Raw genomic sequence first — 208799 nt, 5'->3', positions numbered from 1 at the left:
AAGTCTACGCATTTTGACTTACAGTGCTTACACAACGCCAAAGCAACAGTGCAGTGTACGAGGGGTTTACAAGATCAGGCACAAAAAAAAGGGTCTATGCATTTTGACTTACAGTGCTTACACAACGCCAAAACAACAGTGCATTTTGGGGGCACTGACTATTCATGTGTACAGACCCGGCGCCAGACACGGACTGACAGACGGGCCTTGAATTGCTTTGGGGGGGCACACATTTTATACGCCAAGCCAGGGCAGCACAACTGTTTCTAGCAACCCAGGAGAGCAGCACAGACGTGACGAGTTAAATATTCTAAGAAACCTATAAAGCAACCAAAACAACTTTCCAAAATCTATCAAACATTGCTCAGCATATTAAAAGGTTTTTTTTTTTTTTTTGCTCCGCTGGCCTCACAACGCACAAAGCTGATTTCGGGTATCTACCGGAAGATGTCGTGATATGATCCCGTCCAGCAATAAAATGTGATTGGCTGAGACAGCTGCTGATTTACCCAGATACCATTTGAAGGAAAAATGCGATTGGTCGGTTGGTTCATTCCATTACATTAACCCATTGGTTCCCAAGAAATATTAGTCCACGTTTATAGCAATGATCCAGAAATTATTACTCACGGATAATAATGAATGAACCGATCAGCCGATTTCGAATAGTTTCAATACATTTTAAATTGAGCACATTTTTCTTTATTATTGTTATACTGAAAAACTTTGACTTGTAGTTTACGTTTTTTTTTTGAGGGGGAAAAAAAACAAAGAAGAAGAAGAAGCTGTGACGGGCTCCTATCAGGCCAAGTGCTGTCACTCGCCGGCCACTTTCAGGCATCTTTTTCGGATTAGTGAGACCAGACCCTCTGAACATGAATGGGGAGATATCAATACTGGACTCTGTGAAAACTAACGGTCGCGAAGAGCATATGATTGAAATCGCCATGAAAAGTTGATTATACTTGAGTGTTAGGTTGGTTCTCATGACTCAGAAAAAGCTTTAAAATCCACTTTTCTCGTGGATTATTTTGACACTGCGCAGGCGCAGTACTTCTATAACGGCAGGAGAGGGACAGCGGAGCACGAAGCTGCAAGATGATTGGAAAGCTGTTGGTTCAGATCGACATATGATTGGTTGTTGGCAGCGGAACAGGCGGGATATTTGCAGACCCGTACTGCCATCAGAGACGGTTGATTAGAATGTTTGCTGCCGTTACGAACTGTCCCCATTCATTTCTGTGGAAGATTTCTTCAGTGACCTGTCTCCTATGAAAAAAAAGTCTCTGCTCTGGGTTCCAGCAGGGCGGGCCCACATGAGTCTCAGGGCGGGCACGGCCCCCTAAGGCCCGCCCATGGCGACGGGCCTGTGAGGGGTTTACAAGATCAGGCACAAAAAAAAACAACCAAAAAAAAAAACACTGAACTTAACTCACAGCATTCCAAAAAGACCTCACTAAAACGCTTACTCAAACTTTTTGAAGGCACTTGTCTGGTCTAGAGAATGTACAGCATCTAGAAGGAGCTCAATCTGAATGACTGAGTAAACAGTCGCAGTAAACTAAAGATATGCAAGGTGACCAAACGTCTACGCATTTTGACTTGCAGTGCTTACACAACGCCAAAGCAACAGTGCATTTTGGGGGCACTGACCATTTATGTGTATGAGGGGTTTACAAGATCAGGCACCAAAAAAAAAAAGTCTATGCATTTTGACTTATAGTGCTTACACAACGCCAAAGCAACAGTGCATTTTGGGGGCAAGATTCAAAGATTTCAGTAAAGTTCATTTATTCCCAAAACAAGCATACTTTTTTTTTCCTTGAAATGATGAACCGCATTTGACAAATGTCCAAAATGTACTTACTTGTTTTAAAAAAAAACTTGTTTTATTTTCAAAGGTGCTCCAAATAAGACTTTTTCAAGACATTTTGTCTATACAAGATTTTCAAGATGGACTGTCTAAAAACTAGCCTTTCTAGCTAAATGAGGTTTTGCTTGTTGGGCAATTATGTCTTATAATAAGGGTGGCTAGATGTTTTGACTTGAAAATAGACAAATAAACTTCCTAAGATTTTTATTTTTTGCAGTGCAAACAGAAAATCAACTAGCCAAAATTTGTTCATGTATGAATTTTACTTCTGTCAAAAATAACGCAAAAGAGAGTAGTTACCATTGTTCATGACCAATGTGCATTTATTTCAAGACCCGAGTATTTTGATACTGTTGTTAAATACATAAATGAGAACACAGAGCACCATAATATAATATCAACAAATATATTGGAAAACTTGGCAACTTGGTGTATGAGTATTGAAAGCAAATATACTTACTATCATGACTATAGCACCCAAAATATGTCCAACATGCTTTCTGTATTTAACCATTTATGAGAGAGAAAGCATTAGGAGCTTCATATTGACTAGGAATCAACTTGAAAAAAATTAATTATTCCATAAAAATCATATCACAGCCAAGGCCTACCCTGCTCCCACGTTTGCTTATAAGTCCTTTGTCGTTTCTCCTCTTCAGGCCGAGGTCGCTTTGTCAAGTTTCAAGTTTATTTGCTTTTAACAATAAACATTGTCGCAAAGCAGCTTTACAGAATTTGAACAACTTAAAACATGAGCTAATTTTATCCCTAATCTATCCCCAATGAGCAAGCCTGCAGCGACGGTGGCAAGGAAAAACTCCCTCAGACGACATGAGGAAGAAACCTTGAGAGGAACCAGACTCAAAAGGGAACCCACCCTCATTTGGGCAACAACAGACAGCCTGACTATAATATTAACAGTTTTAACATGAAAGTTTCGTTGATGTTGTAACTCTTCATTGATGGAAACTTGAGTGCAAAACTGTTCGTGACAACTGCAATCCTAAAGTTAGCAAGTCAACTGTAGTCCTCAGCCATAAAAGCATTACTGTAAGAGTCCAGAGCGTCCTCCAGGTGTAACTTTCAACTGTCCTCATGGGGCCATCCTCCACAGGAGCGATGTGATGAGACTCCAACCAGACACAGGGCACCAGGATGGATCAAGCAGGTCCAAGGGGCAGAAGAGGTCAGCATCTCGATCCCAGGACCGACATGTAACTCAGAGGGACAGATTTGGGGGGGGGGGGAAACACAGGTTGTTAGGTATGCCCAATGTCACCTGAATAAGTAGGAACAGTATACTACATATTGCACTGAGTACAAGCAGGGACTCTGGCAACTAACTATGACAGCATAACTAAAAGGGGAGAGCCAGAAGGTAACACAGGCATGCATGGGCGCCGCCAGGGGGGGAAAGGTTAGAACAATTCTAGGGTCCCAGCACTGCCACGGGGCCCTTTAAGGGGCTGATATGCTTTTAATGATTTTAATAAGACTTTTGAAATAACAACAATGCAATATTCCATCTGGTAAAATGAGCTAATTGAACAAGGTTGTCTATTTCTTGAGTTCTTCAACATATTTCCATTTAACCCTCCCCCTATTGCGAAATGGTACAGTCCAGTTCTGGTAGAAGCGCAATGCGTTAAATCTGTGTGCTGATCAGTGCAACGCTACTTGCTGCTGTGTCGCGGTGCAGCAACCAGCCAGCCAGCAGTGGAGTGCGTACAGTCTACAATCGCTAAATATGAAGAGTGGCTGTCAAAAACGTAAAGAAAGGCAGCTGAAAGCTGAGAGGAACCAGAGAGGCAGGCAACTGGTCACGCAGTTTTTCCCAAAGAAAGGTAGCTATCGCTCACATCTCGTATCGTCTTCTTCCACTTTATCCGGGACTGGGTCGCAGAGGGAGCAGTCTAAGCATGGAAGCCCAAACTTCCCTCTCCCCAGACACCTCGGTCAGCTCCTCGGGAAGAACACCGAGGTGTTCCCAGGCCAGCCGAGAGAAATAGTCCCTCCAGTGTGTCCTGGGTCTTCCTCGGGGCCTCCTCCCGGGGGGACATGCCTGGAACACCTCCCCAGGGAGGCGTCCAGGAGGCATCCGAAAAAGATGCCCGAGCCACCTCAACTGGTTCCTCTCAATGTGGAGGAGCAGCGGCTCTACTCCGAGCTCCTCCCGAGTGACTGTGCTTCTCACCCTCTCTCTAAGGAAGTGCCCAGCCACCCTGCGAAGGAAACTCATTTCGGCCGCTTGTATCCGCGATCTTGTTCTTTTGGTCATTACCCAAAGCTCATGACCATAGGTGAGAGTTGGAACATAGATCGAGTGGTAAATTGAGAGCTTCGCCTTTTGGCTCAGCTCCTTCTTCACCATGACGGACCGGTAAAGCGACCGCATCACTGCGGAGGCTGCACCGATCCGCCTGTCAATCTCACGCTCCATCCTTCCCTCACTCGTGAACAAGATCCCGAGATACTTAAACTCTTCCACTTGAGGCAGGACTTCTCCACCAACCTGGAGAGGGCAAGCCACCCTTTTCCGGTCGAGAACCATGGCCTCGAACTTGGAGGTGCCGATTCTCATCCTAGCCGCTTCACACTCTACTGCAAACTGCCCCAGTGCATGCTGGAGGTCCTGGTTTGAAGAAGCCAACAGGACAACATCATCCGCAAAAAGCAGAGATGAAATCCTGTGGTTCCCAAACAGGATTCCTTCCGGCCCCTGGCTGCACCTAGAAATTCGGTCCATAAAAATTATGAACAGAACCGGTGACAAAGGGCAGCCCTGCCGGAGTCCAACATGCACTGGGAACAGGTCTGACTTACTGCCAGCAATGCGAACCAGACTCCTGCTCTGTTCGTACAGGGACCGGACAGCCCTTAGCAAAGAGCCCCGAACCCCATACTCCCGAAGCACCCCCCACAGAATACCACGGGGGACACGGTCGAATGTCTTCTCCAGATCCACAAAACACATGTGGACTGGTTGGGCAAACTCCCATGAACCCTCGAGCACCCTATGAAGGGTATAGAGCTGGTCCAGTGTCCTGTGACCAGGACGAAAACCGCATTGTTCCTCCTGGATCCGAGGTTCGACTATTGGTCGAATTCTCCTCTCCAGTACCCTAGAGTAAACTTTCCCTGGGAGGCTGAGAAGTGTGATTCCCCTATAATTGGAGCACACTCTCCGGTCCCCTTTCTTAAAAAGAGGGACCACTACCCCAGTCTGCCACTCCAGAGGCACTGTCCCCAACCACCACGCAATGTTGCAGAGGCGTGTCAACCAAGACAGCCCCACAACATCCAGAGACTTGAGATACTCAGGGCGGATCTCATCCACCCCCGGTGCCTTGCCACAGAGGAGCTTGCAAACCACCTCAGTGACTTTGGCTTGGGCAATGGACGAGTCCACCTCTGAGTCATCAGCCTCAGTCTCCTCAATGGAAGACATGATGGTGGGATTGAGGAGATCCTCAAATTATTCCTTCCACCGCCCGACAATGTCCCCAGTCGAGGTCAACAGCTCCCTACCCGCACTGTAAACAGTGTTGGCAGAGTACTACTTCCCCCTCCTGAGGTGCCGGACGGTTTGCCAGAATTTCTTCGAGGCCGACCGATAGTCCTTCTCCATGGCCTCCCCAAACTCCTCCCAGTTCTGAGTTTTTGCCTCTGCAACTGCCCGAGCGGCAGCTGCCTCAGGGGCCTGCCAATACCTGTCAGCTGCCTCAGGGGTCCCGGAGGTCAACATGGCCTGATAGGACTCCTTCTTCAGCTTGACGGCATCCCTTACTTCCGGTGTCCACCACCGGGTTCGGGGATTGCTGCCACGACAGGCACCGGAGACCTTGCGGCCACAACTCCGAACAGCTGCGTCCACAATGGAGGTAGAGAACATGGTCCACTCAGACTCGATGTCCCCCGCCTCCCTCGGAAGCTGGGAAAAGCTCTCCCGGAGGTGGGAGTTAAAGACCTCCCCAACAGAGTGCTCGGCCAGATGTTCCCAGCAGACCCTCACCATACGTTTGGGCCTGCCAGGTCTGTCCAGCTTCCTCCTCCGCCAGCAGATCCAACTCACCACCAGGTGGTGATCAGTTGACAGCTCAGCCCCTCTCTTCACCCGAGTGTCCAAGACATAGGGCCGGAGATCAGATGAAACGACTACAAAGTCGATCATCGACCTCTGACCTAAGGTGTCCTGGTGCCACGTGCACTTATGGACACCCCTATGCTCGAACATGCTGTTCGTTATGGACAAACCATGACTAGCACAGAAGTCCAATAACAAAACACCACTCGGGTTCAGATCGGGGAGGCCGTTCCTCCCAACCACGCCCCTCCAGGTGTCACTGTCGTTGCCCACATGAGCATTGAAGTCCCCCAGTAACACAATGGAGTCCCCAGTCTGAGCACCCCTCAGTACCTCTCCCAGGGACTCCAAGAAGGCCGGATACTCTATACTGCTATTCGGCCCGTAGGCACAAACAACAGCAAGAGCCCTCTCCCCAATCCGAAGGCGCAGAGAGGCGACCCTCTCATTCACTGGGGTAAACTCCAACACATGGCGGCTGAGCTGGGGAGCTATAAGCAAGCCCACACCAGCCCACCGCCGCTCACCATGGGCGACTCCAGAGAAGTGGAGAGTCCAGCCCTTCTTGAGGAGCTGGGTTCCAGAGCCCAAGCTGTGCGTGGAGGTGAGCCCGACTATCTCTAGCTGGTACCTCTCAACCTCCCGCACAAGCTCAGGCTCTTTCCCCCCCAGCGAAGTGACATTCCATGTCCCAACAGCCAGCCGCTGTGTCCGGGGATCAGGTCGTCGAGGCCCCTGCCTTCAACTGTCACCCAATCCACACTGCACCAGTACTGCTACCTCTGTGGGTGGTGAACCCACAGGAGGTCGGGCCCACGTCACCTCTTTGGGCTGAGCCCGGCCGGGCCCCATGGGCAAAGGCCCGGCCACCAAGCACTTGCATCCGAGTCCCAACCCCAGGCTTGGCTCCAGGGTGGGGCCCTGGCTGCACCATACCGGGTGACGTCACGGTCCTTGATGGTTTCTCCATAAGGGTTTTGGTGAACTGCTCTTGGTCTGGCCTGTCACCTAGGACCTGTCTGCCTTGGGAAACCCTGACAGGGGCATAATGCCCCCGCCAACATAGCTCCTAGGATCATTCAAGCACACAAACCCCTCCACCACAATAAGGTGGCAGTTCTAGGAGGGGATCGCTCATGTGTGTTCAAAATATTAGCGAATGGTAAATGAACAGTATGAACGTGGTTGGATTAGTCTATCAAGAGAACACTTTTACAGTTTGTACAGTGACATTTTTTCCATTTTAATAACTGAATTGACGTGTGATAAACAAGATGAAATATTACGTTATGCTGGTGCTAATAACTAGTGCTAATAACCAGTTTCATAACTAATGGGGTGCCCTAAATATGCGCAGATTCAGCCTCAGGGGGACCTCTGCCCTACCAAACCACTGAACCCCCCCTTTGGAGGAGGTGGTAAGCAGCAATACAACCCATAAATGCTTTAGGATTGAAGTTTTTAATGAGCGAGCCCCATATACAGTTTGCTAGATTAAAGTGTTGCTAATAATGGACACCAGTCAAGTGTTTGACATGGTTACGTGTGTAGAATGTTCACACGTTCTAAACCATTGGTTTCAAATTGAGGAGCTGGAGAAAGCACAGCACACATAAAAGAGGGATAGAGGTTACAACACATGAAGAAATACATACGTAATTGATCAAATTGAAATGTCACTCCGTGTCACTTTGAAATAAATTTATAATAAGATGTTTCTTGTCTTTTATGGGTAACATTTGTAAGGCTACTGAGTATGGAGTTCATTTAAATGCATCAAACTTGAATGCATCAAACTTTTTCATGCATTAACTAACTTGCATGCATTGCTGATAACAGAGCCAGGCCCCTCATCAGGCCATGATGCAGCAGCCAGGGAGGACACCAGAGGTGTTGAAGTACAGGAAGAGAACAGGGGGAGTAAACTCAAACTGATCAAGAGTTACCTCAGGTCGACCATGTTGCAGGAGAGGTTGAATAGTCTAGCAATACTTTCAATTGAAAGTGAATTGGCTCGCTCTCTAGACTTCAAAGATTTAATTCATGACTTTGCTACAAAGAAGCCTCGGCGCCTAGACTTGGGTATTTAAATCTTTACTGTATGAGTAGTGTAAATATTGTTCATGTTTACATTTGGATTGGTTGATATTGCTGGTAAGAATCTATCTTGAATATTGAATATTTTATTGTTTATGGATATTTGAATATTTGCTTTGACAATAAATGAGTGCTGCCTAAAAGAAAGCATAAACTCTCAGTGGATTTCTTGCAGTGCATTATGTTGTATGAAATAACTGTTGCCTAGTTATTAATCAAGGCAGGAAACTGTGATTACTGATGGTTTCTGGAACTCTCTGGCACTGAAGTAGCCTATAAAGAATGTATATCTTATAAATCCATACAGATACAGTGATGCATGCAAGTTGTGTCAACACATGAACGAATGAACTCCATACTAAGTAGCCCAATTTTGCACACTTGAATGAAGAAGAGTTCAAAGCAGTGTGTTAAATAATGTTGGTTATGTTTATTCACAGTCAACTCAATAATAACTCCTGCATCATTCACCATTTTATTTCCTTTTTATGTATGGGCTTATATTGGCCTGAATTATGTCTGGGCTTATACTGCCATCTACTGGTCAAACAATATAAAAGTGTAAATTAGAAAACAAGGTCAAAAACTCCTGGTCCATGGAGGGGCAACCAATAGTCTAACTCTGCTTACGCTCAAATTTCTGTCTAGACACACTTTGCTTTGAACATATTCCCTTTTTGCAGAACAGTACACACAGCTTTCTACCTAACACATAACAATCCATGGGATTTCCATAGGTATTTTGATGCTGGGTAGAAAACTTTTTCTATGATTTATTAGCAGTCACATCACACATTTCACTACCAATTGTCCTAGCACAAGAAGGCATGTGGCAAAATCTTGAATTTTCATTTGTGATTGTAAATGGACCAGAATTAGTCACTGACCAGTTTTCATCTAGTCCCTGGTGGGTTAATACATAAAATACAATAAAGTCACAAACTCAAGGTCCATGGGCTACCAAAAGTCAAATAATGACAATAGTGCAATTGTGACGAGGGTGGGCAAAGTTGGGGGCCCCAAAATTCTAATTTTGAAAGAGCTCTGGTTATAGGGGACTCTATCATACGGCACGTGAAATTAGCTCAGCCTTTGGGGGCACCAGCAGCTTTAGTCAGGTGTATACCGGGAGCCATGGCGCCGGACATAGCAGGTAATCTTAGGGTCCTAGGCAAGCACAGGTTCTCAAAGATAGTTATCCATGCAGGAGCTAATGATATACGCCTTCATCAGTCTGAGGTTACTAAGAGTAACTTTGTAGAGGTGTTTAAATTAGCGAAGGCGATGTCCGATGCTGTAGTATGCTCTGGCCCCATCCCAATGCGGCGTGGCGATGTAGCTTACAGCAGGTTATGGTCGCTGAACTGCTGGCTGTCCAGGTGGTGCTCTGAAAACAGTGTGGGCTTTATAGATAATTGGGCTTATTTTGAGGGCACTGCTGGCCTGTTAGGGCGGGACGGTATCCATCCCACTCGGGAAGGTGCTGCTCTCATTTCCTGCAGCATAGGTCATAGTCTCAGAACAGGCCTAGTTAATTTCTGACAATCCAGAGCCAAGGCCAGGGAGCAGACGAACAGGCTAAACCGACTGTCTGCTAGCTGCACAGAGTCGTCACTCAGGGCCCACTACATCAAGACTGTGTCTGTTCCCCGAGCTCAACAAAAAGGTAGAAATTTTCAGAGAGTTTGTTCCAGTAACCTAATCAATATAAAATTAGATCAGACTGACTGTACAGCTGCTGCCAGCACCTTTGATCTAAAGGTGGGGCTATTAAATATTAGATCTCTTGCATCTAAAGCGCTAATGGTTAATGAACTCATTACTGATCAGGAGTTTAATGTACTGTGTTTAACAGAAACATGGATTAAGCCAAATGAATATATAGCATTAAATGAAGCGAGTCCTCCTGGATACAGTTATATACACCAGCCTCGTCTAACTAGCAAAGGAGGAGGCGTCGCGGTTATTTATAACGATTATCTAGGTGTAACACACAAACCTGGTTATAAATTTAATACATTTGAAGTTCTTCATACTCGTATAATGTATGTAGCCTCGAAAAATAAGTCTACCCAGTTAATTCCATTGCTTATTATTTACAGGCCCCCGGGGCCATATTCTGAGTTTCTTTCTGAATTTGCAGATTTTATCTCAGATTTGGTTATTTCCTTAGACAAAGCTTTAGTTGTCGGAGATTTTAATATTCACTTCGATAACCCAGAAGACCCTTTAAAAACAGCGTTTGTGTCCATCTTGGATTCAGTCGGGATTAAGCAGAATGTCATAGGACCGACCCATAATGGTGGTCACACCCTTGATCTAATACTAACATTCAGATTAAACGTAGATAATATAGTCATACTTCCACAGTCTGAAGTTATCTCAGATCATTGTCTCATCTCATTCAAAATATGTCTGAGTAATAATATATGCACCTCACCACGCTACTGTATTAAACGTACTTTCATGTCAACTACTGCACAGAGCTTTATAAATGATCTCCCAGAGCTGTCAACTTTGATTGGGTCACTGTCAGCCCCTGCAGAACTTGATCAGGCAACTGAATGCTTAGAGTCAACATTCCGCCATACTTTAGATAATGTAGCTCCTCTAAAAAGGAAAATGGTCAGAGACAAAAAATTAGCACCCTGGTATAATGATGACACTCGCACATTAAAACAGACCACTCGAAAATTGGAACGTAAATGGCGTCAAACAAAATTGGTAGTGTTCAAATTAGCTTGGAAGGAGAGCTTCCTGAAGTATAGAAAAGCTCTTAGTGCTGCGAGATCAACATATTTCTCCTCCCTAATAGAAGATAACAAAAATAATCCTAGATTCCTATTTAATACTGTAGCAAAATTAACCAGGAATAAGTCCACTATCAACACATGCACACCTGCAGTATGTAGTAGCAACGACTTCATGAATTTTTTTAATGACAAAATTGATAATATCCGACAAAAAATTCAAACTACTAATTTAAGGTTAGACAATGAAAGTGACCTTGTAGTTAACAATATAACTGTATCAGATCATCAGTTAGAATGTTTTACTCCCCTAAAAGAAACTGAATTACTTTCATTAATCTCTACATCAAAAGCCTCAACTTGCATACTAGATCCCTTACCGACACATCTATTCAAACAGATAATGCCTGGAGTAATTGAACCGCTTCTAAAGATAATAAATTCTTCTCTTATGATTGGCTATGTACCCAAATCCTTTAAACTAGCAGTTATCAAACCCCTGATTAAAAAACCTGACCTTGATCCCTGTCAGCTGTCCAATTATCGGCCAATATCAAACCTCCCCTTTATCTCCAAGATCCTTGAAAAAGCTGTGGCACAGCAGTTATGCTCATATTTACATAGGAATAACATCCATGAAATGTATCAGTCAGGATTTAGACCTCATCATAGCACAGAGACAGCACTGGTTAAAGTAGTAAACGACCTACTGTTGGCGTCTGATCAGGGCTGTGTCTCGCTACTTGTGTTGCTTGACCTTAGTGCAGCATTTGATACCATTGATCATTCCATTCTTCTGGATAGACTAGAAAATGTTGTGGGAGTTAAGGGAATGGCCCTCTCCTGGCTCAGGTCTTATCTAACTGATCGTTATCAGTATGTTGATATAAATGGTGATATTTCTAGACGTACCGAGGTAAAGTTTGGTGTTCCACAAGGTTCTGTCTTGGGTCCACTGCTTTTTTCTCTATATATGTTACCTCTGGGCGATATTATTCGTAAACATTGTATTAGTTTCCACTGTTATGCTGATGACACACAGTTGTATGTCTCTGCAAAACCTGATGAGAGACACCAGCTTAATAAAATTGAGGAATGTGTTAAGGACATTAGACACTGGATGCTTATAAATTTCCTTCTGCTTAACTCTGACAAGACTGAAGTACTTGTACTCGGACCACATGCAGCTAGAAGTAAGTTTTCTGATTCCACAGTAACTCTGGATGGCCTTTCTGTTTCTTCATGTGCAGCAGTAAAAGACCTCGGAGTGATTATTGACCCCAGTCTTTCATTCGAAACTCACATTGATAACATCACCCGGATAGCTTTCTTTCATCTCAGAAATATTGCAAAGATAAGAAATTTAATGTCATTGCATGATGCAGAAAAACTAGTCCATGCTTTCGTTACCTCCAGGTTGGATTATTGTAATGCCTTACTGTCTGGATGTTCCAATAAGTGCATAAACAAGCTCAAAATGCCGCAGCAAGAGTCCTTACTAGAACTAGAAAATATGACCACATCACGCCTGTCTTATCCACACTGCATTGGCTCCCAATCAAATTTCGTATTGATTATAAAATACTACTATTGACCTTTAAAGCACTAAATGGTCTCGCACCACAGTACCTGAGTGAACTTCTGCTCCTCTATGACCCGCCACGCCTACTTAGATCAAAAGGTGCAGGCTATCTGCTGGTACCTCGTATAGTGAAGGCTACATCAGGGGGCAGAGCCTTTTCTTACAAAGCCCCACTGTTATGGAACAGCCTTCCAAGTAATGTTCGGGAATCAGACACAGTCTCAGCATTTAAGTCTAGGCTGAAAACATATCTGTTTAGTCAAGCCTTTTGTTAATGGTGTTTATGAGGTAAAGGAGTAGATCTGGAGGGTCCTCAGACATAGAGTGTTTTGGTAAACTGGGATGTATGGATGCTGTCAGTCCCCACTCGCTTGCTCACTCGAGTTTGTTGACGGTGCAGTGGCTGGCTGCTTTATGTCCCGGGGCTCCCTCATGCCTGTGTTACCTTCTGGCTCTCTCCTTTTAGTTATGCTGTCATAGTTAGTTGCCGGAGTCCCTGCTTGTACTCGGTGCAATATGTATACTGTTCATACTTATTCAGGTGACATTGGGCATACCTAACCACCTGTGTTTTCTTTCTCTCCCCCCCCACCCCAAATCTGTCCCTCTGAGTTACATGGAGTCAACAGGAAATCTTTTGGTGGAGACGGTGGGGACCTCGACTGGCTATCGTAGCCTGCAGGGAATCGGCCGTCAGACATTCTGTCGCATGTCCCAGACCCGGTGAAATGTAACTGAATTGTCTTGGCCAGGCCTAAGGGTCCCATCTGCATCTCATCATTGCTGAGGAGTGTGCTCCCATCACCCAATCAAGCATCCAGCCAGAGCAGGTCATGATATACTTTTTACCATATCAACATGCCATTGTGTGTTATGCCTGATGTAAAGACTCTCGTCTCTACGAGCCTACCACACAGATTTAATACTTGTCATTTTTAGGGCATACCTAACAACGTGTTTTCTTTCTCTCTCTCTCTTCCCCCCCCCATCTGTCCCTCTGAGTTACATGTTGATCCTGGGATTGAGATGCTGGCCTCTTCTGCCCCTCGTACCTGCTTGATCCATCCTGGTGCCCTGTGTCTGGTCGGAGTTTTATCGCCCCACTCCTGTGAAGGACGGCCCCATGAGGACAGTTGAGGGTTATACCTGTTAAAACTGTTAATATTATAGTCAGGCTGTCTGTTGTTGCCCAAATGAGGGTGGGTTCCCTTTTGAGTCTGGTTCCTCTCGAGATTTCTTCCTCATGTCATCTGAGGGAGTTTTTCCTTGCCACCGTCGCCACAGGCTTGCTCATTGGGGATAGATTAGGGATAAAATTAGCTCATGTTTTAAGTCGTTCAAATTCTGTAAAGCTGCTTTGCGACAATGTTTATTGTTAAAAGCGCTGTACAAATAAACTTGATTTGATTTGATTTGATTAATCTTTCATGGGGCCCAAAATTTCTGGCAGCGCCCCTGCAGGCATGACGGAGCCCTGGGACATAAAGCAGCCAGCCACTACACCATCAACAAACTGGAGTGAGCAAGCGAGTGGGGACTGACAGCATCCATACATCCCAGTTTACCAAACACTCTACGTCTGAGGACCCTCCAGATCTACACCTTTACCTCATAAACACCATTAACAAAAGGCTTGACTAAACAGATAGTTTTCAGCCTCGACTTAAACACTGAGACTGTGTCTGATTCCCGAACACTACTTGGAAGGCTGTTCCATAACTGTGGGGCTTTGTAAGAAAAAGCTCTGCCCCCTGATGTAGCCTTCACTATACGAGGTACCAGCAGATAGCCTGCACCTTTTGATCTAAGTAGGCGTGGCAGGTCATAGAGGAGCAGAAGTTCACTCAGGTACTGTGGTGCGAGACCATTTAATGCTTTAAAGGTCAACAGTAGTATTTTATAATCAATACGAAATTTGATTGGGAGCCAATGCAGTGTGGATAAGACAGGCGTGATGTGGTCATATTTTCTAGTTCTAGTAAGGACTCTTGCTGCTGCAATTTGAACTAACTGGAGCTTATTTATACACTTATTGGAACATCCAGACAGTAAGGCATTACAATAATCCAACCTGGAGGTAACAAAAGCATGAACTAGTTTTTCTGTGTCATGTAGTGACATTAAATTTCTTATCTTAGCAATATTTCTGAGATGAAAGAAAGCTTTCAGCGTAATGTTATCAATGTGAGTTTTGAATGAAAGATTGGGGTCAATAATCACCCCGAGGTCTTTTACTGCTGCATGTGAAGAAACAGAAAGGCCATCCAGAGTCACTGTGTAATCAGAAAACTTACTTCTAGCTGTATGTGGTCCTAGCACAAGTACTTCAGTCTTGTCAGAGTTAAGCAGAAGGAAATTAATAAGCATCCAGTGTCTGTCCTTAACACATTACATTCAATTCTATAAAGCTGGTGTCTCTCATCAGGTTTTGCAGAAACATACAACTGTGTGTCATCAGCATAACAGTGGAAACTAATACAATGTTTACGAATAATATCACCCAGAGTTAACATATATAAAGAAAAAAGCAGTGGACCCAAGACAAAACCTTGTGGAACACCAAACTTTACCTCAGTACGTCTAGAAATATCACCATTTATATCAACATACTGATAACGATCAGTTAAATAAGAGCTGAGCCAGGAGAGGGCCGTTCCCTTAACTCCCACAACATTTTCTAGTCTATCCAGAAGAATGGAATGATCAATGGTATCAAATGCTGCACTAAGGTCAAGCAACACAAGCAGCGAAACACAGCCCTGTTTACTATTTTAACCAAAGCTGTTTCTGTGCTATGATGAGGTCTAAATCCTGACTGATACATTTCATGGATGTTATTCCTATGTAAATATGAGCATAACTGCTGTGCCACAGCTTTTTCAAGGATCTTGGAGATAAAGGGGAGGTTTGATATTGGCCTATAATTGGACAGATGACAGGGATCAAGGTCAGGGTTTTTTAATCAGGGGTTTGATAACTGCTAGTTTAAAGGATTTGGGTACATAGCCAATCATGAGAGAAGAATTTATTATTTTTAGAAGCGGTTCAATTACTTCAGGTATTATTTGTTTGAATAGACGTGTAGGTAAGGGATCTAGTATGCAAGTTGACGCTTTTGATGCCGAGATTAATTAAAGTAATTCAGTTTCTTGAAGCCCCATTAAAAACATTCTAATTGATGATAAAATAAAATAAAACATTCTAATTGATGATCTGATAGAGTTATATGGTTAACTACAAGGTCACTTTCATTGTCGGACCTTAAATTAGTAGTTTGAATTTTTTGTCCCCGTCTCTGGCAGTTTCTGTACACCTTTCAGAAAATTCCACATAGCATTGTAGCTTTGGCAGATGTAGATGTAAACAACAACAAAAACACGTGTTTAAATGGGCGATAATGTGGCCACATCTATTGAATTTGATAACGTGATGTGGCAGCGGGGGCGTGGCCAAGCATGGGTCTGTGAATGGAGGGAGGAGTTAGGGAAGGTAAGTGGTGGAATCATTGCACCTGACGGGGATTAACCTGTGTTTGTGTATCTTCCCCAGTGATCGCGCCCTTTAAAAGGAGAGAGCAGAGAAAGGGAGCTCTCCCCAAGTAGAACACGCGCGTGTGTGCGCGTGTGGGGCTGGGAAGTGATAAAAGGCTGAAAAGCTATCCATAAATAGTTCATTGAGAACTCAGTTCTGGCCTGCCGTGCTTCTGTGCTCCACCCACCTGGTCCAATACTACACGTGATTACCGCGATATTCAACGAGATGTGTTATATGCATGCGCAGTAGTGAAAAAACCGACAGCCTGACTCGTACACGATATGATTCAGAATTCTTCGGTAGTTTCCATCCTGCCGATAAACACATCAATTAACACAGACACGGCACGCGCTTAATATGTGGTGGCTTTAGTTGACGGTGTGTCTGAATCTTCCCTTCATATACATTTTTTATTTTCAACTACCCAGCCGGGCTGGCTAGTGAGAGAAATTACCTGCCAAATGACAAATTAAGTTGCCTCGGGCGACCGGACCACCGCAGATCTCGAGCCCTGTACAAATATTAAAGTAAATTGCTGATAATTGGACGAAAAAAGGCCGACTCCACTGCGTTTGCTGTCGGACCGGAGCTAAGGCTGAGTAGCATTAGGCTAACATCACCAACTCTGCATAGTTAGCGATGTTAGCCTAATGACTGAAATTGATTACTAAAATAATCAATGGTTTCAGCTCCAATTGCCAGAAGTTTTGGTTAAATCATTTACACCAATCATGTAGGGAAGGATTGCTGGATATACTTGTTTGAATCATGCCATTTTGAGAACTGATAAATGTTTTTCATCTTCAAATCAAATCAAGTTTATTTGTATAGCGCTTTTAACAATAAACATTGTCGCAAAGCAGCTTTACAGAATTTGAACGACTTAAAACATGAGCTAATTTTATCCCTAATCTATCCCCAATGAGTAAGCCTGTGGCGACGGTGGCAAGGAAAAACTCCCTCAGACGACATGAGGAAGAAACCCCGAGAGGAACCAGACTCAAAAGGGAACCCATCCTCATTTGGGCAACAACAGACAGCCTGACTATAATATTAACAGTTTTAACAGGTATAGCCCTCAACTGTCCTCATGGGGCCGTCCTTCACAGGAGCGGTGCGATAAAACTCCGACCAGACACAGGGTACCAGGATGGATCAAGCAGGTCCGAGGGGCAGAAGAGGCCAGCATCTCAATCCCAGGATCAACATGTAACTCAGAGGGACAGATGGGGGGGGAAGAGAGAGAGAGAGAAAGAAAACACGTTGTTAGGTATGCCCTAAAAATGACAAGTATTAAATCTGTGTGGTAGGCTCACAGAGACGAGAGTCTTTACATCAGGCATAACACACAACAATGGCATGTTAATATGGTAAAAAATATATCATGACCTGCTCTGGCTGGATGCTTGATTGGGTGATGGGAGCACACTCCTCAGCAATGATGAGATGCAGATGGGACCCTTAGGGCTGGCCAAGACAATTCAGTTACATTTCACCGGGTCTGGGACATGCAACAGAATGTCTGACGGCCAATTCCCTGCAGGCTATGATAGCCAGTCGAGGTCTCCACCCTCTCCACCAAAAGATTTCCTGTTGACTCCATGTAACTCAGAGGGACAGATTTGGGGTGGGGGGGAGGGAAAGAAAACACAGGTTGTTAGGTATGCCCAATGTCACCTGAATAAATAGGAGCAGTATACATATTGCACCAAGTACAAGCAGGGACTCCGGCAACTAACTATGACAGCATAACTAAAAGGAGAGAGCCAGAAGGTAACACAGGCATGAGGGAGCCCCGGGACATAAAGCAGCCAGCCACTACACCATCAACAAACTCGAGCGAGCAAGCGAGTGGGGACTGACAGCATCCATACATCCCAGTTTACCAAAACACTATGTCTGAGGACCCTCCAGATCTACTCCTTTACCTCATAAACACCATTAACAAAAGGCTTGACTAAACAGATATGTTTTCAGCCTAGACTTAAATGCTGAGACTGTGTCTGATTCCCGAACATTACTTGGAAGGCTGTTCCATAACTGTGGGGCTTTGCAAGAAAAGGCTCTGCCCCCTGATGTAGCCTTCACTATACGAGCTACCAGCAGATAGCCTGCACCTTTTGATCTAAGTAGGCGTGGCGGGTCATAGAGGAGCAGAAGTTCACTCAGGTACTGTGGTGCAAGACCATTTAGTGCTTTAAAGGTCAATAGTAGTATTTTATAATCAATAGGAAATTTGATTGGGAGCCAATGCAGTGTGGATAAGACAGGCGTGATGTGGTCATATTTTCTAGTTCTAGTAAGGACTCTTGCTGCTGCATTTTGAACTAACTGGAGCTTGTTTATGCACTTATTGGAACATCCAGACAGTAAGGCATTACAATAATCCAACCTGGAGGTAACGAAAGCATGGACTAGTTTTTCTGCATCATGCAATGACATTAAATTTCTTATCTTTGCAATATTTCTGAGATGAAAGAAAGCTATCCGGGTGATGTTATCAATGTGAGTTTCGAATGAAAGACTGGGGTCAATAATCACTCTGAGGTCTTTTACTGCTGCACGTGAAGAAACAGAAAGGCCATCCAGAGTCACTGTGTAATCAGAAAACTTACTTCTAGCTGTATGTGGTCCTAGCACAAGTACTTCAGTCTTGTCAGACTTAAGCAGAAGGAAATTAATAAGCATCCAGTGTCTAATGTCCTTAACACATTTCTCAATTCTATTAAGCTGGTGTCTCTCATCAGGTTTTGCAGAGACATATAACTGTGTGTCATCAGCATAACAGTGGAAACTAATACAATGTTTACGAATAATATCGCCCAGAGGTAACATATATAGAGAAAAAAGCAGTGGACCCAAGACAGAACCTTGTGGAACACCAAACTTTACCTCGGTACGTCTAGAAATATCACCATTTATATCAACATACTGATAACGATCAGTTAGATAAGACCTGAGCCAGGAGAGGGCCATTCCCTTAACTCCCACAACATTTTCTAGTCTATCCAGAAAAATGGAATGATCAGTGGTATCAAATGCTGCACTAAGGTCAAGCAACACAAGTAGTGAGACACAGCCCTGATCAGACGCCAACAGTAGGTCGTTTACTACTTTAACCAGTGCTGTCTCTGTGCTATGATGAGGTCTAAATCCTGACTGATACATTTCATGGATGTTATTCCTATGTAAATATGAGCATAACTGCTGTGCCACAGCTTTTTCAAGGATCTTGGAGATAAAGGGGAGGTTTGATATTGGCCGATAATTGGACAGCTGACAGGGATCAAGGACAGGTTTTTTAATCAGGGGTTTGATAACTGCTAGTTTAAAGGATTTGGGTACATAGCCAATCATAAGAGAAGAATTTATTATCTTTAGAAGCGGTTCAATTACTCCAGGCATTATCTGTTTGAATAGATGTGTCGGTAAGGGATCTAGTATGCAAGTTGAGGCTTTTGATGTAGAGATTAATGAAAGTAATTCAGTTTCTTTTAGGGGAGTAAAACATTCTAACTGATGATCTGATACAGTTATATTGTTAACTACAAGGTCACTTTCATTGTCTAACCTTAAATTAGTAGTTTGAATTTTTTGTCGGATATTCTCAATTTTGTCATTAAAAAAATTCATGAAGTCGTTGCTACTACATACTGCAGGTGTGCATGTGTTGATAGTGGACTTATTCCTGGTTAATTTTGCTACAGTATTAAATAGGAATCTAGGATTAATTTTGTTATCTTCTATTAGGGAGGAGAAATATGTTGATCTCGCAGCACTAAGAGCTTTTCTATACTTCAGGAAGCTCTCCTTCCAATCTAATTTGAACACTACCAATTTTGTTTGACGCTATTTACGTTCCAATTTTCGAGTGGTCTGTTTTAATGTGTGAGTGTCATCATTATACCAGGGTGCTAATTTTTTGTCTCTGACCATTTTCCTTTTTAGAGGAGCTACATTATCTAAAGTATGGCGGAATGTTGACTCTAAGCATTCAGTTGCCTGATCAAGTTCTGCAGGGGCTGACAGTGACCCAATCAAAGTTGACAGCTCTGGGAGATCATTTATAAAGCTCTGTGCAGTAGTTGACGTGAAAGTACGTTTAATACAGTAGCGTGGTGAGGTGCATATATTATTACTCAGACATAGTTTGAATGAGATGAGACAATGATCTGAGATAACTTCAGACTGTGGAAGTATGACTATATTGTCTACGTTTAATCTGAATGTTAGTATTAGATCAAGGGTGTGACCACCATTATGGGTCGGTCCTATGACATTCTGCTTAATCCCGACTGAATCCAAGATGGACACAAACGCTGTTTTTAAAGGGTCTTCTGGGTTATCGAAGTGAATATTAAAATCTCCAACAACTAAAGCTTTGTCTAAGGAAATAACCAGATGTGAGATAAAATCTGCAAATTCAGAAAGAAACTCAGAATATGGCCCCGGGGGCCTGTAAATAATAAGCAATGGAATTAACTGGGTAGACTTATTTTTCAAGGCTACATACATTATATGAGTATGAAGAACTTCAAATGTATTAAATTTATAACCAGGTTTTTGTGTTACACCTAGATAATCGTTATAAATTACCGCAACGCCTCCTCCTCTGCCAGTTAGACGAGGCTGGTGTATATAACTGCATCCAGGAGGACTCGCTTCATTTAATGCTATATATTCATTTGGCTTAATCCATGTTTCTGTTAAACACAGTACATTAAACTCCTGATCAGTAATGAGTTCATTAACCATTAGCGCTTTAGATGTAAGAGATCTAATATTTAATAGCCCCACCTTTAGATCAAAGGTGCTGGCAGCAGCTGTACAGTCAGTATGATCTAATTTTATATTGATTAGGTTACTGGAACAAACTCTCTGAAAATTTCTACCTTTTTGTTGAGCTCGGGGAACAGACACAGTCTCGATGTAGTGGACCCTGAGTGACGACTCTGTGCAGCTAGCAGACAGTCGGTTTAGCCTGTTCGTCTGCTCCCTGGCCTTGGCTCTGGATTGTCAGAAATTAACTAGGCCTGTTCTGAGACTATGACCTATGCTGCAGGAAATGAGAGCAGCACCTTCCCGAGTGGGATGGATACCGTCCCGCCCTAACAGGCCAGCAGTGTCCTCAAAATTAGCCCAATTATCTATAAAGCCCACACTGTTTTCAGAGCACCACCTGGACAGCCAGCAGTTCAGCGACCATAACCTGCTGTAAGCTACATCGCCACGCCGCATTGGGATGGGGCCAGAGCATAAAACTTACTTCAGGTACAAGGGGCTGAGCACAAGGCTAATGATGTGTGATTGTAGAGAGGGGTGCTCTCTGAGGGCGCAGTCACACTGGGAAGTTTGGTCAGTGTCCTCTGTTGGTTTGGTTCATTTGTAGTGGTGTGGTCACTGATTAAATCACGTGTGTGAAGTACCATACACTGCCATTTTCTTTCTTTCCTTTTTTCAACCCAATTTTTAAAGCTTTACTTGACATGCTGGGCCTGTGTGAACTTCAGGACATTTTGGTGTGAAAGCAACCTCTTTTACCTCAGCGACAACATGCATAAGGTTCACTTTACAAGCCTGGACCGTGAACTTGAGTACATTTTCGTGTGAAAGCCATCTGTTTTATATCCATGTTTTACTTCTATGGTGTTTATAATGCAGTTCAGCACTTAATCCATGTTTTACATATATATGGTGATGTATACGATGCAGTTCAGCACTTTGAACGTTGTTGACATTGTTTAACTTTTTTTTGCACTGTTCATTATTGCACTGTGCCAGAAATTTTGTGAGCTGATACTAATTACCAATGTGAAAATAGCTGAGCTACGAAGTCACATGTTCACATGTCAACAAAAGCACTTTGTGATTGAAGATTTTTCTTTCATTTGTCTTATTAATGCTAATGAAGCAAACTTGGGGTTCGGGATTCACCTCAGACGGTTGTTGTACATATCTGGACTACATCCGGCACTGATCCAACTCACATCCATACTTGATTTGAGCAGTGCAGAGATAGGTTTTTAGTGATCCATGCCGGACCTGGCCCACATCCGTTCCAGATCCAAAAATTGTATCTGTGCCCGATACGGGACGGAGAGCAAATGTTATGTGGGACAGATCCATTTGCTGTATTCAGACTGGACTTTGGGGTACATCCGGTGCTGATCTGGCTCAGATCAAATTGTTATCTGGGATAAGTCATCACTAAGACTTTTAAATGCTAGTGTTTGCTTGCTAGTTAATGTTAGCTAGCAACTTTGGGGATATTTAGCTTGCTGGTAATCTAAATATTGATTCATGACAATGTGAAGGTACAAGTGTGTCTGGTATTAAATAGGGAATGGAACGCTTTATCTGAAGTAGTGTTTTGAAAAGTTCTGCTCCAGGTTATTAACCAATCACTTTGAGATTTTAAACAGCAGCTTCTAATAATGCAGGTGTCCCTGCCATAGTGGATGTCAAGGGGTAAATAGTTGCAAAGTCATTCTAGAAGATTACCATTTTAGTCTGTGTTCCAAAAGTCTGAACTTTGGTGACATCAACCTATGCTGAGCCTGTAAGGCAAAGGTTTTCAACTAAAACTGTCCAGATACAAAATAAATCCTTTCTGGATAAGTAGGTCTGGATAAGCAACTAACATGACTGAATGATGATGAGAACACTTAACTTTCAATGTTTAACCACTAATGATCAGTTCATGACTATAATTAAGACAGTTTGAAATGGTGATGTTTGGATTGTAGTACCACTTCATGTTAGACTCTGAATAGACGAGACAGATCTGTTTTAAATGTGGTGACAGGAGAATAAATGTATACTTCTCTGTCCATTCATTTTTAAAGAGGTACTGCAGACTGAAATGCATTTTTTTTAGCTGTAAACTAAATGACATGACTGTACTGTGATGAAACACATCAATGCTGATGTTAATATTTTTTTTAATTTCCATTTTTGATAGATAGATAGATAGATAGATAGATAGATAGATAGATAGATAGATAGATAGATAGATAGATAGATAGAATAAGCAAGCATTGTTGGAGACAGAATGAGCTTTTATTATTCATGGTAATGGTATGATAGTTATGAAATATTTAATTTATGTTTTGCATTTATGATGGCTTGAAACAGTAACATTATGATTTTGATGCGTATTGTCTACTCCGAGCAATAATGGAAGTGCATTTTGGACCCTCCTACTTCAGACAGGTGACTGCAGCACCTGATCTGTCAGGCCTAATTTGGTGTGGCACGCGTATCCTCTCAGGGAGCCTCAGGTATGCAGGCATACGGTTTTTGACTGTGACAAGCACTACTTCAAACTAATCAGGAAATCTGGACAAGCAATGTAACATCTTGCACAGTAGGAACAATTCACACCGGAATCAAGGTTTAATCAATCTTCATTTTGAGATACAATAAATATCCTTTCGTCAAACTAAACCCACGAATTCAAATCAGCTGTTCATTCGAAAAAGCACTTGAGTGCGTCAACCAAGGCTGTATTTTAGATCACATTTACAATTGTCAAAAACCCGGCACGCATTGCCTGCTCATATGTGTTTTTCTGGAGTTGATAGCTGGAAATTATGCTACGATCGCTTGTGTTGGACTGTTTACTAAGCTTTCAACTTTACCATCTTGGGTTTGAATGAGACGCATTCGCACCACTCATTGGAGGTGCTTTTGTGGAACACTAACGTCATTTCATTGATAAGTTTGAGTTCTCCATTGTCAGACAACAAATGAATGAAACAATGAATTTACTTCCAATTCTAATGGTATAAAATTACTATGAAGTTTCAGTTGATGGTGTTTTGATTTAAGATAAAAAGCATGTGAAACAAGTGCATTGTTTGAGTTATTTGTTGGAAACCAATCCAAACGATAAAAATGCAGGAAGTGCCAAGTTCGGAGGATGATATTGATGCTGCCCTCGCTGAGAGTCTGAAACAGCCTAGAAGTGCCAAAATGGGTGTCTTGATCAGAAAGAAAAACAAAATCACTGACTTAATGAAGGATGCATATAATGTTGAAATGGTTAAAGCAAAAATGGAAAATGAGTTCAGCAAAGCATACAAGAACTGAATGAATTAAATTGTCAAAACTTTGTCATAAGATGGTATTCAAAAGGATCGAAGTGAGTGCTATGTTCCCAAAATCACACCTAGGGATGAGTTCAAAAACAGTGTATCACAATGGGTTGATCAAAATGAAAAAGGTGACTGATAATGATGCTACAATGGGTACTGCGGTTACTGTGGATTATATTGTGCCTAAGGACAGCGTTTCAAATGTGCAATCACGACACTCATCAAAGTCATCCAAATCATCTATAGCATCTCTTAAAATACAGCTGGAAAGTGAACAAGCTGAATTGACAGCTAAGGCTGAAAGGCTAACAAGGAAACAACAGCTTGAAAGAAGAGAAGCTGAGCTCAGAGCTGAAAAAGAGAAGCTTGAGCTGGAAACGCAGATGGCTATAAATCACGGGCGATTGCTCTAAGACAACAAGGGAGGCTCAGCCTCCTCTAAAAATGACGAACATCGTGTAGGATGAATTGCGCTAGGCTTATGTTATAGCCGACCTTATAACATTGCTATTTCAGATCCAGAATCATAGAAATATATGTGCTCAACCCAACTACAGTGCGAAATCATTCCGTTATAACTTTCCCCAGTTTGCCTAATGTGTGAGTGAGTTTTTCCCCCTCGTGACAACGCGATGCAGCCCAGCCTCAGTGGACTTCAATCGCATTTGGGAGCTATGCGTTTTTCAATATCAAAATGCAAGACGATTATTGGACAAATACTGCGAAAACGCCCGCCCCACAGACTCCCAGCCTCAGTGGACTTCAGTAGCATTTGGGAGCTATGCGCTTTTCAATAACAAAATGCAAGATGGTTATTGGACAAATACTGCGAAAACACCCGCCCCACGGACTCCCAGCCTCACAGTGGGAGGGACATAGCAAAGCTTTCCGCAAGGAAACTGGTGATTGGTGAAAGTGGCCGGATATTTTCTTTGATTGACAGCTTGTTTCAAATATAGACAGGCAGCGGTGAATCTCAGTTCAGTCCCATGCGGATTCGCAAGTGCTGTGGTGTATTGTAAGAGATCGGCTTACATTTCGATTTCATTCATTACATACAGTTTCTACCAGCTTTTTTAGTTTGTATATATTTTCATTGTAAATAAAAAGTGTAAATATAGTTGTAAGACTCCCTACGTGTGGGTGGAGCACTGAGGACGGCAGGACAGAGATCAGGTTTGCAAAACGGCTTTATTGCCACACTTTTCAGTGAACAATGTTATATTGGCTAGACACAGACACACACACAGCCAGCGTCTAGTCCGGAGATCAGCTCCTCTGCTCTCACTCTCCCTCCTTAAATAGGGCGCGGTCACTGGGAAGACACACACAAACACAGGTTAATTGTTCTCAGGTGTCGTGATTCTGCCACTTACCTTCCCTGACTCCGCCCTCCTGTCACAGACCGGCGCTTGACCACGCCCCCGCTGCCACATACCCCCACCGCCCGACTCAGGCCGGGCGGCTGTCCAGCCTGCAGCCGACTCCTCCCCCCCCCCTTGACGGGAGAGGAAGTCCGCCACGACCATCTGCGCCCCCGGCCTGTGGACCACCTTGAAATTAAAGGGGTGGAGCGCCAGATACCAACGGGTGATCCGCGCGTTGGCATCTTTCATGCGGTGGAGCCACTGGAGGGGCGCGTGGTCCGAACAGAGGGTGAAAGGGCGCCCCAGTAGGTAGTACCGGAGGGCGAGAACCGCCCACTTGATGGCCAGACACTCTTTCTCGATGGTGCTGTAGCGCCCCTCACGCACCGACAGCTTCCTGCTGATATACAGGACAGGGCGGTCCTCCCCCTCCACCTCCTGGGACAAAACCGCCCCCAGCCCTCTGTCCGACGCATCGGTCTGCAACACAAAGGGGAGAGAAAAGTCAGGGGACTGTAGAAGTGGCCCCCCACACAGTGCAGCCTTTACCTCTGAGAAAGCCCGCTGGCACTGCTCCGTCCACTGGACCGGATCTGGTGCCCCCTTTTTAGTGAGATCAGTCAGCGGGCTGGTGACGTCCGAATAATTAGGTATAAACCTACGATAATAGCCAGCCAGCCCCAGGAACTGTCTCACCCCCTTTTTGGTCTTGGGCCTCAGGCAGGCCGCAATTGCTGCCGTCTTATTAATTTGGGGACGCACCTGCCCATTGCCCAAGTGGAAGCCCAGGTACCGTACTTCCACCCGCCCAATCGCACACTTCTTTGGGTTGGCTGTGAGCCCCGCTCGCCTCAGCGACCTAAGGACGGCCCTCAGATGTTCGAGGTGCCGCTGCCAGTCATTGCTATAGATGATGTCATCTAAATATGCTGCCGCATACGTGGCGTGAGGGCGGAGGACTCTGTCCATCAGCCGCTGAAACGTTGCGGGCGCCCCAAACAGCCCAAACGGAAGGGTGACGAATTGGTGTAAACCAAACGGTGTGGAAAAGGCCGTTTTTTCTCGGGATAGTGGAGTCAAGGGGATCTGCCAATATCCCTTCGTCAAATCCAGTGTCGAATAAAATCGAGCAGTGCCGAGTCGATCGAGCAGCTCATCAATATGAGGCATTGGGTACACGTCAAATTTAGACACCGCGTTGACTTTTCTATAGTCCACACAGAACCGGACCGACCCGTCGGCCTTGGGTACCAAGACCACCGGGCTGCTCCAGTCACTGTGGGACTCCTCGACGATGCCCATTTCGAGCATGGTCTGAAGTTCTTCCCGAACCACCTTTTTTTTTGTGTTCAGGTAGCCTGTAAGGGCAGCTACGCACTACCACCCCCGGGGGTGTCTCTATGTGGTGCTCTATGAGGTTAGTGCGACCGGGCAGGGGTGAGAACACATCCGAAAACTCGGTCTGCAACTGGGCGACCTCTGTGAGTTGGGTCGGGGAGAGGTGGTCTCCACAGGGGACCGGAGAGGTACGTGATGCCAATGTTCCTTTTTGAACCTCCGGCCCCAGCTCCGCCTTCTCCGGAACTACCGACACCAACGCCACGGGGACCTCCTCGTTCCAGAGTTTAAGCAGATTGAGGTGGTAAATCTGTAGCGCCCCACCCCTGTCCGTTCGCCTCACCTCATAGTCAACATCCCCGACTCGCCGTGTGACCTCAAAGGGTCCTTGCCACTTGGCGATCAATTTGGAGCTCGACGTGGGCAACAGTACGAGTACCTTATCTCCCGGAGTGAACTCTCTAAGGCGTGTACCCTTGTTGTACAGGCGGGCTTGCCGTTCCTGGGCCTGCCGCAAATTCTCCTGAGTTAGGTGGGTGAGCGTGTGGAGTTTTGCACGCAGGTCCATAACGTACTGAATTTCATTCTTACTTTGTGAAGGTCCCTCCTTCCAATTTTCCCGCAGCACGTCCAGGATGCCGCGCGGCTTATGCCCATATAATAATTCGAACGGGGAGAACCCCGTGGAGGCTTGGGGGACCTCTTGCACTGAGAACAGCAAGGGTTCGAGCCACTTATCCCAATTACGTGCGTCCTCACTTACGAATTTTTAAATAATATTTTTGAGGGTGCGGTTGAATCGTTCTACCAAACCGTCCGTTTGTGGGTGATACACGCTGGTGCGGATCGGCTTAATCCCCAATAACCCATACAGTTCGCGCAGTGTTCGTGACATAAACGTAGTGCCTTGATCAGTCAGAATCTCTTTCGGGATTCCAACTCGGGAGATGACGCGGAAGAGTGCCTCCGCAATACTGCGTGCTGAGATATTGCGCAGAGGCACGGCTTCCGGATATCGCGTTGCATAGTCCACCAGAACTAATATAAAGCGGTACCCTCGTGCTGACCGATCTAATGGCCCGACGAGATCCATCCCAATTCTCTCAAACGGGGTCTCGATTAACGGTAGAGGGCGCAAAGGCGCTTTTGGAATGGCCGCTGGGTTTACTAACTGGCATTCGCGGCATGCCGTACACCACCTACGGACATCGCCGCGAATCCCCGGCCAATAGAATCGGGCCATTATTCGGGCTAGTGTTTTATCCTGCCCCAAGTGTCCAGCCATGGGATTAAAGTGAGCCGCCTGGAATACCAATTCCCGGCGGCTTTTCGGAATTAAAAGCTGCGTGACTCGCTCTTTAGTTTGAGTGTCCTGCGTCACTCGGTATAATCTATCCTTCATAATCGCGAAGTAGGGGAAGGACGGGGTGGCGTTCGGCAGGAGTGTTTGACCATCGATTACTCTCACTTGGTCAAACGCATGCCGCAGAGTCTCGTCTCGCGACTGCTCTAATGGGAAATCCGCGAGGGATTCCCCAATAGAGAGAGGAGGAGCCGGTGGCTCCTCACTCTGACGCGGAGATGACGTAGACGGCTCTGTGACAGCTGCTCCTGCCAAAGCGACACCGGGACCTCCCCCTGTCAAATGGCAGGACCCACTCTCTACTAGGCATGTCATTAAACCCCGAAATCCCGGCCAATCAGTCCCCAAAATTAACGAGTGGGTAAGGCGAGGATTAACCGCCGCCTTCACTATAAATTTTTCCCCTCTGAAAATAATGTGGACCGACACCAAAGGGTAGCTGTGAACATCCCCGTGCACACACAACACCTTCACCCCTTGTGCTCCCCCCAATGCCTCGTTTTGAACCAGGCTTTGGCAAATTGAGGTCTGATTACAACCAGAATCCACCAACGCCTGATATGTAGCCCCTTGGATACTCACCGGTATGTGATACGCTCCGGCCCGATCGAGGGCGGCCTCTGGCGCGTCGGGGATCCAAACCACCGCGCCCACTTCCATTGCTGTGCACTGCTGATGAAGGTGGCCCGGCTCCCCCGCAGCGCCAGCAAACCGGCCCGGGCTTTCCCTCTGCACCGGTGGTCTGGGGCTCACTCACCTGAGGTGGAGGAGAGACAGACACAGAAGGGAGAAACGGGAGGGCACCGCGGGTGCGGCGGGCCAGCTGGGGTGGAGCCGGCCCCCGCCTCTGCAGTGGGGGAATGGGGCGAGGACAGGACACAGGAGGAGAGGGAGAGAGAGAAGAGGAGAGAAGAGACGATGCCATCTGCTGTCCTGCCGCTGGGACAGCCGCCAGATGATCCTCCGCCAGCTCGACTGCCTGATCCAGCGACGCCGGGCGGTGGCACTGGACCCACTCCGCGGTTCCGTCTGGTAAGCGGGCGACGAACTGTTCCAGTACCACCTGGTCGACGATTCCCTCGGCGTCGCGATTGTTGGCCCTCAGCCACCACCAGCAGGCGTCCCGGAGCTGCTGGCCAAACGCGAACGGCCGGCCAACTTCCTCCAGTCGCAGCGCACGGAAGCGCTGGCGCTGTTGCTCTGGGGTGTGCCCCACGCACTGGAGGACGGCCCGGCGGAGGTCAGCGTAGGCCAGCCGGCGGTCGGCGGGGAGCTGTAGCGCGGCCAGCTGTGCCTCTCCCGTGAGCAGGGGGAGGAGGCGCGCCGCGCGCTGCTCCATCGGCCACCCCGAGGCTTCGGCGACCTGTTCGAACAACGTGATGAACGCCTCGGGGTCGTCCTGCGGGCCCATCTTGGTGACGATGAGGGGAGACGGGCCCACGGCCGGAGCGCTGGTGGACCCCGCCGACGCGAGGAGATGCCGGAACGCCTCGCGGTCTTCCTGCTGGGCCAGCACCAGGGCTTCGAAGCGCTGCTCCTACTCCTTTCGGAGCGTGACGAGTGCCTGGTGCTGGCTTTGCTGAGCCATGGCGAGGGCGTGGACCAGATCGGCGAACGGGGAGGATTCCATGGGGCTGCTGATTTGGTGCTCCACGTCCCGGGTTTCGGCACCACTGTAAGACTCCCTACGTATGGGTGGAGCACTGAGGACGGCAGGACAGAGATCAGGTTTGCAAAACGGCTTTATTGCCACACTTTTCAGTGAACAATGTTATATTGGCTAGACACAGACACACACACAGCCAGCGTCTAGTCCGGAGATCAGCTCCTCTGCTCTCACTCTCCCTCCTTAAATAGGGCACGGTCACTGGGAAGACACACACAAACACAGGTTAATTGTTCTCAGGTGTCGTGATTCTGCCACTTACCTTCCCTGACTCCGCCCTCCTGTCACAGACCGGCACTTGACCATGCCCCCGCTGCCACAATAGTGTTGTCAAGTTTGCCATCTTAGTTCCAGAAATTTCGTTTATTTGAGTGACTGAATTTGAACTTGAGGGGGCTAGTCAGCTAGCAAGAAAGCTGCGCACGGATGCCAAGCATTGCTGATTTAATTTTGGTGAAGCCATTTGCCAGTCTTCCTTTCGAGGAAAAAATTAAAATTAAAGAGCAGGGTAGACCAACGCCTCAAATTGACTTGGTGAAAAAGGTAGGGAATAATACTCGTTCCTTTCAGCTCTCCTGGTACGAGAAAGTGAACTGGCTAACAGCAAGTGACCCACATCAACAACAGTAAATAGGCTACTTTAGTAATATGTCATGGATGGACCAAAAATATAGAATCTATTTAAAATGTTTATGCTGAGTATATTATATTGGAATATATATTTTTCTGGATATGAATTAAACACAGCTACAATTTGGAAAACATTTTTAACATAAGGGGCGGCACGGTGGTGTAGTGGTTAGCGCTGTTGCCTCACAGCAAGAAGGTCCTGGGTTTGAGCCCCGGGGCCGGCGAGGGCCTTTCTGTGTGGAGTTTGCATGTTCTCCCCGTGTCCGCGTGGGTTTCCTCCGGGTGCTCCGGTTTCCCCCACAGTCCAAAGACATGCAGGTTAGGTTAACTGGTGACTCTAAATTGACCGTAGGTGTGAATGTGAGTGTGAATGGTTGTCTGTGTCTATGTGTCGGCCCTGTGATGACCTGGCGACTTGTCCAGGGTGTACCCCGCCTTTCGCCCGTAGTCAGCTGGGATAGGCTCCAGCTTGCCTTGCGACCCTGTAGAAGGATAAAGCGGCTAGAGATAATGAGATGAGATGAGATGCTGAGTATATTATATTGGAATATATATTTTTCTGGATATGAATTAAACACAGCTACAATTTGGAAAACATTTTTAACATAAGGGGCGGCACGGTGGTGTAGTGGTTAGCGCTGTTGCCTCACAGCAAGAAGGTCCGGGTTCGAGCCCTGTGGCCGGCAAGGGCCTTTCTGTGCAGAGTTTGCATGTTCTCCCCATGTCCACGTGGGTTTCCTCCAGGTGCTCCGGTTTCCCCCACAGTCCAAAGACATGCAGGTTAGGTTAACTGGTGACTCTAAATTGACCGTAGGTGTGAATGAGAGTGTGAATGGTTGTCTGTGTCTATGTGCCAGCCCTGTGATGACCTGGCGACTTGTCCAGGGTGTACCCCGCCTTTTGCCCGTAGTCAGCTGGGATTGGCTCCAGCTTGTCTGCAACCCTGTAGAACAGGATAAAGCGGCTAGAGATAATATGAGATTTTGCCTTTATGGACCCAGGCAGCTCTGCAACATTCTACACAGAGTCCCTGCTCAGATAGTTGCAGACAACAGGAAACAGAAGAAACATTCTCTTAAGAACCAGGAACAAATAACAGGTTGTGAAGACACTTACGGTGACCAGCATGGAAATCAGTGGTCTTGAAAGCAATGAGTATCTGGAACTCCCTGAGGTTTACTCCCACTCTGTGATTCCTGTGAGAGCTGAAAATATCCCCATTCACAAGGATGTGAAGCAATGGCCATATCTCCATGAAGTGAAAATTCCACAAATAACAGCAGAAATCGGACTGGTGATTGGGAACAATGTTGCGAAGGCTTTGGAGCCATGGCTGATCATTAACAGCCAGGGCAATGGACCTTATGCTGTAAAAACCACTCTCGGATGGACCATCAGTGGACTGCTTGGGAAAGGTACAGAAAAGGTAATTACAGTAAACAGGATCTCTCTAGTAAAACTTGAGGAATTGCTGCAACAACAGATGAAATATGATTTTCCAGAGCACCAGCATGAATGCTTAGAGATGTCCCAAGAAGATTGTGCATTCTTCTTGGGACACATCTAAGGTCTCAAACTCAGTAAAACTGTATGAAGGGCACTACAGCATTGGATTGCCTTTAAGAAATTGTCAAGCCGAGTTCCACAACAATCGCTGCCTTGCTGAGCAAAGAGCCACAAGCTTGAAAAGAAAGCTGTTGAAAAACACCAAATTCCATGAGGAATACAAAACATTCATGGCTGACACTCTGAGAAAAGGTTTTGCTACCCCAATAACACCTGAGGGTAAGCAAAAAGACACCAATGTGGGAAAGATCTGGTACATTCCTCACCATAGGGTGTACCACCCAAAAAAGCACAAGCTAAGAGTAGTGTTTGACTGTGGAGCTTCTTACCAAGGTGTGTCACTCAATTCCCAGCTTCTATAGGGCCCAGACCTCACCAACAACCTCACTGGTGTCCTCACAAGGTTTCAGCAAAAAGTTGTCGCTTTCATTACAGATGTGGAGGCCATGTTTCATGAAGTCCATGTACCTGATGGGGACTCAGATCTTTTAAGATTCTTGTGGTGGCCTGGAAGAAAACTGGATAAATACCTTGAGGAGGTATGGTTGTACACATCTTTGGAGCCACATCATCTCTAAGCTGTGCAACTTTTGCTTTACATCAGTGTGCCAGAGATATCGGCAACTTTGACCCAGAGGTAATACAGACTGTGCTCAGAAACTTTTACGTGGATGATTGTCTGAAATCCATAAGGTCTGAGCAGGAAGCCATAGAACTGGCTAAAGACCTCATCAGTCTGTGTGCCACAGGTGGTTTTAAGCTGAATAAGTGGATCGGCAACAGCAGGTCTTTGCTTCTCTCTATTCCAGAACAGATCCAGGCACAAGAGGTGAAAGAGCTAGATCTGGATCAGGACACACAGCCCATTGAAAGAGCCCTTGGATGACAAGCACAAAGTTCATTGTGCATTTGTTATGGGCAAAGCAAGGGTGGTGCCATTGAGACCATCACTATTCCCAGGCTTTAGCTCACGGCATCCACAATTACTGTACAAATGGACAGAATTCTGCAAGCAGAACTTGAACTTCCTTTGAAATTATTGGTCCTACTGGACAGATAGCACATCTGTGCTTAAGTATCTGAGAAATGAGGCCTCTAGATTTCATACCTTTGTTGCCAATAGAGTGTCCAACATCCGTGCAGCTTCTGATATTACTCAGTTAAGGTATGTCAGCAGCACTCTGAATCCTGCTGATTGTGCATCAAGAAGCTTGTCAGCGACATGTTTATGTGGATCAAAGGCCCTGAATTCCTGCAACATCCAGAAATGGAGTGGCCTCAATATCCAGAATTCACACTGGCACAGGATGATCCTGAAGTGAATTTCTTCTGTGTTTGTCCTCATGGATGAATCTGTGAAAAGTCATGAAATTAAATCACCTATTATGCAGAATCACCTCCAAAAGGCTGTCGTGTGGATACTAAGAATTAAAGATGCACTGAAAGAAGTCTGCAAGGAAAAGAAGGACAGGTAAGATACACTGGAAAAAGAAATGGCAAAACTCTGCTATCTGTAGAGGACTTACAGAAAGCTGAAAATGCCAGTACCCAATTCTGTCAATGGACAAAATACAAAGATTAACTCACTTCTCTGAGGAGAGGAATGCCTGTAAAGAACAGTCACAGCCATAAACTTACCCCAGTTCTTCATGATGAACTAATAAGGGTTGGTGGAAGGTTGATCAGATCTGCTATGCCACCTGAAGCTAAGCACCCGGCCATTCTGCCAAGACTGTCCTGCTCCGCCCCGGACTTGCACAACACTGGAGATGATAAATCTCCGGAGTGGAAGTTCACACTTTTTTTGAACTAGTTCAAGTTCAGTTCAAACATGTTAAAAGTGAACTGGTCACGTTCATAGTTCACAGTTTTAATTCTGAACTAGTTCAAAGTTCAGTTCATTTTACTTTTAGGCGGGATATGAAAATAAAGACTAAAATCATATGCTACATTCTAGCTCAAAACTACTCACATATTATAGATATTATATTCTATCACACAAAATGGAAGTTATTGTACATACTATATATGGAAAAAGGACAAAATATTTTGATTTCTTCACTGACTCAACCACTGCACCAAAACGTTACACGTGACTTCAAACAAATGCTTTCAGTTTCAACTAACAGTAACTTCTAATAAACTAGTCTGATGAACAAGGATTTCTCAACTTTGCTTAGTGGTTGTAAATCTTCCACAATGTAGTCAATAATCAGTTTATCTACCTGCTGCTGGGAGACAGTGGTACTCTTGAAGGCTGCAGGCAGTGTGACTTGGATTTTGGGATTTTGGCAGGGGATCTTCTTGCCCTTTCCCTTCTGATCCTCGAGGACTTGCATATATGCTTTGAAACTGGACAGATGCTTCAACTCAATGTGTCGTTTCAAATTTGAGAACGACGTTGTCGATGTTCTTACTTGTTTTTTTCAGGAAAGGTGGACAGAGCTTACACAGAAAGGTAAGGTTTTTACCGTCTGAGTCTTTGTGTGAAATTGTGTAAAATTGCTGTAAATAACCATGAGGAGAATCCGTCTCATCTGTGCTCTCCGTGCCGCTACTTGAACTTTCACTGGCCATGTTGCTGTGAGTGTGCGCCGGCTGTGGTGTGCGTGCTGTCCGCTGCCTGTAGCTAGGGAATGCTGGGTTACGCCTACTCTGCTCTGCTGCATCATGGGTAACGTAGTATGGAGCCAAATCATAGAGCCATCCACTATCTCCGGCTTCACACTACGTTATCCATGATGCATTGCACACACGCGGCACCTCAGGGCAGTGAGTGACAACAACATCAGACTGACAGTGAAGTAGTAGAACGTAAAATATCTTGCAAGTAGACGTGCCACTCGATTCATCAGGTTTCATGTTTCATTCATCTTCATGTTTGTCGTTCATGTCGCATAATTTGAACGAATTCACGTTCAAGTTCTTTCATTACAAAGTTGTTGCGTTCAGTTCAAAGTTCATGGAAAAACGAGCGTGTTCAATGAACGCATTCAAAAGAACGCGTTCATGCACAACACTAATTATCTCCCAGTTCAGTGCTAATCCGGATCCGGGACAGGACTTCCTTGCCGGCATTCACTTCCTGGTTTGCTCTGCTGTGTATAAAAGGCCGTTCTCAGAAGGGGACTTTGCTAGAATGTCTCGTTGGTTTTTCATGGCCTCTCTGTGCCATTTTTTTGCTTCTTGGATTTTGCTCTCTGTTTTGCCTGTTTCTTGTCACGTTTTTTTTGCACTACATTTTTTTTTTCATGTTTGTTGTGCTACGTTTTTGTCTCAAGTTTTTTGTCTGGAATATTTTTTACGCTAGCGTTTTTTGTCCTTGGCTGCCTCGTTTTTTTTTTTTTGTCCCTAGCTTTTTCTGGATTATTTTTGTTTGTTTTTTTTTTACTTATTCCTGTTAAGTCTTTTTTATTATTGGATTTACTGGTCTGTGTTCTGCTCTTGGATCCTACTCACCACATCTCACCACCCATAAAGACACCATCATGTAATAATGTTAATAATCAGGCATGTTCATGAAACTGTCAGACACAGTGGCCGGAACCATACACTCTCACTGTAGATTTACTGTAAATTCTACAGTAAATGGTGTTACTTGAATATCCTATAAACTTTTCAGTCTTATTTTGCGTCGGTCACCACTTTTTTTTTTTGAGTGTGCTGCAGGCATCAAATTCTAACTTCATTGATATTTATAAAATACAATTAAGTTGGTCAGTAAAACAACTGAAAATCTCTTCTTTGTACTTTTGTCAGCTAAATAAAAGTTCACGTGAATTAACAATCACAGGTTTTTCTTGCATTTTGGAAACTATCCCAACTTTTCTGGAAATGAGGTTGTAAGATTACTTAGCATAATTAAGTGCTCAGACCAGATTGAGACTGACTGACTAAACTGGACATTTGGGTCACCTTAACGAGGAGCTTCACACTAGTTTACACACACACTTCTGGAAATGAGGTTAGTAATTTCCTCAGTAGTGCAACAAAATAAAAAGTTTGTGTAGAGCGGTGTGCATACATGTACAACCCCGATTCCAGAAAAGTTGGGACAAAGTACAAATTATAAATAAAAACGGAATGCAGTAATTTACAAATCTCAAAAACTGATATTGTATTCACAATAGAACATAGACAGCATATCAAATGTCGAAAGTGAGACATTTTGAAATTTCATGCCAAATATTGGCTCATTTGAAATTTCATGACAGCAACACATCTCAAAAAAGTTGGGACAGGGGCAATAAGAGGCTGGAAAACATATCAAATGTTTAAACTGAGAAAATGTATCATTTAAAGAGAAAAATTAGGTGATTTTAAATTTCATGACAACACCACATCTCAAAAAGTTGAAACAAGGCCATGTTTACCACTGTGAGACATCCCCTTTTCTCTTTACAACAGTCTGTAAACATCTGGGGACTGAGGAGACAAGTTACTCAAGTTTAGGGATAGGAATGTTAACCCATTCTTGTCTAATGTAGGATTCTAGTTGCTCAACTGTCTTGGGTCTTTTTTGTCGTATCTTCCATTTTATGATGTGCCAAATGTTTTCTATGGGTGAAAGATCTGGACTGCAGGCTGGCCAGTTCAGTACCCGGACCCTTCTTCTACGCAGCCATGATGCTGTAATTGATGCAGTATGTGGTTTGGCATTGTCATTTTGGAAAATGCAAGGTCTTCCCTGAAAGAGACGTCATCTGGATGGGAGCATATGTTGCTCTAGAACCTGGATATACCTTTCAGCATTGATGGTGTCTGTCCAGATGTGTAAGCTGCCCATGCCACACGCACTAATGCAACCCCATACCATCAGAGATGCAGGCTTCTGAACTGAGCGCTGATAACAACTTGGGTCGTCCTTCTCCTCTTTAGTCTGAATGACACGGCATCCCTGATTTCCATAAAGAACTTCAAATTTTGATTCATCTGACCACAGAGCAGTTTTCCACTTTGCCACAGTCCATTTTAAACGAGCCTTGGCCCAGAGAAGACGTCTGCACTTCTGGATCATGTTTAGATACGGCTTCTTCTTTGAACTATAGAGTTTTAGCTGCCAATGGCAGCTGGCACGGCGAATTGTGTTCACAGAAAATGTTCTCTGGAAATATTCCTGAGCCAATTTTGTGATTTCCAATACAGAATCATGCCTGTACGTGATGCAGTGCTGTCTAAGGGCCCGAAGATCACGGGCACCCAGTATGGTTTTCCGGCCTTGACCCTTACGCACAGAGATTCTTCCAGATTCTCTGAATCTTTTGATGATATTATGCACTGTAGATGATGATATGTTCAAACTCTTTGCAATTTTACACTGTCGAACTCCTTTCTGATATTGCTCCACTATTTGTCGGCGCAGAATTAGGAGGATTGGTGATCCTCTTCCCATCTTTACTTCTGAGAGCTGCTGCCACTCCAAGATGCTCTTTTTATACCCAGTCATGTCAATGACCTATTGCCAATTGACCTAATGAGTTGCAATTTGGTCCTCCAGCTGTTCCTTTTTTTGTACCTTTAACTTTTCCAGCCTCTTATTGCCCCTGTCCCAACTTTTTTGAGATGTGTTGCTGTCATGAAAATTCAAATGAGCCAATATTTGGCATGAAATTTCAAAATGTCTCACTTTCGACATTTGATATGTTGTCTATGTTCTATTGTGAATACAATATCAGTTTTTGAGATTTGTAAATTATTGCATTCCGTTTTTATTTACAATTTGTACTTTGTCCCAACTTTTTTGGAATCGGGGTTGTAGCTAAAGCTGAAAAAGCCATCCTGTCGCTGAATCTTTTTAGGGTAAGGGTTTTTTTGTTGCTGTCATTTCATTTATTTAATTGATTCTTTATAAACAATCAATTAATCAGGAGCACAATCAGAAAATTCATATGTAAATATTTATCAATTCATTCATCAGCTGAATTGGGGTGGGCACTTTGTCTGCATGAAGTTATGAAACCCCAGATGAGTTGTTTCATGTTTCTTCAGTTACACAACAAACCCAACAAGTTTTAGAAACATCATGCTTATTACATGTGATGAAATTAGAATTATTATATTTAAAAATATATCATGACTCTGCTCTGGCTGGATGCTTGATTGCTCCCATCACCCAATCAAGCATCCAGCCAGAGCAGAGTCATGATATATTTTACCATATTAACATGCCATTGTTGTGTGTTATGCCTGATGTAAAGACTCTCGTCTCTGTGAGCCTACCACACAGATTTTTAGGGCATACCTAACAACGTGTTTTCTTTCTTTCTCTCTCTCTCTCTCTCTCTCTCTCCCCCCCCCCCACAATCTGTCCCTCTGAGTTACATGTTGATCCTGGGATTGAGATGCTGGCCTCTTCTGCCCCTCGGACCTGCTTGATCCATCCTGGTGCCCTGTGTCTGGTCAGAGTTTTATCGCACCGCTCCTGTGAAGGACGGCCCCATGAGGACAGTTGAGGGTTATACCTGTTAAGACTGTTAATATTATAGTCAGGCTGTCTGTTGTTGCCCAAATGAGGATGGGTTCCCTTTTGAGTCTGGTTCCTCTCGAGGTTTCTTCCTCATGTCGTCTGAGGGAGTTTTTCCTTGCCACCGTCGCCACAGGCTTGCTCATTGGGGATAGATTAGGGATAAAATTAGCTCATGTTTTAAGTCGTTCAAATTCTGTAAAGCTGCTTTGCGACAATGTTTATTGTTAAAAGCGCTATACAAATAAACTTGATTTGATTTGAATTATCTTAGTCATGTTTTTATGGCTGAGGACTACAGTTGACTTGCTAACTTTAGGACTGCAGTTGCCATGAACAGTTTTGCCCTCAAGTTTCCATCAATGAAGAGTTATAGCATCAACAAAATTGACTTCATGTTAAAACTGTTAATGTTATAATCATGTTGTCTGTTGTCGCCCAAATGAGTCTGGTTCCTCTCAAGGTTTCTTTTTCATGTCATCTGAGGGTTTTTTTTCCTGGCCACCGTTGCCACAGGCTTGCTCATTAAGGATAAAATTAGCTCATGTTTAAAGTTATTCAGATTCTGTAAAGCTGCTTTGCGACAATGTCTATTGTTAAAAGTGCTATACAAATAAACTTGACTTGAATTATGGAATAAAAATTAAATTTTTTCTTCTTGTATTCAAAATGCATAAATTCTCCAGAAATTTTAAACAAGATGAAAATGTAGATTTCATAAATCTGTTGTATTGGGGCAAAACTGATTTTTAAAAAAAGGAAAAAAAACCCTTTTTGATCAGATTGTTCACATTTACTTGGAAATCACATGAACATCTATTTACCATAACACAAAAATAGTAAAACTGTTTGTTGTAGCATTTGTAAATTATGCCTCAGATGACTGAAACCTGTGTAATTGGCATTTCCTTCTCATGTGTAGTTATAAAGAGGCAAGTCTGGATTTCCTGAGCTGCTGTTTCTTTATTTTCTGCTCGGGGGGGACCCACAACATTATACAATGTTGTGCAACATTATACAATGTTGTGCAACATTATACAATGTTGTGCAACATTATACAATGTTGTGCAACATTATACAATGTTGTGCAACATTATACAATGTTGTGCAACATTATACAATGTTGTGCAACATTATACAATGTTGTGCAACATTATACAATGTTGTGCAACATTATACAATGTTGTGCAACATTATACAATGTTGTGCAACATTATACAATGTTGTGCAACATTATACAATGTTGTGCAACATTATACAATGTTGTGCAACATTATACAATGTTGTGCAACATTATACAATGTTGTGCAACATTATACAATGTTGTGCAACATTATACAATGTTGTGCAACATTATACAATGTTGTGCAACATTATACAATGTTGTGCAACATTATACAATGTTGTGCAACATTATACAATGTTGTGCAACATTATACAATGTTGTGCAACATTATACAATGTCAAGACACACTGGTAACACATGTAACAAATTTATCTCCTATATGGAACTGAATCAGTGTGGATTATTAAGGGTTGGAGTAAAATTTTGAAGGTGGAAAAGCTTCTTTGATGAAGCAGCACATTTTTAGTTTCTTAGAATTTGAAGGCATGGAAATGTGATTAAATGTTTGAGATTTCAGTTTTTATATTAAGTGCAGAGCTTACTATAAAGCTGAGCTTACCTACAACTGAGTGGCCAAACATCAGGTTTTCAGTTTTCCCTTTAGTGTCAGTTTGCTACCTCGATGCCAAACTATCATTTGGTAGAAAATAAAGATCCAGGACATGACACTAGTACCCCTTTTGCACCAACAGGGAACGGGTTCCATTTTGGTCCGTGCACCAAATTCTTAACCATTCAGAGCATTTTGACAAAAAATAAACAGGTTTGCCACCTGAAAAGTTGGTTCCCAGCTGGAGCCAAAAGATAGCTGTTTTTTTCAGCATGGACCATTGTTGTGTCTTGTTTAGTACCCTTTAACAATACTGACCGGCAGAGGGCGCTACTGCACATAGATACAGAAGTGTGTGCAAACAGAAAGGGAGAAGAAGTTAATAAACAGTGTGAGTTGGATGGCAGCTCCTAGGCTCCTTATTTACTGCACTACTGTACATTACTAAAATACCACATTTTGGTGACAAGGATGGCTGTTACCGTGCCCTTGCCTGCTCCATTTCTGCCTTGCCCTGGCGAACCTGCAATTCCTTTTCCTACATGGCTGAAAATGTTCGACAACTACATGTTGGTCATCGACGCTACGGGGGACGCTTGGCCAGAGGCGAGAAAACATGCCGTTCTTCTCCATGCACTTGGAACTGAGGGACAAAGACTGTTCTACTCCTTACCAAATACAGGTACTACGTACAAGTCTGCTGTGGATGCTTTGAAGGAACACTTTGTGCCCAAAGTAAATGTGATTGCGGAACGTCAAATTCCGCCAGAGAGCACAACGACCAGATGAGTCGATTAACCAGTTTGTGGCCGTGCTTTGAGAGCTAGCTTCTCAGTGTGAATTCAGTACCATGGAAGACCAAATGCTTCGTGATCAATTCATTGAGCGCGTTGCCAGTACTCGCATCAGAGACAGACTTTTGCTCGAATCTGACCTGACTTTTGACAAGGCTCTCGCATTAGCTTTGCAAGTTGAAAGTGGTTTGCGGAATGCTGGAGTTTTATCGGACTGCACTGCTACAAACGCTAATGCTGCTGCTAGTGCGTCAGAGCCATACACAGACAGCCGAAAAGAAACCGCCAAAAGGACAAAAGGAATCCTGCTGCAAACACCGCTGCTGCGCAACCGAAGGTGGGTGGTCGCTCCTGCTACTGCTGTGGATCTACGAGCCATCTTGCGAACAACCGCTCATGTCCTGCTGTCAAATCCACCTGCAACACATGCGGGAAAGAGGGACATTTTTCCAAAGTGTGTCGGTCTGCTCAACGGGATGTGTGTGAAGTTGTAATCAATGAACTTACTGTGCTTTACATGACCTACACGACTGTGCGAGACAAAATACTATGTACTGTGCATATTGACGCTGATGGACACTCATGATGTTGAACTGATAGTGGATACAGGTTCATCTGTTTCCATCATACCCAAGAGCATTTACCGCACCTACTTCCCCACATGCAAGCTGCTTGAGCCTACCGTGAACCTGTTCACATACTCCAGGGATAGAATTCCTGTGATAGGCTGCATGCAAGCCACAATTACACATGATGGACATTCAACCACAGGCTCATTCATCGTGGTGAAGTCAGGTACTGCTCTGCTAGGACTGGATTTAGTTGCAGCACTTCACCTGCACATCGAGGGCACCAAAGTTCTCTCAATCAGCCCTGGGGGCCCTCCTGCTGCTGCACAGATATCGGCTGTGTCTGAGATGCAAGTACGGAGATCAGGTGTGCGAAGGGGTTCATGCACAAAATTCAACTGAAACCTGACGCTGTGCCGGTACAACAGAAACTCAGACGGCTTCCATTCTCTATCAGACAGGCTGTGTCTAATGAACTCAAAGACCTACAGGAAAAGGGCATTATCGAATGCATCGATGCATCTCCCTGGGTCTCTCCAATCGTTGTGACCCAGAGAAAGGATGGAGGAAAACTGCGGATGTGCGTGGACCTCAGAGAACCAAACAAGGCCATCATCAGTGACTGCTACCTGTTGCCCCACATGGACGAGCTCTTCTCTGAACTGAGAGGAGCCACAGTGTTCTCTACCATCGACCTGGCCTCTGCTTACCACCAGATGATGCTGCATCCAAACAGCTGTGACATCACTGCATTCATCACACACGAGGGACTTTTTCGTTTTTGCCATGTCCCTTTTGGCCTTGCTTCTGCTCCGTCATGCTTTCAGAAAATAATGTCAATCATACTCACAGGCCTTCCAGGTGTGCAGGCTTACCTGGATGATTTGATCTGTTACGGAGCCACACAACAGCAGCACGATGACAATCTGAGCAGGGTACTCCATGCCTTGAATGAAGCTGGACTGAAGCTGAACATGCAGAAATGTAAGTTCAACCAAACTTCCTTACACTTCCTAGGTCACACCATATCCAGCCAGACCAAGATCAGATCAGAGCCATAGCCAACACACCTGCACCACATGATGCCTCCTCCCTGCGATCTTTCTTAGGCCTAGCACCATGGTACAGCAAATTCATTCCTGATTTTTCTAACATAATTGAACCACTGCGAGTCACACTCAGGGAGTCAACAGAGCGTCAGTTTAAATGGACCGCTGATGCCAAACACAGTTTTACTGAAATTAAGAGATAGTTGAGAGCCCTGCACTTGCACTCTATGACCCTGCACTTCCCACAGTCGTTACCACTGATGCATCTGATTATGGACTGGGGGGTGTACTTAGTCAGTTACATGCAGACAACACAGAGAGTTGTAGCATTTGCATCCCGCACACTCTCTCCTGCTGAAAGAAAGTATTCCACCATTAAACGTGAGGCACTGGCATGTGTTTGGGCAGTAGAAAGGTGGAGAACATACCTGTGTGGACATCACTTCACCCTATGTACAGGCCACCAAGCCCTGACAACCTTACTGACTTCCAAGGGTACAAGCCGTGCTGGACTCCGTGTTGCACGGTGGTCAGCACGTCTGCTTTTCTTTTCTTATGACATTGCTTACCGCCCTGGGAAACAGAATGTGACGTCTGACTGTTTGTCCAGACTACCATTACCTGCCACTGAAGAAGCTGACCTGGAACCAGACATTGTGGCTACTGTCTTTAAGGACTGCTTACCTGCCACGTCGCTGCCTGAGTTCACTGCTACGTGTGAAACCTGCCCTGAGCTGACTCAACTGTGACAGCAGATACAGAAAGGCTGGCCAAAATGCAGAAAAAACGTAGCACAGGTACTGACTGCATACTTCAATGTGAGAGATGAGCTGGTGGTGGAAAACTCACTTGTCATGCGAGGTACTGATCGCCTGATTGTGCCCACATCACTACGCTCCAAAGTGGTGGACCTGGCACATGAGGGGCACCAGGGAGTGGTGTGTACCAAGCAGAGACTGCATGAGCTGTACTGGTGGCCACAGATGGACAAATTCATTGAATCCAAGATTGCTTCCTGTGTGCCCTGCCAGTACAACGACAAAACAGTGAAAACTTCACCTGCACCGCTTACACCTGTGGAACTACCTGATGAGCCATGGGAAAAGGTGGCCATTGACATTACTGGTCCTTTTGAACGTGCCACACGGGACTGTTGTTACGCCATCACCCTCACTGACTACTACAGTAAGTGGCCAGAAGTAGCATTTGCCTCCTCAGTCACAACAGAGGTGATTACACATTTCCTAGCTACAGTCTTCAGTCGTGAAGGAAACCCTACCTGCCTGGTCTCTGACAATGGGTGCCAGTTTACTTCCCATGAGTTTGCAGACTTCCTGAAAGAGAGAGACATCAAGCATCTGCGCTCCAGTGTCTACTACCCAAGAGCAAACGGAGCAATCGAAAGATTCAACAGGGTGTTGAAGGAGTGTTTACAGACTGCAGACAAAACCCACAAGCCCGTGGAAACAAGCAGTGACCGAGTTCTTGCAGATCTACAGGGCCACACCACATGCTACCACAGGAGCTACTCCATTCGAGTTGCTGAGACACAGGAAAATGCGCACCAAACTCAACACATTTCCTTTGTCACACAACATTACACCACACGAACAAGTCAAAGAGACTGTGAGACAAAAACAACAGAAAAGCAAGAAATACACTGAAAAACAAAAGGGGAGCAAAAGTGCCAAACTTTCATGTTCTGTCCTTATCAAGTGCCCATTTGCCTAACTAGACAGACAGCTAACGGTAGGCAGTTCAATGAATCTCTGAGGCGGAAGTAGATTTGAAGCTTTTACTTTGCTCTTCAATTCAAAGACTCTTCAACTTCTCCGTAAAACTACAAATAAAAAGAGAATGTACATAAAAACTGTTGTCTTAATCCTTTACAGATATGTAGCAAACTATTTCACATAAGGCATAGAGTGACTGTGCAGCATACTTTAGAAATTAGCTTAGCGATGATTCAGCAGAAAACGCACTATATTGATATAAATTCGACCACAATGTAAATAAATTATCCATACACAAATCCTACACATCAAATTAAACATATGGAACTTACAAACAAAACCTTCTCAAGAGCATGAACGTTTTCAAGGAAAATGAGCACAGAGCATCTTTTCACCCCCACGCGGTCTGAACCTTCTGAAGCAACTGGACTTACTTCCTGGTTTTCTTGAACTATGACATCACATAAATATTCTGCTATTCTAAAGGTCGCCACAAGATGTCGCTAAAACACAAAGCAATTTCCAATGCCATGACACTCCCCGCGGGCGGCACGGTGGTGTAGTGGTTAGCGCTGTCGCCTCACAGCAAAAAGGTCCTGGGTTCGAGCCCCGGGGCCGGCGAGGGCCTTTCTGTGCGGAGTTTGCATGTTCTCCCCGTGTCCGCGTGGGTTTCCTCCAGGTGCTCCGGTTTCCCCCACAGTCCAAAGACATGCAGGTTAGGTTAACTGGTGACTCTAAATTGACCGTAGGTGTGAATGTGAGTGTGAATGGTTGTCTGTGTCTATGTGTCAGCCCTGTGATGACCTGGCGACTTGTCCAGGGTGTACCCCGCCTTTCGCCCATAGTCAGCTGGGATAGGCTCCAGCTTGCCTGCGACCCTGTAGAAGGATAAAGTGGCTAGAGATAATGAATGAATGAATGAATGAATGAATGAATGAATGACACTCCCCGCCTGGTATTGTCAGATACCACTACAATTATAAACTATATTTCACATAAACACACAATTACAGTCTCTAAACATAGTTCCATGACTCTCAGTCTTTGGGGGACAGAAGAAGCACTGTTTCAGATACAGGCGTCTGGTAGGTCTTAGCTGCTCCATTTTTGAAGATCTTGACCTCAACCTTCCTGACCTTCCCATCTTTGTCTGGAAAAGTGTTGTTGATCAACCCCATTGGCCATTCGTTGCGATTCGCTTGCTGATCTTTGAGCAGCACAAGATCTTCCACTTTGAGGTTGGGACGATCAAACTGCCACTTGCCCTGACTCTGAAGCGTCCCAAGATACTCCCGTCTCCATCTGTTCCAAAACATGTCTGCAAGACGTTGCACCTGCCTCCACTGCTGCTTATGCAGATCTTTGTCATCAAAACCTCCTGGGGGAGGAAGAGGTGTGCAGACCCTTTGGGTGAGAAGCATTGCTGGCATGAGCAGGAAAGGCGAGTCTGGGTCTGCTGTGATAGGGGACAGTGGTCTGGCATTGATGATGGCTGTTATCTCTGCCATGAGAGTAGAAAGCACTTCATGTGTCAGCTGAACGTGGCTGGATTGAAGAAGCATCGCATCTAGGATGCGTCTGGATATCCCTATCATTCTCTCCCAGCTGCCTCCCATGTGAGAGGAATGAGACGGGTTAAAGACCCATGTGCAGCCTTCTTCTCCCAGGTACCTTCTGATGTTGGACAGGTTTGGGACAGCAGCAATCCCAGCTCTCAACAAGCACCAACAAAATTGGTACCACAGTCTGATCGAATCTGTTTGGTAGGCCCACGCAAACTGAAGAACCGCCGGAGGGCATTAATGAAACTGGAACTGTCCATAGATTCAACCAGTTCAATGTGGATAGCGTGTGTGCTAAGACAAGTGAAAAGGACAGCCCACCGCTTACTGTTTGCCTGCCCCCCTCTGATGCATCGTGTCACAACTTGCCAAGGACCAAATACATCTAGGCCCACAAAGGTAAAGGGGGGTTCCATGCTCAGGCGATCAGGTGGTAGATCTGCCATCCTCTGAGTGTTCGCTCGGCCTCTGAGTTTCCTACAGGTGATGCAATTGTGTAGGACATGTTTGATCAGTCTTCTCGCTCCGATGATCCAATATTCAGCGGATCAAACTGCTCTCTCTGTGAAAACTCGACCCTGATGCATCACTCGCTGGTGTCAGTGCTCTATGAGCAGTTTTGCAATGTGACCCCCTGGGACCACAAGAGGGTGTTTCTCTCTGTACGCAAGATCGCCATGTCTAAGCCTTCCTCCTATTCTCAACATTCCCTCTTCATCACAGTAGGGACTGAGTTTGTGGAGAGGACTCTGTGTGGGGATGTCTTTTCCACCGAGTATGCAGGCAAGTTCGTTCTTGAAGGCCTCGTTCTGCACACTTTTGATGATAATGTTTTCTGCTTTTGTCAGCTCTTCAACGCTGCGTGACTGTTTGCAGTAATGCCAGAAACGGCATGTCTGACCGTGGTCTCTGCTTTTGAAGCTCTGGACAATATGGACTAATAAGCTTATGGTCCTGATCAGCTTCTTCCAAGAGGAAAACTGCTCAAACCTCTGACATCCAAGCTGAGACCCGTCGGTGAGCAGGTGAGTAGCGGTTGCTCGTACCTCCGCATCTGAGTCAGGGTCAATGAGTTCATAGGCCTCTGTGTCTGGATGTCTGTTGGCTTGTAACAAGAAGGTAGGCCCCTTGAGCCAGGTGCTGTCACTCAACATGGCTGCAGACACAGAGCGAGTGCCTATGTCGGCTGGGTTACAGCTTGTGGAGATATAATGCCACTGCTTGGGTTCTGATGTTCTCCTGATACGTTGAACAGAAACCAGACGTGTGAGTGCCTGGTCACGACTGTGAGGTAGGTGTTCACGAGGTGTTCTGAATGGAAGTGGAGCGACCCAACTGTTGGCATTGTCCATGAACATCTCTCTATCCATAAGCTCCAGGAAAATCCTGTCTTCCACAGAAAGCCCTATCTTGTTGTCATCTTTGGTTGTATCAAAGACAAAGCTTCCAAGCGTGCATCCAAAAGATGTGTGCTCGTCAGGACTAGGAAAGCCTGCATGTTCTGACCGATACCCAAACTTTTCCATGACATGGAGCCTGTTAGGACATGGGCTGAAGAAGGATGGGCGTTTGTTCTCCAGGATGTTGGTGCGGTAAGTCTGAATAGCTGCAGGTTTGTGAGTTTTCCCTAAGCAGACATCACCTAAGCAGACATCACCACATACCCATCCCAGGTCTACTCTCTGCGCGTATGGGGCATCATGTGGACCGTTCCGTTGCTCTCTCACCTTATGGACTCTATGTCACGTCCCAGCAAAAGAAGGATCTTGGCCTCAGGATCTAGTGGTGGGATGGAGTGAGCTATGGACTTGCGGTGCGGGTGATGTAAAGCCACTTCAGGAGTTGGTATCTCAGCACGGTCGCTTGGAATGTTGTGACATTCAATTAATGTGGGCAAGTTGAACGTTGTAGTTCCATCTAGTGACTGCACAACGAACCCTGTGGCTCTTCTCCCCATCATTTCTGTTGTTCCAGCACACGTACACAGTGTGAAGGGTGAGTCTGACCCCCTGATGTCATAGATGTCAAAGAAATTGGGCCTGGCAAGAGACCTGTTACTTTGGTCGTCCAGAACAGCATATGCTTTTATCGCTCTTTCTGGGTGTGCTTCAGGGAAGACCTTTACTAAGCAGATCTTGGAGCAGGACCGTACACTTTGACCCTCTCCACATACATGAATCAACAGTAGGTGGCGGTGTATCTCATGTGCTCTCCCCGCCATGCTCAGTTAGTGGTGGCAGCAGTCCAGGATGGAGAGCAGAGACATGATGCTCACTGTCACACTCTTTACACTTAATGACTGCGTTGCACTCTTTGGCCATATAATTTGTTGAGGAGCAGCATCTAAAACAAACACCGATCTCCTTCAAGAAAGCTTTACGTTCCTCAAGGGGCTTGCTGCGGAACCCTCTGCAGCGCTTGAGTGGATGCGGCTTTTTGTGAATAGGACATTGTTTGTCAACATCACCAATTTTGTTGCTTGAACTATCTTGCTTGTCTTTCTCATGCGATATATCTGTCTTGTGAGCAGACACTAAGCTCCTCTGTGGTTTCTTAACAGTGGCACCTTGCTTTAAGTATTCTGTGTTACCAGTTTGCAGCCTGAAACCTGGATCGTTGCGTGCCCGTGCCTCATTGCAGACAAAATCACAGAAGAAGGAGAAAGGTGGAAAGGTTGCACCATGAGTGTCCTTGTACTTGAAGCCGTGGGTAAGCCATTTTTCTTGGAGATTGTATGGTAATTTCTCCACTATAGGAGCAACACCACGTGAAGTGTCCAAGTAGCTTAGGCCAGGCAGATAGCCTTATAGCTTAGCAGCTTCTATCTCATGAAGGAGGTCGCTGAGTTCTCTCAGCTTCACTGGATCCTTGTTAGTGACTTTTGGGAAGTTTGTGAGTCTGTCAAAGAGTGACTTCTTTATTATCTCTGGAGACCCAAAGCACTCTTCTAAACGTTCCCAAACTTTTCTTAATCCACTAGAGGGGTTACCTACATGTACGGCTCTTATTCTTCTGACATGCTGTGCAGATTCCCGCCCTAACCACTTAATGAGGAGATCCAGCTCTTCACTGGCGCTGAGGTGTAACCCAGTGGTGGCATTCATGAATGATGATTTCCATGCCCAAAAATTCTCAGGGCAATCATCGAACGTCATGAGGCCAGAGGTAATAAGATCTCTGCATGCCAAGTACCTTGCCATGCATGTTATTATGCTTTCGCGTTGTGTTGCCGGCTTTTGCTCCAAAACCCACAAAGATGGGGTAAGTTTCTTCAAGTTTCCCAGAGATCCCGAGCTGTATGCGAAGTGGGTGAGGCAAGTCAGGCGCACTCGTGACAAGTGGGAGCCCTCACCAACATCCGTCCTGTGCTCTGAACACTTCGATTTGGATTGTTTTGACACCCTTCCCAGCTTAAAAGAATCTCTTGGGTGTTCAGTTCAGCACAAACGTGTGTTACTACCATCAGCAGTGCCTACAATATTCCGGAGGGGGTCTACTAGTAGCTATGCCGGATCCAGCAGTCGCCTGGGATAAGCTGACTCCTCCAAAGACAGTCCTCCTGTCAGAACATGTGTTGAGAAACGACATAAGATAAAGGTACATAGAGCTATAGAGTGCTCCGACATGATGCTAAAAATAGTAACACTGCGGTCTGCGCGGCCATCTTGGAAGTCACTCGCTCCAGAGCGCTCATAGAGTGCACATCATAGAGTACACATTCATGATAATCATAAATGTAATCATAAAGTCGGTGTGATATCAGTCATGTATTTGCTTGTGAAAGCTTGCGGCTTTCATGTAACTGCCGCCTAGCAACGCGAGGCAAAGGGTAAAGAGGGTAGGCTATCATAGATTCTATTCGGAAGAGATCAATACATGATTGCTTAAAAATTAGGTATTTTAACAATTTGCATCTGTTTTGTGATTATCGTGACACTTGTGTGTTATATAGAACTGTATGTCTTATCAGCACATCGAGGATCTTCCACCGGAGGCTTTAGCAAGTACTCGTAGCAACACTACACTTTACCCTTTGCCATGCATTGTTAGGGAACGGTAGCAAGTACCCTGATGACCGACTTCAAGAATATGTAGAAAAAATTTAGAAATTATACTTTCCAAAAGTCATTTGAGCTTAGTGTATTGCATTTCCATTTATATTGTAGGTTCTTGCTGATGTTTTTGCGGAGTATGACGCAGCTGCTGAATCAGAAGCTGCAGAGTTTGTATGTACTAGTTGTGAACATTCACATCATTATCAGTCTCATTTATTTAAAATCAGATAAAATCATGCCATCATGATCACTGCTTAAAGTACCAGTATTTGGTTGTTGAAGAGCTAGCACTAGAGAGTTCACCGGCGTTTTCATGCACCATTTCCATTGAGTAGAACAGCCAGTGAACCGCAGCGTGTTCTTCCGCTGACTTCACAACATGGCCGCGAGCCACGGACCCAGTTTTCTTGCGCTGTGCAATTAAAAGTTGGATATTCGTGTAACAACAGCTTCTTTTCACATAATTATAACAGAAATCTAACATGTTTGCCATGTTGTATTAAGAAATTGCATAGAGTCATGTTCGTGTCATCAGCACTTTAATGTTGCCTTCTTTGAAAATGAGTTCTGGTAAGTGTATCCGCACTTATGAGCTTGCAGCAGTTTTGACACACTCCAGCTTCTTGTGCCACCCATATTAACCAGGACACTCATATTAATCAGACATGAAAGACCACTTTAATTTTTGCCTATTTGCATGAATTCTGAAAACACTACACTTGCACAGACTTCTTTCTTCGTCCCACAGCCAGCAACAGTCATGGGGCACCACTGATGACATTTTAACAGTCCATCATTGGTGTGTCTCGGGCATTTAAACTTGGCGGAGCCCATCCCTCTCCAAGCTTGATCAATGGACAATTTAGAGTAGCCAATTAGCCTAACTGCATGACTTTGGGCTGTGGGGGAAACCAGAGCACCCAGAGGAAACCCACACAGACACAGAGAGAACATGCAAACTCCACACAGAAAGGCCACCATCGGCCACTAGGCTCAAACTAGAGCCCTGCACTCCCGCGGGAGTCCCGCGGGACCCACCGCAAAGCAGTGCGGCGCGGGACAAATTTTGAAAGCTCATTGCGGGCGGGAGCAGGAGTGCACATATGCGGGCGCGAGTGGGAGCGGGAGTGCGCATATGCGGGCGCGAGCGGGAGCGGTTATAAGCTGCAGTCCTGCTAACTAAAAACGTGTTTAAAATAAAATTTATAAATTATTAATTTATGTCTATCATATATAATTTGTGCTGGATATTTTATTTGGCATTAATAAAAACATTTTAAGATGCCTAAATTTGCAGAGAGAGTCAGATTGCCAGATTGAGTGAGGAATGGCATCTTAAATTTGCCATTGATCACCCTAACGGGCAATCCTTTGATCACTCTAATGACTCGCCGTTCACACCCAGCCTCCAGTGACCCACACTAACATGATGCCTCAATGACGCCTTAGATGAGCTGGTCATCAGAATTCTGATTCTGATCCAGGAGAGGATAAATAACTCTCGGACGTTTCCGATTCCTTTCCTCTTCCGTGTTTGAGATCTCCGATCATGGCAGAAGAGCAGAGCTCCTTTACTGAAGCTCACAGTGCTTCAAAAGTAAGTGCTGCTTTAAAAAGAGGTACATTTACCGTTAAAAAGTCAAGAGTCCTGAAATCGGACATTTTAGTTAGAAATGCTTTACAAATGTAAACTGGGTTAGCCTAATGTTTTGTATGGCTGAACAATAAATATACCAAATTTCCACTTGGAATTACGTGCTCGCCTGTCTTTTTATTATTATTATTATTATTATTATTATTATTAGAGACACTGACGAAGGCAACAGCCGAAACGTTTGTCTCCTTCTGCTGCTAAAAACAACTGAAAAGAAATGTAACTAAAAGAATAAGTTCAAGAGTGCGATCCATCTCTCCTTTCACACTAATTATTCATAGGAGATGCACCACGGGAGAGCGCATACTTAAATGATTAGCCTACTTAAATAATTATTATTATTATTAGGTCTACATGCTGCCATTTCAACATTCCGAATTCAGAAACAAGGTAAATAATAACAAACGTGAACGTGAGCTGTAGATATTTATGCTCAAATCCACTCAAAGTAGGGGGCGGGGCACCATCACGCTGTGTCAAGACAAGAACTTTCCTGAGAAATAACGCGAATGTCTGCATCATGCGGGATTTGTGGGCGGGAGCGGGACAAAATATGGCAGGCGCGGGCGGGAGCGGGACTGAAAATCATAATTCTTTGCGGGCGTGGGTGGCAGCGGGACTGCACAATGCGGGCGCGGGCGGGAGCAGGACTGAAAAATCCGACCCGTGCAGACCTCTAGCTCAAACCCAGAATCTTCTTGCTGTGAGGCAACAGTGCTAACAACTATGCCATCGTGCCGCCCACTCACACAGTCGCACTTCTATTTACTTATTTGACCACTAGGTGTCACTCATGTTCACCATTGAGAAAAGCTTTGAGGAATGAACCACTTTTCAACAAACTTGAATATTGAAACTTCAGTGCATTGGAAAGCTTTGCTTTGCCATCACTACAGCACACAGAGATCAGAGGGCTGGGGAAGGTATAAAGACGAGATAAGGCAAAACAGTCATACACAAGATCACTGTCCAAAAACACATCTCAGAACTTGCACAATTGTAGGCAAAGTTTTAGACTTCACACCATATCTAGAGTCCATGTTCCTTATATCCCAGTTACTCAAGAAGTGAACTGAGTAACTGAAGAAGTCATTCAAAATTCAGGGAAGGGCACACTCTGGCACTCTGGAGCTGAATTGCCTGAGCTGGATGTCACAGCTACTCATGCTCTGTAAAATATATAAGCAATAAATTATCTTGAACGCTAACCATATCTTGTTAGCTAGCTGGGTTGCTTGATAACTAGCATGTTTGTTTTCAGTAGTGGTGCTAAACAAACAAACAAACAAACAAACAAAAGCCCAGATTGTGAGCGAGCTCCAGATGGTATATAAGTCATAATGAACACTTTTAAATGCTAATCTTTGCTTGCTAGTTAATGTTAGCTAGCAACTTTGGGGATATTTAGCTCCAAATATTTATCCATAGCAATGTGAAGGTACAAGTGTCTCTCCTATTAAATTGAATGCTCTCTGAAGTAGTGTTTTCAAAAGTTCTGCTCCAGGTTATTAACCATTAAATGCATACTTCGCTGTTCATTCATTTTTAAAGAAAGCATTTTATGGGTTGAAAATGGCTCAAAACTCCATTTACTGGTTAAAATCTCCCTGAACCTTGCAAGGCTGCTGCTGACGTAGAGTCAACCATTCGGTACTTCTCTACATCATTAAATTTTTATTTAAGAGAGAGCGATGACCTGGCGACTTGTCCAGGCTGTACCTCACCTTTCGCCCGTAGTCAGCTGGGATAGGCTCCAGCTGGGATAGGCTCCAGCTTGCCTGCGACCCTGTAGAAGGATAAAGCGGCTAGAGATAATGAGATGAGATGAAAGAGAGAGAGAGAGAGAGAGAGAATGTTAACACCCTCTAACCAGAAGAGGGCAGCCCACCTCTGTCAAGCCCCGCTCTTGATGAGAGTCTGTGAAACTGCGCGAATTTTCAAATATATTCTGATCAAGACACATCATTCACAGGATTTTACAGAAGAAACTGTCCTAATTTTGGAGTCTGTAAGCACTATGAAACTAACTTACTCTATTTTGATAAGACGTGATGCTGTTTACAAAATGTGGCCAAATTGTACAGACTGAGTAAATATGCTTTTACTGTACCTAGGAGTCACAGCATATTTTACAGTAAATCATATACATTGCCCTCTTATAGTACTAGAATTTTTTGTAGCATTTTTTTCCATTTGTAATGGCTGCTATAATGGTAGTACATCTATGATAGTATGTGCCATTTGTTCTTTTTACAATATTGCTGTAAATTTGTGTCTACTAGTAAACTAAGAACAAATTGAGAAATGAAATATGAAAGAAACAACATGGTTCCGGGCGGCACGGTGGTGTAGTGGTTAGCGCTGTCGCCTCACAGCAAGAAGGTCCGGGTTCGAGCCCCGTGGCTGGCGAGGGCCTTTCTGTGTGGAGTTTGCATGTTCTCCCCGTGTCCGCGTGGGTTTCCTCTGGGTGCTCCGGTTTCCCCCACAGTCCAAAGACATGCAGGTTAGGTTAACTGGTGACTCTAAATTGACCGTAGGTGTGAATGTGAGTGTGAATGGTTGTCTGTGTCTATGTGTCAGCCCTGTGATGACCTGGCGACTTGTCCAGGGTGTACCCCGCCTTTCGCCCGTAGTCAGCTGGTATAGGCTCCAGCTTGCCTGCGACCCTGTAGAACAGGATAAAGCGGCTACAGATAATGAGATGAGATGAGACAACATGGTTCCAAGTTGAACCCCATTTTGTAAGCTCAGAACCCTTAATTATCCTAGAAACCCTTCTGTCTTGAGTGCAGCTCACAATATATCCAGTAGGTGGCAGCATTGTATTACTATACATTTCACTAAAATTAACTTTTTATAGAAATTATGTCTGTATATTTGTTGTGTTAACACAAACTTTGAATGAATTCTCATTGAAAAATGTTCAATCTAGAACCCTAGATTTGAGGTTGGGTATAGAACCCTACAACTAAATGTTTTACACACCACACATGGTAAACATCTTTCCCCACCCCACACCATATCTGCTAACGAGTGATTCTCATGAAGCTGCAGTGAACATGTCCAGGACGCATTTTCCAAAATCAATACTTAATTCACATAAACTCTGATATTTTGTGTAAAGAAAATAGGGAGCACTGTATGGACAAATGGTTTTCATCATCATATAAACTAATTTTTATATCAATTAAACAAAAAATCTATGGAAATTCTCATTACCGTTATGTGTCCGCATCCCTTTTTTTAATGTTTACTTTAAATCATATAAAAATTCCTAATTATATAAAAAAATACAGTGTAAAGTTATTTTAAAACATCTATATTTATGCATAATATTAATATTTTTGTGTTGAACAAAAAAAAGGTACTTGATTTTAAACAAAATAACTATGTCCGCACCAAATGTTTCTCATTACCGTTTCATGATTTCACCCCGCTATAAAAAGTACACCGTGCCTTTAAATTGATCAGCTATCCCATGATGCATCACTTCAGATACAAGATTCAAAATGGAGACAAGGTCAGTTGCTCACTCTTCTCTTACTTTGTGATATTTATGTTAATGTTGCTAAATCTATCCTCAGTTACACTGTCTATTATCATTACCGTTATGGTTTAATACTCATTACTTTTAAAAATAAAAAAATATATTATTTTATGATTATCACAATATAAGGCTTTAACATGTGGCAAAGTTATAGGTTGCTAGCATTTCAGGTTATTTGTGAAATTAGCCAAGAGTATCTCATTACCGTTACTCGATATTTTCATTACCATGCACTGTGAGGGCAATAAATAAATGTCAAAAAAATATAAAGTAATTGTCATGGACTGTGCTGTTCATTTAATGGGATATTTTGTGGAAATATGAAAAATTGTCAAAAAATGTTTTTAACTCATGATCTAGCTTCATCATTTACTGTAACGGTGATGAGAATTATTCTGGATCATGTAAGCCTCAAATAAGAATAAAATTCTATTAAAATATTTTTCCATTAAAAAAAGATCAACATAGTAAAGTTCACACTCTATTTTAGGCTCTCAACTTGAAAAAATATTGAAATGAGGTGAAAAACTTTGTTAATGTGAAGGTCTTCATGAGAATCACCCTAATAGTCTGGCCGCGTCCTTTGTCACCTGGGTAGCCTGCAGAACATCATGTGCTCTCAAGTAAGAACTGGAGCGTCTTTATTACTGTGACTATGAATGGAGGTCTTACCTTAAGCAGATCTCAATGAGCTCAATTAATATGAAGCCAAATCAGGCTTTTGAAAGCTCCTCTGTTTTAAAATGTGTAATCACAAAGCCTTAAATTGCAGCATTGAAAAATTTTATATATTTGGACAGAGACAACATTTTTCTAATTTTGGTTCTGTACATTACCACAATGAATTTTGAACAAAACAATTCAGATGCAGTTGGAGTTCAGACTTTCAGCTTTAATTCACTGGGTTGAACAAAATGATTGCATAAAAATGTGAGGAACTAAAGCATTTTTAAACACAATCCCTTCATTTCAGGGGCTCAAAAGTAATTGGAGAAATTAAATAATTGTAAATAAAATGTTCATTTCTAATACTTGGTTGAAAACCCTTTGTTGGCAATGACTGCCTGAAGTCTTGAATTCATAGACATCACCAGATGCTGTTTTTCCTCCTTTTTAATGCTCTGCCAGGCCTTTACTGCAGTGGTTTTCAGTTGCTGTTTGTTTGTGGGCCTTTCTATTCTGAAGTTTAGTCTTTAACAAGTGAAATGCATGCTCAATTGTGTTGAGATCAGGTGACTGACATGGCCATTCAAGAATATTCCACTTCTTTGCTTTAATAAACTCCTGGGTTGCTTTGGCTTTATGTTTTGGGTCATTGTCCATCTGTATTATGAAACGCCGACCAATCAATTTGGCTGGATTTGAGCACACAGTATGTCTCTGAATACCTCAGAATTCATCCGGCTGCTTCTGTCCTATGTCGCATCATCAATAAACACTAGTGACCCAGTGCCACTGGCAGCCATGCATGCCCAAGCCATCACACTGCCTCTGCCGTGTTTTACAGATGATGTGGTATGCTTTGGATCATGAGCTGTACCACGCCTTCGCCATACTTTTTTCTCGCCATCATTCTGGTAGAGGTTGATCTTGGTTTCATCTGTCCAAAGAATGTTCTTCCAGAACTGTGCTGGCTTTTTTAGATGTTTTTTAGCAAAGTCCAGTCTATCCTTTTTATTCTTGAGGCTTATGAGTGGCTTGCACCATGCAGTGAACCCTCTGTATTTACTTTCATGCAGTCTTCTCTTTATGGTAGATTTGGATATTGATGCGCCTACCTCCTGGAGAGTGTTGTTCACTTGGTTGGCTGTTGTGAAGGGGTTTCTCTTCACCATGGAAATTATTCTGCGATCATCCACCACTGTTGTCTTATGTGGGCGTCTAGGCCTTTTTGCATTGATGAGTTCACCAGTGCTTTCTTTCTTTCTTTCTCAGGATGTACCAAAGTGTAGATTTTGCCACTCCTAATATTGTAGCAATTTCTCGGATGGGTTTTTTCTGTTTTCGCAGCTTAAGGATGGCTTGTTTCACCTGCATGGAGAGCTCCTTTGACCACATGTTTCCTTCACAGCAAAATCTTCCAAATGCAAGCACCACACCTCAAATCAACTCCAGGCCTTTTATCTGCTTAATTGAGAATGACTGACATAACAAAGGAATTGCCCACACCTGCCCATGAAATAGCCTTTGAGTCAATTGTCCAATTACTTTTGGTCCCTTTAAAAACAGAGTGGCACATGTTAAGGAGCTGAAACTCCTAAACCCTTCATCCAATTTTAATGTGGATACCCTCAAATGAAAGCTGAAAGTCTGGACTTTGTCCATATCCATTATATATCTATAAATTGAATAGGTTTCAGTAAACAGGTAAAAAAAAAACAAAGTTTGTGTCAGTGTCCAAATATATGGACCTAACTCTCTCTCTCTCTCTCTCTCTCTCTCTCTCTATATATATATATATATATATATATATATATATATATGTATGTATGTATGTATGTATGTATGTGTGTATGTTGCAATTTAAGGCTTTGTGATTACATATAAGATAATCATGCCAGCACTTTTTTTTTTTTTTGACGTTTGTGCTAAGGTTAATTCAAAGAAACTCACTTGACATGTTCTGTGATCAGTGATATCTAAAGTTGTGTTTACATGCAGGAAGGAATTATGTTTACAAAATGTGGCCAAATTGTACAGACTGAGTAAATATGCTTTTACTGTACCTAGGAATCACAGCATATTTTACAGTAAATCATGTCATTCGTCATGTGCAATGGTCCATTTACAGAGATCTGCTCAAACATCTGTAATCCTAAAAATATCTTGCTCTATATATTTAGAGATCATGCAAATAAAATCTTTAGAATTATACTACAGTTCAATTCAATTTTATTTGTATAGTACACTTTTAACAATGGACATTGTCACGAAGCAGCTTTACAGAAATATATAAATTCCAGACATACATTTTAAATTTATACTGAATGTGCAAGCCTTAGTATGTGTAGTGAAGTCACCATTTACATCTATAAACTGATAATGATCAGTGAAATAAGGCTTGAGCCAGCAGAGGGCCGTTCTCTTAACTCCACCAACATTCTATAGTCTATCAAGAAGAATAGTGTGATCAAATGTGTCAAAAGCTGCACTATGGTCAAGCAACACAAGCAAGGAGACACAACCCTGATCAGAGGCCAGCAGTAGGTCATTTACTACTTTAGCACTAGCAGTCCCAGCATTTTTCTGTCTACCTAGAAGACCCACATAGGGGCCATTTGGCCCGACCGCTTTTCCCCAATACACTAATCACTCATTTTGTTATGGTAATGAGGCTGTTAGTGGCAGTGTGTGGGGTGAGGGGGTCACATTTCACACACTTCACACTTCAGTGGTGAAGTCATGTTGGCTACTTCTGTGTGAATGTGAGAATGAGGAATAAAAACACATTCTATTCTAAAATGTGAACATGTGAATGTCCCATGTGACCATAACGACTCATGTGACTGCAACCAGACAATTGTTTGATGGATAAATACCTCAGTGCACATGGACTATCGCTTCAGTTCCCTCAAGAATTTTGTGGTGAAAGAAGCTCCTCTCCAAGGAACAAAGATGCAGAGATTCAACATTCAACAGGCATTGTAAGATTGTAAGATTTCATTTCTAAGCTGTAAGGTAACTAACAGCCACATTTCCATAACAAAATGAATGTCTACAGGGAGGACTTGGGGCCAATTGGCCCTCTTGTGGGTTTTCTAGGTAAAAAGGCCAAATGGCCCCTGTCTGGGACTTCCAGTGCTCTCTCTGTGCTATGATGAGGTATACATCCTGACTTATACGTTTCATGGATGTTATTCCCATGTAGGTTTGAGCATAAGTGCTGTGTTAAAACCTTTAATAGGATCTTGGAGATAAACAGGAGGCTTGATATTAGCCTATAGTTGGGACAACTGACAAGCATTTGATAACTTGGTTTACAGCATTTAAGTACATGAGATTTGATTGCTTCTGGCATTATGTTTGAAGAAACACGTAGGTAAGGGATCTAGTACAGTCTGTGAACGTTCTCAGTCATCTAGGTCATTTTAATCCATAGGTGCTAAAGAAGGCAACTGGACTTGTTTGAAATCTTTGAATGAAGACGTTTCCTTGATGTGGCATCGATATTGCATCCACGTTTCGCAGCCATAGAGCAGAGTGCTGAGAACCATGGTTCTGTAAACTTGAATCTTCGTGCTCAAGCGTATCCCACGATCAGACCAGAGGCAGTGTTGAAGTTGTCCATAGGAAGAACTTGCTTTGCTAATGTGTGCGGTTATTTTATCATCAATCTTGTCATTTTGTGCGAGAATTCCCCCAAGATAGCAAAATTTTTCTACAGACTTCAGCAGTTCTCCACACTTCAGCAGTTCTCCACAGACGATGATGGATTGAGTGCACAGAGGTGACCCAGGTCTTGGTTGGTGAAGGACTTCCATCTTGCTGATGCTGATGGTGAGGCCATATCTGCCGCATGCTCTAGAAAAGGCATCGACAATGTGCTGGGCATCTTCAAGAGCAATCAGAGCATAGTCGTCTGCGTAGAGTAAGTCTCGAAGCAACAAAAAAAGAGACCTTGGTTTTTGCTCAGAGCCATTTCAAGTTGAAGATGCTTCCATCACTCCTGAAGCAAATCTTCACCCCTGTGTCACAGTCAGTGGTCGAGTTGTAAAATCAAACCAGGGGGGATGGTGAAATTTTTAGTCACGTGTCGACCCATCGGTCGGTCCGTCGGTGGGAAACTGGTTTGGAAAGTTTCTTTGGAAAGGGGAAAAGGCCCATTGAGGAGACAGAAGAAGAGCCTATGACGAAGAAAAAGAAAGCTGCATTTTAGCAGACACTTTGTCTAGTCCTACACCAATCCTGCTCTGCCTTACATGTTGTGACCGGCTCTCAAATGAGGCAATGAAGCCTTCAAAACTGCTAGTGTCATTTATTTTAGCCTTCCTGTCTTGAATAACACTTTTTGTTGCTTGAAGAATAACAAACGAATGTCCAGGCTGATTAAATTAATGGCCTTATACAAGAAATCAAAGCTAACATGAACCTGAGTAAGCTATCGATAGCTGGCTAGACTCCAAACTAACATTCATTATGATAGCTGTGTTGTTATCCGCCGCCCACAAATTAGGCTACATATCGGTAACTTTACAGCATGATAGTGGGCTCACAGAAAGTGTGACTGATATTCGTAATTCTTGACTTACCTCCTGAAATGTTTTTTTCTTGCAATCTTAAATCCGAACTTGCTTAGGTCTTGCTGTCCACTCCGCTTGGCCATGATGCTGCAATCCGCTGCTGTCACTGACGCCGAATGAAATAAAAAATAACAGAACCCCAACTGAATGTCACCTCCTCAAACGCTTCGCTTGCGCATGCCCTCTCTCACGGTAGCTTATTGTATGCTCAGTTTCAGCAAAGCTACATGGAATGGCATTTCTAATTCCAATGTTAAGTAGAAGTAATGTCCACATTTATTGATAAAATTGCTCAAGGGAAGGGAGGGGGGATGCCCGTTTTAGAGGGGGGATGATTTTGACCATTTTTTATTCCAGGGGAGATGGCATCCCCCCCCATTCCCCCTCAACTCGAGTACAGGTCAGTCCTTGAAAGTATCATGTAGCATGGCAGAAAACACAATGCTAAATAGCAAAGGAGCCATGACACATCCTTGCTTGGTACCACTGCTGACTTCGAATGAGGCAGAGATGGATCCATCATGAATCACACGCCCAACCATGCCTTTGTGAAAGGCCTGAATGATGTTGACAACCCGAGTGGGGCAACCAGCCTTTTTGAACACTTTCCAGAGGTCTTCCCAGCAGACTGAGTCAAAGGCTTTTGTGAGGTCAACAAAGACCATAAAGAGTTCCCTATTCTGCTCAATGCATTTTTCTTGCACTTGTCCTGCTGAGAAGAGCATACTTGTGGTGCCACATAAGGCACAGAACCCACATTGGCTCTCTGGGATGATCTCCTGAACGATGGTGTCAGTGAGGTGGTTGATGATGAATTTTGCAAGGATCTTGCCTGCAATGGATAGGAGTGAGATCCCACGATGATTGTCACAGCTGTGTCTATTTCCTCTGAGTTTGTAGAGGTGTACAATGAGTGCATCCTTGAAGTCTTGTGGGATAGTCTCTTTTTCCCAGATGGAGTGAAACAGATGAGTGAGCTGGACTGCCATGATGTCTCCACCACTCTTGTAGATCTCTGTTGGTATCCCATCTGCACCAGCTGCTTTTCCTTTGGAGAACTGTTTAATGGCCTTTGTGGTCTCAGCTACTGAGGGAGGATCATTGAGCTCTTCATAGATGGGTCTTTGTGGGAGTTGGTTGATGGCTTCATCTGATATGGTCGACACCCGGTTCAAGACTCTGTTGAAGTGTTCAGCCCAGTGGGCTAATATACCACCTTGGTCCTTTATAAGCATTTGTCCATCAGCTGCGTAGAGTGATGTGCTGCCATGAGAGGTAGGTCCATACACTGCCTTCAGTCCAGTGTAGAAAGCTTTGGTGTCTTTCCTGTCAGAAGCTGACTGCAAGTCAGCAGTTTGTTCTCTCCACCATCTGTCTTTCATCTCATGCAAGACAGTCTGTGCTTCTCTCTTGAGGCTGAGGTAAGTGTCTCTCTTGGTCTGTGATACCTTGTCCATTATGTAACTCATATGGGCATGGTGCAGTCGGTCCAAGAGGTTGAGGGCTGTGGCATCATTTTCATCAAACCAGTCAGTGTGTGCATTTCACAAAACCCAAGACTTCCTCTACAGACTGATGGACTGCATCTCGGAGTGTGCTCCAGTGATCCTCAACAGTCAAATCCTCAGTATTGATCCTGTTGAGCACACTGTCTTCTCATGCAGTTAGATTCTCACTGTAGGGGAAGAGTGTCTGCGGACATCCAGCTTCTTTGTCAGTGTTGTATGAACCCTGTGTCTTGGCACCTTGAAAGAAAAAGCTACAGTGCTGCAGAGCAGATGGTGGTCAGAGAGACAAGTAGAACAGCATGGCTCTGGTGTGGTGGACTTCTCTGACATCCCTCTGATGGACTATGGCATAGTCAATCTGGTGCCAGTGGCCAGACCTAGGGTGCATCCATGTAGTTTTCCTAGCAGTGTGCTGTTGGAATAGGGTGTTTGTGATGGCAAGCTGACATTGTGAGCAGGTTCTAAAGAGGAGGATGCCATTTGAGTTTTCCTTAACGATGCTGTGTCGACCAGTGACCTTGTCCCAAGCAGTGTAGTCTTTGCCCATTCTAGCATTGAAGTCACCCGGTAGCACAAGTTTGTCAGAGTGAGAGGTAGCCTGGATGAGTCTATCCAGTTCCTCATAGAACTGCTCCTTGGACTCGTCAGTGTGGGTCATGGTGGGAGCATAGGCGCTAATTAAGGTGACATAGCCAGTGTCCAGGTGCAGGCGAAGCATGGTCAGGTGCTTGTTTACTCCATGTGGCACAGAGTCCAGGAGGCTGAGATAACAGTTCTTGATGGCGAAGCCAACTCCAGCTTGTCTTGGTTTATTTTCAGGTCGTCCAGAGCAGAAGAATGTATATCCAGCTCCATTTTCTGTGAGATGTGAGCTTTCTGGTAGACGAGTTTCGCTGAGGGCTGCAATGGCTATGTTGTAGCACTGAAGTTCCTGAGCCACAATGGCTGTACGGTGTTCCAGACTGTTTGGATTGTCTTGCAGCATTCGAAAATTCCATGCTGCCAAGTGAATCTTTGCCCTTCTGTTTCTACCACAGGGTTGGATGACCAGACCTTCACGGTCAACGGCCAAGTTGGAGTGGAACAAGCTTTGTTTAGGGGCTCTTTTATATCCCCCTCTCCAGCGGGAGAAGGCAGCGCTGTCCCTAAATAGGGCTGCCTTGTCGTCCTGGCAGGATACGAACAGGGATGTTGTTCCAGGTTGTCCCCTGAGTGACCATCACACCAGAACCACCATGTGTGTGGATTTGTGACTGGAGGCTCCCAGGAGCATTCTCTCCCTGCCTCCGTCGCCACTTGTCCCTCGCCGCAGGACTTGAGATGATGGATAAAGGTTGAGGATGAAATGGCAGGGAAATTACCTGCACAGTAATGGATTAAAGTGGCAATGGGGTGTGCAATCCCAGCGTCACCCTCTCTTCCTGACACTCAGCAGTGGGTACAGGTTTGGAAGCCAAAACATGTATCCACTGGGTGGAGGCGCTGCAGCTGGCCAGTATCCTTCTTCAGAGAACTGTCCTCACAGTAGCTTGCAGTTGCTGGGACTTGACTTCGGAGTTTCCTCTTCCTAGGATGGTTGCTGGACTGAGCTGAAGAGTCCATCCCTACCCTGCTATTTAAGCCATAACTGGCACCCTAAACAGGCATTACTGCCCCAGGTCAGGGCAGACCTGGGAGTGGTGGCAAATAAAGGGTCACTCCACATTCTCCACAGCCACAAGCATCCCTGCTTGGAAGCCTTGCCATCGGATGCAGTTTTACGTCATACCAGGTGGCTGATAAGTGGTGTCTTGTTGCCATGGAGTCACTGGAGTCTGAACAGATGGTGAAAGAGCACCCCACAGCTGGTAGTACCAGATGGTGAAGACCACCCACTTGATGGCCAGACACACCTTCTCAAATGGTGCTGTACTTTTGTCTTTTGCACTAAGAGTTTGCAGCTAATGTACAGCAGTAGGCATTCCTCTCCCTCTACCATCTGGGATAAAAGGCCCCAAGCTCTCTGTCCAATGTGTCAGTCTGCAAAATAAAGGGGAGAGAGAGAAGTCAGGGGAGTGTAATAGTGGCCCACCACACAGTGCAGCCACTGAAACCTGGCTTAAAGCCCATTGGCATAGCTCCATCCACAGGACCAGATCTGGTGCCCCATTTCTAGTGAGATCAGTCAGCAGGCTGGTGATATTCAAATAGTTAAGCACAAACCTATGATAATAGCCAGCCAGCCTTAGGAACTGTCTTGCCCCCTTTTTGGTCTTGGGCCTCTGTCAGGTTGCAATGGCTGTGGTCTTGTCAATTTGGGGATGCACCTGCCCATGACTCAAGTGGAAGACAAGATAACATACTTCCACCTGCCCAATCACACATTTCTTTGGGTTAGCCATGAGCCCTGTGAGTTTCAATGACTCCAAAACAGCCCTAAGGTGTTTTACGCCAATCATCCATCCATCCCTCACTCACTCATAAATAAAATGTCATCGAGGTAGGCTGCAGCATAGACAGCGTGTGAGCAAAGGACTTAGTCCATGAGACATTGGAACATCACTGGGGCACTGAATAACCGAAAGGGAAGGATGACAAACTGGTGTAAACTGAACAGAGTGGAAAAAGACACTTTTTTTCACAGGATAGGGGAGTCAAGGGAATCTGTCACTATCCCTTTGTTAAATCCAGTGTTGAATCAAAACGAGCCGCACCTAACTGATTGAGCAACTCATCAATGCGAGGCATCAGGTACGCATGAAATTTAGACACAGTGTTGACCTTTCTGTAGTCCACATAGAACCAGACCAACCCATTGGCCTTGGGGACTAGGACCACAGGACTGCTCCAGTCGCTGTGCAAATCGATTATTCCCATTTCAAACAATGACCTTGAGTTCGTCCCGAAATACAATTTTCTTAATTTTGGGTAAACGGTATGGGCAGTTATGCACCACCACTCCTGGGGGCATCTCGATGTGTTGTTCTATGAGGTGGAAGTGGCTGGGAAGGAGCAAGAACACGTCAAAAACTCTGCTTGTGGACTTCCGGTTTGATGAGCAATGGAGTAGGCAGCAGATCGGAAGAGCTCTGTCACAATTCGACATTTATTTGATATATACTGCAGTATTTGCCTACTTGGAGCGTGGTGAACCCGCTTCTAAAGTTAACTTCTAAGTTTATGTCCATGATATTCGATGAAACATGGTCAAGACGTCCAAAGGTAAAAAAGCCGAAAACGAGAACGAGAGCAGACAAGATGGCGACTTAGCTTCTGGGCTACTAGCTAGCAATGACCCTGCATATGGCGGCAACAACAATCCGCTGATGGCCTCTCTGACTGATATCCAGGAACTACTCGCTGGTATGGAGGAGCGGATTATTACAAGCTTGACTGCACAAATTTCAGCCAACCATGCTGCCATCGCCAAACATGACCAGACAATCCAGGCCATTGAAACTTCAGTGAACGATTTCCACGGGAGGTTAACTACATTGGAATCGGCAGTCGAAAAATTTAGAAAGGAAAATGAGCAGCTGCCTTTTAAAGTGGATGACCTCGAGAACAGGTCCAGGAGGTGTAATATTCGTATAACAGGCATACTTGAAGGAGCTGAAGCCAACCAACCGACCTCTTTCATCGAATCCTGCCTGGGAGAGATCTTCGGTCCCGGCGTCTTCCCTCGCCCTCTGACCATGGATAGAGCACACAGGCTGGCCATCCACAAGAGATGAGACAGCGCTCCTCAAGCCTTCATAGCCTGCATCCACCACTTCCAGATGAAGCAACGTATCATGCAGCTAGCACGAGAGAAAGGTCCCCTGTCCTATAGAGGCTCAGAGATTCACATTTACGCCGACTACAGCGCCGAAGTGGCTAAGAAAAGAGCCGCCTTTGCTCCGGTCAAGGCCCTGCTGAAAGCAGTGGGATGCCAGTTTAGCCTATGCTTCCCTGCCAAGCTTCGTGTGGTTGCTGATGGATCTAGACATGAGTTCAGCACCCTGGCTGAAGCTGCTGCTTTTTTGGAGGACAGACGGCCCCCGGATGGGATTCCTTAGCGAAAGTAACGATGCCACTGAAGAACAACTCCGAGGACATTGCACTTTTCTAGACCAGCTCAGTTGGGCTGACCAGTGAGTGAATAAAAGTGCCGATTCAACTAAGAGGTTAAGTAACAGAGGACTGATTAACCTATCCTGTTATGCTGTGATTCGTTAGGAGAATATGCGGCGGCCTTTATTTTTGTTTAACACGCTGCTAATTTTCATTGTTCTGTCTACTGTTTGAACAACTTAAATGGTTTAAAACTATTCAAAGAGTTATCGTGGTTATGGTCTGATGTCCCAGTGACATTTGATGATGCACTCCCGTCATTATTACATTATTATGAATGTTGATTGTTTTTCCTCCTGTTCAGGCTGTTAACACGTAGAATTGCCGTTTATTGATGTGTGTATTGACTATGGTACTGTATGAATATACTACAGTTTGAATACTTGTGTGGTAATGGTTCATCATGCTCAAATTCTTTTTTTTCCTCTGTATTTAAAAAAGAAAGCGTTACATAATGGCAGAGTTTGAAGTGCGGGTAATATAATGCACAAAGTGCATAATGGCACAAGCCAAGAGATAGGTTTTATAGATTTATGTTCACAAGATTGGAGCATTGTTTTTGTCGCTTTTTTGCTTTGTCCTTTTGTCTTCGGTTGTTGTTTTTTTTTTCCCCCCCAAATGTTCTTTGCTGCTGCACACTTTTCAGACAGGGCACCATCTTTCTGTCATCAAACTATCCTGCTTTACCACCTATTTACTCTTTTAAACCAGTATGGGTAGCCACCATAATAAGGTAACTGATAACCCCACCAAGTTCATATCTTGGAATGTTAAAGGGGTCAATAACCCGGTTAAAAGACAAAGTTACATCTCATTTACAGCAGCTGAAGGTAGATGTAGCTTTTTTTACAAGAAACCCACCTATGTAACGCCAATGTTACCAGCCTTAAACGAAGTTGGGTTGGTCAAGTGTACCATTCCAAATTTAATGCAAAGGCGAGAGGGACGGCCATATTAATAAACAAAAATATTTCCTTTCATTCCCAAGAAGTAATTAGTGATCCTAATGGGTGGTATGTTATTGTTGTTGGTCAGCTCTTTGCCAATCCTGTAATTTTAGTGAACTTGTATGTACCAAACTGCGATGACAATTTTTTTTGAAAAACTATTTCTGACGATACCCAAGATTGATAATGGATTGACCTGATAAATTGACCTGAAAAATGATATTTTTCTCTTTTAAGTGTTGAAGAGTAAGCTATGATTTGTCCATGAATGTAAACCTTAAGAGTCTCCCATAGCGTGGCAAATGAAACCTCAGGGGAGGTATTTGAGGGTTATACCTGTTAAAACTGTTAATATTATAGTCAGGCTGTCTGTTGTTGCCCAAATGAGGATGGGTTCCCTTTTGAGTCTGGTTCCTCTCGAGGTTTCTTCCTCATGTCGTCTGAGGGAGTTTCAAATACCTCCCCTGAGGTTTCATTTGCCACGCTATGGGAGACTCTTAAGGTTTACATTCATAATAGGAGGGGATTTCGATCTTGTACTGGATGTCACCTTGGACAGGTCATCAACTAACCCTCAGACTCTTTCTAGGTCAGCAGGAGTTGTGAAGGATTTCATGTGTCAATGTGGCCTTTCGGATGCTTGGAGGTTTCATTTCCCTCACACTAGATCTTATTCCTTTTTCTCAAATGTGCATCACACCTACACCCGTATAGATTATTTCTTACTTGATAACAGGTTTCTACCCAAGGTCAAGACTTGCTCATATACCAGTATTATTATATCAGATCACAGCACCCTCCAATTTGACCTGGAGCTCCCAAATCGCCCTCCCCCTATCAGAATTTGGAGACTCAATCCCCTTTTACTTTCGGACGAGAAATTTGTAGAGTTTATCTCATGCCAAATTAAATTCTTCCTAGAGACAAATATCAAATCAAATCAAGTTTATTTGTACAGCGCTTTTAACAATAAACATTGTCGCAAAGCAGCTTTACAGAATTTGAACGACTTAAAACATGAGCTAATTTTATCCCTAATCTATCCCCAATGAGCAAGCCTGTGGCGACGATGGCAAGGAAAAACTCCCTCAGACGACATGAGGAAGAAACCTCGAGAGGAACCAGACTCAAAAGGGAACCCATCCTCATTTGGGCAACAACAGACAGCCTGACTATAATATTAACAGTTTTAACAGGTATAACCCTCAAATACCTCCCCTGAGGTTTCATTTGCCACGCTATGGGAGACTCTTAAGGTTTACATTCATGGACAAATCATAGCTTACTCTTCAACACTTAAAAGAGAAAAATATTCAAAAATACATGAAATCTCCCAACAATTACTAGATATCGACTCGAAATATGCTCAAAGCCCGACTCCGGATCTTTATAAAGACCGTTTGAACTCGACCTCATAACCACTGATGAGGCAACACGCCTTGTTATGAAGACGAGGCATAATGTCTATGAATTTGGAGACAAATCGGATAGAATATTAGCTCTGCAGGCTCGTCAGGCAGCAGCTGCCCGCTCGATTACAAAGATCCAATCACAAACAGGTGAGATATTGATGGACCATGATGACATAAATAAAGCCTTTTCCCAATTCTACTCTGACCTTTATACATCGGAATGCAGTGGTGACTCCGATCTCCCATGCAATTTCTTTGAAACTCTAAGGATTCCTACTGTGTCAGAGGACCAAAATACAAAATTGTGCGCAGACATTTCGGTCTCTGAAATTGTTACAGCTGTTAAATCTATGCAAAATAAGTCACCTGGCCCCGACAGGTTTATGTGCGAATTCTATAAAATGTTTGCCCATCTACTAGCACCAACTCTCCAAACCATGTTTAAATGAGGCACTCTCTCTAGGTATTCTTCCTATGACATTGAGACAGGCCTCAATCTCTCTATTGGCAAAGAAAGATAAAGACCCACTTTTTTGTGCATCATATCGTCCCATCTCTCTGTTAAACGTGGACTTTAAAATACCATCCAAAGTGCTGGCCAAGCGCCTAGAGAGCGTGGTCCCCGATATTATCTCACCTGATCAAACGGGATTCATTCAGGGCTGGCATTCTTACTCCAATTTGAGAAAGCTACTGAATGTCGTCCACTCGGCCCGGTCAACATGCCCTGAGGTAGTAATTTCGCTCGACGCTGAAAAAGCCTTTGACCGGGTCGAGTGGGAATATTTATTTTTCACTCTTCAAAACTTTGGCTTTAAGGAGGGGTTCATAGCCTGGATCCGGTTGCTTTACTCTCCTCCCCTGGCATCTGTGGTCTCTAATAATACTCAGTCTGGTTACTTCTCTCTCAGTCGGGGGACAAGACAGGGGTGCCCTCTGTCCCCCCTCTTGTTTGCATTGGCCATTGAGCCCTTAGCGATAGTCGGTCGGTCCGTCCGTCCGTTCCCCCCCCCCCCCCCCAGGGAAATTCTTTTTCACAGTTTACATACATAGCGCGTTTTAAGGGCTGTTTCATACATACAGTAAAGGCATACATAATCACAAACACATGGACATGATCACAGGCGTATATACATAAACTGTTTCACACATCCAGTAGAGACATATATACATAGTCACAGACATTGTCACAAACACATTTTGATCCACAAAAAGGAGAGAAACATGTATACATTTGGGTATACATGATAGCACTGCGACTTTGTAAAGATTTTAAAGGTATACAGCGTGAGGGGCCTAGAGTTTAAAACGTCTCTTTATGCAGACGATTTGCTTTTATATGTCTCTGACCCAACTTCATCACTCCCCTGCATCCTAGATATTCTGGATCAGTTTGGAAAGATTTCCGGATACAAGTTCAACTTGCAAAAGAGAGAACTCCTCCCCCTAAACTCTAAGGCAGATGAAATTCCCTCTAATCTTTTCCCCTTTAAAAGGGTCCAGAATGGCCTTAAATATCTGGAAATTGAGGTCGCTCGCTCTTTCCCTGCTACCTTTAGGAAAAACTTCCTGGCTGTCTTTAATAAATGTAAGCAGGATATGAACCATTGGGCCTCTTTACCATTGTCAGTAGTAGGACGTGTTAATCTTATTAAAATGATAGTATTGCCAAAATTTTTGTATCTTTTCCAAAACATCCCAATTTTAATTAAAAAATCTTTCTTTAAAACTCTTGATAAAACTATTGTCTCTTTTATATGGGCGAACAAACCTAGTCGTATCAGCAAGACTCACCTCCAAGGATCAAAGCACTCTGGAGGACTTGCGTTGCCAAATCTGATTTATTATTGGGCATGCAACATCCAGAAATTAATTCACTGGTTTGAAGATAATCCAATCGCAAATAAAGCAGACTGGGTGCAATTGGAGCTTTCATCATGCCAGCACCACTTAAGCTCAGTGATTTGTGCGGCCTTGCCCCTTATTAGTAATAATTTGAGCTCAAATACAATAGTTAATCAATCCATAAGAATTTGGGCTCAATTTAGAAAACATTTTGGGCTGCAGAGGCCTTCTATCCTCTCACCTGTTAAGTCAAATCATATGTTCACACCCTCTTGCACTGATCCTGCATTCAGTCTGTGGTTTAACAAAGGGATCAAGTCAATGAGTGATTTATACATAGAAGACATTTATGACTTTCTCTCAATTATCTCAAACTTATGACTTACCTAAGAACCATTTCTTCCGTTATTTACAGGTTAGGAGCTTCGTACAAAAGGCATTTAATTCATTTCCAGATAAACCCATAAAATCACATCTTGAATATATTCTTGAACTGAAGTCAGACCGTAGAGGACTGGTAGCCCAGATCTATGGTATCATTCAGAGCATTAACCCACACTCCACTGAAAACTTAAGGAAGGCTTGGGATTCTGATCTCGGAGTTGTTCTTAGAGATGATTAATGGGACTGTATTTTAAATCGGATACATACTTCATCTACGTCTGCTAAGCATAGCTTAATCCAACTTAAGGTGGTGCATAGAGCTCACTTTACTAAGGCCAGGCTGGCAAAGATCTACCCGAATGCAAATCCATTATGTCTCAAGTTTCAAGTTTATTTGTACAGCGCTTTTAACAATAAACATTGTCGCAAAGCAGCTTTACAGAATTTGAACGACTTAAAACATGAGCTAATTTTATCCCTAATCTATCCCCAATGAGCAAGCCTGTGGCGACGGTGGCAAGGAAAAACTCCCTCAGACGACATGAAGAAACCTCGAGAGGAACCAGACTCAAAAGGGAACCCATCCTCATTTGGGCAACAACAGACAGCCTGACTATAATATTAACAGTTTTAACAGGTATAACCCTCAACTGTCCTCATGGGGCCGTCCTTCACAGGAGTGGGGTGATAAAACTCCGACCAGACACAGGGCACCAGGATGGATCAAGCAGGTCCGAGGGGCAGAAGAGGCCAGCATCTCAATCCCAGGATCAACATGTAACTCAGAGGGACAGATGGGGGGGAAGAGAGAGAGAGAGAAAGAAAACATGTTGTTAGGTATGCCCTAAAAATGACAAGTATTAAATCTGTGTGGTAGGCTCGCAGAGACGAGAGTCTTTACATCAGGCATGACACACAATAGCATGTTAATATGGTAAAAAAATATCATGACCTGCTCTGGCTGGATGCTTGATTGGGTGATGGGAGCACACTCCTCAGCAATGATGAGATGCAGATGGGACCCTTAGGCCTGGCCAAGACAATTCAGTTACATTTCACCGGATCTGGGACATGCGACAGAATGTCTGACGGCCGATTCCCTGCAGGCTACGATAGCCAGTCGAGGTCCCCACCGTCTCCACCAAAAGATTTCCTGTTGACTCCATGTAACTCAGAGGGACAGATTTGGAGTGGGGGGGGAGAGAAAGAAAACACAGGTGGTTAGGTATGCCCAATGTCACCTGAATAAGTAGGAACAGTATACATATTGCACCGAGTACAAGCAGGGACTCCGGCAACTAACTATGACAGCATACTTAAAAGGAGAGAGCCAGAAGGTAACACAGGCATGAGGGAGCCCCGGGACATAAAGCAGCCAGCCACTGCACCGTCAACAAACTCGAGTGAGCAAGCGAGTGGGGACTGACAGCATCCATACATCCCAGTTTACCAAAACACTCTATGTCTGAGGACCCTCCAGATCTACTCCTTTACCTCATAAACACCATTAACAAAAGGCTTGACTAAACAGATATGTTTTCAGCCTAGACTTAAATGCTGAGACTGTGTCTGATTCCCGAACATTACTTGGAAGGCTGTTCCATAACAGTGGGGCTTTGTAAGAAAAGGCTCTGCCCCCTGATGTAGCCTTCACTATACGAGGTACCAGCAGATAGCCTGCACCTTTTGATCTAAGTAGGCGTGGAGGGTCATAGAGGAGCAGAAGTTCACTCAGGTACTGTGGTGCGAGACCATTTAGTGCTTTAAAGGTCAATAGTAGTATTTTATAATCAATACGAAATTTAATTGGGAGCCAATGCAGTGTGGATAAGACAGGCGTGATGTGGTCATATTTTCTAGTTCTAGTAAGGACTCTTGCTGCGGCATTTTGAGCTTGTTTATGCACTTATTGGAACATCCAGACAGTAAGGCATTACAATAATCCAACCTGGAGGTAATGAAAGCATGGACTAGTTTTTCTGCATCATGCAATGACATTAAATTTCTTATCTTTGCAATATTTCTGAGATGAAAGAAAGCTATCCGGGTGATGTTATCAATGTGAGTTTCGAATGAAAGACTGGGGTCAATAATCACTCCGAGGTCTTTTACTGCTGCACGTGAAGAAACAGAAAGGCCATCCAGATTTACTGTGGAATCAGAAAACTTACTTCTAGCTGTATGTGGTCCTAGCACAAGTACTTCAGTCTTGTCAGAGTTAAGCAGAAGGAAATTTATAAGCATCCAGTGTCTAATGTCCTTAACACATTCCTCAATTTTATTAAGCTGTTGTCTCTCATCAGGTTTTGCAGAGACATACAACTGTGTGTCATCAGCATAACAGTGGAAACTAATACAATGTTTACGAATAATATCGCCCAGAGGTAACATATATAGAGAAAAAAGCAGTGGACCCAAGACAGAACCTTGTGGAACACCAAACTTTACCTCGGTACGTCTAGAAATATCACCATTTATATCAACATACTGATAACGATCAGTTAGATAAGACCTGAGCCAGGAGAGGGCCATTCCCTTAACTCCCACAACATTTTCTAGTCTATCCAGAAGAATGGAATGATCAATGGTATCAAAAGCTGCACTAAGGTCAAGCAACACAAGTAGCGAGACACAGCCCTGATCAGACGCCAACAGTAGGTCGTTTACTACTTTAACCAGTGCAGTCTCTGTGCTATGATGAGGTCTAAATCCTGACTGATACATTTCATGGATGTTATTCCTATGTAAATATGAGCATAACTGCTGTGCCACAGCTTTTTCAAGGATCTTGGAGATAAAGGGGAGGTTTGATATTGGCCGATAATTGGACAGCTGACAGGGATCAAGGTCAGGTTTTTTAATCAGGGGTTTAATAACTGCTAGTTTAAAGGATTTGGGTACATAGCCAATCATAAGAGAAGAATTTATTATTTTTAGAAGCGGTTCAATTACTCCAGGCATTATCTGTTTGAATAGATGTGTCGGTAAGGGATCTAGTACGCAAGTTGAGGCTTTTGATGTAGAGATTAATGAAAGTAATTCAGTTTCTTTTAGGGGAGTAAAACATTCTAACTGATGATCTGATACAGTTATATTGTTAACTACAAGGTCACTTTCATTGTTTAACCTTAAATTAGTAGTTTGAATTTTTTGTCGGATATTCTCAATTTTGTCATTAAAAAAATTCATGAAGTCGTTGCTACTACATACTGCAGGTGTGCATGTGTTGATAGTGGACTTATTCCTGGTTAATTTTGCTACAGTATTAAATAGGAATCTAGGATTATTTTTGTTATCTTCTATTAGGGAGGAGAAATATGTTGATCTCGCAGCACTAAGAGCTTTTCTATACTTCAGGAAGCTCTCCTTCCAAGCTAATTTGAACACTACCAATTTTGTTTGACGCCATTTACGTTCCAATTTTCGAGTGGTCTGTTTTAATGTGCGAGTGTCATCATTATACCAGGGTGCTAATTTTTTGTCTCTGACCATTTTCCTTTTTAGAGGAGCTACATTATCTAAAGTATGGCGGAATGTTGACTCTAAGCATTCAGTTGCCTGATCGAGTTCTGCAGGGGCTGACAGTGACCCAATCAAAGTTGACAGCTCTGGGAGATCATTTATAAAGCTCTGTGCAGTAGTTGACGTGAAAGTACGTTTAATACAGTAGCGTGGTGAGGTGCATATATTATTACTCAGACATATTTTGAATGAGATGAGACAATGATCTGAGATAACTTCAGACTGTGGAAGTATGACTATATTGTCTACGTTTAATCTGAATGTTAGTATTAGATCAAGGGTGTGACCACCATTATGGGTCGGTCCTATGACACCTTTAGATCAAAGGTGCTGGCAGCAGCTGTACAGTCAGTCTGATCTAATTTTATATTGATTAGGTTACTGGAACAAACTCTCTGAAAATTTCTACCTTTTTGTTGAGCTCGGGGAACAGACACAGTCTCGATGTAGTGGACCCTGAGTGACGACTCTGTGCAGCTAGCAGACAGTCGGTTTAGCCTGTTCGTCTGCTCCCTGGCCTTGGCTCTGGATTGTCAGAAATTAACTAGGCCTGTTCTGAGACTATGACCTATGCTGCAGGAAATGAGAGCAGCACCTTCCCGAGTGGGATGGATACCGTCCCGCCCTAACAGGCCAGCAGTGCCCTCAAAATTAGCCCAATTATCTATAAAGCCCACACTGTTTTCAGAGCACCACCTGGACAGCCAGCAGTTCAGCGACCATAACCTGCTGTAAGCTACATCGCCACGCCGCATTGGGATGGGGCCAGAGCATACTACAGCATCGGACATCGCCTTCGCTAATTTAAACACCTCTACAAAGTTACTCTTAGTAACCTCAGACTGACGAAGGCGTATATCATTAGCTCCTGCATGGATAACTATCTTTGAGAACCTGTGCTTGCCTAGGACCCTAAGATTACCTGCTATGTCCGGCGCCCTGGCTCCCGGTATACACCTGACTAAAGCTGCTGGTGCCCCTAAAGGCTGAGCTAATTTCACGTGCCGTATGATAGAGTCCCCTATAACCAGAGCTCTTTCAGGTTTCTCAGTGGGTGCATCACTAAGGAGAGCAAACCTGTTCGACACGTGACGCGGAGAGGAGTGGTGCTCCTGTGGGCGAGCCTCAGCGGTAGCTTTGGCTCTACGCTTATGCTGCCGAGCCGTCACCCATTCGCCCCCCTGTAAGGGCTCTAATGCCGGAGTTGGGGGATTACTAACTCCACCTAGGGCGTCCAGACTTTCCCTAACAGAAACTACACTGTTCTCACGCTCACTAACCTGCTCTAAAGCCTGGACACGCGCTTCTAGCACTGAAATCTTCTCCATCAGAGAGCTAACTAATCTGCACTTATCACAAGTAAAGCTAATAGAGCTATCGCTAGTGACGGAGGAAGAATGACTAAACATCCTGCACTCAGCACACTGAACAGGCTGAAGGTGTGCCATGATGAAAAGATTCACGTACCTTAAATGAAGATCTGTTGATATTAAAGCAGATCAGATGGCCTCCGCTTGTGGACTTATGTCCCCAATGTAGAGGTCAGCCAGCAGACCTAATGCACATGTTCTGGCAGTGTCCGAACCTCTCCACCTTTTGGTTGAGAATTTTTAAAGCTTTTAGTGAAATGTTTGGAACCCAATTAGATCCTAATCCGATCTGTGCCCTCTTTGGGCTAACACCAGAGGAATCTCGGTCTGTCTTACCAGCCAAAACCTATGTAGTTATAGCCTTCACTACACTCCTTGCGAGACGTTTGATCCTTTTCAAATGGAAACAACAAACTCCCCCATCCTTTTCTCATTGGATCAATGATGTTATGTATTTGTTAAAGTTAGAAAAAATTCAAATATACACTTAAAGGATCCTCTCAATCTTTTTTCAAAATATGGAGGCCCTTTCTCGATTTTTATGACTCCTTACAAGAGCCCCTTAACAATGAATAAGGTGGAACTTGTACACGATTGGCCGTAGCAGTGAACACTCCCTTCCCTTTTTTTTGTTTGTTTTTGTGTGTTTGTTTGCTTTCTGTTCTGTTATCCTCTTTTCTTTTTTCCACTTTTGTTTTACTCCCCAAGTGTGCTTTAGATTCTATAAACCTATGGGTGGGATGGGAAAGGTTAACTCACTGTGTCAACATAATTGCTGAACAATGCAGTTCCACATTTTGGAGACGAATGTGTAAACTGAAGTGATATGCATATGTTCTGTACTTTTCATTTTTGTGGGATAATAGTGAAAACCAATAAACATATTTAAAAAAAAAAAACTCTGCTTGAAACTTGGCAACCTCCGTGACTTGAGATGGCGAGAGGTGGTCTCCACAGGTGACTGGGCTGAATCGTACAGTGGATTTTGTTTTTACCTCCGGCCCCAACTCCTCCTTCTCCAGAACTACCATTGCCAATGCCACAGGGACCCCATTGTTCCATAGCTTTAGCAACTTGAGGTGGTATATTTGCAGTGCCTTGCCCCTATCCGTTCGCTTCACTTCATAGTCAATGTCTCCAGTTTGCCATATGATATCAAAGGGCCCTTGCCACTTGGCAAGAAATTTAGAGCTCAACGTGGGTAATAACAGGAGTACTTTATCTCCCGTTATGAACTCCCACAGGTGCACACCCCTGTTGTACAGCCAGAACTAATGTTCTTGCACCTGCCGCAAATTCTCCTGGGTTAGGGTTGGGTTGTATGGAGTTTTCCATGCAGGGTGAGAATGTATTGAATTTCATTTTTATTTATTCCATTTATTCCAGTTACATGGGTCTTTGCACACAAACTTATTAAGTTTTAAGGGTTTGGTTAAACTGCTCAACCAAGCCATATGTCTGTGGGTGATAAAAGCTTGTGCAGATCAATTTAATCTTCAGTAACTCATAGAGCTCGTAAAGCATGCATGACAAAAATGTAGTGTCCTGATCAGTCAGGATTTCTTTCAGAATCCCAATTTGGGAGATAATTTTAAAAATAGTTCCTCTGTGACTATGTGTGGAAATGTAATGCTTATATTGCTTTCAAGTATTGTGTTGCATAGTCCACTAGGACTAAAATAAAGCGATGCCCTCATGCAGACCAATCTAATACCCTGACAAGATCCATCCCAATTCATTCAAAGGGGGTCTCAATTAGGGGAAGAGGGCACAATAGTGCTTTTGGGGTGGCTGCGGGATTCACCAGGTGGAATTCACAACATGCCACACATGACCTGCGGATATCCCCGCGAATCCCTGGCCAATAGAAGCGGGCCATGAGACAAGTCAGTGTTTTATCCTGCCATAGGATTATAATGAGCTGCATGGAATACAAGTTCCCTGCGGCTCTTTGGGACCAACAAGTGTCACTTTTTTGCCAATCTGAGTGTCCTGTGTCACTCGATACAACTTATCCTCAATTATTGAAAGGTACAGGCAGTGCAACATTGGTCAAATTCTCCAGCTCATCGATTACTCTCACTTGGTCAAAAGCATGTCACAGAGTCTCATCCCATGCCTGTTCGAGAGGAAAGTCCTCTTGGGAATCCCCCAGAGAGAGAGGAGGGCTGGGGTGCTCCCCACTCTCCATGTCACTGACGCAAAGCTGACATAGATGGCTCTGGGACAGACTCCCCTGCTAATGCTACACTCCCCCTTGACTAATTACTGCAGGACCCACCCACCACTACTCACTCCATTAAATACTTAAACTCTGGCCAATCTGTTCCCAGAATTAGTAGGTGTGTGGTGTATAACATGACTAACCACTGCCTCCACAATATGATTTTCCCCCCAACATTGGATCTAGACAGACACCAGTGGGTATTGGTGAACATGCCCATGAGCACACAAAACCATCATCAAATATGCTGGACCCAATGCCTCACCTTGCACCAAGATTTTGTGGATGGAGGTCTGATTACAGCGTGAATCCACCAATGTGGGGTATGTAACCCTTGGATACTCACCAGTATTCAGTATGCTCCAGCACGATTGGGAACGGTCTTTGGTGTGTCAGGGATTCATACCACTGCCCCCACCTCCATCATGTGGCACTGGTCCTGGAAGTGTCTCAGGCTCCCTGCAGTGCTCAGGGATCAAGTCAAGTCAGGTTTGTTTGTATAGTGCTTTTAACAATAGACATTGTTCCAAAGCAGCTTTACAGAATTTGAATGACTTAAGACATGAGCTAATTTTATCCCTAATCTATCCCGAACGAGCAAGCCTGTAGCGACAGTGGCAAGGAAAAACTCCCTCAGATGATATGAGGAAGAAGCCTCAAAAGGAACCAGACTCAAAAGGGAACCCATGACTATAACAGTTTTAACATGTCAGTTTCGTTGATGCTATAACTCTTCATTAATGGAAACTTGAGTGCAAAACTGTTTGTGACAACTGCAGTCAAATCAAATCAAGTTTATTTGTATAGTGCTTTTAACAATAAACATTGTCGCAAAGCAGCTTTACAGAATTTGAACGACTTAAAACATGAGCTAATTTTATCCCTAATCTATCCCCAATGAGCAAGCCTGTGGCAACGGTGGCAAGGAAAAACTCCCTCAGATGACATGAGGAAGAAACCTCGAGAGGAACCAGACTCAAAAGGGAACCCATCCTCATTTGGGCAACAACAGACAGCCTGACTATAATATTAACAGTTTTAACAGGTATAACCCTCAACTGTCCTCATAGGGCCGTCCTTCACAGGAGCAGTGCAATAAAACTCCGACCAGACACAGGACACCAGGATGGATCAAGCAGGTCCGAGGGGCAGAAGAGGCCAGCATCTCAATCCCAGGATCAACATGTAACTCAGAGGGACAGATTGGGGGGGAGGGAAGAGAGAGAGAAAGAAAACATGTTGTTAGGTGTTAGAACCTGCGTCTGTCCTAGTTCAGATGCGTCGACATAAGAGCGCTCTGGAGCAGGGCCAAAACAAACCACACGAATGAAATCAATCTGGTTTATTCATGCACTGCTCAGTGATACATAGAAAAAGCAGGGTTTATATACATTCAGAAGCTTGCGTGACAAGACAAGGTGAAACTCGCCAGATAAGGAGTCGTTTTTGTTATACATGAAAGAGCAGACCATACACCCCCTAGAACAGGAGGAACCAGGAAGGTGGTTTCAGCGAAACTAGAAGGTACAGAGAAAACAAAAGAGTCTGTTCTCGCGATTATGCACGTTTACCAGGGTGTGAAAGGGTCATAAAGCTCAGGACAGCTATGCACGAGAACACACACAATCTTACAATCCCCTCTTTTATACTTTGTTTACAGAGTATAACTACAGTTTAGACTCTAACGTATTGACAGACATAACAAGACTGATTAGTATGTTGTTTAGCAGTCCAATTGGCAAATCGCCAAAAAACGTTGTCCTCGTGGCTGGCTTGAGCGGGATTCCCTGCTCCAAGCGCTAAGACCAATACCAGAAGGAAAGTCATACTGGTCACTGACTTTGTTCTTTCTGTGTCCACAGGATGTAGATAGTTGAAGGTAGCCCAGGCTCACGTGTCTTCCAGATTCCTCAGTTCAGAAGTCTGCGGGACGCACCGACCATCCCCTCTTTGTAGATCAGCCGAAACCGGATCACTCCGGATGCTGGAAAGGGGATCCCTGAAAAGGCCGTCAGCTATTGTCACAACAACCTTCTGTAACACAAAAACCTGTTAGACATCATCATCATAGATTCAATTTACTATTGGAGCCTTCTTGATTCGGCTGGCGTGGATCCACTGTGGAAAAAGGTCAGTTAGTACAGCCGTTCGAGTTACAGCGAGCACATCCGTGGGTTCACTGTAGGGTGGTTCCTCTAGAGGAGTGCCTAATTTAGCGAATTTCTTTACCAACACTTTATCCCCTACCTCAAAGGGGTGAGTGGGTGCCTCAGGAATGGGAGGCTTTTTGGAATTTAGTCTCGTCCAGTACTCATCCAACACCCGCATGAGACCCACGGCGTACTCACTGAGATGTACATCAAGATCACTCGTTCCTATAGCCTGCATACCTCTGCGCCAGGGTGTAGGAAAAGGCCGGCCCATCACGAGCTCATACGGAGACAGGTTGTCGAGGGCCACTTGAGCGGTCATTCGCATGTCAGCGAGAACTAAAGGCAAAACTTGTACCCAATTTTTAGTACCAGCTTCTTGCATGGCTTTACGCAGCTTACCCTTGATTGTTCTGTTTGCGCGCTCCACAATGCCGGAGGACTGCGGATGGTACGGGATGTGGAAACGCCAATGGATTTTTAGGTCCTTACATAGTTCTTGGGTCACCTTAGAGGTGAACGGCGTACCTTTGTCAGAGTCTATCCCTACCGGGAGACCATAACGCGGAATGATTTCTTGCGTCAATTTGTTTACCGCCGTGCGAGCGTCTTCTTTCCCACAGGGGAAAGCCTCCACCCATCGTGAAAATTTGTCGACCATGACCAAAAGATACTTAAAGGGGCCCTGTTTTGGCATGTGAGTAAAGTCAATCTGCCATTCCTGGAACGGCGTGTCAGGTATGGGAAGGTGCTGATGTACCGCGCCTGGTTTAGATGGATTATTCTGGGCGCACGTTAAACATCTGTCTAGAATGTGATGTACATCAGTGTGTATTTTGTCGATGCAAAATATTTTGGATAAATCCTCCACTACCCCTCTTCGGCCGCGGTGAGTGGGACCATGAAACTCGCGGACGAGAAATGGAGTGCAATGTCTAGGCAAACAAAGGCGGCCCTGAGCATCGATCCGAACGCCGTCAGACGGCTGCGCGCCGCATGAGTCCCAGAAATGGTTGTCTGAGGCCGAAGCGGAGGCCTGGAGGGAGATCAAGTCAATGTCCGGAAGAACGGCACTAATCATACGGCTGGATGAGACCAGGGAGAGAGTAAGCGAAGGCGGAAAAACACCGGAGGCAGCCGCGGCTTTGGCAATGCGATCGGCGAGAGAGTTTCCCCTGATCTCAAAAGAGTCCCCAATACAATGAGCACGAGTCTTAACAATGGCTAAAGAGCGCGGGAGAAGACACGCTGTAATAAGATCAGTAACAAGCGAAGAATGAGAAATGGGCTTACCGTCTGCAGTGGTGAACCCACGCGAAGCCCAAATCCGACCAAAGTCGTGAGCAACGCCGAAAGCGTAACGTGAGTCAGTGTAGATAGTGACGTCTGTGTCCTGGGCGATAACACATGCACGGGTTAGAGCGTATAGTTCGGCAGCCTGAGCCGAGGAGAAAGGAAGAGAAAAAGCTTCAACAGTTTCATCAGGAAGGCGGCACACAGAATAACCACACACGAAAACGCCGTCAGAGGGGCGTGAACACGAGCCATCCACGAACAGTGAATCACCTGAAAGTAACGGGGTGGAACGTAAGTCGGGGCGGATACTTGTCTCGAAAAGAATGCTAGAAATGCAGTCGTGTGTTTCAGAAGGAAGAAAATCATCCTGTGAATTGAGGAGGCGCTGAAGCGCGTGCGCGAGAGAATCAAAGGAGGAGGAGGGCTTAACAGTAAGGTTTTCGGTGGCCAAAAGAATAGACTCGTATCCAGAGCGACGCTGCGCAGATAAATGCTGGGTACTGAGGTTCTTTAAAACGTGCACTACATCATGTGAGGTGTGGAGAACGAGCGGGTGAGATAAGACCAGCCGTTCAGCGTCCGTGACCATGACAGCACATGCAGCCACCGCCCTGAGGCAAGCAGGGAGACCCTGAGCCACAGAATCGAGAGTTTTAGAGAGGAACGCACAAGGCCGCATACTGGAGCACGGAGGAGCCCGAGGGGAGGCACAAATCGGCCAAGGCGTCCCTCACTACGGCTGTAAAAACCGCAGGAGAATCAACATACCCTTGAGGTAACCTGGTCCAGGTGTACTGCTTACCCCTATGCGTAAAAGCGAACAGGGGCTGCGTGTCGTGGCCCACAGGGACGCTGAAAAAGGCAGAACAGAGATCAATTACAGAGAAAAAAGCATGTTCACACGGAATCGAGGCCATAAGAGAGGGAACGTCTGGAACTAATGGGGCGACTGGGATAATTAACTCATTAATCTTACGCAAGTCCTGGGTGAAACGCCACGTGCCGTTGGGCTTCTGCACCGGGTTCACTGGAGTGTTATAAGGGCTAACACAGGGAACAACCACACCTTGCTCTAGGAGAGAACACAGAACATCATCAATGCCAGATAGTTTAGCGGGGGAAAGGGGGTACTGTTTCACATACACAGGCGAGGAATGTTTAATGACCGCCTCGTAAGGGGTACACTTAACAAAGCCCACCTCGTCCTTATGTTTCGCCCAAAGAGAATCTGGAAGGTCAGAAAGAGAGGGTGTGAGGTAGGTAGCGGCACAAGCAGCATTAAGAAGATTATGAGGAAGGGAAAGGGAAGTGAGAGCTTGGGCATCCGATGGAGCGTCGTCAGGTATATCCACACGCATGTGCGAACCACTGAAGGAAATAGAAAGCCCCAAAAGGCTCATGAGGTCCCGTCCTAGCAGATTGAAAGGGCATTCAGGCATGCAAACAAAAGAGTGAGAAAACGTTAGTAGAGGATCAAGGGCACAAGTAACAGAAAGGGGGGGCGTGCAACTGGAATGGAAAGGAACCCCTTCTATTCCCACAGAGCTTACAGACCGTGTAGATAAAGGACCCGCATATTCCCTCCCCACCGAAGACATCGTGGCCCCAGTGTCAAGTAAGAAAGAATACTCAGTCCCTGCTAGGCATAACACAATGGTAGGGAGATCTTCGTTAAGGGGGGAGCTGAATGAAAGATTTAACATAACAACGGTCGGGGTTTCATCGCTCTGAGGGCAGCCCTATGGGCGGGAAAAATCCCTCTGCCCAGAAGGGCTCGGGGCAGCGTGAATGACAGGCTTTTCACGTTCCCGTTCATCACGCTGTCTCGCATGGCACTCTCTTATCCAATGTCCCTCTTTTCCACAATAGTGGCACTTTCCATTTCTCCTCCCTCCCCCGCCGCGCGGCCCCATTCGGCGACCCCTCTCCTGTCGTCCATCCACCCGTCCGCCCGGCACAACAGATAAACATGCTTTATTCATCTTACAGTCTAGGAGACCATCGCTCTCCAACGTGCGCACCCGCTCCCCGGCCTGACGGAGGACCAGATTATTCCGGTCACTCCAGTGATGTTTTAATACGCTCTGTATTTCGGGGCGACAATTAGACAGAAAGGTGGACAAGAACATTGGGTTCGGGTTTGCCAAATCAAGTTCAAGACCTCCCAAGTGTTGCCAAACTTCCCCAAAGCGCTTCCAGAAAGCCGACGTCAGCTCAGAACGCTCCTGTTTGCAGTTAGTGACCTGTGACAGGTCTCTATTTGCTTGTTTTAAGGCGAGCAGGTATCGCGTCAACTGCTCACGAAGCTGCTGCAGTGCGTTCGGCGTGTCCTTCCAAAAGAAGGTAGTCACGGTGCGCCGACGCGGGCGACCGTCATCCCCTTCATACTCTTCCTTAATATTTTCAGCTTGATCATTGACGGGGGCGAGAACCTGAACGTTTTCTAACAGGGCTGTCTCATCATATGCGCCTCCTAATTTATTTTGCAGAATAAACCGGTAATCAGCTCCCGTAAGCTGACAATTACGAGAAACATTAATTAACTGATCAACAAAAAGCAAGGGCTTATCGGGTGACGGAAGAAGCGAGATGATGTCCTTAAGAGCCGACGGGGACGGGGGAGTTATATCAATACCACTGCGCTTTGCAACCCATACACAAGCAGCGTTTTGTGGCGGATAAGGACGCGAGCCGGCGTCTGGACCCACACCATCGGGATTATCCCAATCGTCATCATCAGTGTCATCATCGGTATCGTCACTACTTTCTTCGTCTTTGCCGTTCTTGGCTGATGCAGGTGCACCTTTTATCCCTCCGGGACGCTGCCCTCTGTCAACCGTGGGGGGGGGGCACGCAGACACAGCAGCCAGGGACGGATAAATTTTAGGAATCGTTTTTACAGATGACGACGATTTACCAGTAGCTTTTCCGGTCTTACTATAAGGTGGAGGTTTACTGTCTAACGAGGCTGGAGGAGCAGAATGAGATTTGGATTTTCCTAGCGCCGCCTCCTCCGTTTCCTTGGTGACGGGTGCAGCCCGAGGCTTCGGGATGGATTTCAGGACTGAACGGGGAGTATAAGCCTGTTTAAAATTATCCCAAATCTTCTTCATATCATACCATTTGGCATATCCATCCCGCATATACGGGCGATCCCAGCCGGGGTCCCCTAATCCCTCATAAATCATGCGATAGGCCGATGCAAGATAACCAGGATCGAAAGTACCTTGGCGAGGATATGAAGGAATTTGAGGGTTGGCCTCGGTCCAACCTGCCAAATTATCGAGCCAAGGAGAAACATAATAAGCGAAACCGCACCTAGTCATCCATTCGGCCGGGGTTTCCCCTGGCGCAGGCTTAGGGAACGAGCTTCCCATCGTACAATGACAACAGACGGATCTGAAGAGGAACAGACGGAAATGTGTCGTAAATTTGTATAGCGCGCTCTTCCTGGACTCGAACCAGGGAAAACAAAATCGAAACTACTGCCAACCAGGTAGTCAATTAAACATGTCTTACCTGATTGAGAGTATCACGTCGGGGTCACCAAATTGTTAGAACCTGCGTCTGTCCTAGTTCAGATGCGTCGACATAAGAGCGCTCTGGAGCAGGGCCAAAACAAACCACACGAATGAAATCAATCTGGTTTATTCATGCACTGCTCAGTGATACATAGAAAAAGCAGGGTTTATATACATTCAGAAGCTTGCGTGACAAGACAAGGTGAAACTCGCCAGATAAGGAGTCGTTTTTGTTATACATGAAAGAGCAGACCATACACCCCCTAGAACAGGAGGAACCAGGAAGGTGGTTTCAGCGAAACTAGAAGGTACAGAGAAAACAAAAGAGTCTGTTCTCGCGATTATGCACGTTTACCAGGGTGTGAAAGGGTCATAAAGCTCAGGACAGCTATGCACGAGAACACACACAATCTTACATTAGGTATGCCCTAAAAATGACAAGTATTAAATCTGTGTGGTAGGCTCACAGAGACAAGAGTCTTTACATCAGGCATAACACACAACAATGGCATGTTAATATGGTAAAATATATCATGACCTGCTCTGGCTGGATGCTTGATTGGGTGATGGGAGCACACTCCTCAGCAATGATGAGATGCAGATGGGACCCTTAGGGCTGGCCAAGACAATTCAGTTACATTTCACCGGGTCTGGGACATGCGACAGAATGTCTGACGGCCGATTCCCTGCAGGCTACGATAGCCAGTCGAGGTCTCCACCCTCTCCACCAAAAGATTTCCTGTTGACTCCATGTAACTCAGAGGGACAGATTTGGGGTGGGGGGGAGGGAAAGAAAACACAGGTGGTTAGGTATGCCCAATGTCACCTGAATAAGTAGGAACAGTATACATATTGCACCGAGTACAAGCAGGGACTCCGGCAACTAACTATGACAGCATAACTAAAAGGAGAGAGCCAGAAGGTAACACAGGCATGAGGGAGCCCCGGGACATAAAGCAGCCAGCCACTACACCGTCAACAAACTTGAGTGAGCAAGCAAGTGGGGACTGACAGCATCCATACATCCCAGTTTACCAAAACACTCTATGTCTGAGGACCCTCCAGATCTACTCCTTTACCTCATAAACACCATTAACAAAAGGCTTGACTAAACAGATATGTTTTCAGCCTAGACTTAAATGCTGAGACTGTTCTAAAGTTAGCAAGTCAACTGTAGTCCTCAACCATAAAAGCATTACTGTAAGTGTCCAGAGCGTCTTCCAAGTGTGACTTTGAACTGTCTACATGGGGCCATCCTCCACAGGAGCGATGTGATGAGATTCCAACCAGACATCAGGGCATCAGGATGTATCAGACAGGTCCAAGGAGCAGACGAGGTCAGCATCTCGATCTCAGGATTGACATGTAACTCAGAGGGACAGATTTGGGGGGAGAGAAAACACAGGTTGTTAGATATGCCCAATGTCACTCACCTGTGGCAGAGGAGACACAGAAACAAAAGGGAAAGAGGGGAGGGGACCACAGGCTTGGTAAGCTGGCTGCAGGGGAGTCAACACCTGCTTGCCTGGTGTGGGTAGAGGGAAGGGATGGCAGGAAGGGAGAGAGGGGGTGGGGAGGGGAAGAGAGAGAAGAGGCAGGATGCCTGCTTACCACTGGAACCACCACCAGATGGTCCTCAGTCAGAGTGATAGTGCTATCCAGCAATGGCAGATGGTGGCACTGGACCCACTCCACTGTTCCTCCTGGCATTCAAGTGATGAACTGCTCCAGTGCAACCGTGTCAATGATACCCTTGGCATCGTGATCTTCCACCTTCAGCTACCGCCAGCAGGTGTCCCAGAAACATTTGGCTGTCCTCTTTCAGGATCAGCACGTGGAAGCACTACCAATGTTGTGGCCAACACATTGTAGAATGACTCATTTTAAGGCCATGTACTCCAGCCTGCTGTTGGAGGGTAGTTGTTGTGCGGCAAGCTGTGCTTCTCCAGTCAGGAGCAGCAGTAGATGTGCCGCTCGCTGCTCAACCGGCCACTCCCATGCCTCTGCAGCTTGCTCAAATAGTGTGAGGAAGGCCTCTGGATTGTCATGAGGCCCCGTTTTCATCAGCACGCCGTGGGGGAAGCCCACTGACACTGTGGCTGGGGTACTGGCCGATGTAAGTAGGTCCCAGGACACCTGGCAATCCTCCTGCTGGGCCTGCAGCAGCACTCTGAAGCACTGCTCTTGTTCATTGTGCAGGGTGACCAGCACCTGCTGCGGATTCTGTTGGATGGAAGCAAGAGCAAAGATGAGCTCTTTAAATCACAAAGACTCTAGGCTGGCAGTTTGCTTCAGCGTCCTGAGTTTCAACACCAGTGTAACACTTTGTGTTCAATACAGTGTAACTCCAGGTGGTGCTCTGAAAACAGTGTGGGCTTTGTAGTTAATTGGACTAATTTTGAGGGCACTGATGGCCTGTTAGGGTGGAATGGTATCCATCCCATTCAGGAAGGTGCTGATCTCATTTCTTGCAGCATAGCTCATAGTCTCAGAACAGGTCTAGTTAACTTCTGCCAAGGCCAGGGAACAGACAAACAGGCTAAACTGACCTGTCTGTCTGCTAGCTGCACAGAGTTGTCACTCCGGGTCCACTACATTGAGACTGTGTCTGTTCCCGAGCTAAACAAAAAAGTAGAAATACTCAGAGTTTGTTCCAGTAACAATCAAATATAAAATTAGATCATACTGACTGTACAGCTGCTACCAGCACCTTTGAGCTAAAGGTAAGGCTATTAAATATTAGATCTCTTACATCTAAAGTGCTCATTGTTAATGAACTTATCACTGATTAGGAGTTTAATGTACTGTGTTTAACAGAAACATGGATTAAGCCAAATGAATATATAGCATTAAATGAAGCTAGTCTTTCTGTATACAGTTATATACACCAGCCTTGTCTAACTGGCAGAGGAGGCGTCACGGTTATTTATAAAGATTATCTAGGTGTGTAACAAAAACCTGGTTATAAATTTAATACATTTGAAGTTCTTCATACTCATATAATGTATGTAACCTCGAAAAATAAGTCTACCCAGTTAATTCGGTTACTTATTATTTACAGGCCCCTGGAGCCATATTCTGAGTTTCTTTCTGAATTTGCAGATTTTATCTCAGACCTGGTTATTTCCTTAGACAAAGCTTTAGTTGTCACAGATTTTAATATTCCCTTTGATAACCCAGAAGACCCTTTACAAACAGCGTTTGTGTCCATTTTAGATTCAGTAGGGGTTAATCAGAATGTCATAGGACCGACCCATAATAGTGGTCAAACTCTCAATCTAATACTAACATTCAGGTTAAACATAGAAAATAGTGTCACACTTCCACAGTCTGAAGTTATCTCAGATCATTATCTCATCTCATTCAAAATATGTCTGAGTAATAATATATGCACCTCATCACGCTACTGTATTAAATGTAAATTCACGTCAACTACTGCACAGAGCTTTATAAATGATCTCCCAGAGTTATCAACTTTGATTGGGTCACTGTCAGCCCCCGCAGAACTTGTTGGCAGAACTTTGGTCAAACAAAATTGGTAGCATACAAATTAGCTTGGAAGGAGAGCTTCCTGAATTATAGAAAAGCTCTCAGTGCTACTAGATCAACATATCTCTCCTCCCTAATAGAAGATAACAAAAATAATCCTAGATTCCTATTTAATACTGTAGCAAAATTAACCAGGAATAAGACCACTATAGACACATACACATCTGCAGTATGTAGTAGCAACGACTTCATGAATTTTTTTCAGTGACAAAATTGAAAATATCCAACAAAAAATTCAAACTACTGATTTAAGGTCAGACAACTTAAGTGACAATTTAAGTAACCCTGTAGTTAACAATATAATTGTATCAGATCAGCAATTAGAATGTTTTACTCCCCTTAGAGAAATCAAACTACTTTCATTAACCTCCACATCAAAATCCTCAACTTGTGTACTAGATCTCTTACCTTCACGTCTATTCAAACAGATAATACCTGAATTAATTGAACCGCTTCTAAAAATAATAAATTCTTCTCTTCGGATCGGCTATGTACTTAAATACTTTAAACTTGCAGTTATCAAACCCCTGATTAAAAATCCTGACCTTAATCCCTGTCAGCGGTCCAATTATCGGCCAATATCAAACCTCCCCTTTATTTCCAAGATCCTAGAAAAAGCTGTGGCACGGCAGTTATGCTGTTCAATGTGAATATATACTCATGTTTGTCCTACAGTAAACTGAGAAACATCTCTGAGCAGCTGTGTCTGTCTCAGTGACTGTTTGTTCCCGGATTGATCCATGAGGCAGAATCTCTTAGGTGGCAGAGTTCGACATTCCTATATATATATAAATTGACAAAAAATATGAGCATAAAAGCTGTGGCACAGTAGTAATAACAGGAATAACATCCCTGAAATGTATCAGTCAGGATTTAGACCTCATCATAGCACACAGACAGCTCTGGTTAAAGTAGTAAATGACCTACTGATGGCTTCTGATCAGGGCTGTGTCTCGCTGCTTGTGTTGCTTGACCTTAGTGCAGCATTTGATACCATTGATCATTCCATTCTTCTGGATAGACTAGAAAATGTTGTGGGAGTTAAGGGAACGGCCCTCTCCTGGCTCAGGTCTTATTTAACTGATCACTATCAGTATGTTGATGTAAATGGTGATTTTTTTCTAGGCATACTGAGGTAAAGTTTGGTGTTCCACAAGGTTCTGTCTTGAGTCCACTGCTTTTTTCTTGATATATGTTACCTCTGGGTGATATTATTCATAAACATTGTATTAGTTTCCACTGTTATGCTGATGACACACAGTTGTATGTTTCTGCAAAACCAGATGAGAGACAACAGCTTAATAGAATTGAGGAATGTGTAAAGGACAATAGACACTGGATGCTTATTAACTTCCTTCTGCTTAACTCTGACAAGACTGAAGTACTTGTACTAGGACCATATGCAGCTAGAAGTAAGTTTTCTGATTACATAGTAACTCTGGATGGCCTTTCTGTTTCTTCACGTGCAGCAGTAAAAGACCTTGGGGTGATTATTGACCCCAGTCTTTCATTTGAAACTCACACTGATAACATTACCCGGATAGCTTTCTCAGGGCTGCCAACTTTTCGAAATTCCTTGGAGTGAGATGGGTTTTTTTGGGAGGGGGGGTCGATGGCAAAATTTTTCTGCACACCATGCAGTAAGTGGGAATTTTGTATTCAGTTTGATATTCACTTGTCCCCTTGCATTCTGGTGTTTTGTTTGAGGGTCGTCCAACTGAAGATGGACAATGGGGGGGGGGGTGAGATTTTGGATTTAGTAGATGTTCCTGCATTCTGGTGGATTTTTGGAGTGGCCTGCTGTGCCATACCTACATTCTTACACACCCTGACTTGCCAGGCCTTCAGCTTGTGGCCAACAAAAGCACCAAGTTTTGGCTTAAAAGCCCCCACACTAGAAAACTACAGATGACTGCCAATGTTCCTGTAGCCCTATAGACCTGTGTTTCAGACTTAAAGACAAGTTCATGTTTGAAAATATTTCATCAGCTAAGCCTAAACACCTTCTGAATTGAAACTAAATGTTAAGTTTTTAATAACTGTTGCAAAAATAAGATTGTCCCTCACTGACTATTCATTATGCATTTAAGGGCTTTCCCCACCACTGGGTTCAGCAGAAGATTGGCATGGGGAAAATGTCAACAGCAAAAGAACAAAAAAAATGCTTAAACAGTAAGCAAAATGTGCATGTGCTACAAGAAACATTAAAATGATTAAGTTTGAACAGTATTGAAACACAAAAAGCTGAACCTTGACCATAGGTGGGAAAGTTGGGCTTAAAAATTTTGGTCATACTTAAATAAGCTATATTAATATATTTCTTATTAATTTATTTCTTATCTGTGTTTCTTATTAGTAATAGAGCATTCGTCAGGGCCTGTTATCTGACAAATATTCTCTACCTGTCTTGCCCTCTTTGAAACCCTGTCTCCTCAGTATATTGTTCTCTGTCTTTTTTTTTAAAATTATTCACAAGTTCAAGTTCTTTTGATATTACAGGTGACCATGCTTTATTTACTTTAACTGAGCAATCACATGCATCATAAATAATTAAAAATAAATATCCTGTAAATAAACAATAGGTATGGTGGCTAATGGCTCTTTTTGCATTTGTAATATTATCTCTTACTTGCTTTATTTTACAACATTTCCAGTATGGCTTCAAATAAAGTCATAAAGTATGATAACATACAGTAAACAAACTAAAAATGCGCCTTAATAAACGTGTGCTAAGGAGGTGCTCTCCCGTGCTGCTTGTTGGGGAAGATAGAGGCTGCGGCACGGCAGTAGGCCTATAATGATTTAGCATGCCTAGTACACAGCTCTCGATATGGCATTAAATATTCTCACAACACTTATAGGCTAAAACGATTAAGAAACTTTATATAAGTTCATAATTACGCCAGTAACACCACACATTGGCGTGCATATGTACAAACCCGTCTGAGACACCCGTCTTCAACTCGGATACCTTCTTCTCTCTCCTCTTCCTCTAAATTGACGGTAGGCAATTATCCAACTTCCGGCGAGTGCAGCGTCATTAGATGCGCCACATACCATAGGGGAGTGTGTACAGAAGGGAACACCTCTCTGCCTGTTTAGCCGTGCGTAAGGCGTAATTGATCAATCACAAGTGGTTGGTGCGACGCAATGGGTAGCCTAGATTAGACAGATAAACTAGATTTTTTTTCTAGCGTGAGAAAACGGAGGTATGGTGTGTGAGCATGTGAAGACAATCATATGCGTGTGTCTCGCGCTCATTGCGTGAGAGTTGGCAGCCCAGGCTTTCTTTCATTTCAGAAATATTGCTAAGATAAGAAATTTAATGTCACTACATAACGCAGAAAAACTAGTTCATGTTTTTGTTACATCCTGGCTGGATTATTGTAATGCCTTACTGTCTGGATGTTCCAATAAATGCATAAACAAACTCCAGTTAGTTCAAAATGAAGCAGCAAGAATTCTTACTAGAACTAGAAAATATGACCACATCACCCCTGTCTTATCCACACTGCATTGGCTCCCAGTCAAATTTCATATTGTTTATAAAATACTACTATTGACCTTCAAAGCACTGAATGGTCTCGCATCACAGTACCTGAGCAAACTTCTGGTCCTTTATGACCCACCATGTCTACTTAAATCAAAGGGTGCAGGCTATCTGCTGGTACCTCGTATAGTGAAGTTTACATCAGAGGGCCAAGCCTTTTCTTACAAAGACCCACAGTTATGGAACAGCCTTCCAAGTAGTGTTAAACACAGACTGTCTGAGTCCCTAAGTCTAGTCTGAAAACATATCTGTTTAGTCAAGCCTTTTGTTCATTTTTTTTTAGGTAAAAGAGTAGATCTGGAGGGTCCTCAGACAGAGTGTTTGGTAAACTGGGATGTATGGATGCTGTCAGTCCCCCATTCACTTGTTCACTCAAGTTTGTTGCCAGTATAGTGACTGGCTGCTTTATGTTCCAGGGCACCCTCATGCCTGTGCTACCTTCTGGCTCTCCCCTTTTAGTTATGCTGTCATAGTTAGTTTTGCCAGAGTCCCTGCTTGCACTCAGCACAAAATGTATACTGTTCCTACTCATCAGGTGACATTGGGCATACCTAGCAATCTGTGCTTTCTCTCTTTTTTTCTCTTAAAATTATTGGGAGTGACATCAGAGTAAGGATGTTGGAAAATGTCACTCAGGTCCAGGATATATTTCGGATGACAAATACAAGATTTTCAACACAAGAACATAAACTTCATATCTTCAAGGCAATGTGTGATTTTTATTATATCGACACATTCACAAACAAAAAGTATGCAAATTTATGAAAACAATTCATCAATATGCTCACAAGAGGATATTGGAAAATGTTACTCAATATCCCAGATATAGTTCATCTGAAAAATACAAGTGGCTTATTTCCCAGTAAAACACTTGTATCTATATAATAAAAATGATTATGAATACTTTTTAGGGTTAGAGTTTTTTGTTAAATCAGAATCAGCAAATTCATATGCAAATATTAACAAATATCAGCTGAATGAAACAAGAATTGGGGTAGGTACTTCCTGTCAACATGAGGTTATAAAACACCAGATGTGCCATTTCCTGTTTCTTCAGTGACACAAAAAACCCAACAAGTTTTAGAAACATGCTTATTACATGTTATGAAATTAGAGTTATGGAAGAAAAATGAAATATACTTCTTGTATTCATAAGGCATAAATTCTCCAGAAATTTTAAAGAAGGTAACAATGTGGATCTCGTAAATCTGTTGTGTTGGGGCAAAACTGTGAGGTTTTTAATTTTTTCACTTTTTGGTCAGATTGTTCACTGTTACTTAGAAGTCACATGAACATCTATTTACCCTAACACAAAAATAATAAAAATGCTTGCTGTAGAATTTGTAAATTATGCCTCAGATGATCAAAACATGTAACTGGCATTTCCTTCTCATCTGTGGTTATAAAGAGACGAGTCTGGGTTTCCTGAGCTGCTGTTTCTTTATTTTCCACTGGGGGGAATCCCCACAACATTATACAATGATACAAAGGCACACTGGCTCTAACACATGTAACAAATTTATCTCCAGTTTGGAATTGAATCAGTGTGGATTATTAAGGGTTGAAGTAAAACTTTAAAGGTGGAAAAGCTTCTTTGATGAAGCAGCACTTTTTAGTTTGTTAGAATTTGGAAGCATGGAAATGTGATTAAGTGTTTGAGATTTCAGTGCTTAATTTAACTACCTACAACTGAGTGGTCAAACATCAGGTTTTCAGTTTTCCCTTGAGTGTCAGTTTGGCATCAAAGTAGCAAAATATCATCTGGTAGAGAATAAAGATCCAGAACATGACAATAATACCCCTTTTGCACCAACAGGGAATGGGTTCCATTCTGGTCTGTGCACCAAATTTTGAACCATTCAGAGCATTTTGACCAAAAATAAACAGGTTTGCCACCTGAAAAGCTGATTTCCAGCTGGAGCCAAAAGATAGCTGATTTTTCCAGCACGGACCATGATGACATCAGTGGGTGCCATTAGTTTGGAGAGTTTCTACATCTTATCATTCGTGGTTGGATTTTGCTTGTTCTTTGGATGAAAACAAATATCTGCAATGACAGAAAAAAGCTCACGGGTAATCATCTTGCTACTACTATATCTTTCCATTGTGCAACACCTTCTGTTGATGATGCATCCTTGATTAAAATGGTTCCACTCAAAACTGGTAGAAACATGGGCTGGTTTGCTAGCTAGCACTAGGGTTCAAAGAATCCTGAATGGAATCAGTTTAAGAACCCCTTCCCTGTTGGCTGAAAAGACTAAAATTGCAAAATGAACACACTGATTTTACGGTTAAATCCAAGAACTTGGTGTGTGATGTAATGCAACACCACTATCAGGATTTGTTTAATGCTCCAAATATTTGTATTTATCTTTAAGCAGATGTGGGCTATATCAGAAGATTTTTTTTAATGAAGATCCTACTGCTATGCCCCAAAAATACTGGGAAAAAAAAAACCCTGAAATAGCAATGGAATACTATCATTTAAAGGTTCAGATTTTTCAAGTTCAGGTCATAACACCCAATTATTTTTGTTTAGTGGACCGAAAGCTACTGAATTCCAATCAGACTTCTAATTTTAATAGGTTTTTCTTTTTTAATAGCACAATTAATGAATTTAGGGCCACGTGGTCTGTTTTTTTTTTCTTTTTTCTTTTTTGAGATATTGCAGAAATAAACATGTCTCACAATGACCAAATTTCAAGGGAACTAAATTTCACTGATTTTATGAAATTGAAAAGGCCATATAGCTTTAAGAATAACAAGAAACAATGGAATGAACATCCAAAAATATATTTTAATATTATTTTCTGGAGACCCCAGCTAAGATGTACTGCCCCATACCAAGAGTGTGGTCTGTGTGGACTATATGAAGCAGCAAGTGCATAAATAAATCAGAAAAGTGTACGCACCACTGTTAACTTTTTTTCCCATGCAAAGACCAAGATGATTAACAACAGACTTTGAAAAATACTGTCACTCTGCCAGATCCACTGACAGATCCAGGTGGTGGAATTTTGCATGGAAGAATTGTCAAATTTCAGCAAACTGGTATCAGAGACTGGTGGACAGTCATGCAAAATGCCTACAAGAAGTTATTTCCGTTAAAGGGGGCAATACTAGCTTCTGAAGCAAAGTGTGTACTTACTTTCTCCAAAGACAAATATTACATCGAAATGATATTTTTGTTGTATAATTGATTGAAAGCACTAATTTTTCCTTGTTGTTTTGTTCACGTATATCACGTTTATCTGTAGGCTTTGTATCAGAGAGAGTGAAATGTTTACTTTTTTAAATACGTTGAGAAAAGTCTACAATTTCAGTGGGATGTTCTTATATTTTCACATGACTGTAACAGCTATAAACAGTAATTTTCTTTCTTACACAGTGAAGGATAGCTTAAATAAAACCAAAATAAAATTGTAAAAATATATTTGTTTGCTTAGAGTACTGATGTCAAAGTATATTTTGGCAGAAAAAAATATGGTTTTGGCCAAAGGTTTTTGTCAGTTTACTGAAAAGTAACTTTATGCTTATTACATACTCCAATGTAGAATGGATTCTCTTAGGGTGGAACACTGAAATGGCCAACATTCTCATAAGCACAGTAAGTAGATATGAATATGATTCGAGATGAAACCTGAGTCTTAAACATTATGCTTGTATTTAGTTGTTCAATCAGCTTCAGCTGTTAGTGGTGTTTTAAGTTCATGGTTAGCCCAGGCAGTTTAAGTATTAGGGCATTTAAGTATGATCTTAAAAGTGGTTCATTATTGCCCTGTTAACATGGCTGTCACCAATCCTGAAAGAGAAAAAAAAGTTGTTTCACCAACACTTTGGCAACTGTGACTTTAAAATATCACCATGACATCGAATTTAGATTTTTTTTCCCTAGCTAGCTTTGGTACAATGCTAGCTAGTCAGTAAACCAAAGCCACAGGTCAAATGTAAGTAGAATACTGTTTACTGAAAGACCTTGAGGTCCATGTCTATCAGAGGCTGTGCTCCATTTCCAGTGGTATTTTCTCTGGAGTGTAGTCACGATTAGGAGCTTCCACATATCTCTGCAGTGTGCTGTAATACTGTTCACCGCGATTATATGTGTATAAGGCTGAAATCTGCTCCCAGGCTTTGTAGTTTGGAAAAGGAAATGCTTCAGGGTCTTTGTTCTCAAAGAAGCTCTTGAGGTTTCGCTCGGCCAGCCGGGTAGCATACTCTTCTGCGAATGATTCAAACTTCTCACTCTCTTTCTCCTTGTACACTTTCCAGAAAGTGAGCTGCAGGTAGCTCACTTGAGAGCGGCAGTTTTTGTAACAAGTGCCAATCAGAGCAGCCAAAGCAGAGCTCATGATCAGGATCCAGCCAAGGATCTAAGGAAAATAAGATTTATGAATGATTTATTACTTATTCATTAATAATATGGAATTAATTGCACAGTTGCGCAAAAGTACAAAAAAGTGTTGACTCTCACCGAAAGTAAATCAATATTAGCTTGCTAAAAATGCCTAACTACTTAGCATGGAGACTAGCTGGTGTGCTAATCTGTTAGGAAAGGGAAGCATCACAGCTTTATTTGCAGAAAATCCAGTGTAGTGTAAACATGTGAAATTTTTGAAACATGAAAAACATGGGTAAACGTGCTCTTGGGAAGTGTGCAGTGGTGTTGAATCAACCTATTAGCTTTTATGAACATCAGTTTGCTGAAGTTGGTCAAGGCAAGTCAGTTGAAGTGGAAGTGGACATGGAGGAAGTGGACCAGAAGAAGTGTTAAAAGTAGTACTGGAACACAGGATAAAACTGATACTCATTAAAAGAAATGAGAAACTATGATTTTTGGGTGATTTCCATTTTTGTGGTGTCATTTTGCTCTGAATTAGGAAAAGGAAAAAAAAAGTCATTAACTAACATCAATGCTAATAGCCTAAGGATATCAGGGATGCTCAAATGATTTCTTCTTAAAGGGAATATAGCAGTCAATATCTGCCACATCATTGAAAATAAAGAAAAAATAATGCCACAATGTAATTTTCTTCTTTCTGTGATCTTTAGGAAATTCAGATGATGCAATTTCCTGTTGAGCTTGTGGACTTGTGGAATAGGGCTGAACGATATATCGTTATCGTATCTATATCTAGATATGAACATTCAAGATATTAATATCGAAAAAGCAACGATATAGACTTCCCCTCCCCGCGCTCACCCTGCATGTACAGCTCTGGCAGTCACAACAAACATCATTTTTACGATTGCCCTTGAATGCACCGCTAAGGCCAGCCAACCACAAACCTTATTTCATGCTTGCAGTGGATCGACAGCTGAAGCCAACCAATGACAAACATATGAGGGCGGGAGTGAGGGAGACGGAGACCGACACGCGCGCGCACACTACAGACACAGCAGGGAAATTAAAAAGAAAGAAAGAAAATGAGTGCGGAAGATAATGCGGCCAGTAGCGGTGCAGAATCTGACTTGGTGCCAAAACATAAATCATCCTCCATTATTTGGAGGTATTTTGGATTCAAAAAGGACGATGTTAACCAGAGTGAGGTGTTGTACAGGTCGTGCCACCTGAAACAACACCATCGCATGTTGCACGAAGAGTGTATGACAATGAGAGAAACACCGGGGACTTCTCAGTCATCCCAAAATAAGCCAAAGCAAAGTTTGATTGCTGATGCGTTCAATAGTGTTACACCGTATGAGTCGACGTCCACCAGACGTAAAGAAATTACAGACGCTATAACATACCACATTGCAAAAGACATGGTACCTGTGTACAGAGTCTCGAAAGAGGGCTTTAAAAAAATGGTTTGGACGCTGGACAAGCGTTATAAAATACCATCCCGAACACATTTTAATCAAGTGGCCATTCCGAAACTATGAGTGTAAAATGAATGTTGAATCCGAGCTCCGTGAAATCGATCATTTCGCCACAACCACGGACCTATTGTTAAAGCAGAGCTGCAGTAAAATGTTTGATTTGTAATTTATTTATTTGTAATTTGTTAATGTTGATGACTGGCAGTGAGTTCTTAAAAATAAAACTTCATTTTCCACATTTTTTTGTATTATGATGTTTTTATTTTTCTGAAAAATGCTTGGTTTTCACCAAACCCGTAGTCATGTCATATATCATATCTGGCATGAATATCGAGATATGAAATTTTGTCCATATCGTTCAGCCCTGTTGTGGAATATTCTAAATATTTCCCTGTGGTGAATGTGTTCAGGTAACAGTACTGAGTGAATATTCTGGGATTAAAATGTACATTTTTTTCATAACCTATTATGGATGACTCATGGAAAAAGATGTTTCAAACATGTGATATTAAACATTAACGTGAAAATAAGATTCTTGAAGTATTTACTGATTATACTTCAAAGTAAAATGCAGTTAGAATGCTGCTGTAGGTTTTATTCATGCTTTTAAGTTCATATACAACAGCTGAAACATGCACATGGGCTGTTGTAAAAGACACTTTATGTGGGTGTAAAATGTCTTTTACCTTTACATTGCAAGTTTGTAATGTCAGTGGGACAGGAATGGCAGTGCATTCAATGGAGGGGGGGAGCTAATTGTTAGGCACAGTATCATTGGAGCACCAAACCAGAACTGGTTTAGTAGTAATAATAATAATAATAATAATAGTACCTGAGACTGGGCGTGTAGCATTAGCAGAAGCTCCTTGTTGTCCACTGGTGACAGGTTGGATGTTTTACACGGGACTTTGGCCAGCTCGTCCTTGCATGTGCTGGTCCTGTTTTTACAAAACCAGTCCACGAGTACCTGTTCTTCCAGACCGCTCACTGCGCACTCATAGAACCTGCCATTCAGCAAAGCGATGCTGAGCCACATGATTGGTGCCACGAATGCGCCAACAATCACTTTTAAAAGGACAGATAAGCAGCCCACGCAGTTCTTCCTACAACACACAATATGAGAACAGTATACACCTGTAACCCTCTAAGTTGATGATGATGATGCCCTTTATTGTCACTAGTCACATGTACCAGCGAAATTAGCCGTCAACCTGTCTGTACATATACAACATACAATTGACATAGGGGTAGACAGGACAGGAAGACAGGGATAAAGATAAAAAAGAAACACAACATGAGGAGAGATAAGGGAAAAAAGAACCCCCCCCCCCCACTATGCTCCTGTCAGGAGTACAGTGTGGGAGCATTTAAAAAACCTTTGCACATAAGCACACAACAACACAAGTACACTTTAAACACGGGACTTGAGGGGGGGAATCAGGGGTAAGGGGGGGAGGGGAGGAGGTAATCCAGTGCAAGCAAGCAGCTGTCCGCTCCTGCAGTCATGAAAGTGCTGGTCACGCAGCCGCTTGTCACACTGGGGGTAAAAAATGGCGACTGCAGAGAGTTAGAGAAGGAATGCGAGAGTGTCTCCCGGCAGTGACCTTCAGGGGGAAATGTTGCCTCAGCAACGGCCTGAACCAAGGCCGGTGCTGTTTCAGGGCGCCGAATGTCGATAAGATATGTTTGGTCTTTCCAGACGCAGTCTTTGCACGTCCACACCGCTCGTCCATATCTGTCCATTCCATCCATTCTATTCAAATTGATCTCCGAAAAACGTATTCCTTGCAAAGCTGAAAGCTGCTCCGAGATAACAACCATATTGTGGTTAAAGTTCTGAATGTCCACAGTCTGAGTGCCAACAGCTTTGCCCACCACTCCAATCATATCGGGCAGCTTTGTGGGGCTTTGAACAGCTGTCACCATTGTCTGATTCTCTCGATATACCAGGGCAATGCCTAATCCAATCAGCAAAAGTCCTGTAATCATGGTTCCGAATAGGTAGATATCTTCAATGTCCTCCACAGAAAGAATCGCCAGGCACATGACCCGCCACCGCTCCCACGCGTCCATCGTGTAACCAGCCGCAAACATTCCGGCAGGACAGATGGGTTCCCCCGAACCCAAACTTCTCATCGAGAAAACTGTGTCAATTTCGTTAGGAGACCAGTTTATCAATTCCATGCTTTTTTTTAGTTTAGAAAGTAATGCAGGAAGAGTCGCTTCAAAAAGTACAGCAGACGAAACAAGACACAGAAGCACAAGCAGGGAAAAAAAGGAGGGAGAGGGAGAGCAGAAAATGCGACCGCCTTCCATGGAAGCACGGAGAGAGAAAAAAAAACTCTAAGTTGGCACACGTTTGTGGAAACTCTCATCCTTCTCACCGGGCGTGGAACACACGGGCTACAGGTGGTTTATAGAAATGCCGTTTATTGCAGACCGAACACATAGATACAACTTGACTCTTCTCCCGTCTTTTTTTTTTCAACTCATGTGTCCCTCCTTTTTTTCCTCCCCCCCTTTGGTCACTTTACCCCCGGAACCAATCTACTCATGACCCTTAACAAAATGTTATGTGAGACTGCTTCATAAACCAAAATACAAACAAAATAAAAGAGTGTAATATATTCTGTTATAGTCTTCCCCTGCTACCAGAAGAAATGTCCACGTTTCAAACTAAACCATTAAAACATATCAACCTTACAATAGATACTGAACAAAATAATCGTAGTGTCTATCTCCCACACCAGGTAAGTACATGGACAGGTATGATCCAGGACCTTGCGAAACATAAGTGTGAACAGGAAAAAAAAAACATATGTAATAAAGTAAATCAAATAATGCCTGCAAGACCTGTGTAGGTAACACAGTCCATCTAAGTACAACACACAGCCCCTTTAAGAAACTACATTTCCCATCAGCCAACTTCCGCGTTGACCTACGTCACGCCTGGGCGGGATCATCTACGTCACTTCCTCCACAACTCCATAAGAGACCCGGAAATCTGCCATACTTCCTCTTTGGGCTTCTGTAACCACACGGGAACAGACATAAAAAGAGGCACTCTCTCTCGTCCGGACTGTTCCTGTCTGCACGTACAAAGAGATCCGCTCCGCCGAGCAAACCAGATAAAGACATCTTTTCTTTTCCTCAAGAATCAGAGTTTCACGTTTTTCTTTCACCTTTGGCCACGGTAGATTCTAGAATCGCGCAATTTTAAACTCTGCTTGAGTTACAATCGGTTTTCAGTTATTCATTATACATACGTACGGACTGCAGCCCAAGCAGTTAATTAATGTTAGAAGCGACCGGCTCCTTCTAATAAAGCGCTGTGCACATTATTTTAATCAGAGATTTTCTCCCCACAAACTACAAGCGTCGGATCAAGAATTCTCTGCCTTCTACAGAAGTCTTCACGAGCTCCTGTAAAATTCAGCATCCTTGTATCTTCTCTGTGTTCCTACACAGAGACAAGGTACTGGAGCAGATTTGGCATTTTGGGCAAAAAGACTAGTCTTAGGAATTAGTTTATTTACGTAGTGTGAATTTAAACTCAGGAATTGTTTAAGTGTGCACACTGATTTTGTGTTTATCATTGTTCTATTTTTGATCTCTCAATTGTTTAATAGATAGGTTTTGCATGCCCCCTTTTCCTTTCTAACACTTTAATTTCATTATTTACACATATTTTGACCTCATCAAGATTTCAGTGAATTTGGTAATGTTATAAAGCTAGTGGGTTAGCTGTTACGGCTAATTCTTCTGTCTCATTAGCATCCAGAGCTAACCGTATTGTCTCCAGGGACTGTAAGGCCTCACCACGTGGTCACACACACACACACACACACACACACAAAACACACCTCAGTTAGCATCCCACGCTAGCCTTTTGGTTAGGCCATAGGCCTCACAACACACCTTAGCTAGAAAACCGAAGCTAACTCTGTTCTATAAAGGAACATGTGGTGACCCTTCCCCCCTCCATTCTTTATCACGAGGTCCTTTGTCTCAACTTTAGATAATATTCCAAGCCCTGATTCAATTCAGGGCGGCACGGTGGTGTAGTGGTTAGTGCTGTCGCCTCACAACAAGAAGGTCCGGGTTCGAGCCCCGTGGCCGGTGAGGGCCTTTCTGTGCGGAGTTTGCATGTTCTCCCCATGTCCGCATGGGTTCCCTCCGGGTGCTCCGGTTTCCCCCACAGTCCAAGGACATGCAGGTTAGGTTAACTGGTGACTCTAAATTGACCGTGAGTGTGAATGGTTGTATGTGTCTATGTGTCAGCCCTGTGATGACCTGGCGACTTGTCCAGGGTGTACCCCGCCTTTCGCCCGTAGTCAGCTGGGATAGGCTCCAGCTTGCCTGCGACCCTGTAGAACAGGATAAAGCGGCTAGAGATGATGAGATGAGATGATTCAATTCAACCTTCATAGCGCATTCCCCCGTGCCCACATTCAAATCCACATATATCACGGATGACCATTTGAATGTATTTCAATTGCTAATATTTAATTTTTTATCACACACACTCTCCTATGGACACACACATCTCACTGTTTGCTGCTGACTATTTGAAGATTTCAACTCCCATTAATCATTTTATCTTTGTTATAATAAATTCAATTAATTATTGAAACTGTGTGTGTTTATTTGCTGTTCTGATATTTTTGAAGTTACTCAATCTCAAAGGATTCCAAGGTTGTGTAATATGGTAAGTGATCATAATAATTTGGAATATACCATAATTTAGCTGTTTGATAATTTATTATTAAGCATCAAAATTAAAGGTATTATTTAATGAGACTGATTTAATGAGATTGATCACTTAATTACTAATTGCACCTACACCTGCATCTATGAGCCATGTGAGTTTTCCCCCTATGAAACAAAACTTCCAAACCTATCAGGTAGCTTAACTACCCGCCCACTACGGGTTGTTTTAAGTGGGGCATCAACAACAAAAGACTCAACCCTCTGCGAAACATCCTTAGGTGGAGATTTTGAGGGGCTGGATGGGGGGGTAGAGAAAGGGGTGGACTGTGTAGAGACAGGAGAGCTTGGTAGCATCTCACCCTCTGTTAAATCAGCCTGAGCATCAGCCTGATCAGGCACATATGGTGGAATAGGTGGCTGAAATGGCAAAGACAATGCATTTAAGGCAGAGGAGGACAGATCAGCCCCAGAACTGTCAACATGTGGCTCAGATGGTTGCGGGTTAGTAGGCCTTGTCACTGGGTCTTTAAGGAGACCACTGAAGGACTTGATACGGTTGTGGTGCACCACCCACCTACGTGACTGAGGGGTCCTGGGGCCTGTTATTTCTTAGGTCACCCCAAGACTGTCTTCTTTGTCAAAACGCTTCAAGATCTTATATGGGCCCTTCCATCTAGGGGCTTGTTTGTTGTGGTTTTGAGCAGGCTCATCTAATAGAACCAAGTCCCCCACTTGGTATGGATGAAATGACACCCTTTTATCATACTGCCCTTTCTGTCTTAATCCTTAATTTAGCAGCAACAGATCTATCTGTGGCATCACTAAAGAAGTGAAAGACGCATGCAAAGGTCTCGTGCATAAGGTCCAGGTGCACTGGGAGCTGTTGCTGACAGTGCAGGGTCCCAGTTCAAGGACACATGAACAGGTAGGTGGGGTTCTCTTCCGTGAGCAAGGAAAAATAGAGAGTAGCCAGTGCTAGAGTGCACACTCGAGTTGTATGCTAGTTCTACTTGCGACAAGTACCTATCCCATTCTCCCCCGCTTTGGTAAATATATTTAATGAGCTGGTCCTTCAATGTCCTATTCAGTCTCTCAACCATTCCATTCGACTGTGCATGATACGGTGAAGTCCTGGTCTTTTCAATACCCAAGGATGCACACAGGTGTTTGACTACGGCAGACTCAAACTGTCTGCCTTGATCAGTATGTATTGATTCTGGAACCCCATGTTGACGAATATAGTGCTCAAATAGACATTGAGCAACTGTAGGTGCTCGCTGATCCTTCATACGATATAAATTAGCAAAGCGGGTGAAAAAGTCTACAACAGCTAAAATGTACCTATTTCCCTGTGTAGTCACAGGCAGCTCTTATGTCTGCCGCAATTTTTTGGAACGGCCTTTCAGCATGAATGGACTGCAATGGAACCCTTTCATGTGGTGTGGGAGAGCTGCAGGACTGACATGGTAAACATTCAGTGCAGAATTTGTGAATATCTCTCGACATGTACGGCCAATAACAGATCTGTCTCGCTCTCAACAGGGTATGTTCAGCCTCTAAGTGTCCACAAAACTTGTCACCATGCAACCATTTCAAAGCTATGGGAATGAGGGCCTCTGGAAGTACAACCTGATATGAAGTGGGCGAATGGGGAGATGGTCTCACCCCATGACACAGAATGCCATTATGTACCACTAATTTGGGAAATTCATGCCACAACTTCCGCAGGACTGGTGGTGATTGTTTTAGCTGACCCAGTGGTGGCCTATGTCTATCCTTCTGTAACCAAGACAGAGTCATGCGAAGACAGACATCTGCCTGTTGTTGGGCCTGCAGCTCTGCTGTATCAATGGCCAGTATAGCCTGGGTGTCAGGTAAACTAGGGAATAGGTCACTCTGCTGTTCATTTGTAGACGGGATCGGGGTCAGAGACGCACCACTCCCAATGACACACTGAACAGCCTTAGTAACCATTTCTGGTGAGCTAGGCCTTCTAGATAAAGAATCAGCATTGGCATGCTACTTTCCCTCCCGGTGTATGACAGAAAAGTTGTAAACATCCAACTCGAGCAGCCAGCATGCATGACGACCAGTGGGGTCATTATCTACAGTGGCTTTCCTCAAATTCAAAAGGGGTTTATGATCTGTGATGACTGTGAACAATGTGCCTGACAGAAAATGTTTGAAGTGACACACAGACCAGACTATGGCCCATAATTCTCGGTCATAAGTAGACCACTTCCTTTCTGCTGATGACAATGTGTGACTTGCATATGCGATCACACGTTCTTTCCTATCCTGGCTTTGATCCAATACAGCACCTATACAATCCTGTGACGCGTTAGTATACAGCAAGAAAGGCTGGGTGAATATAGGATGAGCCACGATAGGAGGGCTGGTCAAGGCATGTTTGAGGGATTGAAAGGCATCACACTGAGTGGACCAATGAAACACCGCACCCTTTTGAGTCAGAGCATGAAGTGGGGCAGCTAGGACTGAGAAGTTTTAACAAATCTCCGGTAGTATAAACATAGCTCCACAAATGCTCGCACCTCTGTGGTGGTCCGTGGGGTAGGCCAGCTACGAACCTTTTCAAGGTTTTTGGCATCTGGTTGAAGACCCTCGCTGGACACTACATGTCCCAGAAAAGAAACTTCCTTGCATGCTAGATGGCATTTGCGGGGGTTTAATTTAAGCCCAGCTAAACAGAAACATTTGAAAACTTCTTCCAAACCACTCAAATGTTCAGAAAAGTTTCTGCTAAAGACCAGCACATCATCCAAATAAATGAGACACACTTTCCAGTGAAACCCCCGAAGAACTAACTCCATGAGTCTTTGGAACGTGGTGGGGGTGTTCGTGAGCCCCATGGGCATAACCTTGAACTGATACAAAGCACTGCCTGTGTTAAATGCAGTTTTCTCCTTGTCATGCTCATCTAACTCAACTTGCCAATATCCACTGACTAAATCAATGCTGCTGAACCAGCATGCCCCAGACAAGCTATCCAGGGCATCTGCCAGACGTAGTAATGGATAGGAGTCCTTGACTGTGACTGCATTCAGTTTTTGGAAATCTATGCAAAATTGGTATGTGCCATCCTTCCTTTTGACTAACACCACCGGCAAAGCCCAAGGGCTGCAACTTTCTTCAATCACATCCTGTGAAAGGAGCTGTTGGACTTGCCAGTCTATTTCAGATCTCAAGTGGGCAAAGGTGTGGTAAGCTCTCTGTCTTATAGGTGGGGTATCGCCTGTATGTATGCTATGACGAACCCAGTTTGTAAGCGACCCTGTCTCGTTTCTGTCCGCAATATTAAGGACATCAACTTGGATTCTCTCTTCTCCAGTACTTACTCCCTTATGGACACTCACAATTTAACCACCCTTGAAGAGTTGGTTTCATACTACAATACTGGACTTCATTGTATACTCAACTCTCTTGCTCCATTAAAAACCAGGTCTGTTTCTCCCGTTCTGCCCCCTGGTTTATGCCCGAACTTTGGCTTATGAAAGCTAAGGGATGGCAACTTGAGTGGCTCTACCGGAAAACCGGACTAGTTGTTCACAAAAGACATTTACAAAAATCATATGTTACACTACAAGGACTGTATTACTCAAACCAACTCCAACTATTACACTGGTATAATCTGTTCTAATGAAGGTCACTGTTTTCACTATATAAGAGCCCCGGACTCTCTACCATCTCACTTGTGCTCGACTACTTTCTGTAACTCCCTCGTCATTTTTTGATGAAAAAAATCCAGAAGGTCCATCAGCATCTCAGTTCACAACCCACCCCCAGTATCATTTCTGAACTTTCTCCTCCTACTCACTCTTTTTCCTCCTTCCAGCTTCCCACCACCTTAGAAATTTCAGATTTCATCCACAAGTCCAAGCCATCCACCTGTCAGCTGGACCCTTTCCCCACAGCTCTGGTTAAAGCCTGTCTCCCTTCTTTGGTCCCTCTCATCTCTGCCATCATCCACTCCTCTCTCCACTGGAACTGTTCCTGCATCATTCAAAACTGCTGCAATAACCCCGATCTTGAAAAAAACCAGCGCTGATCCCACCAATTTCAATAACTTGCATCCAATTTCCAATCTACCACGGGCGATTGCTCTAAGACAACGAGGGAGGCTCAGCCTCCTCTAAAAATGCCCTTATAACTTTAATGTGCGCGTGAGTTTCTCCCCCTCGTGACAGCGCGATGCAGCGCAGCCTCAGCGGACTTCAATGGCATTTGGGAGCTATGCGCTTTTCAATCTCAAAATGCAAGATGATTATTGGACAAATACTGCGAAAATGCCCGCCTACGGACTCCCAGCCTCAGTGGACTTCAATGGCATTTGGGAGCTCTGCGCTTTTCAATCTCAAAATGCAAGATGGTTATTGGACAAATACTGCGAAAACGCCCGCCTACGGACTCCGAGCCTCACATGGGAGGGACATGGCAGGTTCCGCGAGGAGACTGGTGATTGGTGAAAGCGGCTGGATATTTTCTTTGATTGACAGCTCGTTTCAACTATAGACAGGCAGCGGTGAATCTCAGTTCAGTCCCATGCGGATTCGCAAGTGCTGTGGTGTATTGTAAGAGCTCAGCTTACATTTCGATTTCATTCATTACATACGGTTTCTACCAGCTTTTTTAGTTTGTATATATTTTCATTGTAAATAAAGTGTAAATATAGTGTTGTCAAGTTTGCTATCTTAGTTCCAGAAATTTCATTTATTTGAGTGACTGAACTTGAACTTGAGGGGGCTAGTCAGCTAGCAAGAAAGCTGCGCATGGATGCCAAGCATTACTGATTTAATTTTGGCGAAGCCATTTGCCAGTCTTCTTTTCGAGGAAAAAATTAAAATTAAAGAGACCAACGCCTCAAACTGACTTAGTGAAAAAGGTAGGGAATAATACTCGTTCCTTTCAGCTCTCCTGGTACGAGAAAGTGAATTGGCTAACAGCAAGTGACCCACATCAACAACAGTAAATAGGCTACTTTAGTAAAATGTCATGGATGGACCAAAAATATAGAATCTATTTAAAATGTTTATGCTCTGAGTATATTATATTGGAATATATATTTTTCTGGATATAAATTAAACACAGCTACAATTTGGAAAACATTTTTAAACAAAAACACAGCCAAGAACATTTCACACTACAGACCTGGATTAAAAGTGAAGGGTTATCAAAATTGTCAATAAAACATTTCTCAGTCAAAATAAGTAAAATATAGGGAAAGTGTCATTGAATGAAATGTGTGGCACCCAGCTCTACTGCTGAGCTTCCTGACAAAAAGCTGCTTTCAATAATGATCAATTTTTAAACAACATGCCACAATTTTAAAATATAAAATGTTAAAATATACCCCCCCAACACCACCATCATGTATATTGGACAGTAGGCTAATGGGCCAAAAGAACCTGTTATTTCACAGTTTGTGACCCTGCCAACAATCAGCCAGATCAGAGGCAAGAGTATGGGCAAAATTGATGTTTTTTCTTTTAAAATCTGGAAATATCGTAACCAACCAGCCTCCCCTGTTTGAAAGACTACCAGCCGCCACTGCAATCTACCCTTCATTTCCAAAATTCTTGAGAAAACAGTAGCGACTCAACTCCACACTCATTTATCACACAACTTGTATGAACAGTTCCAATCTGGGTTCCGCCCTTTCCATAGCACAGAAACTGCTCTTATCAAAATCATCAATGACCTCATGGCAGCTGATTCTGGTTTACTCTCCATCCTCATCCTTCTTGACCTGAGTGCAGCATTCAACACCATTTGTCACACCACCCTCCTCAATAGATCATCCTCCATTGGTATCACCGAGACTCCTCTAAACTGGTTCAAATCATACCTTTCCTGCCGCACTCAATTAATTCAGCTTAAAACTTTCACATCCCAGCCTTCCTCTGTCACTTCAGGTGTGCCCCAGGGCTCTGTCCTGGGGCCCCTCCTCTTCATCATTTATCTTCTTCCCCTTAGTAATATCTTTCGTAAATATCACATCAACTTCCACTGTTATGCGGATGACACCCAGCTCTACCTTGCTAGTAAACCCACCTCCAACCTCCCACCCTCCTCCGTTACTAACTGCTTGGCAGAAATAAAATCCTGGTTCACTTCAAATTTACTTAAACTAAAGAGTGACAAAACTGAGGTTCTTCTCATTGGCACAAAATCTACACTATCCAAAACCGACAATTTTTCTCTTGATATTGACAATTGTTCCATTTTCCCCTCCCCACAGGTAAAGAGTCTGGGTGTCATCCTCGACAGTACTCTTTCATTTCAATCTCACATCAATAACATTACCCGGTCTGCCTATTTCCATCTGTGTAACATCAACCGCCTCCACCCCTCCCTTACTTCCCATACCACTGCCATCCTTGTTCACAGCCTCGTCACCTCCCGCCTGGACTACTGCAACTCCCTCCTTTTTGGTCTCACCCACAAATCTCTTCACAAGCTTCAATTGGTCCAGAATTCAGCTGCCTGTATCATCACCAGAACCCCCTCCATTCATCACACCACTCCTGTCCTCCAACACCTTCGCTGGCTCCCGGTCAAATTCCGCATCAATTACAAAATCCTTCTGCTCACATTCAAGGCCATTCACAAACTTGCTCCATTATATCTTTCCAATCTTCTCCATCTTGCCACTCCCTCAGATCATCCTCTTCTATTCACTTGACTGTCCCCTCCACCCGTCTCATCACCATGGGGAGTAGAGCTTTCAGCCGCTCTGCTCCCCAGCTCTGGAATTCTTTACCACCCGGCCTAAGGAACATAAACTCACTCTCACAATTCAAGTTCACACTCAAAACCCACCTGTATAAGATTGTCTTTTCTATTTGACTGACTCAATTGCATTGTTTTATTTTAATTTGTTTTTAATGTTGTATATTCTATGTTCTTATTATTTTTGTCTACTTTGCGCTCTTTGTAAGGTGACCTTGAGTGACAGAAACAGAGGCTCCAACTTGGGAAACTGCAAAGAGGGAGATTCTCCCTCTCTGCGAGTATCTTGGAGGGAGACAAGTTTGAGCACCGTAGGTGTGAAGGCGAGTGTGTGTGTGTGTGTGTGTGTATATATATATATGAATGATTCACTACATTTCGTGTCAATTAAATCTTATTAATAATTACAGATCTAGATAAATCCAATGACTATAGACCCCTTTGCAGTAAACGTCATTCATACATAAGCGGAAATTGTGTGCGCAGCCTGGACCCAAAAAAGACTCAGAAATGCCTAGTTGTTGTGTTATCGGGTGTCAAAATCGTAGCAGTGATGGGGTTAAAATGTTCAGAATTCCAGCAGGATCTCACCCATTCAAAAAAAATCGCCGACGTCTATGGCTACAAGCCATCAAACGTGTAGACTGGGATGAAAGCACCATCAAAAATGTGCGGGTTTGCAGCGCCCACTTCATCACAGGTAAGATATTTATTAAATCTTTCTTTTTTATTCTTTCTAGTCTTCGTTTATTGATGTAGCAAAATACTTTGGTAACGTTTGTCTGATTAGCTGGGTCATAGTTACACAATGTAATGAATATTGTTAGCATGTTAACTTAGCTTTGCATGCAATTTTGTTTGGAGGAGAGGTCTCGCTTGACTCAAGCAGTCCAGATTTTGTGCCATCATTATTTGTGTATGCCGAAAATCACAATTTTAAAGCAAGGATGGAAAGGTAAAATTATGTGCCCTCACTCTAAATGCCAACTTACGTTGACTGCTCTAACCTAGCTCCCGCCCCGTTCAGTTTCATTTCTGCTCTCTGCCTCTCGCTTTTTACGCAGCTCTGATTTCTCTTAGCTGCACTCTTTACACTATCATTCCTTTCATGCCATTACCTCCTGCAAATTGCTGTTTAGTGTTGGTATTTGCTGTTGTAGCTAAAGCCACATTGCCATCACATCACTGGCATAATTCGATTAAAACAAAATGAATATGAATGTCCCATTGTTAATCAAGTTGTACATGCCCGCACATAACATAATCATATGCGTCTAAAGACTTGTAGGCACGAAGTTTTTCGTGGATGTACACTGAAGTCTTGTCAATAAGGTACGAGTACATATCTGGCCATTGTATACCAGGGAACTTAATAACATCGTCCGTCCACTCTTTTTAATTAAATGCGGATCCGGTAGGCGATGTCCACTTGTTAGAGTTAACTTATTTATGTAGCATTCTCGATCTTGTAACGACAATTGTTTGGCATAATCTGACAGCTCATAATGCCGGTCTATGGGCAGCGCCATTGTTTCTGGGTCCAGGCTGCGCGCGCATCCTGGCAACGGTCGGTTTGTTTACAAACATGCGAAGGGGTCTATAGACCGAACTTTAATATGCCTAAAGTCAATGTTAATGTCAATAATGACTATTATAAATTGCCAATGGTAGACCCTCTGATGATAATGTTCTTCTAATAATAATCTATTTCTAAGTTAGTAAAAGTCAGACAAGTTGGTTAGAATCTAACATCTGATCTGGTGATCTAACCTTGTCAGATATAGGGTCGTCTTGCTGCTGTCCAAAATAATCCGCCATTCGTCCCTGGCGACCATCGCGACGGGTGATCTGAACTTTATCTTGGTGATTTTCTGATATTTTTTCTTCGTAATTTGGCTTTCGCCATTTCCACCAACAGAACTTCATTTCATTATCTCGTTCAAGAGAACATAAAGTTAAAGACGAGCAGGTGAGAAATGCAGACGAAATGCAGACGCAAAAAAAACAAACAAAATGGTTGAGTGTCACGGGTTTTCTCGTTCTCTTGCGTGTATCATTAATAGCACCATCTGTACACTTTATCGGTAACTGCTAAGACATTGGGTGGCTCAGTGTGATCCCGCGGCGTACCAAATTCCGCGCGATTCATATGCGCGCTTGATCTGCGTGCGCATGCCTCCGGCATTCACTCCAATCCCCCCGTTACGCCGATCGGTGTACCAACCAGGGAATCGGCATATACTGCGGGGTACACACTTGAGTCCACCCATACAATGTCAGACACATAAAAAGTGGAAAGTCAACTATTAATTTTCGTCAACATAAACAGATCAAGTTCAGGAGTGGAGGCAGCATTTTAAAATCACCGAGGTCCATGATGGGCAAAGCGTGCGCCGAAAATTTTTTGACATATTTAAATGAGAGAGGTGAATTACACGCCACACAAGAGATCTATTCCTGAAATTAATTTTAATGGTGTTTGAACTGAATATCATCAGTTTTGAAAAAAAAAATCATGTATGTGGCATGAGTAAGAATAATTTAAACTTGTTTAATGGTTTGATCTGGCCCAAGCAATGAGGACAAAACTGCGCTGCTTCGAAAATGTAAATTTAACAGCTTGATGAAAGTGCAGGGGCGGCACGGTGGTGTTGTGGTTAGCGCTGTCGCCTCACAGCAAGAAGGTCTGGGTTCAAGCCCCATGGCCGGCGAGGGCCTTTCTGTGCGGGGTTTGCATGTTGTCCGCGTGGGTTTCCTCCGGGTGCTCTGGTTTCCTCTACAGTCCAAAGACATGCAGGTTAGGTTAACTGGTGACTCTAAATTGACCGTAGGTGTGAGTGTGAATGGTTGTCTGTGTCAGCCCTGTCCAGGCGACTTGTCCAGGGTGTACCCCGCCTTTCGCCCGTAGTCAGCTGGGATAGGCTCCAGCTTGCCTGCAACCCTGTAGAAGGATAAAGCGGCTAGAGATAATGAGATGAAATGAAAGTGCGCTGATGGTGACCATGAAACACCCCACGTCTCCTGCACTGCGTTCCTCCCCTGAGTCATGTGCTCATTCGCTTTTGTGTTCTTGGTCTCAGAGCCGTGCACACGAAAGAGACACGGAAGACAGAATCAACGTTTGACATAATTAACAATGCACTTTTTACAGAGACGTTTTAATGTTATTCTTTTTTTTTATCCAGTTGAATATTTAGCGTACAAATGTATTTTCAGCTCTTAAAAATGACAGAGGTCCGGACCGCGGGGGCCTTAGAGCTGGCTATGGCCATGATCAAGTTATATATATATTTTTTAACTAATCATGTGTAGTAAGGGCGGGCGGGAGATTTTTATGTTGTCAGCGGGAGGATTTTCTAAATGTTCCCTAAAGCGGGAAAGTTGGCGCCTCTGCAGAAAGGCGCCTATGAAATAAAATGTATTATTATTATTATAATAACTATTTACCATGAAACATGACATTATTATTTATTTTGTGCCTGTAAGGATCTCCTTACCTATGAGGACAGAGTTTTCTGGGATTGAGACAGCAGCCCGTGTAGAGGCGCCACAGGCGCGTGCTCAGGAAAACACCGACGGTGAAGAGCACGAGCGCCGGTCCGAGTAGGAACGAGAGCCCGTAGACCATGTTCTGTTTTACGTTGCACGGACACTGGAAGGATGAGAGCGAGAAGATCCTCTCACCGCCGATGGTAGCGATTGCCATGACTGCATATCCGATTTTGGTCTTCTGATTGGTGAAGAAGCGCAAGACAGCACTCAGCGAATCCATCGTGGGTTTCAGAGTCGCTGGAATCATTCAGGTAGTTTTATTCTCCTCCTGAAAGAGGAAAGCAAACTTCTGAAACAGAATGCGATATTGCAATTCTGTATCTGGAAATCTGGCACAAAGAAACCCCGACACTTCCTGATTATGGATGCGCGCGCGCTGCTCTTATTGTGCTTCTTGTCTTCCCTAAAATCTCCTCCCTGAAAATCTATGCCCGTTTCTCTCTCTCTAACTCCTCCCTGCTTTCTATTCCTCCTCCAGCATACCCGCTCATCCGTTCTTGCACTTCCTGTCAGACAACTTACAACATTGCCCCGCTCGCCATGGATATAATTACAATAACCATATAACCAATAACACACAGAAGTGCATGGATTCATTAACCACTCTTGACTTTGGTTGCTTCTAATTTCCTCAATAGTGCAACAAAAGAAAAAAAAAAAAGTTTGTGTACGGGGGGTGCGCGCGCGCGCGTGTGTACACATGAGCGCGCATCCATCCACTGGTGTTAAGGGTGCGGTTGAGAGAGCCGAGTCTGGTATTGTGCTGTTGCGCTGAAGAGGTTTGCATTATGAGTGAATCATGCAGACTCTAGATGGCACGGTGACTCGACAATAAAAAGACGAGTCGCAACACAATCAAAGGCTTGAAATTTTAACGAGAGAGAAATCAGGACCTTGATCCTGAGGGCCCCACCAAAAAAAAAAGTTGTAGGTGTGCTAGTGGTCAGAAATGAAGGGGACAAAAAAAAAAAAAAAACACACTGCACGTGTGAGAGCAACTAAACTCCTAATTGTTTATTTTTTTAATCACAAAGAGTGCAATATAAGCTTCTGAAGTTGTCTTTGCAACATACAAATGTACAGTTAGGTCCATAAATATTTGGACAGAGACAACATTTTTCTAATTTTGGTTCTGTACGTTACCACAATGAATTTTGAACAAAACAATTCAGATGCAGTTGAAGTTCAGACTTTCAGCTTTAATTCAGTGGGTTGAACAAAATGATTGCATAAAAATCTGAGGAACTAAAGCATTTTTTATACACAATCCCTTCATTTCAGGGGCTCAAAGTAATTGGACAAATTAAATAATTGTAAATAAAATGCTCATTTCTAATACTTGGTTGAAAACCCTTTGTTGGCAATGACTGCCTGAAGTCTTGAACTCATGGACATCACCAGACGCAGTGTTTCCTCCTTTTTAATGCTCTGCCCTTTAGCACCGGTTTTCAGTTGTTGTTTGTTTGTGGGCCTTTCTGTCTGAAGTTTAGTCTTTAACAAGGGAAATGCATGCTCAATTGGGTTGAGATCAGGTGACTGACATGGCCATTCAAGAATATTCCACTTCTTTGCTTTAATAAACTCCTGGGTTGCTTTGGCTTTATGTTTTGGGTCATTGTCCATCTGTATTATGAAACGCTGACCAATCAGTTTGGCTGCATTTGGCTGGATTTGAGCACACAGTATGTCTCTGAATACCTCAGAATTCATCCGGCTGCTTCTGTCCTGTGTCACATCAATAAACACTAGTGACCCAGTGCCACTAGCAGCCATGAATGCCCAAGCCATCACACTGCCTCCGCCGTGTTTTACAGATGATGTGGTATGCTTTGGATCATGAGCTGTACCACACCTTCGCCATACTTTTTTCTTTCCATGATTCTGGTAGAGGTTGATCTTGGTTTCATCTGTCCAAAGAATGTTCTTCCAGAACTGTGCTGGCTTTTTTAGCAAAGTCCAATCTAGCCTTTTTATTCTTGAGGCTTATGAGTGGCTTGCACCATGCAGTGAACCCTCTGTATTTACTTTCATGCAGTCTTCTCTTTATGGTAGATTTGGATATTGATATGCCTACCTCCTGGAGAGTGTTGTTCACTTGGTTGGCTGTTGTGAAGGGGTTTCTCTTCACCATGGAAATTATTCTGCGATCATCCACCACTGTTGTCTTCTGTGGGCATCCAGGGGCCTCATTTATAAAACTTTGCGCAGGATTTACGCCAGAAGATGGCGTGCGCACGAAACTCAGAATGTGCGTGCGCACAGAAATATTCTGATTTATAAAACCGTGCGCAAGCACGTTCCACGCCAATTTCCCTTTATAAATCACAATCCACTCTAAGTTTGCAGCACCTGTGCGTACCTCAAGACACACCCACAATTGCCTATAAATATTCAGCGAAACGCCCTTAATGAATATTGATATCTGTGGACAACATGCCCAAAACAGAAGGAAAGACAAAGAAGCGCAACTTCACCGACTGTGAAGTTGAAGTGAAGTGGAGCAGTGTCAAGCTGTTTTGTTTGGAGACCATAGTACGGGAGTTACAAATGCAAAAAAAAAAAACGTGTGAATGGCAGCATGTGGCAGATGCGGTCAATTCTGTAGCTTCACAAGGCCGTACTATGGCAGAGGTTAAAAAAAATGGTCTGACATAAAGGTGGACGCCAAGAAGAGGATCGCGGCACACCGCCAAAGCGTCCGTGCAACGGGCGGGGGGGGAGCCGGCGCTCACCCCACTGGATCAAAAACTGGCTGGCATTATAGGGGAAACCCTCCTGAGTGGACTTGTGCGTGAGGAGGAGGGTGACACCGATGCTGGGCCACATGAACCAGCCGAGGACTCGGGTATATGTAATTTTTTTTTTGATTGTGTATCAAGGAACCACCTCACATTGCACGTGTGCCCCCTTGTTTGAAATGGGTGTGAAATTAATTGAAATGAGTCTTCATCCAGAAAAAGTATTTTTTTAACAAAAAAAATTCCCTCGCATTTGCTGGGTGTGCCAGTGAGGCCAGCAGTGTGTTGGCTGCGGCAGCGGAGGTCCCAAGGACGTCCACGGCCTCCGATGCATGTGCATCCATGCCGAAACCAGCCACCAGCGCCCGTGTCCTAACAGATGCAGCGCTGCAGGTGCAGCGGGAGCATGTGGATGCCGTCCGCGAGGTCGCCCGGGAGTTAAAAGAAATAAAAAATGAGTTGTCTGCATTAAATGCCAGCATTAAAGAATTTCTTAAAAAGTAATCATTTGTTTCCATACCTAATTATTTACAAGCGGCGCATCACCTCCTCGCGCTGGCGCACGGCTCCTGCGTTTGGGTGGAATGCCTGGGGATAGGGATCGGGGTCAAGATCAAGGTTGACCTCTTCAGCTTGCAAAGGCACGTTTTGTAGCTGTGCCACATTGTGCAGCACAGCACAGGCCCTAACAATCCTACAGACCTTTTTGGGTCTGTAACATAGCGCTCCCCCCGTGGCATCCAGACAACGCCATCTGCCCTTCAGGAGCCCGATAGTGCGCTCCACAACAGCGCGCGCCTGGCTGTGGCACAGGTTGTAAGCAGAGGTGGAAAAACTGGATTGACAAAGTAAAAGTCCTGCTTAGGTTTTCCTTCTGCCTGTTCTCTCAACACAGGTGATTTCACCAATTAGCTCATCAACCTGGCTTAGGGGATGTGGTAATTAGGATCAGCTGGTTCATTGAATTGGCTCGAGCAAAAATGTGGCAGGGTTTTTACTTTCTGCACCCGGGTTTTTCTACCTCTGGTTGTAAGTGGTCTCCTCAGGCGTTTGGGGGTTCATAAATGACGTGAACAGCCACCGTTTCAGCGGATACCCACTGTCACCTACAACATAACTGAATGAGTAAAGGGTTGAATATTTAGAAATGGTCTAAGAATGGTTGCAAATACTTTCAGGATTTACGCATTAATCACCCGCACTCAGACAAGTGCACAAAATTAAGGATTATAAATGTTAAGTCAGTCACGTCTTTGATGCGCGATGTTATGTTTGTGTTAAACTTCGATTATTGAACCAATTTCGGGTCGTTCTCCTCGTTTCCTCCTGAGGTCGCATTTTCCGCGTTTCCCTTTTTTGTGTGCGTACGCATGGGTCAGAGCTTGCGTGGAGGTGCGCACATTTTACCGTCAAGTTCACTTTTTATAAATACCGAAGCTTGCGTAGAATGTGGCGTACGCATTCTTTTGTGCGTATGCATCGTTTATAAATGAGGCCCCAGGTCTTTTTGCATTGATGAGTTCACCAGTGCTTTCTTTCTTTCTCAGGATGTACCAAACTGTAGATTTTGTCACTCCTAATATTGTAGCAATTTCTCAGATGTTTTTTTTTTTCCTGTTTTTGCAGCTTAAGGATGGCTTGTTTCACCTGCATGGAGAGCTCCTTTGACCGCATGTTTTCTCATCTCATTATCTCTAGCCGCTTTATCCTTCTACAGGGTCGCAGGCAAGCTGGAGCCTATCCCAGCTGACTACGGGCAAAAGGCGGGGTACACCCTGGACAAGTTGCCAGGTCATCACAGGGCCGACACATAGACACAGACAACCATTCACACTCACATTCACACCTACGGTCAATTTAGAGTCACCAGTTAACCTAACCTGCATGTCTTTGGACTGTGGGGGAAACTGGAGCACCCGGAGGAAACCCACGCGGACACGGGGAGAACATGCAAACTCCACACAGAAAGGCCCTCACCGGCCACGGGGCTCGAACCCAGGACCTTCTTGCTGTGAGGCGACAGTGCTAACCACTACACCACCGTGCCGCCCCGCATGTTTTCTTTACAGCAAAATCTTCCAAATGCAAGCACCACACCTCAAATCAACTCCAGGTCTTTTATCTGCTTAATTGAGAATGACATAATGAAGGAATTTCCCACACCTGCCCATGAAATAGCCTTTGAGTCAATTGTCCAATTACTTTTGGTCCCTTTAAAAACAGGGTGGCACATGTTAAGGAGCTGAAACTCCTAAACCCTTCATCCAATTTTAATGTGGATACCCTCAAATGAAAGCTGAAAGTCTGGACTTTATGTCCATGTCCATTATATAACTATAACTTGAATATGTTTCAGTAAACAGGTAAAAAACCAAAATTTGTCAGTGTCCAAATATATATGGACCTAACTGTATGTCTAACAAGGTTAGAGTCACATTTAGAACATTCTTGGTTCACACCTTCATTCAGAACATTTCTCTTTGTGCATTAAATTCGGACCGGAGTTCAAATCTTAATGTTTGAGACAGACGTTGGATAACATTGAGCTCATCTTCAAATATTTGCCAACTGCCAAGCTGTAACCTTCTGGCAGAGACAACCCGGTAATTTGTGGTACTTATTTGCTATCAGTCTTCATGAAACATCACTTGACTCACAGCTCAGCTTGGTGGCATTTGATAGGCGAGTAAGGTAAAGCTACCTCAGTTTAGCATCGATAATGAGTAGCTTGATATGGGCTTAATTTATATGTATTATTTCATGTTCACCATATTTTCCATTTCTTTTTTTTTTTTTTCAAATAAGCACTAATAAAAAAGGTACTCCTAATTCCTGACCTAATTGTACCATCACAAAGATGTTTTTATGGGGACTACAAACCACATCTGAAAGGTGCTCTGGATAGATTGGCCAAATGTATGTAAACATTATACAAATTTGCTCCTTAGCCCTGTCCATCAGTGGAAACAGACCATCATAGGCACAGTAACACTGATATGGTGGTGGTGTGTGTGTGTTGACCACAAATTGTGTATCGAAGAGCAGGAACTAGGCATGGCTTATAAATGAATGAATGAATGTTAGTGTACACAGCAGTGACGCTTCTTCCATCAGGGCATGTTGAGCAGAGCCCCACCTTTCAACAAATGTTCATCTCATTAACAATTTCATACATTTTAAATTTTGTTGAAATACCATTTAACTCTGAGTGTCCAAATATTTAATAAAATTGTTATTTGACAGATAGAAGCTGCCATTTGCCCATTAGGTTATTACACCTAGTGGTAAAAAATGGGAACTACAACAAATGTTAATTGAGGACCAACTCAGGCAGGAACCATGCTGCCCATATAGTCTATGAACATTTCAAAATGATCTGCTGTCTGTGTGCTGAATGACAACTCTCAGCTACATGTTTACCAGGTTATTCTACATATTGGCTAGATAGTAGCCTATAGCATAATCAGTGTGATAGTCTCCTGATTTAATTTTGTTTGAGGATGCGTTGTTATTCATCTATGGTCATGAGCTGCTGCTTTTAAAGGGTTTGAAACTTTGAGAATGGTCCACCTCTCAAGTAACGGAGGTCTTAGTGTGGTCTTGTTCCATTGTATTCTATATAAATTGTACATAGTAACAGAAGGGTTACAGTCAAACCTTGTCCACTGACAAACTGACTCATTTGGTGGGTATGACTGATATAACAGCCAGTGAATGTAGTCTCCAATCCTCAGAATCAATAAAAGCTTCAGTGTTAATGTACAGATGCTTATGAAGAGACAAGATGAAACATGACTCATCATCCAACTGCATCAGAGAATGACACCACTGTTATGAATTGAGCAAACCTACATTTAATCTGCAAGACTAATCATTTATCAGGATCAGATGATTTCTTTAATCTGATACAAGATATTTAAAGCCTTTTTTTTTTACATCATTCTTATAAACTACTAATGTGAGCCTCTTAAGTGCACTTTAAACAATATTCTGCCATTTTCCCCCCACACTCTATGTTGCACTCTTTGAAAATGAGGTTTGATAAACTACTGTACAGTGTAATGTTTTATGTAAATGATTCTCTATTACATGATTTAGCAATATTGTACTTCATAGCCTTTGCTTAGCTGATTATGGTACAGGGTAAGTGACACAGCTGTGAGGATTTCAACACATACCACACTTTAGCTACAAGACAAAGTGCTATAAAAGAATAAAATTGCAAAAAAAATCTGGATGCCAGTATCAAAGTTTGGCTATAAAAGAGCAAAGGAAGGGATGTAGTCTAGGAATATAATCAATAAATAAAGCTGATTTAAGTAAAAATACTATATTTAATAACATGCAGGATTCTAAAATACAAATAAGTCAGACATACGGTGGCTTGTGTAATTCTTCACCCTCTCTGAAGTTTTCCACATTTTGTAGTATTACAACCTGTAACTGAAATGGATTAGGAGTTTCAAAGCAACAGGGGTGAATTTCCAATCACTGTTTATTTATTTATTTTAAATTTGTCTAAATACACACTTCAATATTATGGGATATTTTTGTGTAGAATCATGAGACATAATTAAGGTTGTAAAAAGAAAATACATTGAATTATTACACACAGGACACTTTTTTGATGAAATAAAAACGTATTCTATTCTCTTCTAGCGGGTTTCACAGCATGCAATATTGTTAGCATACTGCTTATCCCACGTGTATTACATCATTCTACCCAACGGAGGATTAGCGCTGAATATGGTTTGTGATACTGTATGGTTGTCAAAACAACACGTTACACATACAGCATCAGCTCCAATGAGAGAGTTTTCTGCTGCGCGTGTACAGAAGCAGTTTTTTGTTTGCCAGGAAAGAAAAAGACGCATTGAAGACCCGAAAATAAATTGTTAATATAAATATTTTTATCTGATTTTACAAGTAAGGTGAGTGAGAAACAGCATTTCGATTCTCCTATATGTTCTGGATATATAGTGACTTGACAAAAATCTTTGAAAAGCTACCAAAACTTCATTAGATATTCTTCATGCATATTTACAAGAGAAAAACATACCAACGGACATAAAAAATGGAAAAGAGAGAGTGTGTACGTACAACAACAACAACGATCGCTGGCTTTTTTTCCCCGTGGTATATCAGATATACTCCATTTAGCTAGCATGATCTTGAACTCATCTTCAACTCATTCAACATCATGCTAGCTGAATGGAATATATCTGATGTACCACTCAACGCCAGCCAATATTATTTAAATGTTCAAGGGGGTGAATACTTATGCGAGTATAAAAGTGTGGGGGCAGGAATGCAAATTTTCATGGTCTCTATTAAGCCTCTAGAAAGATGTTATCCTTGCAATTCTTCAGCTGTAATAATTACAGATCCATTTTTGGGGGTAGATCTGCCCCAAAAATGCTTCTAATAATTATTACAGCCATATTTTTGAAAAAGACACAGATTACAAAACATGAGATGTACAATGTAAACTTGATGTACAATATTTACAATTCGAGCAAAGGACAAAAGGTAACAGGTTAATCCTCTTCCAGCAGGATCATTTCAGCCTGACCAGCATCTCCCAACAGAGCCAGAAGAGTTCTGTAGGCATTTCTGGAACAGAGACCAAGCAAACTTTTGTCAGGTATGATTAAAAAATAAATAAAATAAGTCATATTTCTGAAACACAACTCATTCCAATCCTTGCTGATACAAGTCCAACACTGGGTTCTTCTGACTAGGCATGTTGACGACCCTTGTTCCTCATTTAATCAGTCTTTCAGTAAAAGTTGTGCGTAAATGTTTTCATAGGTCAAACCAAATGAAGAATGTCTGCCAGACTGAAATTTTTCAGTAATGCTGCCTTTCTTTGTACTCATGTAGATCACTGTAATTTACCAAGAACATTCATGACACAGCTGATTTACATTGAGCCACGCCCACAAAGCTCAATAAAAGACAAAGCTCACAGAAAGCTGAAATGGGAAAATAACAACTGAGCGCTTCCCAAGCATGCACTAAATCTTTCAGTAATGCAGCTCGGCCACTGCAGAGTGCTGACTACCACATACGTAAATACACACACAACTCTTCCTCTGTTTATAGGGTACCACTTCTTTTGTCCTAATAAACAGCTAATCTTATCTGTATTAAATCATGGATTTCTTTCTTTCAAATCATTAATATGAAACAACCGAAGTGTCATTAAAATTTGTGGGATCCATACATAAAAATTGTAGTAACGCAATAATTACAATATTCAAAGCTGATTAATGAAGGCTCACATTAGTGAGTCTCCTTATATGTAAATTTATACATGCAAGATCTTGTAGAATAGGAATGCTTTTTCCAAACTAGTCTTATTTTCATGAATACTACAGTTCATGTGTAAATGCTCCTACAAATGATTTGTCAATCCATTCATCTGTATCTGATAATAGTTTATCAGTGTGTTTCGTATGACCATTACCTGAGAGAGGTGTTTTTTCCAATTCCTCTCTTTTGTTCTGTGTTTCGTAAACTCTGCGAGAGAAGTGGAATCAGAGCAGTCACAGCCAAGGGATTGAGAACCGCCACAGTCTCCAAGGTGCTGTACATCTGCAGTTCATACACACCCTCAATCTCCTCCACAAATGTTCTGGGAACACACATGATACAGAGATGAGAAATTTAAAGTCCCACACTACATTCTACCTTGAATGGGTAACTAGGCATGTAACAATTCAACCAATTCATGATTCGATTCACAATACAGGTAGTTGTCGACTTACGACCTATGCGACTTACGACCGATCGACTTTACGACCATCTGGTTATGACTGGCAAGTGTTTCCCAGCTGACCTAGCTGAGCGTATGACAGTTTCTGCCCCAGCTCCCGGCAGCGCCTCTCGCCGCGTATAACAGTTTCCGCCCCAGCTCCAGGCACATGCGCAGTCTCTCTTGCGCTCCCTTGCGCACGCCGTCATACAGTTTCCGCCCCAGCTCCTGGTTTATGAAATGAGCAAATCCTCCCGCCAGCCCGAGCACTGCAACAGCTGATGATGACGTAGACGACCCACAGCCAAGCACCAGTGATACCAACGGTCACTAAATTTTGTATTTTGCTATGTTTTACATTTGTATTTTGGTATGTTTCAAACTAATGTTTTCTATTTTTCACACCTGTATTTCGTATTTTTTGTTTTGCACATATTAAACGAATTGTACTGTACGCAGTGTAGTATGCAGTGTTTGACTTAAACCAAATAATGAGCCAAGGTAATGAAATAAGAAAATGTTGATAAAATAAGACTTTAAGATGATTACAATATCATTACACATCACAATATACTTATGTTCATTTAACATAGGCCGACTTACGACCAGATCGATTTATGACCGGTCAGTCGTAACCAAACGCAGTCGTAAGTCAACGACTACCTGTAATGGGCTCATAATTCAAGTTTCTCATGATATTTTTGAAAAAATAAATAAATAAAATTAAAATATGATAAAGGAAAAAAATTGTAACATTTATTTACCCATTCTTTAACAACTTTATTTATTTTGTTAAAACATTTTTTATATATATAAATATATATATTTTTAGGGGCGGCACAGTGGTGTAGTGGTTATCACGGTTGCCTCACAGCAAGAAGGTTCCGGGTTCGAACCCAGCGGCTGGCGAGGACCTTTCTGTGTGGAGTTCGCATGTTCTCCCCATGTCTGCGTGGGTTTCCTCCGGGTGCTCCGGTTTCCCCCCACAATCCAAAGACATGTAGTTAGGTTGACGTGGGGCGGCCTTGGGCTGAGGTGCCCTTGAGCAAGGTACCTAACCCCTGGCACTCTGGTGTGGCTGCCCACTGCCCTGTGTGTGTGTGTGCGCGCACATTCACTGCTTCAGATGGGTTAAATGAAGAGGATGAATTTCACTGTGCTTGAAGTGTGCATGTGACAAATCAAGGTTTTCTCTTCTTCTATATAGGGCGGCATGGTGGCGTAGTGGTTAGCGCTGTCGCCTCACAGCCAGAAGGTCCGGGTTCGAGCCCCGTGGCCGACAAGGGCCTTTCTGTGCGGAGTTTGCATGTTCTCCCCGTGTCCGCGTGGGTTTCCTCTGGGTGCTCCGGTTTCCCCCACAGTCCAAAGACATGCAGGTTAGGTTAACTGGTGACTCTAAATTGACCGTAGGTGTGAATGTGAGTGTGAATGGTTGTCTGTGTCTATATGTCAGCCCTGTGATGACCTGGTGACTTGTCCAGGGTGTACCCTGCCTTTCGCCCATAGTCAGATGGGATAGGCTCCAGCTTGCCTGCGACCCTGTAGAACAGGATAAAGCGGCTAGAGATAATAAGATGATATATAAAAGTATGTGAACCTCTAGGATTAGCAGTTAATTTGAAGGTGAAATTAGAGTCAGGTGTTTTCAATTAATGGGAAGACAATCAGGTGTGAGTGGGCACCCTGTTTTATTTAAATAACAGGGATCTATCAAAGTCTGATCTTTACCACACGTTTGTGGAAGTGCATCATGGCACGAACAAAGGAAATTTCTGAGGACCTCAGAAAAAGCGTTGTTGATCCTCATCAGGCTGGAAAAGGTTACAAAACCATCTCTAAAGACAGGCTGGACTCCGCCAATCCACAGTCAGACAGATTGTGTACAAGTGGAGGAAATTCAAGACCAAGAGTGGTCGACCAACAAAGATCACTCCAAGAGCAAGGCGTGTAATAGTCGGCGAGGTCACAAAGGACCCCAGGGTAACTTCTAAGCAACTGAAGGCCTCTCTCACATTGGCTAAATGTTAAATGTTCATGAGTCCACCATCAGGAGACCTCTGAACAACAATGGTGTGCATGGCAGGGTTGCAAAGAGAAAGCCACTGCTCTCCAAAAAGAACGTTGCTGCTCGTCTGCAGTTTGCTAAAGATCACGTGGACAAGCCAGAAGGCTATTGGAAAAATGTTTTGTGGACAGATGAGACCAAAATAGAACTTTTTGGTTTAAATCAGAAGTGCTATGTTTGGAGAAAGAAAAACACTGCATTCCAGCATAAGAACCTTATCCCATCTGTGAAACATGGTGGTGGTAGTATCATGGTTTGGGCCTGTTTTGCTGCACCTGGGCCAGGACAGCTTGCCATCATTGATGGAATAATTAATTCTAAAGGAAGAATGTCAGGACATCTGTCCATGAACTGAATCGCAAGAGAAGGTGGGTCATGCAGCAAGACAACAACCCTAAGCACACAAGTCATTCTACCAAAGAATGGTTAAAGAAGAATAAAGTTGATGTTTTGGAATGGCCAAATCAAAGTCCTGACCTTCATCCAATCAAAATGTTGTGGAAGGACCTGAAGCGAGCAGTTCATGTGAGGAAATCCACCAACATCCCAGAGTTTAAGCTATTCTGTACAGAGGAATGGGCTAAAATTCCTCCAAGCCATTGTGCAGGACTGATCAACAGTTACCGGAAACGTTTAGTTGCAGTTATTGCTGCACAAGGGGGTCACACCAGATACTGAAAGCAAAGGTTCGCATACTTTTGCCACTCATATATGTAATATTGGATCATTTTCTCAATAAATGACCAAGTATAATATTTTTGTCTCATTTGTTTAACTGGGTTCTCTTTATCTACTTTTAGGACTTATGTGAAAATCTGATGTTTTAGGTCATATTTATGCAGAAATATAGAAAATTCTAAAGGGTTCACAAACTTTCAAGCACTACTGTGTGTGTACACACATACACACTTCCTTGGGTTTCATTTTTTTAAATCACCAACAATAATTATTTACCCACATTTGTAAAGGTTGTAGTAAAATAATAGCCTATTAACTAAAATGTTCCTTTTATGAAAAATAATGTGAATAACAAATGGGCCTTTTCTTAATAAACTTTTATGAACATTTGTACTGCCTGCATTTGCTTCTCTTTAGCTGTCAGCAGTCTGTAAACAGAGAGCTCTGATTTCTAGTTAAATCTATTTGTATAGTCAATCGCACAACATCTCTTTCCCATTTTACATCTGCGTTTTTGTCAAGTTGTGTTATGTCTGTGTTGTTTCCATCTACAGTGAAGTCATGTGTATTCCCACTATTTTATGCCCTCTGCTCTCTGGAAAAGAAAAATTACATAACACAGCCTGATAGTTATGACTTTTTATTTCATTGACTCGAATTATCATGAATTTGTATTGCGATTTATCGTCACATGATACATCATTACATGCCTAATGTTAACACACTATTTTAGTACAGTAGTACATTTCCTGGTATAGCCAACACTGTATACAACAGGTTCCCACCTGAGAGCAGTGATAAGCTGGTCACATGGTTCCTCTCTAGCTTCAGAGGAACATCTCTCCATGATGAGCTGTACACTTTCTGTACTCAGTTTCTTCACTATGACACACACATACATTTTATATAGCTTATTATGAATGCAAATTTTAAGAATGCATTGGTTTTTGGTGGCAGATGTTTAATTCATTTTATAACATTGCATTTTTCTGTCAGGACTGTGATGTCCGAATTAAAGCTTAACCTTTGTGACGAACTAAAAAGACCCTAAGCTCATGTTCAGTCTGAAATATGAAAAAGTGAAATACGGAGCAGTTTATTGAGGCAAATTACAAACAGCAGCTCAAGATTCCCCGAGCATATTCCTCACATTGCTGTGGTGAAAGCCTATTTGAGACTCTGTGAATGAAGGTTGTTTGTCTGGTGTCCTCTCATGACACACTCATGTCAGCAGGTCTTACAATGCAGGATTTTACGGTCCGATCTTGCTGTAGATTGCACATTGTAAAGTAATTATTTGGTTGCAAGAGACAACATGCTTACTGGTAGGTGAATTAATGCTGCTGCAACAAGTGAATGCCAACAACAAAGTTCTATCAGTCTCAGAACTTGTGAGCACCGCTATGAAACTAGTCTAAAATCCACCAATAGGAGGACAGCACAGGATTGCAAATCTCATGCAACAGCTACACGTACTGTAGTGGTTTTGTCTTGCTTTGAAAAATCCTCTTTAGAGGATCTTCATTGTATAATCTGACAAACAGCAAATGTAATTTCAAGTCTGTTACAAAAGTTTTTTAGATTAAGATATTTTATTTGGGCCATTTCATACAGTGTGGCAAGCAGGAACCTTAAAAGACATCTAAAATTGCACAGTATAAAACCGACTTTATCTGCTCAGGGCCAGTGTGTCTGTAGGCTTTCATTCCAAAACAGGAATTGCACCTTATTCCACTTAAGAAAGGAGCTATTGTTGGTCATTAAAGGCAAACAAAACCCAAAAAATACATTTATACTGACATAAATATCCATATAAAATGTTTGATTATTCATTTGTTCATATTTGTACCTGTACACTGTGTACAGATCCAAACTGAATCAAAAACGACAAAAGACAAACAAGAGTCAGAGAGTTAGTCAAGAAATGAGCAATGAAGAGCATTCAGAAACCGCTAACAGAAATTCAGTTTTGAAACTGCTAGCCGTTTATTCTGCATATGTGACTCAACTACATTACAAATATGACATGACTGAAAGCAACGTCATGGCTCATTATAATGATGGTCTATTTTAATCTTAGAAATATAAAAAGCCATATTTTATATTTATATATATATATATATATATATATATAAAAAGCCATATTTTATATTTATATATATATATATATATATATATATATATATATATATATATATATAAAAAACTCCTTATTAACCTCACTTGCTCAGTCTGTACAAAAAGACAGAGGTCTGATATTTTCCCCAGAAAGACAGAGCAAGTGGGGTTAATAAGTAGTCAATACTGTGTATACATTATCAGGCTGAGTGAGATTCACACTTTATAAAAGTGAAGTCTGTTGATTCATGTATTTTGTTGCCAGTAAAAGTGACATGGTTACAGAAAATTTCTGATTAGATTTTTAGAATTCGAAGCCTGTGTCATATATACACATTACAGCACAGTGAAATTCTCTCACTGCATTTAAAACTCTGTCTGTCTGTCTCCACTGAAGCAGTGGAGACAGACAGACAGACACAGAGAGAGAGAGAGTGTGCGAGAGTGCAGTGGTGGCCAGGAATTTTTTTTAAAGAATTAGAAGCCTTTATTTGATGGCTCTGTGTTACTAAGGGAAACAGTGAACTAGTGAACCAGTTATGTCACAAGCAGATATCCGGTTTCAGCGCAAGTGGCTGCACCCACGTAAGCCTATTTTTAGCGATATCACAACTTTTAAAATGGATAAATTTGTTGTTAGGAAGTTTTATTTTTAATTTAAACATGCAGAGGGCACATCAGGGCACTTGCTGTGCTCTGCAAACAGCATTTATTTTTGGGGTTTTGTTTGGATTTAAATGACTGCCGTGTATGTCTGTTTGGCTGAAATGAAAATGTGCAGACCTTTGTAGTTAAAATAAAATACTCTTACATTAAGGTCAGGAAAAAAAAAGGAAGAAAACCCCCCCGATGATATTGTGTACTAGTTTCTGGTATAGCAGCTTCCCTTATGTTTCTCATTTCTCAATTAGTTTCAATTTCATGTGAATAAAAAGTGCACCAGAATAAGAAAGCAGCTGCCTTGTCTTTATCATTTTAGCAATACATATATAGCTATTTGTAACTTCGAAAGAGAAACACATCACTGTTCCTTGAATTTCCGTCATTCCCTGGCATTTTTAGTTTGGCTGATACACTGGATTGTGTGATACATGCACACTGCCTTCAAAAGTCAGCTGAATTAAGGCACCTTGGAAGCTTGTAACTATTGTTGATGCAGTGTTATTGCTAGAGATGAAAGTGGAGCAAAGAAAAAAAATCCTGAACTTTTGAAAGTCAAACTAAGATTTTGGGGGGGGGGGGGGGGGGGGGGGGGGGGACATCCCCCGAAAAAATTTTAATAACATCACATGCAAAACCCTGCATTCTAGTACTTATTTTCACTAAAACAAGTTATAACTTTTAAGCCTTTTTTTCATGTACATTAATGATTAACATGTCAAAAATATTAAATTAAATTCCCCTAGTTAAGGAGTAATTTTCAGGAGTGCATTGTTCTAAATTCAGAATTTTCACTATTGGATGTCAAAACTTATATAAAGTGATGTCACATCTTATGAGCAATACTGCATATATGCTTAGAAAATAATAATTTAACTGATATTAAATAGTTCACACTTTCATGAAATTGAATTGATTTCAATATCAAAACAGTCTTATTAAATCATATATATATTTATTGTAACAGTAAACTCATTCAGAACAGGAAAGATAAATCAGCCACCTTATCTTGTAAAATTGAGCTTATTCAACACAAACTATTATCAAAAGAATATTTTCTTATTATCATGCCACTTTAAAGATTTCAAACTATTAATAATGCACTAAAGGTGGCACGGTGGTGTAGTGGTTAGCGCTGTCGCCTCACAGCAAGAAGGTCCGGGTTCGAGCCCCGTGGCCGGCGAGGGCCTTTCTGTGCAGAGTTTGCATGTTCTCCCTGTGTCCGTGTGGGTTTCCTCCGGGTGCTCCGGTTTCCCCCACAGTCCAAAGACATGCAGGTTAGGTTAACTGGTGACTCTAAATTGACCATAGGTGTGAATGTGAGTGTGAATGGTTGTCTGTGTCTATGTGTCAGCCCTGTGATGACCTGGCGACTTGTCCAGGGTGTACCCCGCCTTTCGCCCGTAGTCAGCTGGGATAGACTGCAGCTTGCCTGCGACCCTGTGGAACAGGATAAAGCGGCTAGAGATGAGATGAGATTTATATTGAGTGTGTGGCTCATTTTTTATTTTCACTAAACATTAACACTTCAATATGCCAATACGGCTTACAATATCACGCACGCTCACTGATAATGACCGCAAATAAAAGTAGTTATCAGTCACGTCAAGTCAATAAGAATTCATTCACAATTTTCTAAATCTCAGCATGGATCTCAAGTACAACAAATTAAGAATAAGAAAAAATTACTTACCACGTGCATAATGCATATCCTGGCCTGTCCACTTTCCTCACATAGTCCGATAAAAAAAAAAAAGTCACCGTTTGCATCTTTCTCCTCCAGCCACGACCATTTGAACTTGTGCTTTACCTTTTCTTCTATGCTATGGATATCTGCCGACCTGTCAACTTGTTTGTACATTATTATTGCTGAATCGGTAAGCACATTTCAATAGAGAAGGCTCTTCAATTGTCTCGCTCAATAGAAAGGTACACAAAAGAAAGACCGCATTTTCTAAAGCACGATATCGCAATAAAATCTCGTTCACATGACATAAGGTATGTATATAAGCATATAAGGTCTTGTACACACCAGCAAACACTGCGAGACTACAAAAATGGCGTCGCCGAACGTAAACAAGCCGCATGATCGCAAAACCGAATTTCTATGAAACAGAACATGAAAAATCCGAAAAATAAATTTCTCCATTCGGAAAACCGGAGATTTTCAAGAGTTGTCAAATATCCGGATTTCTGGGTAAATCCGTTAAACTTTCATCTATATATTGCAGTTTTGATATTTAATTCAGTTTTAATGTTGGTTTATTTTTTCCTTTTTTGTGGGTTTGTTTGGATATACTTGTGTTATGTTTTCACATTAGCTTCAATAATCTGAGTTCTGTGAACAGACTGAAAGTTGTGGTTCTGGTTGAAGGTTTGAGGAATGCATGAAGACACACTCTACATTGTGTAGCATTAATAGACTATGAATATGTTAATGGTCTAGGCTGTTAAAACAAAAAACGATAGGTCCCTGAACAGCACCAGCACTGTGTCAGTGGTAAAGTGCTGAATGTGTGCATTTCCCACCTTGAGGTTCATTAACAAGCATCACACAGCGCAGCACATTTGCGAGGGGCACAGTGAGGAGGGCGGGATCAGTGTCATTATTACGTTTCAGAAGCTCCAATAGAAACATGAGGACAGCTGCCAATCGAGCAGGAGGGGCGTGGCCTCTGAACTGCAGGAAGTTTTCCCTGTGTGAATGAGCAAGAAAGACAAAGAGGGAGCGAGAGCAAAACCAGTTCTTCACTACATACTCACTCATCTGCTCCAACTGTATGCAAATAAGTGAAATGTAAATTAGAAGGTTTGTATTTATTTTTTACCGGAGTGCCTGCAGGATCATGCTCCTCAACGCAGCCCCTTGTAGTGTGGGTGTAGCCTCACAGCCAGCCAACAGCACAGGGTGATTGGCTACAGCTCCAACAGTGGGCGTGGCTGGGAGGAAGCGGCTCAGGTACTGAATGATAACATTACGCAGCTGCTGCTTGAGGTATGACACCTGTGTTTGGGACACACCCACTGCTACAGAGAGACCCTGAATACACAAACACACATGTTTAACAGACGGTCGAGAAAACCTCAGTCATATAATCACACAGTCTGTACAGAGAACCTAAACAATATAACAAAAACACCAGCAAAATGAATATACACAGACCTGCAGGTAAAGTGGCAGTGTGTCCCGAATAGCTGAGATCAGCTGAGGAGGTGGAGCTTTATCCTGCAGCAGGGAATGAGGGAGCAGCAGGACGTCTATGATGCGCAGGAGAAGAGACTGGGCTTTAGATGTGGCCAGTAGAGGGCTCCAGTGTTTAACCACACACCCTGTGAACACAAGAAAGATGGTGAGAGAGATCAGGTAAAATTAGTTTAACAGTTTAATGTAATTAGTACGTCATGAATCCACAATAAGCCATAATATCCTCAGGATTATTTGCATCATATCAAGTGAAGTTTGGCTACAGCTTTTGTCATGGAGACAAAACTAAATCATACAAATGTTTTGTGGATTTTTAAAATTTAAGTGCAGGACATTGTTAATTCGATTTAATTTAATTCAATTCATTGCTATTTGCTAATGTGTCTGGCTTTTTCCCCATCCTGCCTGGATTTCACAGCATCAGTATGCAGAGCTACAGACCAACATGGGAAGAATTTCAATTTAATCCTCAAGTGTGGACTGTGTATTACAGTGTGTAGTGTGCAGTGCATATTGTGCTATACCAAGCGTCCAGTATGTGATGTGCAGCCCCTCTGTGCTTTTGTTTAGAAGGTTGGGTTTGATGAACTTCATGATGTCTCCTAAATACTCCAGCGCTTTACAAACCAGAGACACACGCTCAACCTGCTGCTGCAGCCCACAATACACACGACCTACACACTACCCACAAATTCAAAAATGAATCTTAAAGAACCGATTGTAATGAATAAAAAAAAAGTGTGTGTGTGTGTGTACCTACCTTTATAAACAAAGTCAAGGCAACTTTAGGTTCTTGTATAGCAGCATTCATGTTCAGTCCGGCTCTCTGAAGCAGTGACTCCACTTCTGGTAATCTGAGGACCAGTGTGGTCATCTCAGCTAACTGCTCTTCTAAAGTCCTATCTATACCCACACACATTCATACAGAAATACAAGGTCAATTTCACAAGGACATATTGATGTTCATCAAAAACACATTAATTTCCAGCAATTTAACTGAGAACGATGTGCTGACGAACAAAAACGTCAAAGTGAAACAATTTCATGCTGTTTTCTGATTAAAATTTTATACAGATCATTTAAACATGTGATGGAACATACTGATGTAACCTTGAGCCAACTACGATGAGATGATGTGGGGCAGAGCAGCCATGTTTGAATGAATCTCCCAAAACATGAGGGGGGAAAAATTAATCTCCACCCACACCTGCTTTTGCTCCATGTCCATATTTCCCATATTGCTAATTCACAAATGTTAAGCAAATATATTTTCCCCCATTCTTTACCAGTTTAAAAATAAATAAATATACCATGTACAGTGGTGCCTGAAAGTTTGTGAACCCTTTAAAATTTTCTATATTTCTGCATAAATATGACCTAAAACATCTTCAGATTTTCACACAAGTCCTAAAAGTAGATGAAGAGAACCCAGTTAAACAAATGAGACAAAAATATTAGATTTGGTCATTTATTTATTGAGGAAAATGATCCCCTTGTGCAGCAATAACTGCAACTAAACGTTTCCGGTAACTGTTGATCAGTCCTGCACACTGGCTTGGAGGAATTTTAGCCCATTCTTCCATACAGAACAGCTTCAACTCTGGGATGTTGGTGGGTTTCCTCACATGAACTGCTCACTTCAGGTCCTTCCACAACATTTTGATTGGATTAAGGTCAGGACTTTGACTTGGCCATTCCAAAACATTAACTTTCTTCTTCTTTAACCATTCTTTGGTAGAACGACTTGTGTGCTTAGGGTCGTTGTCTTGCTGCATGACCCACCTTCTCTTGAGATTCAGTTCATGGGCAGATGTCCTGACATTTTCCTTTAGAATTTGCTGGTATAATTCAGAATTCATTGTTCCATCAATGATGGCAAGCCATCCTGGCCCAGATGCAGCAAAACAGGCCCAAACCATGATACTACCACCACCACGTTTCACAGAAGGGATAAGGTTCTTATGCTGGAATGCAGTGTTTTCCTTTCTCCAAACATAACGCTTCTCATTTAAACCAAAAAGTTCTATTTTGGTCTCATCCTTCCACAAAATATTTTTCCAATAGCCTTCTGGCTTGTTCACATGATCTTTAGCAAACTGCAGACAAGCAGCAATGTTCTTTTTGGAGAGCAGTGGCTTTCTCCTTGCAACCCTGCCATGCACCCCTGCCATGCACACCATTGTTGTTCAGTGTTTTCCTGATGGTGGACTCATGAACATTAACATTAGCCAATGTGAGAGAGGCCTTCAGTTGCTTAGAAGTTACCCTGGGGTCCTTTGTGACCTCACTGACTATTACACGTCTTGCTCTTGGAGTGATCTTTGTTGGTCGACCACTCCTGGGGAAGGTAATATTGGTCTTGAATTTCCTCCATTTGTACACAATCTGTCTGACTGTGGATTGGTGGAGTCCAAACTCTTTAGAGATGGTTATGTAACTTTTTCCAGCCTGATGAGCATCATCAACACTTTTTCTGAGGTCCTCAGAAATCTCCTTTGTTCGTGCCATGATACATTTCCACAAACATGTGTTGTGAAGATCAGACTTTGGTAGATCCCTGTTCTATAAATAAAACAGGGTGCCCGCTCACACCTGATTGTCATCCCATTGATTGGAAACACCTGACTCTAATTTCACCTTCAAATTAACTGTTAATCCTTAAGGTTCACATACTTTTGCCACTCACAGATATGTAATATTGGATCATTTTCCACAATAAATAAATGACCAAGTATAATATTTTTGTCTCATTTGTTTAACTGGGTTCTCTTTATCTACTGTTAGTACTTGTGTGAAAATCTGATGATGTTTTAGGTCATATTTATGCAGAAATATAGAAAATTCTAAAGGGTTCACAAACTTTCAAGCACCACTGTATATATATATATATATATATATATATATATATATATCCTATTATGACACTGCGCTGAAGAATTGTTTATAATGAATCAAAGAATCCGCTATCCCCCAAAAAAGGACAGAAACTTGCCATGCACCTGTTCTGCTGCTATGTGTGTCAGCGTTGTTGTGGTGATGCTGTTGTACAATACAGCGGATCCACGCTCTCACACACAGAGCTTGGGCTGAATCACCAGCAGAGCTCATCTTACGCACTAACTCTCTAAAGAGACACACACACAGTATTAAGCAACAGAGGGGGAATAAAAGACTTAAATGGAAAACAGGAAGAAAGGAAAGGAGGAAAGAAGACGAGTGCTCGGAGAGCACAATATCCCCTGCTGGCAACTATGCCAGAACTCTGGTAAAATGCGACTGAATTGAACAAAAAGTGCAATGTGCGTATTACCGACATATAACAAAGAATCCTGTCAAGTTTCGTGAAATTCCTCCAAAAATTGTGAGAGGAGTTAATTTCAGAAGGTGAGCACCCTTCCCAGGACAGGCGGGCAGACAGACAGACAGACAGACAGACAGACAGACATCGCCATGACATAATCCCATGGATTAAAGCAAAAAAAAAAAAAAATCATCTGACTGAAAAAAAAGCTCCATGTCGTTGGCCCCTACCACGTCAGCAATGCGTCAAATTTTAAACGCCGTGTTGTCCATTATCCCCTCGGCCCCTACTTATAGTACATTTACATAATTTTAACAATGACTAAAGCTAAGGCAAGACTTTACCATTGTCATTACTGGCTATTCATGATGAAACATCAAGTTTTCAGCGCAAAGTGCAAATTTATTTCAACAGTACTTTAGTAATGCACAGCAGTGGTTAAGAGAAAAGTGCAAGTGCAGTCGAACTTGAACCATGCTTTCAAAAGAGTGGAACAGAAAGAAAAATAAGAAAATCTGTCGAAATAAAGCCAGGAAACAAGAAAAGTAAAGTGAAAGTTCACTTTTTCTGCTTCTTCGCAGTGAAGCCAAAGGCATCTAGTTTGGCAACACCTGATGCCTGTTTTTGTTTCTTTTTCCTTGGCTCAGCAGCAGGAGCTTGCCATTATCGTCCATTTCATTTCGCCAAGCCCATCTCCACTTATTCTTTACCGTTTTGTCGATGTCTGACACATCTGTGCCTTCATTTAAAAGAAGTGCGTCCATGCTGGCAAAACCGAAAGTAATTTGATGCACTCTAGTGATGGAAATCGAAGGGCCTATGTCAGGCCTTATACGCAGTACTCGAGTTGAGGGGGGATGTGGGGGGAGGCATCCCCCTTCTGAAATAAAAATCTCAAATCATCCCCCTTATAAAATGGCCATCCCCCCATCACATCCCTTGGGCCATTTTAACAATTAATGTGGAAATTAGCCTACTATTATTTTAACAAATATTACTACCATTTCAACATTAGAGGCTTTGCGCAGTGATAGCCGGATAAAAAAGACGCATATTTATTTATTCGGTTGCACCTCTCATTCACACCTATACGGAGGTTTCAGTCACTGAAAACAGCTACTTTTGCAAACTCAGGGCAGAGTGGAGATTTCTGAAAACTCCATCTTCAGACACGCGTGTAAATCGGGAAAATTAAGCAACAGTGGGTGAGAGGGCGCGCGTGAATATAATGAGTAATAGGTGTGAATCTTTCACCGAATGCCAATTGTCCCGGTTCTTCATGAAATCGCACGCGCACGCACAAATTCATCAGGTTAACTTTCAAATAACTGTTCTTGTGCACTTGCGACACCGGAGCCACTTTCCTGAATTTTGAGCTTTGGAGTATTCACTTCTTTATCTATTTAATCAATGAATTTATTTGTCACATACATTAAATTACTAATGTAAACCATTAGTAGCCTATTTAAGCAATAGCTGTTTTCTCCACTGTTTTCTGACCTTTTGTGCTTAGTGAATGAGACACTTCATTACACTCCACTGACCGACTTCCAATTCCGGACTTTTTTGAAAATGTAAAATATAGGCCTACGAGATGGTTTTTTTGGGACTTAATTCGCGTTGGTCCTTCACTATTAATTTTTGAGACTGACGAGGCACTAAATACCGTGGAATTATTTTCTCCTTACTATGAAGTTTGGCATCTTAAACAAGTGTCAGGAAATCTTGCAGCCCGACTCTGCAGCCTCCAATGTTTAAGCGAACTGCTGCAACCATAATGTTTAAAGATTAAATCGTAGGCTAATCAAACCAAAGAAAAACACAGCCTTTCCAGAACATTGTGTGCCGAAGCCTGTTTAACCTACAAAAGGCTTAATAGCATAGATCTTGCTGCGGCTTCAACAGGGCTGTTTAGATTTTTCACCTGATCGCCTTTCAATAGGCAAATATTATTATTATTATTATTACTACTACTACAATAGGCCTAGTATTAGTAGTAGGCAAGTAGTTGCCTAGTAATAGGACAGCCAGATTGTTTCATCAGTGGAGCCGCCGTTAAAAGGAAACTGATGCGGAGCGCCGCGGCTCGCCTCGGGGTGAATTCAGGCCCGGCGCCAGGAACAGTTTACTAAGGGGGCAATTAGAAATCGCAAGGGGGCAAATATTTTTCATATAGTGTGTAGTAGTGATGGCGGTCTGACAACGTGTTTCAAACAATTAACTGCGCCAACCACAAAACCACGGCCCTGAAGGTTGCTTTAGTACGGGAAAATCATGTGACATATTACCAGGGCAGTTGCGCTTTATCAACACCCGTGCTCACCTGTTAACCCTCCCCTCCAATTTTCTCATAGATACGCGTTACAACCGGAAAGATGCCAAACATAAAACAACACACACAAACCTACAGGCAAGTCCTTTAAATTTAAAATACATACAAATAGCTCTGCGGCATGAAAACAAAACGTCAATGCAAGTCTAAGGTACTTGGCTCGGCGGCCAAAATCATAATTTAAAAAAATCAACAGACCCCGCAGCTGCACCAGTAATAGCCTTCCTGACTCGCACCGAGTCAACGCTAACCACTTAATCCGCGATCCCAGTTTAGGCGTGTAGGGGACAAAACACTCTGAAGTGATGAATTTTCACCCACGCTGCATAGGGGGTGACGTCAACGACATATTCTTACGCTATTTGCGCACAAAGCGGACCATATATGAACACATACACCAACATAAACGGAGATAAACTTAGCCTACAAAGAAAGAAAATGGATTCACAATATTGTGATTGAATTCGTTTAATTCGGTGGGGGAAAGACTACTCCCGTAAACTTGACTGCATATTACAGGATATTGCAGAGACAGTGCACTTGTGTCATAACAACCAATCAGATTTGTTCTACCATGCCAGTTTTAGTAGTGATTTATGTGAAATGTATTTTTGTGCAATGCGCAACCACTTAATATTTCATATTTGAAAATGCAAATTATTAATACGTCTATAATACATTATATTTTCATAAGAAAACAATTAAGTGATCTGAGTCTCCATTGAGGAGGCGGGGCTGTAGCCACGAGGGGGCGACGCCCCCTTTCGCCCCCCCCCCCACGGCGCCGGGTCTGGGTGAATCGCGTCCCGAGGCTGGCCCGCCCTGGCAGTGCTGGTTCGTTGGGGAGAGGGCAGAGGTCGCTGGCTGCCAAGTTTGGAGAGGCTGAGACCTCCCCTGGCCGAGTTACGAGCGTGCAAAGTCGGGCTGGAGCCGCCGATAGAAACGAAACTCAAGTCGAGCACTGCGGCTTGCTGCCTACGCCCAGCCTCCCCGGGACTAGACAGTAGTGGAGGCTGTATTTATTTATTTAGGCCTATCTAGCGCAACAACTTATTCCTTTACATATACTCAAACATAGCACAAGAAAGAGTTCAACAACAGGCAATCACAGCAGCTTGGTGAAGTTCTAAATCACATCGGTGTCAGACCTATGGGCCTACCCCCCCCCCCCCCCCCCCCGTTTTTTTTCCTCGGATCTGCATCACTCTCATTGACCTTTAGCGCTCCCAGTTGACGGAAATCCGTCGTAGCGACGGAAAACTTTAATCCATGTAATCCCCCTTCGGGCCTTTCAGCCAGCGGGGGATAAAAAGAAAACAGAAAGGAAAGGAAAGGAATGAAACAAAGTAAGACAGAAAGGAAAAAGAAAAGGACAGGAAAGAAATGAAAGGAAGAAAGCAAGGAAGTAAAGGAAGAGGAACAGACAGAAGGAAAGAAAGCAAAAAAAAAGGAAGGAAAGCAGGAAAGAACTAAAGATGGCATGTACTCATTTTGCAGCAGGCTGTTGAGGTAGCGTGTCACCAGTAGGGGTCGAAGCATCTCATCCCAGCCAAAGCATTGGAGCATGGCCAGGAGTGGGCGGGGCTGAAGATCCTGAGGAGCAGAGTTCGGCAAATCCAATGCTAACAAAGTGAAACCTGGAAGAAAGAGATAATATGATCAATGGTAAAATTTTATACAATTTTATATATTTGACATCACTCAGAGCAACTGCCTCAATTTACAATCAAAATATTCCTCAATTCTGTCCATTATGTTACCAACATCTGGTACGTAGAGTTAAAGAGTAGCCTGCTCTGAGGAGTACAAAGGACACTCACTGCACAATAAGGACACTCAGAAGACAGCTGGCCTTATGTTGCCTTATATCACATATTCAAAATATAGCTTCCATGATCATGCAGATTACATTATAGTTGTACCACATCAGAGATGACTAGAGATTTGACCTGCAGCGGCGTGCGCTAGCTCTTCTGGTGAAGTCTGTGAGATTCTCAGTGTGCGCAGGAACGGCAAGAAGTGAGTCCACAGAGTGACAGCCACCGCCAGATGGCGCTCTTTAATCACACTGAGAGGAAGAGCTGCACTAGCACATTTAGAACATTGCTGCACCCTCCTGTAGTGGAAACAGGCAGAGACACAAAGCGTGTCATTTATACAGTACATACAGTATAATCAATAACATATGCTGGCACAAAAAAAGGGTCACCTTATAATAAACGTACAACCTTGACATCACATTTTTAAAAATATACTGCATCATGGTAGAAGTGTTCAGCCAAAACCACATTCGAGTCTGCTCCCAAGACTGAACAACACATCGTACTTTTTATCCATTTATTGTTACATTTAATGTTGTGGAACTTCTGTGAGACAAGTTGGTTCCGATCATCACATACAGGAACAAGCATATTAAGGTGAATGTTTGATTTCAATTGCTGCCAGAATTAGAACTGAGAACTTCACAGCACTGCAGTAAAATAAATATATTATTAAAAAAAATTATAATTTGTCACTCACTTGCACTGAAAACTTGTCCATAATAATTTCTAGCACGTTATATGGATAGATCACATCTACATCCATTTGGCCCCCACCAACTAGTATCAGTGGGATACTAGTTAACTCGTACTAATTTTGTAAAAATGTTTGTTCAACAATGTTTGTTGAAAATGTTTGTTCACTCAGTTTATTCTTTCCCAATGCCATTACCGTTTTGCTTTTTCTCTCCTTATGAAGAACAATCTGCAAAAACCAACAGAGGGTAACCGGATAGCTGAGAAGATACAACAGGGCATTTTTTCCTTATTTTTCTACCCTGTCTCTCGCTGGATGGTTAGCATTAGTGTGGCTAAGCAGCTGAAGGATCTGTAATCTCATTTAAAGTAGAGATGATCCTCCTGTGTTGTCATTCAGCCTCAAAGCAAGACTCAAAGCAAAGTCTCTTTCTCTCTCTCTGTCTGTCTGTCTCACACTCGCACACCTCTCTGAGCCTTTACAGCCAATCAATTATCGTCCAAATTCATTAGACTCGTTTACTGCACTGAACTGGCCCTTTCACATCCATCAGCCCTACACACACACCTCTTAATCCCTTACCACACACATGCTTCTTAATCCCTCCACAGTGCAGCATTATGCACATGTGCACACACACACACACCACCTGAGACCCCTCTTAATCCTTCCCTTGGTGGTGCTACAAAAACAACCACACAGAGTATTGGTTAAACCTACTCTTTTTTTTTTCTACTTTTTAAAATTATTATTATAATAATTATTATTATTATTATTATTTCGCTACTACAGATGTAGGTAAAAGCACTAAAATACATGTTCAAGACTGTCTTGGATTATGATAATTTCTGTCCAATTGTACATTTTGTCCACTAAACCAGTATTTCTCAGTCACTGGGCCGCCACAAATTTTTTTCAAGTTAATTTTTTACTCATAGTAGGGTACAACTGCTGGAATGGATTCGACATCACATCCGCCTCATTAATCTACAGTCACACTGCAGCTCACGATGCTTTGCAATGGGTTATCAATGAAAATGAGGCATTTTGGTGGCAATATACATGTGAAGTAAAAGTTGTGATCACACAGTACGTGAACACTTGACTGTTGTGCCTTTGCGTGCTTGAGTTTGGCACAGCTCAAGCGGCCGCATGCGCTCACGGAGCACGTTGTACGTGCGCTTGGGACCCTGATCTTTATGGGATACACCTGGTACTGATTTGAGCACAATCAGAACACACAGATATGGATGCTGTTTTCACAGAGGCTTTGCAAAGCATCATCACGGTCATGTTTGTTTCTAGCCATATTTATAATGCTGTTTAAATATTTTGCTTTTGTAAATATCACACCTGCTAATAAACACTCTCCCTGCACTTAGATCCATCTACTTCCGTCTATGTTGTAGTGTCCTGATCCCCAGAGCTTTAACCCAGCCACATATAAAAAGTTGTAGTCCTTCATGCTCTACCAGGTTTTCATCTGTTTGTCTGTGTAGAACGATGTCTGCAGCACCAGGTAGTTTGAGATGTCGGGGAACTCAACGGATGGATAATTTTCCAACTCATAGGAAAAATCCTTCTGTGTTAGCGTATAAGGATCTATCCCACTGAGTGGTTTCTATATCCACTTCTTTTGAATATACTTCTTGGTTTTAATAACGTGCTTGTTTGCTGTACACAAACATGGCAAGAAGTTTTTGTGTTAATGGACCAGACGTAATTTTTGGATCATTAATCCCTTTTGATTGAGAATGCCCTGCATGCACGGTTTTATGTTGGCTTCTGGCACATCCATACAGTTTTAAATACAATACCTACAATTAAAAAGAGCTTGTTTTTATTGCATTTATTTAATTTCTGGGCTCCCATCTGTAACAGGGAGTTATGTTGCATTCCATTAATACACTTTACGATAGATTATTAAGTTGTAATAGCCAAATGAGCCAAAATAATTGGGGATTTTTTTTTTTAATGGGCCCTGATTCGTTACAAGTATAAAATAGGTGGGCCTCAAAGTGGAAAAGGCTGAGAAACCCTGCACTAAACACTGCTTCACTAGGGGTGTTCACACGGCAACTTTTACTCCGGTGTAGCACCGGGGCTGCCCCGGTAGAGCGTTCACACGGTACAAAGTTATACCGGTGTAGCCCCTGAAAGCTGCTTAAACCGGTGCAAATCTAACCCTGCTCGGGAGGTGGTTTAAGAAATTTACTCCGGAGTAAATGCTAGTTTGCGGGGCAGCACCGATATAAAATGGGACGTCTGAACGCTACAGGGGTAGACTCGCTACGCGTGAGGAGAGTTGATTACATACGGGCATTGCATAACTTGCATCCTGGTATTTTGCGCTTCCAAAATGGCGAATATCAACAACAACAGAACTGCGTGTCTTCCAGTGTTGCCAGATTTGGCAGTTTGAAGTGCATTTTGACGGATTTGAACATATTTTGGGATGGAAAACGTCAGCAATATCTGGCAACACTGGTGTCTTCATCCACGTTGTTTTCCCGGCGCTTGGTGATGCCATGACAACCGGGAAAAAGAAGTACATTTTCACGCATGCGCATATTTCATTTCCGCATTATTACTATCGGAAATGATGATAGGAAATGATAGTAATAAAAGGAAATATCAAAACTTTATTACTATCAAAGGAAATGATAGTAATAAAGTTTTTGCTACTATAACACGGTCGCAGAAACTGCCGTGTGACCGCAAGTGGGGCTGCACCGGTGCTGACACGCTTCTCTCTAGTAAGCAGGGTTGTGACGTGTGAACGCTGCGCAAAATTTACACCGGTGTAAGATATATCGCAACAAAATACATCGGTGCAGCATCGATGCAAATATGTGCCGTGTGAACACCCTTCTGTAACCGGCCTCAATGAAATATCCACCAAGGGGGACAAATTAAAGGAAAACTCAACATAAAGTACATTAGCAAGCTGACAGTCATTATAAGCAACCAGAAAAGGTACAATATGCCTTTGCAAAGAAAGATTCTACACGTCTCTGGAACTGTACTGCAATTATAAACACTGTTCTTCCAAAAGATATTCCAACAGTTGGTGTTTTGATGATGGTAGTAGAAAGCGCTAAGGCTGCTTTGCTCAAAGTTCCTTTAAATTCAACTTTGACCCACATTACGCCAACCCTTTCAAAATTCAAGGAATAAAACGAGCTCTAATATACTGTATATCGCAGCAAACACATGATTATGACCAGTTACATACAATGGAGCAGCAGCTAATTGTTCAACCTAAAATAGCCATGGAATTATTTGAATGAGGTAAAACTCACCATTACTTTGTCAAACAGAGCCTCATGAACCCTTCCGCATTTTGTTCCAGAGAACAACCAATACCAGGATGGTTTTTGTTGAGCTTGAGATTCATACTAGATTTAAAAATATGCAGAATAGACTAGCTCTATGAATTCTGTTTTCAAACTGCTTCAATCTCGCAGTGATCATTTGGACAGTGCGTCTACGTTTGCTAATCATCTGCAGGCGTCTTGGCCAAGCACGTCATTCCAAAATCTTCCATAGCTGCTCAATTAGGTTGAGATGTGTTGACTGCAAAGGCTATAGCATATTTTATTTTTCATGAAACCATTCAGTGAATCCTCAGGCCCTCGTCCACTCGTAGGGAATACAGTGAATTATGACTCATCTGCCCAGATCACTCCTCCACACAAGTGTTTTTGCACTAATGAACTCATTCATGTTTGGTATACCCTGTTATAATAGCTCTCTCTCTTTAGCTGTTGATGGATTGTACTTGCTGGTAGTCTAGTCACATCCTGTTCTGACATTCTCAGCCAACAGAATAAGGGTTTCTTATCAGTTTCTTGTTACATATTGCACTAATCCTCAAGCTTCATTACGACTGAATAACTGTTTTCAAACACAATTTCCAAACCTATTTACTTCATGTGCAGGTGATTCACTGTATCTGCAAGGACCTCAGCTTACAAATACAAATTGTGTATTAACGTGGCAGTTTAAAAGTTGTCAGAGTTGAAGCTGCTAACAAAAGCGGCTAATGATGCGGTGACTGTTTTGCTCTGATACAGGATTGAAGAGTTTAGCAAGCAAAGCTTTATGGTCTCCTGTGATTTCATCCCATTCGTGTTTAGTATGCGATCTGGACTTGAAGAATCAGAGCTCCTTCCGATGACCGTAGTGAAGCAACATCTCGTTGGCGCTTTAATGGATCCTGGGGCACAGCCAGGGCTCATCATTCTGACCCAGTTTTTAAAATGCTCTCACAAATGAAGTCTGATGATGAATGCGTTAACATCAATGCAATTAATGCATAATTAAGTGGGTGGAGTATAACGTGGGCTTCGGAAATCATCAGCTTGATTAGAGTGTGTGGAAGGAAAATTTGACCAATGATTGATGCACATGCCTCCGACCAAGAGCCAATCAAACACTAACGGTGCTCATCACATTCCCATTCATGATTATGTGCAGGGTCAAATTGTCTCTGTGACACATTTTGCAGCTGCTAATCAGATTCTCAATAAGCTTTCCCCATATACGTACACTGTTCTTACCACACAGCCCATACAAACAGTCTGTAAGCGTGTTAATTGTGTTTGAACTCACCGTAACTGTGTCAGTGTCACCTGGAGGAAGTCCAGCACTGTGCCAAGTTCTTTAGCACCACAGGCAGGTAGCAGCAGGCTGAACCCTTCATTAATCAGCTTCTCCTCAGACAGACACAAGTTGGCGCTGCTCTGCCACACCTGGCCCACACCTTCCAAGTAGGCAGAGATTAAGCGCCATAGCTCTGCCCTCCTAGGCACAGGTGTTGTCTTAAGATAAAACTCTCGTGCAGCACTGCTGAAGGAGGCGGATATCCTTGTGGCAGCACCGCCCATGTCCACACCTCGCTCCACGAACCCGAGCAGCAGAGCCAAACGACCCCGCCATGACATCACTGCTGTCACCGCAGGCAACCGGAGAGCCAAAAGATCAAAGGCACGACTTGTGGCATCCTCCAAATCAGCGCAGAGTGACAGAACCAGGAAGAGGAGCAGGAAGTGATGTAACCCACTCTCGGACAGCTCGGACATGCGACGCTCATGGAACTTAGAGTAGATTCTATAGGGAAAGGAGAGAGAGAGACAGAGAGAGACAGACAGAAAATGAGTAAGAGTGAGAGACAAAGACAGGCAGAAATGTAAAGGAGGAGTAGAGAGAGAGAGAGAGAGAGAGAGAGAGAGAGAGAGACCCACAAAGACAGACAGGGAAAATGAGAAAGAGAAAATGGCAACAGAGAGACATGGAAAGTGTGACAGGCAGAAATGCACATATCTGTAAAAGGGTATATGATGGAAAGCATATTGGAGAGTGTGTGTGTGTGTGTGTGTGTGTGTGTGTGTGCGCGCGCATGAAATCCTCCAGGGCAGGAGGGTTAAATGGCTTTAAAGATCATGTTAAATGTCAGAAACAGTGAGAGGCACTACTGTAGCCACCCACACACACACACACACACACACACCTACCTACCTCATTGCAGTTTTGGGAGGGGGCTAGAAATCAATATGGCTCCCACAGATGCTGACACACACCACAGAGTCAGACGTAAAGTGCACTACCACTGACTGTATTATTCCATCACTTGTCAAACACAAAAACCTGAGCATCAACTCTCACATCTTCACAGTGCACTGCCACTTTAAAACAGATTGTAACAGGCCAGCTAAATAAAGGAGTTGACTCGTCATGTTTTTCTGTTGTTCCAAGGCATAAATTGTCTCAGGAGATGACCGTTTTATTAGCGTCGTAAACACCATAGTAAAATAAACCAGTGCGATACACAGAAACCCAGGACAATCTGGCAGCACTGAAAATGCTGAAAGCGGACAAGAACCTTCATGCTGTACATCAACAGCCCATGGCTGTTCTTGGATAGACGACGCTGTCTACAGCAGCATCTACGAGGACTTTCTGCCATGTTCAAATGTGACCTCAGTAGACTCCAACACATCAACAAATCTGGCTCAGTCTGTGAATGAGCAGAGTGGGATTGAATATGGATGTGTAACCCATGGCACAGAAAGAACTCTTTCACAGTGAATGTATTAGTTGACAATTAATACTGAAGTTACAACCCTTCATCCTCATTTTTTGATTCTATGTAAGGTCAATTCACAAAAAAAACCTAATGCACGTAGAAAAAGCATCCAAAAACTTTTGCTATCTGGAAGCTAATTTCCTTGTCAACCTTTTGTGATAAAAGACTTCTCACAAAATGTTATGATGCCATATCCTACAACCTGATGCACATGAGGTTTGCTTTTGTCTGATATTCATGTGTATGGACAATTGTTTAGCATCCCTGAATTTTTCCATCGTTCACAGATAAGAGAATAATTGACTGACTAATATACATAAAGGATATTACACATTGGCACAAAGATATGAAGTTTACCTTCAAGTGGCGAACAGTTTGCAACAAGCGAAGATAAACTTCATATCTTCAAGACGTCATTTTCTTTTTACTACTGTATATAGACACATTCACAAACAAAAACTACACAAGTTTATCAAAACAATTCATCGATTTCCTCATGACTGAAGATATTGGAAATTATTATAAAATACAGGACACTTGTTCATTGGAATAAAAACATTTTTTTCGCGGTCCAAATCCTGCGCGCTGATTGGCTGGCAAGCGGGTCCGTATCCTACGATACGGACCCCGGTTACGGACCTCTGGCGACTCACTCGTTCACAACAACAAACATAGCATTTTTTGTCAACATTTATTTTTTTTAACAAGATTTATTTATAAGATTATCAAAAATCTTATAAATTTTTGCCAGCATTTCTCAGGAAAATAGTATCAATTTTACAGCATGGATAGTGATAACGACAGTCTTCACAGCGAAAGCAAGTTTTACTACCCTAAGGAAGAAGAAATAAAAGAAAACATTTCAGGAGAAAGCTAAAAACCTGTAATTTGCTAACATCGAGCAAAAAAAAAAATGGCTGAATCCTGAATGACTCTTATTTGTATAAATAGTCCCCCATTTATACAAATAAATATATATTTATTTGTATAAGTAAATATATATACACAAAATGTATATACATTTTATGTATATAAATAAATATATACATAATTTTATGTATGTACATACATTTTATTTCATGAATGAGTCGAGAGCACGCCAAGTGTGCTAACGAGTGCTTATGCTGCCAGGAACGTGTAAAAACTTGCACACTTGCCTCTTTAACAGATTTAGGTAAGTCAGATTGTATGCAGATCTTTTTGTAGGTTGTCTAGCAAGGTTACAGTCCACAGAATGAGGCTGTCATGGAAGCACTACTTGTACCGGGGATATAAATATGAAAAGTTACCTTCCCCATTCAGGTCACATAGAAATATATCAGCTGTTCACTCTTCCCTCGCCATTTATCAGCAACATCAGTATTATCTTTCCCCCTCCACCTTTGTTAGAGAAATGGAATTTCAATTTTTTTTTCATATAAACTTTTAATGAAATAATCTCCAGCCAAAGGCAGCTTCAAGTCTTACTCACTATGCGGAGCTTCTGTGTCTTGCGCTCAAATGACATCAGAGCACTGCAGGAAACGATCCGGGGGATTTTTCTGATTGGTTAAAATATTTGCAATGGCGGCTTCCATGAAATCGTCCATTCTGCATAGAAACTTGACTTTTGGAGATGGATATCTTAGTTGTGTGAGCTCCTTATTTTCAATTATTTCACATGAATCTTTAGTTTATATCATAATCTATCTTCATAACTGTATTTTAAAAATGGGCTTTCTTTTCTTTTAAATATGTTCCTCAATGTCCTGGAGGTAGTTCATATGAAAAATACAAGTGGCGTATTTCCCAGTAAAACACTTGTGTCTCTATAATAAAATATCATCATCATATACTGTAATATCATAGAAGCTCTAATGAAATGATACAAGAATTAGATCCATACATTTACCCTTTTGACTTTGCTGGACATTGACATCATCAATAAACATCATTGTTGTTTATTCCCACCTGCCTGTTTGTTTGTTTGTTTGTTTACCCCAAACAGCTTTTCTCTACAGATGAACAGATGCTGCAGATTCAAAAGTCAGAGCTGAACACACTCTCCCTGCTGGTCTTATTAATGCCACACACACCCGACCCACGCTCTGCCAGAGGCTGTGTGTGTGTGTGTGTGTGTGTGTACATGCATATGTGTTGGATTTTGACCAGCTCGGCTCCCGCCCTGGTGCTGCTGGAGAAGCGAGCATCTTCGTTAAGGAGAATTAACCGCCACGCTCGTTAGCTAATTAGCCTTCGTGTGCGTTTCATGTTCCAAACAGCAGGAAGTCATTATGCAGATTTATTCCATTCCAAACAGACAGACAGACACACACACATACTGACCTGCCCTTGATCTGCCTCCAGGGGACACCGCTCTCCTGCTTCAGGTGCAGTGCAAGCATCCTTAGGAAGATAAGGAAGGAATTGGTGGAACGATAGAGGTGGGCGTGGTTAGTGGAGTTCAACAGGGCGGGGCTACAGCAGCTCTTCGCTTGTTCCAACAGAGCCAGTGGGGTGCAGCCAACACTGGCCAATCCAGACACACCTAACCAGGGTACTGAGAATGATCCATTCTGTGGATATATCAACACAGACAATCCAAAAATCACACTAAGAAAGTTACAAAGATATCAAGGATACCAAGAAAGTTTAAAAAAGTGTGACATACCAGGTTTTTGCTGAAAAAATCCCAAAGTGTATTGATGGCATTGAGGCTGGGTACCCACACCATACTGAGAGTCAGACAGCAGTGTACGTACATTCTTATCTGCTCCTCCTGAACCACCGCCTGGACACACACACACACACACACACACACACACACACACACACACACACACCTCAATGTATATTGGGTGCATAATATAAGCACATAGCACAGTGCTGCTGATTGTTTGTTTTGCTGACATTCCACAACTGGACTATAAGAGCATATAAACACACCTTTACATCACAGCTGGATTTCAGCAGATCACACACAAAACTCCAGTTGTCATCCAACTGTTGTTTCTGCAAAACAAATTAAACCTTTTATTTGTACATAATCATTTATGAAGTTGCATGCAAACAAGAGTACTCAGAGCACAATATCCCCTGCTGGCAACTATGCCATAACTCTGGTAAAATGCGACTGAATTGATCAAAATTACAATATGCGCATTACCGACATACAGTGCTCAGCGTAAATGAGTACAACCCCTTTGAAAAGTAACATTTTAAACAATATCTCAATGAACACAATTTCCAAAATGTTGACAAGACAAAGTTTAATATAACGTCTGTTTAACTTATAACGTGAAAGTAAGGTTAATAATATAACTTAGGTTACACATTTTTCAGTTTTACTCAAATTACGGTGGTGCAAAAATGAGTACACCCCACAACAAAAACTACTACATCTAGTACTTTGTATGGCCTCCGTGATTTTTAATGACAGCACCAAGTCTTCTAGGCATGGAATGAACAAGTTGGTGACATTTTGCAACATCAGTCTTTTTCCATTCTTCAACAATGACCTCTTTTAGTGACTGGATGCTGGATGAAGAGTGATGCTCAACTTGTCTCTTCAGAATTCCTCAAAGAAAATAATTTCTTTACACCACAAAGGTGAAGGCTACAAGAAGATCAGCAAAGCTTTACTTATCAGTCAGAATACTGCAGTAAGGTCACACCAATTTGGTTCTTGGATTTTTTCAGGAAAAATATGAAGCGAGCGGGTGAAATAAAAATAAAATTTAAAATAATGCTCTGATGGTAAAACTAGCGGTGGAAATAGACCAAACAATACAGGTAAACCAGTAAACAGAATTTCAACACACCTGTCAAAGATTTTACGCTTCTGTTCGCTGAATATCCTAACAATCACAAACACAGGCTTTGCAGGACTCCCCTCCACAGGCACGTTTCTTCCACAAGTCTTTATCGAAAGTGAAAGGGGTGATTTGATTGGTTTTCGACGTCACGTGACCTTTTCTGTTGGCGGAAGTTTGGTTTCGATTTTTTTTTCATTTTGCATTTTCTTCAAGTGGCGATTCCGAGAACCAACTAATTGAATTGGTGTGGACTAAAAGTGGTACAAAAATTTAAGAAAGATGGAACTGCAACCATCTCACAGAGACATCCAGGTCGTCCACGGAAGTTAACACCTCGACAGCAGCGTCTTCTGATGAGAAGGGTTGAAGAAAATCGGCATGCAAGTTCACTGCAGTTATCGAAAGAAGTAGAAAGCCAAACTGGGGTGACTAGTGAGATTTCGGATTTCAACTCGTGAGAGCGGACAGGAAAGCCAAGGAGAGCGGTAAGAGGAAAGGAGAGGGTATAGCGATGTTTGTGAATGACAGATGGTGTAACCCGGGGCACATCAGGATAAAGGAGCAGTACTGCAGTAAAAACACTGAACTGCTAGCGGTTAGCATTCGGCCATATTACCTCCCGAGGGAATTCTCGCACGTTATCGCGATAACTGTGTATATCCCCTCAGCGGCCGATGCTGCTGCAGCCTGTGAGCTCTTACACACTACAGTGTCAAAGCTTCAGACATCGCACCCCCAGTCCCTGCTACTAATCTCTGGTGACTTTAATCATGCTTCCCTGTCCTCCACTCTCCCAACCTTCACTCAGTATGTGAAATGCCACACCAGAGATAATAGAACTTTGGATTTAATGTATGTGAACACCAAGGACACATATAGTTCATCACCCCTCCCCCCCGCTGGGCCGTTCTGACCACAATCTGGTTCACTTGTCCCCTACATACATACCTATGGTGAATAAACAACCACCCACCAAGAGGTATGTAAGGAGCTGGTCTGAGGAGACCAGTATGACACTGAGGGACTGCTTTGACACCACGGACTGGGAGGTGTTGTGTGAACCTCAGGGGGATGACATTGATAGCCTGACAACCTGCATCACGGACTACATTCATTTCTGTGTTGAAAACACGGTGCCAGTCAGGAAGGTGCGGTGTTTTCCCAACAATAAACCCTGGGTGACCTCTGAACTAAAAGTTCTATTAAACGAGAAGAAGAGGGTTTTTAAATCTGGCAACAAGGAGGAAATGAGGAGAGTGCAGAGGGAGCTGAAGAGGGGGATAAGGAGAGGCAAGGACAGCTACAGGAGGAAGCTGGAGGAGCACCTCAAGGGGAGCAACACCGGAGAGGTATGGAGAGGCCTGAAAACCATCTCTGGCCACACAAAGGACAGTGGGAGGGGCCCTGTATCTGGGGGCCAGGACTGGGCAAATGAGTTGAATCTCTTTTTCAACAGATTTGACTGTGCCACCCCACCCTCCCCCACTCACCATAGTCCTGACCTGTCTGTGATATCACTCCACCCCCCCCCTCCCCTCATAATACCTCTGACACCAACAGCTCCCTCCTCACACCACATCACCCCCCCACTCCCTGCCAGACCAATCTACACACTCCACCCCCGACCTCACACCTTGGCTACACCCCTCGCCTCTCCATAACAGCTGATCAGGTGTTGAAGGAGCTGAGGAAGATCAAGACGAGGAAAGCTGCTGGCCCTGATGGTATCAACTCCAGACTGCTTAAGGACTGTGCAGATCAGCTCTGTGGGATACTTCTGTACATCTTCAACCTGAGCCTCAGTCTGGAGAGAGTTCCACTTCTGTGGAAGACATCATGTGTGGTTCCAGTTCCCAAGACTGCGCACCCCAGAGAGCTCAACCACTTTAGGCCAGTAGCTTTAACGTGTCACCTGATGAAGATCATGGAGAGGATTGTTCTCTCCCACCTCCGACACCTGGTGAACAGCGAGATGGACCCCCTGCAGTTCGCATACCGACCGGGCACTGGTGTAGATGACGCTGTCATCTACCTGCTACACCGGTCACTTTTACACCTGGAGGGCACTGGGATCACTGTGAGAGTCATGTTCTTTGACTTCTCCAGCGCTTTCAACACAATCCAGCCATCACTGCTTAGGGGGAAGCTGGAGGGAGCTGGTGTCAACTGCCACCTGGCTGCATGGATCATCGACTACCTCATTAACAGGCCGCAGTATGCGAGGCTCGGCGACTGTGTGTCTGATGTGGTAGTCTGCAGCACGGGGGCTCCACAGGGTATAGTGCTCTCTCCTTTCCTCTTTACACTTTACACATCAGACTTCAGCTACAACACGGACAGCTGCCACCTCCAGAAGTTCTCTGATGATACAGCCATCGTTGGACGTGTGTCAGAGGGGGACGATCTGGAGTACAGAGAGGTCATCAACAACTTTGTCGCCTGATGCGAACTGAACCACCTGCGCATCAACGCCAGCAAGACAAAGGAGGTGGTGAGTGATTTCAGAAGGACGGCTCCTCAAATTGCACCAGTGAACATCCAGGGTTTGGACATTGAGATCGTGGAGGAGTACAAATACCTGGGTGTTCACCTCAACAACAAACTGGACTGGACAAACAACACAGATGTCCTGTACAAGAAGGGCCAAAGTCATCTCCACCTGTTGAGAAGACTGAGGTCTTTTGGTGTGTGCAGAACACTGCTTAGGACTTTTTATGACTCTGTGGTGGCATCAGCGATTTTCTACACTGTGGTCTGCTGGGGCTGTGGAAGTTCAGAGAGGGACAGGAAGAAACTTAATAAACTGGTCAGAAGGGCTGGCTCAGTCTTGGACTGTCCTCTGGACTCCATTGAGGAGGTGGGTGAGAGGAGGATGTTAACCAAGCTGACATCAATCATGGATAACCCCTCTCACCCCCTACATGAGGCTGTGGGGGCTTTAAGCAGCTCTTTTAGTAGTAGACTGCTGCACCCACAGTGTAAGAAGGAGAGATACCACAGGTCATTCATACCTACTGCTGTCAGACTGTATAAAAACACCCACAACTTGTAATGTAGCACCAATAACCTGTCTGTCGGTTTTATTTGCACTACTTCACCACTACTACCTCTACCTCATCGATGCAATTATTATGTGCAATAATATAGGTCTTAAATTATTTTTTTACACATACATACACACATACACATATATATATGTATATATAGACACACACAGAGTCTACCTGTAATGTGCAATTCCCCCCCCCCCCCCCCCCGAGTCTCTCAATAAGGCAATATTTCTATACTTTTCAAGGTAGATAATGCAAATAGCCCTCTGTATTTAATCTTTTGTTTGTCTAATTTTTATTTCAGTTTTTATTTGTTATCTGTAGGACTTTTTCTTGCTACTGTAACACGTGAATTTCCCCGATGTGGGATCAATAAAGTGAATCTAATCTAATCTAATCTAATCTAATCTAATCTAATCTATTTCCCGTGACAGAATATGGTGTACACTGCAGAAGAATGGCATGCATGGATGCCGTCCACAAAAGAAGCCTCTCCTAAAGCCCAGGCACAAAAAAGCTCGCCTAGAGTTTGCCAGGGTCCATACTGACAAAGATGAAGACTACTGGGACTCTATACTCTGGAGTGATAAGACCAAGATAAATGTTTTTGGAACTGATGGCTTCAAAACTGTATGGCGTTGCAAAGGTGAGGAATACAAAGAAAAATGCATGGTGCCTACAGTGAAACATGGTGGTGGCAGTGTCCTTATGTGGGGCTGCATGAGTGCTGCTGGTGTCTGGGAGCTGCATTTCATTGATGGCATCATGAATTCACAGATGTATTGCTCTATACTGGAAGAGATGCTACCATCACTCCGTGCCTTTGGTTGTTGTGCACTTTTCCAACATGACTAAACACACATCTAAGGCCACTGTTGGATTTCTGAAGAACAGGGTGAAAGTGATTCAGTGGCCAAGTATGTCTCTTGATCTGAACCCAATCGAACACCTATGGGGAATTCTGAAGAGACAAGTTGAGCATCACTCTTCATCCAGCATCCAGTCACTAAAAGAGGTCATTGTTGAAAAATGGAAAAAGATTGATGTTGCAAAATATCACCAACTTGTTCATTCCATGCCTAGAAGACTTGGTGCTGTCAATAAAAAAATCATGGAGGCCATACAAGGTACTAGATGTAGTAGTTTTTGTTGTGGGGTGTACTCATTTTTGCACCACCCTAATTTGAGTAAAACTGAAAAAAAATGTATAATCTAAGTTATATTATTAACCTTACTTTCACATTATAAGTTAAACAGATGTTATATTAAACTTTGTCTTGTCAACATTTTGGAAATTGTTTGTGTTCATTGAGATATTGTTTAAAATGTTACTTTTCAAAAAGGGGGTGTACTCATTTACGCTGAGCACTGTATAACAAAGAATCCTGTCAAGTTTCATGAAATTCCTCCAAAAATTGTGAGAGGAGTTGATTTTAGATGGTGAGTACCCTTCCCGGGACGGATGGATGGACATCGCCACGGCATAATCCCCCTTCGGGCCTTTCGGCCAGCAGGGGATAAAAATTGTGAGTGAAGTTGATTTCAGAAAGCAAGGACACCTTGATGAAATTGCCAAAGTACAAAGTTTGTTAATAATTAAGGGCATAACTCTGGTAAAATTTCAAATTAAACAAAATTTCAATATACATATAACTGTCATATAGCAAAGCCTTTTGCCAATTTTGGTGAAATTCCTCCACAAATTGTGAGAGGAGTTGATTTCAGAAGAATGTACAACCTCATGAAATTGTCAAAAGGACAAGTTATTTAAACAAGGGTCAAAACTCTGGTAAAATTTTCACAAACAAAATTAAATCGCAATTTGCATATTACCGTCATATAACAAGGCCTTTTGCCAAGCTTTGAGAAATTCATCCAAAAATTGAGAGGGGGTTGATTTCAGAAGGCAAGCACACCTTCATGAAATTGTGAAAGTACAAGGTTGTTAATCAAGGGCCACAATTCCGGTAAAATGCGACCGAATTGGACAAAATAAAATGCGTACTACTGACATACAACAATACCTTTTACCAAGTTTCGTGAAATTCCTCCAAAACTTGTGAGAGGAGTTGATTTCAGAAGGAAAACACACACTCATGAAATTGTCAAAGTATAATTTTTGATAATCAAGGGCTGTAACTCTGGTAAAATGTGACCCAATTTAATGAAATTACAATATACGTATTACCGACATATAACAAAGAATCCTGCCAAGTTTTGTGAAATTCCTCCAAAAATTGTGAGAGGAATTGATTTCAGAAGGTGAGCACCCTTCTCGGGACGGACGGAAATTGCTACGACATAATCCCCCTTCGGGGGGTGGCACGGTGGTGTAGTGGTTAGCGCTGTCGCCTCACAGCGAGAAGGTCCGGGTTTGAGCCCCGTGGCCGACGAGGGCCTTTCTGTGCAGAGTTTGCATGTTCTCCCTATGTCCGCGTGGGTTTCCCCCGGGTGCTCTGGTTTCCCCCACAGTCCAAAGACATGCAGGTTAGGTTAACTGGTGACTCTAAATTGACCGTAGGTGTGAATGTGAGTGGTTGTCTGTGTCTATGTGTCAGCCCTGTGATGACCTGCCGATTTGTCCAGGGTGTACCCCGCCTTTCACCCGTAGTCAGCTGGGATAGGCTCCAGCTTGCCTGCGACCCTGTAGAACAGGATAAAGCGGCTAGAGATGATGAGATGAGATGAGATAATCTCCCTTCGGGCCTTTCAGCCAGCAGGGGATAAAAGCCATAAAACCAGATGATAAATGGTCAAAATGACTAAATGTTTTAAAACCATCATATTAAATGGTACACATATAAAGACAGTAGGTAAACAGAGAATGGCTCCCTTTGGACATATGGTGCACTATAAAGGGTTTATATGGCACCATTATACCATATGTAGCACAGTTACTGTATACAGAGAAAAGTGCTATATTGCAAATGGTTTACTTTTGTATAATTGCCTTTTATATATAAGCGAAAGCCCAGATATCTTTCTACTGAAAATTCAGTATAGTAAAGCCAGTATTTGATATCCAATGCAGTGAAGTTATAATGTAATATACTGTATCCTGTTCACATACCATGTCTTCACCAAACTGCTATGACACCACAAAGCATCATCACGTTATACTACTTTATAATACATCGCTGATGAATTCTCGATTCTGATTGGTTAGAAGGTGTTGACTTTTTTTTTTTTATAATAGCGGCTTGGACAGTAGCACTTTATAAAACAGGTTTATATAAAATGTCCTCTTTCTAATAATTTTTTACATTTATGAAAGGAGTCTCCAGTGTCAGTGCTGCATAACAGTCAGCATGTGTCCTGTGACGGGTGAGTCTACAGAAGAGAGAACTTTTTGCGCTTTTTGATTTCTCATGGCATGAAACATGGCAAGCTCCGTTAATCTATCTATCTATCTATCTATCTATCTATCTATCTTTTTTTTGGGGGGGGCGATTGCGGCACTGGCGAGGGAACAACTGTTTATAACTGCTACTATAAAGTAAGGGATAACAGGAGCTAGCGTTTTATGTACATTCTAAAAAATGAAGTGAAACTACAAACATATAAAAAGTAAATTGTATTATTCTTTAATTAATAAGAATTGCAGGAATAAAACATGCTGTTTTTGGAAAATAATCACACCACCACCCTTTGTTGGTCATTTACCTAGATCTTTATTCATCATCATGAACTCTGCAGAAAACTGTCTGAAGTTGAGTGGAATCTTACTTCGACCAAATGACAAAAACGTTATTCATGAGAACAATGAAGTTTATCTTATCTTAAACATGCACGTGATGTAATAGTCTGTTACAACAATGATAACAATATTGTCGCAAACAATGCAGTAGTTAACATTAGAGGACTATTTAATATTAACAACCTGACTCCTCTATTGTGGACGAGTATTTTGATGTTAACGTCATCACATGCATGGATTAAAGCAAAAAAAAATCATCTGACTGAAAAAAAAAGCTCCATGTCGTTGGCCCCTACCACGTCAGTGATGCGTCAAATTTTAAACGTCGTGTTGTCCATGATCTCCTCGGCCCCTACTTATAGTACATTTACGTAATTTTAACAATGACTAAAGCTAAGGCAAGACTTTACCATTGTCATTACTGGCTATAAATGATGAAACATCAAGTTTTCAGCGCAAAGTGCAAATTTATTTCAACAATACTTTAGTAATGCACAACAGTGGTTAAGAGAAAAGTGCAAGTGCAGTCGAACTTGAACCATGCTTTCAAAAGAGTGGAACAGAAAGAAAAATAAGAAAATCTGTTGAAATAAAGCCAGGAAACAAGAAAAGTAAAGTGAAAGTTCACTTTTTCTGCTTCTTCGCAGTGAAGCCAAAGGCATCTAGTTTGGCAACACCTGATGCCTGTTTTTGTTTCTTTTTCCTTGGCACAGCAGAAGGAGCTTGCCATTATTGCCCATTTCATTTCACCAAGCCCATCTCCACTTATTCTTTACCGATTTGTCGATGTCTGACACATCTGTGCCTTCATTTAAAAGAAGCGCGTCCATGCTGGCAAAACCGAAAGTAATTTGATGCACTCTAGTGATGGAAATCGAAGGGCCTATGTCAGGCCTTATACGCAGTACTCGAGTTGAGGGGGGGATGTGGGGGGAGGCATCCCCCTTCTGAAATAAAAATCTCAAATCATCCCCCTTATAAAACGGCCATCCCCCCCATCACATCCCTTGTGCCATTTTACCAATTAATGTGGAAATTAGCCTACTATTATTTTAACAAATATTACTACCATTTCAACATTAGAGGCTTTGCGCAGTGATAGCCTGCATGTAGCCGGATAAAAAAGACGCATATTTATTTATTCGGTTGCACCCCTCATTCACACCTACAGTACCAGTCAAAAGTTTGGAAACGCCTCTAATTCAGTGGTTTTTCATTATTTTAAAATGTTCTGAATTGTAGATTAATACTAAAATCATTGACATTATGAAGAAATATATATGGAATTATTTGGTAAACAAAAAAAGTGTTAATCAAACCAGAATATGTTTTATATTTTAGATTCTTCAAAGTAGGCACCCTTTGCTTAGATGACAGCTTTGCACATCTTGGCATTTTCTCAGTCAGCTTTACGAGGTAGTCACCTGGAATGGCTTTCAGTTTACAGCTGTGCCTTGTCTAGAGTTAATTTCTTGACCTCTTAATGTGTTTGAGACCATCAGTTGTGTTGTGAAGAGGTAGAGTTGGTATACAGTGAATGGCCCTATTTGAGTACTGCTCTAATTGAGTACTGCTCTAATACATATTATGCCAAGAACTACTCAACTAAGTAAAGAAAAACGACAGTCCATCATTACTTTAAGAAATGAAGGTCAGTCAGTCCGAAAAAGTTTGGGATGAGTTGGACCGCAGAGTGAAGGCAAAGCAGCCAACGAGTGCTCAGCACCTCTGGGAACTCCTTCAAGACTGTTGGAAAACCATTTCAAGTGATTACCTCATGAAGCTGACTGAGAGAATGTCAAGAGTGTGCAAAGCTGTAATCAAAGCAAAAGGTGCCTACTTTAAGAATCTAAAATCTAAAACATATTTTGGTTTGATTAACATTTTAAAGTTTACTAAATAATTCCTTACGTGTTGCTGCATAGTCTGGATGACTTCAGTATTCATTTACAATGTAGGAAAAAAAATTTAAAAATAAAAACATCGAATTTGAAGGTGTTTCCAAACTTTTGACTGGTACTGTATACGGAGGTTTCAGTCACTGAAAACAGCTACTTTCGCAAGCTCTGGGCAAAGTGGAGATTTCTGAAAACTCCATCTTCAGACACTCGTGTAAATAGGGAAAACGAAGCAACAGTGGGCGAGAGGGCACGCATGAATATAATGAGTCACAGGTGTGAATCTTTCACCGAATGCCAATTGTCCCGGTTCTTCATGAAATCGCACGTGCATGCACAAATTCATTAGGTTAACTTTCAAATAACTGTTCTTGTGTACTTGTGACACCGGAGCCACTTTCCTGAATTTTGAGCTTCGGAGTATTGGCTTCCACTGTTTTCTGACCTTTTGTGCTTAGTGAATGAGACACTTCATTACACTCCATTGACTGGCTTCCAATTCCGGACTTCTTTGAAAATGTAAAATATAGGCCTACGAGATGTTTTTTTGGGACTTAATTCACGTTGGTCCTTCACTATTAATTTTTGAGACGGACGAGGCACTAAATACTGTGGAATTATTTTCTCCTTACTATGAAGTTTGGCATCTTAAACAAGTGTCGGGAAATCTTGCAGCCCGACTCTGCAGCCTCCAATGTTTAAGCGAACTGCTGAAACCATAATGTTTAAAGATTAAATCGTAGGCTAATCAAACCAAAGAAAAACACAGCCTTTCCAGAATGTTGTCTACCGAAGCCTGTTTAACCTACAAAAGGATTAATAGCATAGGTCTTGCTGCGGCTTCAACAGGGCTGTTTAGATTTTTCACCTGATTGCCTTTCAATAGGCAAATATTATTATTATTATTATTATTATTATTACTACTACCACAATAGGCCTAGTATTAGTAGTAGGCAAGTAGTTGCCTAGTAGTAGGACAGCCAAATTGTTTCATCAGTGGAGCCGCCATTAAAAGGAAACTGATGCGGAGTGCCGCGGCTCGCCTCGGGATGAATCGCGTCCCGAGGCGCGGGGCTGGCCCGCCCTGGCAGCGCTGGTTCATTGGGGAGAGGGCAGAGGTCGCTGGCTGCCATGTTTGGGGAGGCTGGGACCTCCTCTGGCCGAGTTACGAGCGTGCAAAGTCGGGCTGGAGCCGCCGATAGAAACGAAACTCAAGCCGAGCACCATGGCTCGCTGTCTACGCCTAGCCTCCCTTGGACTAGACAGTAGCGGAGGCTGTATTTATTTATGCCTATCTAGCGCAACAACTTATTCCTTTACATATACTCAAACACAGCAAAAGAAAGGGTTCAACAACAGGCAATCACAGCAGCTTGGTGAAGTTCTAAATCACGTCGGTGTCAGACCTATGGCCCTACCCCCCTTTTTTTCCTTCCTCGGATCTGCATCAATCTCATTATTGACCTTTAGCACTCCCAGCTGACGGAAATCCGTCGTAGCGACGGAAAACTTTAATCCATGCACATGGAAGTCTATCTGCCAAGTGCTGCTCACCACGTGATATTTTCAGTCACAAACTTTGTTGTTTCTAATTTAATTACTAGACTGTATTCAGTATACTTTGAAAAACAATGAACCTTGATGAACTACTAGGTTGGGTTTTTTGTTTTTTTTTTAAATCCTTTTGTATACTCATGACATTTTTATTTATAAACTGCTATAGATGAAATACATTCATATAACTTTAGATATATCAAACTACTTCTTAGTTATAAGCCTTTAGTGTATGTTAGTTAATATTATTTCAACTGTTTAAACATGCATCATGATTTCATTTTTCTACCTATCCGAAATTATCGTAATTCTAATGATTGATTTACATGTTATTTGTTTTTTATTTTTGTTTTATTTTGTTCGGGTGCACTTAATTTGGAGCCAAGCTCTGTTGTGCTAACCCTCTCCATGTTAGTTTTTTTTTTTAAATATATATATATATATATATATATATCTCACACACACATATATTATGGATAATGTTAAAAAAATAAATTAATTAATTAAAAAAAAAAAAAAACTATCCAGGTCTTACGTCATTTTGAAGCACTCCATTATGGTTGTACATTCCGAGCTGTGCAAGGTGTGTAATCAGCCACCATGTGAAGCCGATCACATCTTTACAATGCGCTGTAACGTCTGATGGCTCCCCCTTCAGGATGGAGTCAAGCAGTGCATTCACATAGCCCCAAAATGACTGCGAAAACACCACACAGTACATCATTAAGTTTCTATTAGATAGTCAGTCAGGATGGGCTTTTCCCATTAGTCACTAGTCTACACCAGACTCCCTGCTATAACAGAGAGACAGGAACACCTCAACAATGGAAAGTTTATTAACATTGGAAAAACTGGCCAAGTTAGCTAGCTGACATTACTGAGTAGAGTTCTCTTGCATTGAAAGCGCTAGGACCAGCTGCTGTGCCCTAGCATTCCAAGCATTGTGATTGGCCAGTGGTCAGCACTCCCAAGAGCATTTGATATGATGCCTGAACTCATAAAAAGTGTGGATTTTTATAGCAGTCATCATTAATATAAGCACATTACTGTGCTTTACATAATAATAGATAAAGATCAGACGAAACAAGTATATTTATATGTTGACATGGAACATTACATACAGTGGTGCTTGAAAGTTTGTGAACCCTTTAGAATTTTCTATATTTCTGCATAAATATGACCTAAAACATCAGATTTTAACACAAGTCCTAAAAGTAGATAAAGAGAACGCAGTTAAACAAATGAGACAAAAATATTATACTTGGTCATTTATTTATTGATGAAAATGATCCAATATTCCATATCTGTGAGTGGCAAAAAAGTATGTGAACCTCTAGGATTAGCAGTTAATTTGAAGGTTTATTAGTTATTAGTTTATTAGGATCCCCATTAGCTGGACACAGACCCAGCTATTCTTCCTGGGGTCCAACAATAAAATCATATACAGTTAAAATTCTATACAATTCAATACATTCATTCAATCAACCATCAATTGAAGAAAAAAAACATATAATTTAATTACTTTAATAATGATTTTAAACCTGAAAAATCTCTACCTCGATTCTATATTAACCTATTTTATATATGATAGGCTCAGATATTTTTTACGTGTTTTTTGAAAACCACTTTACTATTCAATGTAGTTAACTTAATTGGCAGCTTATTCCATGCTTTAATTGATCTGTATTCAACAGTGCGTATAAATGCATTAGTATTAATCTTTGGGACGCTCAGTCGCCCTGCTGCTGCAAACCTTGTGTTATATGTATGAATGTCACAACTTTTATAGAGCAGATTATAGTGATTTAATGGAGTCTTATGTAAAACTGCCCAGGTTGATGTTAATAAGGAGACATAAAACCTATCCTCCACTCTTAACCATTGTAAAACTGAGTGCATGTAATTGATGTTTGTTGTGTAGGAACATTGAAGAACGAGACGTGCTGCCTTGTTTTGGACTCGCTGAAGTTTAGTAAGGTGATCTTTGGTGGCATTTGACCACACAATATTACAGTAATCCATCTGCGCTAAAACCAAAGAGCATACAATCCTCTTTCTAAGTTCCTGGGTAAGGAACTGGCCACTACGTCTGAGTAATGCCAAGCCACTACTCATTTTCTTAACCATGTGGTCAATCTGTTTAGACCAGGACAGTCTGGAATCTATGATGACTCCAAGTAGCTTTACTTCCTTTACCTGTTCAATTTGTTCTTTATTAATACCGAGATTAAGTGCTGAGTCGTGACTCAATGAATGACTAGAGCCAAAAACAATACTTTTAGTTTTTGATATATTGAGAACAAGTCTATTTTGTTTTATCCATCTTTCTATTGCTCCTAGCACCTTATTTAAAACATGTGTCAGTTCGGCTGATGTTTTTGCAGATGTATAAATGGAAGTATCATCTGCATACATTACAATTTTTGCGTTTTGTACAGCTAAAGGTAAATCATTTGTAAAAATGGAGTACAACAAAGGTCCTAAACAGCTGCCTTGTGGCACACCACAGTCTACATTCACACTACTTGAGAAACTGCCATTAAAATAAACTTTCTGGGATCTATTTGTTAGATAGCTGTTAAACCAATTTAAAGCTGACGTTTTGAAACCATACCTCTCCAACTTTTGAAGTAACAATCCATGATCAATGACATCAAATGCTGCAGTGAAATCTAACAAGACAGCACCACATATTTTTTTGTTATCAATTTCTCGCAGCCAGTCATCAGTCATTTGGGTTAAAGCTGTACATGTTGAAAACCCTTTTCTGTAGGCATGTTGAAATTCTGTTAACAGATTATTCTCAGAAAAATAAAATTGTATTTGATTAAAAACAATTTTCTCAAATATTTTACTAAGTGCAGGGAGCAAACTTATTGGTCTGCTATTTGATGGTGTAAAAGTTTTCTTTTTATCTTTAGGTAGTGGTATAATTTTTGCTTCCTTCCAAACTTGGGGAAAAATGCCACTCTTTAAGCTGACATTGAATATGTGGCATATGGGGTGGGAGATGTAACTCACTGCCATTTTCAGAAACTTTCCATCTATATTGTCAATACCTGCTTGTTGGTCCTTGCAAGATGCATTAATTAACTTGCTTACCATGTCTTCCTCCACTTTGGCAAACTGAAAGCTGCAAGATTGCTCCTTAATTAGTTGCATTATCATAGGGTTGGAGTCATTACTCCCCTTTGATAATTGTTCTTTCCTTAATTTAGCCACTTTGTTATGAAAATAAGTATTTAGATGATTGGCAATTTTTATTGGATCTGTGATGAATGTCCCATCATTCTCCATGAATGTTGGTTGTGAGGGTGTTTTATTCCCCAACATACTATTCAACGTTTTCCATATTTTTTTCCCATCACTGCTAAATTTACTTAACTGTGAAGTCAAGTATGCTCTCTTTTTCTTCAGGTCAAGTTTAGTGACATAATTTCTTAATTTACAATATTGTCTTCTATCAATTACGCTCCTGGTCTTGTTGGCTATTGCCTTTGCCTCATTCCTCAGTGCCATCTGTTGTTTAAGTTCTTCGTCCACCCAAGGTGCTCCAAAGGTTCTTACGGTCATCTTTTTAACCGGCGCATGCTGCTCTATCACCGGCACAAACTTGGACATAAATACATTTAATGCTGTGTCTGGTTCCTCCTCCTCAAGTACACTTGACCAGTTTATCTTACAAATGTCATTTAAGAAAGCCTCCTCGGAAAACCTTTTAAGAGTCCTTGTCAAAATGACTCTTGGCTTAGCCTTTGGTACACTTCCCTTCCTTGCAATAGCCACTAAATTATGGTCACTGTAACCTACAGGAACTGAAATAGCTTTCGAATATACTTCTTTTCTATTGACATAAATGTGGTCAATACAGGACGATGTCGTAATACCTCTTTTGTTGATGCTTATTCTAGTTGGCTGCTTCACCATCTGTTTTAAACTACATGAATTGGCTATATTCATGAGCTTCTGCTTTAAAGGACAATGTGGTAGCAGCCAATCTACATTTAGGTCACCTGTTAGGATGACCTCCATGCTTAGGTCATATACCTGATCAAGCATACTATTCAATTTATCTATATAACCAATATTTGCACTGGGAGGTCTGTAGCAACAACCCACCAATATATCCTTTTGATACGGTAAGTGGATTTGCAACCACCTTATTTCAATATCAGTTGGTTCTAGGTCTTCTCTTACTTTTACAGGAATGTGATCTTGAACATAAAAGGCTACTCCACCACCATGACAATTTCTATCTCTACGGTACATATTAAAACCTGAAATAGACATTGCAGCATTACTAAAAGTTTCGTCAAGATGAGTCTCTGAGATAGCCAGAATATGAACAGAATTAGAGGTTAGGAGTTCTTCAATGTCAGTGATTTTGTTTCTCAAACTGCAAATGTTCAAGTGAGCTACTTTCAGTCCCTTCTTGGGTAGCCCTGCAGTAGAAAACATTTGTGTCAGTAAAAAAACGAAAGTCCTTTTTTGAGTGTCATAAGGTGAAATTAGAGTCAGGTGTTTTCAATCAATGGGATGACAATCAGGTGTGAGTGGGCACTCTTATTTAAAGAGCAGAGATCTATCAAAGTCTGATCTTCACAACACATGTTTGTGGAAGTGTATCATGGCACAAGCAAAGGAGATTTCTGAGGACCTCAGAAAAAGTGTTGATGTTCATCAGGCTGGAAAAGGTCTAAAGAGTTTGGACTCCACCAATCCACAGTCCGACAGATTGTGTACAAATGGAGGAAATTCAAGACTATTGTTACCCTCCCCAGGAGTGGTTGACCAACAAAGATCACTCTTGCCCCTTTTCCACCAAAGCAGTTCCAGGGCTGGTTCGGTCCCAGTGCTTAGTTTGGAACCGGGTTTTCTGTTTCCACTGACAAAGAACTGGCTCTGGGGCCAGAAAAAACGGTTCCAGGCAAGCACCAACTCTCTGCTGGACCAGAGGAAAGAACCGCTTATATCAGCGGGGGGGGGGGGGCGGAGTTGTTAAGACCAACAATAACAAGACCACGAAAGATCGCCACTTTTAAGCGACGAGAAGCAGCAGCTGTACAAACACGAAGTCATCCATTATTATTGTTGTTGCTGCTTTTTCCGTGTTGTTTTTGCTTCGATATTCGCGCCAAGGTTTATGCAAACGTAGCGACGTAACTGACGTATACAGCGATGTAACTGACGTATACAGCGACGTAACTGACGTGGCTTCCCTTAGCACCGTGAGCTATGGAAAAGCAAACTGGTTCTCAGCTGGCTCGCAAGTTGAACGAGTTGTGAACCAGCACCGGCCCCGAACCAGCCCTGGAACTGATTTGGTGGAAAAGGGGTATCTGAGAGCAAGGCGTATAATAGTTGGCGAGGTCACAAAAGACCCCAGGGTAACTTCTAAGCAGCTGAAGGCCCCTCTCACATTAGCCAATGTTCATGAGTCCACCATCAGGAGAACACTGAACAACAGCTGTGTGCATGGCAGGATTGCAAGGAGAAAGCCACTGCTCTCCAAAAAGAATATTGCTGCTCGTCTGCAGTTTGCTAAAGATCATGTGGACAAGCCAGAAGGCTACTGGAAAAATGTTTTGTGGACAGATAAGACCAAAATAGAACTTTTTGGTTTAAATGAGAAGCATTATGTTTGGAGAAAGGAAAGCACTGCATTCCAGCATAAGAACCTTATCCCATCTGTAAAACATGGTGGTGGTAGTATCATGGTTTGGGCCTGTTTGGCTGCATCTGGGCCAGGACGGCTTGCCATCATTGATGGAACAATGAATTCTGAACTATACCAGCGAATTCTAAAGGAAAATGTCAGGATATCTGTCCATGAACTGAATCTCAGGAGAAGGTGGGTCATGCAGCAAGACAACGACCCTAAGCACACAGGTCATTCTACCAAAGAATGGTTAAAGAAGAATAAAGTTAATGTTTTGGAATGGCCAAGTCAAAGTCCTGACCTTCATCCAATCAATATGTTGTGGAAGGACCTGAAGCCAGCAGTTCATGTGAGGAAACCCACCAACATCCCAGAGTTGAAGCTGTTCTTTACAGAGGAATGGGCTAAAATTCCTCCAAGCCATTGTGCAGGACTGATCAACAGTTACCGGAAACGTTTAGTTGCAGTTATTGCTGCACAAGGGGGTCACACCAGATACTGAAAGCAAAGGTTCACATACTTTTGCCACTCACAGACATGTAATACTGGATCATTTTCCTCAATAAATAAATGACCAAGTATAATATTTTTGTCTCATTTGTTTAACTGGGTTCTCTTTATCTACTTTTAGGACTTGTGTGAAAATCTGATGTTGTTTTAGGTCATATTTATGCAGAAATATAGAAAATTCTAAAGGGTTTACAAACTTTCAAGCACCACTGTAAAGCTTTGTGTAATAAACATGGCTTTGTACTCACTATAGAACTTAACAGACATGATGCAGAGTGAAAATGAGTGGGTGAATATGCTGAGACTTTTTCCTGGTAGGGTTTGAGTTGCTGCATTTGGAACCAGCTGAAGATTATTAAAAGAGACATGCTGCCATAGCCCATTCTGGTGTTTATTTTGGCACTGAAAAATTAGCCTACCAATAATGAATTCTCAGGAGGCCTTTTTTTTGTTTATAGATTTTAGTCACTGGTTAAAATTTTAAGCCAATGTTGACTGCAAACTAAATTTTTCTACCCAACAAGATCAACTGTGATCTCCTGCTCACTTATATATACCCCCCCTCTCGTTTATATCACAATGCAAGCAATCGAGGGAATAGGACACTTATTATGAATTTTGACTTCAACAAATAATTAACCCTGAAGCAAGTAAGTAAAGAGCAGTGTTCTCCCCAGGGATTTCAAATAGTATCCTGGTAAACGGTCATTTTGAAATAGCATTTTGCTTCTTGAAATAGCGTAAAAATCCACCCTATATGTTTTGTAAATACATTCAGTCGGTAAACAGGAAGTCGATGTGCAACAGACCTAAAAAAGCTATACATGGTATAGAACCCCCAAGCTGAGGTTTGGTACCAGGTGGCTATGATTTGTGATTGCTGAGAAAAAGGGTGTTTCAGACGGAGGTAACCCCCCCCCCCAAATTCGGAGCAGGGGTATAACAACATTATTACATTACTGACTAATGCTCACAAAAGCAAAATAGTACTGCAAGTACAATAAAAAAAAGGAGGAAAGATACTGTCAAATCAATAACACATCAGTGAAGGCCTGAATATCAGCAAGCTTAATGATGCAAGTGTGTCACATGTATGCATGTGTGTGTGCATGAAGACCTGTGTATGTAGAGTTTTGCTCCTGTGTTCCAGAAAGTGGATAAGGAGAATCCAGATCTCTTTAGTGCACACACATTGATAATGATGGCTCATCAATGCTTCGGTCGGTCTCACCTTAAGCCACAGAGGGAGATGCATTTTCATGTACTGTATTGTACATGCACAGAAGTATAACATTTATTTAAAAAAAAACCTAACAAATACAGAGGCATCCAATGACACCTTTTACCTCAATGACAGTAACTCAGTCAACAAAACCATAAACTACACCTCACCGAACACACACACGCATATACCCACCTTGTTGTACTTGCTCACTGCTAGAGTAATAAGGTCACACAGCAGATTGTTTAGGTGATCTTCAAACAGGCTGACATTGGTCAGAGTTTCTCCTGTTAGATCAATGAACTGACGTGTGTACACAACTTGACCTGTGGAGAGAGGAGCACATTTCAGACACTTCAAATTATTGACAAGACCATGATGATTCATCAGAAGGACGCTACATAGATAGGCGTTTTTTGTCTATCCTACTGTGAAGACTATATAAGAAGAGACTGGGATCAATCAAAATGATTTCCCATCCACTGAATTGATAAATAAAAAAAAAAAAACAGTTAACTTTCTATTAAATAAGCTAGGATTCTTTCGAAAATTACCCATCATTTTCTGTCTCAAAATGTGCAGGATCTCCAGCATGGCCCAGTGGATATCCAAATGAAGGTGCAATAAATGCCATGATGGAGGGAAAAGCTGAAAAAGGAAATGATGTATGTAGTTAATGTTTTTCACCAAAGCCCAAAATCCAAATATTATATATGTATAGAAAGAGTTGTGAAGGAAGAGAATGGCATATTCAGTAGCTAGGTAAATTAGCACATGAGCTACATCCAAATATCAGCACACTCATCTGAAGCCTGAGACAGGATACAGGAACATTAATCTTATCTTCGGGAGATTACAGGCTTGACTTATAACTATTCATGGTGAGGAACCAAGGGAGCAAAATTGACTTGGCTCTCTCAGCGTGAGGGATTAAATACTTATACTTCCCTGTCAATAACATCGGTCACTTCACATCTGATGAAGATGTTGGAGCGGCTCTTCCTCAGCCTCCTCAGACCCCAGGTACAACATGCCCAGGACTGTCTACAGTTTGTGTACCAGGGAGGTGTCGGTGTGGAAGACACTACACCAAGCCCACTCTCATCTGGATAAGGGAAATGGCACAGTGAGGATCCTCTTCTTGGACTTCTCGAGTGCCTTCAACACCATCCAGCCCCTATTGCTTCAGGACAAACTGAACAGGATGTGAGTGGACCCCTGCCTGGCCACCTGGATCTCCAGCTACCTCACTGACAGGCCGCAGTACATCAGGCTGAAGGACATCACGTCTGACACTGTGATTAGCAGCACCGGAGTACCCCAGGGCACGGTGCTGGCCCCTCTTCTCTTCACCCTGTACACCGCAGACATCTGCTACAACTCAGAGCTGTATCACATTCAGAAGTTTGCCGATGACACAGCCATCGTTGGGTGTATCAGTGACGACAGAGAGGAGGAGTATAGGAGCCTGTTGAGGGACTTTGCTGTGTGGTGCAACAGGAACCATCTGCAGCTCAACACCTCGAAGACCAAGGAGCTGGTCATTGACTTTGGGAGGTCCAGACCAAGGTCACGACCAGTCCTGATCGAGGGAGTCAAGGTGGAGGCTGTGGATTTCTACAAGTACCTCGGGCTGTGGCTGGACAGCAAGCTGGACTGGGCTTGCAACACCAAACACATACAGGAAGGGACAGAGCAGGCTATACTTCCTTAGGAGGCTGCGGTCCTTTAACATCTGCAGGAAACTCCTGTGGATGTTCTATCAGTCTGTGGTCGCCAGTGTCCTGTTTTACACCGTGGTGTGTTGGGGAGGCAGCACATCCAAGGAGGACACATCCAGGCTGGACAAACTGATCAGGCAGGCCGGCTCTGTGGTCGGCATGAAGCTGGAGTCTCTGGTGACTGTGGCAGAGAAGAGGTCTATGGACAAACTATTGAACATCATGGACAATGCCAGTCACCCTCTACATACCGTCATTAGCAACCAGAGGAGCCTGTTCAGTGACAGAATGCTCCTTCCCAAGTGCAGGATGAACAGACTTAAAAACTCCTTTGTCCCTCACGCCATCAGACTGTACAACTCCTCTCTGGGGGGGAGGAGGGGTAACAGGAGGACAGAGGATGGGAAGGAGCAGTAGCCTAGTCTAACAATAAGCAATACCGGACAATGCGCAATATAATGTGCAATATAAAGTGCAATATAAAGTGCAATATCTCTCCTGCCACTGCTGCCCCCCCTTCTTCCCCCCTTTCCCCCCCTTTCCGCCTTCCTTATTCTTTTTATATTTGTATATGTAAATACTTAATTTTAATTTATCTAGAAGTTTTCTCTATTTCTTTTCTCTGTTTATCTGTAATGATGCTGCTGGAATCTTAATTTCCCTTTGGGTGGGTTCCCTCAGGGATCAATAAAAGTTTTATCTAATCTAATCTAATCTAATCTAATCTAATCTAATCTAATCTAATCTAATCTAATCTAATCTAATCTAATCTAACAGCAACATGAGCCAAATGCAGACATCTGTGAGCTCATGTATGTGGAAGAAGGTAAATAGCACTTTCTTCAGAGTGTGTTTTGTAACAGTAAAGGTCTGAAAAACTGCACTTAATGTGTTAATGGGAAGATTTCACATTAACGTTGTACTCTTGGGAATACTGACAACATTTCAGAGTTTAGTCAGTTTGACTTGTAGATGTTTCTCAATCTGGCGAAACCAGTGGATGTTCAGTTAAAGGTCAAATAACTTTGGTCGTTCAGAATCTTATCTTAGAAGTAAGGAAATGTCTCATTTACTCTACTGTGCCTTTATTTTCATATAAATTACTTAATGTATAGGGCAGCACGGTAGTGTAGTGGTTAGCACTGTCGCCTCATAGCAAGAAAATCCTGGGTTCGAGCCCAGCATCTGACAAGGGCCTTTCTGCATGTTCTCCCTGTGACCGCGTGGGTTTCCTCCGGGTGCTCCGGTTTCCCCCACCATCCAAAGGCATGCAGGTCAGGTGGCTCTAAATTGACCGTAGGCATGAATGTGAATGGTTGTATGTGTCAGCCCTGCGATGACCTGGCGACTTGTCCAGGGTGTATCCTGCCTCTCGCCCATAGTCAGCTGGGATAGGCTCCAGCTTGCCTGTGACCCTATACAGGATAAGCAGCTACAGATAATGGATGGATGTATGGACTTAATGTATACTTGCTATCTAAATCTGTAACTTTAGATATTAGCTATCTAAAACCATGCTAAGCAAACATTTCCCAGTTGCCTAGCAACAGAGGTCTTGGCTCATTAACCATTTCAATACTGAGTGTATTGTGCAATTGCACAAGAGTTCATGGGGCTCATTTATCAACAGTGCGTAGAAAACATCCTAAATTCTGTCGTACGAGTGGAATTTAGAATGTTCGTAAGTACAAAAATATCGGCATTTATCAAACGTTCCTAGGCTGGTTTTACACACACCCGTAAGTAATCTGCAATGATAAATCCCACACCTGCCAAATCACCTTGCGCGGGCATGATGACTCTAATTTGCATTGTGAAACGCCCCCAATTAACCATATATGGCATTAACATCCCCTTTAAAAGCCATGCAAATGAGTAATTGAGTCCTTGGTGGAATAACGGAGAAGCGCGCAAAAAAGAGGAATTTCTCTGAGACAGAGATCGACGTTTTAGTCGCGGAGGTTGAGGCCAATCAGAAGATATTGTTTTGTGGTTTAGAAGCCGGCGTTACTAGTAAAAAAAGAATACTGTGTGGGAGAAGGTGGCACACTCTGTAAATGCCGTCGGATCTGAGCCACGGACTGTGGCAGAAATTTAAAAAAAGTGGTTTGATATTAAATTAAATGCAAAAAAGCGCGTGGCCGCTTACAGGCGCGCTACAATGGTGACAGGGGGAGGGCAAAACCTTGAAAAATTGTCTGCCTTGGATGAACGGGTTGCTGGCATTATTGGGGACGCTGCGTGTTCCGGAGTGGTGAGTGGTGTGACTGACAGTGACCTCGTGGTGGAACCCCCAGAAACAGAACCAAACGTCCAAGATGAAGGTAAGTGGTCACACATTTAATATAGAATTTAAATCTAAACATTTTTTACTGAATCGATAAAAAAAAAAAAAAAAAAAAACTTTGTTTCAAACAGAAATTTTTGGTTTAAACAGAAGTAGCTTATTAATGCATCTGCTCTTTCAATTATACAGACACGTCCGCTCCTGCCGCGATGGTGCAGGAGGAGGCAAGGTCGTCCTCTGTGCGTGAGGCTCGGGCACCAAGGGTATTAACTGATGAGGTCCTGCAGAACCAAGGGCACAATGCCCAGGCAGTTAGTGACATCAAGGGGCAGCTAAGCAACCTCACTAATGTGCTCACTGAAATCAGTGAGTCACTGAAAACACTTGCTGCTTGTGCAACTCAAATCGCAAATAAAAGCTACTGAATCGTGAAAAGTCTGCGTTCTGTCATTATGCAACACACACACACACAGTGAGTAAATAATATGCATAATATGGGTAAACTTGCCTAAAATCTCTGTATGATCCCCGCTCTGATCCGCATTGCAAAAGCATTAGCAGGTGCAAGGCCCTCTTCGCAACGCTCTTCATCATGCATGGGGTCTTCAGGTCTAGGGGGATCCTGCAGGGGGACTCCTCTTCTGATGGCCAAATTGTGGAGCACACAGCAAGCCATAACCATGCTGCACACCTTTTCAGGTCGGTACTGCAGCGTTCCCCCCGCCCTTGACAAACACAGCCATCGGCCCTTCAGCAAACCAATCGCACGCTCTATTGTAACTCTGGTGCGCACGTGGGCCCGATTGTAGGCTTGTTCCTGCTGTGTCTGGGGGTTGGTTAGTGGGGTCATGAGCCACGGTTTGAGTGGATATCCTTGATCACCTATGCGAACAAGTTGCATACATGACATTGCCATATTGCGGTTTACCATTGCGGAACACTGCTCAATGGACATACCCATGTTATACTATGACAAGTTGCGCGACACTCACCAATAAGCCATCCGTCTTCAACAGCTCTTTCTTGTAAACGAATGCCCACTGAGCTGTTCTGCACAATAAACGAGTCGTGCGTTCCCCCAGGCCATCGAGCAACAACGTTTAAAAGCATCAAATCGGCATCACATATGAGCTGCACATTGATGGAGTGAAACCCCTTCCTATTCACGAAATTGTATTCGTGCTGTGATGGTGCTTTTAGCGCTATGTGTGTGCAATCTATTGCCCCAATAACATTGGGGAACCCCGCGATTGCATGAAATCCTCGCTTAACTTCAGCTTTATGCGGAAGTAAATAAGGGAACCGAATATAATTTGGCACCAAAGAAACTACTGCATCCAAAATTGTTGGCAAAATTCTGCTCAGTGACGGCTGAGAAATACCCACTCTATCCCCAAGTTCACGTTGAAACGTGCCTGTAGCCAAAAATCCTAGGGTAGACAGAACTTGGATATGGACAGGTATGGCTTTCGTGCGCTTTGTTTTGCGCTCTAGCATAGGACCCAATTCATGACATAAATCAAGTAATATATGCTTTGGAAAACGATACCTGCTCAAAAGCCACTCTGAACTTTCCGCAAATAAATCGGCTCTCTCTCTGAATACGTGCTCCCTGCGGAACGCACGGTTTGCCAACTCTTCTAGCAATGCAAGATGGGCCATGTTGCATTCTGATAGGCATATCATGTGTGTGCTTTTTATACGTATATGAATTCAAATAATTATTTACACATGAGTAAATTAGTCAATAGTCTATTAGTTACACCGTGAGGAATCTGAAATCGGCCCACAAGATCACGTTGTTGGTGTGTTTGAATTTGATTCAGCACGTTCGAAACCAAAATACTTTGAATACACTCAAACAAACAAACACACAAAAATAGTTGTATTGTAACCTGCGCATCAGGCACAGTTCGACTCTAGAATCAACACTACTTGTTGTTTCGTTATTCTACCACTAGGTATTGTACGTAAGCATGGTCCGAGGTGTGCGTATATTTAGGCACAATTCTACGTTCAAGTACACATTCATGAATTCCACACTTTGCGCAAAAATGTTCGTACGAACCTTTTACGCACAGAACTGTGCGTAAGAACGGTTGATAAATGAGCCCCCATGAATACACAAGTTCCATTTACGAGCACAAGAAATCCTTATCAGCACTTGAACATAAAGTAACCCCATAGCCAGAACACAGTCAGCACTCCAATTTAGAGCTTAAACCTAAAATGGCCAACATTCTATTAAGAACATTAAGTTGTGTACCTTTCCCTGGTGATGGATGGTGAAAGCACTTTGGATATTTGCCGGTAAATCTTTAAGTTGTCCAATGAGCAGTGTGACGCTGAACAGCTGCTCCATTAAAGTGGACGGAAACTGCGTCTCCATCTGTGAGAACAATGGGGAAAATTCTTCCAGTGGATGAGGTGCCTCCACAAACCTGAGGACAATGGCAGGAAAGCACATATGATTTTAAAGACGGAGGGAGTTTGAGCAAATTCTTTTCCCATCCCCAGACTCCATCTCCAACTCCACCTCTGTCCTTACCCTACTTCTAGGGATGATTTTTCCGTTTCAGAAAATTGCCAATTCCGTTTTATTTTTTCAGTTTTGGAGTTCTGAAATCCATAAAAACAAAACTTGAGCAATACATTTTTTGTTCAATTTCTACATAATTATAGACTTTCAGGTTCAAATTGAGAGAATGAGAGAAAGTAGTTGAAGAAACGTATGACATCACCTCCACTGAAAGACATCAAAATGAAATAAAAAAAAGACATGTGCATGAGGAAATGTCACCATAAATTCAAAAAGTACTCAAGTCAAAGAAATAGCAATGCACATGAACTGATAACTGATGAAGAAACAGACGTGAAACCGCTTCAGCAGGATTCACCTAAACCGAACCTCAGTGTCACGAGCGTACATCAACATTGTGAGATGCTTTGTGTTTTCTGGAGTGAGGCAGAATAATCCCCGGATGTCTTTTGTATCCAATCAGCTTGCGCGCTGATCATAAGCCCTCACATCATTTACAACATGGCGGGATGTTGATCGTTTGTTAACAACCCGATTTACACACAGAGTCGATTTTTTTTTTCTGGGGGGGGGGGGGAGGAGTGCTCTGAGAGCACAATATCCCCTGCTGGCAACTATGCCATAACTCTGGTAAAATGTGACTGAATTGAACGAAACTGCAATACGTGTATTACCAACATACAACAAAGAATCCTGTCAAGTTTCATGAAATTCCTCCAAAAATTGTGAGAGGAATTGATTTCAGAAGGTGAGTACCCTTCCCGGGACAGACGGACGGACATCTGTCTTCGTCAGTCTGAGGTTACCAAGAGTAACTTTGTAGAGGTGTTTAAATTAGCGAAGGCGATGTCCAATGATGGTGTATACTCTGGCCCCATCCCAATGCAGTGTGGCGATATAGCTTACAGCAGGTTATGGTCGCTGAACTGCTGGTTGTCCAGGTGGTGTTCTGAAAACAGTGTGGGCTTTATAGATAATTGGGCTAATTTTGAGGGCACTGCTGGCCTGTTAGGACGGGACGGTATCCATCCCACTCAGGAAGGTGCTGCTCTCATTTCCTGCAGCATAGGTCATAGTCTCAGAACAGGTCTAGTTAACGTCTGACAATCTAGAGCCAAGGCCAGGGAGGAGACGAACAGGCTAAACCTACTGTCTGCTAGCTGCACAGAGTCGTCACTCTGGGTCCACTCCATCGAGACTGTGTCTGTTCCCCAAGCTAAACAAAAAAGTAGAAATACTCAGAGTTTGTTCCAGTAACCTAATCCAGGGGTTTTCAAAGTGTGGGAGAGTCAGCCCCCCCCTCGGAGAGCAAATAAACAACAGCGCCCCCCCTTACAATTTTTGTTGTTGCTATACTTAATGTTCCATTCGTATTTTAAAAAAAATGGTTGTTGTACACATTTTTTTCTTTTTCACATTTTAAACATCTGTGCTTTTTAAAACATCTTGTTTTACACATTTTAAACATCCCATAGCATTGTTAGCTAGCATCTCTTGGCAGACAACACACTGTGGCAGTGGAGCATCTTCAGATCCAGTCCATGAAAATCCAAACTTTAAATAATCGTGGTCATACTTCCTTCTTTTTCCAGTCCCCCAGGATTCCGCGGGCCTTTTTTGTGATTGTTGTGGGCTAAAATGTCTGATGTTGCGGGGGGTTTTCCAAAAAAATTGCGATGAAAGTTGTGGTGTTTTTTAGGTTTTTCTTGCGATTACATTGCGGGAGGAAGTGAAAGTTGTGAGAAATTGTGGCGATTTTCTCTTTTTGTGATTAAAATTGAGTGATATGTTAAATATTAAGTTATTACTGAAAAACTATTGATTAAAAAAAACAAAGATAAATGGTCCTATAAACAACTTTACCAATATAAAAGATTACCAGGACTACAAAAATGCAGAAAAATAGGCTTTACTTATCCAAATGCACCTGTTGGTTCAAAAGTTAAAGTGCATAGAACCTCACAGCACAACATGAAGTTACCTTAAAATATAATATAAATGCCTCAGCTTTCATGTAAGAAAAAAAAACCTATTAATACTAGTACTGTGTGCAGGCAGTCTCTCCTGAAGACTAAATTAAACAATAATTATAAACTAATAAAATAAATGGCTCAGGCTTCATAGAAGAAAAAAACAATTTGAACAGAATCTCACAGTATGATGCTGAAGCTGCCTAAACAATGGAAAATAAAATACCATGTTGGCAAAAATGTTGGCATCCATTAACTTCTTGTATTAAGTAAAAAAAAAATAAAGTGCACACAGTCCTTCACTGTAAACATAACACACTTTCAGTGTTGCCAGATACTGCTGACGTTTTCCAGTCCAAAATATGTTCAAAACCCGCCAAAATGCACTTGAAATCATCCAATCTGGCAACACGACGCACATGCTGCTTCTCTTGAACACACGGAAGTAAGGCGGAAGGTAGTTTGTCGACGTCACCTCAAGACGACGCCAACGATTGGTCAAATTTGCGGGAAAGTTGTGGTGATTGGATATAATTGCAACACCGCCCTGAATTCGCGGGGATTGGTTGAATTTGCGCTGAAGTTGCAAATCGCAACATCCTGGAGGCTCTGTTTTTTTGCTTGGCCCAGACTTTGTCTCCTCACTCATTGTAGCTTTAGGTACTAAAAACCATAGACAGCTAAAAACCGATCCATTTTGTCTCTCACGTTGCGCCCCCCCTGAAGAACTCTGGCGCCCCCCAGGGGGGGCGCGCCCCACACTTTGAAAAGCCCTAACCTAATCAATATAAAATTAGGTCATACTGACTGTACAGCCGCTGCCAGCACCTTTGATCTAAAGGTGGGGCTATTAGATCCCTTACATCTAAAGCGCTAATTGTTAACGAACTTATTACTGATCAGGATTTTAATGTACTGTGTTTAACTGAAACACGGATTAAGCCAAATGAATATATAGCATTACATGAAGCTAGTCCTCCTGGATATAGTTATATACACCAGCCTAGTCTAACTGACAGAGGAGGAGGCGTTGCGGTTATTTATAATGATTACCTAGGTGTAACACACAAACCTGGTTATAAATTTAATACATTTGAAGTTCTTCATACAATGTATGTAGCCTTGAAAAACAAGTCTACCCAGTTAATTCCAAGAATTATTATTTACAGGCCCCCGGGTCCATATTCTGAGTTTCTTTCTGAATTTGCAGATTTTATCTCAGACCTGGTTATTTCCTTAGACAAAGCTTTAGTTGTTAGAGATTTTAATATTCACGTCGATAACCCGGAAGACCCTTTGAAAACAGCGTTTGTGTCCATTTTAGATTCAGTAGGGATTAATCATAATGTCATAGGACCGACCCATAATGGTGGTCACACCCTCAATCTAATACTAACATTCGAGTTAAACATAGAACATAGTGTCACACTTCCACAGTCTGAAGTTCTCAGATCATTATCTCATCTCATTCAAAATATGTCTGAGTAATAATATATGCACCTCACCACGCTACTGTATTAAACGTACATTCACATCAACTACTGCACAGAGCTTTATAAATGATCTCCCAGAGTTATCAACTTTGATTGGGTCACTGTCAGCCCCCACAGAACTTGATCAGGCAACTGAATGCTTAGAGTCAACGTTCCACTATACTTTAGATAATGTAGCTCCTCTTAAAAGGAAAATGATCAGAGAGAAAAAATTAGCACCCTGGTATAACGATGACACTCACACTTTAAAACAGACCACTCGAAAATTGTAACGTAAATGGCGTCAAACAAAATTGGTAGCGTTCAAATTAGCGTGGAAGGAGAGCTTCCTAAAGTATAGAAATGCTTTCAGTGCTGCTAGATCAACATATCTCTCCTCCCTAATAGAAGACAACAAAAATAATCCTAGATTCCTATTTAATACTGTAGCAAAATTAACCAAGAATAAGTCCACTATAGACACACGCACGCCTGCAGTATGTAGTAGCAACGACTTCATGAATTTTTTTAATGACAAAATTGAAAATATCCAACAAAAAATTCAAACTACTAATTTAAGGTCAAAGTAAGTAACCCTGTAGTTAACAATATAATTGTATCAAATCAGCAATTAGAATGTTTTACTCCCCTTAGAGAAACTGAATTACTTTCATTAATCTCCGCATCAAAATCCTCTACTTGTGTACTAGATCCCTTACCTACACGTCTATTCAAACAGATAATACCTGAAGTAATTGAACCGCTTCTAAAAATAAATTCTTCTCTTATGACTGGCTATGTACCCAAATCCTTTAAACTAGCAGTTATCAAACCCCTGATTAAAAAACCTGACCTTGATCCCTGCCAGCTGTCCAATTATCGGCCAATATCAAACCTCCACTTTATCTCCAAGATCCTTGAAAAAGCTGTGGCACAGCAGTTATGCTCATATTTACATAGGAATAACATCCATGAAATGTATCAGTCAGGATTTAGACCTCATCATAGCACAGAGACAGCTCCGGGGAAAGTAGTAAAGGACCTACTGTTGGCTTCTGATCAGGGCTGTGTTTCGTTGCTTGTGTTGCTTGACCTTAGTGCAGCATTTGATACTATTGATCATTCCATTCTTCTGGATAGACTAGAAAATGTTGTGGGAGTTAAGGGAATGGCCCTCTCCTGGCTCAGGTCTTATTTTACTGATCGCTATCAGTATGTTGATGTAAATGGTGATTTTTCTAGACATACTGAAGTAAAGTTTGGTGTTCCACAAGATTCTGTCTGAGGCCCACTGCTTTTTTCTTTATACATGTTACCTCTGGGTGATATTATTCGTAAACATGGTATTAGTTTCCACTGTTATGCTGATGACACACAGTTGTACGTTTCTGCAAAACCTGATGAGAGACACCAGCTTAACAGAATTGAGGAATGTGTAAAGGACATTAGACACTGGATGCTTATTAACTTCCTTCTGCTTAACTCTGACAAGACTGAAGTACTTGTACTAGGACCACATACAGCTAGAAGTAAGTTTTCTGATTACATAGGAACTCTGGATGGCCTTTCTGTTTCTTCATATGCAGCAGTAAAAGACCTCGGGGTCACTATTGACCCCAGTCTTTCATTTGAAACTCATATCGATAACATTACTCGGATAGCTTTCTTTCATCTCAGAAATATTGCTAAGATAACAAATTTAATGTCACTACACGACGCAGAAAAACTAGTGCATGCTTTCGTTACCTCCAGGTTGGATTACTGTAATGCCTTACTGTCTGGATGTTCCAATAAGTGCATAAACAAGCTCCAGTTAGTTCAAAATGCAGCAGCAAGAGTCCTTACTAGAACTAGAAAATATGATTACATCACCCCTGTCTTATCCACACTGCATTGGCTCCCAATCAAATTTCGTATTGTTTATAAAATACTACTATTGAGCTTTAAAGCACTGAATGGTCTCACACCACAGTACCTGAGTGAACTTCTGGTCCTTTATGACCTGCCACGCCTACTTAGATCAAAAGGTGCAGGCTATCTGCTGGTACCTCGTATAGTGAAGGCTCCATCAGGGGGCAGAGCCTTTTCTTACAAAGACCCATAGTTATGGAACAGTCTTCCAAGTAGTGTTCGGAAATCAGACACAGTCTCAGTGTTTAAGTCTAAGCTGAAAACATATCTGTTTAGACAAACCTTTTGTTAATAGTGTTTATGAGGTAAAGGAGTAGATCTGGAGTGTCCTCAGACAAGAGTGTTTTGGTAAACTGGGATGTATGGATGCTGTCAGTCCCCCACTTGCTTGCTCACTCAAGTTTGTTGACAGTGTAGTGGCTGCCTGCTTTATGTCTCGGGGCACCCTGTGTTACCTTCTGGCTCTCCCCTTTTAGTTGTGCGGTCATAGTTTTGCCAGAGTCCCTGCTTGTAATCAGTGCAAAATGTATACTGTTTCTACTTATTCAGGTGACATTGGGCATACCTAACAACCTGTGTTTTCTCTCTCTCTTCTCTCTGAGTTACATGTCAATCCTGAGATCGAGATGTTAACTTCTTCTGCTCCTCGGACCTGCCTGATCTATCCTGATGCCCTATGCCTGGTTGGAGTCTCATCACATCACTCCTGTGGAGGACGGCCCCATATGGACAGTTGAAAGTCACACTTGGAAGACGCTCCGGACACATAGTAATGCTTTTATGGCTGAGGACTACAGTTGACTTGCTAACTTTAGGACTGAAGTTGTCATGAACAGTTTTGCACTCAAGTTTCCATTAATGAAGAGTTATAACATCAACGAAACAGACTTCATGTTAAAACTGTTAATGTTATAATCCTGTTGTTGCCCAAATGAGGGTGGGTTCCCTTTTGAGTCTGGTTCCTCTCAAGGTTTCTTCCTCATGTCCTTGCCACCGTCACCACAGGCTTGCTCATTGGGGATAGATTAGGGATAAAATTAGCTCATGTTTAAAGTCATTCAAATTCTGTAAAGCTGCTTTGCAACAAATGTCTATTGTTAAAAGCGCTACAGAAATAAACTTGACATCGCCATGACATAATCCCCCTTCAGGCCTTTTGGCCATCTGGGGATTAAAAAAAAAAAAAAAAAACTCTTGCTGTACAGCTACATCGACTAGATTTCTCAGGTTTTGAAACTGGATGCTGACAAAAACCCATTTTCTGTTTCAAAATGGCAGTTCCATTTCGGACAAGCGATTCTGCGATTTCCACGTTTTTTTCCGTGATTGCGGAAAATCGTCATCCCTATATTCCTGCAGGTCCAATCTACCCAATTCTTCAAATTCCCAGCTTCTTCCCTACAGACTCCAACTCCATCCCAATCCCCAATGTCCAAGCGCCACAATACTGGCTAACAATCAATCACTCAAGAAACAATAGACAGTGGATATACAAACCAACATCAAAGATTTTCAACAAAATCTTACACAAAAACATCGAACAATAACACGGTAAAATGTTGTTGCAGGAAAACAATTGTTTTCATCCTGCCTACACTGTTTAGGATAGTTTACCTACATATGTTCCTAAATAATGATCACTTGGGGTTTAACGAATCAGTCCATCTGTATGGCTGTGAAGCGTTACCTGTGAATAAAGACTTTAATGTAGGTGAGAAACAGCACACACTGCTGCCTCAGCTCTTCTGCTTCATAATGAAGGCTACTTGCTTGACCTAAAAGAGGAGACAATAAACATTAATGACTCCATCTTTAAATAGACAGACTTCTAACAATTATCCAGACACCAATGTAAAACTAAGGCTACATCCACACGACAACGAGATGATATTTAAAAATATATCGCGTCCAAATGGGCAACGATCAGTAAAATATCAGGTCCATATGGCAACGCAACGCTTGCTGAAAACGATGCAATACACATGCCACACCTCTAGGGGCGCTGTAAGACGGTCCCTTCGGAGACACCAGAACAATAGAAGAAGTAAGGATGCATGCGCATAAACTATTATGCGCGAGACTTCATATTAGCCACAAAGTCAGGAAAATCTGTTTGTAAAATTACGTTATAATGACCAAATACAATGAAAAGTATTTTTCCAGTCTCACCTGTGAAAGGTAATCCCATGTGATCTCGTTTGGACGGCAAACCTGTTGGTACAGTTAAACACAGCTAATCTTTATTCTCCGCTTTGACCTATCCAATATGGCGGCGAGGATGACGTATGATTCTACACGGAAGGCGGCGTCTTTAATGGTCCAGAATAAATTGAATGCTACACGTTGATGGATTAATTTGTTGTTTCTCACCTGTGAAAGGTAATCCCATGTGATCTCGTTTGGACGGTAAACCTGTTGGTACAGTTAAACGCAGCACATGAATCTTTATTCTCCGCTTTGACCTATCCAATATGGCGGCGAGGATGACGTATGATTCTACGCGGAAGGCGGCGTCTTTAATGGTCCGGAATAAATTGAATGCTACACGTTGATGGATTAATTTGCTCTTCTACGCCCTTTTTGAGGAATGTATTGTAGGACTTAAACCAACATCTGAAGAGGTGAGATCGCTCCTTTTTTTCCCTATTTTTGCTGGCGGGATTGACTCTGCCCTAAGGGCAGAGTCTCTCTCTCTCTCTCTCACTTTGCACCATTACACAATAAATATTCACAGTGAAAATATTTTGTAAGCGCGTTTCATGAACCAAGTTACAGGATTTGTTGACAACTCGCATCGAGTTCGTTACACTTCTACCCGGCGTGAAGCACTCACAGTCATGTGGTTGTGACGTCATCGTAAACAAATCCATTCTACTCATCCAGACGACTTCACAACGGCAACGTTGCCAGATCTTTCCACTCTGGAACCCGTTCTCAAAAAGATTGCGTTTTGGGCACGCAAAACGCCGGTGCTGTGTGGACGCCAGGCCTAAACGATAAGCAATTGTATCGGAGTCACCTGAATCCGTTGCCGTGTGGACAGGGCCTAAAAAGGCATGCTGTATATTCAGCAGACCTATCAAAAATAGGTGTGTCTCAATGGCATGTTAACCAAATAGTAGGCACGTGCCAATAATTGATAAAATGCCTGGTCGTCTCAGTGAAGGAAGCATGGCATCAGCTTTCTTCAGTTTCAGTAATGGAGGTGCTGGTTTGTTCATTAAAACACTTGTAACACTGCCATTCTGAATACACTCATACCAGCACATCAGTATCAGTGCTGTGATGAGAATGGTACACCACCCACATAATTTATGGTCAGCAGTGATGACCCCTTTCCAGTGATGGGTGGGGTAGAGGAGAAGTGGTGACACATTGTGGATGGCAAGAAATGGACTACAGACAGTAAATGTACCCTTATAAAGCAACCTGTACGGCAAGTGCACCTGTGGCTCATGAGTGTAATTCTGCTTACCAAAATCATGTGAGCTAGACTGAACCAGAGTTTCCAGTTTGAAGACTTTTTGTCTGAAAAGAATGAACAGATTGAAAAATTAAGACACAGCCGACGGTATGGCAGTTGCACAAATCACCCATCTGCACTCACCTGAACAAGCCAAACAGAAGCTGAGTCGACTCCAGCAACGCCGTCTCCGTCACCCAGGAGAAGCCGAACAAATCCACTGTGTCGACTTCGAAGTCAGTAGGAGCCGGATCTAACTTCAGCAACAACCTGGAGGAGATGGAAAATTATTCATGTTTATCAATTTACTTATAGACGCTCATTTTCGGCTGATCCGAATTATTCTTATTATTCAAGTCTTCACATTCTTTATTGGAATGACCACGTGTTATAACGGGATGTCTTAATAACGTTCACAGTGGTAGTCTTCAGGGAGTTACCCACAATGCAATGAACAAGATGCCAGTTTACGGCTGCAACATTAATGCATTTAAGATTAAAGTGTTCTTGTACCTCTTTAGAATGCCTCGGCTGACATAGCCATCTGACGACAGAGTTTGCACTTCTCTTCCTTTTTCAAAAGCGCACGAGAAGCATGGTGGCCGAGCGAGGGAGGAGTCACCGAGCTCCTCGTCCATGAAGGGAGAGACAGGTGGAGTGAGGGACTGACTGAAATCGTCCTCCATTTTACTGCAGGAATAAAACAAAACATTTCCTCAATGCAACACAAACATGCTTTATCGCTTTTCATAGGATCTGTTATTCTTCAACAATATCAGTCCTGTACGCTGTGTTCTGAATGACAGCAATAAACTAACAATAATACACAACACACACAGAACTGTGTTCCAAGTTAATATCATGTTTTAGCTATTAAGGGACAATTACAATTTACAGCTGTTTATAGTTGCTATAATGTGATGCGATGTGACAGGAACTAGCCTCCCTCATAGACTACAAACCAGTGTTTTAGTCAAGTCACTAAACCTCAAGTCTGAGTCCAGTCTTGAATCCCCAGTGTTCGAGTCATTAAAAAAAAATAATAATAATGAGTGAAGTCCAAGTCGAGTCCAACACAAATGCATTTTTTTCCCCACTGTACAAGATGTCTGTATAAGCAAAGTGGACAATCCTAGGGGCATTGTCTCCAGGCATTTTAGCACCATTAATGTTAGTTTGTTCCTGAACATGATGTACGGTATGAACAGGTGAATGTGCATTCTCTTGCACGAAATTAGTATAAAAATTAATGTAGATATAAATCTCTTATGCCAAATTATTATGACACGTTACAAAAATAAAGAAAAAAACGAGTCCTCGTCTTCAATTTACGAGTCCATATGCAGTTAATGCACGAGTCCGAGTCATCAGTGACCAAGTCCAAGTCAAAAGTCCTTAAAAATTAGGGCATGAGTCAGACTCCAGTACCACAAGACTGCTACAAACAGTTAAAAATGCATGACGTGCCACTGATTAATAAATTAATATGCTGTTGTATAAAAGGAATAAAACACTTATATTTACTTGTAGATTAGATTAGATAAAACTTTATTGATCCCTTTGGGCGGGTTCCCTCAGGGAAATTAAGATTCCAGCAGCATCATTACAGATAAACAGAGAAAAGAAATAGAGAAAACTTCTAGATAAATTAAAATAAATTAAGTATTTACATATAAAAAAAGAATAAGATATGGGGAAGAGAGGAAGGGGGGGAGGGGAAGGGGGGGATAGGGTAAGTGTGTGTGTGTGTGTGTGTGTGTGTGTGTGTGTGTGTGAGTGAGAGAGAGAGAGCAGGAAAGATATTGCACTTTATATTGCACATTATATTGCACATTGTCCGGTATTGCTTATTGTTAGGCTAGGCTACTGCTCCTTCCTGTCCTCTGTCCTCCTGTTACCCCTCCTTCCCCCCAGAGAGGAGTTGTACAGTCTGATGGCGTGAGGGACAAAGGAGTTTTTGAGTCTGTTCGTCCTGCACTTGGGAAGGAGCATTCTGTCACTGAACAGGCTCCTCTGGTTGCTAATGACGGTATGTAGAGGGTGACTGGCATTGTCCATGATGTTCAATAGTTTGTCCATAGACCTCTTCTCTGCCACCGTCACCAGAGAGTCCAGCTTCATGCTGACCACAGAGCCGGCCCACCTGATCAGTTTGTCCAGCCTGGATGTGTCCTTCTTGGATGTGCTGCCTCCCCAGCACACCACGGTGTAAAACAGGGCACTGGCGACCAAAGACTGATAGAACATCCACAGGAGTTTCCTGCAGATGTTAAAGGACCGCAGCCTCCTAAGGAAGTATAGCCTGCTCTGTCCCTTCCTGTATAAGTGTTTGGTGTTGTAAGTCCAGTCCAGCTTGCTGTCCAGCCACAGCCCGAGGTACTAGTAGGAATCCACAGCCTCCACCTCGATTCCCTCAACCAGAACTGGTCATGACCTTGGTCTGGACCTCCCAAAGTCAATGACCAGCTCCTTGGTCTTCAAGGTGTTGTGCTGCAGATGGTTCCTGTTGCAAGGAACGTTATCAACTTTAGGGTGGTAACAGTAACTGCACTTCATCTCCATTACTGACTTTCTACAACAGCACAAACCCAGACTTTTTATTCCTTACTTGACGTGAAGAGGATATTCAGTTTCAGAATTTCTCACACAACCAAACACTGGAAAGTCTCAGTTGCAATTAAAACAAGAGTCATCAGGAGATGACATATCCCCCCCCGGCCCCCACATGAAACCCCACTCCAAATTTTCCTAAGTTGAATTGGTTGCCATGGAAATACAGAAGAAGAAGAGAGAGGGGAGAAGAAAAAAAAAAAAAAACACAGAAATCCCAAAATGTCAAAAGGCACAACTCCCCTAGTCACTTTACATAACTATCAGGTTTGGTGAAAAAAATTCCTAATAGTTTTTGAGTTATGCTCCAGAAACTAAAATGTTTACAGATGGACAGACAGCTGGACAGACAGAGCGATAGCTATATCCCCCCCACCCCACATTATATGGTGGGGGTATAAAAAGTGATTTTTTTTGGTTTGTTTTTTGTTCAATATTTAAAGGATTATTTCTCGACATACCTGATCCCAATCCTTGCAATGAGATTTCTTTTCTATGATGCTCATTATATTTATCGTTGCGTTAAATACAGAGACTGAAGTGCTGCTCAACACAAACAATGAACATCATGAATCCGACTTGGCTAAACAAAAGCTCATGGAGGAGTAAAAAAGAAAAATTACTTTGGTGCATTTGAAAGGAAGGCAGCCAATCGATTCCCACTCCATCCTGTGAGACATTTAACTTGATTTCATCCGATTTTGTAAACAAGTGTCAATTTCTTACTCATGAATCCTTTTAATTCAAGGATTTAATAAAAAATTTTAAAAAGCTCATTGATCACTGCATGAATAACATGAGGTACTTCTTTCAGCTTAGTAAAAAGACAAGGGATATTATATATAAATCTCTCACACACACAAATACTGATTATTACACAAAAGAAGCATTACATGGTCATGTCTTACTAACTACAGATATCCTGTACTCCATGTTGTTAGATAATAATACGCAGGAGAAATCAATAAGCAGGAAGTCAGGGTTTGATTGCAAATATCCTAGACAATCACGATACAGGGTACAACACGATGACTAATATTTTCATTCTTTATTTCAATATATCTAAATAAGGATTCCATTTGTGATATAGCTCCCAGTCCGCTACACAACCACACTCGTAAATAATGCTTTCAAAGCTTTTCAAAGTACATGCCACACTCCACAGGAAGCTTTCTGGGATTGAATCTCTAATATAAATGTCGTATACAAGTATAAATTGGATTCTGCACCCTATGAAGTGCAGTATTTGCAATTCCCTCTAGCTACTTCTATTTAACCGTGTGTTTACTAGAAACTTATTGGAGTCAACTCCTTACTACAGTACTTTGCATAAGATATCTATTCCAGTTTGTAATGTTAGAGAAGAAACTCAATACATGATGCTACCACCACCATGCTTCACTGTAGGGACAATGTTCTCAGGGTGACGAGTTGGCTTGAGCCTTTTGGTTGCTTCTCTGACTAATCCACGCTTTACCCAGTCAATGTTTGGTGGACGTCTTCCTTCACCTCACAGTTCTGATAAATTCTTCCATTTTTTTTAATTAAAGGATTTAAGGGTTGCATGGGATGTTGAAAGTTTACAGCATTTTTTTTTTCAAATCTAATTTATATTTTCACAAAAATTTGCCCTGAACGTCTTGGTCTTTATGAAGCTGTGTTTTTTTTTTAAAACCCTCTGGGGTTTTCAAGGAACGAATGTAAATTATTTTGAGGTCACATAACATTTGTTGCACAGTTCGACTCCATTCAACTAATATACGTTAAATATCAACTATATAGATTCCCCTCCTCCCACATACCCACTCCCCAGATTTATGGCATATAACACAAATTAAGTCCTTTTCAGTTCCAGGTTGTGATACAGCGGTGGCTACAATTATCGACACCTTAACGATCTTCTGGCCATTGTAAAAGTAGAAAAGACTTTCAATATGTAAATTGTGCATGAATAATTACCCAAACTTACAAAATATCTTTTATATAAATATATCAATGTCAGTGCTTACGTAAATGAGGGAGTAATTCTAATGTTTGTAAACAAATGAACTGATGTTTAACCTGTGTCAGAAATTCTTTTTGTTCCACTTTCTAAGTATTTTCAAAGATCACATTTTGTTAATCATTCATTGTTGTTTGTATTAATTTCGAGTTTTGTAGTTTACCAATAAATGTCAACAGGCATTTGACATTGTAACCACATGAAAATCCAGGTCAAAGGTTGCATGTCATTCCTCAAACCAAAATATGTCTCCTGATATTGCAATATGTGGTAGATATTTACAACAAACTGCAAAAAAAAAAAAATTCTGAATGGAATAGAAAAATCTGAATATTTCAAGCATGTAATTTTTTTATATGCTAGGAATTTAATTCTGGTCTAATTCTATTTATTGTAAGAGGATTCCAAATACTCTATAAACATTCCATTCTGTTATGAACCAGGAAAAAAAATCACAGCACTTTTACTTTTAAAAGTACTTCATCTACTTCAACAATGTTACACAAAGATCAATCCATAACAGTTGTAAATGTCATTTAATTCCACAGGGTGTTGATAATGGCAGGGCTCAACATTAACTTTTAAACCCACTTGCCCTGGGGGGCAAGTGGGTGTTAATTTCCACTTGCCCCCCAATATTATCACTTACTCCCTATTTTGCAAGTACTAATTTTTTTTAGGAAAACCACAGAATAGTTGTGAATTGCAACATAAAATGAAGCTCACATTTACCTCACAACCCTCTAACTGGGGGACAAGCGAACTTTGTTCACACACGTGGATTTTCCAACAAGGGGGGGGAAGAAAAAAAACAAAACAAAAAAAAACACACTGGACATGGTATACACTTCCCATAAAGAAGCCTACAGAGCAACACACCTCCCTCAAATCGGACTATCAGACCATTAAACTGTCCTGCTACTGCCCGCATACAGACAAAAGGCGAAACTCACCAAACCAGTTCCAAAAGAGGTGAGAGTATGGCCAGACGGCACCCAAGCTGCTCTCCAGCACTCAGGGGCTTCAAAGTTTGGGAGAATAGCAGGGTACAAATAATTTACAGCAGGGTGCAAAATGGTAAAATGTCTGCGAGCGGCCAGTGTGCAGGGGGGGTTTCAAAGGGGGGTGCGACCCCCTTTGTGGCACGGAAAATTTTATGAAATGCACTGAGAAATGGTGGCCTCTGGTAACTTTTAACAGTGAAAATAAAGGGTAATCAATACCATTTGGAAACTTGAAATATGAAACCATACCTCAGTCATTTTATCAAATTTCAGAAATATTTGCAAACAAACACATAAAAAGTAGTCCGATTGAAATCCACATATGGATGATATAATAATTTTGAGTCTGATGTTGTAGTGGACATCTATTATGGACATAATTCACCATACACCATACCTTTTTCCTCTGATCTGATGTGCGTTCTGCACGACATGTTTAATGTGTTACCTGGTTAGAGTATTAGCGACGCGGCCCCTTTAAGGATGGCAACTCGGTTTGTTTATCTGATGGGGAGCGCCATCTTGTTTTTCTTCAGGAACTCGGTTTGTTTATCTGATGGGGCGCGCCATCTTTTGTTTTTTTTCTTCTTTGAGTGTTTCAATAAACGACACGCCGTTGCGTTGTCAAAGTGAAAAATTGACTTCTTTTCTAATATCACAATTTCCACAATGTGCACTTTGACTAAGCTAAGGTGACAAGTTTCTCCAGATTCTCTAATACTATTGAAGAATATGGTGAAATCTTGAATACAGATGAACTAATATATGAGTGATTCCACGCTTATGGGTACTGAAATGGGGACATGAACTTATTTTTAAAAATTCACCTAAAACCATTTCTTTTTTTACCATCAGGTCACAAAACATGTAATCTTTAATGAATGATATGTTAAAAGATAACTTTAATTTTCTGAGATGTAATAAAAACATATTTATATGCCAAAGTCAAGCCTATGAGTTCCAAAATGATGTCTGTTACATTACTTCTGTTACGATTGTCCATCTCGCGTCTGTTACAAATTAATTACAATCTAGCTATATACCATGTTAATCTTATTGAAAGAATGTGTATGTTTATTCTATTACACATGTTTATTAATTATATTTGCTAAAACATCACCTTCCTATGTTTCAAAAAGTAATTCTACATTGTTAAAATTGAGAATATATATGTCCACAACACTTCTGTTACGTTCTGACTTTGGCATATAAATATGTTTTTATTACATCTCAGAAAATTAAAGTTATCTTTTAACATATCATTCATCATAAAAAAGAAATGGTTTTAGGTGAATTTTTAAAAATAAGTTCATGTCCCCATTTCAGTACCCATAAGCGTGGAATCACTCATTATATATATATATATATATATATATATATATATATATATATATATATATATATATATAGAGAGAGAGAGAGAGAGAGAGAGAGAGAGAGAGATATGCAAGTACGAATTTTTCATGGGGCGGGATGGTTTGGAACAGGTCATCTAAAATTTGGGATAACATTTACCCGGGACGGGTATTTGAGGCGGGTCGTCTAGCTTAAGCTTGATTAGCGTTGTTACGCACGCAGTTTGTTTTTTCGAGCAGCTGTCAAACGCAGAGTCAACTTTACGATCTGCGATTATAATGTCTTAAGCAAGGCTGAGAAACGGTGGACTAAGACGTATTTATTTTTCTATATTGTTACGACCCTGGTGCCAGGGGTCGTGTGTGTGGTTATGTGTGGGTGTGTTTTTCTTTTCTCTCTCAGGTGGACGCCCCTTCCTCTTATACGCAGCTGTTCCCACTCACCTCATTAAGGGGCCATGTTTAAAAGTGAGAGGGAGACGCCTTTCGAGAGGTGTGTGAGCCGGTGGGCTGTAGCGGTGATAGTTAGGAGAGAGAGAGAGAGAGAGAGAGAGAGAGAGAGAGAGATGTGAGCTACGTCTAGCGAGTGTGCGCTGCTCCTTTAAGGGAAAAGGAGCGTGCGTAATCCCGGAACTGTTTGGTTGTGGTTTGTTTATTGTCGTTTTGGTGAGAAAACCTGGCTCTTGTGTTTGTTTTTTCTTTGTTTGGAGACCAGTGCTTTTAGCTGTTTTTCTACTATTTTGTGAATAAAAACGGTTTCCATTTTGGCCTTGAGTCCGCTTCCTTGTCCTCTTTTTCCTCCCGGGTTTTTCTGGTTTATCTTTGTTGCTTCCCCCCATCCCCTAGTTGCCGCGGGGAACGTAACATATATCAACACAATGACAGAATAAATTTGCGTTCAAAACGTACTTAACTTTCCCTCTAGACCTTTTTAGCCACGCATCCAGCATGGAGCCGCTTGCAACTCTCTTCGTCGCCATTTGTGAGTCACATGATGGTATGAACCATTCACAGTCCATGGAACAGTCTAAGCCAATCAGAGTACGGCTTACATATGGCACAAGGGGCAGTAATGGCTGCACTCATGTCGAGGATGTAAACAAAGTTGACGCGGCAACGGACATACATGACATAGTGGATGTAATTTACGTTCACAACTTTTTTTGCCGTCAGAAATATTTAATATTAAATTTTGTGACTCGACTGACAATAGCTGGCGGCATAACAAGGCACAGACGGCGATTTGCCGCCGGTGACCGGCTACTTTTGAGACCGCTGAGCACTGCTTTGAAATAACTGATTGGGACATTTTCAGACAAGCAGACACCTACAACAACCAAACAGACATTGAGGAGTACACAGACACCATGACCTCCTACATCACCAAGTGCACTGATGATGTGACGCACACAAAAACCATCATCACTCGGGCCAACCAGAAGCCATGGCTGACAGGGGATGTCCACAGGCTGCTGAGGGCTAGAGATAAAGCCTTCAGAGCTGGGGATGAAGCGGGCCTGAAAATAGCAAGAGCCAACCTGTCACGAGGCATTAGGAAAGCAAAAAAGGACTACACACAGAAAATAACCTCCCACTTCAGAGATAGCAAAGATGCACAGAGCCTATGGAAGGGCATCCAAGCTATCAATGACTACAAGCCCGCACCACGAAGCTGCGAAAGCAACACACCTCTGAACGACCTGAACAGCTTCTTCGCACGTTTTGAGGAACAAAACAACACCCATCCACAGAAAACACCACCCCCACCTCACGACCAGACAGTGTGTCTGTCTGTCGCTAGCGTGAAGAGAGCACTCACCAACATCAATCCACGCGAAGCAACAGGCCCAGACAACATCCCTGGTCGGGTACTGAAGGACTGCGCTGAGGAACTAAAGCATGTCTTCACTTACATCTTTAACACCTCACTGGAACAAGCCATCGTCCCCTCCTGCTTCAAAGCCGCCACCATCATACCCGTGCCAAAGAAGCCATCACCATCCTGCTTCAACGACTACCGTCCTGTAGCACTGACACCCATTATTATGAAGTGCTTCGAACAACTGGTCATGGCACACATCAAATCCACCCTCCCACCCACCCTGGACCCCTTCCAGTTCGCATACAGGGCCCGACGCTCCACAGAGGATGCAATCTGCTCTGCTCTTCACCCAGCCCTCACTCACCTGGAGGAAAAAGATTCATATATGAGAATGCTGTTCATTGACTTCAGCTCAGCATTCAATACCATAATACCCCAACAGCTGACCTGCAAACTGGACAAACTGGGCCTCAGTACCTCCCTCTGCAACTGGCTACTAGACTTCCTCAGCAAGAGACCACAAGCAGTACGTGTCGGCAACAACACCTCGAGCACCATCACGCTAAGCACAGGAGCTCCACAAGGCTGTGTGCTCAGTCCTCTGCTCTTCACCCTGCTGACACACAACTGCAAAACAACCTACAGTACCAACCACCTGGTGAAGTTTGCAGACGACACAACCAGGGCTCGAAATTAACTTTTTTTTCTTTGTGTCCCCCAGTGGTCCCGAATTCTGTGTTGTATTGTCCCGAATGGAAGCAATAGTGTCCCCATTTTTTCCTCTCTGAAATAACCAGTGGTTAATATTATCATATGAAGTTACTATTATATTTGTAACTATGCAATTTTGAACCCTTTATATCATTTTTACAATAAGTCACAAGACACAAGCGACACATGTCCAATACATCATCTACTTCAAAATTACAGTTATTGCATTTTCAGTTTATTAAACTTTGGCGATCTCACTGTATGAATAGATACCCGTTTATTTAAAGGGGCCAACTAGCTCATTCAGAAAATGTTTCAACTCCCTACATCTGCAGTACACTTTAGTTGAAAATAAGACCCCTTTCAGGCCCAGCGCCATGGGGGGGCGAAAGGGGACATCGCCCCCTCATGGCTACAGCCCCGCCCCCTCAACGGATACTCAGATCACTTAAATGTTTTCTTATGAAAATATAATGTATTATAGACGTATTAATAATTTGCATTTTTTGAAATACAAAATATTAAGTGGTTGCGCATTGCACAAAAATACATTTCACATAAATCACTACTAAAACTGGCACGGTAGAACAAATCTGATTGGTTGTTATGATTCTTACGTTGCAATCGTAGAATTCAACTGTATTAAGGTAGGATTATTTCAAAAAGCCTGAATTTAATATTAACCCTGTTTTAGACATATGTATCAATCCTAACTACTGGGGACTAGTTATTGTGGGTGTATATGTGAAATGCTGACACAGCCGCGCACACACAGACCTGTGATAAGGAGGACAAGGGTCGTGCGGGCGGGGGTTTTACATGTACACTTACAAGTGCACTGTCTCTGCAATATCCTGCAATATGCAGTCAGTTTACGGGAGTAGTCTTTCCCCCACCGAATTAAACGAATTCAATCACAATATTGTGAATCCATTTTCTTTCTTTGTAGGCTAAGTTTATCTCCGTTTATGTTGGTGTATGTGTTCATATATGGTCTGCTTTGTGCGCAAATAGTGTAAGAATATGTGTTGTTGACGTCACCCCCCATGCAGCGGGGGTGAAAATTCATCACTTCAGAGGCTACGTTCACACTGCAGGCTGAAGTGACTCAAATCCGACCTTTTCGCCCATATGTGACCTGTATCCGATCTTTTATTGACAATATGAACGACACAGATCCGATTTTTTCAAATCCGACCCAGGCCGTTTGGATATGTGGTCCTAATTCCGATTCCTATCCGCTCTTTTCATATGCGACTTCAGTCTGAACCGCCAGGTCGCATTCATCCGACTTACACGTCATCAACAAGCCACAAATGTCACTATTCTGCGCTGAAGTAGGCGGCGGGTCTCTCAAAAAAGTTACAACAACATGGCGCATAATCACGGGCGCAGATAGAGGGTGGGACGAGTCAGATTTAAATTCACCTCGTTCGGTCCCCCCCACTTATAGGGAGGAAAAAACGTCTATGCTGTCTTTCTTTGCATAAGGCAAACCTCACGGAAAAATCAAAAGAATAATTACCATTCGGTTTATTGAGGTGCACGGCAGTGTATACATAGTTGCAACAAATCACATAAAACAAAACAAAGACTGATATTCGGTTGGTTGAGCTGCGCAGACTGCACAGGTTGCGAGCTCGAGCTTGGTTGCTATGGTTACTAACAACAAGTTTGACAGGCATATCGGGGTTGGGGTTGGTTTGCTGGCAGCTTTGTCCCCCCCAGTTTTTTGTCCCCCCCAGTTCAAAAAACGTAACTGCGCCCCTGCGCATGACATCAATGCGAGGGACGCTTCGGGCTGTGAAGGTTCTGAATCTTCTCAATGGAAGGACGCAGAGGTTAGGGAGCTGATTTCCATTTGGGGGGATGCAGCTATTCAAGCTAGATTGGATGAGTCATACCGCAACCGGGCGGTTTTACTTCCGTAAACACTGGCCATGCTCACTGCGTGTGACGTCGTCGTATCCTGCAATGCGCATGCGGAACACTTTTAGGTCGCTTTTCGTTCATACTGAGGATCACATACAAGTCGCATATATTTGTTAATGTGAACGACCTCACAAAAAAATCGGATTTCACAAAAAAATCGGAATTGAGCATTAAGCCTTGCAGTGTGAACGTAGCGAGAGTGTTTAGTCCCCTACACGCCTAAACTGGGATCGCGGATTAAGTGGTTAGCGTTGACTCGGTGCGAGTCAGGAAGGCTATTACTGGTGCAGCCGCGGGGTCTGTTGATTTTTTTAAATTATGATTTTGGCCGCCGAGCCAAGTACCTTAGACTTGCATTGACGTTTTGTTTTCATGCCGCGGAGCTATTTGTATGTATTTTAAATTTAAAGGACTTGCCTGTAGGTTTGTGTGTTGTTTTATGTTTGGCATCTTTCCGGTTGTAACGCGTGTCTGTGAGAAAATTGGAGGGGAGGGTTAACAGGTGGGCACGGGTGCTGATAAAGTGCAACTGCCCTGGTAATATGTCACATGATTTTCCCGGACTAAAGCAGCCTTCGGGGCCGTGGTTTTGTGGTTGGCGCAGTTAATTGTTTGAAACACGTTGTCAGACCGCCATCACTACTACACACTATATGAAAAAATATTTGCCCCCTTGCGATTTCTAATTGCCCCCTTAGTAAACTGTTCCTGGCGCCGGGCCTGACCCCTTTTATGTTCATTTCATCTACTTATACCTTGAATATCTGTTGGCACTTATAAGGCCAACTTATAATTTTCACCATTACCGTTATCCATTTTTATGAACTTTCCGTTATCCATTACCGTTATCCATTTTTATGAACTTTCCGTTATCCATTTTATGAACTTTCGCTGCCGGGTGCAAATGTTAGCAACATCAGCATAGTGCCAGGTCCGAGCCTAGCTGTGCTGCTGACTGACTAAACTTTCTGAACTAGAAAGACACCAAGAAAACTCACTTATTCTGTTGAACGGTATCTTCCGTCAATATCATCCACATCATTCCTGTTGTATTTTATAACGTGTCTAACAGTGTTCATTAAGTTCATTCAGTTGCTAGCGTTGCCTGCAGACCAGGCGAGGACACTTTGGATCCTGAAGGTCCCGGAGACGTTATGTCTGGGCTTTCAGTTTCTTCCCCGCGGTCGGTCCGCTTCAACCACTTCAGCATTTTTGTTCTGGCAAGAGTCGGCGCAGCGTGTGCGGTAGCAATTCCATTCCAAGTCCATATAATGCGGACTCCGGCCGAAGATTCTAGAACAGAATGCGCTGCTCTGTAGCCTCCGGATGCAGGTGCATCGAAAGTGTAGCTACTATGTATTTTTCGCTGTTAACGTTTTAAAATTAAAATTGACAAATTAGGTGAATGTCTACGTATGTGTTACAGCTTTGTAAATAATATTAATGTAGAGCTTTTTTTCTAGATCTATTTTTTTCCATTGTCCCGGGATTGTCCCAGATATGATAATTTTGTGTCCTGATGACATTTTTTATGGTCCCCGGGACATCGGGACACCGTTAGTTTCGAGCGCTGGACACAACTCTGGTGGGTCTCATCACCAACGGCGACGAGACGCACTACAGGACTGAGGTGGACCTTCTGGCCAAGTGGTGCAGAGACAACAACCTCTTGCTGAACGTCAGTAAGACAAAGGAGATTGTTGTCAACTTCCAGAGAGGCCACAGCCAACACCTGCCACTGACCATCGATGGTGCTGCTGTGGAGAAAGTGAGAAGCACAAAATTCCTTGGAGTGCACATCAGCAAGGACCTCTCCTGGACCAACAACACCGCAGCACTGGCCAAGAAAGCCCAAAAGTGCCTCTACTTCCAGCGCAAACTGAAGCACGCCAGTGCCCCACCACCCATCATGACTACATTCTACAGAGGGACCATTGAGAGCATCCTCTCCAGCTGCATCACTGTATGGGGCGGGAGCTGCACTGACCACAACAGGAAAGCCCTGCAGCGTATAGTGAACACAGCTGGGAAGATCATCAATGCACCCCTCCCCTCCCTGCAAGACATATACACCACCCGCCTCACCCGCAAAGCTCTCACAATCGTGAGAGATGAGACTCAACCAGCACACAACCTGTTTAGCCTCCTGCCCTCTGGAAAGAGGTACAGGAGCCTACAGTCCAGAACCACCAGACTCACCAACAGCTTCATCCACCAGGCCGTCAGGATGTTGAATTCCCTCCCCTCTCTCCCATCACTGACAGCCCCACCCACCAGACAACCAAGAAGTTAGGATTTTGCCCCCCCCCATGGGAAAGACTCTGACTCAGGAACACCCCCGCCCCATACACACACACACACACACACACACACACACACACACACACAACACACACACGGAAAGACTCTGACTCACAAAGTCCACACACACACATACAGTGGTGCTTGAAAGTTTGTGAACCCTTTAGAATTTTCTACATTTCTGCATAAATATGATCTAAAACATCATCAGATTTTCACACAAGTCCTAAAAGTAGATGAAGAGAACCCAGTTAAACAAATGAGACAAAAATATTATACTTGGTCATTTATTTATTGAGAAAAATGATCTGATATTACATATCTGTGAGTGGCAAAAGTATGTGAACCTCTAGGATTAGCAGTTAATTTGAAGGTGAAATTAGAGTCAGGTGTTTTCAATCAATGGGATGACAATCAGGTGTGAGTGGGCACCCTGTTTTATTTAAAGAACAGGGATCTATCAAAGTCTGATCTTCACAACACATGTTTGTGGAAGTGTATCATGGCACGAACAAAGGAGATTTCTGAGGACCTCAGAAAAAGCATTGTTGATTCTCATCAGGCTGGAAAAGGTTACAAAACCATCTCTAAAGAGTTTGGACTCCACCAATCCACAGTCAGACAGATTGTGTACAAATGGAGGAAATTCAAGACCATTGTTACCCTCCCCAGAAGTGGGAGACTAACAAAGATCACTCCAAGAGCAAGGTGTGTAATAGTCGGCGAGGTCACAAAGGACCCCAGGGTAACTTCTAAGCAACTGAAGGCTTCTCTCACATTGGCTAATGTTAATGTTCAAGAGTCCACCATCACTGAACAACAATGGTGTGCATGGCAGGGTTGCAAGGAGAAAGCCACTGCTCTCCAAAAAGAACACTGCTGCTCATCTGCAGTTTGCTAAAGATCACGTGGACAAGCCAGGCTATTGGAAAAAATGTTTCGTGGATGGATGAGACCAAATTAGAACTTTTTGGTTTAAATGAGAAGCATTATGTTTGGAGAAAGAAAAACACTGCATTCCAGCATAAGAACCTTATCTCATCTGTGAAACATGGTGGTGGTAGTATCATGGTTTGGGCCTGTTTTCCTGCATCTGGGCCAGGACGGCTTGCCATCATTGATGGAACAATGAATTCTGAATTATACCAGCGAATTCTAAAGGAAAATGTCAGGACATCTGTCCATGAACTGAATCTCAAGAGAAGGTGGGTCATGCAGCAAGACAACGACCCTAAGCACACAAGTCGTTCTACCAGAGAATGGTTAAAGAAGAATAAAGTTAATGTTTTGGAATGGCCAAGTCAATGTCCTGACCTTAATCCAATCAAAATGTTGTGGAAGGACCTGAAGCGAGAAGTTCATGTGAAGAAACCCACCAACATCCCAGAGTTGAAGCTGTTCTGTAGAGAGAAATGGGCTAAAATTCCTCCCAGCCGGTGTGCAGGACTGATCAACAGTTACCGGAAACGTTTAGTTGCAGTTATTGCTGCACAAGGGGGTCACACCAGATACTGAAAGCAAAGGTTCACATACTTTTGCCACTCACAGATATGGAATATTGGATCATTTTCCTCAATAAATAAATGACCAAGTGTAATATTTTTGTCTCATTTGTTTAACTGGGTTCTCTTTATCTACTTTTAGGACTTGTGTGAAAATCTGATGAAGTTTTAGGCCATATTTATGCAGAAATATAGAAAATTCTCAAGGGTTCACAAACTTTCAAGCACCACTGTACATGGAAAGACTCGAACTCAGGAAAGACTCTGACTATGGAACTGCACTATGTGACTTTTGCACCTTTACCTGCACTACCTCACTTTTTTTTTTTATACACCATACACTGTTTCTTGTTGCTGCTGCCCTCCACGGAAAAGACTTCTCTATGGAACTACACATGTGACTTTGCACCTTACCTGAACTATCTCATAAGAACTGCCTTGGGCCCTGCAATATAACAACTTGCCATATGCCGCTTCTGAATGCTGCTACACATTATTAACACATTATTATTTAACACATTATTCTACATAATGCTGCTACTGTGATAACCTCAACTGGACTGCCCTGGACTGTGCTGTACTGTACTGTGTGTCTTGTATACTAGTCTTGTTCTTATCTTCCTGTCTTTAGCCTAGATTATTTTTCTAAATGTCTCAAATTTTTTTTTAAATCATTACTTTATTATTACTTATTGCTTGTTACACTGTTATTGGTCCTGTCTTGCGCTTTAATGTTTGTCTTGTTAATGTCAGTCCTATGTTTGTCTATGTCTTTACATGGGATAGAGAGAAACGTAATTTCAATTTCCTTGTATGACCTGCGCATATGAAGAAACTGACAATAAAGCTGACTTGAACTTGAACACTGAAGCTAAGCGGAGATGTCCAGCTTCCGCTGCTGTTGTCTAAAGAAAGCTACAGCTAAAAAAGCTTTACTACCAGATAACTTGGATAACTGTAGTCAGAAAGAAGCAAAGGATAGATATACGCGGAAATTAGGGTTTATTAGTGGTTATGCTCCGTACAAAATTCCTCAAAATGACTGGAGTGACGGTGCAGATTTGTTGCCTAGCGTTAGCTACATGTTGAAATATACCTCCCCCCCCCCAAAAGAGTCCAGACATGGAAGAAGAGTTTAATTTATATATAAAAAAATAAAAATAAAATAAAAAAAACCTTCTTTGTGTAAAGACTTTCAGCTTTTGGCGACAGAGTGCTGCAAAAGCCAAAGCATTTACTCTCAAAGGACTCTGACCTGAACTGTGGGCTGGATGGTATCCCCACCCCTCCATGTCTCAGCAACTCCACGGACATCTAATTACACAGCTATTTGCACTCTATCATTTATACAGTGATGCTTATTATTGTTAAAACAACATCTGAAGTGTTATTTGTAAAATAATATCTTGCTCTAGACCTTCAAACAATAATATTTTATTTTAATTTTATCTAATAGTGGATGGTACAATAATTACAAATGCTAACAGAATCAGCACATTCCACTTGTAGCTGTAGTCATACAGTAACTATAAATCACCCTCGTAATAATAATAATTTCAATAAACGGCTAATATTCAGTTCCCTCTTCATTTATTCTCGATTCAAAAGGCACAACCGAGTCACACAGATTGAGCAGTGTGTAACAGACTAACAATTTTATCCAAAATAGTTTTTCCTGCCTTACTCGATTTATTTCCATTTCACATGCATGCAGCTGTTGTAAAGTTCAGTGCGATTGTGTAGAACTCTCTCTGACTGTAGGTTCATTACTATACTCTGACTCCATGGAGACATTCTGCACAGGACTGTGTTCCTCTGATAACAGAAACAAAGCTCCAGCTCGCTCTGCTCTTAATCTGTTCTGTTCTTTAAGGATATATCGCACATGTTGCTCCTTGTTGAGTTTTTTATGCTCGAGTTGTTTGAAACCAATCTGGGTTTTCTGTGTCAAATAAGGAAGCAGCTTCACCTGGAAGAAAACACTTTCATGAAGGAGCTAACTCGAATGCGAGCAGAAAAAATTAAAATGAGATTCTGAAGCAAACTCTTCCATACTCACTTCCGACTTTGTTTTTGTAAAACACATTTTAAATACAATCATGAATTTCTCTGGAGTTTTCAGGCTGAGCTCCTCTCCTCATATCTTTAACCACTCATTTCCTCGTTGGTCTTGAAGCATTTGCTTCTATGTGTTAACATTTTTCTTGATAGCGGGGAGACGGTAATGCCTTTTCTCCATTTCTCTGTTTGAACAAGCAAAAACAGCGCAAAAATTAACCATTTTGAAGACAGATTAAGCCTGAAAGACGGTGTCTGTCTGACCCCAGCTGTAATTATCATGTGATGCGTGAGGTCATGCACAAGGGGTCTAAACACAGTGCTTGAAAAAAAAAAACATGTCCAATTGTCAGAGACAACCAAAGTATGTGTAAGGACGAGTAAAACTTTAATGGTAATCATCCGATCGGATGACAAAAGTTAATGCTGGCAACCTAAGCAACACAGGCAACCCCTCCGTGATGCAGGTCTGAACTGTCAGTCCGGCAGTAGCATATTTCAATTATTATTATTCTGCAAAGTGAATCACTCATCGTGACATCTGACTCCTTTGGCTAAGGGCGACGAGGGTCAAGGATATCGTGTGCCAGCAGCGTGGTTGAAGCGGGCAGGTGTCAAACTTAGAACCTTTATATCACAATTGGAGTTAATAATAAACGATATCACTGAATAAATGTTCAACCAGTATATACAGTATACTGTACCCAGTATATACAGATCTCATCTCATCTTATCTCTAGCTGCTTTATCCTGTTCTACAGGGTCGCAGGCAAGCTGGAGCCCATCCCAACTGACTACAGGCGAATGGCGGGGTACACCCTGGACAAGTCGCCAGGTCATCACAGGGCCAACACAGACACACTCACATTCACACCTACGGTCAATTTAGAGTCAGCAGTTAACCTAACCTGCATTTTTTTTTAATTACAATTTTTTTATTGCTTCAAATGGTTTTATATATTTCGGAATTATATCATTTTTATTTTCTAAATATTTATCAACATACCGCCATTGTGGCACAGGAGCCTGTGATTGGTGGACAGACAACAAAGGGTGTCTCCCATTGGTTGTAAATTGTGACATAAAAATCGTAAACACATACGGGACCCGCCGATTGGCTGTTCACATAGTGAAGCCAAGTGGAGATGTCCGGCATCTGTCGCTGTTGTTCAAAGAAAACTACAGCTAAAAAAGCTCTACTACCGGAGTACTTGGACAATCTCAGTCAGAAAGAAGCAAAGGATAGATATACATGGAAATTAGAGTTTATTAATGGTTATGAGCCGTACAAAATTCCCCAAAACGACTGGAGCGACAGTGCAGATTTGTGGCTAGCATTAGCTACATCATATTGGAATATACCTTCTTTTTCCTGAAAAATCCCGAAACAGAAGAACAGTTAAAAAAAAAACTACAGAAGCAAGAAAACCTTCTTTGTGTAAAGACTCACCCCCCCCCAGCTTTTGGAAACAGAATGTTGCGAAAGCATTTACTCTCAAAGGGCTCCAACCTCAACCGTGGGCTGGATGGTATCCCCATCCCCCACATCTCATCGACCACAAGGACATGTAGTTACACAGCTATTTGCACTCTATCATTTACACAGTGATGCTTATTATTGTTAAAACAATATCTGAAGTGTTATTTACCAAAATATCTTGCTCTAGACTTTCAAACAATATTGTAAGATCTCATCTCATCTCATTATCTCTAGCCGCTTTATCCTTCTACAGGGTCGCAGGCAAGCTGGAGCCCATCCCAGCTGACCATGGGCGAAAGGCAGGGTACACCCTGGACAAGTCGCCAGGTCATCACAGGGCTGACACATAGACACAGACAACCATTCACACTCACATTCACACCTACGGTCAATTTAGAGTCACCAGTTAACCTAACCTGCATGTCTTTGGACTGTGGGGGAAACCGGAGCACCCTGAGGAAACCCACGCGGACACGGGGAGAACATGCAAACTCCACACAGAAAGGCCCTCGCCGGACCCGGGGCTCGAACCCAGGACCTTCTTGCTGTGAGGCGACAGCGCTAACCACTACACCACCGTGCCGCCCATATTGTAAGATTTTATTTGAATTTTATCTAATAGTGGATGGTACAATAATTACAAATGCTAACAGAATCAGCACATTCCACTTGTAGCTGTAGTCATACAGTAACTATAAATCACCCTCGTACTAATAATTTCAATAAACGGTTAATGTTCAGTTCCCGCTTCATTTATTCTCGATTCAAAAGGCACAGCTGAGTTACACAGTTTGATCAGTGTGTAACGGACAGTAACAATTTGATCCAAAATAGTTTTTCCTGCCTTAGTCGATTTATTTCCATTTCACATGCGTGCAGCTGTTGTAAAGTTCAGTGTGCTTGTGTAGAACTCCCTCAAACTGTAGGTTCGTTTCTACACTCTGGTTCCACAGTGACATTTTGCACAGGACTGTGTTCCTCTGATAACAGAAACAAAAGCTCCAGCATTATTATTATACTCATTCAAAACTCTCCACGGCTAAATATACCCTAAATTATTCATTCCTCTGCTACTACAACTTCTTTCTTTCTGAATGTGTCTGCATATATTGGTGTTATGGTTCTGTGGATTTATGATAATTATGCTGCTTCACCTATTTAAAAAAAAAAAATAAACTTCATTCTGTCCTCTCCAAAATAAAATAAAGCTCTGGGCAAGTGGAATTGTTTTTTGGGCAATTATGTTTTGGGCGCTGCTTGCCCATTGGGCTGGGCTGGGAGATTTTTTTTCAAGGACCGAAACAGTATGCGTACCATACTACAACAGCGGGGGTATAGAAAATAACTTGCAAAGCAGTAAATGAAACCGAGACTAAGAAAACAGCCAAGACATAACAGTGGATACGTAGTGAGGGTCGCTTTTAGGAACTGAAATAAAAGATCAAAAAGATTAATTTTTATGGTGCTAGTTCATAATGTATGCTCATTCCAACTTGCCCGGTCGGGCATGTCAGGGCACTTGTCCAAATGAATGTTTCACTTGCCCCAGGTAATCGGGCAGTCCTTAATGTTGAGCCCTGAATGGTGGACACCGGTGAAAGTGCTAACTATTATGGACACCTCACGTGACTTCTCAAACGTGCATTTAGATACAAAATGGTGACTATCAAATGAAAGAGTAAGAAACAAAGTAGGTTTCGACAAGGAGATCATGAAATATCTGTGAATTTGTTAAGTAAAAACATGTCAATGATCTTTCCACCATGGTTACCTGCAATGATAACATCCGGGTTTTCCTCAAATTGCTGATCATGCTAAAAAAATTCCATGTCAGGTAACGAGCTGTGTCATCAGACAAGATCAAAAGGGCGGGGAGCGGGTGTCTTCCGGTTGATTAATTAACCAATAATAACTGTTGTAACTGAAACTCACTTTTGTAAAATTGTTTTTTATTGGTAAAGGTGTTGATAATTATGGACTGTTGATAATTGTAGCTGCTGCTCTAATCTTGGGGGGGAAAACCTCTGAGACCATGTAAACCTGGAATAATATTTGAACAGTGAAACTGAGTATAGAGCCCAATATTGGTTTTTGTACCGTTATCAGCAGCCTGGGCCTGGTCACCAGAAATTCCCAACCGCGCAGTGGATTGTGGGATATGTGAAAGGGGCGAATTGGGAGGGAGGATTCTTATCCACCTTATAAATGCTACACAGGCCACTTTTACCTCATTTCTAGGACACTACACTTCCAGTAAAGAACATTTTAAAGTTCAGATATCGACTGGTTATGGAAACACATGCCACAGGGAATAAAAACGGGTCAATTCCTAATATAAACAGGATATTTATCTTTTGCAGTCAGTATATATTGTCTTGTATTACTAAAAGAGATCCAGTTGGGAACCAGTCTGAAAGATAACTTAGCCATTTGTTCACCCAGCTAGCTTCTCGTCAGCGAAACTGAAGTAAACTGCCATTGTACGACGATTTGTACGTATTTAAATGCACTGTTTAATATAATTTTTCTAAATGTATCGAAATTATATATTACCACAGCTCAAAATGTAAAAAAAACAACAACTTATGTTACCTCAGTAATGTTGACAACTCGCAGCTTTCATCTGAACCCTGAAGTCCCGCGCATCGGAAGCTCGCGTAGTGCGCGTGCGTATGTAAATATCATTACCTAAACTCAGCCTGGGGTTGGTCCAAAAGTTCATCAGAGGGTTGAACCAGTGCGCGCGTATGCAAAAACAAGCTCTCGACGTGGGCTGTGATTCGCGCAAAGTTTTTTAAAGGGGCGTGGCGGAAAACGTCACATCGCGGAAGAGTTATGAGAGTGGATGGGAGGACCGTAATGGGATTAGAGACCTTGTCCATCGTTTGGTTTTATAATTAAACAAATTATTAACCGCTATTAAAACTGTAATCACTACTTAGATACATTGATGGAAAGTGTTTCTCCAACATGCTCTTTTTGTTCTTTTTGTTTTAGCCATTCGACATTTATATTATTTATTGTGGTGTTTATGTGCAGTATGTAATTCACACACACACATATATATATATATATATATATATATATATATCTCATCTCATTATCTCTAGCCGCTTTATCCTTCTACAGGGTCGCAGGCAAGCTGGAGCCTATCCCAGCTGACTACGGGCGAAAGGCGGGGTACACCCTGGACAAGTCGCCAGGTCATCACAGGGCTGACACATAGACACAGACAACCATTCACACTCACATTCACACCTACGGTCAATTTAGAGTCACCAGTTAACCTAACCTGCATGTCTTTGGACTGTGGGGGAAACCGGAGCACCCGGAGGAAACCCACGCGGACACGGGGAGAACATGCAAACTCCACACAGAAAGGCCCTCGCCGGCCCCGGGGCTCGAACCCAGGACCTTCTTGCTGTGAGGCAACAGCGCTAACCACTACACCACCGTGCCGCCCACATATATATATATATATATATATATATATATATATATGGTGAATCTGGATTCTAGATTTGATTCTGGATTTACCTAGGTCGACATTCTTTAAAGGTATTTTTTTTTTGGGGGGGGGCGCCCTCATTAAAAAAAGGAGGCTTGGAGTTAAAAGAATGAGAACACTTCGACAACCACTCTCTATTCGCCTTTCCTGTTTCTCACTCACTCCACCCCCTTTATATCTTCTATCCTCTTATACCTCTCTAACCAGAATTACATTTATATACCTGTATTTCTGTTTCATTTAAAGCTATCCTGCCTTTCAGATTTTTCAAGTTAAGGTCATAAAAAGAATTTTCCCTGACACTCTATTTTTGTTTAGTGGACCGAAAGCTACTAAATTCGAATCACAGACTTCTAATTTTATGGGTTTTTTTTATTAAATAGAACAGTTAATGAAGTTAGGGCCACGTGGCTCTAAATTCTCTACTATTTTTTCCTGCTTCACCATGACCCAATTCAAGATACTACATCATGCATCACGTGGTGGGCTTTCACTGTTCGCGCAAGGCATTGTGGGATACAAATTTGAAACAGGAGAGGAAAATGGAGGATGCGAATGAAACGTGAAAGACCGAGTACATTAACGAAAGGTGAGAAGAAAAGACGTTATGTTGCAAAGGAAAGGAAACGCAGGACCAAAGTAATAAATATCGGCAGTCAGCGAGCACCTCGGTGTGATCAGCTGTTCATTTAGCGACAGAATGATGCAACTGTCAGTGCACAGTCAAGGTACTGTACACTTGTCGATGGCAGTGATGCAACACTGAATGCCAGCTACCGTAAAACCCAAATAAAGTAGGAAAAGAAGAAGCAGCAGGTAAACCTGCACATGCGAACACGGACGTCCTCTGTTTGCTTGACTGCGTGAAGTGAACGATTTCATGCACATTATTTGCTAGGGAATCCCCTCAAATTAAATAACTTCCCAGCCACAGAATGGCCTGATTTTTTTTTGAGGTATTGCAGATATAAACATATATCCCAATGACCAGATTTCAGAGGGAACTACATTTCACTGATTTTATGAAATCAAAAGGTCATATACCTTTAATTTGCCTTTTCCCCCCACTTTTTACTGTCCTTCCTGGGAATCAAACTCAGGACCTTCTGATTTGAAGTCCAGATTCACCTGATTTTAAAAATCACCTATATCATATACACCAGTGTGTATACAATACAAATTGTATCATATTTATATGTTATCTTCATATAGCTTGTATATCATATATTTTCAATAGCTTTAACAGTAAAATTAGTATCTATCTATCTATCTATCTATCTATCTATCTATCTATCTATTTTTCTCATCTCATCTCATTATCTCTAGCCGCTTTATCCTTCTACAGGGTCGCAGGCAAGCTGGAGCCTATCCCAGCTGACTACGGGCGAAAGGCGGGGTACACCCTGGACAAGTCGCCAGGTCATCACAGGGCTGACACATAGACACAGACAACCATTCACACTCACATTCGCACCTACGGTCAATTTAGAGTCACCAGTTAACCTAACCTGCATGTCTTTGGACTGTGGGGGAAACCGGAGCACCCGGAGGAAACCCACGCGGACACGGGGAGAACATGCAAACTCCACACAGAAAGGCCCTCGCCAGCCACGGGGCTCGAACCCAGGACCTTCTTGCTGTGAGACGACAGCGCTAACCACTACACCACCGTGCCGCCCTCTATCTATTTTTGTTTGCACAAATTTCTTACAAATTGCTTTCTTTCTTATTTTCATTCACTTAATTTCTTTATATACATTTCTTCATGGCCATATGTGTCTTGAAAAATGTCTCCCTCTGGCAGAAATACCTCTAGGTAAAAAAGTGCAAAGTGCAAAAGTTAAAGCAGAATGCAGAATGTGCACATTAAAAAAATGACCTACCTCAGAGGTCATGCATAATAATAACCTTCCTTTAAAAAGCAAATGTACAGTTAATACCATACGATGAGTCTACATAATGAGTCATATTTTACTCTTCCCCTAAACGGCCTTCCCTTTGTGCTGCGATTCAGGATGGTCCTTTTTATCAGGCTTCTTTTTGATCAATTAATGTGGTGAAAGGTTTTTCCCTCCAGCCCTTTCAGAGCTCAGCCCAGGAGGAATAGAGATTTATCATTCTTTCTGTATGTGGCGGGGACAGGAATAAGTGGACTGTCTATAAAAATGTCCCCCTGCTTTATCAGCATCCCTGTAGGGCTTTGGGTTCAGCACTTGATATTCAGCTTGTGGAACAAATAATCTATTCTTATTTCCCTCTCTTTCTCTCCATCTCTCTCTCTCTCTTTTTGCCCTTGGCCTGTTGGATTAGTGAACATTCATCCTAGCTCAGCAGAAAAGAAAGCTCAGCTGAGATAGATGTGTTCAGCATGCGAGTGTTCAGCATGTCTTTTAACCCATATACTATTTGAGTTCCTGCACACTGCAACCCCTCAGCTCAATAATCATACTCAGCATTATTTTATCAGCTTAATGACTTGTTCTCATTGTATGAGATATGCTCATAAAACTGATTCTAACTCAAGGACATGTCTCTTAAAATCCTGCACTGATTTTGGGTTTGGTGTATATGTCTTTATTGGCTCATGTTGAGCTTCTATAAGAAAGCAAGCATGAAGTATTTGGTGCAGTAATATTTATGGAAAGCTTGGTTTGAGCAATATATCTTGCTGCCCGATATCACATATGTTTACAAACACTTTCAGATTATGCCCACAGCTTATAGAGAGCTTCCTGACTCTCAGGACCTTGAACAATTTCTCATGAGCACATAGACTTCAGATCGAACCCAACATGGTGGAAAACAGCTCAGTTCGACTGCCATTGGTTAGCTTTCCTGATGTTGAGATGCAAACATTAATAAATGTTTCATATTTAGGATTTTATATCAGAGAGTCCGCAAAAAAGATTTTGAGTACAACCAAAATAGATTTTGTTTGGATTTTACTTACCCTACACAGCTGGATAATCTGGGAAGATAATCATTTAAGACCAGCCTTTCATCAGGACATCTTTTCCACTCTCTGAGTATTAATCCATCTCATCTCATCTCATTATCTCTAGCCGCTTTATCCTGTTCTACAGGGTCGCAGGCAAGCTGGAGCCTATCCCAGCTGACTACGGGCGAAAGGCGGGGTACACCCTGGACAAGTCGCCAGGTCATCACAGGGCTGACACATAGACACAGACAATCATTCACACTCACATTCACACCTACGGTCAATTTAGAGTCACCAGTTAACCTAACCTGCATGTCTTTGGACTGTGGGGGAAACCGGAGCACCCGGAGGAAACCCACGCGGACACGGGGAGAACATGCAAACTCCGCACAGAAAGGCCCTCGCCGGCCACGGGGCTCGAACCCGGACCTTCTTGCTGTGAGGCGACAGCACTAACCACTACACCACCGTGCCGCCCCTAGTATTAATCCAATTATCCTTAAAAAAAAACAAACACCACATTTTGGTAACCTACAACATTTAGAGTAAAACATGGCACAGTCTAACACAGATTTTTACCTGCATAGTTGTCAAACTGATGTGACTTTACCAGATTTCATGCTTTGGTTCTGAAAATCAAAATAACCATGAAGCTGTAACATTGTAAAAAAGTTTATTTGGTCAACAAAATGAAATTGTAAACCCAATCGAAAATGTAGGCAAAATGTCAAAACCTGATCAGAAACTAACATAACATAACAAAACATAACATAATTTATTTTTTTCGCAGTGCGGTTTCCATCAAATCCTGCACTCTGATTGGCTGGCAAGCGGGTCCGTATCCTATGGTACGGACCCCAGTTACGGACCTCTGGCGACTCGCTCATTCACAACAACAACAAACATAGTAGCATTTTATGTCAACATTTATCTTTTTTTATAAGATTTATTTATAAGATTATCAAAAATCTTATAAAATTTTGCCAGCATTTCTCAGGAGAATAGCATTAATTTTACATCATGGATAGTGATAATGACAGTCTTCACAGCGAAAGCAAATTTTACTACCCTGAGGAAGAAGAGATAAAAGAAAACATTTCAGGAGAAAGCTAAAAACCTCTAACTGTTGCTAACGCCAAGCAAAAATATGGCTGAATCCTGAATGACTCCTATTTGTATAAATAGGGGACTACATAGGCGGCAAAATGTAGTTTTTTTCCTGCCATGGAAGTACACTTGTATACCGAGGAGAAAGCAATTTGCATTACAGCCATGAATGAGGATTCAAAATGGCGGCTCAGCTCGGTTTTCCCTTTCGGGCACTCTCGTTTTCTGTTAGAATTTGGTAAAGAAAAAAATTAATATATTATTTACCAGCTTAAGGTCGGTCCGTATGGTGAAATACCGTGACCTCGGCCTTGAATACTGACCTCAGCCCAGAGGGCCTCGGTCAGAACTTTCAAGACCTCAGTCACGGTATTTCATGATACGGACCTCCCAACTGGTAAATAACATATATATAATATATAGACACCAGTGTTTTACTGGGAAATATGCTACTCATATTTTTCATATGAGCTGCATCCGGGACATGGAGAACCAAAACCGTGACCTAAATCTCTATCACTCTAGATCTCGTGAGGAAATCGCTGAATTGTTTTGATAAATTTGGGTACTTTTTGTTTGTGAATGTGTTTCTGTAATAAAAAGAAAAACACACGTTGGCTTGAAGATATGAAATTAATCGTTGAGTGGTGAACATATTCATGAGTGAGCGAAGCGAACGAGTGAAACTATTTTCAACACGAGAAGATAAACTTCATATCTTCCCGACCCACCACCGTGTAATGTTCTTTATGGACACATCCACAAAAAAAATGCAA

General features: G+C 42.6%; 2 protein-coding genes and 1 long non-coding RNA gene across 5 annotated transcripts; all 3 read right to left on the bottom strand.

The window, feature by feature from the left end:
• Nucleotides 1-93079: 93079 nt before the first annotated feature.
• LOC132871595 (calcium homeostasis modulator protein 5-like) lies at nt 93080-113074 on the bottom strand. Its single transcript, XM_060905876.1, has 3 exons — nt 112433-113074; nt 98311-98581; nt 93080-96028 (listed from the first exon to the last, which is right to left on the bottom strand). The coding sequence occupies exons 1-3, from the start codon at nt 112732-112734 to the stop codon at nt 95651-95653; spliced, it is 951 nt and encodes a 316-aa protein (XP_060761859.1). The 5' UTR covers nt 112735-113074; the 3' UTR covers nt 93080-95650.
• Nucleotides 113075-115436: 2362 nt separating this feature from the next.
• Nucleotides 115437-115823, bottom strand: LOC132871178 (uncharacterized). The gene is made up of 2 exons (XR_009651272.1): nt 115746-115823; nt 115437-115612 (listed from the first exon to the last, which is right to left on the bottom strand). It is a non-coding gene; the product is annotated as an uncharacterized LOC132871178 (long non-coding RNA).
• A 3716-nt stretch (nt 115824-119539) lies between these two features.
• On the bottom strand, nt 119540-203120 carry mms22l (MMS22-like, DNA repair protein). Of its 3 annotated transcripts, none has more exons than XM_060905875.1 (25): nt 203063-203120; nt 182207-182383; nt 181838-181963; nt 181706-181758; nt 179918-180005; nt 172605-172779; nt 166885-166978; nt 166526-166656; nt 166226-166339; nt 159475-159636; nt 147872-147937; nt 147597-147716; nt 147272-147501; nt 143473-143970; nt 138291-138457; nt 137828-137978; nt 133708-133832; nt 131469-131611; nt 131233-131389; nt 130667-130833; nt 130332-130543; nt 130033-130199; nt 125511-125607; nt 121695-121862; nt 119540-120838 (listed from the first exon to the last, which is right to left on the bottom strand). In XM_060905875.1, the coding sequence occupies exons 2-25, from the start codon at nt 182377-182379 to the stop codon at nt 120763-120765; spliced, it is 3660 nt and encodes a 1219-aa protein (XP_060761858.1). In that variant the 5' UTR covers nt 182380-182383; nt 203063-203120; the 3' UTR covers nt 119540-120762. The 3 variants fall into 3 exon arrangements, 2 of the variants coding, with proteins under 2 accessions (XP_060761858.1, XP_060761857.1); XM_060905874.1 differs by lacking the exon at nt 203063-203120 and adding an exon at nt 189574-189649; XR_009651301.1 differs by lacking the exons at nt 119540-120838; nt 121695-121862; nt 203063-203120 and adding an exon at nt 189574-189649 and having other exon boundaries at nt 125529-125607; nt 129197-130199.
• Between the last annotated feature and the right edge of the window lie 5679 nt (nt 203121-208799).

Source organism: Neoarius graeffei, chromosome 23 (genome assembly GCF_027579695.1).
Source record: "Neoarius graeffei isolate fNeoGra1 chromosome 23, fNeoGra1.pri, whole genome shotgun sequence".
NCBI lineage: Eukaryota > Metazoa > Chordata > Actinopteri > Siluriformes > Ariidae > Neoarius > Neoarius graeffei.
This window is presented reverse-complemented; position numbering and strand designations above follow the sequence as displayed.

What these genes read in the sequence shown, in the direction of transcription:
- LOC132871595 (XM_060905876.1), bottom strand. Translation starts at nt 112,734, where the DNA reads ATGATTCCAGCGACTCTGAAACCCACGATGGATTCGCTGAGTGCTGTC. An exon ending in AGAAAACTCTGTCCTCATAG is followed by an intron (nt 98,582 to 112,432) that starts GTAAGGAGATCC and finishes TGTGTGTTGTAG; the next exon opens with GAAGAACTGCGTGGGCTGCT. An exon ending in TGCTACACGCCCAGTCTCAG is followed by an intron (nt 96,029 to 98,310) that starts GTACTATTATTA and finishes TATTTTCCTTAG; the next exon opens with ATCCTTGGCTGGATCCTGAT.
- mms22l (XM_060905874.1), bottom strand. Translation starts at nt 189,644, where the DNA reads ATGGCGACGAAGAGAGTTGCAAGCGGCTCCATGCTGGATGCGTGGCTA. An exon ending in CTTCTGTTTGGCTTGTTCAG is followed by an intron (nt 181,759 to 181,837) that starts GTGAGTGCAGAT and finishes CATTCTTTTCAG; the next exon opens with ACAAAAAGTCTTCAAACTGG. An exon ending in CAGCTTATCACTGCTCTCAG is followed by an intron (nt 121,863 to 125,510) that starts GTGGGAACCTGT and finishes GTGTGTTCCCAG; the next exon opens with AACATTTGTGGAGGAGATTG.